The sequence below is a fragment of the Myxine glutinosa genome, chromosome 1 (genome assembly GCF_964187855.1).
Source record: "Myxine glutinosa chromosome 1, kmMyxGlut1.1, whole genome shotgun sequence".
Lineage (NCBI taxonomy): Eukaryota > Metazoa > Chordata > Myxini > Myxiniformes > Myxinidae > Myxine > Myxine glutinosa.
Genome location: NC_136261.1, coordinates 311,529,356 through 311,781,863, shown reverse-complemented (window position 1 = coordinate 311,781,863; position 252,508 = coordinate 311,529,356). Strand labels below are relative to the sequence as shown.

Genomic DNA, 252,508 nt, shown 5'->3' with positions numbered 1-252,508 from the left:
ATATCTAAATTTCGGATTCGGATTTGAATCTTCATCAAAATCGAATGAATTCTTTTGCTCACACACTCAACCTCTCCACTAAGTTTCGGCCGAATCCGTCCTCAACTTTTTGAGATATCATGCTATATATCGTTTTTGGCCACATCTCTTAATGGTGAAAAAAGCACTTTAAAAATAGATAAATTTTGGATTCGGATTTGAATCTTCATCAAAATCGAATGAATTCTTTTTCTCACACACTCAACCTCTCTACCAAGTTTCGGCCGAATCCGTCCATAACGTTTTGAGACATCATGCTATATATCGTTTTTGGCCACATCTCTTAATGGTGAAAAAAGCACTTTAAAAATATCTAAATTCGGATTCGGATTTGAATCTTCATCAAAATCGAATGAATTCTTTTTTCTCACACACTAAACCTCTCCACTAAGTTTCGGCCGAACCCGTCCTCAACTTTTTGAGATATCATGCTATATATCGTTTTTGGCCACATCTCTTAATGGTGAAAAAAGCACTTTAAAAATATCTAAATTTCGGATTCGGATTTGAATCTTCATCAAAATCGAATGAATTCTTTTTCTCACACACTCAACCTCTCCACTAAGTTTCGGCCGAATCCGTCCTCAACTTTTTGAGATATCATGCTATATATCGTTTTTGGCCACATCTCTTAATGGTGAAAAAAGCACTTTAAAATAGATAAATTTTGGATTCGGATTTGAATCTTCATCAAAATCGAATGAATTCTTTTTCTCACACACTCAACCTCTCCACCAAGTTTCGGCCGAATCCGTCCATAACGTTTTGAGACATCATGCTATATATCGTTTTTGGCCACATCTCTTAATGGTGAAAAAAAGCACTTTAAAAATATCTAAATTTCGGATTCGGATTTGAATCTTCACCAAAATCGAATGAATTCTTTTTCTCACACACTCAACCTCTCCACCAAGTTTCGGCCGAATCCGTCCTCAACATTTTGAGACATCATGCTATATATCGTTTTTGGCCACATCTCTTAATGGTGAAAAAAGCACTTTAAAAATATCTAAATTTCGGATTCGGATTTGAATCTTCACCAAAATCGAATGAATTCTTTTTCTCACACACCCAACCTCTCCACCAAGTTTCGGCCGAACCCGTCCTCAACTTTTTGAGATATCATGCTATATATCGTTTTTGGCCACATCTCTTAATGGTGAAAAAAGCACTTTAAAAATATCTAAATTTCGGATTCGGATTTGAATCTTCACCAAAATCGAATGAATTCTTTTTTCTCACACACCCAACCTCTCCACCAAGTTTCGGCCGAACCCGTCCTCAACTTTTTGAGATATCATGCTATATATCGTTTTTGGCCACATCTCTTAATGGTGAAAAAAGCACTTTAAAAATATCTAAATTTCGGATTCGGATTTGAATCTTCACCAAAATCGAATGAATTCTTTTTTCTCACACACCCAACCTCTCCACCAAGTTTCGGCCGAACCCGTCCTCAACTTTTTGAGATATCATGCTATATATCGTTTTTGGCCACATCTCTTAATGGTGAAAAAAGCACTTTAAAAATATCTAAATTTCGGATTCGGATTTGAATCTTCACCAAAATCGAATGAATTCTTTTTTCTCACACACCCAACCTCTCCACCAAGTTTCGGCCGAACCCGTCCTCAACTTTTTGAGATATCATGCTATATATCGTTTTTGGCCACATCTCTTAATGGTGAAAAAAGCACTTTAAAAATATCTAAATTTCGGATTCGGATTTGAATCTTCACCAAAATCGAATGAATTCTTTTTTCTCACACACCCAACCTCTCCACCAAGTTTCGGCCGAACCCGTCCTCAACTTTTTGAGATATCATGCTATATATCGTTTTTGGCCACATCTCTTAATGGTGAAAAAAGCACTTTAAAAATATCTAAATTCGGATTCCGATTTGAATCTTCATCAAAATCGAATGAATTCTTTTTCTCACACACTAAACCTCTCCACTAAGTTTCGGCCGAACCCATCCTCAACTTTTTGAGATATCATGCTATATATCGTTTTTGGCCACATCTCTTAATGGTGAAAAAAGCACTTTAAAAATATCTAAATTCGGATTCCGATTTGAATCTTCATCAAAATCGAATGAATTCTTTTTCTCACACACTCAACCTCTCCACTAAGTTTCGGCCGAATCCGTCCTCAACGTTTTGAGACATCATGCTATATATCGTTTTTGGCCACATCTCTTAATGGTGAAAAAAGCACTTTAAAAATATCTAAATTTCGGATTCGGATTTGAATCTTCACCAAAATCGAATGAATTCTTTTTTCTCACACACCCAACCTCTCCACCAAGTTTCGGCCGAACCCGTCCTCAACTTTTTGAGATATCATGCTATATATCGTTTTTGGCCACATCTCTTAATGGTGAAAAAAGCACTTTAAAAATATCTAAATTTCGGATTCGGATTTGAATCTTCACCAAAATCGAATGAATTCTTTTTTCTCACACACTCAACCTCTCCACCAAGTTTCGGCCGAACCCGTCCTCAACTTTTTGAGATATCATGCTATATATCGTTTTTGGCCACATCTCTTAATGGTGAAAAAAGCACTTTAAAAATATCTAAATTTCGGATTCGGATTTGAATCTTCACCAAAATCGAATGAATTCTTTTTTCTCACACACCCAACCTCTCCACCAAGTTTCGGCCGAACCCGTCCACAACTTTTTGAGATATCATGCTATATATCGTTTTTGGCCACATCTCTTAATGGTGAAAAAAGCACTTTAAAAATATCTAAATTTCGGATTCGGATTTGAATCTTCATCAAAATCGAATGAATTCTTTTGCTCACACACTCAACCTCTCCACTAAGTTTCGGCCGAATCCGTCCTCAACTTTTTGAGATATCATGCTATATATCGTTTTTGGCCACATCTCTTAATGGTGAAAAAAGCACTTTAAAAATAGATAAATTTTGGATTCGGATTTGAATCTTCATCAAAATCGAATGAATTCTTTTTCTCACACACTCAACCTCTCTACCAAGTTTCGGCCGAATCCGTCCATAACGTTTTGAGACATCATGCTATATATCGTTTTTGGCCACATCTCTTAATGGTGAAAAAAGCACTTTAAAAATATCTAAATTCGGATTCCGATTTGAATCTTCATCAAAATCGAATGAATTCTTTTTCTCACACACTAAACCTCTCCACTAAGTTTCGGCCGAACCCGTCCTCAACTTTTTGAGATATCATGCTATATATCGTTTTTGGCCACATCTCTTAATGGTGAAAAAAGCACTTTAAAAATATCTAAATTCGGATTCCGATTTGAATCTTCATCAAAATCGAATGAATTCTTTTTCTCACACACTCAACCTCTCCACTAAGTTTCGGCCGAATCCGTCCTCAACGTTTTGAGACATCATGCTATATATCGTTTTTGGCCACATCTCTTAATGGTGAAAAAAGCACTTTAAAAATATCTAAATTTCGGATTCGGATTTGAATCTTCACCAAAATCGGATGAATTCTTTTTTCTCACACACCCAACCTCTCCACCAAGTTTCGGCCGAACCCGTCCTCAACTTTTTGAGATATCATGCTATATATCGTTTTTGGCCACATCTCTTAATGGTGAAAAAAGCACTTTAAAAATATCTAAATTTCGGATTCGGATTTGAATCTTCACCAAAATCGAATGAATTCTTTTTTCTCACACACTCAACCTCTCCACCAAGTTTCGGCCGAACCCGTCCTCAACTTTTTGAGATATCATGCTATATATCGTTTTTGGCCACATCTCTTAATGGTGAAAAAAGCACTTTAAAAATATCTAAATTTCGGATTCGGATTTGAATCTTCACCAAAATCGAATGAATTCTTTTTTCTCACACACCCAACCTCTCCACCAAGTTTCGGCCGAACCCGTCCACAACTTTTTGAGATATCATGCTATATATCGTTTTTGGCCACATCTCTTAATGGTGAAAAAAGCACTTTAAAAATATCTAAATTTCGGATTCGGATTTGAATCTTCATCAAAATCGAATGAATTCTTTTGCTCACACACTCAACCTCTCCACTAAGTTTCGGCCGAATCCGTCCTCAACTTTTTGAGATATCATGCTATATATCGTTTTTGGCCACATCTCTTAATGGTGAAAAAAGCACTTTAAAAATAGATAAATTTTGGATTCGGATTTGAATCTTCATCAAAATCGAATGAATTCTTTTTCTCACACACTCAACCTCTCTACCAAGTTTCGGCCGAATCCGTCCATAACGTTTTGAGACATCATGCTATATATCGTTTTTGGCCACATCTCTTAATGGTGAAAAAAGCACTTTAAAAATATCTAAATTCGGATTCCGATTTGAATCTTCATCAAAATCGAATGAATTCTTTTTCTCACACACTCAACCTCTCCACTAAGTTTCGGCCGAATCCGTCCTCAACGTTTTGAGACATCATGCTATATATCGTTTTTGGCCACATCTCTTAATGGTGAAAAAAGCACTTTAAAAATATCTAAATTTCGGATTCGGATTTGAATCTTCACCAAAATCGAATGAATTCTTTTTTCTCACACACCCAACCTCTCCACCAAGTTTCGGCCGAACCCGTCCTCAACTTTTTGAGATATCATGCTATATATCGTTTTTGGCCACATCTCTTAATGGTGAAAAAAGCACTTTAAAAATATCTAAATTTCGGATTCGGATTTGAATCTTCACCAAAATCGAATGAATTCTTTTTTCTCACACACCCAACCTCTCCACCAAGTTTCGGCCGAACCCGTCCTCAACTTTTTGAGATATCATGCTATATATCGTTTTTGGCCACATCTCTTAATGGTGAAAAAAGCACTTTAAAAATATCTAAATTTCGGATTCGGATTTGAATCTTCATCAAAATCGAATGAATTCTTTTGCTCACACACTCAACCTCTCCACTAAGTTTCGGCCGAATCCGTCCTCAACTTTTTGAGATATCATGCTATATATCGTTTTTGGCCACATCTCTTAATGGTGAAAAAAGCACTTTAAAATAGATAAATTTTGGATTCGGATTTGAATCTTCATCAAAATCGAATGAATTCTTTTTCTCACACACTCAACCTCTCCACCAAGTTTCGGCCGAATCCGTCCATAACGTTTTGAGACATCATGCTATATATCGTTTTTGGCCACATCTCTTAATGGTGAAAAAAAGCACTTTAAAAATATCTAAATTTCGGATTCGGATTTGAATCTTCACCAAAATCGAATGAATTCTTTTTCTCACACACTCAACCTCTCCACCAAGTTTCGGCCGAATCCGTCCTCAACATTTTGAGACATCATGCTATATATCGTTTTTGGCCACATCTCTTAATGGTGAAAAAAGCACTTTAAAAATATCTAAATTTCGGATTCGGATTTGAATCTTCACCAAAATCGAATGAATTCTTTTTCTCACACACCCAACCTCTCCACCAAGTTTCGGCCGAACCCGTCCTCAACTTTTTGAGATATCATGCTATATATCGTTTTTGGCCACATCTCTTAATGGTGAAAAAAGCACTTTAAAAATATCTAAATTTCGGATTCGGATTTGAATCTTCACCAAAATCGAATGAATTCTTTTTCTCACACACTCAACCTCTCCACTAAGTTTCGGCCGAACCCGTCCTCAACTTTTTGAGATATCATGCTATATATCGTTTTTGGCCACATCTCTTAATGGTGAAAAAAGCACTTTAAAAATATCTAAATTTCGGATTCGGATTTGAATCTTCACCAAAATCGAATGAATTCTTTTTTCTCACACACCCAACCTCTCCACCAAGTTTCGGCCGAACCCGTCCTCAACTTTTTGAGATATCATGCTATATATCGTTTTTGGCCACATCTCTTAATGGTGAAAAAAGCACTTTAAAAATAGATAAATTTCGGATTCGGATTTGAATCTTCATCGAAATCGAATGAATTCTTTTTCTCACACACTCAACCTCTCCACTAAGTTTCGGCCGAATCCGTCCATAACTTTTTGAGATATCATGCTATATATCGTTTTTGGCCACATCTCTTAATGGTGAAAAAAGCACTTTAAAAATAGATAAATTTCGGATTCGGATTTGAATCTTCACCAAAATCGAATGAATTCTTTTTTCTCACACACTCAACCTCTCCACCAAGTTTCGGCCGAACCCGTCCTCAACTTTTTGAGATATCATGCTATATATCGTTTTTGGCCACATCTCTTAATGGTGAAAAAAGCACTTTAAAAATATCTAAATTTCGGATTCGGATTTGAATCTTCACCAAAATCGAATGAATTCTTTTTTTCTCACACACTCAACCTCTCCACCAAGTTTCGGCCGAACCCGTCCTCAACTTTTTGAGATATCATGCTATATATCGTTTTTGGCCACATCTCTTAATGGTGAAAAAAGCACTTTAAAAATATCTAAATTTCGGATTCGGATTTGAATCTTCACAAAAATCGAATGAATTCTTTTTTCTCACACACTCAACCTCTCCACTAAGTTTCGGCCGAATCCGTCCATAACGTTTTGAGACATCATGCTATATATCGTTTTTGGCCACATCTCCCAATGATAAAAAAAATCACTTAAAAATAAGAAGTTATTGGATCCGGATTTGGATCTTCACAAAAATCGAATCATTTCGTCCTTGCCACACACCCAAACAGTCCACCTAATTTCGGTAGAAGCCGTCCTCAACTTTTGGAGATATCGTGCTATATATCATTTTTGGCCCTATCCCTCAATGTTGTAAAAAAAAAAAAAAAAACTTGGAAAAGAAAATATTATTGGATCCGGATTTGGATCTTCACAAAAATCGAATCATGTCGTCCTTGCCACACCCCCAAGCAGTCCACAAAGTTTCGGTAGAATGTGTCCTCAACTTTTGGAGATATCGTGCTATATATCATTTTTGGCCCGATCTCTTAATGGTGAAGAATTACTTCAATAATAATAAACATTCTCCGACCCAGATTCAAATCTTCTCCAAAATTTAATCAATTCTTCCTTATCACACAACCATCATGTCCACCGAGTTTCAATTTAATCCGTCCACAACTTTGAGATATCTTGCTCACAGACGTACAGACAGACAGACAGCGGCAAGAACATAACCTCCGTCTACCTTTGATGACGGAGGTAATGAGGAATGATTCCTTCCATTGATTTTTACCATGGAGAACGAACAATGAAACGTTTCCTTGTTTTTCAATTCCTAATCAATTTATTGGGCACTCAAATCCGTACTGTGAGGACCGTGGTTAAAATCCGTGCCGTCGATGAAGATAAACTGAGCGGACAGCTTGGTAATCCTTTCATGCAATATGTGCATGTTGAGTGTCATTGTCATGTTCATTCAGCCATGTTGTCTTGGATTCAAGTCGTGTGCTATGGGATGCAACATGAGAGGGATGGCCCAAACGGCCTTCTCGCCCTTGCGGACACTTACTTGAAGGTTGAAATGGGAAATGAAGTTGCTTTTGAAGTATTTTCTTTTCTTTATCAACTTCTGAACAAGTCAGATAATGTGGATGCTGTTTGTTGCTGTCCCTTTTAGCCATCACAAACATTATTACGCAGACGTCACAAACGTCACATTTCATTAGAAATCTAACCTTTATACGGGTACAGGATGCAGATGTTCAGACGTTGTCATTGTTGTAATTTGGATAATTACTCTAAATCATGCATTTTTTTTTTTTTGTATACAAGATCGAGCTCGTGTAAGAGCTAACCTTAATCACAAAAAAAAAAAATGGCCGCATAAAAACAAATAATAAAGGGAGCGGGAGACAAGATGGGGAGAGAGGGAAGCACAGAGAACAGGGACATTGGGAGATCTGTGGGAGGGAGAGGGCTTGTGGGGAGGCGGCATGGGTATAAAAGACATGGGCACTACTAGGACTAGGAGTGATCTGCACTCTTCCTTCATTCCTTTCAATTAACAGGAGATATCACAACAAATGCCACTATTGCCTTGGTTAAAGGAGCCAAAACACTGGGGCAACATGGTTGCTGTGTGCACCTGTTGTTGTGTACATGGCAGCTTGGATGGGTCTATTTGGGTTCTTTAAAGGTAGGAATCCCTGGTTACTTTACCTGCTGACTGATCGCCTTATGGTGTTGAGATTGACCAGTGATACATCCTCAATAGCGGGATACCTTATAGGTACACACACTCGCTTCTGAGCTGTCTCGCTGGGTTTGAATCCCGATCCAGATAAAAACTGTCATCCCCGATGTTTCGCATCAATTGTTGAATCTCACTATAATTCACCAAATGTCTGTCCGTCTGTTCCCAGGTACCCCCGAAACGGCTGAACCGATCGCAACGAAATTTTGGGTGGGTAATCCTGGGACCCCGTGGAGTAAAATAGGCTATATTGTTTTTCCATTTTTTTTTTCCAATTTTCAAATTTTTCCCAAACACGATGGAATAATATTTACCGATATGAACAGTGATGTGGCTTTTATTGAAATTCTACAAATACTGTTTAGATTTTGATGATTTGCGTGTGATATGATTCAACGGATGTTTATATAAATCGTTTAAAATAAAAAAAAGCCTTCAATTTCTGATATTTTGCCTTTTCATTTGGGCCTCCCAATTGAAGCCCCGCCCATAGGGTACCGTTGCTAGTGTTAACAATCCCACGGTGTCTTTCAAGAAGAGTAGGCTACTTATTGCTGGCACACTGATCAAATTACAATATTTTCCATCTGACTATTGGAAAGGCAACGGCAATCAACCCAGCATAATCCTTGCCAATAAACTGCTTAGGCAGCACCAACACTCTGTAAAGAGAAGGGGAAGGTGAGGTTATTGGAACATTGCAGTTTTCAAAGAAACCAAGGATGATGGCCAGATGGTGATGCCATGTAGTGGTAGATAATGACATCACCCTTCCACCATATTGTTTTCAATTAAAAAAACTAGGAGTTATTCTGAAGAGAAAGTTATGTATGATTTTTGCAATTCTGAGTAAATATTTCTCTTTGAGGAAAAGTTACTTTATCTTGATGATGTAGTTAGGTAAAGGTCAGTACCTTTTATGTATTATATATGCAGGAACTAAGCCACAGTACGAGATGAAGTGGATATCGTAACTAAAGCTCTGTGTTGTGTACTGTACATAATATTGTCAACATGGCCATTGGAGGTTAGTTAGTTGGAACATAAATCATGGGGTTAGTTGGAACATAAATCATGGGGTTAGTTGGAACATAAATCATGGGGTTTGTTGGAACATAAATCATGGGGTTTGTTGGAACATAAATCATGGGGTTTGTTGGAACATAAATCATGGGGTTTGTTGGAACATAAATCATGGGGTTTGTTGGAACATAAATCATGGGGTTTGTTGGAACATAAATCATGGGGTTTGTTGGAACATAAATCATGGGGTTTGTTGGAACATAAATCATGGGGTTTGTTGGAACATAAATCATGGGGTTTGTTGGAACATAAATCATGGGGTTTGTTGGAACATAAATCATGGGGTTAGTTGGAACATAAATCATGGGGTTTGTTGGAACATAAATCATGGGGTTTGTTGGAACATAAATCATGGGGTTAGTTGGAACATAAATCATGGGGTTAGTTAGAACATAAATCATGGGGTTTGTTGGAACATAAATCATGGGGTTAGTTGGAACATAAATCATGGGGTTAGTTGGAACATAAATCATGGGGTTAGTTGGAACATAAATCATGGGGTTAGTTGGAACATAAATCATGGGGTTTGTTGGAACATAAATCATGGGGTTTGTTGGAACATAAATCATGGGGTTAGTTAGAACATAAATCATGGGGTTAGTTGGAACATAAATCATGGGGTTTGTTGGAACATAAATCATGGGGTTAGTTGGAACATAAATCATGGGGTTTGTTGGAACATAAATCATGGGGTTTGTTGGAACATAAATCATGGGGTTTGTTGGAACATAAATCATGGGGTTAGTTGGAACATAACTCATGGGGTTAGTTGGAACATAAATCATGGGGTTTGTTGGAACATAAATCATGGGGTTTGTTGGAACATAAATCATGGGGTTAGTTGGAACATAAATCATGGGGTTAGTTGGAACATAAATCATGGGGTTAGTTGGAACATAAATCATGGGGTTAGTTGGAACATGTTCCATCTAACCTCACATCCTATATTTTGCCCTATCCAAGTTTCTCAGACGCTGCAGCCACACCAAGGTAAGGTCTGCGCATTCTACATTTTCATTCCCCGACCCTGACAAAGTTGAGGAGTGTTGTCATGAACACAAGACATTGTAATAAAACTGCCAGCCCCATAAAAAGTGGTGATACAAAGCGTCGCTCACAAAGAACTTCTCTTCCCTGTAGATTTGGCTGCCTACAACCGAGAGTAGTTGTGTTAAAACCAATTCTAATTAACATATTTATCTTAAAATAATGACTGTATTATTCTATGGTTTTAAGGCTTAACCTAAACTTCAGTGTAAATAATGATTGGTGTTCATGTGACTGAAGTTTAGGTTAAGCCTCTAAAACCAAAGAATAATGAATGATCCAACTAACCCCACCCTCCCCTACATGCTGCGTATAGTCCATTGATGATCGTTTATGATATCCTCACACATCATAATCAGTGGTGACCAGATAATCTATAATATAAAAGGAGCCCGGTCTCGGCGTGCCTGTGTCTATCCGTGGGTCCGCCCGTCTGTCCACCCATCCCATGTGTCCGTCATCTCCTTCAACAATTATTGTCATATCGAGGATTTATATGCCGTATCCATCAATTTTGATCGCCATCTTTTTATCAATCAGATGCTAGGCAATCTGCAAACAGTATGATATAGTTGAGTAAGCAGCTCAATGTAAGTAAGCTTCATCCGCAGCTCAATGGAATACTGCTCTCCCCTCTGGGCTTGTGCTCCTGCCTCACACCTAGCTCGTCTTCAGGCTGTTGAAACCAAAGCTTTCAGAATCATTGGAATCTCCTGCGATGAAGCTAACTCCGAGGTCCTTCCACTCACTCACCGCAGGCAGGTTGGTGGTCTTTCCGTCTTCTACCGACTCCTCTCCGGCCTTGCTCCCCCAGCTCTCTCTGGGCTCTGTCCCCCAAATATTCCTACAGGTCGGACAAGATCTGCCTGCAACCCTCTTATGGTTAAACTGCCAAAATCAAGACTCTCTGCTCACCTTCACTCCTTCATTCCTCTTTTCTCCCGCCTCTGGAACAAACTCCCTCACTCTCTTCAATCCCACTCCTCCCTCCAGGTCTTTAAAACAGCTGTTCACCACCATCTCTTGATCCAAAACCTTGATCTTTTCTACCCCCGCTAATTCACCCCAGATACACTTTTTTGAAATACCAACTTCATTCCTGGAAGTCCTTGGTGTCCTTGTGTTTTATACTTCTCACACCCCCTCCCCCCCCCTCACCCCTTTCCCACGCCTCCTCCCCCCCCTCACCCCTTTCCCACGCCTCCTCCCCCCAAGCCCTCTCCCTCCCACACATCTTCCGATGTCCCTGCTCTCAAATGTTGTGTTTGTGTGCTTCCCCTTCTCTCCCCATCTTGTCTACAGCTCCCTCTTTTTATATATTTTGTTTGTCTGTTTGATTTGTTTGTGTGATAAATGTTAGCTCTTTCACGAGCCTCGATTCAGTATACAAAAAAAAGAAGAAAAAAAAGATGAGGATAGAGGGCCGGTTTTCAATTTACATCTTCTTCTTCACTTAGAGTCTCATTCAAACCTTCTTCTCATATCAATTGGATTCATACTTCTTTTTTTTTCAACATTTCCATTTTATTCCTACTAGTACACCCGCTCACTACGGGAAGGGGAGGGAGTCATGTTATTATCATTATTATTGCCAATTATTACTATTATTTATGTTAGTTACATCAAGTAATTTAAAAGATCAGACCGTGCTTCACCATTCTAAATTCCTGATAATAAAATTTACCTCCGTAAGGGTGCCGGGGGACAGGGTGAGGGGTGGGGGTGGGGGGGGGGGAAGGGTGAGGGCAATATCGCAAGTCACAAAACCCCTTGGGGAGTGGGGATATTGTTCATAATATTATGTCATAAACATTCACGTAAACGTAAATAAGTGTCGTAAACACTTATTAAGTGTCGTAAACATTAATATTATGCTATTATCTCAAGTTTTGTTATTACTTTTGTAATGAGAAACAGCTTTGGAAAAATGTCACGAAGAACTCATTTGGAAAAACTCCATGTTAGCAGCAGGAAGTGTTATTAACCCTTTTGGGGTATATAGACTACAGTAGATCTACGATCAGGTACATTTGTCCACGTGATAAGCATAGACTGATGTCTGGATTCCTCCAAATTTCTTTTAGTTTCGTGTTAAATAGCATTAGCGACTGTATAAATGCGGTAATCATACGTGTTTGTGGTTTATAATATTTTTACCTCTGGTTGAGGTGGTCCCACCAAAATGGCATGAAAAGCTGTTTATACACTTTAACACGGTGTTTGCACAAGGAGGCAGGTGGGATATTATTAGTATTAATATTGCTTTGTAATAACATTAATATTATTATCATTAGTTTTGTTATTAGAAGCAGCCTTGAAAAAACGTCATGATAAAGCTAACCACCAGCGGGGCTTCGGGTAGTGCAAGGGGGTCAATGCCCGCACCGTAATTTTTTTCAGTGGTTTACAATCTATATTATAAAAGGAGCCGTGTCTGTCTGTTTGTCTGTTTTTCTGTTTGTTTGTCATGTTATAACTTGAGAACGGATTAAAGAATTATATGAATGATCGTTTTAAGGCCATTTTCCCCGCTAGAGCGGGGGTTAGCCTTGCGGGCCTCATGACAATCATGGTTCCCTGTTTGAGGCAATGTTTTTTTTATGGCCGGATGCCCTTCCTGACAACAACCCTTAGTCACCTCTTACGATGCGCAGGGATACGGTGTACCTATTCTAAATCGGGGTACACACCGTGATCATTCATCCCAGCAAGCTGGTACTCAATTTGCTGACCTCGGAAGGATGACAGGCTGAGTCAACCCCCCTGGTTTTAATTCAGCGATCAACCGGGATTCTAACCCAGGATCCTAGGATCCCAAGCCAGCACCCTAACCGCTAAGCCAACACCAGGATTAAAGATGTTTAGAGATGCTTAGAGATTTTTAAAGAGATTTTAGAGATGTTTAGAGATTGCTTAGAGATGAGAACGGATTAAAGGATTTCAATAAATCCAACTAGGGTGGATTCAGCTAACTCCCGGGAATGTTTGTGATCCAAAAAAAAAACTTGTTTAAAAAAAACAGAAAACATTTAAGGATACATGGAAATGCGTATCAAAACTGCAAATGCTAACATTTGACATTGGTTATCCCTGCACGGAGAGCAGGATCTCCCAGGAATCCTTTTTTTTCCTCCCCCAAAGATTAGCCATCGCAGCAAAGATTGGTATTTCCATCATTGAAGCGACGGGTCTTATATTCTTGTTAAGATAAAAACATCCTGTATTTAAACGTGAGTAACAATAATGAACGTAAACTGCATTTGTGATTTCACATACACAGTAACCACACGAACAAATGGTAATTTTGGAAGTCAGACCTAGCTACCCATTATAAATATTAACCCCTTTCCCCCCCCACCCCCCCCTAAATAGAGAAGTCAAACTATGTCTATGAAGCTAACTTAACATTGATATACACCTCAACACGCAACCCCTTTGGCAGGGAAATCCCCTTTGTAGAGAAAACCCCCTTGGGGAGGGAGGCAAATGAATTAGCAACAACCTTCATTGGGTGACCCTTAGACCCCTGTCAAGTTTGGTTGAGATTGGGTAAGTAACGACCGAATGTGTCACGGTCAAAAATCACCAGACAGACAGACAGACAGACTGACAGACACCAAATTGCATATTTTAGTTTGAGAACAGTAATATATCGCCCTATCAAACAGTATTTCTGATTATACACCACCTTTTCAGGTCGCTGTACTTGCAATACAGGTGAGAAAAGGAACTGCATTTATTCATACAGTTTTTAAAGGGTGAAAGTTAATTTTATTTATTTTCTCTGAAAACCTGTCGGTCAAAACACGATACCATCTATTTATTACATATGCAAAAATGGTAGAATTCCCCTCTTTCCTTCTGCACTGTATTCTCAATACATGAGGTGTGGTAACTGTGACAACTATGACAACTCATATATCAGTGCCACCTTTTCAACACATTTTCTCTGCTAACCCCTTTCCTTTCTCTTCCCCTCCTGTCCCTCTCCTGGTTAAAGCAAAACAATTCTGGGCATCAAGAATGTTAAACTGGGCATCAATGTGTGTGCCGTCCCTCAGATGGATGTTAAACTTGGCGCCCTGTCTGCTGGCATTAGTTGGTGGACGTTATCGAGCCCGGGATATATATGTGAATAGTAGGTGAGCTATCGCCGGCACACGAGCCAAATTACAAATCCTGTTACAAATTCCTAAATTAAAGGGGGCATCGCATCAGTGGCACACCCGCACCCACAGCCAACGATGCTACCAGCAGCCATGTGCTGTGTACGAAAGAGAAAAAGAAGAAAAAGAAGAAACAAATGGAGCTCAATTTGATTAGGTTTGTGCATTTTGTGTTTGAACAACTTCATTTTCTTTCAATACCTAGGCTATACTCTTACTTAAATGGCCCCAATTATTCCCACCTTGCACGGTTAGCCAAGAAAAGTATTTTTCGCCTTGGTGTTACGGTCTGACTTGTCTTTTCTCTCTGATGCTGTTTTTTTCTCTTCCCCCTCCCCCAAGTTAGACCAAGTGGTTCAGCACACGGGTATAAAGCCCATGATTGGCTGTGGGGCCAGACCAGAGAGAGAGAGAGAACCAGGAAGTTGGTGCAGAGGAGGAGAGAGTGGCCATTTTGAGGAGGGGTCATTGCTGAGTGCCTTTTGCTTGTTGTAGAGTTTTAAGCTGCAGTACCTCTCACTGAAGGTGGTGCTGGATCAAGCTCTTGCTGCGGTATCTCTACCTGAAGGTGGTGTTTGATCGAACTTGCTGTCATATCTCTACCTTGCCGACTATATTAGGACCTGCATTTGGGCCTACTGTGGGGCCTGCCTTGGGGCCTACTGGGGTGGAGGGAGGCTGCATTGAATGCTATATTTGTTCGAACCCTTGCTGTGGTACCTCCAGTTCGGATCCCAGATCTGGCCTTGAGCTTGAGACTGGAGGATACGCTGCTGCCCACCTACTCATCGTCTGGGTCTCTTCTCTTCTAACATCTTACGGACCATCGGACTGCAAGTCCTCCACTGGGACTAGCCGGATTCCAAGTGGTTCCATCAGGTCACCCCAGCCCTTTACATGAGCAGCACTCTCCAGCTTCCTGGTTGCCTACTCCTTCACCCGAGTGCTGGCCTAATCTGGTTTTCCCTTTTCTCCTTCCTTGTTTGTTTCCTCTTTCTTTATGTATATGAATATATTTCCTATTGTTATAACCCATAAATAAATCCAGTTTGCTCACATGCTTGGCTTGGTGTGCTGCAGGCCATAACACTTAGTCTGTCATGAACTCGGGCCTGATGTTCGACTACTTCATGTTCTTTCCGGAGGAATACAATTCAAGATGTCCACAATAAGTTTGGAGTGACCATTAGTCACAAGAAACGGTTCCTTTCAGTAGGTGGTGCCTCAGGCTCTATGAAGAAGAAGACCACTCATTTTGCATCTTCAGAATCGGTCGCCGAATCAGTTTCTTTGGGTGTTGGGCACAATTCTGGATGGGTCGCAACTCCAACTAGATGGGGTCCACTCCACTCAGGACCCTGAGATCTCAAGTCAGCCACCTCGACCGTTACGCCAACACCAGGCCTCAGGACCTATGAAGACCCATCATAACATATTTTCTTAATTTCATGAAGAACACCGAACACAGCCCTACTTGCGAAAAAAAACTAGCAATGGATTGGCCCCTTTCATACTACAAGACTGTTCTTGCCTTAAAAACACCACATCTCAAGTTTCCTTCCCATCAGTTCTTCTATTTGCATTCTATAATGTCTTCATCCTATTCGTATCTCAATTTTCTTAGTGGAAGAATTTCTATTTTGACTATTGTGTATGTTGTGGAATTCTCCCATGAGCCTCGTATCAACCGTTTGGACTCGCTGATGACAAAAAGGGCACCGCGACCCACTTCATCTCAGACTCTGGGTTAATAAAATAGATCTGAAGGTATCCCAGATCATTCCGATCCTCGGTGAATGAAAATATCAAAATGATTCCGCAAGGAAAGGTTGCGTTTGTGGCTGATGTCAGTTCGGACAAAAATGTAAGTCGAGGTAACCTGGCATCATCATGGCATTTTGTGTGTTCAGAAAGAGACTAGTGCAACAAATGTGTTCTTAATCCAGCAAATTTGCAAGGAGAAATAGGCCACTGATGTCATGTATGGTTATATATGTTGTAATGATGTTACGGGTTAAATCCAGGGAGTGGGTGGTTGACCGAAAACTGTTTTCGTATGATACAGAAATGTCAGCTGCATTCATCAACTGCAAATTGTAAGTAGTTCTACTCTGAGCTAGAAACAGCCATGTTGGTCTGGGTGATGATGTTGTATGCTTTTTACCTCCGTCACCAAAGGTGGATGGAGGTTATGTTTTCACCCCTGTCTGTTTGTTTGTTTGTGAACAAAATATTTCAAAAAGTTGTCGACGGATTCGGACGAAATTTGGCAGAGAGGTAGTGCATGTGACAAGAACGAAATGATTCGATTTTGGTGAAGATCCAGATTCGGATCCGGCTACTAGAATTTTCAAGTGATTCTTCACCATTGGGAGATCGGTCCAAAAACGATACGTAGCGGGATATCTCAAAAAGTTGTGGACGGATTCGGACGAAATTTGGCAGAGAGGTAGTGCATGTGACAAGAACGAAATGATTCGATTTTAGTGAAGATCCAGATTCGGATCCGGCTACTAGAATTTTCAAGTGATTCTTCACCATTGGGAGATCGGTCCAAAAACGATACGTAGCGGGATATCTCAAAAAGTTGTGGACGGATTCGGACGAAATTTGGCAGAGAGGTAGTGCATGTGACAAGAACGAAATGATTCGATTTTGGTGAAGATCCAGATTCGGATCCGGCTACTAGAATTTTTAAGTGATTCTTCACCATTGGGAGATCGGTCCAAAAACGATACGTAGCGGGATATCTCAAAAAGTTGTGGACGGATTTGGACGAAACTTGGTGGACCGGTTGTGTGTCTGACAAGGAACAATCGATTCGACTTTGGTGAAGATCTGAATATGGATTCGGATATGAGAATTATTTAATTTTTTAAGTGATTCTTCACCATTGAGTGATATGGCCAACCAGGCGGAAGTATGCTCTCTACCGAGTACAGTTTAGCTGCTTTTGTGATCAAATGGTCAGATTCGGATCATTGTGCCAGTGATTTGCTTGTGAGATTTTGAATGGGTTCATCACCCAATGATTTGCCAGCCGACTGAGGCTGTCCGTGTCTGTATGGTGTTTTTGAGAAGTTGCAAAAATTAAATAGGTCTCCACAGAGTAGATTCGTTCATTCGTTAATGTGTATGCAGAACCTGCTGGTTGCATCATTTCTGAGAACATGGCTGTGCCACTTATCCAGTGATCACTGTAGGTTAGGGCAGGAATTTGTAATTTGTTCAGGATACCTGCGATAACTCAAAAACTCTTTGCGAAGGACACTGTGAGATCTTTCACATCCACCAACTAATGCTAGCAGACGGGAAACCCAGTTTGGGAAACCCAGATGGAAAACCCAGAGTGTGTGCTTGGGACAGCACACACTCTGGGTAAGGATTCAAACTTAGGCCAGACAGCTCAGAGGGGAGCGCACGCACCACTCGGCTCCTGCCAGCCTGCATACTCATTGTGAAAGATACTGTGGAATGTTAATGTCTACCAGCAGCCAAAGCTAGCAGGTGGATCCCCAGCTGAAAGTCCCATCCAATGGACGGTGTGGTGTGCGCATTGTGTAAACGATAGCATGGTTTATAGTCGGGCTGGGATTCAACCCCTGCAGACTAGACAGCTCAAAGGAAAATGCCCACCGCTGAGCCATCCTCCCAATCCGAAGCAGCAATGCCGTCCAAGTAGAACCGAATGCTATAAGTAAGTCATTTTAATAAGTAGTTTGACAAAGTGAGTACATTCTACAATGAATGCATTTTTGACTGAGATTCAATTCATTTGGTCTGCTGGTTGCATAATGACTGAAGTGTGGCTCGGCCGCTAATGCCGAGTAAGTACATTCATTGGACACACATGGCAAGAGATATTATACGCTGTGCGGAGAGCTGGTCGGAGGCATGCATGTTCTGAGTGTTCAATGAGGATTATTTTTATTTATTTTTTGTATAAAGAATCGAGGATCGTGTAAGAGCTAACACATTGAAAATGAAAACATGCACAGACACATAAAACATGCAATGAAGGGAGCGGGAGAAAAGAGGGGGAGAGAGGGAAGCACACAAGCACAACAACAGTAGAGAACAGGGACGTCGTTAGATCTGTGGAAGAAAGAGGGCTGGGGGAGGAGGAAGGGGTACATGGTACAACGCAAAGGAGCACTTCGAGGAATTTCAGGAAAGAAGTTGGAGTTTTAAAGAGGCGGATTTGGGGTGAATTAACGGGGGTAGAAAAGATCAAGGTTTTCTACAGGGGAAGATAAGAGATGGTGGTGAACAGCTGTTTTAAAGACCTGGAGGGAGGAGAGGGATTGAAGAGAGTGAGGGAGTTTGTTCCAGAGGTGGGAGAAAAGAGGGGGAGAGAGGGAAGCACACAAGCACAACAACAGTAGAGAACAGGGACGTCGCTAGATCTGTGCAAGAGAGAGGGCTGGGGGAGGAGGAAGGGGTACATGGTACAACGCAAAGGAGCACTTCGAGGAATTTCAGGAAAGAAGTTGGGGATTTAAAGAAGCGGATTTGGGGTGTTTTAACGGGGGTCGAAAAGATCAAGGTTTTCTACAGGGGAAGATAAGAGATGGTGGTGAACAGCTGTTTTAAAGACCTGGAGGGAGGAGAGGGATTGAAGAGAGTGAGGGAGTTTGTTCCAGAGGTGGGAGAAAAGAGGGGGAGAGAGGGAAGCACACAAGCACAACAACAGTAGAGAACAGGGACGTCGCTAGATCTGTGCAAGAGAGAGGGCTGGGGGAGGAGGAAGGGGTACATGGTACAACGCAAATGAACACTTCTAGGAATTTCAGGAAAGAAGTTGGAGTTTTAAAGAGGCGGATTTGGGGTGAATTAACGGGGGTAGAAAAGATAAAGGTTTTGTATGGGGGAAGATAAGAGATGGTGGTGAACAGCTGTTTTAAAGACCTGGAGGGAGAAGAGGGATTCAAGAGAGTGAAGGAGTTTGTTCCACAGGCGGGAGAAAAGAGGAATGAAGGAGTTAAGGTGAGCAGAAAGTCTTGATTTTGGCAGTTTCACCAGAAGAGGGTTGCCGGCAGATCTTGTGTTTCCTGCAGGAATATTTGGGGGACAGAACACAGACAGAGCAGAGGGAGCTAGGCCCGAGAGCAGTCGGTCGAGGACAGAAAGACCACCCACCTGCCTTCGGTGAGAAAGAGCAAAAGGCCCTCAGAATTGGCTTCATCGCGGGAGATGCCAATGATTCTGAATGCTTTGGTTTCAACCGCGTGAAGGTGAGCTAGGTGTGAGGCAGGAGCACCAGCCCAGAGGGAGAGCAGTATTCCATTGAGCTGCGGATGAAAGCCTTGTATGTGGTGAGGAGCACAGCAGTGCCCAGAAAGGACTTCACACGACGGAGGATGCCCAGTCGGCGACTGGCTTTGGAGGCCAGCTTGGAAATGTGCTTTTCCCAGGAAAGATCATGGCAGATCTTGAGACCCAAAAGCTTGAGTGACAGAACTTCTTCAAGAGGACTGTTCAGAAAGTAGATGGGAGAGTTTTCCAGAAGGTCTTTTTGGAGAGACAAAGTGAGAGTGTGAGATTTGTCATGATTTAAAGACATGTTCCACTTGTTTGACCAGTTTGTGATATTGTCCCGGTCTGCAGAGAGTGAAGAGGCTGCTGCCTGCCGATTTGAAGGATGATATATGGAGCGACAGAGAGTGGAGTCATCAGCAAAGAGATAGAGAGGATTTTCCCGAGAGTCGGAAAGATCATTAATGAAGACCAGAAAAAGCACAGGGCCCAGAACACTGCCTTGAGGAACTCCAGTCTGAACAGGAAGGGGAGAAGAGAGAATTCCATTCAGGGCCACACATTGACCGGGACCAGAAAGTAAGTCTGCAAGCCATGCGTGGAGGTTTCCATGGATACCATACGAGGAGAGTTTGGTGAGCAGAGCGGGGTGCCAGACCCGAATGGAAGGCACAAGATATGTCAAGGGAGAAAGCTCTGATTTCCTGTTTGGCATTGAGGACCTCGATCCATTGTTGAGACAGCAGAAGCAGCATGTCCAAAGTAGAGTGACCTGGTCTGAATCCAATCTGATGATCAGAGATCAAGCCATTGGAGAAGAGGAAGGATTGAAATTCCAACTTCTTTCCTGGAAGTCCTGGCAGTGTCCATATGTTTTATACCTCTCCCACCCCCCCCCCCCTTCCCATGCCTCCCTCCCACAGATCTCTCGATGTCTCCATGTCTCTCGGTCCCTGCTCTCAAATGTTGTGTTTGTGTCCTTCCCCCTCTCTCCCCATCTTGTCTACCGCTCCCGATGTTATTTGTTTTATGTGTCGGTTTGTCGGTTTGTCTTTCTGTGTGATTAATGTTCGCTCTTTCAAAAGCCTCGATCTTGTATACAACGAGAAAAAAAAAAAAAATTGATGTCAGAAGTGATGATGGATTCCATGACGTTGCTGATTATTGGGAGCAGGCTGATTGGTCTGTTGTTGTAAGGATCTGTTTTTGCACCTTTTTGCGCAAAGCGGTAATGTTGGCAGATTTCCAAGCAGATGGCAGATGACCTTGAGCAAAAGAGAGGGTGAAGAGAATTGAGAGAGGGTGTGAAAGAGCGGCAGAGCAGGATTTTAGGACCCGTGGGCTGATGCCGTCTGGTCCAGTTGCACAATCGGAGTCGAGGTCTGACAAAAAATTATCCACCTTGTCAGGAGAGGACACAGAGTCCAGGCAAAGCTGGGTTTGACTGGGTAAGGTAGATACAAAAAGAGATGGGTTCGGGACACAAGATTTCGAGGCAAACACAGAGTTGAGGCATTCGGCTTTGTCACGTGCGGTGTCAGCTGTGTAGCCGTTTGAGGTAAGGGAAGGGATGGAGGGGGAACAAACACCAGAAACGGATTTGACCAGATGCCACCAGGATATGGAGGAAGGAGAGAGGTTTGAGAGTTCATTCTTGAGTGTGGAGAGATAGTGCTTGCTGGCACTCCTGAGGGTGGACACACACTTGTTCCGAGCTTGGTGGAAGGAACGGAGATTGCCTTCAGTTGGATTTGCCTTCCAAGAGGCAAAGGCAAGTTGTTTCAGGGCAACTGCCTCACCTCAAGATTCACTGTACCATGGGCGGGAGGAAGGGTAAGACAACTGAAGACTAGATGGGATACATCTGTGCATGAGAGAGAGCAGTTTACTTTGGAAGAATTCCCAGGAAGTGTTGATGTCAGAGGCAGTAGAGATGGGAGACCAGTCCAGATGATTGATGGCTGCTTGAAGACCATGCCAGTCGGCCTGAGTGAAATGCCAGACTCGTCGGCGCTAAGGAGGCTCTCTGAGAATGGCCAGAGAGATGTCCACTTTAACAAGCCCATGATCAGATGAGCCGATTGGAGCAGAAGAAGAACAGCAGACATTTTCAGGGAAGTTTGTCATAACCAAGTCCAGAAGAGAAGATGCTCCATTGACTGAGATCCGGGTGGGTAAATTGACAGATTGTGTCAGTTCCAGTGAGTCGCAGAAGTCCTTTGCTGAGGTGCCATGGCTGGTGAGAGAGGTACCCACACCCAGCCAGCTGACATGATGAGAGTTGAAGTCACCACATATGAGGAAGAGAGAGTTGGGATGAGTGGATAGAAGTTGGTCCATGTTGTTATTGGTAGAATTCTGAATATTTAAATATGATAATTAGGAAAGATCTGTTGCTAAAGCTGCAAAGTTAGGTTGTGTAATGTACCAGAAATCCTGGGTCCATTCCCGTGGGTTAAGAAGGTTTTGCATCAATTAATCACGTCACTCGCATCTTTAGCACAAGCAGAGCACATCCGTTTTAACCTCAACACATTGATCTCGTCAACGATTTACCACATGATTTTCCAAGCCTGGATTCGCTGGATGTGACCAAATTGGAGAAGGAATTCATTTTGTAGTCTGATGGAAAGAAAAGCATGTGTCCTTCTGTGTTTTTGAAAGCCTGTAGACTTCACTGCACATCATAGTATGATCCCGGTGCAATGAAAATAATGAGGGTTCCAGCTAGCGGGTCATATACCATGTCTCCATGTGTAATACGCTATTGATTATTTTAAACTCAAAGCACCCCATCCACTACATAGTGGTGTTCATGATCCATGAGATGCGCAATTGTGTGCAATAGCTTTGACTCGTCAGCAAAATGGAACAAGCACATTTCCAAGGTTATTGCAGTAAATTAAGAGGACACTACCTTGAGGACATTGGAATATCAGAAGAATATCACGATTTCCAAAGAGAGGGGTAAAGTGCAATTTTGAGTGAAAAGGAAGTGTGTGAGGCAGGAGAGTAAAGGAGCGTGGATAACACATGAGGAGACCTTGGCCGTAAGGGCAGAGTGCCATGCTGTGTTAAAGGCCCTGTCCGAGGAGGTGGTCTATTCACGAGGGCATTTCATCCACTGTTACATCACCAGGAGCTAAGGTAGCAGTGAATGGATGCCCAGAATGTGTCAGGGTCCAGTCTTACTTGTAGAATTTAAACTGAGTGGTTGTAACCAGAAAGTTTGTGAAAATATTGTTGCGGTGGGAGGAGGAAAGGGAGGAAAGAGAGATCCTCACATCCAGTAGAATAAATCTAGTTATTTCATAGTATATTGTTTGGTTAAGTGTCTGAAGTCCATGTGAGAAAATATGCATTTCGAGTGTATAGATATTACATATAAATTTGATACATATTTTTTTCAGATTCTACACTGGTCTGCATTTATTTCCTACACACAAAGCACATACACTCCACAATCACCTGCTCCCTGCCTACCACGCAGCAATCACCTGCTCCCCGCCTACCACGCAACAATCACCTGCTCTCTGCCTACTGCTCAGCAATCGCTTGTTCCCTACCTACTGCACAGAAATCACCTGCTCTCTGCTTACTGCTCAGCAATCACCTGCTCCCTGCCTACCACGCAGCAATCACCTGCCTCCCGCCTACCACACAGCAATCACCTGCTCCCTGCCTACCACACAGCAATCACCTGCTCCCCGCCTACCACGCAACAATCACCTGCTCTCTGCCTACTGCACAGAAATCACCTGCTCTCTGCTTACTGCTCAGCAATCGCTTGCTTCCTACCTACTGCACAGAAATCACCTGCTCTCTGCTTACTGCTCAGCAATCGCTTGCTTCCTACCTACTGCACAGAAATCACCTGCTCTCTGCTTACTGCACAGAAATCACTTGCTCCCTGCCTACCACGCAGCAATCACCTGCTTCCCACCTACCACGTGGCAATCACCTGCTCCCCACCTACCACGCAGCAATCACCTGCTCTCTGCCTACTGCTCAGCAATCGCTTGCTCCCTACCTACCACACAGAAATCACCTGCTTCCCGCCTACCACGCGGCAATCACCTGCTTCCCGCCTACCACGCGGCAATCACCTGCTCTCTGCCTACTGCTCAGCAATCGCTTGCTCCCTACCTACCACACAGAAATCACCTGCTCTCTGCTTACTGCTCAGCAATCGCTTGCTCCCTACCTACTGCACAGAAATCACCTTCTCTCTCTTCAGATTGGATGCAAGTTTGGCACAAAAGAACATCGTGTTAAGTGACAGAATAAAATTGTTATGGCACGAGTGTCACTTAGGGGATAATGTGATTGTATACATGCTTGTAAATATATGACTGTGAATTGACCTGCAAATACGTGCCTGTTCAGTAAAAAAAACCCTGTTTAGAAAGAAACTGTGTGTTGACCTATCGTGTCCATTTCGATGGCGATGTAAGGCAGCTGTCAGCATTTGGACAGATTTAAATTGGGCTTATAAATTGCAGGAAACAGTTATGCAACATTGGTTCTACTGAGCCAACTAATTAAAATCTGTTGGGTGATTGTCGGCACGATACTCACTCGTACTCAGGCTTATTTGTATGGTAACACGACTCTGGGCATGGTCACGTGGGAAGTTCTGTGCCAAATGGCTATTGCGGTCTTAAAAGACGCATCATCCTCTTGGAGTTATCTGGAGGTGACGTCCGTCACACTATACTATTTAATAATACTGGGTAAAAAAAATTGTTCTAATTTCAGTTTCTTCTCCAAAAGCATCAACGATTTGAAGTCATTTGTATTTTTGATGTTAATGCTATCTGTAGCTTATGTTGATCAGCTGTCTATGACTTTGAGAAAACAGCTGATCAACAGCAGTTTTTGCGAGAGAATGGCAAGGCAGGAAGTTGGAGTAAGCAGTGTACAATGGCTTACTCTTTTCAAAGCATACTTTCGGGTCCTAAGCATCCACAAGCAATGGCTAGGAAATGGAGCAGCTGGCTTATTGTTCTTTCCATAGGTTGGCCTACATTATTATCAGTGAATGCTTTACCTGGCAACCACTATTGGATAAAAGACTGCAGTTTAATCCTCTCACAATGGGGAATCAAAAACAAAGGGGCAATACCCCTGGGGCTCACCTGGTGGAATAAACAGTATACTGCACCGACCTTGGGTATTTTAAACCAATTTCAATGGTTGCTTGAAGACAGGGCAGCATGCAGAATCATACTAACATAATCATACTTAAACACTTAAATCATACTAACATAATCAAACAAACAAAGAAAAAGATACCTATTTTGGGGGGCAACCCTCTCTCCCCCCAACCCCATATACCTCCTAAGACCCCAATTTTTCTAATGCCTTGAACAAACATAGGTACATTACGGGTGATTAAGGTTGTGGTGAAGTTTCATCGAAATTGCGTGTGTCGTTTCTGAGAAGAAAGCAAATACCTATTTTGGGGGCAACCACTCCGTCGACCCCCAAAGGGGGCAGATTTTTTTTTAATGCTGTGAACAAACTTTGGTACATCATGGGTGGTGAAGGTTGTGGTCAAGTTTCATCGAAATAGTGTTTGTAGTTTCAGAAGAAAAAGCTAATTCCTATTTGGGGGGGGGGTCAAACCTGGATCCACTTTGACCCCGGCAAACCCCCTTAAACCCCGGTCTTTTTAATGCTGTGAACAAACATTAGTCACAACACAACAAATAAAATTCGTGCCAAATTTGGTCGCAATTCCGTCAGCGGTTTCAGAGAAGTTTCAAGTGTTTACGGACGGACTGACGGACTGACGCGCCATCGCCGACGCCCCTCTGAACTTCGTTCCAGGTGAACTGTAAAAGACTCGACAGCTCACTGAGGCGCAAATTATTTCACTCCATGGATTCAGTCATGGGTGTCTTGTGAAGTTGTGTGACAATGGGTACCTTTCTGATGGACGGATGGATGGGAAGCGTCCGTCCATTGGTGATGGTCAATTACTGATGAATGATACAGTGAAAGCACATACAAACAAAACCATTCACTCCATTAGTACACAAAGTCCAAGCGCAAGCATGGACTTCTTTATCTTTCGTATGCAGCACAAGGCTGCGGGGTAGCATAATTATCTTGCTCATTTTGAATGTAAATTAAAAAAGAATGTAAAAAAAAAAAAACAAACAAAAAAAACAACAACTAATGGACATACAACATAAATACAAAATAATGTAAATATGTAAAAACTGAATGTCAATAAAAAACAACTAATAGACATACAATGTAAATACAAATGAATGTAAATATGTAAAAACTGAATGTAAATTAAAAAAACAACTAATAGACATATAATGCAAATACAAATGAATGTAAATATGTAAAAACTGAATGTAAGTAAAAAAAAACAACAATAGACATACAATGTAAATCCAAAATAATGTAAATATGTAAAAAAATGAATGTGATTTTTTAAAAACATCTAATAGACATACGATGTGAATACAAAATAATGTAGAATATGTAAAAAAGGAATATAAATAAAAAAAACAACTAATATACATGCAATGTAAATACAAAATAATGTAGAATATGTAAAAAAGGAATATAAATAAAAAAACAACTACTATACATGCAATGTAAATACAAAAGAATGTAAATATGTAAAAAATGAAAGAAAATAAAAAACAACAAATAGCCATACAATGTAAATACCAAAGAATGTAAATATGTAAAAATGAATGTAAATAAAAAACAACTAATATACATGCAATGTAAATATGTAAAAAATGAAAGAAAATAAAAAACAACTAATAGACATACAATTTAAATACAAAATATTGTAAATATGTAAAAAATGAATGTGAATTTTTTAAACAACTAATAGACATACAATGTAAATACAAAATAATGTAGAATATGTAAAAAAGGAATATAAATAAAAAACAACTAATATACATACATTGTAAATACAAAATAATGTATAATTTGTAACAAAAGGAATGTAAATATAAAAGACATACAATGTAAATACAAAATAATGTAAATATGTAAAAATGAATGTAAATAAAAAAACAACTAATAGACATACAACGCAAATACAAAATAATGTAAATATGTAAAAAATGAAAGAAAATAAAAAACAACTAATAGACATACAATTTAAATACAAAATATTGTAAATATGTAAAAAATGAATGTGAATTTTTTAAACAACTAATAGACATACAATGTAAATACAAAATAATGTAGAATATGTAAAAAAGGAATATAAATAAAAAACAACTAATATACATACATTGTAAATACAAAATAATGTATAATTTGTAACAAAAGGAATGTAAATATAAAAGACATACAATGTAAATACAAAATAATGTAAATATGTAAAAATGAATGTAAATAAAAAAACAACTAATAGACATACAACGCAAATACAAAATAATGTAAATATGTAAAAAATAAATGTAAATAAAAAACAACTAATAGACATACAATGTAAATACAAAAGAATGTAAAATATGTTAAAAATGAATGTGATTTAAAAAAAAAACAACTAATATACATACATTGTAAATACAAAAAAATGTAGAATATGTAAAAAATGAATGTAAATAAAAAAACAACTAATATACATGCAATGTAAATACAAAAGAATGTAAATATGTAAAAATGAATGTAAATAAAAAACAACAAATAGCCATACAATGTAAATACAAAAGAATGTAAATATGTAAAAATGAATGTAAATAAAAAACAACTAATAGACATACAATGTAAATACAAAATATTGTAAATATGTAAAAAATGAATGTGAATTTTTTTTAACAACTAATAGGCATACAATGTAAATACAAAATAATGTAGAATATGTAAAAAAGGAATATAAATAAAAAAACAACTAATATACATGCAATGTAAATACAAAATAATGTAAATATGTAAAAAATGAAAGAAAATAAAAAACAACAAATAGCTATTGTAAATACAAAATAATGTAGAATATGTAAAAAAGGAATGTAAATAAAAAACATCTAATAGACATACAATGTAAATACAAAATAATGTAGAATATGGAAAAAATGAATGTAAATAAAAAACAACTAATAGACATACAATGTAAATACAAAAGAATGTAAATATGTAAAAATGAATGTAAATAAAAAAACAACTAATAGACATACAATGTAAATACAAAAGAATGTAAATATGTTAAAAATGAATGTGATTTAAAAAAAAAAACTAATATACATACATTGTAAATACAAAAAAATGTAGAATATGTAAAAAAAGGAATATAAATAAAAAACAACTCATAGACATACAATGTAAATACAAAATAATGTAAATATGTAAAAATGAATGTGATTTTTTAAAAACACCTAATAGACATACAATGTAAATACAAAATAATGTAAATATGTAAAAATGAATGTGATTTTTTTTAAACACCTAATAGACATACAATGTAAATACAAAATAATGTAAATATGTAAAAATGAATGTGATTTTTTAAAAACACCTAATAGACATACAATGTAAATACAAAATAATGTAGAATATGGAAAAAAGGATTGTAAATTAAAAAAACAACTATTAGACATACAAGCTAAATACAAAATAATGTAAATATGTAAAAAATGAATTTAAATAAAAAACAATTAATAGACATACAATTTCAATACAAAATAATGTAGAATATGTAAACAAGGAATGTAAATAAAAAAATAACTAATAGATATACAGGCATGTAGTTTACACCATCTTGCACTCTTACAGCCCAGCGAAAATAATTATTGTTTGCACTATTTTTTTTCAGGTGTCTCTACAATGTGTCGAGTAACCGCGAAAAACGTATGACTGTGGACATGTTGCGGCGAACGTGGACCGAAGTCTAATATCAGAAGTTCTGAGAGCTACTAATGGTGCAAATGTGGAGTCTACTGACATGTCCTGAAAACCCTTTGAGATGGGCTACAAGATGGTGCAAGCTGCATGCTCCATGTCTATTAATTTTTTTTTTTTTTTAAATCTGCATTCAAAATAGGAAAGATAATTTAGGAACACCCTGTACAGTGATCTAATGTTGTTTATAGTTCACATCATATTTCCAGATTGATGTTTCCGGTCGGATTACGTTATTGATATCACCTCTGAGTTCCGATCTCATGCAACGCGATTGGATAAGTTGTGGGAATAAAAAAAAGAGGAACAATTGAGAGTTGAGAAACAGAGGGTTAAGTTTATGCCTTCAGACAAAACAGAATTAATTTGGGAATGGTGAGTCTTGCGACTAGGTCAAAGGTAGCCTAATGCTAATACTTCAGGGAGTGGTCGTTCCGGCCCACACAAGCCCCACATTCAACTGGTTTCGGCCAACAGTACCCGGTAAAGGTCCCAGCTTAGGGTTACAGGCAAAGGTCAAAGGCCTTTAGGGTGTAAGATCTCAAATCTCAAAAAAAGAAGAAAAAAGTGAGGGCAGATTAGTCCCTGGGGAGGAGGATGGTGGCCTCTAAAACACCTGGAGTGGAAGAAAGGATTATGAATACTCTTCTTCCCTAATCTATCTTAAATGATGGATGTGAGATTACATATATTTAACAGTGTGAATGAAGTCTTCACATCTGGAGATCTCTAGTCTATTTGGGAGTTTCATGCACGAAAGGTGAATCCAGACCATAATCAAGGAAGCATACCCAACAGGAAGGATTTTGCTTCAATAACGAAAGGAAAACTAGAATGGCACTCCGTAAAGCACACGTACCTCTGCCAGGCTGACCAGTTTACGTTTTGTATCCAACTGATAGGCCAGATCTGGATCCGGACCATTTGTCCTTGTCACAAACCAAAATCGAATTGGCTTGTTCTTGTCACACATCCAAACCTGTACACCAAATTTCACCCAAATCCGTCCACAACTTTTTGAGAAATCCTCGTCACAATCAGACAGGCAGACAAACAAACAGACAGATTGGACAGAAAGATAGGGGCGAAAACCACTTCGGTCCACCTTCGGTAGTGGAGGTAATTAAGATTGTGAAATGGAAGGTCAGATTTTTTCTCAGAAATGGAAAACTTGGGGAATTTGAATAATGAGATGGAGGTATATTATCATAAAGTATATTATCATAAAAAAAGATTCAGAAACACAAACTCAGGTAATCAGAAGCCAAAGCACAAACCCTGCTGCGCTCATTGCAGGCAGGTCAGCGGCCCTCCTATATTTTTACAAGCCTCTCCTTCATTCCAGCTCCTTCCCTTTCATCCATCAGTACCTCCCAAAACCCTCCAGGATAAATGTGCTCTTCCAATAACCCATTCACTATGTTGTTGTTTCGTATGCAGCCTGTGGCTGCTGGTTGCATCATTTTTCTGGAAGCGTGTTTGTGCCGCTGATGCAGTGCCCCAATTACCAGTGAACTGGTACTCAATTTGCCGACCTCGGAAGGATGACAGGCTGAGTCAACCCCTCTGGCGTTAATTCAGCGATGACCGGGATTCAAGGTCAGGATCGTAGGATCCCAAGCCGGCACCCTAACCGCTAAGCCAACACCAGGTTACCCATTCTCTATGAAAAACATTCTCTTGGTCAGGTCAGTCTTTTGGGACTGCCACTGGTAACATGTAACCCAGTGCTACCTGCTGCATGGTCGGGTTGTCGACGACTAAACTGACACTCCTCATTGGCTTTGCTAGTGGGGATGGTGACTGTGACAGTGTGACACCCTGCCAGGGCCAAAAACAACACCTGGCAAAGGGTGGATGAGCTCCCATCGGGAGCCAATGGCCATCCAGTAAGGAGATGGTGTCACTTAAAAAACACCCAACCGGTTTGGACCGGTTCAAGTCATACCAACGACTTTTAAAAATGGCACGTGCTGCTTCTTTGCTTGGACAGGATAAAGCATGGACAATCCCCATCGGTTGGCATCCATTAGGAGGAGTAAATTCCTCTTGAGGAAATGCCCCACTTAGTCAGGTTCACTATGTTTTTTCGTTCAAAATTTTGGTAGATTAGCAAAACTATACATTTTTGGAATATTCAGAGCATGAGGAATCCAAAAATTAATGTTTACATTTGCGTAGACACCTTTGCGAAAATGACACTCAGGACAGTGATGAAGATCTGTAAAAGCATATTCCTGAACGGTATAGACCTCGTAGATCCTGTGTATAGGGCTTATAGTTCAATCTGATACTACCTATAACTTCCTATAACAACCTATAACTTCAAAGGACTTGCAATATCATGTATTATGTAATACAGTTATATCACAAATATAAAGACAATGGTTTTCAATTACCTTTGTTTGTTGCTTTTCTATAATCCTGAGCACTATTTTGAGGCCTTTATTGGATTCCTTGACCCAGAAAACATAGGATTAGCATATTTAATTAAGTCTCTAGGTTGACTAGAAGCCGAGATAGCGCAAAATATGTATTTTATGGCGGCCATTTTCAAAATCCAAAATGACGGCCATGCAGGTGTCTGTGCAAATGCCAACATTGATTTTCGGATTCTCCATGCTCTGAAGATTCCAAAACTGTACAGGTTTGCTAATCCCAAAATTTTGAAAGAAATTATATTTGTTAACATAGTGAACCTGACTAACTGAGTATGGTGAGAAAAGCGGCGCCATTATTATGATGTCACCGGTACCCAAGGTATCCCGAGAAGTGACAGTAGTGATGGCATTTCCCCCAAGCTCAGTGGCTTTGTTAAATGTTTGTCTCGTGTGTGTGTGTGTGTGTGTGTGTGTGTGTGTGTGTGTGTGTGTGTGTGTGTGTGTGTGTGTGTGTGTGTGTGTGTGTGAGCTCCATTATAAGCCCTAGCCCAAGTATCAAAAAAAAAACTCCCAATATATAGGTTGATGGGGTAGAAAAGATTGCTGGTATAGGAAGGGGGATAACATGAGATGGTCGTACAAAACCTGCTTGAAGCACTGGAGAGGAGATTGGGGTTGAACAGACTTAGGAAGGAGGTTTCACAAAAAGGGAGCAAAATACATTACTCTTCCATTGCAAATGTACAATTTAAACATCTTGTACTATTAACATGGCACCCAGAAAACTGGGACTCTTGATCACTCCTACTCTTAATTTCCATTGCTCATTCTCAACTTGTGCATCTGTAGCGAAGAGAACACCACGGGCGGGCGGTTTCTGTTTGACCGGCAAATTAGCACGCAGGTTTCCGTGTAATCCCAATAACAGGTTCACAAACATGCCCAAATGCTCTAAGCACATGACTCTTACGTCACTAATTTTGCAGCTGTCAGTTTCAAATGGGGGATGGAAGATGAGAGCGGGTTCTCATTGTCATCCAGCTGAAATGGACCACCACCGATGAGGAGGAGCAGTTTGAAGTGGATACGTAAACTTAAAAGATTTAACATCAACAATGCTGAACGTGTATGAAGAACAAGATCTGTCTTAAGTCGCTTCCCTAAAAATGTGACATATATAATAAGCTCGATCGGTGTCTTCCGCTCAGCAAAGAAGGGGAGTTGGTGGGAGGTCAGGGGGATTGTTCAAACAGAAAGCTATTGTTGTCAAACGTATTTCTTTAATGGCCACAATTATTCCCATGTTCTTGAGGGAGGGGGAGGGGGTCATCTTGTTTCAAGATGAGAAAACAGGAGGGTGGAGGGGAGGGGAAGATTTATGGGTGTGTCGAGATTCAAACCCAGGAGAGACAGTTTTGAGGCAGGTGTGCATACTTCTCGGCCATCCAGCCCCTGTGGTGAAACCTTCGATATGGTGAAACTCAAAATTATTTTAAAAACTATGAAGAAAAAAATGTTTCTGTCATTGTCAGTGAATGATGAGAAAACAATTTTTGCTGATCACTTTTTGTGAATGGTGGAATCAGGATTGGTAGTGCTCTACCACCTTAGTCAAGTGTACCAAGAAAATGAATTGCGGCAAAGTATTGCACACATGCTGTTTCCAAGAACAACTGTTGTATCAACATGATTTGAATTCATTGTAGTGAAATGCACCCCATAGTTAGGCCACAAGCAACACGTAGGCCACCATAGGACTTCAGTTATTTCATTAGTATGTGTTTTAGATAAGGCCGTGTTTCCAATAGTTGAATCTGCATTGTGTCAATCAAATAAGAAGTAGGCCCCATTCCGTTCATTTTGTCAGCCTCCCTCTCCAAGCGACGCCATTACGCGCCCTCCAGTCTGCCCCATGGCCCTTCCAATTTGTTACGCGCCTTTGTTAGCAGCGTTCGCAGCCTCGCTGGGCTTCCGTCCAAACGCCGCCATAAGCCACGCGGTGAGGCCCGAGAAAGGGGGCGGAACGCCAAGAAGAAGGTGTGGCCACGTCATCCAGCCATCAAAGGCAGAGCCGGTAAGCCCTCAGCAGCCAACCAGGGCTGAAGTAACTTGGCCGACAGGCGTGGCTTTTGGGCTCGCGGAGCGTTTTGCTGGTGGAGATATATAAGCGAGCGCAAAGCCCTTTGACGGGACTTGTCGGAGGCGCGCTTGTTGGAGAGAACTAATTTGGAGAGCGCTATTGAAACAGGACTTATGCGGAGAAGGCTTGGTGCGCATTACAGGAGACTCATGCGCCGGCGTTTGTTAAAGAGGACGTGTTGGAAGGGTGGCTTGGAGAAGGACTGAGAAGAAGAAGGGTGCGCTTGTTAAAGAGGACATTGGGGGGAGAGAGGGCATTTGGCACATATATTACATACGCAGGACACCAGCCTTCCCCCGTTACCTAACTGTCTGGTCGCGTTCAACTACACGCGGAGCTGCCTGCCGGGTTTCACCCACAGGACCGGAGCCTGGACCCCATCGCTGGACCCTCTACCTGTTCCATCAACCATCTACAATCCCCATGTGAGTGTGTATGTTTGTCTGGGGTATTAAGAATAAGACTGTTTTAAGACTGCCCTGTGTGCTGCTTCTTCCTCTTCCTATCCTGTACATTCTTTCGTTTCCTCTTCTTCTTTCTTTGTACATTGTTAATAAATCAATCTTTGTTCTTCCTATTTTCTGGTTTCCTCTTGTCCGATTGCATTCGTCTTTTCTCTAATTGGGTAAACGTGGCACGATTAGGAACCGCTCAGAATCGGGTGTAGTCATTTGTTAATAGCTCGGATCGCATATTGCTATCCGCTCGGCATTTTCCATCATATTATCCGTGGTTCGAGCGGGAGTTATTCCCTCGTTTCCGGCCGGCGTTAGTAATTAGGTAGTAGTGAACCCCTAGGCCTAACAAACCCTACCTAATGCCACGCCGGGAAGGACGTTATAACCCCTAGGACTCGGGTCGGCCAGATAGAAAGACAAGGGGATTAACCCCCCCCCCCCCCGCCCTTGATAAGGGGAGAGCCGACGTCCGAGATCCGTAACAATATATATATATATATATATATATATATATATATATATATATATATATATATATATATATATATATATTGTTACGGACACGGCTTAGATGTTATGATGGGCCGAGCGGAATGGCCGCCGTGTTCGCACAGTTTACCCGATTCCACCCGACGTTGACCAAATCGCGCTATGCTAAATCAATGAAGGAAAGGACACAACGGCTGGGATAAATGAAACGACACAAGGGGTACAGTTCTCAAGACCTCCGGAGGAGGATATAATTGGTGGTGGAGAAAAGGGGTAGATTACAAGGTAAGAGGTAAAGCACAGAAGAGATAGGCACTTAGACACAATCTTATCTATCCCAGACAGACCACAGACAAACGGAACAAGACTGACTTACACAGGGATTGATGGCAGGGAAGGGCAGGCAGTCGATAGCACAAGGTGCACCTTGGCTCAGGGGCAGAATCAAGCACGGTCCAGTCCAGAGATGCGGGGAGGTATTGCAGCGCTCGGAGGTGGCGTCCTTCTCTTTCCAAGCTGAGGGCGCATCTGACGTCACCTCCCTCTTCCTGCGCATGCTCAACGGGGAGTGACACGCCCTCGGCTGCTTGGCTCCGCCCCAGATGGGACCGGTCCGCCGCTCCCATTGGGTGCGGGGGTTACCGGGCTCCGCCCTTGACGAGGAGCTGACAGCAAGCCCCTACGTGGTAACCCCGTCGAGCACATGTTCGATGGCGGCTAACCAAGCCGGAGTGAGGACGCGCACTCCCCGCGCCGCCGCCGTTGTTGTTGCTGTTGTTGTTGTTGTTGCTGAACCGTGAGGAAGAGCTGCGGGGAGGTATTGGGAGGTCCTAAACTTCCTAACGGTGCCATACAATCACATTCTGGTGCAACGAAGAGTCAGAATTAACGGAAACGAGTCCTTAACTGACATAGACTAAGAATAACTAGCAAGATGTCCTATAGTTGTCTACGTGAGATGCGGTGGACCTGGATGCGACATTTAATGGGGGAAATAGGGGAAGGTCGGGTCTACAGAGTGTTGTTTACAGAAAATGGGACTAGGGAATGGGGGATTGGGGATAGTTGGGAAGTATGGAGGAAATAGGGGAATATTTACAAGCGGATATGGATGGAGGCCAATCTCATATCCGCAACATTGCACCCTTCTCTACCTCGGGGCGTCCCGACCCGATAAATTTTTACCTACGTTAGTGTGGCACTCAGATGTAGTTCCCTCTACTATTAACTCAACCCTGAGTGCGACAGTTTTACAGATGTTCACAAATGAGTAAATATGTCCCCCTGCGACGTTGCACCCTTCTCCTCACAGAAACACACCCACAGGATAACCGAATCGCGGAAAGCATTCTCAAACTAAACATACAGCCGGTAGGGAGCATTATTTACACAAGACTGATATTTACACTATGATCCAGGACCTGTTCTTTGAGGAACACATGCAGATGTTATGCATAGAGAGAGCACGCATGCCAGCATCGATACACCAACCCACGAGTGCCCTGTGGCCCTACGGCCTTTAATAATGTGCAGAGCACCCCATCCAAGCACCAAAAGCACCACCCCATACACACAGTCAGCACCATCCGGTGCACCAATAAAGTGTTCAATAAAAATGCACAATCAAGTGTCCATGGTCACCGGTGGTGTCGCAGCCGGCCGATGTTCTGCCGCTGGTCTTGCCTTCATGGAGCACTTGGCCTTCTGGCTTCTTTAAAAATAAAGAAAGGCGCCAACCGCGTCCATTTCTAAATTGTGGCCGTCAGGGGGGCCAACTATAAGTGGTTCACCTGTATGGCATAGGTGCCACGTTGACCCAGAGGTCCATCCACGGGTGGTGCTTGCCCGCAAAAGAACTGCGGTCCATTGTGGGCGGCCACCAAAATTGCGGTCCATATGGTGTATCGATCCAGGCAGCAAGCAGCGAAAGTACAGGCCCACAACTGCGGAGCCAGCACCTCCCTCTCCTCTCTCTCTGCCCCAAAGCCAGATCCTCGGAGGCGGGAGACAAAAGAAAACAAGTGAGTAAGGTGGTAAGGGCGCAAAAGTGCACGCAATATAAGGTAATGCACACTGGGGGCACATGGGAACCAGGTGAGACAGGTACGTTCCTACCGTACGCCCCCCCCCCCCACCAGGTAACCTACATTGCCCCTCCCTTACCCCTTACTGTATCCACAAAACACAACACTACCCATAAACATCTACTTTACACATCAACAAACGTCCCTACTGTCTTCCCCGTTCCTCCCATAAACCAAATTCGTCTTCTCTCCCTCCTAACCAATCAAATTTGCCATTTCCAACTCTCATCAAAATTTGCCATCACCAATTCATCATCAAAATTTGCCATCACCAATTCATCATCAGTCCCTCCTAGGGAGGGAGAGATGGAATCACCCCAATGTCTCATCCACGTCATGATGCGTCTCACAAATCCAACAGCAATTCTCATTTCCTGCAACACAGAACAAAGGAACACAGGTGTGGAGTCATCATCATCACCTCAGGTAAGTGGCTGCGTATGGTGCGACAGGTTCATCAATCCTAACTATTTCCTAACTGACTTTAACAACTTTACATTACCCGGGGTCTTTCCCTGCCAATCCATTGGCCAACTTACACTATGGGTTCTAAAAACCAATTCCCATTGACCAAACTGTGGTGCTTCTCAATTTGGGGTCTCACTCCCCCGATTCATCTCCCGGTGCCCTCGCACAATTTCTGGGCTGCGACGTGTAGCTCTCCCAGCAGGTCTACCCACCTGCACACCTCCACCACTGTAGTTGCCACCCGAGCTTACCTGCTCCTCACCCTAACCTAACTAACTGGGGAAGGCCCTCTCGCACTCTCACCCCCTCAGTGCCCTCTCTGGCACGGGCTGCCCGATCCACACCCGGGATCCTCAGGCACCCACTGACACTAACGGCTCCCAGCGCCCACCTGCGGCCTCACCTGGCCGACATCCTCACAGTGGTGGAGTGCCCAAACCAACTACACACACTAACAGGCTACACGCCCAGCCATTTCCACAACACTAATGCACCCATCCACAATACCATTCTGCAACCGCACCACAAATGCCAATATCCAACCACAATTTACCTATACCCTCTACCTAACACTTACACTACCCGCCCCGGGTACTCGTGAAAGGGGTCCACTCTTCCCCCATCCACACCTTCGCACCATGCACACCACTCCGTACCACTTACTCCAACTCTCTCCACACCACTCATTCCAATACTCCATGTACTCCACACTCCATGTATTTCACACAACCATTCTCCATACCTGTTGTTGCACACCTGTGCACTCATACTTGGTGCCGCCTGCACCCTTCTCTCCCCCAAGCGCATTTGCGCTGATCCACAACACTCACTACTCATACACTGCTCCACACACCTGTCCAGTTCTCACACAGCATCATCTCATCTAACTACTCCCCTCCGAAACTTGCGCTTCCCAGTCGTCCCTTTAAACTATTGCGCTCCCTCGTCATTATCATCCACACTAATCTACCTGCGTCCCCACTACAGGTATCAGTCACTAACTAATCTTAACGTTACCTAATGTCAATCTCTTCTAGATCCCTACACACAATATCCTAACCCACCCGGGCTAGTTTTCACTGCCATCAACCCCATAAGCTATAGCGCATTTGCCCCACCATGGGAAGGGTGGTAGGGATGCCACCCTTACCCACCGGGCCCATCGCTCATCAATCCCCCAGTCCTCTGGCACTAATAAGCCCCCCTTATTCAGAGGTACTGGGTCCCGCCTCGGCATCTAAAGCCGAGGCAATCCACGGGGGCGCCTGCCCGCCGGTGTAAGGCCTTCTAGTTTCCCGGGGTCTGGCGGGGGGGGGGGGGGGGGGTGTCTGGGGTCGGCTAACCCGCTCCCCCCTGGGCGGAGTTAAGGACCTCAACCGCCGGGGATCATCCCGGCGCGTGGCTCGACAGTGCCGCGCCAGGTGACCCAGGCGGTTGCAAGTATAGCACCTCACCTGATAAGGTGCTTGTCTCCGGAATTCCAAATTTCCCCCCCTGAAGGTCCGAATTGGATTACCCGCTCGTGGTCCACCGCGGGCCACCTCCGGGGCCGCCTGCCATGGTCCAGGTCCCGCCAGGCGCTGGTCCACCAGCCTCCGGACCATGCCCGCCAGGTCAGGACTCACGTCGGGGGCGGGCCCCCTAAGGGGTCCGCCCTCCATCGGGGGTCCCACCTGGCGGACCGCCATTGCGTGACGCTCGCTCCCCCGGGCCAGGGGCCTCGCTGCTTCCCAACGGGCCGCAGCGTCAGCCGCCTGGCTCAGAGTCTGCGGGCGCCACATGGCGAGCTGTTGCCGGAGCTCAATATCCGGGAGGGCCTGGATAAAATGGTCCAGCGCCAGGCTTTCCCGGGAATCCGCTGCCATGCTAGCATGTGCGATCCCCACTGCGCGGCGAATGTCGTGGGCAAGTTCCCCGATGGCTTCCTGGGGCTTGCGTTTTCGCAGCGCGAGCTGAGCTTTAACAAGCTCGCTCTGCTGTTCAATGCCGAATCGATTAATTAGGGCGTCGCGGAGGGCTGGCAGGGTGAGAGCACCCGGTGGTAATGCCGTCAGCACCTCCGCCGCCGCGCAATGCGGCCACCAGGTGTACTCCCCCTTCGTCCTCACCCCAACCGTTGCCCTTACACACAGTCAAACTGCGCCAGGTACGCGCGTAGATCACTCTTGCCGTCATACGGCGCGAGTGGGACCTTGTGGGACCACCTCGTATGCGAGTCGTTGCCCGCCTGCCGGACCCCGTGCGTCGCCCCTTGCGGGGTCAGCGCGGGGCCGAACCGGCCGGGCCCCCACAGTACATTACCCCCAAGGGGCTCTCGTGCCTCCCCTGTCCCTCTAAAAACTACCCCTGTTGGTGTCGATGCATGGGTCACACTTCCGCAACCCGCTACCCATTCCATACCACCACAACCTTGCTCACCCACACCTCGCACCTCTCCCATCACCGGACCCTCTCGCTCGCACCCTCGTTCCATACCCTCCGGACCAGCCATACACCTCACTCTTGGCCTCTCACGAACATCCGGGTCTATCTCGACCCCCAAGCTTATTAAATCACCTGGCGCATCATACGCACGACCATATTGGTCACCACTTACACCGGGTCCTCTTTCTCTTCGCTTCTCCTCCATCACCTGCGAATCCCTCATCCGGTTAATGAGCACATCATCACGATCCGAACACAGACTTTGGACCAATTCTTTTACTTCCTCCTTTATCTCTTTCTTATCCTCTCTCCGTCGCTTCTTAATTTCGCTCACCCCTTCTTCCACTTCTTCTAATTTCTGCTTCACCTCCTTCATCTCCTCGTGCGCCCCCTTAAGTTCTTCCTCTAACTCCACCTTATTTTTTTCTATGTGCTCCCGCACCTCCCGCTCTTTAACCTCCATCACCTCTACCACCTTGTTCATTTTCCTCGTCAGGTCCTCATGTACCGTCTGACACTCTTTTTTAATTACCCCTATGTCCTTTTTCATCTCCTTCTGTGTCGATTTTAAACCCTCTATTACTGCTGTGTTCTTCTTTACCTGGTCCCACAACTCCTTTTGTCCCACTGTCAGTTGTTCTACTCCCAGCGTCAACTCCTCTATACCACCTTGCAATTTTACAGTCCCCTTTCTCACCTCCTTCTCCATGCGCTCCTTACAGTGCCTCACCTCCTCGCGCACTCCTCCGACCTCCTCACTCACACCTCTTCTGATCTCTTCTCCCATCACTTGCATCTCCTGCCCAGATGCCACCCTCATCTGCTTCATTTCCTCCCTGTGAGCATCCAATTTAGTTTCTACCCCCATTCTGACCCCCTCTATCTGCTGCCCCATTTTTTTAACTTCCCTTTCCGCTTGGTCCCTCATGTCCCTCAATTTGCCTTCCATACTGTTTTCTAACCCCTCTAACCCCTTTTGCATCCCTTCCATTTGATTCTCTTGAGCGGCCATTCTGTTTTCTACCCCCGTTAACCCATTCTTTACCTCTTTTATCCCATTGTCTAACCCCTCACCGAAACCCCTCGCTTCGTCCCTCATTACCCCCATTTGGCCCTCCAATCGCTCACCCTGAGCATCCATCCGGTTCCCCATTACCCCCATTTGGCCCTCCAATCGCTCACCCTGAGCATCCATCCGGTTCCCCATTACCCCCAATTGCTCACTCTGCAGTTTGAGGGACGCCTGCATTTGCGCCATAAATTGCTCCATGAGGGCCTGCATTTGGGCCATCCCTCCCACTTGTGCAGCGGGTGCGGCCGCCGTAGCCATGTGCGAGGCGCCATTTTGCGCGCCCGCAACCTCGTGCGCGAGGACGCCATTTTGCGAACCTGCCGCCCTCACTGCTTCGCTCTCCTCATGTCCCTCAATTTGGTCCTGGATCGACCCTGCCTCACTCTCCTCTACCGGAACCCAGCCGTCTTGATCTGCCATAGCGCGACTTTCAAAATTCGGGGTTTTTTTTGTAAAACAAAATCAAATTTCGCCGTTAATAATTTCGAGCGCGTGAAGCGCGCTTCGAGTCCAATCCCACTTCCCGACACCAATTGTTACGGACACGGCTTAGATGTTATGATGGGCCGAGCGGAATGGCCGCCGTGTTCGCACAGTTTACCCGATTCCACCCGACGTTGACCAAATCGCGCTATGCTAAATCAATGAAGGAAAGGACACAACGGCTGGGATAAATGAAACGACACAAGGGGTACAGTTCTCAAGACCTCCGGAGGAGGATATAATTGGTGGTGGAGAAAAGGGGTAGATTACAAGGTAAGAGGTAAAGCACAGAAGAGATAGGCACTTAGACACAATCTTATCTATCCCAGACAGACCACAGACAAACGGAACAAGACTGACTTACACAGGGATTGATGGCAGGGAAGGGCAGGCAGTCGATAGCACAAGGTGCACCTTGGCTCAGGGGCAGAATCAAGCACGGTCCAGTCCAGAGATGCGGGGAGGTATTGCAGTGCTCGGAGGTGGCGTCCTTCTCTTTCCAAGCTGAGGGCGCATCTGACGTCACCTCCCTCTTCCTGCGCATGCTCAACGGGGAGTGACACGCCCTCGGCTGCTTGGCTCCGCCCCAGATGGGACCGGTCCGCCGCTCCCATTGGGTGCGGGGGTTACCGGGCTCCGCCCTTGACGAGGAGCTGACAGCGAGCCCCTACGTGGTAACCCCGTCGAGCACATGTTCGATGGCGGCTAACCAAGCCGGAGTGAGGACGCGCACTCCCCGCGCCGCCGCCGTTGTTGTTGTTGTTGCTGAACCGTGAGGAAGAGCTGCGGGGAGGTATTGGGAGGTCCTAAACTTCCTAACGGTGCCATACAATCACATTCTGGTGCAACGAAGAGTCAGAATTAATGGAAACGAGTCCTTAACTGACATAGACTAAGAATAACTAGCAAGATGTCCTATAGTTGTCTACGTGAGATGCGGTGGACCTGGATGCGACATTTAATGGGGGAAATAGGGGAAGGTCGGGTCTACAGAGTGTTGTTTACAGAAAATGGGACTAGGGAATGGGGGATTGGGGATAGTTGGGAAGTATGGAGGAAATAGGGGAATATTTACAAGCGGATATGGATGGAGGCCAATCTCATATCCGCAACAATATATATATATACATATATATATATATATATATATATATATATATATATATATATATGTATATATATATATATATATATATATATATATATATATATATATATATATATATAATATATATATTATATATATATTATATATATATATTTTACATATACGTATATATTATATATATATATATATATATATATATTTACATAAATATATATTTTACATATATATATATATATTTTTAGCCGCATCGCAGACGCTGCTAATAGAGTGCCCTCTGCTGTTGTTGTTGTTGTTCTTCTTGTTCTTGTTCTTGCAGAGAAGACAAAACCTCAAAGCTCCACCCATTCTGGGAACCATAGCTCCACCCATTGTGGGAGAGGCTTCATATAAACAAATATCCACCATTTTATTAACTCGCATAGCTTTGAGGCCTGTTTTGTAGGCCCGTGGTGTCTTCCTCTCTCACACAGTTTTATTTCAAATCAAATTCGATATATCATTTCATTTCTCACAGTCGCTAACATAGTTTTAGACTCGGTTGAAAAAAAACAGGAAGAAAATCCGATGAAAGTTGCCCTTTATAGAACGAAATGAATTCTCAAAGGCCTGTAACTTCAAGTCCATTGAGATATATTTTTTTTAAATCGCGGCATGGTCAGTCATACACCGCCCGAAATAACAGATGGGAAAATGCCGAGATATATATATTTTGTTTAAATCGCGGCATGGTCAGTCATACACCACCCGAAATAACAGACGGGAAAATGCCGAGATATATTAAAAATTCGTCCATTTGATGACAATCGTCACGATGAAATATTTAATTTATACGTCGTCACAATAATGTGGAGAGAGGAGCATAGCTTCGTTCACGTGTCGCCACATACGGGAAATTGCCGAGATATATTTTTTTTAAATTGCGGCATGGTCAGTCATACACTGCCTGAAATAACAGACGGGAAAATGCCGAGATATATTAAAAATTCGTCCATTTGATGACAATCGTCACGATGAAATATTTAATTTATACGTCGTCACAATAATGTGGAGAGAGGAGCATAGCTTCGTTCACATGTCGCCACACACGGGAAATTGCCGAGATATATATATTTTAAATCGCGGCATGGTCAGTCATACACCGCCTGAAATAACAGACGGGAAAATGCCGAGATATATTAAAAATTCGTCGCCACACACCGGAAATTGCCGAGATATATTTTCACTTTGCACAATAATAACATCAAGTAATCGAATCAATAGGAATGTCCTGTGCCTATAACATCGACGTTATAGGCACAGCTGCATCTAGGCATTGTGTAACATCGACGCGGCTTTTGTTTTAATTAAAACTTTTTGTACTTGTTTATATATATATTTACATAAATATATATTTTATATATATATATATATATATATTTACATATATATATATATTTTTTATATATATATATATATATATTTATTTATATATATATATATATATATATATATATATATATATATATATATATACATATATATATATATATATATATCTGTTTCCAACCCTCCGGTTCAGTTTAATGAACATTTTTCATTTGAAATTACCCACGAGATTGTCAGCCAGAGATCCCTCTGAACATACAACCAGGACCAACGACGTTAGCCAAGACAGATGGGCGGGAGGTCTTGCACCTTACTATTTTATGAGAGGATTAATTAAATTATTTTGATTCACCAAAGGTGGATGGATGTTATGTTTTCACCCCTGTCTGTCTGTTTGTCTGTTTATGCATCTGTAGTTCTGTCTGTCTGTCTCTTTGAAAAAGATATCTCAAAAAGTTGTGGTTGGATTAGGACGAAATTTGGCAGAGTGATAGTGTACGGACGAAATGTTTAGATTTTGGTGAAGATCCGGATCCGGCTAGTATAATTTTAAGTGATTCTTCACTATTGGGAGATCGGGCCAAAAACGATATATAGCAGGATATCTGAAAAAGTTGTGGACGGATTTAGACGAAACTTCGTGGACATGTTGTGTGTGTGACAAGGAAGAATCGATTTGATTTTGGTGAAGATCTGAACATGGATTCGGATACGAGAATTGTTAAATTTTCAAGTGATTCTTCACCATTGGGAGATTGGGCGAAAAACGATACATGATGTCTGAAAAAGTTGTGGACGGATTTGGACGAAACTTGGTGGACAGGTTGGGTGTGTGGCAAGGACGAAATGATTCAGTTTTGGTGAAGATCCAGATCCGTATTAGGCTCGTCATAACCTTTAAACATAAACTGTTCACCTGGATACAAACATAAACTGTTCACCTGGCAGAGGTATGCTCTCCACTGAGTGCCGTTCTAGTTCTCAATGAATTTACCCATATGTCATTTTTTCCATCAATGGTCTGTTATCAGTTGTCCCCACTGTCATGTGGCCTAGCCATAACAGTAGTTTCTTTGAGAATGTTCTTTTAAGTGTTATCAATGAGTCAGCTGCAGGTTCCAGTTGGTGTTAAGTTGTTTCTGGAGTGTTTATTTTCTCTGTTGTTCCCATTTAGTCGTCATGCTCCCTGTGTGCCCTGCCCGACCCAGCTGCACATGTCTTCAAAATGAACTCTCGCTGACCCCTTGCATCTGCCTTCATCTTCGCTCATTGTCCGTAGTTTGACCTTGCCCTTCGTTTGATGGAACGATGATGCCTCAGGTGTACTTAGTCGCAAGACCGACTGTTTGTTTCACCTTTTCTGCGTTTTATTACTCAAACCTTAAAAATTAATTTCTGTTTTTGACAGCAGAAAACAGGGGTATTTCTTTGGAGAAAACATTTTAATATTGAATCCTTTTTCTTTTAATAGTTGCATTTCAGCAATGTTGTATCAATAAAAAATAAAGTTGATCACATTCAACAAAATGTGTGGAATTCAGACCTCAGTCTTATGTTTCTCACCCAACTTCCACTGACCCCTTGCCTCCATTTTCATTATTGATACAAGGATGTTGGACAGTGGTGGGGGTTAGTGCGGAAGGTGGGTGTATGAAGAGTAGGGAAGAGCACACACAGTAGGGCAGGCACAGGGACATCACAAGAGTATTTAATTTGTATATTTATTCTTTATAGAAATGAAGGAGGCTGTCGGGAAAGGAATGAACAAACACCGGCAGAACAATTCACTTTTTGATGAGACCTTCTTTTTATAATCCTTGATCATTCCTACTTTCCCAACACTCATTGTCAATATTTACAAACAACCTGCTAATCCTTGGGTACATTGAAATTCTGGAAGAAATAATCTTTTGAAAACTTTTTGTTATTCATCAAAAAATATAAAGAATGCATATTGAAACATACAGTATGTGTGCATTGGGGAGGTTGTGCCCCACAAACACAATTGTGTTCTTTCGAAGAATAATTGTATAAGTCACTGGCACGAAAAACACTTGGATCAGGCCATGATCTTCCAGAAACTTCTAAAATTTATTTTGCTCTGTTATTGCAACCAACAATGCCTCAGGCACAAATATGTGCTTTTATTCTACAATTGCATCAATAGCCAAATATTTTCCAATTCCATGTCAGAGCAAGTCATGATGTATGATCACGTAGCCAATCCGATCACGGGCGGACTCCATGTTGCACAATAGTAAAAGTATTATTTAGCTTTGGGCAATATAACTCGTCAAATAAATGTCACGTAAACAAGGTGCTGTGCCCAAACGAATCAACTCGTCACATGATATCATCCAGGAGGCATGGGACCTCGATGACTAAGCAGTTTAATATGGTTCTACTGGGCAGGAAAAGTTCCCTCGACTGTTCCCTTACATTTAAATTAGTTGCAGTATCAGGAAAGGAAAATGTTCACACAAAGTATGATTTTAATTTTAAAAAGGATGGACATGTTAGACATGTTTTACAGGAGAAAATTTCTCTCCACCTCCCCTCCTCTCTCCCTCCCTTTTTCCCCTTCTTCTCTCCTCCTCCCCTCTCATTTCTCTCCCACCCCTCTGCTCTCCTCCCCTCCCTACCCCTTTCTCCCCTTCGCTCCCTCTCCTCTCTCTCCCCCACTCACCTCTCTCCACCCCTCCCCTCTCTCTCCCCCACTCACCTCTCTCTTTCTCCCCTGTGTGAAATTTTCAAAAGCAGCATGGGAAACGGCCGCTGGAAACGGGAGACAGCTTAACGCATGGATAGACACCGCACTTCACATTATATAACAGATTTTGGGATTTGGGAAATCTTTGTTTGTGCAGCGAATTTGGGAAACATTCCAATGCAGTCCAACAAGGCCCAACCAATAGAACAAGTTGTGAGCTATAGATTCCACAGACACCAGTTTGGCGTGTACTGCAGAGGCACCTACTCATGAAACCTTACAAGTTGGAGTTACGGCAAGCCCTGAAGGCCAGTAAAAAAGTCAGTCATTACGATTTTGCTGTGAAATGCAAGACAGACTGAAGATTGAAGGGTTTGCAGAAAGGTTAATTTTCTCCAATGAAGCAACTTTCCACTTAGGTGGGAAGGTCAGCCACAATGATACTGTATCTTTGTGTGCGGCTCTCAAATCCACATATTGTCATCGAACATGAACGCACTTCACCTAAAGTTCATGCGTTTTGCACCATTTCTAAGTGTGGAAAGAACTAGATTATCGACTGGATGTGTACCTCATCACACGTGGGAGTCATAGAGAGCTTGTAAGGTGTGAAAATAAGGTTTAAAAGTCTCCCTTCAGTCTATACGAAGTCTCCCTTCAGTCACCATATGTTCAATAGTACTTGTAAAATATTGTTTTCAAAGTCTATACTTTTTTTTTTCAATAACTCCGTATTTAGTGCACAATAAAATAGGAGGCATTACTTTCGTACCGACACTTGCACAAATATAAACAATATATAAGGTAAGAATCAATTCTGGTAGTCAAACCACCCAAATCCTATTTGGCTCTTGACTTTTGGGCCACCCTGTATTCTACTATATAAGAGAGCCGTTGGTCTGTCTGTCTGTGTGTCGCCATTTTTCTCAGAGATCGATGAACGGATCTTTGTCAAACTTCAGAAGTTCATCAGTGAGAGCCTGGGAGTGTTTTAGGCAAAAAAAACAACAAAAAAAACATTTTTTTGGAAAAGAAAAGTTGGGTTTTTTGGATTAAAAAAATCGCTCTATAGTGCCTAAACCTTTTAAATTCATGACAGTTATAATTATACACAAGTACACATTCACATAAATAAATACAAAACAATTCGCAAATATTTGAACACAAATTAATCAAACAATTCCAGAAGTGTACGAAGTTGGTGGGAAGACTTCTTCTTCTTAGTTTATAGATTGTTATTTACAGTATTTACAGTATTTATCATCACTGATTTGACATTTGTGATGGATTCTGATTTGGATGTAATTGCTTTTCCATTATATTTGCCCTCATTTCAAATATGTTAATGTTTCTTTTTCGCTTGAGCAACGCCGGGTACTCCAGCTATAATAACTTTTATACTTTACTCGGGGTACAAATACAAACACAACTTTGTCTGGGGGGGTAACATTCGCTATGTGGCCGCGGCTTCATGCGGGGGTGTGGGGGCTGGGAGAGGGGCATAATTCTCTATGTAAATGTGAACCGTGTAGCGCCACCTGGTGATGGTGGCAGAGGGTATTACAATTTCCTTTTCATACATGGGAATACCTTTTACTTGGGAATTCCTTTACCTTTTTTTTTACCTTTGTCTACTGAGGTTATGAAGCACTCGTTGCAGGGGAAAATTTTTCCTCCTTCCCTCTCCCCTAAAATGGAGGGGCCTATCAAAGCCACCCCCCCCCCCAAAAAGATGTATATGTAGTATATCTCCCCCCCCCCCCCCTCCCTTTCTGCTAAAAGTAAATCCAGGGCCACTCTATTTCGCATTATCATTGTTCGCATCTCCACCGCAGCATCTAACAATGCATGATCTGCCTCTATTGACTCATTTGCTACTTTCCCTGATACAAATGCTAATTTATCTAGTTGATAACTGTTCATCACAGTACCTGCCAATGGGAAGAAGAAACTCACTGCCTTTTCCCATCCTGCTCCTGCTTTCATTACATCATTTCAATTCATTGCATCATTTCCTGCTGCTGCTTTCATTTCACATGCATCCTGCTTTCATTGCTGTTTGCAATGTTGTCTTGCTCCTCCAACTCAAATCTGAAGCACATATTTCTCATATACACTTGCATTACTTCACCATCATATTTGAATATCTCAATCATCATTTCAAATGTAAAAATATTATTATACATCCGCATCACATCACAATCCTGTTGCTCGGTAACAAGAGAGAAAGCGCATCCTTTGTACATTACTCCCTCTTCCCCACTCCCTTCCTCTGCTGCCTCCTTCCTCCCACTCCCCCTCCCTGCAACGCCGGGTACTCCTGCTAGTATATATATATATATATATATATTGTTGCGGATATGAGGACTGTATATTTTTTTTGATTGTGCGCTTTATTATTATTATTATTGTTTATTCTGCGCCCCCTGCCTCCGGAGCTGTGTAAAGGTGAAAGGGCATCCCATAATTAGTCCACAAGCATACACGTCAGCCAATAATAGAATACCCCTGTTCGATAGTTATATCTTATTCTGTGTTTTAGGGTAAGGCTGTGTCTCCCATTAATTGAAGTACTCCATTGCACCAGTGAAAGAGAATAGATCCCCTTTCATCCCCATCCCCAAAATCTCCATTTCCTTTCACATCCCCTTTCGTCATTGCCAAGCCTCGATTGTCAATTACATCCCCTCCAAAACCACCATTGAACATGTGCTCGGGTCGGGGAAGAGGGGCGTGCCCGCCCGTCATCATCAAGGGCGGAGCCAGAGGGTCGCGTGACCAACCAGGGCCGAGGTGAGCACACCGATGGGCGTGTCCTGAAGGCCGGCGGCTTGATCGCTGGAGGCGCGATAAAGGCGCGCGCGCAAGAAGCGTGGGGGTGGTCAGTGGTTGCGTTGGTTGCGCTGAAGGGTCGGTGGTGAAGAGTCGGTGGTGAAGGGTCAGTGGTTGCGTTGGTGGTGGTTGAAGGGAGTCGGTGGTGAGGAGTGAGTGGACCAAGAGAGAGAAAGAGTGGTTGGACCAAGAAAGAGAAAGAGTGGTTGGACCAAGAGAGAAAAAGAGTGGTTGGACAGGGAGACGTGCAAGAGTGTTGTTGAGTTGAGGGTTTGGACCAGACGAGTCAGACAAGTCCTGGGAAAGCAGCGGAGGCCACAGCAGCAACAACACCCAACAGCCACTTGGGGCCTGGACGGCGGTTTTGAGCAAGGCCGTGAAGGAACGGCGGCTGCTAAACGCGCCGATCGTGCTGCAGGACCCCCTTGGACCTTCCTCTCCCTCCAGCCATCCACCTCCTGCCTTTCCACCCTTCTTGTGTACGTGAGTTTGTTTTGTTTGTTCTGTCCCTGGGTTAATTAAGTCTGTATAAGCTAGTATTTGCACTGTGTCACCTGCGTCTTATGTGTTGTAAATAAACGTGACTGCTTTCTTTTTGCTTGTGTGTACAATAAATCCAATTACTCTTCTGTCCGTCTTCTCGTTTTATTCCTTTTCCTCTTTGCATTTCGTCGTTTTAGAGTTTTCCAGATTGGGCAGCTGCGGTGCGATACGGCCAAAGTTCTGGGTGAATCGGGTGAGTCGGGGAACAACTGTTCGGTCGCGGAGCCTTCGCTCGGCAAAGTAACATCTAAACCGCGATCAGTAACAATATATATATATATATATATATATATATATATACATATATATATATATATATATATATATATATATATAAATGAATGATCGGTTTAAGGCCATTTTCCCTGCTAGAGCAGGGGTTAGCCTTGCGGGCCCCATGACAATCATGGTTCCCTGTTTGAGGCAATGTTTTTATGGCCGGATGCCCTTCCTGGTGCCAACCCTTAGTCACCTCTTACGATGCGCGGGGATACGGTGTACCTATTCTAAGCCAGGGTACACACCGGGATCATTCATCCCAGCAGGCTGGTACTCAATTTGCCGACGTCAGAAGGATGACAGGCTGAGTCAACCCCCCTGGTGTTAATTTAGCGATCGACCGGGATTCGAGCCCAGGATCCTAGGATCCCAAGCCAGCACCCTAACCGCTAAGCCAACACCAGGCTATATATATATAATAAGGGAGATGGAAATGGCTATAACAGTATGAAAAATTTGTAAATGTGCTACTTGTAGGAGGTGTAGTATTGTGGCGACCACCACTGGTATATTTCCTGTTCCATTTCTGTCACTATTTCTGTATTTTTTTTTGTTTATGTTTGGTGGATTTTTCATCGTAATCATGCCAAAAACATTGACTATTGAGATTTGAGATTTTGAGATCGAGACCAAAAAGCATTGAGATTCATGCTTTTATTCTTGTTGTAGCTCTTTATTTCTTGTTTGTGCTGCTCAGGGTTGAGTCTTTAACCACCAACTGTGACCATGCCCAGGCAAACAACATATCCATCACACATTTGGAATTTATGAGCTATCGCCCTAAGGCGTGTGTCAAACCCAATTGTTATGGAGAAATTCCTGAGAAATTCAACTGAGAAAAAGGGGCAAGAAGGACGGTCTTTGTCAGTGCATTAGAACGTGAGGATTCAAACTTCCACATCCGGCCATCGTTATGAGAATTATTGAATCATAAAACAAAATGGATGAATTACAATTTTCAAGATACGTACACCAGATTTTGAATATCTTGTTGTTGAGCTTTAACCCTTTTACTTACCGAGGGAACCTAATCAATCGATGATACCAGATGGTGCTGAGCGTCTTGAAGACCTGGAAGGAAGAATGAGAATGTGGGAGTTGGTTCCACATTTGGGAAAAAGAGGAACGAATGAGTGAAGTTGTGATCCTTCATCACCTGATTCAGCAAAAAAATATTTTAGGGGATTCTAGTTAACGTGGATTGGACACTGTATTTCATACATGAGCAATCAGTACAACAACACACATGGAAGGGTACAACGTTGGATTTATAGTACAATAGCATTCTTCGTACCAATTCTTGTCCTCAGCTGGGAAAATCTGTCTGCAATAACAATTCTTTGCTTCCTTCCAGCAAGCAGCAACTGAAAAGGTGTAAAGTGATTGCGGTACTAAGAAATGGTGTGTTTGGAGCACCGAGGTCACTGAGGATCTGTGAGCATGTCTTGATTGTACAGATTGGACTGCATTCTGAATTGGGCTCAATCAGTGGATGAAAAGGTGACATTTACCTGCTCTGAGTGCATCAAGTTCCTTGTTGATTTTTGTTATCCATTATCTTTCAGCCACAGGACGTGCAGGTAGCACGACTTACTGGAGGCACGATTATGGCACCGATCCAGTGGCCCCTGTACGTTACAGCAGGAACTTGTAAAAACATTTCAGGGTGCCAACAGCTCACCTACTCTTCGCAAAGGACACTGTGGAATATTTAAAGTCCACCCACCAACCACTGGCATTTTGTGTGTTCGTGGTTGGTTGATCTTTCGTCGTCATCATGCCACAAACATTGACCGTTCATCCTTTTATTCCTGTTGCGGCTCTTTTTTTAAACCATATTTGACTCTTTAACCGCTAACTACGACCAAGCCCTGTTAAGCAGCATGTACATGCACGATAGCATGCAAACGGCAGGTATAAATCCCCGAAAGCATGTCAAACTGGATGGTTACAATAAGTTTCTGCGAGAAATTCAACTGGGGGAAACGGGAAAGGGGCAAGAAGGATGGTGCTCATCATCGCATTAGAAAGGGAGGATTGAAGCTACCACTTCAGACTATCGTTATGAGAAGAGTCTTGAAGATTTAGTTCATGGAAGGTTAAATTTTCCAGTGGCAGAGGTAATAAGGAAATTCACTATAGCCAAGGTTGGGGAGTCAAGTTAAGCCTGGTGCTGGCTTAGCGGTTAGGGTGCCGGCTTGGGATCCGAGGATCTTGGGTTCGAATCCCGGTCGCTTGCAGAATCAATGTCAGGGGGGTTGACTCAGCCTGTCATACCTTCCGAGGTCGGCAAATTGAGTACCAGTTCACTGGTAATTCCCTGTGTGTTGCAAAAGGCGACGAACAGGGTTGGTGGCAGGAAGGGCATTCGGCCATAATTTTCGGCCATTTGGATCCGGATCTGAACCAAACTCTAATCGGCTTCTTCTTGTGACTTACCCAACTCATCCACTTAGTTTTGTCACAAGTCGCCCACAACTTTTTGAGACATCCTGCTATATATCGTTTTTTGCCTGATCTCTCAATGGTGAAGAATCACTTAAAAATTTCTCAGATCCAGATCCAGATGTTCACCAAAATTGAATCATTTATTCATTGTCACATACCCAACCTCTCCACCAAATTTTATTTGAATCCACCCACAACCTTTTGAGATATCCGATTCACAAACAGACAGACTGCCAAACGGACAGGGGTGAAAACATCTTAATCTCCATCCATCTTCATCATTCATCTTCATTCAAACATTCAAAAACAGACTCCATCCATCTTCGGTAGCGGAGGTTTCAGCCATTGTGGTTGTAGCTGGACCAATATTCAAACTCGTAAGGGATCGCTCAGAGACGAGCGTGCATACCTCTAGGTCGAGGATATCCTGCCAGTCCTGCTAATCCTTATAAAGTTGTTAAAATGTATCTGAATAATAGGCCGTGGATTTCCAAGGAGCAGGACTTACTCAAGCCAAAAAAAGAAATAGGGGGAATCATTTTCAGATGAAGATAGACCGCAAGTGAAAGTTATTCAGAAGTTGATAGGCAAAGTACAAAGTCCAAAGCAGATTTATAAACAAAAGCTCAAATGAAATTCCAAAGAAAACAATTCATTTGCTGCTTGGCAGAAAATGCAAGACGATGATTGGATACAAGGATAAACCAAAAAGATTAGTAACAGGCTGCAGTGAGGACTTTGTTTATAATCTGAGTGGTTTTATTGGAGACTAGCAGGAGTACCAGGCATTGCCGGGGTGGGGTGGGAGGGAAAGCAGGAGAGGGAGGGAAAGCAGGAGAGGGAGGGGCGAGGAAGGTATCGGGAGGGGAAACATAAACTCCATATACATCTTTTGGCGGGGGAGTGGGGAGGGTAGAGGGGGGGGGGGGGGGTAAGTGGCTTTGACAGGCCCCGTAAGGGAAGGAGGAAAACTTTACCTGTGCAAAGAGTGCTTCATAATATCAGTATTGCCCAGGTTAAAAAAAGGAAATTGTAATACCCTCTGCCACCATCACCAGGTGGCGCTACACGGTACACATTTACATAGAGAATTGACATCCCTCTCCTGGTCCCCCACACCCCCAAATGAGGCCACGGCCACATAGCCAATGTTACCCCTCAGACATATTTGTATTTGTACCCCAAGTAAAGAATAAAAGCTCTCTATGAAGTATAAATGAAATTGCTCTCTCTCTCATGCACAGATTTATCCCATCTCGTCTTCAGTTGACATACCCTTCCTCCCGTCCATGGTACACTGAAGCTTGTGGTAAGGCAGTTGCCCTGAAACAAATTGCCTTCGCCTCCTGGAAGGCAATCTCATTTCCTTTCACAAAGCCCGGAACAAGTGTGTGTCTACCCTCAGGAGTGCCATGAAACACTATCTCTCCACTTTCAAGACTCAACTCTCAAACCTGTCTCCCTCTTCAAAATCCTGGTGTCGTCTGGTCAAATCTGTTTCTGGTTTTCGTTCCTCCTCCATCCCCTCCCTTACCTCAAATGGCTACACAGCTGATTCCGCACGTGAAAAAGCTGAATGCCTCAACTCTGTGTTTGCCTCAAAATCATGTGTCCCAAACCCATCGCTCTCTGTACCCATCTTACTGAGTCGAACCCAGCTGCTCCTGGACTCTGTATCCTTCTCTCCTGACAAAGTGGAGAAGTTTCGGTCAAACCTAGACTCTGATTCTGCAACTGGACCAGACGGCATCAGCCCACGGATCCTAAAATCCTGCTCTGCCGCTCTTTCACACCCTCTCTCCATGTTATCTTCACCCTCTCTTTTGCTCAAGGTCATTTTCCATCAGCTTGGAAATCAGCCTATATTGCCGCTTTATACAAGAAAGGTGCAAAAACAGATCCTTGCAACTAGAGACCAATCAGCCTGCTCCCAATTAGCAAGAAAGTCATGGAATCCATCATTGCTTCAGATATCAAATCCTTCCTCTTCTCCATTGGCTTGATCTCTGATCATCAATTTGGTTTCAGACTAGGTCACTCTACTCTGGACATGCTGCTTCTGCTGACTCAACACTGGATGGAGGTCCTCAATGCCAAACAGAAAATCAGAGCTGTTTAATTTGACATTATAGCATGCCTTCGATATGGTCTGGCACCAAGCTTTGCTCACCAAACTCTCCTCCTATGGTATCCATGGAAATCTCCATGCATGGCTTGCGGACTTCCTCTCTGGTCGTAGTCAACGTGTGGCCCTGAATGTATTTCTCTCATCTCCCATTCCTGTTCAGGCTGGAGTTCCCCAAGGCAGTGTTCTGGGCCCTGTCCTCTGGTCTTCATCAATGATCTCTCCGACTCTCTGGAAAACCCTCTCTATCTCTTTGCTGATAACTCCACTCTCTGCTGCTCCATATCTCATCCCTCAGATCGGCAGTCTGCAGCCTCCTCACTCTCTGCAGACCATGACAAAATCACAGACTGGTCAAACAAGTGAAACATGTCTTTCAATCCTGACAAATCTCACACTCTCACTATGTCTGTCTGAAAAGACCGACTGGACAACCGTCCCATCTACTTTCTCAACAATCCTCTCCAAGTAGTTCTGTCACTCAAGCTTTTGGGTCCCACTATCTGCCATGATCTTTCCTGGGAAAACCACATTTCCAAGCTGGCCTCCAAAGGCAGTCACCAACTGGGCATCCTCCGTCATGCGAAGTCCTTCCTTGGCACACCTGAGCTCCTCACCTCATATAAGGCTTTCATCCGCAGCTCAATGGAGTACTGCTCTCCCCTCTGGGCTGGTGCTCCTCCCACACACCTAGCTCGGCTTCACGCTGTTGAAACCAAAGCTTTCAGAATCATTGGAATCTCCCGCGATGAAGCTGAGTCTGAGGGCCTGTCACTCACTCACCGCAGGCAGTTTGGTGGACTTTGTCTTCTACCGACTCCTCTCCGGCCTAGCTCCCCCAGCTCTGTCTGTGCTCAGTCCTCCAAATATTCCTACACGTCGCACAAGATCTGCCAGCAACCCTCTTCTCATGAAACTGCCAAAATCAAGACTCTCTGCTCACCTTCACTCTTTCATTCCTCTTTTCTCCTGCCTCTGGAACAAACTCCCTCACTCTCTTCAATCCCACTCCTCCCTCCAGGTCTTGAAAACAGCTGTCCACCACCATCTCTTATCCAAAACCCCCATCCAAAACCTTCATCTTTTCTACCCCTGTTAATTTCACCCCAGAGCCACTTTTTTGAAATACCGACTTCTTTCGTTGAAGTCCTAGCAGTGTCAATGTGTTTTATACCTCTCCCACCCCTCCACCCCCCTCCCATCCCTCCTCCGCCCAAGCCCTGTCCCTCCCACAGATCTCCCGATGTCCCTGTTCTCTACTGTTGTACTTGTGTGCTCCCATCTTGTCTCCCGCTCCCTTTATTATATGTTTTTTTTATGTGTGCATTTGTTTTTTTTGTGATTTATGTTAGCTCTTACATGAGCCTCGATCTTGTATACAAAAAAAAAAAAAAAACGTTTATAGCAGGAGCACCCGGCGTTGCTCAAGCGAAAAGGAAACATTAACATATTTGAAATGAGGGCAAATATAATGGAAAAGCAATTACATCCAAATATGAATCCATCACAAATGTAAAATTTTCGCAATTTTACCTTTTCGTTGAATATATTGTTGTGTGATTCCCCTTGGTTAACACCAGGAGAGTCACGGATGGCCAATAGTGAGCTTTTAACTCCGAAGGCGATGCCCAAATGCGGATTTTATATACGTGGGGGAAGTAAGGGGAAGAGGATGCTGAAGCTTACCTGTCGCAATCGCCAGCAGTCCCAACCTGCAGAAAATAAACAAACAAAAACCGGGTTCATAAATGTACAAAAAATAATGAAAGGATTTATTAAAACGGAAGCCGATAACAGGAAACGCTACGGTAAATCCAATTCCTAATCGGGACGTCCCCACACCAGACTTATAACACAGACACAGGATGAAAATAAACTGGAAAATAATGGTGTGTAGTTTATCGCTCTGATCAGCGCGGTGGGCGGAGGGGGGGGGGGGTGGAGGGGTCTCGCCAGGATTCCAAGGCTCCGGAGGTCCGGCCGGCGTTGCGCGTGAAGCGCGTGCGTTGGTGGGAACTAGGCCTCGTTGCACCCATTCACGCTGCAGCGCTCGTACGAGGTCTCGTCACGCTGTAGCGGCAAGCTGCGCATCGTTTCCGCCTGCAAAACTCTGCACGTCTCCTGGTGTCGTCTCTGAACACGGCCGGTCCAAGCACAAACGCGCAAGGGAGAAGAACAAGGGAACCAGAGGAGGGCAAGAACACGGCAAGATCGGAGGGTCAGAGAGGGTCAGAAGGCAAGAGGGCAAGAGGGCAAGAGAGGAAGAGTCCAGGGTGAGAGAGAAATTGTCGGTCCTCGAGTTCTTTTAATGTGAGGTCGTCACGTTATCAGCGCTTCTCCAACAATCAGCACGCCACTTCTTGCGCGCCTCTGACGTCCTCGATGGTCCTTGCCAATCGGTGCTCTGCTTCCTCCTCGGCCTTCCTTTCACCAATCCGCGGGTAGCTTCATGCTCCGCCCTGGCCAATCACGAGTCCCTTCCCACCCCGGCCTTCCCGTTGGTCAACTCCCGCCCAATAGTGAGTTGCTTCTTGCTCCGTCCTGGCCAATCACGGCTCCTCGGGGTGTGTCTTCGGCCTGCCTGTCTTCCGTGGAAATGTATCTGCTGCGTTCAAATGGCCGTGCTCAGAACTGGCTTCCGTTTGGTTTTATTATTTATTATTTCGTGCAATTAATGGCCATTTCCTCACTAGTGTCTATTGCGGTGCCAAAAGAGCCAAAGGATAAATCACATAGGGTAAGACATACAAGGGATAATTTATCCGTTTCCCCTAAGCTTGTTAACATGCCCCGCCTCCTCGTGACGGGCACGAAGATACACCTTACTCCGACATTCGGCTAAACAGAACTTATTACATGGTGATGGTTCTTACCCGACATCCGGAGCATGATACCTACACAAATCTACCTGACTCTACATATCACTACCCCCCAAACATAAAAAATATGTTGTTGAATGTGCCGTTCATCACGTTTCTGAGTCGAGTATGATGATGTTCAGGAAGAAGAAGAAGAAGAAGAAGCCGTACCACCAACTTCGAGCGCTTCCGGAATTGTTTTATTATTTGTGTTCAAATGTCTGGTAATTGTTTTGTATTTATTTATGCGAATGTGTACTTGTATATAACTGTCATTAATCAAAGAGGTTTAGGCACAATAGAGAGATTTTCTTTCATCCAAAAAAACGAACTTTTTTTTTTCAAAACAATTACATTTTTGGCATAAAACACTCCCAGGCACTCACTGATGAACCTCTAAAAGTTTGACGAAGATCCGTTCAGCCATCTCTGAGAAAAATTTCCTGCAAGAGCGAAAAGCCCACGGAAGGTTAAATTGACAGCAAGGTTGTGGGGCAACAATTTGACACAACAGAAAAGGAAAGGAAGAAGAAAGAAAGAAACCAACAAACAAACAGGAATCCTTTTAGCTACAGGCAGGGTAGGAACAAAACATATACAGCTATTATAAAGTAGAACATCATTCTCAAAGGGGTATCTATTACAAATGACACACCAGTAATCCCTCAGAGATTTTACACAGAACATTGTGTACACACCGAAGTTTATCAAAGGAAACAAAGTGATCAGTCAACGTGTAATAGGAAAAATCAAACTTTATTTTGTTTAAAACTATATGAGGCTTCAAACATAAAACGATGCCAAAAACGAACTTGTCATTCTGTATTAGGGATTTCCTGGTTTTGTATACAGCGAACCTCGCTTGAGCAATAAGGAAATTCACTACAGTCAAGGTTGGGGGTTAAGGTCAACAAGGTTATATCTAAACTTTGACCTTAATCATTATTTGATTTAACCTCATGATTGAATTTTAACCTCATTATGTCATTATTACCCTGTTTCTTTGAAGAACGACATGATTGGGGTGGGGGATAGGGGTGCACCATGGGGACAGTCCATTGAGTCATTTTTTTAGTCACTTTTAAGACCCTTTTGACACTTTATACTTTATATATAGATTCCTTAAAACAGGAAAGACCTTTGGACCCCCAACTACTATTGGAATGTACCCTTTAGACTTGTTATTTCCATTTAAGCCCATTATAGACCCTTTAGAACTTTACACCCTTAAGACCGCTTTTTAATCCTTTTATGACCCTTTCATGACCCTGTTTGTCCCTGTAACCCTGTAAGACCCTGTAACCCTGTAACCCTGTAACCCTGTAACCCTGTATGACCCTGTAAGACATGATTTTCCCTGTTTGTCGTTAAAAGGCGGCAAAAAGGGTTGGCGTCAGGAAGGGCATCCGGCCGTAAAACATTGCTTCAAAAAGGGGACCGAAAAACAACAACAACCACGGTTCCCGAAAAAGGCCAACCCCCGCTTGCGGGGAAAAATGGCCTCTAAAGGTGGTTATTTATTATATATATATATATGACCCCTTCATGACCCTTTTAAGACACGTTCAAGACTTTAGACCCCTATAGATAACTTTACCCCCCTTTAGATAACTCTAGACCCCTTTAGATAACTTTAGATCCTTTTAGATAACTTTAGGCCCCTTTAGATAACTTTAGCCCCCTTTAGAAAACTCTAGACCCTTTTCGATAACTTTAGACCCCTTTAGATAACTTTAGCCCCCTTTAGAAAACTCTAGACCCTTTTAGATAACTTTACACCCTTTTAGATAACTTTAGACCCCTTTAGACAACATAAGACACCTTTACACCCCACCTGACAAAAAGTAATGGTACGTTTTTCATCAATTCAGGACCTGCTTATCCTACATAGTTTTCACTACACAAATCCAATCGTGATATTAGGTCTTACAGCACCCATGGGACTCTAATTTTCCATCGAATCAAACTGAAAATCAACATTATCACCCAATGCATCCCAACAACGACCGCCCTCCATCGGGAAACGAGTGTCTGTCCCACTTGGGACTATTCATTGTCATTGCAGTTTAACTTGCTCCAACAATATTTACTAGTTATGTGTCATAAAGTTATTCATTCAGTCATCTACAGCGTGAGTCATAAGTCCCAGGACATCGTTTTTGCTGCTGAGACAACATTTGTCGAACCCATGTATTTACACTGTTTTCTTGTTTTTTCAGACAATACAAAAAATAGGGGCAACACACCTGGGCGCAACACACATTTTAAACCAATTTCAATGGTTGCTAGAAGACAGGGCAGTATGTAAAATCATACTAACGTAATCATAAGACTTTAAACAAACAAAGAAAAGACCTAATTTGGGGGGGAACCACCCTCGCCCTGTACACCCCCTCACACGATTTTTCTAATGCCATGAACAAACATTGTTACATGCTGGGTGATGAAGGTCGTGATGAAGTTTAATCAAAATTGTGAAGGAACTGCGCTCCAACGCGAGTCGAAAGAATTGACGCGACCAAAGACGGAATTCGTCCGAGTTGCTTTATTGAAACAAAACAGCTCAGGTATTCTGACAAGCCCGTTTATCGGGCAGCAATATATATACACATTTATGTCGGGAAGTTTGCCCGGCAAAAGCTATACCGGGCATGCCCGGGTGTCAAGGGCGAGCCTTGGAAAGGCGAGTCTGGACCTGCCCGGGCGTGCCCGGGCGCTCTGGACGAGCACTGGAAAGGCGAGAGCGGGCATGCCCGGACGCTCTGGGCGAGCACTGGAAAGGCGATAGCGGGCATGCCCGGACGCTCTGGGCGAGCACTGGAAAGGCGATAGCGGGCGTGCCCGGGCGCTCTGGACGAGCCCTGGCAAGTCGAGGCTGGGCGTGCCCGGACGCTCTGGGCGAGCCCTGGAAAGGCGATAGCGGGCATGCCCGGACGCTCTGGGCGAGCCCTGGAAAGGCGATAGCGGGCATGCCCGGACGCTCTGGGCGAGCACTGGAAAGGCGATAGCGGGCATGCCCGGACGCTCTGGGCGAGCCCTGGAAAGGCGATAGCGGGCATGCCCGGACGCTCTGGGCGAGCCCTGGAAAGGCGATAGCGGGCATGCCCGGACGCTCTGGGCGAGCCCTGGAAAGGCGATAGCGGGCATGCCCGGACGCTCTGGGCGAGCACTGGAAAGGCGATAGCGGGCATGCCCGGACGCTCTGGGCGAGCACTGGAAAGGCGATAGCGGGCATGCCCGGACGCTCTGGGCGAGCACTGGAAAGGCGATAGCGGGCATGCCCGGACGCTCTGGGCGAGCACTGGAAAGGCGATAGCGGGCATGCCCGGACGCTCTGGGCGAGCACTGGAAAGGCGATAGCGGGCATGCCCGGACGCTCTGGGCGAGCACTGGAAAGGCGATAGCGGGCATGCCCGGACGCTCTGGGCGAGCACTGGAAAGGCGATAGCGGGCATGCCCGGACGCTCTGGGCGAGCACTGGAAAGGCGATAGCGGGCATGCCCGGACGCTCTGGGCGAGCACTGGAAAGGCGATAGCGGGCATGCCCGGACGCTCTGGGCGAGCACTGGAAAGGCGATAGCGGGCATGCCCGGACGCTCTGGGCGAGCACTGGAAAGGCGATAGCGGGCATGCCCGGACGCTCTGGGCGAGCACTGGAAAGGCGATAGCGGGCATGCCCGGACGCTCTGGGCGAGCACTGGAAAGGCGATAGCGGGCATGCCCGGACGCTCTGGGCGAGCACTGGAAAGGCGATAGCGGGCATGCCCGGACGCTCTGGGCGAGCACTGGAAAGGCGATAGCGGGCATGCCCGGACGCTCTGGGCGAGCACTGGAAAGGCGATAGCGGGCATGCCCGGACGCTCTGGGCGAGCACTGGAAAGGCGATAGCGGGCATGCCCGGACGCTCTGGGCGAGCACTGGAAAGGCGATAGCGGGCATGCCCGGACGCTCTGGGCGAGCCCTGGAAAGGCGATAGCGGGCATGCCCGGACGCTCTGGGCGAGCCCTGGAAAGGCGATAGCGGGCATGCCCGGACGCTCTGGGCGAGCACTGGAAAGGCGATAGCGGGCATGCCCGGACGCTCTGGGCGAGCCCTGGAAAGGCGATAGCGGGCATGCCCGGACGCTCTGGGCGAGCACTGGAAAGGCGATAGCGGGCATGCCCGGACGCTCTGGGCGAGCACTGGAAAGGCGATAGCGGGCATGCCCGGACGCTCTGGGCGAGCACTGGAAAGGCGATAGCGGGCATGCCCGGACGCTCTGGGCGAGCACTGGAAAGGCGATAGCGGGCATGCCCGGACGCTCTGGGCGAGCACTGGAAAGGCGATAGCGGGCATGCCCGGACGCTCTGGGCGAGCACTGGAAAGGCGATAGCGGGCATGCCCGGACGCTCTGGGCGAGCACTGGAAAGGCGATAGCGGGCATGCCCGGACGCTCTGGGCGAGCCCTGGAAAGGCGATAGCGGGCATGCCCGGACGCTCTGGGCGAGCCCTGGAAAGGCGAGACCGGGCGTGCCCGGGAGGTTCGGGCGTGCCCGGGAACAGTGAGTCCGGGCATGCCCGGGAGAGGCGCGTCTGGCCGTGTTCTGGCCGGTGCAAGGCGATTGTGTGCATCCAGCGGTAACCGCTACAATTGTGTGGTTTCGGAGAAGAGAGCAAATGCCTATTTTAGGGGGTCAACCACCCTCCCCCCCCCCCCCCACATACTCTCTCAAACCCCGACTTTGTTTAATGCCGTGAACAAACTCTGGCACATCACAGGTGATGAAGGTTGTGGTCAAGTTTCATCGAAATTGTGTGTGTAGTTTCTGAGAAAGGAGCAAATACCTATTGGGGGGGGGGGGGGGGGGGGGGGGGGAAGAAAGCAATCCTCCACCCCCTCCCTGGGGGGGGGGGGGGACCCTCCACCCCTCCCGTCCATAAATCACCTAGGGCCCTTTTAATGCAATCCCTTTAGGGCCTGTAGGCCCATAAACAATATCAACAACGGACACTCTTCACATGAACATAATCCACATTGAACATCCCATTCTTACCAACTACCCAACTCATCCACCAAGTTTTAACATAACCACTTTACAACATTTTGAAATGCTGCGTTTTATAATAGTTTTTGGATGCGACCATTTTTTTGGATATGGACAAAAATAACTTGTGATATACTGTAATTCGACATAAAAATGATAAGATTAAAATCGACAACTGCGTTGAACTGTGCCTAAGACTACCTGGAGGCACTATACTAAAGTTGATCTGTGTGGACATGTGTGGACCCCTTTAGACAACATAAGACACCTTTACACTCTTTTAGAGTCCTTTCACCTAACAAAAAGTAATGGTACGTTTTTCATCAATTCAGGACCTATACACACACACTCGCGTACACAGACACACACACAGACATGCGTGTGCACACACGTGCACAAACACACACATACACATACGCATGTGCACACACACATATACACAAATGCACACACACACACACACACACACACACACACACACACACACACACACACACACACACACACACACACCATCCTTTTGGGAACAGGTGAGGCTAATAAGCTTTGTTGAAGACTTCCTGAGGCCCTTTGAGTGCTCTATTTACTCTTTCTTCCACATGCCATTTTACAAATTTACTTGTTTAATGATAGTGTGGTTCTGTACGCACAGTTAGTTGAATGTCCATAATTTAAACTTTAATTTGGACTCATACATTCCTTAAAAGACACACAAGGAAATGTAGACACAAGAGGAAATAATTTGCCAATCATGCTCAACAGAGGAAGTAAATCAACGTCTTTATTCACTCAATCTATGAATTTGTCTCTTCTGTAGAAACGCTGTTCTCATTATTGACTTGATCTAACTTCACATCTTCATCTCTTTCGCAATCCCATTTTCACCTCAGGCAGGGAAGATAAGCAGGCCGCCAGTAGCATGGCCTCTTGGACAGATACTGGAAGACCTTTAACGTACACAGACAGCTTCAATGACATCCCGATTCGATGGTCAGCCTCCTCAGGGATGAAAAACTCCATTGCCTGGACAACCCCAGGCCGGCACCTTTTCGACAAATTTGACTCCATACAAGAAGTGAGCTTGGAATCAATCCTCGATAAGACAACTCGGAAGGGAGCACACGACAGACTGAGCTATCCTGCTGTCGCTGAGCATAGAAAACCTAGGCTTCTATAGTAGGCCTAAGTCTTGCTCCGAGGAAGGGCAAGTCCATAAACGTTAGCGATTCTGTAGGTTTCTCACGGTGGATATAAGCGAAAGTGTTTCATTATTTTATGCACTGTTTTTGTGCCATTGCAGACCCCTAGTTCTGCGCTACCCTCATTCTATCGATGGTCTCTCCCCTCCATAGTAACTACCCGAGATCTGACGAGGTTGGGCGCATTCAGGCCTATGTGTCGTGAGTAACGTCCTGTTTTGATAAGTTTTTCAACTGCTTTCATTATCTACTGACTTCATCTCGTAGGACATTCCTTCTGTGCAATCTCGTCGGCCCAGGAGCTAAGCAGTCCAAAGGAACAAAAGGTCGACAAATGGCCCTCAAAATGAAAAACAACAGGGCGTATAATAAATAACAACGCCAGATAGTTCAGCTGGTAGAGCCCTGTTGCTTTACTACGTCTGTGAGGTCATTTAGAGCTTGCTTTCAGTTGTTCCATGTCCATTTACTTGTAGACAGCGAAAGGTTATTCACAACAACAGGTATATCTGGGTCGGTGGTACTGTGGTCGTATTGACTGCTACTACAAAGAGCCTCATGAAACAAAGATCAAGGTGGGTTGTAATTTATATATGGCGGACACAATGAGCCGAAGGTCTGGTTGACTTTCTCGGCTATCACATGTTGTTTGCCGGTTGCTTAGAATGGCCTTAAGGCTCCGCGCCAGCACTCGACAATGGCTGAGTGGTTGTATGTCTGTGAATCTCTGGAGCCAGGAGGAACCAAAGATAATGACCGAGAAGCAAACGCCAAGAAGCAAAGATAATGCCCTGGTTCTTGGTTGGCCATTACAGAAGTACCCAGGTTACAAACCTTTCCGCATGAGTACAGCATGAGTACATTTATGTGCAGGAATCATGCCCTATAGTGCACGATTGGTCGGGGCTTCAGCTCTTGAGTGGCCAATTCAGGCCTGCTTTTAGCCCAGATGTACTGGAATCAATGCAGCAAAACATCCACACCCAGAATGTTCTTCCAGGACAAATGCGACAGAAAATTCCCATGGGATTGCAGGCCAATGTTGGAGTTTGTTCTTATTAAATCAGAGGCTGACACATCAAAATTGCGAACACACCGAGTGCGAACAGCTCACACATCACTACAGCATGACGATTCACCAAGACAGCAGCAAGCACGGTGTTTACCATGGCTTTTGAAATCCAACAAAATTATACTGTGATGAACAACAACACTCTGGTCCTCTTACTTTTTTTCTTTTCTTTTTTTTTGTATACAGAGTCGAGGCTCGTGAAAGAGCTAACATTTATCAAACAAACAAATCAAACAAACAAGCAAACAAAGTATATAAAAAGGGGAGCGGTCGACAAGATGGGGAGAGAAGGGGGAGGAAGCACACAAACACAACATTTGAGAGCAGGGACATCGGGAGATGTTTTTGGAGGGAGAGGGCCTGGGGGGAGGCAGGATAGGTATAAAACGCAAGGACACCAAGGACTTCCAGGAAAGAAGTCAAAAGTCACCTCAAAAAAGTGGATTTGGGGTGAAATTAGCGGGGGTAGAAAAGATCAAGGTTTTGGATTGGGGAAGATAAGAGATGGTGGTGAACAGCCGTTTTAAAGACCTGGAGGGAGGAGTGGGATTGAAGAGAGTGAGGGAGTTTGTTCCAGAGGCGGAGAAAAGAGGAATGAAGGAGTGAAGGTGAGCAGAGAGTCTTGATTTTGGCAGTTTAACCATAAGAGGGTTGCAGGCAGATCTTGTGCGACCTGCAGGAATATTTGGGGGACAGAGCCCAGAGAGAGCTGGGGGAGCAAGGCCGGAGAGGAGTCGGTAGAAGACGGAAAGACAACCAACCTGCCTGCGGTGATTAAGTGAAAGGCCCTCGGAGATAGCGTCATCGTGGGAGATTCCAATGATTCTGAACGCTTTGGTTTCAACAGCGTGAAGACGAGCTAGGTGTGAGGCAGGAGCACCAGCCCAGAGGGGAGAGCAGTACTCCATTGAGCTGCGGATGAAAGCCTTGTATGTGGTGAGGAGCTCAGGTGTGCCAAGGAAGGACTTCGCACGATGGAGGATGCCCAATCGGCGACTGCTTTGGAGGCCAGCTTGGAAATGTGGTTTTCCCAGGAAAGATCATGGCAGATAGTAAGACCCAAAAGCTTGAGTGACAGAACTTCTTGGAGAGGATTATTCAGAAAGTAGATTGGAGGGTTGTCCAGTCGGTCTTTTCCGAGAGACATCGTAAGAGTGTGAGATTTGTCAGGATTGAAAGACATGTTCCACTTGTTTGCCCAGTCTGTGATTTTGTCCAGGTCTGCAGAGAGTGAGGAGGCTGCAGACTGCCGATCTGAGGGATGAGGAATGGAGCGGCAGAGAGTGGAGTCATCAGCAAAGAGATAGAGAGGATTTTCAAGAGAGTCAGAGAGATCATTGATGAAGACCAGAAAGAGCACAGGGCCCAGAACACTGCCTTGGGGAACTCCAGCCTGAACAGGAAGAGGAGATGAGAGAAACCCATTAAGGGCCACACGTTGACTACGACTAGAGAGGAAGTCCGCCAGCCATGCGTGGAGATTTCCATGGATACCAAAGGAGGAGAGTTTGGTGAGCAGAGTGGGGTGCCAGACCGTATCGAAGGCACGTGATATGTCGAGGGAGACAGCTCTAATTTCCTGTTTGGCATTGAGTACCTCCATCCATTGTTGAGACAGCAGAAGCAGCATGTCCAGAGTAGAGTGACCTGGTCTGAAACCAAATTGATGATCAGAGATCAAGCCATTGGAGAAGAGGAAAGATTTCATATCCGAAGCAATGATGGATTCCATGACTTTGCTGATAATTGGGAGAAGGCTGATTGGTCTGTAGTTGCTAGGATCTGTTTTTGCACCTTTTTTGTGCAAAGCGATGATGTTGGCTGATTTCCAAGCAGATGGCAGTTGACCTTGAGCAAAAGAGAGGGTGAAGAGAACAGAGAGAGGGAGTGAAAGAGCGGAAGAACAGGATTTTAGGACCCGTGGGCTGATGCTGTCAGGTCCAGTTGCAGAATCAGAGTCGAGGGTTGACAGAAACTTTTCCACCTTGTCAGGAGGAAAGGACACGGAGTCCAGGAGCAGCTGGGTACGACTGGGTATGGTGGGTACAGAGAGGGATGGGTTTGGGACACAGGATTTAGAGGCAAACACAGAGTTGAGGCATTCAGCTTTTTCACGTGCGGAGTCAGCCGTGTGGCCGTTTGAGGTAAGGGAGGGGATGGAGGGGGAACAAACACCAGAAACAGATTTGACCAGATGCCACCAGGATTTGGAAGAGGGAGACAGATAAGAGAGTTCGGTCTTGAGAACGGAGAGATATTGTTTCCTGGCTCTCCTGAGGGTGGACACACACTTGTTTCGGGCTTTGTTCGGGCTTCGGGCTTCAACCTACTTTAACCAAAGACCAAAATAATTTGTACCTGTTTGCGGTTGAGGGAAGGAACAGGTAAAACACAGGGCAGGAATAGGTACCTGCACACTTACAAAATAACAAAGGCATTAGTTTGAAAGATGAAATATATGGATCATTACAAAACACAAATAAGGGCTGTTCAAGATGTTCAGGATGGTGTTCGAGTTCCTGTCCAGAGACTATTTGAGCTGTAGGACAACCCATGGAGAGAAGTCCATGCAATCAACAAGACGACTCTCAACTGAAACAGGAATCAGTCACATATCCAAGCTTTTCCTTAGAAAATTGGTGAAAATGATCACACATGGCGGTATGGATTTTGTAACAGCTTTTCTGAATCACTGGAGAATTAAGACCTCAGTATCGATTATCGGTACATAATTTTCTCTGATGAGTGCAATATTTACATTAATGGGATGACGAATATACAGAATGGCAGATTTCATGGATTGGAAAAGAAATAAGAACATGAAGTATCACTTCACTCTCTGAAAATCCATTTCGTGTGGATTGAGTTTGTCACAAATCTCCAGGCCCAGTTTTTTTGAAGACCATAATACCAAAATGGCAGTGACGGTGACATCAGTTATCTTCACATCCTGAAGACATCGATTTAACAGTTTGAGAAAGAATGAAAATATGTGGTTTCAACAAAATGGAGTCACATCCAACACCTCTCAGGAGTGTCTCACCTGGCTGAGGGGGAAAAAAAATTCCTAATCACATTATCACTCACGGAACTGGATTGTCATAGTCCCAGAGATCCACAGACTTGTCACCCCTGGATTATTTTTTACAAGAAAAAAAAACATTAAAATAAATGTAAAAACATAGAGGGATGAAATTTCCAAACAACAACCAAATGAAAAATCACTCATAGAGTGACACTTGGCAAAACAAAACAAAGGAGAATGCCACTCAGTAGAGCATCCTTTTGACCTCAAAAATAATTGGTGGTTGAATTCAGTGACCTGACATGCAAATCGTCTTCAAATTGTAAGTTAATCGAATGAAAATTGACAATTTTATAAATTTGGTCTATGTTGACCTTTCGGCCTATGCTGATCTCAAAAACAGTTGGTGGTTGAATTCAGTTGGCTGATGTGAAAATCCTATTTTAAATTTCAAGTTAATCGGATGAAAATTGAGGATTTTAGAAATTAAAAAAGTGGTTGACCTTCAACCTATGTAGACCTCAACTGAATTCAACCACCAACTATTTTTGAGATCAACATAGGCCAAAAGGTCAACATCCGAGTTGACAACATCCGAGGTCAACCACTTTTCTCAGATTTCTAAAATCCTCAATTTTCATCCGATTGACTTGAAATCTGAATAGGATTTGCATATCAGCTTACTAAAAGCTACCACCAACTATTTTTGAGGTTAACATAGGCCAAAACATCAACATAGGCCGAATTTCTAAAATTGTCAATTTTCATCCGATTAAATAAAATTTGAAGACGATTTGCATATCAGATCACTGAATCCAACCACCAATTATTTGTGAGGTCAACATCGGCCAAAAGGTCAACTACTTCTTTTCAAATTTCTAAAATCCTCACTTTTCATCCGATTGACTTGAATTTTTTTTGGGCGGAGCGATTTAGGAAGCTGTCAGTTGCTTGCCTATGCACTGCCCAAATAAACGTATGTGTCAGAAGAATGTGTTGCACGCTTAGAACAAGGTTGTCCGTAGGGCGTGTACTCTGCCAGTTTTTTTTATTATCTCCTATGATTTGAAATGCTAACAATAGACAGGATGTAGGAGAAAAGTTACTTCCCTCCTCCCCCTTCAGAGAGAGCCCCATCCCCAACACCATAAAAAAATTTGCCATGCCATTCCCAGGTCTGCGATATCTTCCCCAGCTATCATCAGTGTGGAAGAAGCCAGAAAAAGGTCCTGGATCAATTCCTTTCTCCAATAGGTGGGCTGGTGAATTGTGAATAAAATGTTTATCAAGCCAATGTAGGATGACTGAAGCTACTGCCAGCAGGATAGCAGATGGCATGGCTTTATGTTGTGGACAGTTATGATTCAAGTCCCAACAAGAAAGAGCAATCAGAGATTGCAGACCCTCGCCAGGATGTGTTTTCAGTGGTTTTTAAGGCTTTTGTGTTGAAACAAATATTGCGGCCGAACCACGTGACCAATGACGTCATCGTTATTTTTTTGCTCCACCAATTTATCCCTATATGATTTTCAGGAAATTTCATCTTGATCGGATGACGTTTTGTACTTGTCGAATTACGACCTCATAATGGAGGCACAAATGACATCATCATTAACATATTTTATTCCCCATGGAGGGTTCTTTACAATGAGCCATGTCTCAATTTTTTCTATGCAGCGCTTTCAGAGCTATCGAGGTGCAATTTTTTGGTTTTTTCCAAGATGGCGGCTATATTACGTGATGTATGACGTCATATTTATAATTAAAAAATAGTACAGATGGAGTTGCACCTATGGTGAAAATTTCCTGTCAATCGGCCCAACGCTTGCAGAGAAAATCATATTTATTCTGTGCGGACAAGCAAACAGACAAACAGACAAATGAAAAATCGGTCAGAGACCGAGGACTTGCCAGAATGCACTTTTTTATCGGCCATTTTGGACTAATATGGCGGCCGAACCACGTGACCGATGACGTCATCATTATTTGTTTTCTAAACTAATTTATTCCTTGATGATGCTCAAGAAATTTTATCTTGATCGGATGAAGTTTTGTACTTGTCGAATTATGATGTCATAATGGAGGCACCTATGACATCATCATTAACATATTTTATTCCCCATGGAGAGTTCTTTACAATGAGCCATGTCTCAATTTTTTCTATTCAGCACTTTCGGAGATATAGAGGTGCAAAATTTTTCGGTTTTTCCAAGATGGCCGCCGAACCACATGACCGATGACGTCATCATTATTTCTTTTTTCTCCACCAGTTTATGCTGTCATGTCGCTCAATAAATTGCATCTTGATTGGATGAAGTTTTGTACTTGTCGAATTATGACGTCATAATGGAGGCCTTGGGCCGAGAGTTAAAAATTGGGCACAGTCCATTCCAGGGCAAGACAAATATGTGTGTAAAGTTTGGCGATTCTATGTGTAACGGTGTAGATGTAGTGCTGCGCACAGACAGACAAACAGACAGACAGACAGACAAACAGACAAACCAACCAACCAACATACTTGCCGGAATCTTTTCCGGCAAGTAACAAACAAGCGGACTCAAATGCAATACCCGCTCTTCTGGCGAGGGTAATTACAAGGAACTTCAATGCAGGAGGAGTCCATTATAGGCCCATCCAAGTCTGCACTTTGCCCGCTAACATATTGTTGTTTGTCCGTGTTCTGTCCCTTTTTAATTGTTGAGTGTCTAGCTAAGGGAGCAGCACCTACGATTTTAAAAGTCTTTGGTATGACTTGGGTGTGGTTCGAACTGCTGACCTCCCAGACTCAAAGCGGAGACACTCTAACCATTATACCACTGAATCTGGTGATTGGAATGTTTTTATTTTTACCTGAGCTGGAATTCACATTTAATTTGATATCTATTTTATGGGCTGCAATTGAAAGATATTATTCACTGTCAACAGGTACCTAACAGGGGGGATGTGTAGCAGTCAGGACCCTTGCAGCTAGTGCTGCTTTGGCACAGGCATTCATAGTCACCATTCCAGTTAAGAGGTTCAAGGTACTCACAATACACACAAACAAGTATAGCAAGATATTGTTACGTTTGTGGGGGTAGGTAATGAAATACCTTAGTGAAGTCAGGATTGTGTAAATTAGCATGGTCCGTGTGACGTGAAGAAGAAGAATCTCCATGTAATAAATAGGGAATCTGTATAGAATAAGATCGTGTATGTGTCTCCATACGAGGGGTGGAGCTATGCTAATTAGGTATGGCTTAAGGATAATCCCCAGTATGTAATTGCCCTCCTGTGATTTTTCCTTATGTTTTTGCATTCACTCGGCCAGCCATGCAATCGGCTCATTGCTACAACACTGACAAGCCCGACAGAAACACAGCACATTCCATCGGGCAAGTGAACCCCGCCCCACGACCGCCGATGTCATCTGAACATTCCCAAACGGCGGCTAGACTCCGCCTTGATGACTCATGGCGGAGAAACAACGCCCCGAGCTTCGTGAGTGGTTGGGGAGCCATGGGATGATGTGGTGGGGGTGTGAGGATTGGTCGGGGAGTGACGGCAGTGAGGGACAAATGAGGATGCATCCTCTCCCCCTCCCCATCCCTCTCTCTCTCTCTGGCCCTTGCATCGTGGAGAACTATTGCATTTTATATCGCTCTCCCTGTGCCTTCGACGGAGGCGGCTGCGCTTTGAGCGGTGTGCGCTAGTGAGGCGAGTGTTAGGAGCTCGGGAGATCATGACAATCGGAGGAGGAAGGATTTTGGCCGCCGCTCCACGGGTCGGTGACTGCTACGGGTGCATCTGCGCGCCATCTTGTGCGGTCCCCGCGTGGTGACTCAGGAACCCGTTTGACGACTACCAGGCTTTCGAGGGCCGTTTCAAGACGCCAGGCTGAGTAACGGCCAACGCACCATGCAAACACATTTTCTTTCATTTGTCTTCCTTTGTCGTGTCTCTGTGTCCATGTGGAGGGTTCCTCACTGAGAATATAGTTTTTACCTCACCTTTCATTGTTTTATGGTACTGCATTTATTTTCATTAAACCATTATTTGTTGACTTTCAATTTCTTGTCCTGTTCGTTTTTTGTTTGTGGGTCGAGGGATAACCCCGCGTCGGCCATCCGATCAGGTAAGGCTTCGGGCCTTTCCCGCGCGCACGAAAAGATGATCCTGCCAAGTTTCGAAATACGCCTCAGAGTTCAAGCTCGTTTCAGCTATCCGTCGTCGAGGATCTTAATCCCCGGCGACATGACAATATGTATATAATTTTTTTTTTGTTAGATATACATATCTATTAAAAAATAAAAATTGACGTGCCATCTTGTCGGACTTACGATATCAGTGGCAAACTAAGTGCAGTGATACGCTCACTCTACAATATCACTGACAATGCTATGGTTGATTAATACCTTCTTACATTGTATCAACATCGATTTGAAAAAATGTTATTTACACATCACAGGTAGGGATTATCAAGTTCAACTAATCTGTGCAATTTGACATACTGCAAGTGTTTCTCAGCCACTTCATTCTGCTGGTTTTTTGGGGATAAAATGTCGAGGCTCATGGGGGAGCGAAAACATAGATTGGATCAGGACATAACAGAACAAAAGGAACAGCAGAACAAGAAAGAGGAGTACACCAAATGCGGGGAATCATGAGGAACCATACAATCGGTCTTTGTCATTGACACAATTCCGTTACTTACAGTCCTGAAGTCCAGCAACGATGTGTTTGTATCACACACTGTGGCCTCCAGGCGATTTTGCGGTGTATCCCAAGAATATGGACCTCATTCTGGTATATTAGTTATGGTACCATCTCCAACATCCTGTGGTGAATGCAAATCACAGTTGTGGGTGAAGCTTCCACCATACCTGCGGTCCCCAGGGCTCATCTGACACATACAAAGCACAAAAAATGATGATACTTGCATGCAAAAACAATCCAATCGTTCCAAATTTTTTCCCAAAGTTCAAACTAGGCAATCATGAAAGTCATGTGCACAGACAGATAAGGCATTGGAGAGACTTACTCAATAGGCCCACTGAGGTTTTCCTGGGAATACAACGGGCTGGGCCACAGTAACCACGCTCACTGCTTGTCAAAACAGGTTCAGGGTGTGGTCCGTAATGGCACACTGGCATCCCATTATCTGCTTTCCTGTGTAAGTTTCTAAAAACGTGACCATTTCAATAACATTGGAGGCTTTTTGTATAATCGCAGTATTCTATCTGTACACAGTTCAAAATATCCCTGCAGCATTGTCCTCCATAAACAAAGCTGCCCAGCCTTTTAAAAAGTTTCCCCAAAGGAATTTTCCCCAAAGCCTTTTAAAAAGTTTTCCCAAAGGAATTTTTCCCAAAGCCTTTTAAAAAGTTTACCCAAAGGAATTTTCCTCAAAGCCTTTTTAAAAGTTTCTGAAAAACCTCATGGGAAAAACCTAGTGTTTTATTGAATTGTTTTTAATGCTGAAACTACAATGTATTTTAGGATACTGGTCACAAGATATTCATTATATATATTTGTATGTATATAATCTCAGATATACAACTAGAATGGCACTCGGTAGAGCACATACCTACGCCAGGCTGAACAGTCTACGTTTTGTATCCACTGATAGGCTATATTTGCAGCCGGACGTGAAGCAAAATCGATTCGGCTTGTTCTTATCACCTTCCAAATTCATCCACCAAGGTTTGTCATAATCCGTCCATAACCTTTTTGAAATATCCTGATACATATTGTTGCGGATCCCGGGTTCGTCGACGTACTAAGGGGAGTTTATTACCCCACTCCCCCTCAAACTCCAGGTCCACTGAGGCCGCCGACCACGACTAAGCTCGTGATCAATAGATTGCTAAGCAATTCCGATCGCCAACCTCCCAGCCACGCGCCGAAGAGTTTGCTAGTCAAATAATCCCAAATACCTTCAAGACACGTGACCGAAGAAACCGGGGATCGAACCCTCGCTTCCCACACTTTATTGCTTGCCAAGCGGATTTGCACGGTGTGCAAAGCGGCGTTACCTGACGTGATTTACGGACCTGATTCAAGCCAAATTCGGTCTCGGATGATGTGAGGCCAATGGAGAAAAGACGTATCCGAACAGGTTTGAAAGCAACAACAAAATATACAGCCTTTTATTTACAAGGCAATAGAAAGAGACGAAAATGCAGCCTTATTAATTCCTTACCTATAATAAACCCCACAGGCGCCTTCACACACTCATACACAGGTAATGACACACCGGTTATTCTCGTACCAATGTACGTGCTGGGATTGACTCGAGGGTGGCCGATTGGTGTGCTCAGTGCACAGCTCGATCCTCGATCCGGACATTCAGCCTCTGGATGAGGTAAGGTCCGAAGGACGAACCGCCGCCTCAAAGTCAGCACAAATGACGAACTTCATCACAGGTTGGATGAGCTTCAACACAGGCAGGGCTAGATTCAGCGCAGGTTGGACGACCAGCTTCAAGATGAGTCGCGGGAAGGGCCGCTTGCAGGTCAGCCGGATCAGAGCAAGGGATCGGCGAAGAGCGATGGGCGTTGGCGGTCAGAACGTCGTCGGCGAAGCAAAAAGGGCGTCGGTGAAGCAAGAGCAAGAGAGTGATGCGATGGGTGGGGTTTTTTTTATCAGACCTGAAAAGATTCCAGAATGTTCCACAGCCTCCCATTGGCTGAGGTTGGTCAGGTGCATGCATTCAATCCTTCCTCCCCCTAGGACGGTTTCATTCCTCCTTCCTTCGGGGAGGTTTCACAACCCACCATTGGTCGCTTGCTGGTGACGTGTCCACGACCCCTAATTAGTCACGTGGGCTGGTGCTTTTGGCCACGCCTTCCTGCACATTAAAATGTCTTCCCTCAACCACACGGAGGTTTGAAATCCTGCCTAAATCAATGCATATTTGGTCTCGATTATTACACAATGGAAAGGGGGCTAATCTTTACATTCAAAAAGAAATAACTAACTACTGCAGGCTACATGTTGTCGTGCAATTAACTATAGGGGGGTTGCCTTTATGGCAAAACCGCAACAATATCGTTTTGGCCCTATCTCTCAATGGTGAGAATTTTCAGATCTGAAACTGAAAAAACAGAAACTCAGTTTTTTTAAAAAACTGAAACTGAAAAACTCCGTTTGAAAAAATAAAAAAATAAAAATAAAAACCCTGAAAAACTCAGTTTTCAAAAAACTGAAAAAATTTCTCACATCCGGATCCAGATCCAGATCTTCACCAATGTCTAAACAATTCGTCCTTGTCGCACACCCAATCTGTCCACCAAGTTTCGTCCGAATACATCCATAACCCTTTGAGTTATCCTGCTCACAGACAGACAAACAAACAGACATACGCAGAGACAGACAGGGGTGAAAACATAACCTTCTGCAGAATAGAGAGGTCATAGAACTCCTTGCACCACGCAATCTTGAGAAAAATGGACACGGGGAAGGTCTTTTAAATCCTTGCTTATTATCCTCGCTAGAGGAGAGGGTATTGCATTTGAGTCCATTTGTCTGTTTGTCTGTCTGTTTGTCCGCACAGAATAAATATGATTTTCTCTGCAACCGTTGGTCCGATTGACAGGAAATTTTCACCATAGATGCAACTCCACCTGTATAATTTTTTATGATAATTATGACTTCATAGGTCACGTGGTTCGGCCGAAATCTTGGAAAAATAGAAAAAATTTGCACCTCTATCTCCAAAAGCGCTGAATAGAAAAATTGAGACATGGCTCATTGTAAATAACTCTCCATGTGGAATGAAATCTGTTAATGATGATGTCATAGGTGCCTCCATTATGACGTCATAATTTGACAAGTACAAAACTTCATTCGATCAAGATGAAATTTCTTGAGCATAATCTAGGAATAAATTAGTGGAGAAAAAAATAATGACGTCATCGGTCACATGGTTCGGCCGCCATATTTGTTTTAACACAAAAGCCTTAAAATCACCGAAAATACATCCTGGCGAGGGTTTGCAATCTCTGATTGCTCTTTCTTGTTGTGTTTGTGAGCACGATCTATATTTCTGACCAGCTGCCATTTTGCCGAGAGAGCGAGCAGCAAATTTGATTTGTCAAGTTGACGTAAAATGCCCGAATATTTTGTCCAGGTACACCTAAACGGAAGGTTTTTGAAAGTGCTAAAAAGGCAATTTGTGTTCTAGTGTTGAAACGTATAACTCAATTTAAATAAAATGCTAAAGTTCGGTGAAAAACTAACTTTTTTTTCGGAAGTTTATCGGCGTTGATGTACACGTCACTCCATATATTGCACATCACAGTCCCGATCACAAAGTTCCAAGCCAGTGGAAGAAAATTCTCGCTACTGGTGAGAATAAAGAAGCACCGAAATCCGCTTCTCTTCACCACTTGGTGGTCAAGTCACCTGCCTGATCTGGGGCGAGATGACAGCATTTATGTGACGTTATGACCAATGCCAGGTGTTGAAAGTGTCTTCAGGTGAGCTATGCGTACAGTTAGTGGATGAGTTTCAGTGAGATCACGAGGAGGTTGACACCTGTCTCCTCCTCCATGCAAAGCACGCCAGTTGCAGTCATCGTGATATTGTCATTCATAGTCCAGATACCGATGTCGCAGTGATCGATACTGCTCTCAGTTCATAAATACCAGAAAATTTGCTTTTTTTTCGACTGGCGGCAAGAATTGCACCTGTGTGTTTGATATAGGGGCGCATCAAAGATGGCCTCGGGGAGCCAGAGTGTCTCATCGGGTTTCATACTCTAACCAGGTGTGACTCCACAAGGTAAAAGGAGAACATTTTCCATCATGTACAGAAGGGAGACTTCGTGCAAGGCTTGACACAACAGGGGGCCGATTTCGTCATAGCAACCTGTATTGGAGGTTGTATTGTAGAGGTTTGTGCTATTTGAGGTCAAGACTCGGCAGGTGACGTGAATGATGCACTGACACAGAGTATTTTGCTTCGCTTCGTCACCAGGACAACAGTGTATGTCACCTACAAGAGACGCACTGCACCAACATATTTTGCAGGCCAACTATCAAGCCGCCATACACAGACAGGCCCTCTTCCCCGGCATCAATGCTCCTTCTCCATTCCGTGATGGCTGGCGAGTTACAGGTGATGAATTGTCAATTCTGTATATGACACAAGATCCAACCCCATAAATGATGTAGGTAGTCAACTGTGCATGTAAAATGTAAAAATGCAAAATGGGACCGTGTTCATATCGCTCCTCTACCCTGTCCTGCATGGATATTTGTAGGTGTGAGAATTGTGAGAATAGGTCTAAAACGCCCACTGAGGAGTCATTTGAGGGCGGCAATGTTCAGGATAATAATGATGATGAGAAAGACTAATCTGCTGATTTCATACCACGTATTTCAATGCTGAAGGAGATAATTACAACCACTACTCCCCCTTAATTAGCTATTGCGTGGCCTTAACTCCCCCTTAATTAGTTCACTATTTGAACTGGTGTCATACCGACGTGAGCAGGTGCATTCGTTTTCATTAGCCAGATGACTGACCTATTTATGGCAAACGAGCTGATTGTGATTCCTTAATTATTCATTTTCCGAAGTTAATTAAGCACATTCTCCTGCCTTAATTAGTCATTTTATGAAGTTAATTAAGCTCATTGTCCTGCCTTAATTAGTCATTTTATGAAGTTAATTAAGCTCATTGTCCTGCTTTAATTGGTCATTTTATGAAGTTAATTAAGCACATTGTCCTGCCTTAATTAGTCATTTTATGAAGTTAATTAAGCTCATTGTCCTGCCTTAATTGGTCATTTTATGAAGTTAATTAAGCACATTGTCCTGCCTTAATTAGTCATTTTATGAAGGTAATTAAGCTCATTGTCCTGCCTTAATTAGCCATTTTATGAAGTTAATTAAGCACATTGTCCTGCCTTAATTAGTCATTTTATGAAGTTAATTAAGCTCATTGTCCTGCCTTAATTAGTCATTTTATGAAGTTAATTAAGCACATTGTCCTGCCTTAATTGGTCATTTTATGAAGTTAATTAAGCACATTGTCCTGCCTTAATTAGTCATTTTATGAAGTTAATTAAGCTCATTGTCCTGCCTTAATTGGTCATTTTATGAAGTTAATTAAGCACATTGTCCCGCCTTAATTAGTCATTTATGAAGGTAATTAAGCTCATTGTCCTGCCTTAATTGGTCATTTTATGAAGTTAATTAAGCACATTGTCCTGCCTTAATTAGTCATTTTATGAAGTTAATTAAGCTCATTGTCCTGCCTTAATTAGTCATTTTATGAAGTTAATTAAGCTCATTGTCCTGCCTTAATTAGTCATTTTATGAAGTTAATTAAGCTCATTGTCCTTTTTTTTTGTTTTTTTTTTTTTTGTATACAAGATCGAGGCTCGTGAAGGAGCGAACATTTATCACACAGAAAGACAAACCGACAAACCGACACATAACCGACAAACTGACACATAAAACAAAAAGCATCGGGAGCGGTAGACAAGATGGGGAGAGAGGGGGAAGGACACAAACACAACATTTGAGAGCAGGAACCGAGAGACATGGAGACATCGAGAGATCTGTGGGAGGGAGAGGGCTTTGGGTGGGAGGCATGGGAAAGGGGGTGTGAGAGGCATAAAACATATGGACACTGCCAGGACTACCAGGAAAGAAGTTGGAATTACAAACAAGGTGGATCTGGGGTGAATTAGTGGGGGTAGAAAAGATCAAGGTTTTGGATGGGGGAAGATAAGAGATGGTGGTGAACAGCTGTTTTAAAGACCTGGAGGGAGGAGTGGGATTGAAGGGAGTGTGGGAGTTTGTTCCAGAGGCGGGAGAAAAGAGGCATGAAGGAGTGAAGGTGAGCAGAGAGCCGAGATTTTGGCAGTTTAACCATCAGAGGCTTGCTGGCAGATCTTGTGCGACCTGTAGAAATATTTGGGGGACAGAGCACAGAGAGAGCTGGGGGAGCAAGGCCGGAGAGGAGTCGGTAGAAGACAGAAAGACCACCTACCTGCCTGCGGTGAGTGAGTGAAAGGCCCTCAGAGATAGCTTCATCGCGGGAGATTCCAATGATTCTGAAAGCTTTGGTTTCAACAGCGTGAAGCCGAGCTAGGTGTGAGGCAGGAGCACCAGCCCATAGGGGAGAACAGTATTCCATTGAGCTGCGGATGAAAGCCTTGTATGTGGTGAGGAGCTCAGGTGTGCCTAGGAAGGACTTCGCACGACGGAGGATGCCCAGTCGGCGACTGGCTTTGCAGGCCAGCTTGGAAATGTGGTTTTCCCAAGAAAGATCATGGCAGATAGTGAGACCCAAAAGCTTGAGCGACAGAACTTCTTGGAGAGGATTGTTGAGAAAGTAGATGGGAGGGTTGTCCAGTCGATCTTTTCGGAGAGACATAGTAAGAGTGTGAGATTTGTCAGGATTGAAAGACATGTTCCACTTGTTTGACCAGTCTATGATTTTGTCCAGGTCTTCAGAGAGTGAGGAGGCTGCAGACTGCCGATCTGAGGGAAGAGGAATGGAGCGGCAGAGAGTGGAGTCATCAGCAAAGAGATAGAGAGGATTTTCCAGAGAGTTGGAGAGATCATTGATAAAGACCAGAAAAAGCACAGGGCCCAGCACACTGCCTTGGGGAACTCCAGCCTGAACAGGAAGGGGAGATGAGAGAAATCCATTCAGGGCCACACGTTGACTACGACCAGAGAGGAAGTCCGCAAGCCATGCATGGAGATTTCCATGGATACCATAGGAGTAGAGTTTGGTGAGCAGAGCTGGGTGCCAGACCGTATCGAAGGCACGTGATATGTCGAGGGAGACAGCTCTGATTTCCTGTTTGGCATTGAGGACCTCCATCCATTGTTGAGACAGGAGAAGCAGCATGTCCAGAGTAGAGTGACCTGGTCTGAATCCAAATTGATGATCAGAGATCAAGCCATTGGAGAAGAGGAAAGATTTCATATCCGAAGCAATGTTGTATTCCATGACTTTGCTGATAATTGGGAGCAGGCTGATTGGTCTGTAGTTAAAAGGATCTGTTTTTGCACCTTTTTTGTGTAAAGCGGTAATGTTTGCTGATTTCCAGGATGCTGGCAGATGACCTTGAGCAAAAGATAGGGTGAAAAGCACAGAGAGAGGGTGAGATAGAGCGGCAGAGCAGGATTTTAGGACCCGTGGGCTGATGCCGTCTGGTCCAGTTGCAGAATCAGAGTCGAGGTTAGACAAAAACTCCTCCACCTTGTCAGGAGAGAAGGACACAGAGTCCAGGAGCAGTTGGGTTCGACTGGGAAAGGTGGGAACAGAGAGAGATGGGTTTGGGACTAAAGATTTAGAGGCAAACACAGAGTTGAGGCATTCGGCTTTGTCACGTGCGATGTCAACTGTGTGGCCATTTGAGGTAACGGAGGGGATGGAGGGGGAACAACACCAGAAACGGATTTGACCAGACGCCACCAGGATTTGGAGGAAGGAGACAGGTTTGAGAGTTCGTTCTTGAGTGAGGAGAGATAGTGCTTCCTGGCACTCCTGAGGGTAGACACACACTTGTTCCGAGCTTGGTGGAAGGAACTGAGATTGCCTTCAGTTGGATTAGCCTTCCAAGAGGCAAAGGCAAGTTGTTTCAGGGCAACTGCCTCACCACAAGATTCGGTGTACCATGGATGGGAGGAAGGGTAAGACAACTGAAGACAAGATGGGATAAATCTGTGCATGAGAGAGATCAGTTTGCTTTGGCAGAATTCCCAGGAAGAATTGATGTCAGAGGCAGTGGAGATGGGAGACCAATCCAGACGATTGATGGCTGCTTGAAGCCCGTCCCAGTCGGCCTGAGTGAAATGCCAGACTCTTCGACGCTGAGGAGGCTCTCTGAGAATGGCCAGAGAGATGTCCACTTTGACAAGCACATGATCAGAAGAACCGATTGGAGCAGAAGAAGAGCAGCAGACATTAGCAGGGAAGTTTGTCATAACCAAGTCTAGAAGAGAAGAAACTCCATTGGCTGAGATCCGGGTCGGGAAATTGACAGATTGTGTCAATCCCAGTGAGTCACAGAAGTCCTTTGCTGAGGTGCCATGACTGGTGAGAGAGGAACCCACACCCAACCAGGTGGCATGATGACAGTTGAAGTCACCACATATGAGGAAGAGAGAGTTGGGATGAGTGGATAGAAGTTGGTCCATGTTGTCAGAGAGTGAAATGTAAATTGAGTCATCACTGTTTGGGGGACGGTACAGAACACATATGAACAAAACGTGGGAGCGGAGAGGAAGCCGTAGCCAGAGGTACTCCTGGGGGTGAGGAGGAGAGAGGGCAGTGCAAGGAGAATGAGGAAGAGAGTTTTTGATAAAGATAGCCACCCCACCACCAGGACGAGGTTCAGGTCTATCATACCGGAAGAGGGAGTAACCAGGAAGAGATATTGAGGAATCAGAGACATCTTGAAGGAGGAAAGTCTCTGTTAAGCAGATCAAGTCTGGATTGTCAGAAGCAACCTGTATGGAGAGATCAGTCAGGTTTGAGCGAAGGCCCCGGATGTTTGAGGTCCATCCCGTTAAAGAAGAGAGAGGGGGAGCATCGGGTACAGGACAGGGGAGGGGAGGAGTAGGGTAAGATGAAGGATGAGAGGGGGAGGTAGGGAGAGCAGTTGATAGTGTGTCAGAGATTACAGAAGAGTTCCAAGAAAGGGAAGGATGAGGAGGATGAAAGGTTTGGTGGTGAAGGGATGAGGCAGAGTGAGGGGTTGTTTGAGGGGGGGCATGGGACAGTAGAAGGTTGGGGGGGGGGGGGGTGGAGGCATGAGATAGAAGGGAGACGAGGTGGGGAGGAGGCAACTTTGAGGAGGAGGGAGGAGGGAGAATTTGAGAGGAATGGTATGGGGGGAGATTTGAATGGGAGGAGTTGGGGGGGAGTTTTGAAGGGGAGGAGTGAGGCGGGAGTTTAGGAGGGGAGGGGCAAGGGGGGAGTCTAGTAGTGGAGGGGCAAGGGGGGAGTTTAGGAGTGTAGGGGCAAGGGGGGGGGATTTGGAGGGGAGGGGCAAGGGAGGAGTTTATGAGGGGAAGGGCAAGGGGGGAGTTCAGGAGTGGAGGGGCAAGGGGGGGATTTGGAGGGGAGGGGCAAGGGGGGACTTTAGGAGGGGAAGGGCAGGGGGGGAGTTCAGGAGTGGAGGGGCAAGGGGGGAGTTTAAGAGTGGAGGGGAAAGGGGGGAGTTTAGGAGTGTAGGTGTAAGGGGGGAGTTTAGGAGTGTAGGTGTAAGGGGGGGGGGATTTGGAGGGGAGGGGCAAGAGGGGAGTTTAGAAAGTGGATGACTAATGAAAGACGAACATTGATAACAAATTGTGTTTGTTGTGATTTTCAAGTTAGCAATCCGATTCAGAACGATGGAGGGGGGATGGAATGAATGTGATTTTAGACCATGTAGTGAGGGAGACGTATAAGATATTGAATTTCTTTTTTTGACGTGGAATGAGTTGGAGAGGAAATTGAGAAAAGCCTTTTAAATAGGAAGAAAAACAGCGTGTTGTAATATACCACTGAATAAACCACTGAAGGGGAAAGGTTAAACATATTTAAAATAATATTTAAACAGAACCGTGAACAATCTTATATGCACAAAATACCAACGGGGGGAGGGCCGAGAGGGACCACCACGAGTCACGTGAACAGGGCAAAAGGTGGATGGCAAGGAGATAATGGGGGCGGGGCGAAAAGCACCGCGATACACCTGGACAGAAAGTACAGGATGAGACAACGGCACACGTGGAGAAAGGAAAAATAAATGTTTTTTTTTTTTTTTTTTTGGGGGGGGGGGGGGGGGGTTGGGGTGGGGTTGGGTGGGGATTTAAGGTGGGGTCCTGCCTTAATTAGTCATTTTATGAAGTTAATTAATGTCTGTCCTGCCTTAATTAGTCATTTTATGAAGTTAATTAAGCGCATTGTCCTACCTTAACTAGTCATTTGATGAAGTTAATTAAGCTCATTGTCCTGCCTTAATTAGTCATTTTATGAAGTTAATTAATGTCTGTCCTGCCTTAATTAGTCATTTTATGAAGTTAATTAATGTCTGTCCTGCCTTAATTAGTCATTTTATGAAGTTAATTAAGCTCATTGTCCTACCGTAATTAGTCATTTTATGAAGGTAATTAAGCTCATTGTCCTACCTTAATTAGTCATTTTATGAAGTTAATTAATGTCTGTCCTGCCTTAATTAGTCATTTTATGAAGTTAATTAACTCATTGTCCTCCCTTAATTAGTCATTTTATGAAGTTAATGAAGCTCATTGTCCTACCTTAATTAGTCATTTTATGAAGTTAATTAAGCTCATTGTCCTGCCTTAATTAGTCATTTTATGAAGTTAATTAATGTGTGTCCTGCCTTAATTAGTCATTTTATGAAGACAATTAAGCTGATTGTCCTGCCTTAATTAGTCATTTTATGAAGTTAATTAAGCTGAGTGTCCTGCCTTGTCATTTTATGAAGTTAATTAAGCTGATTGTCCTGCCTTAATTAGTCATTTTATGAAGTTAATTTAGCTCATTGTCCTGCCTTAGTTTGTCATTTTATGAAGACAATTAAGCTGATTGTCCTGCCTTAATTAGTCATTTTATGAAGTTAATTAAGCTCATTGTCCTGCCTTAATTAGTCATTTTATGAAGTTAATTAAGCTCATTGTCCTGCCTTAATTAGTCATTTTATGAAGTTAATTAAGCTCATTGTCCTGCCTTAATTAGTCATTTTATGAAGTTAATTAATGTCTGTCCTGCCTTAATTAGTCATTTTATGAAGTTAATTAAGCTCATTGTCCTGCCTTAATTAGTCATTTAATGAAGTTAATTAAGCTGATTGTCCTGCCTTAATTGGTCATTTTATGAAGTTAATTAAGCTCATTGTCCTGCCTTAATTAGTCATTTTATGAAGTTAATTAAGCTCATTGTCCTGCCTTAATTAGTCATTTTATGAAGTTAATTAATGTCTGTCCTGCCTTAATTAGTCATTTTATGAAGTTAATAAAGCTCATTGCCCTGCCTTAATTAGTCATTTTATGAAGTTAATAAAGCTCATTGCCCTGCCTTAATTAGTCATTTGATGAAGTTAATTAAGCTCATTGCCCTGCCTTAATTAGTCATTTGATGAAGTTAATTAAGCTCATTGCCCTGCCTTAATTAGTCATTTTATGAAGTTAATAACCTCATTGTCCTGCCTTAATTAGTCATTTTATGAAGTTAATTAAGCTCATTGTCCTGCCTTAATTAGTCATTTCATGAAGTTAATAAAGCTCATTGTCCTGCCTTAATTAGTCATTTCATGAAGTTAATTAAGCTCATTGTCGTGCCTTAATTAGTCATTTTATGAAGTTAATTAAGCTCATTGTCGTGCCTTCATTAGTCATTTCATGAAGTGAATTAAGCTCATTGTCCTGCCTTAATTAGTCATTTTATGAAGTGAATTAAGCTCATTGTCCTGCCTTAATTAGTCATTTTATGAAGTTAATAAGCTCATTGTCCTGCCTTAATTAGTCATTTTATGAAGTGAATTAAGCTCATTGTCTTGCCTTAATTATTCATTTTATGAAGTTAATAAGCTCATTGTCCTGCCTTAATTAGTCATTTTATGAAGTGAATTAAGCTCATTGTCCTGCCTTAATTAGTCATTTTATGAAGTTAATAAGGTCATTGTCCTGCCTTAATTAGTCATTTTATGAAGTGAATTAAGCTCATTGTCCTGCCTTAATTAGTCATTTTAGGAAGTGAATTAAGCTCATTGTCCTGCCTTAATGAGTCATTTTATGAAGTGAATTAAGCTCATTGTCTTGCCTTAATTAGTCATTTTATGAAGTTAATTAAGCTCATTGTCCAGCCTTAATTAGTCATTTAATGAAGTTAATTAAGCTCATTGTCCTGCCTTAATTAGTCAATTTATGAAGTGAATTAAGCTCATTGTCTTGCCTTAATTAGTCATTTTATGAAGTTAATTAAGCTCATTGTCCTGCCTTAATTGGTCATTTTATGAAGTTAATTAAGCTCATTGCCTGCCTTAATTAGTCATTTTATGAAGTGAATTAAGCTCATTGTCCTGCCTTAATTAGTCATTTAATGAAGTTAATTAAGCTCATTGTCCTGCCTTAATTAGTCATTTTATGAAGTTAATTAAGCTCATTGTCCTGCCTTAATTAGTCATTTTAGGAAGTGAATTAAGCTCATTGTCCTGCCTTAATTAGTCATTATGAAGTTAATAAGCTCATTGTCTTGACGTAATCAGTCATTTTAGGAAGTGAATTAAGCTCATTGTCCTGCCTTAATTAGTCATTTGATGAAGTTAATTAAGCTCATTGTCCTGCCTTAATCAGTCATTTTATGAAGTTAATTAAGCTCATTGTCCTGCCTTAATTAGTCATTTTATGAAGTTAATAAGCTCATTGTCCTGCCTTAATTAGTCATTTTATGAAGTTAATTAAGCTGATTGTCCTGCCTTAATTAGTCATTTGATGAAGTTAATTAAGCTCGTTGTCCTGCCTTAATTAGTCATTTTATGAAGTGAATTAAGCTCATTGTCCTGCCGTAATTAGTCATTTGATGAAGTTAATTAAGCTCATTGTCATGCCTTAATTAGTCATTTGATGAAGTTAATTAAGCTCATTGTCCTGCCTTAATTAGTCATTTTATGAAGTTAATTAAGCTCATTGTCCTGCCTTAATTAGTCATTTTATGAAGTTAATTACGCTGATTGTCCTGCCTTAATTAGTCATTTGATGGAGTTAATTAAGCTCATTGTCCTGCCGTAATTAGTCATTTTATGAAGTTAATTAAGCTGATTGTCCTGCCTTAATTAGTCATTTGATGAAGTTAATTAAGCTCATTGTCCTGCCTTAATTATTCATTTTATGAAGTTAATTAAGCTCATTGTCCCACTTTAATTAGTCATTTTATGAAGTTAATAAGCTCATTGTCCTGCCTTAATTAGTCATTTTAGGAAGTGAATTAAGCTCATTGTCCTGCCTTAATTCGTCATTTTATGAAGTTAATAAGGTCATTGTCCTGCCTTAATTAATCATTTTATGAAGTTAATTAAGCTCATTGTCCTGCCTTAATTCGTCATTTTATTAAGTTAATTAAGCTCATTGTCCTGCCTTAATTAGTCATTTTATGAAGTTAATTAAGCTGATTGTCCTGCCTTAATGAGTCATTTTATGAAGTTAATTAAGGTGATTGTCCTGCCTTAATGAGTCATTTTATGAAGTTAATTAAGGTGATTGTCCTGCCTTAATGAGTCATTTTATGAAGTTAATTAAGGTGATTGTCCTGCCTTAATGAGTCATTTTATGAAGTTAATTAAGCTGATTGTCCCACCTTCATTAGTCATTTTATTAAGTTAATTAAGGTGATTGTCCTGCCTTAATGAGTCATTTTATGAAGTTAATTAAGCTGATTGTCCCACCTTCATTAGTCATTTTATTAAGTTAAGTCATTAATTTAAGTCATTAATTTAACTATTAAGTCATTAATTAGTCATAAGTTAATTATCAGGACAAGCTGATTGTCCTGCCTCAATTAATCATTTTATGAAGTTAATTAAGCTCATTGTCCTGCCTTAATTCGTCATTTTATTAAGTTAATTAAGCTCATTGTCCTGCCTTAATTAGTCATTTTATGAAGTTAATTAAGCTGATTGTCCTGCCTTAATGAGTCATTTTATGAAGTTAATTAAGGTGATTGTCCTGCCTTAATGAGTCATTTTATGAAGTTAATTAAGGTGATTGTCCTGCCTTAATGAGTCATTTTATGAAGTTAATTAAGGTGATTGTCCTGCCTTAATGAGTCATTTTATGAAGTTAATTAAGCTGATTGTCCCACCTTCATTAGTCATTTTATTAAGTTAAGTCATTAATTTAAGTCATTAATTTAACTATTAAGTCATTAATTAGTCATAAGTTAATTATCAGGACAAGCTGATTGTCCTGCCTCAATTAATCATTTTATGAAGTTAATTAAGCTCATTGTCCTGCCTTAATTCGTCATTTTATTAAGTTAATTAAGCTCATTGTCCTGCCTTAATTAGTCATTTTATGAAGTTAATTAAGCTCATTGTCCTGCCTTAATGAGTCATTTTATGAAGTTAATTAAGGTGATTGTCCTGCCTTAATGAGTCATTTTATGAAGTTAATTAAGGTGATTGTCCTGCCTTAATGAGTCATTTTATGAAGTTAATTAAGGTGATTGTCCTGCCTTAATGAGTCATTTTATGAAGTTAATTAAGCTGATTGTCCCACCTTCATTAGTCATTTTATTAAGTTAAGTCATTAATTTAAGTCATTAATTTAACTATTAAGTCATTAATTAGTCATAAGTTAATTATCAGGACAAGCTGATTGTCCTGCCTCAATTAATCATTTTATGAAGTTAATTAAGCTCATTGTCCTGCCTTAATTCGTCATTTTATTAAGTTAATTAAGCTCATTGTCCTGCCTTAATTAGTCATTTTATGAAGTTAATTAAGCTCATTGTCCTGCCTTAATGAGTCATTTTATGAAGTTAATTAAGGTGATTGTCCTGCCTTGATGAGTCATTTTATAAAGTTAATTAAGGTGATTGTCCTGCCTTAATGAGTCATTTTATGAAGTTAATTAAGGTGATTGTCCTGCCTTAATGAGTCATTTTATGAAGTTAATTAAGCTGATTGTCCCACCTTCATTAGTCATTTTATTAAGTTAATTAAGGTGATTGTCCTGCCTTAATGAGTCATTTTATGAAGTTAATTATGCTGATTGTCCCACCTTCATTAGTCATTTTATTAAGTTAAGTCATTAATTTAAGTCATTAATTTAACTATTAAGTCATTAATTAGTCATAAGTTAATTATCAGGACAAGCTGATTGTCCTGCCTCAATTAATCATTTTATGAAGTTAATTAAGCTCATTGTCCTGCCTTAATTCGTCATTTTATTAAGTTAATTAAGCTCATTGTCCTGCCTTAATTAGTCATTTTATGAAGTTAATTAAGCTCATTGTCCTGCCTTAATTAGTCATTTTATGAAGTTAATTAAGCTCATTGTCCTGCCTTAATTCGTCACTTTAGGAAGACAATTAACACTAGAACCACCGCAGCAGTCAATTTGACCGCAAGCACATGTTTGGTAGCTGACTATGAGTGTAATTTTTTTTGTTCACAGTTTTGATTTTCCTTGACTTTTCTTGATTCTGGGTGTTGACTATTGTGTTCATACAAAATATTGACCTCCTGACCTCAACCACATTTGAAATATACAGACAATTATACCTAAAACAGCCACTGTGGTCAATTTGACCGCTAAGGAAATGTATTGCATAAAGCACAGCTCTACACGACTACTGTGATGAAGAATGGTCACACTACCCAATCTGTTTACCAGGGTAAGAGAAATAAGAATGTTTTGTTGCTCAGTACCCTGCACCCTACTGTCGGTGTGAAAGATAACCCCAAGAAGCTTCCTGAGACTGTTGCTTTCTATAATTCAACAAAGTACGTAGTGGATATTGTTGATCAGATGGCCAGGAAGTACTCTGTCAAGGCAGGATCTCGCAGATGGCCAGTTCATGTGTTTTACAAGATTCTGGACCTGGCCGTCATAAATGAGTGGGTACTGTTCAAGTCAGTGACTGGGAGACACATCAGCCGCCGAGACTTCATGGCGGAACTTGTTGACGAGCTCCGAAAGGAGTACTTATCAGAGTCATCACCCAGGGAACGACAGCAGTTGAGTCGCTTGGAGGAGGGGCCTCCTGCAAAGCGCATGCGGAAACAATGCCGTCACCAATTGCAAGAACAAAACGGTGGACACCTGTGCAATGTGCAACAAGCTCATATGTGGCAAGTGCACTGGACAAGTGGTTAAAAAGTGCATAGCTTGCTGTCAGCTGTAAAAACAAAATGGTGGGCAGTTGTGTGATGTGCAAAGAGTTTGTGTTTCAACTCATCTCATCATTGCAAGCAATAAACATGTTTAACAATTGATTTCTTGCTTTACTTCATATCATGACCAGCCTTTTTCCTCAGTGGTCAAAATGACCGCTGTCAGAGGTATTAGGTAGGTGGGTGAGGCTGGTAGTTCTAGTGTCAAGCTGATTGTCCTGCCTTAATTAGTCATTTTATGAAGATGACTCTTTGAAAAGACTTCGATTTGTGGAACGTGATGTATCGTTCGCAGTACCAACTTACCATTTCCGTACCTGTGTGCACAGTATAAATAAGATGGTAATGCTTTTAATGATGAAGTTGCTAATTAGTGTGGTCACGTAGCCCCATTAGTATGAGTATGATGTTGACATTCCATTCATGTGAGTTCAACAGGTGATTGTATCACTGTGTGCAATTCCAAATCTCTAGGCCTATTGATGTGGAAAATGAAGCCTTGTCAAAGTCTAAATAATTATTACTTATACGAACAACTTGATCACTTGCACTGTTGAAGTACCCAAATGCATCCATTGTAACATCCACACTGGTCAGTGAATGACCATGATATTTCCTTCAGTGGAAGATCGCACCACCTCCTGCTGTCATGACTCATTTCGTACTTCTGTACCAATATTTGAGGCAGATACAACCTCGTAAAAACGAAGAAAAGTCTCGAAAAAAATCACTTTTTCTGAATGATTCATCTTGTTGCAGTTTTGATTTTTTTATTTATAATAAAGCGTTTGTTTGGTCAATACTTCTGATTTGCTAGCTATGTTGCTGTGTCTGATGTATCCTGGAGAGTTGAAGCTTGGAGGTGCATATTCAAGGAGCTATAGGGGCATGAGTACCAGTTCACTGGTAATTCCCTGCTTGTCGTTAAAGGCGGCAAAAAGGGTTGGCGTCAGGAAGGGCATCCGGCCGTAAAACATTGCTTCAAAAAGGGGACCGAAAAACAACAACAACCACGGTTCCCGAAAAAGGCCAACCCCCGCTTGCGGGGAAAAATGGCCTCTAAAGGTGTTTTTTAAATTTTTTTATAGGGGCATGAAAATGGGAAAATGCCAAAAAGTCATTTTTCTGACGCTGACACCCACCTTTGACTGCTCACAGTGTTTTCCTGGGCCGAGATATCATGGAGAACTTTTCCCCAGACTCCACCATGTATTTGTCTACCAGCAACCAAAAGTTCAAGTCGCACCTTTTCCTCGGAACGAAAAGTGTTTTCTAGCCGCTTTTCGCTGGACTGCCCACTGCCTATGAAGGTTGGTGTACTACCCACTTTACGCCATGGAGGGAAGGGTGGATTGAACAAACTGGGGAAGGAGGTTTCCCAAGTTTTAGAGAGGAACAAAGACGTGGAGTGGAAGTGAACATCCAACCTGGTGATTCATCCAAGGATCGGAAGGTAGAAATGGCAGAGCGAGGAAGATTATAAGATAGGTCGTAGAAAACAAAGGGCAGTAATAAGACATGAGGAAGACCTACACAATAGGAGAAAACTAGAACAATGCGACTGTGTCGCCAATATGCCTCCGCAGTCCGCATCGTCCCACAACGGGTAGATGCCATCCCTCTGCATATATATGGGTCGGGGATCACGTTTGTGAAGTTTCGCGTTGATCGAGAAGGTTCGTTTTTCTATCCAAGATGGCTGCCAAACCACGTGACCTATGACATTTTAGGATACGAAATTCGATTAAAACATTTTTGGCTGGTATACCACTTCACTTATGATGTCATCATTATCATGCTTTTGTTCCCCCATTGGCAATGTGCCAAGTTTCAAATGTTACCATTCAGAGGTTTCGGAGAAATAATTTTTTAATTATTTGCTTCGAATCCAAGATGGCTGCCATACCACGTGACCTATGACGTCACAATTATTATAAAAACCTTCTGCATGGGCATCACTCCTACCCTGAAAGTTTCGTCTCAATCAGACATATGGTTGCTGAGAAAAACGAGGTTTAGCCCATAAGGACGGAGGTAGGTAGTACGGACGGACAGACAAACCGAAAACAGGTTGGGCCATAAAAAGGCCCCTCATGGCCTCATCTGGTGCATGCGTCGTCCCTTGGATTGACATCAAACTGGGCATCCTGTCTCCTACCTTTAGTTGGGGGAAGTCAAAAATCCCACAGCGTCCTTCGCAAAGAGTAGGCAAGCTATTACCAGCACTCTCGCTAAGTTACAAATTCCAGCTCCAACCTACAGGGAGCACTGCATCAGCGGCACATCCATGCCTTTAACAAATGAGCTACCTACAACCATGTGCTGCATCCAAAAGAACCATCATCAGCGAGGTGGGGCTGTGCTATTGAAGCAGTGCCCACTATTATATAGGATGGGTAATTACCCTGGAAATTGATCATGGTGCTGGGACACACAATGTGCCTACATCAAAAGGCCCTGTGCGATTTGTAACATCTAGCAGAATGGCAGCAAATGTAGCAGCTGCTTTTAACGTCCTCTCCTTATGGAGGTGCACTTGGTGACGTGAAGTCCCTGATTCCATTTTTTTTTTTTGAGCTCGAGATTCGAACCAGGCTCAAGAGATCAAAAGTAGGTCTGCTGCATCTTATTTACCCTGTGAGCCTATCAAAGTGAGAGTAAAACAGTTTGGTATGCACTGCTTGAAGAACAATTAGGGCAGGTAATTAATTTGAATCAATCACAAAACACCTTGAGTAAGCATCACTGCCTCCCAGGAAAAGTTTGGGTACTGTTGAAAGGAAAACAAGAAGATGGAAGAAGAAAAAGAAAAGTTTGGTAAGGCAAGTGGAACGTCTATCTACACGATACAAACATAAATCACAATGGCATATTAAAATATACCAGTGAGGTACCCGTGCTTAGCACGGGTAGGGGGCCAGGAGCAAACAGGCAATGCAGATACGGCGAATGCTAAAGCATGAAACCAATAAATTCCACATTCATGTAGCACCCTCAGTCGCATGTCAGACGGACAGCAAGTTCGTGAAGGACTTCCATGAAAAACTTCGTGTTTCTTCATGTATAGAAACATCGATCGTGGGTCCATGGCGAATCTGCATGTGGCGATCCGCGAAGTTCACGTTCAGAAATTAGAAACCATCACAGCATGTCGTCATTTACTTGAACTCAATATCTCTTTTTTAATTCCAAACAACATCACTCCAATCACACATTAATCACAAAATAAACTTTTAACAACATTGTTGATGTTTCCTTCATTGTAAAAACTACCAAGTCAACAGTTAAAAGGATTTTGAGCTGATAGGTGTTACGGCTTTGGCAAGATCGAAGGAGACAGCGATCTGTTAGTGTATACACCACCCAAATAGCTATGTGGAATTCTCTCATGTAGAGATTAAACTCACGTCGTTTGAACTTTGGCCGAGGTCATTATTTACTTTCAATGATGTTTATATGGTGTTGTTTTATTATAGGGTGCCGGCTGTTACATTACAAAAATTACAAATTACATTACATTACAAAAATAAAGTCCCTGGTGTTGGGCTAGCGGCTAGGGTGCCGGCTTAGGATCCTAGGATCCTGGGTTCTGAATCCCGGTCAATCGCTGAATTAACGCCAGGGGGGTTGACTCAGCCTGTCATCCTTCCGAGGTCGGCAAATTGAGTACCAGTTCACTGGTAATTCCCTGCTTGTCGTTAAAGGCGGCAAAAAGGGTTGGCGTCAGGAAGGGCATCCGGCCGTAAAACATTGCTTCAAAAAGGGGACCGAAAAACAACAACAACCACAGTTCCCGAAAAAGGCCAACCCCCGCTTGCGGGGAAAAATGGCCTCTAAAGGTGTTTTTTTTTTTTTTTAAATGATGTTTATATACGAATCAAAAAGAAGATAATTGGTTTTGGGACGTCCTTTCCGCATATCTCGTGGGATTGTGAGTTGGAGAGACGATCGTGATGGCGGGGAGGGGGTTGGCATTCTCTCAAGCAGGGATTCAACCCATGTCCTTTTAAAATGTTTGTCCGAGGTCACCGTGTCCGATCGGTGCAGCCGTGCAGCACAGCCGTGCAGCAGTTTGTGCAGCACCCGGGAAAATAACGTTATGCGGGAGTCCAAACCTGAAAATGCTGGAGGCCAAAGCTGAAATTGGAAAAACAATATAGCCTATTTTACTCCAGGAGATCTCAGGATTACCCACCCAAAATATCGTTGCGATCGGTTCAGCTGTTTTTGCGGTACCTTTGAACGGACGTACAGACAGACAGACGGACAGACATTTGGTGAATTATAGTAAGATGATCGAAGTGAACAAACATGCTTAAAACTTCTGGGGGTCCATAGACATAAAGCTGGGGGTCCATAAAGATCCAGTAATTGGCATAAAGTCAAGCATTCGATAGACATACCGGTAGGCAACTCTGATACAGAAGTTATTTGTATGTGTATAGAAGTTATCCTTACCCCTCGTGGGTGAAGCGAAAAGCTCGGTTGAGCAATTGGTTAAATTTGTCCATCTGTCCGTCCATCTACAAACGTCAGTTTAATATTGAGGAACAACTTAATTTCAATTGAATGTTATATTTTGAACACGACTCGGAACATGAAATGGAAAACGAACCTGTAGTTAAGCAGTACTTTGGCTCTGAATTTGTCCCGATTGCACATACACGGTTTGGAAAAGATCTTTTTTTTTTTTGAGAGAGTGAGATCATTTTGTTTTCACTGTGTCTGCCTGCTGGTCAACCAAAATTGAAAACCATTCAAAACCAGAAACTTAGTTTTTTATGACATCATAAAAGATACAAACAACAGGCACAAATAGCTAACGTATCGTGTTAAATAATGTGGTGTAAAAGACGCTGCTTCAATGGTGGTAAACTTCTGATTTTTTTTTCTCCAACCTTAAAATTATTTCAATTCAATTATACACCACTTGAACACCGTTGAACACAAATAACATTTTTAGCGCTTTCAAAACCCTTCCGTTCAGCAGTACTTGGACAAAATATTATGGTATTTTACGTCGTCATAACCAATCAAATTTGCCACTCGCAGACTCCGCTCATGTCCTTTTCTCTCACGACTGCGTAGGGTATGTTGATCTATGTAGTTATGATATATTTTTCTTCTAATAAAGCCTGGTGTTGGTTAACGGTTAAAGTGCCTGGCTTAAGATCTCAGGGTCTTGAGTGTGAGCCCCTTTTGTGCCGTATAAATAACACCAGGTGGGTTCACTCAGCCTGTAATCCTTCCAGGGTCGGCAAAAGGAGTACCTGCTTAGTGGGGCACAGCATCAGCGGCATGGCCTTGCTCCCAGTAATGATGCAACCACAGGCTGTATGCAACATTGTAATTGCTACCAAGAACTGCTCATTCAAAATATTAACCCTGATGAACTGCAGACAGCCCAATATATCCTGTCAAGAAAGGATTTTTTGAACCCAGATGCTCTGGAAAAAACTTCCTTCTTGCATGCCTCCTCCACATTGTGTGGGACTTCCCATTTTCAAACGTAACCCCATGTCAAGTACCGTACCCCACTGCACCTGTGGCACTCTCTGATGATCTGGAATTTCCCCGGAGAATCTCACCCTGTCAGTCTAACATGATCGTCAAACAAACCCACCTATCTACTGTAATTCCATGGTCAGATATTGAAGTATTAGGCCTCACCCTCAGCCATGACCTCCCCTGAGGCAACCCTGCAGCAAATTTGGCTTCCAAAGCCAGCCACAGATGGAACATTCTCCATTGTTCCAAGTTAAATTATTCCTTGAAACCAAATGAGCACTACACTCAGAAGAAAGGACTTTGTTCAAAGCTCAAGAGAGTACTGCTCTCCCCTATGGGCTAGTATACCAGGTTCACATTTGTCTCTCCTGGATTCTTTGGAATTTAAAGCTCTCAATATTATTGGCATCTCCCACTGTGAGGCAGAAACACACAGCCTGTTACTTTCACATGGCAGAAAGGTTCGTGGTGTCTCTTGTTAACGCCTCTGCTCTGCTTTAGCTCCCTCTGTCCTCTGACCCTCCCCAACAACTTCAAGTAACCGGGGCTTGGTTAAACTTCCAAAACGAGGCTGATTGCGCACCTCAATGCTTTTGTTCCTCTTTCCCCATATGTAGACCTACCTTCTAGATGCTGTTACCCACTCTTCACACCATCTCAGGTCATCCCCTATCCTTAACCACAAACTTTATTACCACCATTAACAGTTCATAACACAACCCATTTACTTGCAGTTTCTCCTATCCTGCTCTTATTCATTCTTTTCATAGCTTATGGTGTCCAAGAGTTGCCCCACTGCTCTGTTCATACCACACATCACCTTGCTCTTCAATGAGCCTCGTTCTTGTCTCGATAAAACCCCTTGCTTAACCGGATGCTTCACAAGTAGAGCTTGCTCTCCAAACTCTCTGTCTATGGCATCCAAGAACAACTCCACACATGGCTCACTGACTTCCTCTACTCTGGTAGCCAACGTGTGGCACTCAACGGAATCCTTTTATCTCCTCTACCTGTCACGGCTGTAGTGTCCCTCTTTATGTATGCTGATGACTCCATCCTTTGCCGTGACATCCCTCATCCTTCAGACAGGAAGGCTAAAGCCTCTTCCCTCCCTTTCGACCTTGACAAATTCACAAGATGGTCAAACACTTGGAATATGTCTTTCAATCATGACAAATCTCACACTCTCACCTCCTCTCTCCGAAAGGACCATCTGGCAACCCCCATCTTCTTTCTTAACTATCCTCTTGATGAAGTTCTGGCATTCAAACTCCTAGGTCCCAGTATCAGCCATGATCTTTCTTGGGCAAACCACATTTCAAAGTTGGCCTCCAAAGCCAGTCGTTGCCAAATGGGCATCCTCCATTGTACAATGTCCTTCCTTGGCACACTTGAACTCATATCCACCTACACGGCCTTCATCCACAGCTCGATGGGAGTACTGACTGCTCAACGCTCTGGGTTGGCTCCACTGCAACTTGCTCAGCTTGACACCATTGAAACCAAGGCCTTTAAGATTATTGGAATCACCCATAATGAAACTGAGTCTATCACTTCTCCATCGCAGACAGGTCAGTGGTATTTCTATATTCTTCCCCCTCCTTTCTGGTCTTGCACTCTCTGCCCTCTACATGTTACGTCCCTTCCATGATGCATGTGGTGCACCAACAATCCCCTTCTACTGGTGAAACTCCCAAAATCCAGAAGCATTACTCACTGCCACTCATTTATTCCTCTTTTTTTCCCCCACCTATGGAACCAACTTCCACATTCTTTTAAATCTCATTCTCCCCTTCAAATCTTTAAGAAATCTGTTTACCATCATCTCAGATCGTCCCCAATCCAAAACCATGATAATTTCTACCCCCATTAACCCCTTTCACCAAGCCCACCTCTTTCCAAATTTCCAGTTTTTCCTCCATGAGTTTGTTTCTGTATCCACCATGTCCTCCCAGTGCATCCTCATAGGGGTAAGGGAAAGACATATTCCCCTACCCCTAAATGTCCAATTGTACCTCTATTTTGTCCCCCATTCCCTTCTGTTTCTCCCCTCTCTTTCCACTGTTCCTTTTGTTCTGTGACATCCTGATCCTTCTAGGGTCTAGCTCCTCCACGAGCCACAATTTTGTATAGAAGAAGAAGAATCACCTTTAGAGGCCATTTCCCCCCGCAGAGCAGGGGTTGGCCTTTTTCAGGCACCGTGGTCTCCTTTTTTGAAGCAATGTTTTATGGCTGGATGCCCTTCCTGCCGCCAACCCTGTTCGTCGCCTCTTGCGAGACACAGGGAATTACCAGTAAGCTGGTACTCAATTTGCCGACCTTGGAAGGATGACAGGCTGAGTCAACCCCCCGGTGTTAATTCAGCGATGGACCGGGATTCAAACCCAGGATCCTAGGATCCCAAGCCGGCACCCGAACCGCTAAGCCAACACCAGCCTGGTGTATACAAAAAAGAAAATGAGTTGTATAAATGCAACTATACATCAGCCATTAGTCCAATCCGCTAACATTCCTACGTGCCCATAAAGTATGCTAAAGTGCCTTTCAAAGAGAATGGGCCATTGTATGCTGGTACCGTGGCCACATTTAAAATACATGCCTTGGTCGAGGTCTGCTTCAGCAGAACCGTGGGATGGTGTCCAAGGGTGAAATTATCAGCGAAGGAAACGTTTATGATTGGTCATGGATACTCTGATAACCCAGATGGGTATGGGACCAACACAAATAGGCTACTCCATTAATGTGAAACATCCAGTGATTGGAAGTGAGTGTGTCTCCACAAAATATGCTTAGAAACATCCATTGTTTTGTTAAAAAGTGAAGGAAATGGTAATCGAGTTACCAACACATATCAAAGTGCACTTTTGATACCTGTACCCAAATTCAATTCCATCAAACACATTTAATACAATTCATGAACTTGTAAGCAAGTGAGAATCTTTGGAAGAAAGTCAAATATCTCTGCAAGACCTATTTTGGAACTGTTACAATTAATCTCCTCAACAGAATCAATTTCATTAAATAACCTGAAAGGAGAAAAGCACGATTTGATTTCTGGGACAACTGTGTTTACCAAATTAGCCAAATGACTGCTCATAGCACAGGAAGTGCTGCATTGTCTTTGTGTGTGAAAATTATTTGGTGGCGATTACACCGATCTGGGGGAATCGCTGCTTATCGGGTTGTGTTTGTGAAGGACCGGCTCCTGGTCGGAGAGTTCTTCAATCCGCAAAATGTCTTCTTCAGCAGAGTTCTGCACAACTGTGCTTTCGATACGTTCCACAAAGTTATCCAGAATCCGCAGTTTACTTTCCCTGCAACAAAAGCGAGTCGTTACCTCTGGACTGAAGTTGACAAAACTGGCAATCAAAAATACACAGCTATTGCAATGGAGATCTATTTTCAAACCGTTTTAAAGTGTATTTAATGACTACATGAAATTCCATTTTTTCTTCGATGTAAATTCCACATCGTCATGCAAAACTTTTCTGATGCAGCTCGCGTACCATACTTCAAGTTCATCCGTGAGGTTCTGTTGTCGAAGCCTGAGTTTCTTTTGCCAAAGAGTCTCCCCATGGAGCTGGTTCATTGCCATTATAATGAGGCCAGCAGGAATTCTGCACACGTCATTTGCATTGGTCAAAACAAGCATGTAACCACTACTCAACTCTCTTGCACCCCAACCCACCCTCTTACAGCACACACATGCATCGCTGTGCGTTACATGCATGACATGTTGGCGACGCAACTTATAATAATAGGGCACAGAGAGAAGGCAGGGATATGGGAATCCCCGTTGAAGCAAAAGGTCAGGGTCCAAGCTTCATCCCCTTTTCTGTATCCAAGTGGAAGGCCCACCTGTCCGAGGAATGCACATAACTGCGATAGTGATGGCGACAGCACTTTGTCAAAACTAGTGCAGCGGAGCATACCAAAACACGAAGGGAATGATGTTGTGTTAAACAGCACATTTCGTAGTGCTTACTAGACAAAACAAAAAAGTCCGTTAATCTCCGCAATTCCAGCACAGCGAATTAGTAAATAAAACTCGGAATCCTGCACAAAATGTCACTTTGAATATTCTTAGTATGCACACCGGTAAATGGTGGTATCATATTGTTGTTACCATTGAAGTTATAAGCAAAATAGGTGCTTATGGAGGTATAATGTGCATGCGGAATCTCAATTGTAAGCAAGTGCATGTATGCAAGACAGCCGGCTTTATCAAGCCAATGAACAGTTGTTGTACGAGAACGTTGCACCTGACCCATATGACATGAGCTGGCAGGTTTTCAAAACTTGAATTTGAATCCACACAGCATGAGAATGCAAGATCGATGGCACGAGGAGCAAAAGCGCACTACCGCTCAGGCCTCCAAAACTCTTCTCACAAGGGCAGTAAGAGATAAGGGAAAGTTTATGGTATATGCACCGACAAACCATCTACACATTACATAGACGAGGTGAAAGAAATGGTGCCAAATTCCGAATGGTCCACAACGGACAGTCTCAAAATACTTATTTATTTATTTATTTAATTATTACCTTCACTACAGAAGGTGGAGAGTGGTTATGTTTTGTCCCCTGTTTGTTTGTCTGTTTGTGAACAGGATATCTCAAAACGTTACAGGTTGATTCGGACGAAACTTGGTGGACAGGTTGGGTGTGTAACAAGGATGAGTTGATTCGATTTTGGTGAATATCTGGATCCGGATCTGGATCCAGTAAGCTCACGTTTTCCGCATGTTCTGTTTGTGCTATTTTGAAATAGTGTGCATCTGTCATTTATACCATTTATGAATTTACGTTCACAAGCGATTGGAATTACATGATTCGAGCACATGAGTAATGCTGCGATAAGATTTTCGCACTGAACAACATGAAAACCTGTTTGCGATAACATCCGGATGCCGTCTAGATTACCTTCCCTCTCCTTCCCCCTCTTTCAGTTTCCGGAAACCCTCCATGTTAGCATCATGCGTGTAGTGATATATTTCCCATTTTGCATGTGGATTATGCCGCCCACGGGTTTAAGCGTGAATAATGATGTGGCGAAAGTACGGCGTAACATCGTAGAAATGGCTAAGACTGTCGGCTTTGATGACGTGGAGGAAGGTGATGTAGAGGAGTTGCTGGACTCGTACCGGGAGGAGCTCTCAAAAGAGGACCTTCTATTGCTGGAGAAGATACACCAGGTGGATCTTAAACATTATAATTTGAATAAAACAAACCACTGTAATAGTAAACATCGGAAAATAAAAATGAGGATTGAGGAAGCACTCCCTCTGTCCTTCACCTCTTACATTATTTATGGGGAAATTCGTTTTAATTTACACATTTTTAGTTCAACTGGACTTTAGTCCGGTGAGCTTATGCGATCGAGCAGCGTCTGTAAGTCAGTCAGTCAGTGAGTGAGTGAGCGAGTCATTGAGTGAGTCAGTCAGTAAGTCATTGAATGAGTCAGTCAGTGAGTCATTGAGTGATTTAGTCAGTGAGTCATTGAATGAGTCAGTCAGTGAGTCATTGAGTGAGTCAGTCAGTGAGTCATTGAGTGAATTAGTCAGTGAGTCATTGAGTGAGTCAGTCAGTGAGTCAATGAGTGAGTCAGTCAGTGAGTCATTGAGTGAATCAGTGAGTGAGTCAGTGAGTGAGTCAGTGAGAGTCTGTAAACACTTCAGTCATTATCGCTTGAATCGAAGACACGGTTTTGATGAAACTTGGCCACAAGCTTCATATCTGATGCCTAACGAAGATTTATTGACCGCATCAAAATCTGTGCTCTTTAAGAGGGTCTACGACGGGGGGGGGGGGGGGGGGGGAGAAGGGGGATGGGGGTGGGTTTAACCCTCCAAAATAGGTATTTGCTCTTTTCTCTGAAACTACACACACGATTTCGATGAAACTTGATCACAACCTTCATCCCCCATGATATAACAAAGTTTATTCACTGCGTTAAACATAAGAAATATCAGGGTCTGAGGAGGTGTGTGGGAGGTTTGAGTGACTATTGCTCCTGATCCAGGTGAGCTTCAGGACCCACGGTCCTATTTTTCATTTACACGACTATATTCAAGAATGCAACTTGAATTGCTAAGCTAACACTCTACCATTCATTCCTGCCTGCATTTCCCCGTGTAAGTGTGATCGTTCGTCTGTCTTTCACGTTGTCCTGGGGTATTAATTAAGACTGTTCATAGATAAGCTAATAATATTGCACTGTGTCTTCTGATTCTTCCATTTCCTTGTATATTACTTTGATTGCTTTTCTTCCTTTAGTTGTGTGTAAATAATAATACATCTTGTTATTCCCTACTTTGTCTTCTACTTCTTCATGCTCTTTCGGTCGCTTTAGAGGTTTCCATCATTGCACACCTGTGGCACGATTTGGCCAACGTTGAGGATCGGGTTTAGTACTGTTAATGGCTCGAACTTCGGGTTGCTAAAACCGCTCGGCAACTAGTCCATCTAAAACCGGGGTTCGAGCGGTACTTGTCTCCCTAGTCTGCGGAGGGACGGATAAAGGTATTCGGGATAAACCCTGGACCCATAACCCTGATCCGTTCCATCCCGCGGGAGAGTGTTACAAGTACGAGGACCGGGGAGACGGCCAGCTTAACAGGACAAGGGACTAATCACCCCTTGCTAACGGGAGAGCCGTCCCCCGTATCCGTAACGTCCCCCGTATCCCCTCGTCTAACCCCCGCTCTAGCAGGGAAAATGGCCTTTAAAATGCATGTTGTTGTTGTTGTGTATTCAAGAATGCAACTATGGCGTAAATCAAGAGGTTGCGGTACCAAGATTTTAAAAGGAATTTTCACTATTAAGAGACAGGGCCAAACACACGATATTTCAAAAAGTTGTGGATGATTTACGACAACATTAGGTGGATGAGTTGGGTAAGTGACAATAACAAGCCAATTAGATTTTGGTTCTTGTCCGGATGCAGATCTGGCCTATCAGTCGGATACAAAACGTAAACTGTTCAGCGTGGCGGAAGTTTGCTCTCCCCTATGTGTTGTTCTCGTATATTATGTGTTATCCAGATATATTAAGTGGAAAATCCCTAAACTCAAATCATCGTATTTGAAAGTGTGGTGGTGAGCCAAAGGCAATAAAAACGTCTCAATTTGGAGGCATTTTGCAGCAGCTGTAACTTCAAAACTATTGAACACCGCGCCTTTCCTATGCCATCTCCAGGCATTGCAACTCGTCATTGCTGGGCACCGAAGGGGGCTCGGCAGTGACGCACGCTGAAAGAGAGTACTCAGTTTTCACTCTGGTTGTTTGTTGTACACCGCTCCTTTCCTATGCCATCTCCAGGCATTGCAAATCGTCATTGCTGGGCACCGAAGGGGGCTCGGCAGTGACGCACGCTGAAAGAGAGTACTCAGTTTTCACTCTGGTTGTTTGTTTTCTTGCTTTCTTTCTTTCTTGTTTGTTTGTTTGTCCGGGCGATATCTCAGCCATCCTTTGAGCTAGGAAGCTGAAATTTCAGCACAGTAGTGAGCAAGTCCTTTGTCAAACACGTTATTTTTTGTTTTTTGAATAATCAATTAATTGAGGAGTTATTAAATTATTAGCGATTAATTAAGTCCTTATTTAATTAATCAAATTTCCTTTCTCTTCTGACCCTTAACTCAGGCACCCTTTGAGTTAGGAAGCTGATATTTGGACATGCCAATGACCAGGTGATTTGGCCGCAAAGGCTATTTTTGATTTATTAATCAATCATTAATCAATTAATCGATTAATTATTCAATTATTTGATTATTTGATTAATGAGTAAAAAAAATTTTTTTTTTAAGTTACAGATTCTGATGAAATGGTGGTGGTTTATGTGTTCTCTGACCGAATTGATTAATAATTTAATTTTTTTATCATTATTATTTATTTATTTTCATTATTAATTGTACACCGCTCCTTTCCTATGCCATCTCCAGGCATTGCAAATCGTCATTGCTGGGCACCGAAGGGGGCTCGGCAGTGACGCACGCTGAAAGAGAGTACTCAGTTTTCACTCTGGTTGTTTGTTTTCTTGCTTTCTTGTTTGTTTGTTTGTTTGTTTGTTTGTCCGGGCGATATCTCAGCCATCCTTTGAGATAGGAAGCTGAAATTTCGGGACAACAGTGAGCAAGTCCTTTGTCAAAAACGATATTTTTTGTTTTTTGATTAATCAATTAATTGAGGAGTTATTTAATTATTAGCGATTAATTAAGTACTTATTTAATTAATCAAATTTCCTTTCTCTTCTGACCATTAACTCAGGCACCTTTTGAGTTAGGAAGCTGATATTTGGACATGCCAATGACCAGGTGATTTGGCTGCAAAGGCTATTTTTGATTTATTAATTAATCAATTAATCGATTAATTATTTAATTATTCGATTAATGACAAAATTTTTTTTTTTTTTAAAGTTACAGATTCTGATGAAATGGTGGTGGTTTGTTGATGTGTTCTCTGACCGAATTGATTAATAATTTAATTTTTTTATGATTATTATTTATTTATTTTCATTATTAATCATTTATTTATTTTCTTTCTCATTTGGCCAATATCTCAGGCACCTTTTGAGCTGGGAAGCTAATATTTGGACATGACAGTGACCAAGTGATGTGGCTATCAAGGATATTTTTGATTTATTGATAAATCATTTAATCGATTAATTATTTATTGATTAATCGATTAATTATTTATTGATTAATCAATTGATTATTTCATTTTTTATTAATGAGTTATTTAATTAAATTTCTGAAAGATACATCTTCGGATGAAGCACTAGTGGTTTAGTTATGCTATTAGCCAATTGATTAAGAAAATATTTTGTGATAATCTTTTATGGATTTTAATTATACAATGAATCAATCAATTAGTGTACACCTCTCCCTCCCAATGCAGCCTCAATGAGCTGCACTGCAGTATTGCCGGGCGCCGGAGGCGTCCCGGCAATGCCGCGCTGTAGGATATTTAATTATTTGGCATGGGGGCGGTGTACTTTGAATGTATCTTTACTTGTCATTTATTTATTTTCTTTCTCATTTGGCCAATATCTCAGGCACCTTTTGAGCTCGGAAGCTAATATTTGGACATGAGTGACCAAGTGATGTGGCTATCAAGGATATTTTTGATTTATTGATCAATCAGTTAATCAATTAATCGATTAATTATTTAATTATTCGATTAATTACTAAAAAAAAATAAAAAAATTCCAGTTACAGATTCTGATAAAATGGTGGTGGTTTATGTGTTCTGTGACCGAATTGATTAATAATTTAATTTTTTAATGATTATTATTTATTTATTTTCATTATTAATCATTTATTTATTTTCTTTCTCATTTGGCCAATATCTCAGGCACTTTTTGAGCTGGGAAGCTAATATTTGGACATGACAGTGACCAAGTGATGTGGCTATCAAGGATATTTTTGATTTATTGATTAATCATTTAATCGCTTAATTATTTATTGATTAATTGATTAATTAATTGATTGATTAATCAATTAATTATTTAATTTTTTATTAATGACTTATATAATTATATTTCTAAAAGATACATCTTCGGATGAAGCACTAGTAGTTTAGTTATGCTATTAGCCAATTGATTAAGAAAATATTTTGTGATAATCTTTTATTGATTTTAATTACACAATTAATCAATCAATTAGTGTGCACCTCTCCCTTCCAATGCAGCCTCTATGAGCTGCACTGCGGTATTGCCGGGTGCCAGAGGCGCCCCGGCAATGCCGCGCTGTAGGATATTTAATTATTTGGCATAGGGGCGGTGTACTTTGAATTTATCTTTACTTGTCATTTATTTATTTTCTTTCTCATTTGGCCAATATCTCAGGCACCTTTTGAGCTCGGAAGCTAATATTTGGACATGAGTGACCAAGTGATGTGGCTATCAAGGATATTTTTGATTTATTGATCAATCAGTTAATCAATTAATCAATTAATTATTTAATTATTTGATTAATTACTAAAAAAAATAATAAAAATTCCAGTTACAGATTCTGATGAAATGGTGGTGGTTTATGTGTTCTGTGACCGAATTGATTAATAATTTAATTTTTTAATGATTATTATTTATTTATTTTCATTATTAATCATTTTTTTATTTTCTTTCTCATTTGGCCAATATCTCAGGCACTTTTTGAGCTGGGAAGCTAATATTTGGACATGACAGTGACCAAGTGATGTGGCTATCAAGGATATTTTTGCTTTATTGATTAATCATTTAATCGCTTAATTATTTATTGATTAATTGATTAATTAATTGATTGATTAATCAATTAATTATTTAATTTTTTATTAATGCCTTATATAATTATATTTCTAAAAGATACATCTTCGGATGAAGCACTAGTAGTTTAGTTATGCTATTAGCCAATTGATTAAGAAAATATTTTGTGATAATCTTTTATTGATTTTAATTACACAATTAATCAATCAATTAGTGTGCACCTCTCCCTTCCAATGCAGCCTCTATGAGCTGCACTGCGGTATTGCCGGGCGCCAGAGGCGCCCCGGCAATGCCGCGCTGTAGGATATTTAATTATTTGGCATGGGGGCGGTGTACTTTGAATGTATATGTACTTGTCTGTACTTGTTGTACACCGCTCCTTTCCTATGCCATCTCCAGGCATTGCAAATCGTCATTGCCGGGCACCAAAGGGGGCTCGGCAGTGACGCACGCTGAAAGAGAGTACTCAGTTTTCACTCTGGTTTCTTGCTTTCTTGTTTGTTGTACACCGCTCCTTTCCTATGCCACCTCCAGGCATTGCAAATCGTCATTGCCGGGCACCGAAGGGGGCTTGGCAGTGACGCACGCTGAAAGAGAGTACTCAGTTTTCACTCTGGTTTCTTGTTTGTTTGTTTTCTTGTTTCCTTGGTTGTCCGGACGATATCTCAGCCATCCTTTGAGCTAGGAAGCTGAAATTTCGGCACAATAGTGAGCAAGTCCTTTGTCAAAAACGGTATTTTTTGTTTTTTGATTAATCAATTAATTGAGGAGTTATTTAATTATTAGCGTTTAATTAAGTACTTATTTAATTAATTAAATTTCATTTCTCTTCTGACCATTATTAACTCAGGCACCTTTTGAGTTAGGAAGCTGATATTTGGACATGCCAATGACCAGGTGATTTGGCTGCAAAGGATATTTTTGATTTATTAATTAATCAATTAATCGATTAATTATTTAATTATTCGATTAATGACAAAAAAATTTTTTTTTTTAAAGTTACAGATTCTGATGAAATAGTGGTAGTTTATGTGTTCTCTGACCAAATTGATTACCAATTTAATTTTTTTATGATTATTATTTATTTATTTTCATTATTAATCATTTATTTATTTTCTTTCTCATTTGGCCAATATCTCAGGCACCTTTTGAGCTGGGAAGCTAATATTTGGACATAAGTGACCAAGTGATGTGGCTATCAAGGATATTTTTGATTTATTGATTAATCATTTCATCTATTAATTATTTATTGATTAATCGATTAATTATTTATTGAGTAATCAATTAATTATTTAATTTTTTATAAATGACTTATTTAATTAAATTTCTAAAAGATACATCTTCGGATGAAGCACTAGTGGTTTAGTTATGCGATTAGCCAATTGATTATGAAAATATTTTGTGATAATCTTTTATTGATTTTAATTATACAATTAATCAATCAATTAGTGTACACCTCTCCCTCCCAATGCAGCCTCAATGAGCTGCACTGCGGTATTGCCGGGCGCCGGAGGCGCCCCGGCAATGCCGCGCTGCAGCATATTTAATTATTTGGCATGGGGCGGTGTACTTTGAATGTATGTGTACTTGTTTGTTTTCTTTCTTGTTTGTTTGTCCGGACGATATCTCAGCCATCCTTTGAGCTAGGAAGCTGAAATTTCGGCACAATAGTGAGCAAGTCCTTTGTCAAAAACGGTATTTTTTTTTTTGATTAATCAATAAATTGAGGAGTTATTTAATTATTAGCGATGAATTAAGTACTTATTTAATTAATCAAATTTCCTTTCTCTTCTGACCATTAACTCAGGCACCTTTTGAGTTAGGAAGCTGATATTTGGACATGCCAATGACCAGGTGATTTGGCTGCAAAGGATATTTTTGATTTATTAATTAATCAATTAATCGATTAATTATTTAATTATTCGATTAATGACAAAAAATTTTTTTTTTTTAAAGTTACAGATTCTGATGAAATAGTGGTAGTTTATCTGTTCTCTGACCAAATTGATTAATAATTTAATTTTTTTATGATTATTATTTATTTATTTTCATTATTAATCATTTATTTATTTTCTTTCTCATTTGGCCAATATCTCAGGCACCTTTTGAGCTCGGAAGCTAATATTTGGACATGAGTGACCAAGTGATGTGGCTATCAAGGATATTTTTGATTTATTGATCAATCAGTTAATCAATTAATCGATTAATTATTTAATTATTTGATTAATTACTAAAAAAAATAATAAAAATTCCAGTTACAGATTCTGATGAAATGGTGGTGGTTTATGTGTTCTGTGACCGAATTGATTAATAATTTAATTTTTTAATGATTATTATTTATTTATTTTCATTATTAATCATTTTTTTATTTTCTTTCTCATTTGGCCAATATCTCAGGCACTTTTTGAGCTGGGAAGCTAATATTTGGACATGACAGTGACCAAGTGATGTGGCTATCAAGGATATTTTTGCTTTATTGATTAATCATTTAATCGCTTAATTATTTATTGATTAATTGATTAATTAATTGATTGATTAATCAATTAATTATTTAATTTTTTATTAATGCCTTATATAATTATATTTCTAAAAGATACATCTTCGGATGAAGCACTAGTAGTTTAGTGATGCTATTAGCCAATTGATTAAGAAAATATTTTGTGATAATCTTTTATTGATTTTAATTACACAATTAATCAATCAATTAGTGTGCACCTCTCCCTTCCAATGCAGCCTCTATGAGCTGCACTGCGGTATTGCCGGGCGCCAGAGGCGCCCTGGCAATGCCGCGCTGTAGGATATTTAATTATTTGGCATGGGGGCGGTGTACTTTGAATGTATATGTACTTGTCTGTACTTGTTGTACACCGCTCCTTTCCTATGCCATCTCCAGGCATTGCAAATCGTCATTGCCGGGCACCAAAGGGGGCTCGGCAGTGACGCACGCTGAAAGAGAGTACTCAGTTTTCACTCTGGTTTCTTGCTTTCTTGTTTGTTTGTTGTACACCGCTCCTTTCCTATACCATCTCCAGGCATTGCAAATCGCCATTCCTGGGCACCGAAGGGGGCTCGGCAGTGACGCACGCTGAAAGGGAGTACTCAGTTTTCACTCTGGTTGTTTGTTTTCTTGCTTTCTTGTTTTCTTGGTTGTCCGGGCGATATCTCAGCCATCCTTTGAGCTAGGAAGCTGAAATTTCGGCACAATAGTGAGCAAGTGCTTTGTCAAAAACGGTATTTTTTGATTTTTGATTAATCAATTAATTGAGGACTTATTTAATTATTAGCGATTAATTAAGTACTTATTTAATTAATCAAATTTCCTTTCTCTTCTGACCATTAACTCAGGCACCTTTTGAGTTAGGAAGCTGATATTTGGACATGCCAATGACCAGGTGATTTGGCTGCAAAGGCTATTTTTGATTTATTAATGAATCAATTAATCGATTAATTATTTAATTATTCGATTAATGACAAAAAAAAAGTATTTTTTTTTTAGTTACAGAATCTGATGAAATGGTGGTGGTTTATGTGTTCTCTCACCGAATTGATTAATAATTTAATTTTTTATGATTATTATTTATTTATTTTTATTATTAATCATTTATTTATTTTCTTTCTCATTTGGCCAATATCTCAGGCACCTTTTGAGCTCGGAAGCTAATATTTGGACATGAGTGACCAAGTGATGTGGCTATCAAGGATATTTTTGATTTATTGATTAATCAATTAATCAATTAATCGATTAATTATTTAATTATTCGATTAAGTACTTTAAAAAAAAAATTCAGTTACAGATTCTGATGAAATGGTGGTGGTTTATGTGTTCTGTGACCGAATTGATTAATAATTTAATTTTTTAATGATTATTATTTATTTATTTTCATTATTAATCATTTATTTATTTTCTTTCTCATTTGGCCAATATCTCAGGCACCTTTTGAGCTGGGAAGCTAATATTTGGACCTGACAGTGACCAAGTGATGTGGCTATCAAGGATATTTTTGATTTATTGATTAATCGTTTAATCGATTAATTATTTATTGATTAATTGATTAATTATTGATTAATCAATTAATTATTTAATTTTTTATTAATGACTTATTTAATTAAATTCCTAAAAGATACATCTTCGGATGAAGCACTTGTGGTTTAGTTATGCTTTAAGCCAATTGATTAAGAAAATATTTTGTGATAATCTTTTATTGATTTTAATTAAACAATTAATCAATCAATTAGCGTACACCTCTCCCTCCCAATGCAGCCTCTATGAGGTGCACTGCGGTATTGCCGGGCGCCGGAGGTGCACCGGCAATGCCGCGCTGTAGGATATTTAATTATTTGGCATGGGGGCGGTGTACTTTGAATGTATCTGTACTTGTTGTACACCGCTCCTTTCCTATGCCACCTCCAGGCATTGCAAATCGTCATTGCCGGGCACCGAAGGGGGCTTGGCAGTGACGCACGCTGAAAGAGAGTACTCAGTTTTCACTCTGGTTTCTTGTTTGTTTGTTTTCTTGTTTCCTTGGTTGTCCGGACGATATCTCAGCCATCCTTTGAGCTAGGAAGCTGAAATTTCGGCACAATAGTGAGCAAGTCCTTTGTCAAAAACGGTATTTTTTGTTTTTTGATTAATCAATTAATTGAGGAGTTATTTAATTATTAGCGTTTAATTAAGTACTTATTTAATTAATTAAATTTCATTTCTCTTCTGACCATTATTAACTCAGGCACCTTTTGAGTTAGGAAGCTGATATTTGGACATGCCAATGACCAGGTGATTTGGCTGCAAAGGATATTTTTGATTTATTAATTAATCAATTAATCGATTAATTATTTAATTATTCGATTAATGACAAAATTTTTTTTTTTTTAAAGTTACAGATTCTGATGAAATAGTGGTAGTTTATGTGTTCTCTGACCAAATTGATTACCAATTTAATTTTTTTATGATTATTATTTATTTATTTTCATTATTAATCATTTATTTATTTTCTTTCTCATTTGGCCAATATCTCAGGCACCTTTTGAGCTGGGAAGCTAATATTTGGACATAAGTGACCAAGTGATGTGGCTATCAAGGATATTTTTGATTTATTGATTAATCATTTCATCTATTAATTATTTATTGATTAATCGATTAATTATTTATTGAGTAATCAATTAATTATTTAATTTTTTATAAATGACTTATTTAATTAAATTTCTAAAAGATACATCTTCGGATGAAGCACTAGTGGTTTAGTTATGCGATTAGCCAATTGATTATGAAAATATTTTGTGATAATCTTTTATTGATTTTAATTATACAATTAATCAATCAATTAGTGTACACCTCTCCCTCCCAATGCAGCCTTAATGAGCTGCACTGCGGTATTGCCGGGCGCCGGAGGCGCCCCGGCAATGCCGCGCTGCAGCATATTTAATTATTTGGCATGGGGCGGTGTACTTTGAATGTATGTGTACTTGTTTTCTTTCTTGTTTTCTTTCTTGTTTGTTTGTCCGGACGATATCTCAGCCATCCTTTGAGCTAGGAAGCTGAAATTTCGGCACAATAGTGAGCAAGTCCTTTGTCAAAAACGGTATTTTTTTTTTTGATTAATCAATAAATTGAGGAGTTATTTAATTATTAGCGATGAATTAAGTACTTATTTAATTAATCAAATTTCCTTTCTCTTCTGACCATTAACTCAGGCACCTTTTGAGTTAGGAAGCTGATATTTGGACATGCCAATGACCAGGTGATTTGGCTGCAAAGGATATTTTTGATTTATTAATTAATCAATTAATCGATTAATTATTTAATTATTCGATTAATGACAAAAAAATTTTTTTTTTTTAAGTTACAGATTCTGATGAAATAGTGGTAGTTTATCTGTTCTCTGACCAAATTGATTAATAATTTAATTTTTTTATGATTATTATTTATTTATTTTCATTATTAATCATTTATTTATTTTCTTTCTCATTTGGCCAATATCTCAGGCACCTTTTGAGCTGGGAAGCTAATAATTGGACATGAGTGACCAAGTGATGTGGCTATCAAGGATATTTTTGATTAATTGATTAATCATTTCATCTATTAATTATTTATTGATTAATCGATTAATTATTTTTTGAGTAATCAATTAATTATTTAATTTTTTATAAATGACTTATTTAATTAAATTTCTAAAAGATACATCTTCGGATGAAGCACTAGTGGTTTAGTTATGCGATTAGCCAATTGATTATGAAAATATTTTGTGATAATCTTTTATTGATTTTAATTATACAATTAATCAATCAATTAGTGTACACCTCTCCCTCCCAATGCAGCCTCTATGAGCTGCACTGTGGTATTGCCGGGCGCCAGAGGCGCCCCGGCAATGCCGCGCTGTAGGATATTTAATTATTTGGCATGGGGGCGGTGTACTTTGAATGTATCTTTACTTGTTTGAGATGTCTTTACAAACTGCACCAAGTTTGACCAGGATTCTCAATGCCAGGCAAGCAAAACCCCTCCATACCTCATCTGCGACTAATTAAAAGGGTTTAAAAACATGCAATATCTCTTTCACTTGTTGATACAAGCTTCCCTCTTCACTCTGCTTTCCTTTAATCTCGAGGAGAGTGGACAACTTCAATGACCAGGCTCGTGCTCATCTTCTTTTGAAACCTTTTTGTTCTCAAACTGTTCAATTCCACTATTCCCCCATGGCTTCAAGTTGGCGGTACACAATCACCTCAGGTCTTTTATCATCAATCCCTCCATCCCTACAAACTCTGGGGCTATACTTTGAAAATACAAGTTCAGTGCAACTATTTGGGGGTTTATATGAGAGATACCCCAACAACACATAAAAAAAAAAAATTGGTGGTGGTCAGGTGGGTAGCTTCCTCGAAATTGGCTGATTTCACATGGATGGACTTAGGGAGGTTAGGCAAGAGACCCGGAAAAGGAGGGCGTGTGTGTGAGGGAAAGCAGGCTGGGAGGAGATAAGGAGGAAGGGGTTTACCGAATACATGTGGGAGGAAGAGGGGATAGGAGAAGGGAGGACAGAAGAAAAATACTATTACTCTTTTCAATAATAACATGAATTCCCTTACAAAGAACTTCAAAGCAGGCGAAGGCCATTGGGCTCATCAAAGCCTGCAGTAGTGTTGCAAACACATGGTTGTTTGCCCATGAACGAACCTTTTTAAAATGTTGAGCGTCGAGTAAAGAAGCAGCACGTGCCGTTTCTAAAGTCGTTGGTATGACTCGGCGGGGGTTCGAATCACCTAACTCCAAGGCTCAGAGGGGACACTAACCATTAAACCCCCGAGTTGGGTGTTGGACAAAAAAAAAAAAGATTGGGCAGAAGGGCAAGAAAAAGATTGAGATGAGAGAATCCTCGAGGAATGTACACAAGCAGGAAGGTTAACATTCCACTCAATAATATATAGACGGCCCCTTAACAAGCATACAGGTAACCAAGTCACATCAGTAGACATCTCAAATTGAACTCACCCAAAGATACTTCCCAGGATGGCTCCACTGATCATTCCCTTGGCTCCAAGGAACACACGAAACAAGCTTCCTGAAACTGCTGTATGTTGGAAGAATACAAAAACAAAAAGGAATACACTGAAGGATTGTAGTTTGGCAAATACATTATATTTGATGAAATGTATCGTTTGTGCTTGCCTTTTTATAATCATAGTAATGGTATTTTAAACATGGTTTCCAACAGTAAATGAAGCAAATTCTCTTCATTCACATATTTTCTCAAGAAGTTTAAAAGAAAGTACTTGCTCCAAACTCCTGAGGTCTGATTATCTTTATATATAACTAGCAGAAGTACCTGGCGTTGCCAGGCAGGGGAGGGGGGGGGGGAGTGGGGGATTGGGGGGGGGGAAGGGGATAAGGGGGGAAGGGGAGGGGGGGGAAGGGAGGAAAGTGGAAGGGAGGGGGGCAGGGAGGGAGAGGAGGGGAGAATGGGGTGGAAGGGGGAAGGGGAGGGAAGGGGGGAAGGGGGGAGAGGAGGAAAAGGGGAGGGGGGGGGAGGGGAGGGGAGGGAGGGCGGCAGGGGAGGGGAGGGGGGAAGGGGGGGAGGCAGGAGAGGAAGGGAGTTTATATACGTATATGCTGGTGGGTGAATGTGGCATTCATCACGTTTCTGAGTTAAGTGTGATGTCCATCAGGAAGAAGAACAAGCCGTACTACCAACTTCGTACACTTCCGGAATTTTGATTTATTTGTGCTCAAATGTCTGGTGATTGTTTTGTATTTATTTATGCGAATGTGTACTTGTATATAACTGTCATTAATTTTAAAAGGTTTAGGCACTATTGAGCGATTTTTTTTTAAACTAAAAAAAACCAATGTTTTGTTTTTTCATAATTTTTTTTTTTGGCCTAAAACACTCCCAGGCACTCACTGATGAACCTCTGAAAGTTTGACGAAGATCCGCTCAGCCATCTCTGAGAAAAATGGTGACACACAGACAGACAGACAGACATCTCTTTTATATAGTAGATGGAGCAAATGTCCTGTATGTATGTCCAGCCACTAGCGGCATTTGACGTTGTAAAAACATAAACAGCGTTTATCCATGTTGTTTGTGTTCCTGACAGGGGCATGATAAAATAAATTGCACACATGTTGGTAGTACCAATGGCCAGGTCATGGGCACAAAAAAAAAAATCCCACCCCACCATGCAAGGAGGTTCAAGAACCCTGTCACGGTGCAAGTGGTTTGCTGACCCCTGCTGCATACAAAGGGGATTATTAGCTGTGGCACAAAATAAATTTACCCCACCTGCTCCCCACTCTCACCTCCAGTCTGCTCCTGAAAGGAGCGGGTGTTTCTTGTTTTCTTAACAAGAGGATATACCCATCAAGGACAAGTGATAGGATGTGAGGGTATCAACAACATCAAGAAGGTATCAACAACATCAACAACATTCGGGGGACAGGGCCTTCTCCATCGCTGCTCCCACCCTCTGGAACTCGCTACCTCACACCATCAGAGACTCCTCCTCACTCACCACATTCAAAACATCACTAACGACCCACCTGTTCAACACTGCATTCAACATTCAACCCACAGCATTTAACCCCTGACTATCTCTTCTCCTTCTCCCTCCTTTTGCTTTAAATATTTCCCTATTGATTCTTGTCTTTTTGCAATTGTTGTTTTCATGTATTGTTATGCATTATGTTTTCCACTCTGTCAAAGCGCCTTTGGGCTTCTGGAAAAGCGCTATACAAAATAAATGAATTATTATTATTATTATTATATAAGAAGGTATCAACAACAATCCCTCGATATTTGGGCTTGAAGCACCGACAAGGGAATACCATGACTTCATCTAGTGGAATTGTTGGTCAAATTACCTTTAAAAAGTTGCAAAAACTGAACCCCTTAACTACAGACCTATCAACTTACTTCCAATCATCAACAAGGTCACGGAATTCCATTATCACAGTTGACATAAAATCATTCCTTTTCTCCAAAACCTCCTCTCAGATCATCAATTTGGTTTCAGACCAGGTCACTCCACCTTGGACAAGCCGCTTCTACTCTCTCAACATTGGATGGAGGCCATCAACGTCAGACACGAGATCATGGCTGTTTCTCTGGACATTTATCATGCTTTTCATACAGTCTGGCATCCTGCCTTGCTCTCCAAACTCTTGGCCGATGGCATCCATGGTCAACTCCAGTCTTGTGTTACTGACTTCCTCTACTCTTGCAGCCAACGTATGGCTTTCAACAGAATCCTTTCATCTCCTCTCTCTGTCAAGGATGCAGTGCCCCGTGACAGTGTTCTGGGCCCAGTCCTATTCCTGATCTTCATTATTGATCTCTCAGACTTTCTGAAAAATCCTCCTTATAGTGGGGAAGAAATGTGAAAATGTTCTGTGATATGTGAAAGACATGTTCATTTCTGGCAGAAAGCATGAAAATGGATAGATAGGGGGCACTTCGGTATGCCGATTTCAAAAATGGTCAGAAACAAATGATCCAACAATTTTTTTTTTAATATTCACATTAATAATCTAGATAATAATTCTTTTTTCTACGAAATATTTTGCAAGAACTTGTGCAGGAGAAAGGTTGCATGGGATATGTTTGCTGCTCTGTTAAAACTGATCCCTGAAATGAAGTTACACAATGTATGCATAAATAGAAATGCATAACAATAAGTTTATTAAATATTCTGGTTAGGATTAGTAACACAGGCAAGTCAGATGAAATGGAATTGCATTTTAAAATACCCCAAAATATTTTTAGATATTCCAGAGATATGTGATGTAGACATAGTGATTTTACCGTGAATATCCATTTATGAGCTAAAATATTTTAAGGTGCATGCATGACGTGTGGATTGGGTTTAAATAGAGGCAAATACAGTAACTAAATACTTCTTTATTCCAACAAATTACACATCAAGTACAGTTTTTATATCAAATTATTTAAATGTGCAATATCTGGAATAGATTAGGTCAGATTCTTCCCTGCAGCTCTTCAAAACAGCTGTTCACCACCATCTCAGATCATCCCCGATCCAAATCCATGATATTTTATACCCTTGTTAACCTCCCCTCCCCTCCCCTCTCCACCGCAATCTGTCCTCCTTCCAAATTTCTAGTTTTCCCTCCTGAGTTTCTTTTTGCATCCATATTGTCATGAGGGGTCATGACATGAGGTCATGGGGCCCGCAAGGCCAACCCCCACTCTAGCGGGGAAAAATGGCCTTAAAACGATCATTCATTCATTCATTGTCCACCCCATGCATCCACTCCTGCCCCTCATTCCTCCCCATATTTGTCCAAGTCTGCCTTTATCTTGGCCTTCATCAATGATGTCGGTGTTTCCACCCTCTCTCTCCTGTTCCTTTTGTCCTGTTGTGTCCTGATCCGTTCAGTGTACTAGTACTAGCTCTTCCAGGAGCCTCGACTATGTATACAAAAAATACTTATTTTATTTTAAACTATTTTAAATTGTCTCGATGTTTGTCCTGTAATTTTTGTAAATTGTCCTGTAAATTTTGTAAGTTTGTCCTGTAATTTTTGTAAATTGTCCTGTAAATTTTCTAACTTTTGTCCTGGAAGTTTGTCCTGTAAATTTTGTAAAAACAACTGTAATTTTTTTTTTTTTTTTGTATACAGAGTCGAGGCTCGTGAAAGAGCTAACATTTATCAAACAAACAAATCAAACAAACAAGCAAACAAAGTATATAAAAAGGGGAGCGGTCGACAAGATGGGGATAGAAGGGGAGGAAGCACACAAACACAACATTTGAGAGCAGGGACATCGGGAGATGTGTGGGAGGAAGAGGGCCTGGAGGAAGGCAGGATAGGTATAAAACGAAAGGACACCAAGGACTTCCAGGAAAGAAGTCGGCACCTCAAAAAGGTGGATTTGGGGTGAAATTAGCGGGGGTAGAAAAGATCAAGGTTTTGGATTAGGGAAGATAAGAGATGGTGGTGAACAGCCGTTTTAAAGACCTGGAGGGAGGAGTGGGATTGAAGAGAGTGAGGGAGTTTGTTCCAGAGGCGGGAGAAAAGGGGAATGAAGGAGTGAAGGTGAGCAGAGAGTCTTGATTTTGGCAGTTTAACCATAAGAGGGTTACAGGCAGATCTTGTGCAACCTGTAGGAATATTTGGGGGACAGAGCCCAGAGAGAGCTGGGGGAGCAAGGCCGGAGAGGAGTCGGTAGAAGACGGAAAGACCACCAACCTGCCTGCGGTGAGTAAGTGAAAGGCCCTCGGAGATAGCGTCATCGCGGGAGATTCCAATGGTTCTGAACGCTTTGGTTTCAACAGCGTGAAAACGAGCTAGGTGTGAGGCAGGAGCACCAGCCCAGAGGGGAGAGCAGTACTCCATTGAGCTGCGGATGAAAGCCTTGTATGTGGTGAGGAGCTCAGGTGTGCCAAGGAAGGACTTCGCACGACGGAGAATGGCCAGTCGGCGACTGGCTTTGGAGGCCAGCTTGGACATGTGGTTTTCCCAGGAAAGATCGTGCAGATAGTGAGACCCAAAAGCTTGAGTGACAGAACTTCTTGGAGAGGATTATTCAGAAAGTAGATGGGAGGGTTGTCCAGTCGGTCTTTTCGGAGAGACATCGTAAGAGTGTGAGATTTGTCAGGATTGAAAGACATGTTCCACTTGTTTGCCCAGTCTGTGATTTTGTCCAGGTCTGCAGAGAGCGAGGAGGCTGCAGACTGCCGATCTGAGGGATGAGGAATGGAGCGGCAGAGAGTGGAGTCATCAGCAAAGAGATAGAGAGGATTTTCAAGAGTCAGAGAGATCATTGATGAAGACCAGAAAAAGCACAGGGCCCAGAACACTGCGTTGGGGAACTCCAGCCTGAACAGGAAGAGGAGATGAGAGAAACCCATTCAGGGTCACACGTTGACTACGACTAGAGAGGAAGTCTGCCAGCCATGTGTGGAGATTTCCATGGATACCAAAGGAGGAGAGTTTGGTGAGCAGAGCGGGGTGCCAGACCGTATCGAAGGCACGTGATATGTCGAGGGAGACAGCTCTAATTTCCTGTTTGGCATTGAGGACCTCCATCCATTGTTGAGACAGCAGAAGCAGCATGTCCAGAGTAGAGTGACCTGGTCTGAAACCAAATTGATGATCAGAGATCAAGCCATTGGAGAAGAGGAAAGATTTCATATCCGAAGCAATGATTGATTCCATGACTTTGCTGATAATTGGGAGAAGGCTGATTGGTCTGTAGTTGCTAGGATCTGTTTTTGCACCTTTTTTGTGTAAAGCGGTGATGTTGGCTGATTTCCAAGCAGATGGCAGTTGACCTTGAGCAAAAGAGAGGGTGAAGAGAACAGAGAGAGGGAGTGAAAGAGCGGAAGAACAGGATTTTAGGACCCGTGGGCTGATGCCGTCAGGTCCAGTTGCAGAATCAGAGTCGAGGGTTGACAGAAACTTTTCCACCTTGTCAGGAGGAAAGGACACGGAGTCCAGGAGCAGCTGGGTACGACTTGGTACGGTGGGTACAGAGAGGGATGGGTTTGGGACACAAGATTTAGAGGCAAACACAGAGTTGAGGCATTCAGCTTTTTCACGTGCGGAGTCAGCTGTGTAGCCGTTTGAGGTAAGGGAGGGGATGGAGGGGGAACAAACACCAGAAACAGATTTGACCAGACACCACCAGGATTTGGAAGAGGGAGACAGATAAGAGAGTTCAGTCTTGAGAACGGAGAGATATTGTTTCCTGGCTCTCCTGAGGGTGGACACACACTTGTTTTGGGCTTTGTGAAAGGAAATGAGATTTCCTTCCGTTGCATTTGCTTTCCAGGAGACGAAGGCAAGTTGTTTCTGGGCAACAGCCTCACCACAAGATTCCATGTACCATGGACGGGAGGAAGGGTATGACAACTGAAGATGAGATGGGATAAATCTGTGCATGAGAGAGAGCAATTTAGCTTGAAGACCATGCCAGTTGGCCTGAGTGAAATGCCAGACTCGTCGACGATGAGCAGGCTCCCTGAGAATGGTCAGAGAGATGTCCACTTTAACAAGCACATGATCAGATGAGCCGATTGGAGCAGAAGAAGAGCAGCAGACATTTTCAGGGAAGTTAGTCATAAGCAAGTCCAGAAGAGAAGATGCTCCGTTGACTGAGATCCGGGTCGGGAAATTGACAGATTGTGTCAGTCCCAGTGAGTCGCAGAAGTCCTTTGCTGAGGAGCCATGGCTGGTGAGAGCGGTACCCACACCCAGCCAACTGGCGTGGTGACAATTGAAATCACCACATACGAGGAAGAGAGAGTTGGGATGAGTAGATAGAAGTTGGTCCATATTATCAGACAGCGAGATGTAGATGGAGTCATCACTGTTTGGTGGACGGTACAACACACATATGAACAAGAGGTGGGAGCGAAGGGGAAGCTGTAGCCAGAGGTATTCCTGGGGGTGAGGTGGAGAGAGTGCAGTGCAGGGCGAGTGAGGAAGAGAGTTTTTGATAAAGATAGCAACCCCACCTCCAGGACGAGGCTCAGGTCTATCATACCGGAGGAGGGAGTAACCCGGGAGAGATACTAAGGAATCAGAGACATCATGAAGGAGGAAAGTTTCTGTTAAGCAGATCACGTCTGGTTTGTCAGAAGCAACCTGTATGGAGAGATCAGTTAAGTTTGAACGAAGGCCCCGGATGTTTGAGGTCCATACCGTTAATGAAGAGGAAGGGGGAGCATCGGATACAGAACAGGGGGGAGGAGGGGTAGGGTAAGATGTGGAAGAGGTGGAAGAGGTAGGGAGAGCTGTTGAAGGTGTGTCAGAGATTTCAGAATAGCTCGGAGAAAGGGAAGGATGGGGCGGACAAAAGGTTTGATGGTGATTGGGTGAGGCACAATGAGGTGTTATTTGAGGAGGGGGAAGAGCAAGGCAGAAGGTTGGGGGAGATGGAGGTGAGAGTTGGAAGGGGGAAGAAGCGGGGAGGACGCTTTGAGGAGGGGGAGTGAGAGGGGGAAATTGAGAAGAAATGAGGGTGGGGAGATTTGAAGGGGAGGGGCGAGGGGGAGTTTAGGAGGGAAGGGACAAGGGGAGGGATTTGAAGGGGATGGGATATGTGGGAGACTTGGAGGGGAGGGGTGAGGGGGGAGTCTAGGAGGGGAGGGGTGAGGGGGAGTCTTGGAGGGGAGGGGTGTGGGGGGAGTTTAGGAGGGAAGGGGCAAGGGGGGAGATTTGAAAGGGATGGGTGATGGGGAGGATTTGAAGGGGAGGGGCAAGGGGGAAGATTTGAAAGGGATGGGTGATGGGGAAGATTTGGAGGGGAGGGGTGATGGGGAAGATTTGGAGGGGAGGGGTTATGGGGAAGATTTGGAGGGGAGGGGTGAGATTGGATTATAGAAAGTGTACGATTAATGGGAAACGAACATTTATTGCAAAATGAGTTTATTGTGACCTTCGAGTCAAAAATACGTTTTAGGACACTGGAGGGAGGATGGAGTGCAGGAGAGTTTAGGGAATGTAGAAAAGAGGCACTGTAAGAGATGGAATTTTTTGGGGGGATGAATAGATTTGGTGAGCAAGTCGAAAGCACCCTTTTAAAGAAGAAGAAGAAAACGGTGTTATAATATACGACGGAATACAGAACTTGAGGGGAAAGTGTAAACATTTTAAAGTTTAACAGTGAAAACTATCTGGGGAAATGGGGGAAAACACGTGGTCGAAGAACGAACGAACGAATAAGAATGAATAAACGAATGAGAACAACGAATAAGAACAGAGAAGGAAATGTTTTTTTTGTTTTTTGGGGGTTGAGATTTTAAACAAGGAAGTAGGCTATGTGGTGAAAAGACTGGGAGAACAGAGAACGAAAGTTATTGGAGCACAAACGACGGACCGCTGAGAGAAAAACAAAGCCTCAAGGTTGGATACTGTACGTGTACAAGGCCTCAAAAGACATGACACGAATTGACACGATTTTCTATACAGGTATGAAAGATTTGCACCGAAAATCTTCCTCGGGACACACTATACGTACACACACCATAAAATAAATACAGTTATAACGAAAATACAAATGGGAACAATTACTTAACTTCGATTTCGATGGAGAGCGTGGACAGCTGCGAATAAACGAAACCTCGCCGGCAAGACCGGGAGTTTGTCTACTGTATTTTGCCTTTGATACACAAATACCAATTTGTAACACTTCATTTCTGATTTGAAGCCTGTTTTGATGTATTTCCTTGCTGCATTTATGGTGTGACATTCAACCATAACAGCACAATGAACAACAATCAATTCCACCATTTCCCAGTAGATATTCCACCTATTCCACCTGTCTGAGGTGGTAGACATGCCATTACTTGTGTATCACTGCGGAGGAACGAAATGGACAGAACTGAGGGTCTGGAAGCAAGGATTGACATCTATTTGAATTAACCAATGAGTCCTACATTAATAAGGCAGTGTATATTTATCTAGTACTGGTACTGACATCATATATATTTATACTATTTTATCATAGCAGTAAAACAACTTTAAGATGAATGTTACCATCACCAGATAACTCCACTCTGCCTAATTAATAATTGAGTAAAACTATGAAAACAACATGGTGGTTTGCTGACTTCGTGCAAAATGTCCCTCGGTGGGTATCTCACCTCCAGCTGTGAGGTAGTGAGTGAAAGACTTCTTGTTTAGATATGCGTCAAGAACAACTCCAGTGCCGCTGAAAAACAATGGCACTTAGAATGTGAAAACAATGTTTGAAGCAGTGTGCACTGTGCAGATTGGATCATGGTAAAAGGATTCCACAATCTCAGATTCTCGACCAGGCTCCAATCAGAATGAAAATTAACAATGGGCTAGCCACGTCATGATCAGAATTAGTTGAGACGAGGATTAAAACCAATTCAATGTAAAACAAGTATCAAACCAGATTTCCCAACGTTACTGACCTGAACATGAGCATGAAGATCGAAGCCCTGACTCCCATTGGAACTCCGACACGCAGGAACCCCTTGATCGCAGCATTGTGAGACGCCCTCTAGCGTGCACAGTGAAAAATACAAAATTTAGGGTTAAGATACATCACAAGAGAATAGAATGCAGTCCAATCCTCTTGGGCAACGCACATTTCAAAGTTGGTTTCCAAAGCCAGTCACAGACTAAGCATCATGCATCCTACAAAGTTCTTCCTCGGCACATCTAAATTCCTATCCACATAAAAAGCAGCTTGCTGGAATACTCCCCTCTGGGCTGGCACCCCTTCCTCACAACTTACTCAGCTTGAAACCCAGGAACCCAAGGCCTTTAAGACCATTGGCATCTCCTGCGATAAAGCTAAGTCAATGGGCCTATCACTTCGCAACCACAGACAGGTCGGTGGTCTCTCTGTCTTCTTCTGCCTCCTCTCTGGTCTTTCCATGCCCCCCCCCCCTGCCCCGAGGTTTCTGCAGGGCACACACGGTACACCATCGACCCCCTTCTAGGTGCAACTACCTAAATCCAGGAACACTGCTCACTTCCGCTCATTCGTTCATCTTTTTCTCCACCTGTGCAACAAACTTCTGCATCCTCTTTGATCTCGTTCTTCCTTCCAAGTCTCCAAGACAGCTGTTCACCACCATTTCAGCTCGTCCCCAATCCAAAACCATGATCTTTTCTACCTCCCCCCTTCCTCTGCACACCGCCTTCCAAATGTCAAGTTTTTCCTTCCTGAGAGTTTGCTTCTCCATCCATCCCAAGCATCCTCCCCTAACCTTAATTCATTACCACACCGATTATTATTCTCCCTCTATTTTGTCCTTCCACTCTGCTGTTGAACACCCACACCCCTCCCCAAACTCCCCTCTCCACTGTTCCTTTTGTTCTGTTGCATTGTGATCCATTCATTGCTCTAGCTTGACCGACTCCGAATACAAAAGAATGCCTCGGCTGGTTCATTCTTCACCAAAGAAAAGGTTTGTCTGTATTATATTCTCACAAGTTGTGCCAACTGCAGCCCTGGTGGAACTCTGATACTGAACAAAATATCATAAGACCTTTGTCTACAGGTTGGGATTAAACGCTGAAATACAAACACTGACATTGCCCTTCCAAAATCCTGTTGCACATAATAACGGAACAGCTGGAGAAAATAATGGATGGCATCAACGGAACGCTGATTGAGGTATGCTAACCGCCATGGGAAGCAAGTAAGGAGAAGTGACTCACGCTAACCCCTTCATCAAAGCAAAGGAAGGAGACATTTGCCCCATATAGTCTCAATATTTTGCTCAGATGAGGGGTTAATGCCCAAAATGTCACCTTCTCCTTGCTTCCCATGATTGTTAGTATACCTCGATGAACGTTCTGTTGATTTCATCCCATGGTTATACCTGTCCGCCGACACATATCACCACTAACCTTCATACAAACAACAACAACATGCATTTTAAGGCCATTTTCCCTGCTAGAGCGGGGGTTAGCCTTGCGGTCCCCATGACAATCTTCTCCATCTTGCCCTATTTTCTGCATCTCCCCTTGTTAACCCCCTTGCCCGCATTTCTTCTTCCACCATCTTTGGCCAAGTCTTTCTCGGTATTCCCCGTCTTCTACTTCCTTCTACATTCATTTCCATCACTCTTCTCAACCAGTCACTTTCATCCTTCCTCAACACATGACCAAACCATCTCAACCTGTTTCTCTTTACAACATCAATCACAGGCTCTATTCCCATCATCTTTCGCAATTCATCATTTGTCTTCCTCTCTCTCAACGATACTCCGCACATCCATCGAACCATTCGCATTTCCACCCTTTCCAGCCTTCGTTGCTGCTCTACGTTCATTACCCATGTCTCGCTCCCATAAATCATAACACTTCTCACACATGCAGCATACACCTTTCCCTTCAGCTTCAACGACACTCCCCTCCTCATCAACACGCCACTCAGTTCCCGAAACTTCTTCCATGCACATCTCACTCTAGCAACCGTTGCCGAGTAATAATCTAATAACCTTCATAAGCAAGACTAGTTCCTTATTCCAGCAAGAGACATGATTGCATAAACAAAATGTGTGCAAAATGCCCTGGCATACTATTCCTTCCACTTGGTGTCTGTACACTTCACCATCCGCCCGCTCCAGGAAGCGGTGATAAGCCAGACGACCAGCTGGTAGCCCAGTAAAGAGCACTCCTCCCACACCAGCCATGAACACGAGCCGGATCATGTCATCAACTTCCTCAGAGAGCGATTGCTTTCTGAAATACACAGACACATTATGCAAAGCAAATGCAGGAAATGTCCTGCCATCAATGCAGGTACAAGAAGGATCAGATAGAGTGGTGTTCAGAATCTTCTCACAAACAGTATGTTCTACAAGCTGCTGCTGTTGGTCTTACAACTACCTCCTCCAACGTGATTTTAACATTTATTGTCCCTTGATAACACATTTGTAACGTCAAATAATCACATCAATGCACAAGTCGATATGTCAATGTTCAGGGGTTGTGTCAAAGAGGTTTGTGGTTGATAAGATTGAGATTATACAGCAGACAAGATGGACCAAAAATGGACATTTTCCCCCAATCCCACCACCACCCTTAACCTCCTCTGTTAACATCTTCCTCCCATTCTCCTCGACATCTTCTTCTTTTTCATCCCCTTTTACACCCTCTCCCCATCCACACATCACCATTCCACCACCCTCCTCCTCCTCCACACCACCACCACCACTCCCTTCTCCAACTCCTCCTCCACACCACCACTTCTTCTTCTTCAAATCGAGTGCAGAGACCTCCAAGTAATATTATTGCACTGAGGGTTTGTATGAATGCAAGCAGAACAGAAAGGTTTGTCCTCTTGCTGGACTGTGCACATCTTCGCTGGAACTGATTTTCTGCAGCTTTAATCTTCTCACTGCTCGAGCCAATCACAGCCTGAGAAAGAGACCACCAGAGGCGGATGCAAGAATTATCTCCTTAAAGTGTTGGTCCTTGCTGGGGATTGGGGGCAGGGGGATGATGAAGCGTTGGTTGTTGCCTATTGTTGTCGTGTAGTGTATAGGGACTAGGCAATCTCAAGGGATGCACACCAGGTTGTTATGGATGAGGTAAATCATTGTGACTTTCGAGACAGCACAACGATGTTCGACAGTCTTCCACTGTTGTTGTTCGACCATGGCAGGCATACGCGCCATGCGACTGCCTGAAGTTGTTGGTCACAAAGCTGGCCGATTGTGGTTGCACCGACACAAACTTGTCCATGCTCCGGTGTATGTTGATCCCAATCACAACTGTCATACCCCACAATGGGTCTTACTAATGCTTTGTAATGTAGGAGCTTTATGTGATGTGGGCAGCATCTTCGACTACATCAGAGAAGCCCAAGATGTTGAGGCCTTTTTTGTGATGGAATCTACATGCTTGTTGCTGGAGAGGTCCATTCCGAGATAACTGGATGACATTACCACGTCCAGAGGTTGATTGTAGACCTGGTAGACAAGCTGGTCTGGTTTCGGTCACCTGGAGACTCTTATGAGTTGACGTCTCTTTGGGTGGAGCTGCATGAGCCATCTTCCCCATTCTTGCAGAGTGTTAAGGTCATGTTGGAGTGTTTTAGCATCGTCAATGGAGTTAATATTACGACATACAAGGCAGTCATCAGCTAAAAGACAAACTTTGGAGTCCTTGTATACACAATCAGGGAGGTCGTTAATGAAGCAGATAAGGAGCAGCGGTCCGAGGACAGTACCTTGAGGTACACTAGAGATCACAGATACTTTGTCCGAGTTGCAGCCTTCAAGGCTCACCTGTTGTTTTCTGCCTTGCAAGAATGAGGAAATTCACTGAAGGAGATTTCCTTGGACAGCACAGTGGTCAAGCTTGTGCAGTAGGTGATGACGGGAGACCTTGTCAAATGCTTTAGGGAAACCAAGGTCTGGTTGAAGACCATCATTGAGGTTGTGTGCAAGGTCGTCTGTAGTGATGAGGAGTTGGGATTCACATGAGCGATGTATTTTGAAGCCATGTTGGAGGTTAGTGACAACATTGCCTCTCTCTCAAGATGTTGCATGTCAAAGTTATGGATGATGTGTTCTAATATATTGCAACAGATCGATGAGAGAGAAATGGGGCTGTCATTGCCTCGTTGTTCGGACTCTCCCCTTAGTTCAAGATGGAGGTTATACTATCTAGCGATGCCTGGAAGAGAGTTGTTAGCATTTGGCTCGCATAGACAGGTAATGTATTGAGCAGGCAAGCAGGTATCTCGCCAGGACCCAAAGCTTTATGTGGGTTAAGCTTCATTAAGAGTTTGATAGGGCTTCAAAGTGGCTTCCGGTCCCTCGAGCGACGGGGCTTGCTTTGATCTCTCCACGGCATCAAAGTTTGAGTGTTTTCCCGTTCGTTTCTTTGTCAAATTTCCGCTGCGTATTTTGTTGTGTATGTGTTATTGTGTGTTTCTATTTGGTTTTGGTTTTGTAGTTGTTGCAAATTTGTGTGTAATTAGTCGTTTCTTTGTCCGCGCCTCGTGCGGCCTGGTGGCTCGTGCGGCCTCCTCGTCTCGACTTGTGCCCCGCCCCCTATATTCTCGTTTGTTCTTTCACCTCTGCTCCTGCTTTCTCATATCCACGTTCTCACTTAGAGACTTTTCCCAGATTGCTTTCATGGTTTTGTTTAAATATTTATTTAAATATGTTTAAACCGCAGCGGTGATCCCCCCCCCCCCCCCCCCCCAGGATTTCCATGTTTTAAACGTTTCCCAGTGTGTACCCTGGATAAGAATAGGTACGCCGTATCCCTGCGTGTCGTAGGAGGCGACTAAGAGGGTTGGCGTCAGGAAGGGCATCCGGCCATAAAAAAAAAAAAACATTGCCTCAAAAAGAGAACCATGACAATTACAACTACATGTGGGCAGGGTACAGCCCGAAGTGGAGATCGGTTTCTGAGGTTTGGGACATGGAATGTAGGGACAATGACAGGGAGATCAGGAGAAGTGGTGGAAGTATTGGTCAGAAGAAGAGTGGACATATGTTGTGTGCAAGAGACGAGATGGAAGGGAAGTGGTGTGAGAATGGTGAAGGGTAGGCAGGGACAGAAATACAAGTTTGTGTGGCAAGGGTGCCTGGAGGGCGTGAATGGTGTTGGTGTCCTGTTTTCTGAGGAGTTTGTAGACAGTGTGGTGAGTGTGACTAGAGTGAGTGATAGGTTGATGATGGTGAAAATGATGATTGGAAAGCTCTTGGTGAACGTCATCTCGGGATATGCTCCGCAGGTTGGTCGGAGCGATGAAGAGAAGGACATGTTCTGGTGTGCGATAGAGAAGCTGATGGAAAACGTGAAAGATGAGGAAGTTGTTGTGGTAGGAGGAGACCTAAATGGACATGTGGGAAGGAGTATGGATGGTTTTGACGGAGTTCATGGGGGTTACGGATATGGAGTGAGAAATGGAGAAGGTGAAAGGATTTTGGAGTTTGCTGATGGAACTGATTTGTGGATTTGTAATACTCAGTTCCAGAAAGAGGATAATAAGCTTGTTACATACACGTCAGGTGGGTCGACGACAACCGTTGACTACCTGATGGTGCGTAGGCGAGATAGGGGGCACCTCCGAGACACAAAGGTGATCCCGGGGGAGGAGGCTGTTTCACAGCACCACTTGGTTGTCTGCGACGTAAGGGTGAAAGGTGCGAGGAGAGCTCGGCGGGTGAAGTACCAACCAAGAATGAAGGTGTGGAGGTTGAAAGAGGTGACAGTAAGGGAGGCATTAAAAGAGAGGCTGAGTAGGGTCGAGGATGATGTGGTTGAGCTTGAAAGTGGTTGGATGTCAATGAAAGCTACTCTGTTGGGCGCCGTTGGTGAGGTATGTGGATGGACAAAAGGACCACCGAGGCACTCGGAAACATGGTGGTGGGATGATGAAGTTGGAAAGAGGATTGACGAGAAGAGGAAGAAGTTCAAGGAGTGGCAGAAGGCGAAGGGTACGGGAGCAGAAACAGCAGAGCATGAAAGTTATAAGGCAGCCAGGAAGGCTGCAAAGAAAGAGGTAGCAAAGGCGCAGGAGGCATGTAGGAAAATGTTCGGAGAACGCTTGGATTCGGAAGAGGGTCAGAGAGCGGTATTCAGGATTGCAAAGCAGATAGCGAAAGAGAGGTGTGATGTGATGGGGGTGAGCTGCTTGAAGGATGAAGTGGGACAAATCGTTGTCGACCCAGATGGAATTAAAGGAAGATGGAAAAGATATATGGAAATGCTGTTGAATACAGAGAATGAATGGGATGGCAACATAGAGAGTAACCCAGTTTTAGGACCGGCAGAGAAGATAACTGAGAAGGAAGTTGAGGAAGCGATAAAAGCAATGAAGGGTAGAAAAGCGGGAGGGCCGACGGGAGTTGTGGGAGATATGTTGAAGGCAGCAGGAAGTTGGGGTGTGAAGAGAATGACAGAGATCTGTAATCTGGTGGTGAAAGAAGGCCGCATTCCAGTGGTTTGGGAACTGAGTACCCTCGTCCTTCTATACAAGGGGAAAGGTGACCCTCTGGACTGTGGCTCGTATCGAGCGACAAAGTTATTGGAGCATGGAATGAAGGTATTGGAAAGGGTGTTGGAGAGGAGGATAAGGAAGAAAGTGAAGATCGACGAAATGCAGTTTGGATTTATGCCAGGAAGAGGAACGACAGACGCGCTTTTCATTGTGAGGCAGTTGCAGGAGAAGTACATGGAGAAGAGGAAGAAGTTGTTTCTTGGGTTTGTTGATCTGGAGAAAGCATTCGATCGGGTTCCACGCAAAGTATTGACATGGGCATTGAGGAAGTTAGGAGTGGAGGAATGGTTGATCAGAGTAGTGATGGCAATGTACAAAAGAGCGCGCACAGCTGTAAGGACGAAGGACGGGAACAGTGGTGAGTTTGAGGTGAAGGTGGGAGTGCATCAGGGGTCGGTACTAAGTCCACTACTATTTGTAGCTGTGATGGAGGTGCTGGCTCAGAACGTAAAGGAGGGTTTACCGTGGGAGTTGTTGTATGCAGATGATCTGGTGTTGATTGCGGAAAGTATGGATGGACTGAAGGAAAAGATGAACACGTGGAAGGAATGTATGGAGACAAAAGGTCTGAAGGTGAATATCGGAAAGACGAAGGTGATGGCAAGTGGTAAAGCATGTGGTGAGGTGGAAAGAACTGGGAAGTGGCCCTGTGCTGTGTGTAGGAAGGGTGTCGGAGTGAACTCCATTCAGTGTACAATGTGCGCTGAGTGGGTTCATCAAAAATGTAGTGATCTGAGAGGGTCATTAACCAGTGTGGCAGCTACATTCAAATGTAAGGTGTGCACAGAGGGAGCTGCAGATGGAGGAAATGTTGAGTTGGATCTTGGAGACGGTGTGAAGCTGGAAGGTGTGAAAACATTTTGCTACCTCGGAGACATGCTGAATGGAGAAGGTGGATCAGACTCGGCAACGGTTGCTCAAGTGAGATGTGCATGGAAGAAGTTTCGGGAATTGAGTGGCGTGCTGATGATGAGGGGAGTGTCGTTGAAGCTGAAGGGAAAGGTGTATGCTGCATGTGTGAGAAGTGTTATGATTTATGGGAGCGAGACATGGGTAATTAACGTAGAGCAGCAACGAAGGTTGGAAAGGGTGGAAATGCGAATGGTTCGACGGATGTGCGGAGTATCGTTGAGAGAGAGGAAGACAAATGATGAATTGCGAAAGATGATGGGAATAGAGCCTGTGATTGATGCTGTGAAGAGGAACAGGTTGAGATGGTTTGGTCATGTGTTGAGGAAGGATGAAAGTGACTGGTTGAGAAGAGTGATGGAAATGAATGTAGAAGGAAGTAGAAGACGGGGAAGACCGAGAAAGACTTGGCTAAAGATGGTGGAAGAAGAAATGCGGGCAAGGGGGTTAACAAGGAGAGATGCAGAAAATAGGGCAAAATGGAGAAGATTGTCATGGGGACCGCAAGGCTAACCCCCGCTCTAGCAGGGAAAATGGCCTTTTAAAATGCATGTTGTTGTTGTTGTATTGCAGGTAACCTCTACATTAGTCATGGTAGGGTTGTCCTGGTTACCAGGGCAAGTGGAGATATTGGGTTGCTTGTCTTTGTTAAAGACCGAGGCAAATTGAGTGTTCAAAAAGTCCACCTTTAGGCCAAAAAAAAATATTGCTGGTCTCTGGTCAGACCAAAGTTCCAGAATTGATGCGGCGATGCGTTTTTTTTTTTCCTTATTTTTTTTTTTTAAAGCATGGATTGCACATATAGAGGTGTTTTTGTGTCCTCATGCCTTGCGATCCTCCTCATCTGCTGTGGTGCCCACCAGAGAGAAATTAAAGACAGCCAATGGGACTTGTAGGCCTTTTTTTTGTAAATAATGAACACAAGCTTAAGTTATTTTAAAATGTATTTATTCTGAAAATCATTAAGTTCTTCAAGCATATTATAGACTGCCATTTCGATCTCGAGATCGCCTCACCGTACCGTCAAACATTCCAATGCGTCCATCGCGTCAACACTGCGCATGCGCAAGTGGTCTAACAGGCCGATGGTCTCCCACGATCTCTTCTCCCAGTCCACCAGATTATCACAGACACTTACAACTTCAGGACAAACGAGATAGGATCCAGGCCTAACTAACGAGACCACCCGCAGCTCTCTAGGCTATCTGGTTGTTTCACACGAACCCGACAAATAACGTCTTCGTTTCAATAAATGACAATATCCAGCCGATAGAGACCTTGCATCACGTGAGCGCGAGCGTCGTCCATGGCAACCGGTTCCGGCCGCCATCTTGGGTGGCATAAACAACATGGCGGGAAAGCTGTCTTTTGATCAGACGGACCTGTCAGTTTACGCCCGTAGCTTGCCCGTTGAGGCGTTTTCGCGGTATTGCGAGAAACTGAGGCTGTGTCGTCTGTCTGTGGACCCGTGTTGACCCACAAGTACGCCACACACACTCCACAGTACACACACACTCCACATGTACGCCACACACACTCCACAGGTACGCCACACACACTCCACAAGTATGCCACACATACACCACAAGTACGCCACACGTATGCCACACACACTCCACACGTACACCACAAGTACGCCACACGTACGCCATACGCACTCCACATGTACGTAACCAAATGCCTAATCCTGCTTTTCGCTTCGCGAGCGAAGGTAACAACCTCATGAGCCATATTCTCACCTGAGAGCTGCAGTCAAGGCAGCTATGAATCGGTTTTAGCGTTGTGTCGTCCGGATGAAATCGGGCTGTACATCCGACAGCACAACAACTCTTTACCATCGTGTAGGGGGCAATTTATATGTGAGACGAGTTTCAAATTGTCACCATGACGTATGGTGGCAGAAGCAATGGTTTGCCACCCAAGCGGTCACGTGACTAAGACGATGACGTCACATGCAACTTCCTTATTTGATTCATGACGTCACGGCACACAAAACTACTCATATCTTTGGAACGGCTGGTTGGATTTGGACAAACTAAACGTAGTTTTGTAGGGGAGAACCGTGCGCAAACGTCGATACCAAATTAAAAAAAAAAATTGTTGACGCGCAGGGTCAACATCGATGCGCGCGCTGACCAGAACCCGGAAATATATTTTTCTCGGCCTATCTTGCTACTGGTGTAGGTTAGGCCATCAGGGTATAGTAAGGGAGCAACTCCGCTGTTGTCGCATCTCCTGCTGGATATAAAACTCCAGAAGAGCTTTAGCTTTGCCTTCAGGTCACGACATACAATGTTGTTGATGTAATTGCTGTACTTATCCCGACAGTTTAGCTCCATTCTTTTTTCTTCAACTGAATAGAACGAGACCAGGGTCGAGCCTTTTGTCTGCGATGACAGGAAGCAGCTTTGACTTTGTTGTGGGCTCGCTATTTTTGTTTGTCTATTCTCTTGATGGTTCCCATTACCCAAGGTCAATTAAACCTTGTTGAAGTGTATTTCGTAAGTACACAGGCAACCAAACAAACACCCCTCCGTAACCCACCCCCACTCACTCCTCCTCCTCCACCACTGTTACCTCCTCCTCTTTCACACCATCACTTCCTCCCCACCACTACCCATCCCTCTTCGCCCCTCCCCAACACCATCCCTCTTCCCCCCTCCCCAACACCATCCCTCTTCCCCCCTCCCCAACACCATCCCTCTTCCCCCCTCCAAACCACTACTCCCCCTTCTCCCCTCCAAACCACCACTCCCTCTTCTCCCCTCCAAACCACCACTCCCTCTTCTCCCCTCCAAACCACCACTCCCTCTTCTCCCCTCCAAACCACCACTCCCCCTTCTCCCCTCCAAACCACTACTCCCCCTTCTCCCCTCCAAACCACCACTCCCTCTTCTCCCCTCCAAACCACCACTCCCTCTTCTCCCCTCCAAACCACTACTCCCCCTTCTCCCCTCCAAACCACCACTCCCTCTTCTCCCCTCCAAACCACCACTCCCTCTTCTCCCCTCCAAACCACCACTCCCTCTTCCCCCCTCCAAACCACCACTCCCTCTTCTCCCCTCCAAACCACCACTCCCTCTTCTCCCCTCCAAACCACCACTCCGTCTTCTCCCCTCCAAACCACCACTCCGTCTTCTCCCCTCCATACCACCACTCCCTCTTCTCTCCTCGAAACCACCACTTCCTCTTCTCTCCTCGAAATCACCACTCCCTCTTCTCCCATCGAAACCACCACTCCCTCTTCTCCCCTCCAAACCACCACTCCCTCTTCTCCTCTCGAAACCACCACTCCTTCTCCCTTCCAAACCACCACTCCCTCCTCCCCCTCCAAACCACCACCTTCCTCCCCCCACTAAGCCACCACTCTCTCCTCCCCTCTTGTCCCCAAGCCACCAATCCCTCCTCCCCTCCAAACCACCACCTCCTCCTTCCCCTCCCCATCACACCTTCCCTCCTTCCTCCTCCAACTCTGAACCACCACTTCCTCCTCCAACTCCGAACCACCACTCCCTCCTCCACGACCAGCACTCCCTCCTCCACGACCAGCACTCCCTCCTCCACCACCAGCACTACTCCACCACCAGCACTCCCTCCTCCACCACCACCACTCCATCCTCCACCAACACAACTCCCTCCTCCACCTCCACCACCACTCCCTCCTCCCCCCTCGTCACCAATCCCTCCTCCCCTCCAAACCACCACCTCCTCCTTCCCCTCCCCCCTTCCTCCTCCAACTCTGAACCACCACTTCCTCCTCCAACTCCGAACCACCACTCGCTCCTCCAACTCCGAACTACCACTCGCTCCTCCACCACCACCACCTGCTCCACCAACCACCACTCCCTCCTCCACCACCACCACCACCCCCACTCCCTCCTCCACCACCACCACCCCTGCTCCACCAACCACCACCCCCGCTCCACCGACCACCACTCCCTCCTCCACCACCACCACTCCCTCCTCCACCACCACTCCCTCCTCCACCACCACCACCACTCCCTCCTCCACCACCACCACCACTCCCTCCTCCACCACCACCACCACTCCCTCCTCCACCACCACCACCACTCCCTCCTCCACCACCACTCCCTCCTCCACCACCACTCCCTCCTCCACCACCACCACTCCCTCCTCCACCACCACCACTCCCTCCTCCACCACCCACCACTACTCTCCTCCTCCACCACTCCCTCCTCCACCACCTCCACTCCCTCCTCCACCACCACTACTCCCTCTTCCTCCACCACTCCCTCCTCCACCACCTCCTCCCCTCCAAACCACCACTCCCGCCTCCAAACCACCACTCCCGCCTCCAAACCACCACTCCCTCCTCCACCACCACCTCCACCACCACCACCACCTCCTCCACCACCACCTCCTCCACCATCTTTATTCTCATTCCCCACTCCTCCCCATTATGAGCACCCTCAATATTGTGTTGAGTAAAAGCTTAAACACAGGTAACCAATCCATGTGTGGTATGCACGCGGTGTATCCTCACTGTTGCCGGAACATATCTCGCACCCGGCTCCAGCCAGTCTCGTTCCCCCGAAATCGGCCTTTATGAGCTTCTCGTTCCAAGCCAGACATGGTCACTGACACTGATCACCCGCCGTGTTCAACAGGTGTTTGTGCACGAGAAGAGCGCGGGAACCACCCTAAGCGAGAGTATTTTAACCACATAAAAACAACCTTCTTTCAACGACTACATTAGTACAACGCTTACATTTTTTTGGTTGCAACTGACAACGGTCACAAAGAGAAAATATATCAAGCGCGAAGCCGCGAACTCAAATAAAACCAAATGAAAACCATTCTTACGTCACTTCCTGCAATCTTTGCCATTGACCTTCGTATTCCACATATTTTACCTTTCACTCTACAAAATAAGACATTTATAATTCTGAACCGATTCACGTTTAATGCTATTATATTTAGGGACATCAAAGTAGAAAAACAGCTCTTATACTTATATTTTTAACATAGGTCCATTTACCACACATCTTTCACCTCTTTAATTTCACATCCGGGAGCATTATACTCTTGAGTGTAAAAGTGCTCAAATAAGTGCAAGTGGATCATGTAATAATTGCGCCTGAAGTTAAAATAATCAACTAACTTTGTCATGTTTGGTTTATTGACTGAGAAATAACAATAACAATGTGGATTCATGGGCGGTGTATTGGTTGCGTCTGATATGCATACAGACACATATAAATGTAATTAGCTAGTTTCTCATAACTATTCCTGTTATAATAGTATTTAATTCCGTTTCCATCGAGTTGAAATGTTAATATCTCTTAATTTCATGCATTTTAAAATTGAAGTGTTAAGCCGAAAAAGCATCAAACACACATGGCGGGCTGACAATACATCGGACGGAACACTGGCTCATTTTGTCTTGTCAAAAACGTTACGGATGATTTTACTTCATGCTGTTCTAACAGTATGACCGGGAAAATATCACATGAACAAAAATGTAACGAAATAATGGGAGAAGTGGCGATACGGCACGAAGGACGGGACTTAGTTAAAGCGCTATGGCGGCCTAGAGTGGCCGGAGGTTCATTGCTGCTATTTTGTATGGCCTGGCACTATTTAATCCAAGGTTCTTGCTCCATGGCGTGATTATGACGGAGGGTTACAGCCGCGCCGTCCTGCGGGTCGCAGCGGCACAGATCTGTCAGAGCCTTGGCTGGGACGCGGTACAGGTGTCGGCTGCGGACATTCTGACGGACGTGCTTCAGAGATACATTGAACAACTTGCACACTGTTGTCATCGCTACGGGGAACTCTGTAAGTTCTGTGGCTGGAATAACGACCGTTGTAGTACAGGGTGGGTTTGCGGGTCCCTACTGCAGGTTGGCGAGGGTTGCACTGTTGTTATGTTGTGGGAGGACGAGGATGGGGGAGGTGGAGGAATATGATGATGGTGAGGTGGAAAAGGAGGAGGAGGTGGAGGGGGAGGATGAGGATGTGGTGGAGGAATAGGAGAATGTGGAAGTGGAGGAGGTGGTGGAGGAATAGTGAGCCTGTGGAGGTGGAGGAATAGGAGGATGGGGAGGTGGAGGAGGTGGTGGAGGAATAGTGAGGATGTGGTGGTGGAGAATAGGATGATGATGAGGAGGATGGAGAGGTGGAGGAATAGGAGGATGCGGTGGTGGAATAGTGAGGATGTAGAGGAGTAGGAGGCATAGGAGGATGTTGAGGAGGAGGTGGTGGTGGAATTGTGAGGATGTGGAGGGGCAGGAATAGGAGGATGTGGAGATGGAGGAGGTGGTTGTGGAATAGTCAGGAGGTGGTGACTGGTGGAGGAGGAGTGGAGGCACGGGAGACCTGACTGCAGGTATATGCCATAGGGGAGGGATTAGTGGAGATCAGGGTAGTTGGATTAGGCCTAGGGCTCTGCCCTGTTGGAATGGGTAAGGGTTGGACTGTTGGTATGCTGTAGATGTAGAAGGTAGAGAAGGAGAAGGAGGTCGAGGAGAAGCGGGGGGGGGGGGGGGGGGGGGGATTGGAGAAGAGTACTACCTGTCGCAGGTACATGCCATGGTGAGGTAGTAGGGGAGGAGAGGGTAGTTGGAATCGGGCTATGCCCTGCCGGAGTGTTTAAGGGCTGGTCTGACTGTAGCTATGCACCTAGTGGTGCGTGATCTGATTCTGGGGGAGGTGGAAGGGGTCAGACTACCTGTCCATGCTGTTGGGAGACAGGTAAGTTTTACCCAACACGTTATCACAAGGCAGGCCAATGTCTTGTCCTGACAACAACTCAAGCGAGTATAACAGGAACATGTGATTGAGAAAACTGTCAAAGCATGAGCTGATACGCCAATGTGCAACGTTACCCTCCCAGCGTTAATGGGTGACCACATCTTGGCCATTAATCCTGTTGGTAAAGGACAACAAATGCCCAACCATTTTTGCACACCATTAAATGTTGTGCTTCTGAGACTCGGGTCCGTGCTGCTTCAGTGCTCGTTGGTTGCGGGTGGGGCGGTGGAGTGTACTGACAGCACGTATGTGTTTTACAGTCTTGGCTGAGGCAGAACTTTTACAAATGTAATATACTACAAGAAATGTTATTTGGTGAGAATGGACAGATGTTTTTAGGGTGCAATGTCGAGGCTTGTGGAAGAGCTGGAACATAGAATGGATCAGGACATAACAGGACAAAATAAACAGCAGAAAGAGAGGGGAGTATAGTGAAGTAATATGTCTGCAATAGTGAAATGTCTGCAATAGTGAAGTAATAGGCCCATAGACTCAGCTTTGTCACAGGAGATTCCAATGATCTTGAAGGCCTTCGTTTCCACAGCGACAAAATGAGCAAGATGTGAGGGAGGGGAGCCACCCCAGAGAGGAGAGCAGTACTCCATCAAGCTGCGGATGAAGGCCTTACAGGGGTTTAGGAGTTCAGGTGACTGTGCCAATTAAGGACTTTGCACGACGGAGGAGGCCAACTTAGAATTGTGGTTTGCCCACGAAAGGTCATTGCTTAACCTGAATTTGAATGACTGAACCTCCTCTAGAGGATTGTGAAGAAAGTAGATAGGAGGGTTTCCAAGATGGTCCTTTCTGAGAGGGATAGTAAGAGTGTGAAATTTGTCAGGATTGAAAACCATATTACAAGTGTTTGACCAGTTTGTGATTTTTGTCAATGCTGAAGAGAGGGAAGATGCTGCAGCCTTCCTGTCTGAAGAATGACGGATGTCATGGCACAGGGCAGAGTCATCAGCAAATGGATAAACATGGATTTCCCTGAGAGTCCAAGAGATCGTTGATGAAGATTAGGAATATAACGGGGGGCCCAGAACACTGTCTTGGGACACTCCAGCCATGACAGAGATGAAAGGATTCCGTTGAGAACCACACGTTGGCTACGAGAGCAGAGGAAGTCCGTAAGCCATGTGTGGAGTTAGCTTGGATGCCACACTAGGCAGAGAGATTGGAGAGTAAGGCAGGTTGCCAGACTGTATCAAAGGCAGGTTGCCAGACTGTATCAAAAGCACGAGATATGTCCAGAGGGACGGCCCAGATCTCATGTCTGACATTGAGTATCTCCGTCCATTGTTGGGTGAATTGAAGCAGCAGATCCAAGGTAGAGTGACATGATCTGAATCCAAATTGATGATCTCAAATGAGGTTGTTGGAGAAAAGAATACTGTTCTCCCTCTGGGCCGGTGCTCCTGCTCACACCTAGCTCGGCTTCATGCTGTAGAAACCAAAGCTTTCAGGATCATTGGAATCTCCCACGATGAAGCTGATTCTGAGGGCCTTTCTCTCTCTCACTGCAGACATGTTGGTGGTCTTTCTGTCTTCTACCGACTCCTCCCTGGCCTAGCTCCCGCAGCTCTGTCTGTGCTGTGTCCCCCAAATATTCCTGCAGGACGCACAAGAACTGCCAGCAACCCTCTTCTGGTGAAACTGCCAAAATCAAGACTCTCTACTCACCTTCACTCTTTTATTCCTCTTTTATCCCGCCTCTGGAACAAAATCCCACACTCTCTTCAATCCCACTCCTCCCACCAGATCTTTAAAACAGCTGTTCACCACCATATCTTATCTTCCACCATCCAAAACCTTGATCTTTTCTACCCCCGTTAATACACCCCAAATCCACCTCGTTCAATCTCCGACTTCATTCCCGAAATTACTTGTAGTGTCAATTTGTTATTGTACCATGTACCACTTCCCTCCTCTCCCCCCCCCCCCCCCCTCCCAGCCCTCTCCCTTCGAACAGATCTCCCGATGTCCCTGTTCCCCAAATATGATGATGATATGATAACCAAAAATGATGTCCTGTTGTGCTTGTGTGCTTCACCCTCTCTCCCCATCTTGTCTCCTCCCTTTATTGTTGTATATGTCCATTTATGTTTTTTGTGTTTTATGTGCTAATATGTGTTTGATGTGCTTGCTCTTAAATGAGCCTCGATCTTGTATACCAAAAAAAAAAAGAAGCTGTCAACTGAGGTTAAGGATTCCATGATGTTGCTGATGATTGGAAGTCAGCTAATTGAAGACCCGAGTGGAAGAAGCACTTGAGTCACAAAATAACACGATGGAAAACAAGCATAGCTACACTCGTAGTACACCGCCCCCATGTCAAATATATAAATACCATAATCCTCCAGCACGCGTCACTGCCGGGTGGCCTTCGTCACCCGGCGATGCTGCCGTGCAGCACATGGAGACAAAATTGTGAGGGAGTGGTGTACAATAATTTATTGATTAATTGCATAATTGAAATAAATTAATAACAATTGTAAAATAATTAATTTATTAATAAATTGGATAATAGCATACCTAACTACCACTGTTTCATCTGAATCTGTAACTTTTGAAAATCAATTAATTAATCGAAAAATGTAATAATTAATCAATTAATTGATTAATCAATGAATCGAAAATACCCTTTATAGCCAAATCACTTGGTCACTGTCGTGTCCAAATATCAGCTTCCTAGCTCAAAAGGTGCCCCAGATATTTCTCATATGAGAAAGAAAATTCAGTCATTAATAAATCGATAATAATCAAGTAATTAATCAATTAATGGATTCATTTAAAAAGTCCAGTTTTTGTCAAAGCAAGTGCTCACTATTGTGTTTAAATTTCAGCTTTCTATCTCAAAGGATGGCTGAGATGTCACTTGGACAAACGAGAAAACAGGAAAGAAACAGTGAAAACTGAGTACGCCCTTTCAACGCGCATCATCACCGGGCGCTGAAGGTTTTCGGCACCAAGTGATGACGTCGTGCAGTGCCTGGAGATAGAATAGGGAGGGGCGGTGTACAATTATTGCAGACATGGATTGTTACCATACTGTCGATGGTGTTCCTGGTTCGAACTCACTTTGCCCAAGAATGTGATTATTTAAGTACTTGTTCCACTCAGGTCTTCAATTGGTCTGTCATTCAGGGGATCTGATTTTGCACTTTTTAGGTAACGCAGTAATGGTGGTGGGTTTCCAAGCAGATGGAAGATGACTGAGGGTAAATGACAGAGAGAGGAAGTGTATGAGCAGTAGAGCAGGTTTTTAGGACATGTGTGCTGATGTCGTCTGGTGCAGTTGCAGAATCGGAGTCGAGGGTTGACAGAAACCTCTCCACCCTCTCAGGTGCAAAAGACAGTTAGCAGGTGAGTATGAGGTCAGAGAGTGAGGTGTTTGAAGACACAAGATTTTGAAGCAAACACAGAATTGAGTCATTTGGCCTTCTCCCTAGCGGAGTTGGCTCTAGTGCCATTTACAGTAAGGGAAGGAGAGCGAGCATTCCCCAGACACAGACTGAACAAGGCACCACCAGTTATTAGAGGAGGCAGACAAGTTTGAAAGTTCATTCTTGAGGTTGGACAGATGTTATGTGTCTGGCTCTCCTGAGAGTGGACACACACTTCTTGCAGGTTTTTTGGGTTGCACTGACATTTCCTTCAGTTGGGTTTGCCTTCCAGGAAGAGAAGGCAAGTTGTTTCTGCCTCATCACATGATTCAGTGTACCATGGCCAGGCAGAATGATAACTGAAGACGAGATAGGATGAATCTGTGCATAAGAGAGAGCATGTTTCTGTGGAATACTTCCTCGACTGAGTTAACATCAGGGGCAGTAGATATGGGAGACCAGTCCTGAAGAAAGATGGCTGCTTGCAGTCCCTGCCAATCTGCTTGTGTGAACTGCCAGACTCACCGACATTGGGGCAGCTCTCTGAGAATTGCTAGAGGGAGGTTGACTCTCACAAGCATATGATCAGATGAACCAATTGGAGCAGAGCAAGAGCAGGAGACATTTGCAGGGAAGTTTATTATCACCAACTCTGGAAGGTTGGATTTGCCATTTGGAGAAATCTGGATTTGAAAATCCACGGATTGAGTAGGTGTCATGGAGTCACTCACAGAAATCCTTTGCTGAAGTGCCATGGCTGGTGAGAGATACCAACACCCAGCCAATTTGCATGGTAACAATTTAAATTGCCGCATACGAGTAAGATAGGGTTGTGATGAGTGGTTAAAAGTTGTCCATGTTGTCTGAGAGAAAATTGCAGATGGAGTGGTCACTGTTTGGAGGACGGAACAACATGCAGACAAACAAGAGGTGGGAGCAGAGGGGAAGTCACAGCCAGAGGTACTTTTGGGGGTTTGGGATGTGTAATATCAGTACACGGCAGTGAGAAATGGAGTTATTGAGGTAAGATGGAACTCTGCCACCAGGACGTGGTTCAGGCCTGCTCAATGTGAGGCGAGAATAGCCAGGGAGAGACACTAAGGAGTCAGAGTCCTCTTGTGGGAGGAAGGATTCTGTTAAACAGATGATGTCCAGTTTATCAGCAGTGGCCAAGATTGAGCGATGTCAGGTTGGAGCGGAGGCCTCGGATGTTTGAGGTCCACACAGTTAGGGACAGTGGAGAAGGCACTGTTGGCAAGGAGCTAGGGGAGGGGTGGGAGGGGGGAAGCTGGGTGGTTGTGGGACAGGATGGAGGGGGGACTGGATGGGGGGTGAGTGGGTGGGATGGGGAGGAATCTGCATCTGGAGAGGATGGGGGAGGAAGTGGAGATTGGAAGAGATGGGAGAAGAAGGAAGATGTGAGTGTGTGGGGGAAGCTTTGACAGGGTGGTGTGAGGGGGGATGCAGAAAGAGCGGACATGAAGTGGAGAGATGCTGAAGAGGAGGTGGAGGGACACACAAGGAAGGGGTGGTTTGGGAGGACGTGGGAATGGTTGAGATGGAGGGATTTGACACCGTTAATTGATGTGAAGGGGAATTGATGCTCTTACAACTTTTGAAAACTGGACTTCTCAACATTACCAATCTGGATATAAGGAGGCAGACATCATGGGAGGTTAATGGTTGTTGAAGTGTTTTGGTGTGTAAGAGTGAGACAGGTTTGTGAAATATACACGAAGAAGAAGAAGTTCAGGAAAAAATACTAATGAAGAAGAACACGTGTGCTTTTATTGACAGAGAATTAAAGAAAGTAAATCATTTTAAAATGTTTTTCATAGGAATAGTAAGGGAAACATATGAAAATCTGTTAACTAAATTGTTACCAAAAAATTTCTTCACCAATATGTTTGTAAAGGTGTGTAATAACATGTGTTAAAATGATGAAGGTCAACTCCCGTGGGAAACCCAGAAAAAAAGCTGTTGAATTCGGGTACCGAAAAGTTATTTTCGAGAATTTTTATTTTTTTAAATCGGCCCTTAAGTAACTTATGAGGGGTCAAATAAGGGTTTTTCATGATTCTGAGTTGATTGTTAACATTTATATTTCACCACAGACACTCCTTTGTGGAAAAATAATTTCTAAATATACACAAAGAATTAAGTTAAGCACCCCTACACAACGAATTAAGGTAAGCACCCCCTAATATATATTCTTTGTGTATATGTATACATTGGCATATATTCTAAAGTATGTGAGATCAAATAATGATTGGTATGACATTAGCAATTATCCATTGATGAAATTGAGTGATCAAAGTGAAAAAAAGTGATTGGTTGAGTCAGTGATCCGATCACGTGGGTCCTACACACGTTATTGACGCAAAGATCGCTAGAGGTCTTCTCAGAACAATGACTGTACGTTAGAAAACATAAACGTCATCCACACTGTCCGTGATGGACCTATAGCTCCATACTTAAATTGAGGTGAAAATATGCCTAAAATTCCCAAAAAATTTCACCTTAAATTATTCAGAATAAAATATTGAAAACGGCATGATTGTTATGTTTTTATGTGACCATAATATCACTTCTCCAGAAAATATAGCAATATCATGGGTATATTACACTGTTTTGACGACAACAAACTTGTAATGTGCGAGGTTGTAAAAAAACGGGGGGGGGGTGCTTAACTTAATTCTTTGTGTATATATCTCATTTTCTACTTTGCAGGACATGGAGTCTAGCAATATGGATGAAGACGTTACTCCACCTGTGCTCAATTGCTTCATCTGTGCACGCTCGGATACACCAGCTGAAAGGCTCATACAGGCAACTCCAAAGGGATACTCAACTTTATTGAAACAAGCAGAAACTGTCGAAAATGTTACTGTTGTGGAACGTATGAAGGAGGCTCAAAAGGAAGGAAAACTGAGGTACCACCAGAAGTGTAAAAATGATCTGTACAACAACTTTGTTGCAACCACCAAGAAGTCAGCTCAAGCATCAAAGGCAGAGAAAGAGTCATCAAAGTTGAAGAGAAGACACACTACTTGTGAGTTCAGTTCATCAACTGGCTGCAGTTCTAGAAGATCACAGTCAGTTGACCTCCTGTATAAGGATGTATACATTCTTTGCAACCAACCAGCCCAGCTCTACAAAAATAATCCAGCACAAGCTAGAAAGAAATACAGAGTGCCAGATAATTTGACTGCAGATACACTGAAGGCAAGCTTGCTGAAGACAGCACGGAGTCGCGGGGATGACTGGGGCACTGAAGTCACTGGATGCCTGGAAGGGATCAACGACTTGGTAGCAGAAGAAACACTGTACCATTTGCGATGCAAACTTATGTTTGCGAGAGGTGACAGTTTGTCCAAGACTGATGAGGAAGGAAAAAGGAAGAGAGGACAGAGGAGTATTGATGAGGAGCGAGAGGCAGTTTTTATTGAATTCTGCGAATGGTTAGACTCAGAATTAGAGCATGGGGTAATGAACATGGACCAAGTCCATGAAAAGCTGCAGGAGTTTGATCAGTCACTAGAGAAGAGCCTTTCTTATTCAAAGCATTGGCTAAAGATAAAACTTCTAGAGAAATACGAAGACACCTTGTATTTCACAACACAGGAAAGAAGGGCAGATGTACTCTGTCTCAAAGATGGCACCGACAATATTCTGCGAGAGCATCATGCTAATCTTGACCATGGAGATGAGAAGACTCAGATCATAAAGACGGCACTCAAGTTCATATCCAATGATATTGCCTTGATTGATTTAGGTCCAAAGTCATACCCCACCACACACAGTATGACTGACATCGATAGTCAGATGACACTTGTTCCTGCAAGCCTTCAGATGTTCTTGAGACCGATTGTCAAGACAGACGAAAGAGTTGCCGTTTGGGGGCAGAATTTTATTAAGGCCTGTCGACCTCGGTCTGGAGTATTGCCACACCAAATGGGGCTTGCCATACAACTTGATCATAGATTTGGGTCAAAATGGATGCTCAACAAGTTCCACCGGCTGGGGTACACTGAGTCTTATACGGAGACACAAAACTACAAATACTGCTTCCTTAATAGTAGGAGTGGAGATGATGTTCCAGATACTTCTGGCACTCTTGACACCATTGTGGAGGAAACCGATGAACAGATCAATGATGAGGTTGCGGTTGATGCTGCGCTTGAGGATCAATCAGTGATGACAGCCAAAGTGCCAGCCAGTGAAAGTGAATTGTCAAGTAATGATCAGGTGGTCTTTATGGAGGTTGGGGAAACAAACAATGCAGTCACTCAGTTTGTTGGAGACAATATAGATTTAAACATTGTCTCTATTCACGGAAACATTCCCTTTCACTCAATGGGTTGGATCGAAGTCACCTCTCCGGCACCACCTTTGCCAGATCCACAGACAACAGCAGCTTTCCCCCGGGTGAAGTTGAAGGCACTAGACAAAGCTAAGATCCTGAGAGGAACTGAAGTAAAGATTATTCCATTTACGAACAGGAAACAGATAGGAACGAACGCGATCATGTTTCTCCCCCTCGCTGAGCTTTCCTCCTCCCTGGCTCATGATCAGCCACTCCTCACTCCAGGTGACACACTCTGGGCAGCGGGGTGGGTGATCAAAGCCAACGATCCTGAGTTCCCACACTCCAACTGGAATGGCTGGATGAAGAGAATCCATGCTAATGATGCAAAGCAGAGCACACAGATCGAGTTCCTCCCAGTTATTGAAGGAGACCCTAATGACCTCAACACCATCTTCACCACTCTGAAAGAGTGCATACGGCGCGCTGGGGTCGCTATAGTGACCTTTGATCTTCCGATTTGGCTGAAGGCTGTGAATATAATAAAGCAGGCAAATCTACCCGTCATTCCAAGGTTGGGTGGTTTTCACCTGCTGAAGTCTTATCTTGGATCAATGTTAATATCTTGGATAAATGTTAACAATCAACTCAGAATCATGAAAAACCCTTATTTGACCCCTCATAAGTTACTTAAGGGCCGATTAAAAAAAATAAAAATTCTCGAAAATAATTTTTTGGTACCCGAATTCAACAGCTTTTTTTCTGGGTTTCCCACGGGAGTTGAACTTCAACATTTTAACACATGTTATTACACACCTTTACAAACATATTGGTGAAGAAATTTTTTGGTAACAATTTAGTTAACAGATTTGTGAAATATCTCATAAAATGCCCTTACTAGAAGAAGCGTTTCGTTCAATTAAGAGTCATTTTAGAGATATTTGAGAAAAGGAAGGGTTAAAGAATGAACGGAAGTAAGTACAAGCTGAATCAATTTGTGATTTTTTGGGGAGTTTTCCTTTTTTCTTTTTTTTTTTGAAACGTGGAGGAAGCTGAAAGGCCAATACTTGGGAGAAAGAAAGCGGAAGGAGGGACGCGGTATCAGAGATCAACATGGTCAATTCAATTCCACTTGAACCTGGGATCCCAGCATCATCGAAGAGTTCTCACTTGGGACATTTTAACCTTATTTGTCTGGCAGTCTTTGTATCCGTTTCATTGCACCATGTAGGTTAGATGATTTAAGAAGTAAATATATCATGCTTTATGTATTATGTTGATTCCTTACTCTTGATTTTAATTCTGTATGTATTATTCACGTGTATTTTTTCTTCCTACTCTGTGTATACTTTCTTGAACTTTCCTGCTTTTTCAAGAATATTTATGATTTCTGTTCTGATTTTTCTAGATGGACGAACCAACCCAGATGTAGAAGATGCCGGTCAGGCATTCCAGCTGATGGGCGTGAACCTCGTCGAGCTCGAAGACTTTGTACAGAATTTGGAACCTGTTCCGTTCACGCACATCGTTCCTCAGTTCCCCGTTAGCAAAAACAGCGTTCTTCAGTTCCCTGCTCCAGGCTCAAAGGACTGTGTTGAGAGGAAGGACTTCATTTATTCCTATCTGCCGCCTCTAGTCTCTGCTCAAGAAGGTAAGTTACACCTTTTTTGTTCCCTGGTTAAATATTGCTAACCTAATGAGTAGATTAAATATGTTGAGTTCACTTTAAAAAAATATGGCTCATGGCTTCCTTTCAGAAAGATACTCGGTGTATCCAAACGTACCCACCCTCATACCCCTATGATATAGGAGCCAACGTTTGAATGCGGTATACAGTGCATTCAGAAAGTATTCAGACCCCTTCACTTTTTTCACATTTTGTTATGTTGCAGCCTTATGCTGAAATCGTTTAAATTCATTTTTTCCCTCATCAATCTACACTCAATACCCCATAATGACAAAGAGAAAACAGGATTTTAGAAAGTTTTGCAAACTTATTAAAAAGAAAAAACTGAAATATCACATTGACATAAGTATTCATACCCTTTGTTATTACACTTGAAATTTAGCTCAGGTGCCTCCCATTTCTCTTCATCATCTTTGAGATGTTTCTACACCTTAATTGGAGTCAACCTGTGGTAAATTCAATTGATTGGACATGATTTGGAAAGGCACACACCTGTCTATATAAGGTCTCACAGCTGACAATGCATATCAGAGCAAAAACCAAGCCATGAGGTCGAAGGAACTGCCTGCAGAGCTCAGAGACAGGATTGTGTCGAGGCACAGATCTGGGGAAGCCTACAAAAAAAATCCTGGTGCATTGAAGGGTCCCAAGAGCACAGTGGCCTCCATGATTCTTAAATGGAAGAAGTTTGGAACAACCAGGACTCTTCCTAGAGCTGGGGGTAAGCTGGGGGTGAAATCGACACAAAAACACTCACGCATGAAAGCCCACAGAATCTTGTTTCTCACAGTCTGAGAGTCCTTTAGGTGCTTTTTTGCCAACTCCAAGCGGGCTTTCATGTGTCTTTCACTGAGGATAGGCTTCCGTCTTGCCACTTTGCCATAAGCCCAGACCGGGGGAGTGTTGCAGTGATGGTTGACCTTCTGGAAGTTTCTCCCATCTCCACACAGGATCTCTGGAGCTCAGCCAGAGTGACCATCGGGTTCTTGGTCACCTTTATTACCAAGGCCCTTCTCCCCCGATTGCTCAGTTTGGCCGGGCGGCCAGCTCTAGGAAGAGTCCTGGTTGTTTCAAACTTCTTCCATTTAAGAATTATAGAGGCCACTGTGCTCTTGGGAACCTTCAATGCAGCAGAAATTTTTTTGTAGGCTTCCCCAGATCTATGCCTCGACACAATCCTGTCTCTAAGCTTTGCAGGCAGTTATTTCAACCTCATGGCTTGGTTTTTGCTCTGATATGCATTGTCAGCTGTGAGACCTTATATAGACAGGTGTGTGCCTTTCCAAATCATGTCCAATCAATTGAATTTACCACAGGTTGACTCCAATTAAGGTGTAGAAACATCTCAAAGATGATCAAGAGAAATGGAAGGCACCTGAGCTAAATTTCAAGTGTCATAGCAAAGGGTATGAATACTTATGTCAATGTGATATTTCAGTTTTTTCTTTTTAATGTTCAAACTTTCTAAAATCCTGTTTTCTCTTTGTCATTATGGGGTATTGAGTGTAGATTGACGAGGGAAAAAATAAATTTAAACGATTTCAGCAGAAGGCTGCAACATAACAAAATGTGAAAAAAGTGAAGGGGTCTGAATACTTTCTGAATGCACTGTATGTCTAACATCAAGCAGGACATAGTAATCCACGAGCAAGGCTGCGCAGTAGTGAGTATCAAGCAATGCACTTGGCCTGCATATATGTAGTGCCATACTGTTCACAACTACAGTACTGTGCTTTAGCATTCACAATTCAACGTAAAATATTGTCCTGTCCGCGGATGGTTACCTCCAAGCCTTGGACGGATGAGCCGAACCAGCTTTAACTCCCAAGGCGATCTCCAATTTTGGCAGTTATTGACGCATGCTGGACTGAAGAACCACGAAGCGTTTGTTCTCATGAACACACGGGTTTATTCTGAAACCCACCAAGAACAATACAACAAAATTGTATCAATAATTATTTCCAATAAAATAAGGTGCAGAATGAGAATAAAGAAAATAAATGCTGAGGTAAAAACGCTAAGGTGAGGATCCTCCAAATCGACACAAATACACTCAGAGGGTGAGGTAAGAAAATTAGTCACACTCCGGCACATAGCTAGACCAAAATGGATCCTGTGGAAGGTCGGCAGTTGTCGAAGCCTGAAGCCACACAGGCGGGAAGCCCAGAAAGATGGCGGCAAAACCGAATGCCGAGGACGCCCGGGATCGAGGCGAGCAGGAAGCACTGCCCTCGTTCTCTTCTCCATCCACAGCTTCACACCTCTTTGGTGTGATAATAAAAATCCTCCTTTTTGGCAAAGGGAAGCACGGCCACGTCCTGACTCACACCAGCACCAGCCTCGACATGGGCACCAAACAAAAACGCTCCAAATCCAGTCAGATACGCTGGAACCTTCTCTCCCTGAGCCCCCGCTTCCCGCTCGCACTCCACCCACGCCATCAGACCACGTCACTCGGGGAGGGGGTGGGGGGGAAGGGGTGTGTCCTGCCTCCCTCCCCCCCAATCAAACCATTGTAGCTCCTCCTCTCCTAGGTAGGTGGGCCTTTGCCTTTGGTGTCCATTGGAGCGTCAATAACTTGGCCGGCTGATGTTATAAATGTTACGGATGGCCACAGAGGGTATTATAAACAGTTGAAATTATCCTTAATCCCTACTACTAATTAACACGGCATCACCCCTCGTATGATGCACATTTAAGCATAACCTTAAGCTACATTTTCTCTACTTATTCCTTCGAAATGCTCCTACATGTCACACGGTCCAAAGTATTTCCTATTCAATCCTACCTTTCCTACGGTATTCTCTAACTTACCCCAATAAACGTAACAATATTTAACGTAATAATATGCTAAGTTATTTGAAGCTGATTTTAAAAAGCGGGTCAACGTATATGTCTCCTGACACCTGAAAGCTTGCTTAAAGCAAGACTTGATGCACCATCTCCATCTGTCTGTGCTGCTAATGAGGAAATATTGAAAGCTGGAAAAGGCAAAAGTCTCATACCACCTTATGGAGACAGCAATGCCGATGCTGGAGATTGCAATTGATATAAATATCCAATGTTCCATGTGCTTTACTGTACTTTCTCGTTGTATTTTGTACAATGTACTTTCTTTTCCCGTTGTATTTTGCAATCTGTATTTCATTGGTTCCGTACAGTGCTTTATTGGTTCCGTGTGATTTATACCAGGTTCATAAACCTTAGTTTATAATGGAGTGTGTATTGAGAATCCAGCTTTGGGGCCACGAAAATCCAGCTCCGTGAGTGATAAGGTGATTCGGAAATTTTCCCCTCAGCCAAGTAAGAAACTCATTAGAGGTGTTGGATGTGACTCCATCTTGTTGAAACCACAGATTTTCATTATTTCTCAACCTGTTAAATCAGTAAGTCTTCAGCATGTGAAGATAATCTTCTGGTATCACAGTTACGACTGTTTTGGTTTATGGGCTTCAAAAACACAGGGCATGTAGAATTGTAGATTTGTGACAAACTCGATCCACACCAGACAGTGATTTTCAGAGCGTGAAGTGATGCTAACAACTCAATTGATTTAATGTGAATGATCTCTCGCAGTCTCTGGAGAATCCCCTTTATCTATTTGCTGATGACTCTACCCTCTGCCATGACATCCCTCATCTTTCAGACAGGCAGGCTGCCGCAGCCTCTTCCGTCTCTTCAGATCTTGACAAAAATCACAAGATGGTCAAACACTTGGAATATGTCTTTTTGGCCTTCAAAGCCAGTCGTGGACTGGGCATCCTCCATTGTACAAGATCCTTTCTTGGCACAACTGAGGTCCTATCCAACTACAAGGCCTTCATCCCAGCTTGATGAAGTAATGCTCTCCCCCTCTGGGCTGGCTCCCCTGCCTCACATCCTGCTCAGCGTGACGCTGTACACACCAAGTAATTCAAGTTGGAATCTCCTGCGATGAAGCTGAGTCTATGGGCCTATGACTTTGCCACCGACAAGCCAGTGTTCTCTTGTTCTTCCACCACCTCCTGTCTGGTCTTGCACCCTCTGCTCTTTCTATGCTTTGTCCCTGACAGGTTTCTGCAGGGCACACACGGCCCACCATCAATCAATCCCCTTCTGGTGAAACTCCCTAAATCCAGAATGACTGCTCACTGCCACTCATTCACTCCTCTTCTTTCCAGCCTGTGGAACCAACTTCCACATTTTCTTCAATCTGATTATTCCCTCCAGGTCTTCAAGACAGCTGTTCACCACCATCGTAGATTGTCTCCAATCCAAAATCATGATATTTTATACCCTCGTTTGCCCCCCCTCCCACCCCAAACCCTCCTCCTTCCAAATTTCCAGCTTTGAATTTCCTGTCAAATCCATGCATCTTCTTCTACCCCCATTCCTCCCCACACCTATTGTTTGGCCAAGTCTGTCTCTATCCTGGCCTCCAACTCTGCTGTCGGTGTTTACCCCCCCTCCCCCCCTCTCTCTCTCTACTGTTCCTTTTGTCCTATTATAATTATGTGTTGTGTCCTGATACGTTCAGTGTACTAGTATAAGCTCTTCCACGAGCCTCGACTGTGTACTGAAAAACTACAAAAATTGTTCGTAATGGGGGTGAGGGGAAAAAAAAAAAAAAAAAAAAAAAAATGTATATAATATACACTACTGGTCAAAAGTTTTAGAACACCTCAATTTTTCCAGTTTTTATTGAAATTTAAGCAATTCAAGTCCAGTGAATAACCTGAAATGGTACAAAGGTATATATACCAGATATATATATATATACCATTATAACCCTTAAAAGTGTAGGTCTTTCCTTCAAAGAAATTGCAAAGAAAGCCAAGGTGTCGGTGAGTATAGTTTCCTACACCATCAAAAGGCACTTGGAAACTGGAGGAAACTCTGACAGGAAGAGGTCTGGCAGACCCAAAGCCACAACAGAATCAGAAGACAAGTTTCTGAGAGTCAACAGCTTGCGTGATAGGCGGCTCACAGGACAACAGCTTCAAGCACAGCTTAACACTGGTCGAAGTAAGCAAGTCTCAGTTTCAACTGTGAAGAGAAGACTTCGAGCTGCAGGTTTGACAGGTCGAGTGACAGTAAGAAAGCCATTGCTAAGATGGCGAAATAAGAAAAAGAGGCTTGCCTGGGCCATGAAGCACCGCCAGTGGACTACTGAAGACTGGAAGAAGGTCTTGTGGACAGATGAATCAAAATTTGAAATCTTCGGTTCATCACGCAGGGTTTTTGTACGCCGTCGAGTAGGCGAAAGGATGGTTCCTCAGTGTGTGACACCAACTGTCAAACATGGAGGAGGAAGTGTGATGGTCTGGGGCTCTTTTGCTGGATCCAGAGTCGGCGACTTGCACAGAGTGACTGGCACCCTGAACCAAAAGGGCTACCACAGCATTTTGCAGCGCCATGCAATACCCTCTGGTATACGCCGACGTGGTCAGGGGTTCATGCTACAGCAAGATAATGACCCTAAACACACCTCCAGACTATGTCAAAACTACCTTTGAGGAAAAGAACAAGGCGGTAGGCTTCAACTCATGGAATGGCCAGCACAGTCTCCAGACTTAAACCCCATCGAGCTGGTTTGGGATGAACTGGACAGAAGGGTGAAAGCAAAGCAACCTACAAGTGCAACACATTTGTGGGAACTTCTGAAACAGTGCTGGGCAGAACTTCCCGAACAATATTTGATTTCCATTGTAGAAAGAAAGAAAGAAAGAGCCCTGGTGTTGGGCTAGCGGCTAGGGTGCCAGCTTAGGATCCTAGGATCCTGGGTTCGAATCCCGATCGATCGCTGAATTAACGCCAGGGGGGTTGACTCAGCCTGTCATCCTTCCGAGGTCGGCTAATTGAGTACCAGTTTACTGGTAATTCCCTGCTTGTCGTAAAAGGCGGCAAAAAGGGTTGGCGTCAGGAAGGGCATCCGGCCGTAAAACATTGCTTCAAAAAGGGGACCGAAAAACAACAACAACCACGGTCCCCGAAAAAGGCCAACCCCTGCTTTGCAGGGAAAAATGGCCTCTAAAGGTGGTTATTTTTTTTTATAAAGAATGCCACGAGTGTGTTCGACGGTTAAATCTGCAAAAGGTGGCTACTTTGCCGAGTCAAAAATTTAAATTAAATTTTGTTAAACAAAATGATTCTATGATTTCTTTTTTTTATCTCCAATTGTTTATTTGTTCTGTGCTTAATTTCAGAGTACATTGAGACATTAAACTGCGTAAATTTCAATAAAAACTGGAGAAATTGAGGTGTTCTAAAACTTTTGACTTGTGGTGTAATATGAACGAAATGAGCCATTGGTTTAAATTTGAATGCTAAACAGACCAACCTGCCTGCTAAATTTAAATCAGCAGTGGTTAGCCTTTAATTTATAGACTGAAACACAACACCCCCACTCTTTACAGTTGAACTCGAACTGAACCCTCACCTGACTTGTGACACACACTTAAGCACGTGCCGAGGTCAAGAGTTGATGGGCAAAACATTTACTGTGAGTGTTTTGCAAGTGGTGTGGTTATTGAACAACTTTTAAGTGGCTGCACAGCGGATGTGGTGCTTGTATTCATGGGTGTCCTGATTGTATTTTGTTTCTTTCGTAAAGATGTATTTCGACAAGTTTGTGTGGTCCAGCTGTTCTCAGCAAATGCGAAATTTTGACCTCGCACTGTCGATTTGGCAATGAGATAATAGTTTGGAAAAAGTTTCCCGTCTTTTGTCCCTAACCATTGAATCTTGCCAATGGCTTGTTCAGAGAAGAACGGGAGCGGTTGCAAAAGAGGGCAAGAAAATGAAATAGCAAACGTTGTGCTTTTGTACGAGGATGTCAGGTGGTGCGTTTCCATCATGTATTGTGAATTTGCTCCCAGTAGGTGGCAAGCTTGGCTCATCATTTATATATACTGGAGGGAAAGTATGTTGTATTTATAAATTGTTTCATCTACTCCTCCAAGAGGATTTGGCCTCGGAAGCTGAAACTTTCACGGGTTATTCAGGACACTCTGAAGGTATGTTTTCTGAAATTTCGTTTTGATTCCATCAAGTTTTGAAAACTATATAACCACGATATATTATATATTGTTACGTCAGTACATGATCATCAACTTCTTACAAACTGCATGAACAGCTCTAATAACAGCATTCTACAATTATCTCCATTTGTGATTGGTTGCTCTAAGTTGATAAAAAAAAGAAAAGTAGGAAAGAAAACTGAAGCTGCAAGAAGTCTCTGAAATTATATTGGAGCTTCTTATACTTCTGCAAAAATGAAATATAGGAGCTTCTAATACTTTTAGCTCGGCCTAGCCCGAGACAATAGTCTCGAGGCAGTGATGTAGGGATTGTTATGTGATGGCAATACTGTTAGCTGCTTTCTAAACCAACATCATCCCTATCTTGTTTAGGACCTTTTTTAGACTGTAGTTTGTCATCCTTACATTGCCTTTTTAATTTAGCATAATTTTTTTAATTCACTTGTGTATAATGGAGCTATGTGTGTATGTACAGGTTGGAGACAAAAAATGGAAACACCAATGTAAAGTCACTTAATTGGGCGTTGGGCCACCGTGTGCGTCCAGTATTGCCTGTATGCGCCGTGGCATAGTCCACCAGTGTCTGAAATTCTGCAGGAGGGATGCGGCACCATTCTTCTATGAGAAAGTCAATCAACTCACACCTGTTTAATGGAGGTGGAAAACGCTGTCTCAGGCATCGTTCCAGAATATCCAATAAATGCTTGATTGGTTCAGATTTGGTGACTGAGAAGAAAGGTCATGACATATGGATAACATCAATGTCATGCTTATCCAACCATTGGGCGAGCACACGTGCTCTGTAGATGGGGGCATTGGAGGGGGTCTCCTCTTGCAGCCATTCTAGTCATAATTATAGGCAACCAGGACTATGTAGCATTTTATATATGACACTAAGCATCCTGGGATGTTTTTTACTTGATGAACACATGGGCCACACCTGTGTGGAAGCTGTTGCTTGGTGTCCTTCATTTACCCAGGTTTCCAGCTTTTTGTCAACCACCTGGATGGATGGATGTGATGGAAATAGTGCCCTCTGGTGGTGTGTGCGCTAAAATATGTGGCATCCCAGAAGAAAGTATCCCTTTGTGGAAATATCATCACTTTAAATTACCCACCAAAGTTGGGTCGACATGCTATTAATAATCACTAGATGGGCCACCTACGCCGGTCCACTTTATAACTGCGGGCAGTTATGTCCGGGATTCAATCTGCCCCACTTTGATACAACCCTGCTTTTATCGGACACGTGACCCATGACGTGCCACTCCATGTCCCCGCCCTCTACTCCTTCCTACCCCCATTCCATCACCACCTTCCCCCTACCTCTCACCGTCAAACCCCCACCTTTCCCCTTCCCTTCAAATCTCCCCGCATCACCCCTCCTTCTCAAAGTTGCTGCCTCCCCCCCCCTCCGTCTCTCTCCAAACTCATTCCTCCTCCTCCTCCCCTTCCTCCCCCTCCTCATCCCCACGCCCTCCCACCCTCCAATCTTCTACTTCCCTCACCCCTCATATTACTCACCCCTCATATTACTCCTCACTGTGTCTCATCCCATCACCACCTAGCCTTTTATCCTTCTTCTCCTCATCCTGCACTGTCACCTCGCTCTTCTGCAATCTCTGGTACACTGTCAACTGGGGCTCTCCCTACCTAACCCTCTCATTCCTCATCTTACCTCATCCTCCCCTCCCCTCTATTTTACCCAACGCTCCACTCCCTCTTCCTTAATTGTATGGACCATAAACATCCGGGACCTTCACTCAAACCTGACTGATCTCTCCATACAGGTTGCCTCTGACAAATCAGACTTAGTCTGTTTAACAGAAATGTTCTTCCTTCAAGATGTCTCTGATTCCTTAATATCTCTCCCTGGTTATTCCCTCCTCCGGTATGATAGACTTGAGCCTCGTCCTGGTGGTGGGGTTGCTATCTTTATCAAAAACTCAATTCCTCACTCTCCATGCACTGCTATCACTCCACCACATCTCTAGGATTACCTCTGGCAATGGCTTCCTCTCCGCATCTAACTTTTGTTTATACACGTACTGTACCATCCACCAAACAGTGAATTACTCCATTTACATCTTGCTCTCCGACAACATGGACCAACTTCTGTCCACTCATCCTAACTCTCTCTTCCTCTTATGTGACAATTTAAATTGTCATCATGCCAGCTGGCTGGGCATGGGTTGCACTCGCACCAGCCACGGAACCTCAGCAAAGGACTTCTGCGACTCATTGGGACTGATACAATCTGTCCACATCCCAACCCGGATCTCAGTCAATGGTACATCATCTCTTCTGGATTTGGTTATGATGAACTTCCCTGGAAAGGTCTGCTGTTCTTCTTTTGCTCCAATCGGTTCATCTGACCATGTGCTAGATAAAGTGGACATATCTTGTGCCTTCAATATGGTCTGGCACCCTGCCCTGCTCACCAACCTCTCCTCTTATGGTATGCATGGCCTTCTCTACTCATGGTACATCATCTCTTCTGGATTTGGTTATGATGAACTTCCCTGGAAATGTCTGCTGTTCTTCTTTTGCTCCAATCGGTTCATCTGACCATGTGCTTGATAAAGTGGACATATCTTGTGCCTTCAATACGGTCTGGCACCCTGCCCTGCTCACCAACCTCTCGTCTTATGGTATCCATGGCATTCTCCACTCATGGCTCACAGATTTCCTCTCCTGTTGTAATCAACGTGTGGCTCTAAATGGATTTCTCTCATCTCCTCTTCCTATCCAGTCTGGAGTTCCTCAAGGCAGTGTTCTGGGCCTTGTGCCTTTTCTGGTCTTCATTAATGATCTCTCCGACTCTCTGGGAAATCCTCTCTATCTCTTTGCTGATGACTCCACTCTTTGCCACTCCATATCCCAACCCTCAGATCGGCAGTCTGCACCTCCTCACTCTCTGCAGACCTGGTAGACGGGTCAATATACTGCCTGACCCCAAAAAAATTGCAAATTTTTGTTTTATGCTTATTTCTAGTAGTTTATGAAGTGGAAGACAACATATTAAAAGTTGGACAATTTTGACGCATGGGAAAGTCCCTCAGTGACGTCAGAAAACAAGATGGCTGCCGGCAGATAAAACGTAAAAAAATTGACTGATAATCATCAGACCACTAACAATTTAAAGTTAATTTTGCACCAATATTTGTATTATGATCGTTGCTGGTAGTTTATGCAGTGCTAATCCTGAGACCATTCGCAATTTAAAGTAAATATTTGCACAAATATATGTTCTTTGATTGTTTCTGCCAGTCTATGACATGGAAAGCAACATATAAAAAATTGGACAATTTTGACACATGTGGAAGTACCATATGCCTTCTAGTCTTAGATTCCAGTTTCATCGTCCTCCTCCTCCTCCTCTATGTCTGGTTCAACACTCATATTGTCACAGTTGCTGTCCTGGCAATGTCCACATGCACTGGTGCACTCTAATCCATGCTTCCTACATGAACACCTTAGTGTTTTGCACCCCCCTGAACAGTTGCAGTGAATCATCTGAAGTAGTATGTCTGGAGCAGGGCTTTTGTCTGTCATCACTGGAACAAGTTTTCCTCCTTCTACCTTCCATCCCCACTCCGTTGGCTCCATTCCACAACAAAGGCCCATCCATTCCATTACCTGGTAATAGGTCCGCAGAGAATGAAACTTGCAGGCAGCGGATGTGGGTGGCAGTCTTTCAGGAGTGACAAATGCCTTAGCCCTTGCAACCTTTTTGCAGAGAATGTTGTATCTGATCGATGCCAATGAGTCGTTCTGATTTGCTTTAAACAATGCCACCATTGCTCTGCAGCCTGCAGTTTCAATAACATCCTGACTCTGCTGTGGTTTACAGAACACCTTTGAGCTGTCTATCAGTTCCTTTTCTTTCTTGATGATTCTTTGAAACCCTGACTTCTTTCCAATCCCAAAGACACGAGACGTTGCGTCACAGCCAGTTAATGCATGAAGGAACAATATATCTCTGCAGGCTGCATTTCCAAGTATCTGCTGAAGGACTTTGATATTGTAGACATTTGATTTTGCCTTGTCAGAACGGAAATAGAGTTCAATGCAGTTTGTCTCCACCATATAGAAGAGCAGGAGGAGAAGGAGATCTGTATCTTCTCCAATGAGGGTTGTAGATCTGGAAGCCGCATTTGCGACGGCCGCTTTTGCAATCTCAACATCAGCATCTCCCTCTGCTTGGATCACCTCACAGCCTTCCTTGTGCAACACCTCTATAATCAACAGTATCATTGCCTGCTTGTTTGACTCATTCGACAGAAAGTCCTCCTTTTTCCCAACAAATTTTGTTGACTCCGTAATGTTAACCTTGGTGGCATTCTTGTTTCTATTCCGACGTTGATGAGAACAGTCCTTTGTGCTTGGCCCAGCCTCATAACCATCAAACACAACAGTAGCTTTGCCATAGTGTCGTACTGTAAATGAGGCATATTCATCTGCAATGGAACTGTAGGTGAATCCCTCTGTCCACTTTAAGCGGTGAATAAGTGATCCCCCGTCAAGAACATAGTGATCTGTTCCTGGAACTGTCTGGTTGACAGCATTGTCAGATTTGGTTGTAGCATAATTCCTTATTGCCTCCGCCAACTGTGGTTTATCTGGCTGGCGCAGGATGTTTTTTGCCTCAAAAAGAGACATTGGGTATGGGCAGAGTTCATATTTCATCACTTCACCTATCTGGAGATCTCCCGTCTGTGACACCACTAAGAACCTCTGGAATAGTAACGCTGGATCTATTGTGCGGTCCTCAGCAACTTTGACTGCCCTGCTGAATGCAAGTGTCTTGGCTTTAGAACTCCTTTTGTGTGAATAGGAGTAAGCTGGGTGATCATCCATCTTCTTGACAATGTCACTACCTACTTTGAATAGGTCATGAACATTGACATCCTCATTTGCAGTAACCCCTGTGATGATATTGCGCAATGACTTGTCATCAGAAAATGGTGTGAAGCTGTCCAGTTTTTCGGCAACTTTGCCACGATCAGCTTCATCTCAACTCACCCTGGATGTTGTCAACTCCTTATGTTGTTCACTTGTTGAGTAGCTACTCGAGGTCAGTTCTTGCATAGCAAGGTTGTAGGAGGACGATATGGTTGAAGACAGAGTCCAAACTGCTCTCTGGTGCTCTGACATCCCACTTCCTCGAGTCAGCCCCCCTTGGCTTTTCAGTGAGCGCATTAATGTCTGTTCTATCACAAGATCAGAGCCTAGGCCAGCCCAGTATTGGTCACTGCGCCGGATTACATGATAACCAGATTGGAACTTCTGATGAACCTCAGGGTTGTCATCCTCTAACGCAAGCATCTTCTCGAGATAGAGTCGAGCTGACTTCAGGTAATTGGGATGGCCAGCAGCTGCAAATATCGGCAAGCAAGCTGATATGGCTTGGAGATGCATCTCCCAGGACCCCGTCCGATCAGCTGCCACAAGTGCCCTTGCAATTCCCAACATACGCTGGTAGTTGATCCAAAGTGCACTGGTTTTCGAGTCCTTTGCAAGTTTATTCCTTTCCTGATTCAATCTATTGTCAATGAAATGAATGCACTCTGATTGCAACACAGACTCTATAGTGTCACTTTCGACAGTCTCCAGGGAAATGTACAGTCGCTCCAGTTCTGCCACTTGTTCTTGAAACCCAGGGTCAACTTCCACAATCTTGCCAACAACCTGACGTGTAAGACACTGATCCACAAGCAAATGGCCACGAAAAGCCCTAAACCAAAAAGCCTAAACGAAAAACCCTAACCCTAACCATACAACGTTGTCCAATTGAGTCCTAATTAGGTGTAATTAACTCATTCATGTGGAGTTGTTACTCAGTCAAGCTGCACAACTACCAGTGAGGAATTAGGTCATTAGCCTACATGCTGGGAGGTCATATTGTTAAAGACATGTGTCAGGTAGCAGATGTAAACATTGTTAAAGACACGAAACAAGTGTTATAAAATGTTGCCTTTGCAGCTGGTCTCAGTGGAACAAATTAATTTATATAAACAAAAAGAAACAAAAATAAAAAACCAAAGACGTTTTCGACGTAGTGAATCGTGCATGGTTTTGTGACATTTTTATCATGTCAAAAATTTTTACTTTCCCATGGTCCATTTCTGTCCAACTTTTGATATGTTCCTAAGTAAGTCTTAAAATATAAGGAAATGCAATAAAACTAAAATTTGCAATTTTTTTGGGGTACGGCTGTTCTGGTTGTATATTGACCCGTCTATGGATAAAATCACAAACTGGTCAAACACGTGGAACATGTCTTTCAATCCTGACAAATCTCACACTCTTATTATGTCTGTCCGAAAAGACCATCTGGAAAACCCTCCCATCTACTTTCTCAATAATCTTCTCAAAGAAGTTCTGTCACTCAAACTTTTGGGTCTCACTATCTGCCATGATCTTTCCTGGGAGAGCCACATTTCCAAGCTGGCCTCCCTCCAAAGCCAGTCGCTAACTGGGCATCCTCTGTCATGTGAAATCCTTCCTTGGCACAACTGAGCTCTGAATCACTTACAAAGCTTTTGGAGCCTCTGGGTCTTTTGGGTCCTTGGGGTCATTTGGGTCGGGGTCATTTGGGTCCTCAGTATATTTTGGGTCCTCAGGGTTGGCTTAGCGGTTAGGGTGCCGGCTTAGGATCCTAGGACCCTGGGTTCGAATCCCGGTCGATCGCTGAATTAACGCCAGGGGGGTTGACTTAGCCTGTCATCCTTCCGAGGTCGGTAAATTGAGTACCAGCTTGCTGGGATGAATGATCACGGTGAGTACCCCGATTTAGAATAGGTACACCGTATCCCTGCGCATCGTAAGAGGCGACCAAGGGTTACCGTCAGGAAGGGCATCCGGCCATAAAAACATTGCCTCAAACAGGGAACCATGATTGTCATGGGGCCCACAAGGCTAACCCCCGCTCTAGCGGGGAAAATGGCCTTAAAACGATCATTCATTAATTTCATTCAGGGTATTTTGGATCTTAAGTGTCTTCAGGGTCTTGGAGGTCTTCAGGGTCTTGGAGGTCTTCAGGGTCTTGGAGGTCTTCAGGGGTCTTGGTGATCTTAAGGGTATTGGGGGTCTTAAAGTGTCTTCAAAGGTCAAAAAGGTCTTAGCAGTCTAAAGTGTCAAAAGGTAAATTCCAATAGTATGTAACTTTAATAGACTACGTAATTAATCGACAGGATGCCACTGCATTGAAACAGTACGTATTTAATAGACATACGGCTGGAAAAGATAAAATAGCAAGGTTTCTTCTCCAAATAATTTCAAACAAATTCTGGCTTCCTGACTTTTGGACCGATCACGTTGAAATTGTAAACATTTATTCCTCTTGACGACTAGTGCACCATGATTTAGTGTGCAAATATAAAAATATAAATGTGCCACAATTTTGGTGCCAAATTTAAATGCCATAAATCTACCCACTTGCAGTGAGTGTGGAGCGTGGTTTCGTCTCTCACTTGTGGCTTATTCTGCTGAGTCTACAGGACACGGTTTGCCCTTTAAGGACACTGGGTCCACTTTAGTGTGTGTGTGTGTGTGTGTGTGTGTGTGTGTGTGTGTGTGTGTGTGTGTGTGTGTGTGTGTGTTTGTGTTTGAAAATGGGCACTTAAGGATTGATTAGTTCATCAGTTATATCTTTATTTGCAGGTTTAGAGTAGATGTATTGTAAACCCCAAATTATGTCTGTGAAGACAGTGTTTAGCAGGACCTTGTCCCCCATCATCCCTTTTTGTTTTCACCGTTAAATATGCTTTATTTCTCACTGGCAGAGGCTACCCGGCGCTGGCAGAGTCCGGCTGGTTGAGCTGTTCCTGGCGGTGGTTTCGGGACGTGTTGGTCATTGAAAAGCTATGGAGTTATTGTCCTCATGGTAGTTACCTTTCCTATGCGGGCCAGCAGCAGCACTGCCTGACCCCACATCCCAATATACACTTTATAGTGGCGTCTGGTGGCTTCAAAACGGACATTATCCCAATGTGTGGTAGGTTAAAACCTTGCACATACACAGCCTAGAAAAAGTCTACACTCCCATTTCAAATTTTTCACCTTTTGTTGCCTTGTCGCCTGGAATTAAAATGCATTAAATCAGACTTTCCCACCTTTATTTACACATCGTAACCCACAACTTCCAAGTGAAAAACAAATTTTATAAATTTCAGAAAATTAATTAAAAATACAAAACTAGAATACCTTGGTTAGGCCCCCTTTGGGTTTGGCCCCCTCCCTGCACTTTTCTTCTGCTGGGTAGTGCATTTCACAGCAAAGACTCAACCATGAGCACCAAGGAGCTTTAAAAATACCTCCAGGTTAAAGTTGTGGAAAGGCACAGATCAGGGGATGGGTATAAAAATATGTCAAAGACCTTGAATATCCCTTGGAGCACAGTCAAGACAATCATTAAGAAGTGGAAGGTGAATGGTACCACCAAGACCCTGTTTAAATCAGGCCGTCCCTCCAAACTGGATGACCAAGCAAGAAGGAAACTGATCAGAGAAGCCACCAAGAGGCCAATGGCAACTTTAAAAGATCTACAGGCCTTTATTTCAAATACTGGTCACTGTGTGCATGTGACAACAATATCCCAAGCAATCCACAAGTCTGGCCTGCACGGTAGGGCAGCAACAAGGGAGCCATTACTCAAAAAAAAGCCCACCTTCAGGCCCGTTTGAGGTATGCAAAAAAAAGCAACTGGAGATTCTGAAGCCATGTGGCAAAAAGTCTGAAGAAACCAAGAAGGAACTTTTTGGCCAAAATGCAAAACGTTATGTTTGGCACAAACCCCATACAGCACATCATCCAAAGAACACCATCCCTACTGTGAAGCATGGTGGTGGCAGCATCATGTTATGGGGATGTTTTTCATCAGCAGAGACCGGGGCACTTGTCAGGATAGAAAGGAAAATGGATGGAGCAAAATACAGAAAAATCCAAGAGGAAAACCTGCTGCCCTATGCAAGACAGCTAAATTGGGATGGAAGTTCACCTTTCAGCATGACAACGACTCGAATCACACAGCCAAAGCTACACTGGAGTGGACCCTCTCCGACCTAGACCCTCTCCGACCACTACATTTTTGATGAACCCACTCAGCGCACATTGTACATTGAATGGAATTCACTCCGCCACCCTTCCTGCACACAGCACACGGCCACTTCCCAGTTATTTCCACCTCACCACTTGCTTTACCACTTGCCATCACCTTAGTTCTTCCGATATTCACCTTCAGACCTTTTGTCTCCATACATTCTTTCCAATTGTTCATCTTCTCCTTCAGTCCATCCATACTTTCCGCAATCAACACCAGATCATCTGCACACAACAACTCCCACGGTGAACCCTCCTTTATATTCCGAGCCAGCACCTCCATCACAGCTACAAATAGTTGTGGACTTAGTACTGCCCCCACCTTCACCTCAAACTCGCCACTGTTCCTGTCCTTCGTCCTTGCAGCTGTGCACGCTCTCGTACATTCCCATCACCACTCTGATCAACCATTCCTCCACTCCTAACTTCCTCAATGCCCATGTCACTTCTTCGCTTGGAACCCTATCGAATGCTTTCTCCAGATCAACAAACCCAAGAAACAACTTCTTCCTTTTCTCCAAGGACTTCTGCAACTGCCTTACAATAAAAATTGCGTCTGTCGTTCCTCTTCCTGGCATAAATCCAAACTGCATTTCGTTGATCTTCACTTTCTTCCTCATCCTCCTCTCCAACACCTTTTCCAATACCTTCATTCCATGCTCCAATAACTTTATCGCTCGATACGAGCCACAGTCCAGAGGGTCACCTTTCCCCTTGTGTAGAGGGACGAGGGTACTCAGTTCCCAATGCACTGGAATGCGGCCTTCTTTCACCACCAGATTACAAATCTCTGTCATTCTCTTCACACCCCAACTTCCCGCTGCCTTCATCATATCTCCCACAACTCCCGTCGGCCCTCCTGCTTTTCTACTCTTCATTGCTTTTATCGCTTCCTCAACTTCCTTCTCGGTTATCTTCTCTGCCGGTCCTAAAACTGGGTTACTCTCTATGTTGCCGTCCAATTCATTCTTTGCATTCAACAGCATTTCCATATATCTCTTCTACAGTCATGTGTAAAAGTAAGTACACTACATGTAAAGTTTTGACTTTTTCAACATATTTCAACATACAGCTATTTGATCTTCATTTCAACAATATTGACAGATAAAGGTGATATAATATAACAAATATCATGAAACATTTACATTTTGTAGTCCATTGTATAATTGAAATTTACATAAATGCAAATTTCGCATGTGGAAAAAGTAAGTGCACCCCTACATTTATCACTACTTCAAATACCTAAAATTAGAATCAGGTGCACCAGCTCAGGTGCAAATGATTAGAACTTCGTTAGAGAGGATCTTTGAGGAACCTGTCTTATTTAAACCTCAGACATTTCGTTTGGTTTGCTCTTTGTTGTTGAAGTGTGCGGCGTCACCATGCCTCGATCAAAAGAGCTCTCTGAGGCCTTCAGAAAGAAGGTTATAGATGCCTACGAGTCTGGGAAGGGATTTAAAAAGATCTCCAATCAATTTGAAATCAATTATTTGACTTTCTGGAGGATCATCTACAAGTGGAGAAGATTCCAAACAACTGCCAACTTGTTCAGGCCAGGCCGCCCCAGCAAGTTCAGCCCGAGAGCAGACCACAAGATGCTGAAAGGAGTCTCTAAGAACCCCAGAATGTCATCAAGGGACCTACAGGTAGCTCTTGCCACTGTTGATGTCAAAGTGCACGAGTCTGCCATTAGAAAGAGGCTGCACAAATTTGATCTACATGGGAGGTGTGCCAGGAGGAAACCTTTCCTGTCCAGAAAGAACATAAGGGCAAGACTAAAGTTTGCCAATGAACACCGAGGCAAAGACCAGCACTTCTGGAACAATGTGCTCTGGACAGATGAGTGAAAGGTAGAGTTATTTGGCCATAGTATCAGAAGACATTTTTGGTGAAAACCAAAGACAGCATTTGACCACAAGAACCTAATACCAACTGTAAAGAATGGTGGTGGAAATATTATGATTTGGGGCAGCTTTGCTGCATCAGGGCCTGGGCAGCTCACCATCATAGAATCCACTATGAATTCTTCATTGTACCAGAGGGTGCTTGAGGGTAATGTGAGGCTATCTGTCGGAAAGTTGAAGCTCAACGGAAGGTGGACCTTGCAACATGACAATGACCCTAAACATACCAGTAAATCCACCAAGGAATGGCTGAAAAGAAAGAAATGGAGGGTTCTGGAATGGCCAAGTCAAAGCCCGGATCTAAATCCCATCGAGATGTTGTGGGGGGATTTGAAACGAGCTGTGCATGCAAGAAACCCCTCAAACATCGCACAGCTGAAATAATTCTGCATGGAGGAGTGGGCAAAAATTTCTCCCAGTCGATGTTAGAGACTGGTAGACAGTTATAAGAAACGCCTACTTGAGCTTGTTTTTGCCAAAGTGGGAAATACCACCTATTATAGCCAAGGGTGTACTTACTTTTTCCACATGCAAAATTTGCATTTATGTTTATTTAAATTATACAATGGACTACGAAATGTAAATGTTTCATGATATTTGTTATATTATGTCACCTTTATCTGTCAATATTGTTGAAATGAAGATCAAATAGCTGTATGTTGAAATATGTTGAAAAAGTCAAAACTTTACATGGGGTGTACTTACTTTTTCACGTGACTGTATCTTCCTTTAATTCCATCTGGGTCCACAACGATTTGTCCCACTTCATCCTTCAAGCAACTCACCCCCATCAAATCGCACCTCTCTTTCGCTATCTGCTTTGCAATCCTGAATACCGCTCTCTGACCCTCTTCCGAATCCAAGCGTTCTCCGAACATTTTCCTACATCCTACATGCTTTTTTTTTTTTTAAATAGCCGGATGCCCTTCCTGACGCCAACCCTTGGTCACGCTCTTACGATGCGCAGGGATCCGGTGTACCTATTCTAAACCAGGGTGATCCCGGTGTGTACCCCGGTTTAGAATAGGTACACCGTATCCCTGCGCATCGTAAGAGCGTGACCAAGGGTTGGCGTCAGGAAGGGCATCCGGCTATAAAAAAAAACAAAAAAAAAACATTGCCTCAAACAGGGAACCATGATTGCCATGGGGCCCGCAAGGCTAACCCCCGCTCTAGCGGGGAAAATGGCCTAAAATACGATCATTCATTCATTCATTCATTTCATTCTTCCTGCGCCTTTGCTACCTCTTTCTTTGCAGCCTTCTTGGCTGCCTTCTAACTTTCATGTTCTGCCTTTTCTGCCCCCGTACCCTTCGCCTTCGGCCGCTTCTTGAACTTCTCGTCAATCCTCTTTCCAACTTCATCATCCCACCACCATGTTTCCGACTGCCTTGGTGGTCCTTTCGTCCATCCACATACCTCACCAACGGCTCCCAGCAGACTTTCTTTCATTGACATTTCATTGACTTTTTTATTTACTGAGCAAAGCAAATGCTTGTGATAATTGCAGTTTCTGCCCCAAAAACATGAGAGTGAAAAAAAGACAAACAAGTAGATGGCACAAAAATGTGAACTTGTTGAATTCAATATTAATCGGTAGCTTAATGGTTAGAGCTTGCACCCTAAGTCTTGGAGGTCGCCGATTCGAAACCTGGCTGAGTCGTACCAATGACTTTAAAAATGGTACGTGCTGTTTCCTTGTGTGACACACAGCATATGAAAGACAGAGCACGGATAAACAACTATTGGCAATAATAGTGCGGGCTCATAAGTGAGCTTGTATTACTGTATTATATAAGACTAGCAGAGGTACCCGGCTTTGCACGGGAGTGGGAGGAGGAGGGGAGGGGGAAGAGGAGGGGAGGGGAACGGGGGGGAGGGGGGAGGGGGAAGCGGGGGAGGAGGAGGGGAGGGGGAAGAGGAGGGGAGGGGAATGGGGGGGAGGGGGGAGGGGAAGGGGGGGAGGGAAGGGTGCGGGGGTGCCCAGGGGAAGAAGGGCCCCTCCCCTCCCCCTCCCCCCCCTTTCCCCTCCCCCCCCTCCCCCTTCCCCCTCCCCCTTCCCCCTCCCCCTTCCCCCTCCCCCCTCCCATCCCCTTCCCCCTCGTTCCCCTCCCCTTCTCTTCCCCCTCCCCTCCACCTCCCCCTTCACACCAGGGGGGTTGACTCAGCCTGTCATCCCACCGAGGTCGGAAGTCGGAACTCATTGTCGTCAAATAAATGTAGCCTGTATGTTTCACTCTTTGTCACATGCCGTTGGTCCCATGTCAATCGGATGAAGTTGAAAAATTAACGTTACGAAGGTTCTCTGGGACGTACTGATTCCGAATAATGAAGTTGAAAAATTAACGTTCCGAAATACGCTAATTACGCTAACAGAAGCGCTGGAGGGAGCACTGCGCTCCCTCCCTTAGATTCCCTCCCTCTTCTGCTAGCGCTAATTACGCGTAACACACTAATTTTAAAACCCGAAGTTTTTTTAATTTTAAGGTGTGCTGTAGTCAGAAGCGCTAGAAGCGCTGCGCTCCCTCCCTTCGAATCCCTCTCTCTTCTGCTAGCGCTAATTACGCGTAACACACTAATTTTAAAACCCGAAGTTTTTTTAATTTTAAGGTGTGCTGTAGTCAGAAGCGCTAGAAGCGCTGCGCTCCCTCCCTTCGAATCCCTCTCTCTTCTGCTAGTGCTAATAATACGCTAATTTTAAAACCCGAAATTTTTTAAATGTTTATGTCTCCGTGACATTCCTGGGACCATCCCGAGTCGAACAGTACTTTCCGCTCGCAAATCCGTCCACGGGTTCTCGAGATCTTAGAGATCATAGATAGAGGCCAACTCTACTTTATATATATAGATTATATGCATTGCGAACCATGGTGTCTATCCGTGCATTTGTCTGTCTCCCGTTTACAGCGGCCACTTGACATGCTGCATTTGAAAAGCTCCGCACACAGGCAAAGCTCAACGTTCACTTTTGAAGTGGCATGAATAATGTTGATGCCAAATTTTGTTTCGCAAGCAGGATATTCTACATTCTTTTTAGACAAACCCAACCTCCTCTGCCCGATGTTGCACCACCATTTCATGCTTGGCGGTATAAGTAGATCAGAGCTTTGTCTCAGAGTGAAGCCAAGAGTGCAACACAATTAACCTTTTTTAAAGTCCATCAAATAATTAAAATTGATAGATTAATTAAAACTTTTCCCGTCAATGAAGACGGGTACTTTTGCTAGATATTACCTCTGCCACCAAAGGTGGATGGAGGTTATGTTTTCACCCCTGTCTGTCCGTTTGTGAACAAAATATCTCAAAAAGTTGTGGACGGATTCGGACGAAATTTGGCAGGGATGTGGCGTATGTGACAAGGACGTAATTCGATTTTGGTGAAGATCCGGATTCGGATCCGGCTCCTAAAATTTTTAACGTGATTAAAATGTTGTGATTAAAATTTTTTAAGTCCACCAAATTTTAAAAGTCATTCTTCACCATTGCGAGATAGGGCCAAAAACGATACATAGCAGGATATCTCAAAAAGTTATGGATGGATTTGGACAAAACTTGTTGGACAGGTTGTGTGTGTGACAAGGAAGAATTCATTCATTTTTGGTGAAGATCCGGATCCGGATCCAGCTAGTAGAATTTTGAAAGTGATACTTCACCATTGATTGATATGGCCAACCAGGCGGAGGTATGCTGTTTAGTGAGTGACATTCTAGTTAATGTGTGTGATAAAAAGCATGATTCAAAACTAGAACGGCACTCAGTAGAGTTAGGTAGGCTGAACAGTTTATGTTTTGTAACCCACTGATAGGCCAAATCTGGATTCGAACCTGAACCAAAATCTAATCGGCTTGTTCTTGTTGCCTAATCAACTCGTCCACCAAGTTTAGTCATAATTCGTCCACAACTTTTTGAAATATCATGTTATATATCGCTTTTGGCCCGATCTCTCAATGGTGAAGAATCACTTAGAAAATTAAAAACTCTCGTATCCGAATCCATATTCAGATCTTCACCAAAATCTAATAGAGTCGGTCTTGTCACACACCCAACTGGTCCACCGAGGTTTGTCCAAATCCGTCCATAACTTTTTGAGATATCGTGCTATATACCGGTTTTAGCCCTGTCTCCCAATGGTGAAGAATCGCTTTAAAATTCTCTGATCCGGATCCGGATTAGGATCTTCACCAAAATCGAATCTATTCTTCCTTGTCAGACACCCAAAAACCGGTCCACCAAGTTTCATCCGAACAATCCATAACTTTTTGAGATATCCTGCTATATATCGTTTTTGGCCCTAACTCCCAATGGTGAAGAATCCGTTTTAAAATTCTAGTAGCCGAATCCAGATCTTCACCAAAATCGAAACATGTCATCCTTGTCACACGCTCTACGTTTCCGCCAAATTTCGTTTCCGAATCCGTCCACAACCTTTTGAGATATCTTGTTCACAAAAAACAAAAAACAAACAGACAAACAGACAGGGGTGAAAACATAACCTCCAGCCACCTTCGGTGGCGGAGGTAATGGTAGAAAATGGTCTCACTTTCTAGGTAATCTTCAGTCTATAGACCACTTCAGTCTATAGACCACATGTCTCCTAAGTAAAGTTCATGGGTTCTGATGTTACCCTTAAGTCAATGACAGGTGTATAGCAACAGTAAGCCAACAGTGGTGTTCTTCTTGATAACCAATCATAAATAGGTGATCAAGGTTCAAACTGTTCACTAAACAAATTTATGCAAGAAATCAGACAAAACGTTGCCTTCATGGGGTACCCCAGGATAAGTGAATTTAAGTGTCCAAATATGCTCAGATGGCCTCTCAGAGCATCTCGACCCCTAGAGCTTCCAGGGACCTAAGTGCTCCCAGACAGTTGTCCTGGCAGACTACGCCTCGCTTCCCTCGTCGAATCACAGCTGTCTAATTTAATGAACCTAACCATCTACTTTAAAACTTAATGAAAACCCTATTTCACCTGCTTTGAGCTCATGATCTTGTAGGATATCTAGACATTGAATACATGGTGTATTATATCTTAGCCAATTACACTTTTGTTGCGAGAGTTACGGCAATCTCGGAAACAATTTTTTTTATATATCCAGAGCGATCGTATTTACCATTGTCACTACTGTTCAGCAATTGTGAAACGTATTCAATCAAAACAGTCCTTTAATTCTGCAGGTGTAAGTTTATCTGTCGTTGTGACACTGTGGCTTGAAATAAATATTTGCCGTACTTTATTATTGCATCAGCTCCTTCAATGATCCTTGAAAAGAGGGTTATGTTTAAAGCCGTCTAAATATTACATACATCTTTCCATTTATCATACCTTCTCCCCACTCTTCCATTCCCTTTTCTCAATTTACCGCCCTTCCCCCTCCCCACCCGCAACCTCCTTTCTTTGCACATGTAATATATAGATGGCCTCTTGGGTATGCAGTTTGCAATCGCCCAAGCTAATGTTAATTCACATGTGTAAGGAGACTTTGAAAGGAAGTGGAGTTAATTTCTGACTGTCCATCACAGTTTGCTTTCCTAATGCGGCTCAAAGATCCTTCCTACCGCAGTTTCCCATGTTAAACAGTCGGTCCTTTTCAACTCGGAACCCCCCAGGACCCACGTGGGCCGAGGCACGACTTAATGGGCAGCTTAGGAGACTGGGCCGTCCCAGTGCTGCCACTGAGGAGCGGTCATGGTGGGGTGGGGGAGTGAAAGAGGATTTTCTGAGCATGTGGGAGTGTAGAACAGCTTCAATTATACATGCCGTAATGTATTAATAGACTTAAGAGAGCAGTAAAGTAGACAGAAATGCAGTTGAAGAAACAAAACTTTGCTCTTCAGAGCTCCAGTTGAGCGTAGGGAGAATTTTTTAACATGAGTTCCCTTGGCTTATTGACCTGTTCAGGCAGGGATGGTGAATTGCTGAAGGAATGTGCAAAGAAGTTACTTTTCATTATTGCTATTATTTACTTCGTATATTTTTCAGGTTGGTGGGCAAGGGATGATGCATCCCTCACCTTTTCTCCAATCCTGACTTGAGAGACACCATGTCTGGCTAGCTCTGCAATCCAGTGGGAATGCTTATATGGCTGCATGGCTTCCTGCAACGAGCAATCTTTATGGCTCCTATCTGAGTCGTGGGAATGATGTGCAGATAGCGGTGGGTGGGTTAATGGCTTGAAAGGCTACGTTTCTCGACCAGTGCTTGAATCCTGAGCTTTGCAGCCTCCAGGAACTTTATATAACTTAACTGTGTGCAACCCTTTTTGCATTACAGTTGTTGGCACCTTCAGATACATCTTCATTGCTCAGAAATTGGCTTCATTGATTGAGTCAAACTTGCAACTTTGATCACAGGAAACGTTAAACACCTTTTCTTTATTCTCGAGCAATCACCACTGTTATGTAGGTTGCATCTCAAGGTCACTAGGAAATTGAGGCTTTCCCCTGTGATTTCACCTAAAGGGAGTTTGTAATGGACATCTGTGGCCTGTTGGGATCGCTTGCCAAAAAGTCTGATCGTCGTTTTTCTTGTACCATATTGCCAAATCTATTTGTAGTTTGGAAGATCCATATTCAAAACTGAAGGGACCACCAACGAGCATCCCTGCTGTGTAGGCCAAGGTTCAAATAGTAACGTTTGGACCACCAAGCGGGCCGTTTTGAGCGAGCTGTCGAAACGTCAGAACCCGAAATTTACCTATTGAGCAGCCATACCAGGTGTTGCCACCTTCAGTTTTAAATTTTCATATATACGTCGATTACACCATGGATTCTGAAGCCAATTCAGAGTGATCGGGCTGTTTCCAAATAAAAAATGAGACAGAAATGGGCAAAATTCAATCTCGTACAAATCACACTCTTTATATACTTAAAATATTTTGACACTTCGTGCTCAACTACTCATGCATTTGAAGTGCAAAGTCTTGTTGAACATTGCGGCCAATTATTGTAAGGCTCAGTGGTAAGCCTGCAGAGGCCCCTGCTTACTCGGCATTACGTTTTGCTGTCGCAGCGTAATCCTTCTAGTTTGTCGTGCTTAACGTTGCTAGTTGGTCAGTCTGGCAGTATTTTTGTTTGGCAGAGATTTTGGCCTCGTGACAAGGGTCCGTTCATTTGTTTCTCGTTATTTTGCTGGTCTTTTCTTGCCGTAGTTTCTTGCCGCATTGAGACTGGTGTGTCTTGATACTGCACTGATCTTTTTCCGTGGTCTTTATTGCGGGTGTTGGTTTATTTGTGCAAACCTTGGAGAATATTAAAATCTGGCTTGTACCACCTCGCGTTCAGTGTTGCATATTGAGGACCCCTTTATATTTATGTTTCTGTTGCTGCTTCTGTGCTGAAAAACCTACATGAAGCAATATGAATTTGTGGTTGGATGTGTTGTTTCAGCTTTTCTGTTTCCTGGCCACTGACCTAAGCGGAGGTGAAGTGTAGGAAAGCATTCAGTGAGGCATGATTAAATGGCGAGATGAGTAACAAGTGCCGATGGTCACCAACGATCATTTGTAAGGAGTTTGTTGATCTTATAATAATTTTTAATTCTTTTTTTTATCCTGTTGTGGAAGGCAAGATGTGAACACTTTGATAAAAAACATTTCTACATCTCCTTTATGTCTGACTTCACCCACACTGCTTTTGTCATTCTCTCTGGCGAACATTGTCTGCAGCCAAACCAAACGGCTGTTCCTCATTACTAGCCATCAGGAGCTCCAAACATGGCTACACGAAGGAGTCATCCAGAGGTTTATGCACATGCTGGCTAATCCAACTGAATGCATCAGGAAGGGGAATAACTTTGTAGAAAAAGAACAAAGGACTTTTAGAAAATTTGTTCAGAAGACATAATTTGGCCTTGCCATGAGATTCCCTGGGAAGAGAAGGAAGGGCGTTTCAACTTTTTGAAACAGAATGTACATTTTCGTCATTTAGGCAGGTAACAGTGCAAGTTTAGTTCACCTTTGAAAATCCGCTTGATGTTCACCCTGAGATTAATGGCACTGTTTGTTGTGCACAGCTCTTTGTCATCGACTTATTTTTCTCTGCTCGGGATTTGCGAGGCGGGGGGGTGAAATGGTTGGAAAATCCCGTCGGCCTTTTGTCTGCCTCCTTATCTTACACAATATATCAAGCAGCATGCGTGTGCTCGGGTGGTGCCTCATCTCCATGTCGACTTAAGTAATTGTGGATTTCAAGGTCATTCGGGATTTGATACGAAAGTTGCACCCGTCTGGTGAACTCATTTCCCTCCAATAATCCAGGTGTTTGCGGCTGGAAACCGGACTCTATTGAACACTTGCGTTGGTCACATTGTTTTCCCCACCGTCAGATTTGTTAATGTCTGCTGGCCTATTGCATCAGGCAGTTTTTGCCACTTGGATTTGCAGTTTGGTGCCAGAAAGCGCCACAGATAAAGTCCAAGAGTTTGTTGCCCTTTCAGTTGGAATCACCTTCTAAGAACAAAGTCAAATGTTTTCAGAATCTCAGCTTACCATGTACTTAAAAAAGAAAGATTATGAAACGACCTGTATTGGTTTTTCGCAGAGACGATTGAATGCATTTGGTTTTGCGTCTTCTGTTTTCTAGTTTGGATTATTTCCTTATTTCTTCAAGATGTAGCTGCATTTGTTAATGTAGTAATGAGATTTATTGACATGTGATTTACATCTATTATTGTTTTATTGCTTTGTTACGTAGGGAATTTGCAATGGCAGCGCTGTGTAATTCGTAATTCACATCTAAAGAGAGCCGGCACAGTGATCTCGCATGCAGCTGTTCTGATTTACAGCATGTTAGCCATCCTTCCATGACTAAGAAGGCTGAGGATGTGAAAAATATATTGAGAGTATTGTAGAAACTTAATGATGTCGTTTTCTTTCCTTTTGACACCTGAAAGTCTCACTTTTTCTGTGACGCTAAAATTTGATAGGTTGATCTTGGTGACCAACGTGCATGCATTTGTGTGTGTGCGTGTGCATTTTTTGTGATTTATTTTGCTGTGGTTATGTCGTCGAAATGTCTTTACAAGTTTGATTTCATATTCCCGCAGAAGAAGATGAACCGGTACCAAGAGATGGAGGAACCTCAGCTGAGGCTATGCAGATATCTCTGGATGAAGATGATGATGAAGAAGAGGAAGAGGATGAAGAAGAGGAGGAAGAGGAAGAAGGAGAGTTGGTGGATGGCCTGGAGCCAGGGGAGATTGTTTCTGATGACACTATTATGCGTAAACGGACTCTTGCTATGGCTGCAGCGGCGGCAGACAGCAGCAGCCCAGGGTCTCCAGGATCACCTCCATTTGTCACCCAGGCTTCACAAATTAAGCAGCCTAGACTTGGAATAGATGTACGTGAACCCCTTCGGCCCCTAAATATACAACAAGAACAACAACAACAGCAGCAGCAGCGGGCACCACCTGTCTTATCACCTGTATGTTCAGCAGACAACTCTGACTCACCTCCTTCATCGCCTGAGCCTCCACAGCTTTCCCTTGTACCCAAGTCAACCAAACTAACAACTGAACCTAAGAATTTCACATCTACATCAGTGCATTCATCACAAACCAAAGTAAAGCCATCAATCCAACTGCCTTTAATACAAGGGGCCTCGGCTGGCACAGCCAAAGTTGTAAAGTCTCCCAAAAGCTCAACTGGGCCTGCTTCTGGAACTAGTCCAGGAAGAATTTCAAAGTTGGCTGGGCAAAAGTCTCCTGCACGTGAATGCAAGTCTCGGGCCCAGTCAAAGAGTTCAAAAGGATCCACAAAGCAGAAGTCCAAGCTAATCGTGCTGGGCACGAACAAGACAGAAGACTGCACTAAAGCTTTGTCAGTGTCCCTGGCACAAGAGAAAACGTCAAAGGAAGTGCTTAAGCCGTTATCTACTGGCATTTCACCACCTGAAAAAATTGTGGATGCCACAGGAAACAAAACTCAGGAAGATCGAACAATCATTGATTCGATTGATTCTGTCATCGCACAAGCATGTTCTAAGCAAGAGGCTGACCCATTTGCTTTCTCCGAATCAGATGATGAAGTCCTCACAAGTCCACGTCTTCGTCCTGTCCAGGATGGCACCAAGAGTCCACTTGATGTAGCCTTTATATCCAAACCAGCACTTGATCCAGAATTGGACTCAACAGTCGGCCATGGAGAACCGATGCACCCAGGGTCATCGTGGACATTGGATGATTCTATCAATGAGGTTGTGCGTAAGGCTAGCCTGGATGTGCCAATCTCTCAGCCACCGAGCCCAATTATGGATGTCTCATCACAATCATCCCACTCTCCTTCTTCCTCCCCAAAACAAGACTTTGCGAGTCAGCTACTGTCTGAGCAAAAGGTCTCTGTGGCCGAACCAGTGTTCGCACCAGGTAGAGTCAAAGCAGCTGCTTCTGAGGTTCGCAGGAAACTGAAAAAAGAACTTCGATTGAAACTAAAGAAAAAGGAGAGGATGAAGGAGAGGCTTAAAGGACGAGAGAAAGGTCGTGATAAGGTAAAGAAAAAAGACTATTTGAAGGAACATAAAGGAAAGGGAAAGGTCGGCAAGGACAAAGGAGCATTCAAACTAAAAGACCGAATAAAGGCAGATGGAAAGGGACGAGATATTATGGGGAAAAAAGGGAAGGAGAAACACAGGGACAGGAAAAAAGACCGTGGCAGTGACAAGGCAAAGGATAAGCGGAAAGAAAAGTTCCAGCTTGGAAAGGCGGGGGGCTCATTCTCATTGTTTGGGGCAGTGGCCCAGGGAAAGATGGGTAGGGCCTCAGATGTTCCAGGAAAAGACAGACACAAGGAGAAAGATAAGAAGAAGGACAAGAAGAAGAAGAAAAAAGAGAAAGGCAAAGAAAAGGATGAGAAGCACAGGCATGACAAGGTAATCGATTTTTCCTTCCCTTGTGGCTGACCCATTTGATAATGTCCGGGAGGTATTTGTTGGTTTGCTTGGACATAGTATGTACCCTAACTCTTGATTTTTTTTCTTTATCCTGACACAGATCATCAAGCAAGAACAGCCCAGTGGTAGCCCTTCACCTGCCATCCCCAAACTTACTCTTAAGGTTGGAGGACAACTTCCACTGTAAGGAGCTTTGTTGTTCTTCTTCCCATTATCCATTATTGTTTTTCTTCTTCCCATTATAATTTTCTTCAAATATTAGAATAGGTCTCCTTTGTAATAAGTAGAAAACTAAACCAGAATTTCTTTATTTTTTTTGTTTTTAGTTCTAAAAAGTTTTTAGTTTTTGTTTTTTTAGTTCTTGCTAAAAAAAAACTTTGTTTTGTGGTGGCATTGCTTGTTGTTGTGTGCACCTTTTCTACAGCGTGATCCACCAGGCTAGTGGAGACAAGAAGCTGTCCCCTGCCCCATCCCGGTCCAAAACGCCACCCCCTCTGGGCACAGCCTCTTCAACTTCATCATTGTCTCCAACACGTTCACCTCCATCATCACCCCTACCTCACTCAGTCCTGCCAGGCAGTTTGCGTGGTCTCTCAGAAGGTGGCTCATCACCAGAATTTCGCTCACGGCCGATTTCAGCATCCACGATGGCACGGACCGTGACCACCGAGACAATCAGTACTTTTGTGGTGAGCTCAATGGGACAAGATGCTCACCTTTATGGCATACCTAACTGTGGCTTGCATTTTTTTGGAACCGCTGTATTCAGAAGTGACTGAGGTCACTGGCAGTTTGTTATGAGCGCAGCCAGTTGACTGAAAACAATATTGCAGCTGCGGGTGGGGATTTACAAGCTCTCATGGTCAAAGGTTTACCCCTTAATCTTTGTTTCATGAGAGGTGGGACCATGTAATTCCAGATGGGAAGTGCATGTACGTTTTCGCCTTCCACATGGGACCTATCCTAAATTATGCTCCTGCTGATGAGTATGTCTGCAATGAAAAAGAACATCATGTCAACTCTGAAAGTCTCTAAAGGGTCCTAATGTTCCAGACCACCCTAGTTCAATAGGTCATCTTTCATAGAAGAAAAAAAAATGCTCAAAAAATAATAAGGTTCATGCTTTGGCTTCGCCATGATTTACTCCCCAGGGCAGCATTCTTTGGACTTCCAAAAAGTTTGAATGTTGATTTAACTGTTGTTGAAAGTGAGTGTCCTGGGATAGAGGTTGGCATGTTTGATTATTTATTTATTTATTTTGCTTTAACGTTACCTTATTGCTTAGATCAAATTGTCTGTTAAAGGCCATAACATGTTGTTATGTTTTTGCTTCATACATTGCCGTGTGCAGGATGAACAAGGCAACATGGTATGGATTTGTCCTGGCTGTAAAAAGCCTGATGATGGAAGTCCAATGATTGGCTGTGACCTTTGCGACGACTGGTATCATTGGTGAGTTTACGAGTTCAGAGCGTGGGGCAGGTTGTGAGGGTAGGGCAAAGGTCATTGGTCAAAGGGGGAGTAGAGTTGAGGAGAGATAGAGAGGGTGAGTGACTGAATGTTGTGGGGAGGACCTGGATGGCATGATTACACAGATGTGCGAATGGCAAATACGAATTTTCGTTTCAGATAAGGCGGATAAAACGACCAAAAATTTTGAAACGATTCCCTTTGATTCACGAACAGCCTCTATTTTTTCAGCTGCTTTTGCAGTCACGTTGCTTCACAGGGTCAGCCCATTTCCTGACCACTTGAAGTCCACAAAAGGCGAACTTGATGCTGGCGCCTAACGAGGAGGCTGGTTTGCTGATGGAGCCGAATGGATTATGAGGGTTTTTGCCATGAAAATGCTGGCACCGTAACCATTCCCTTGCTTTTCCTTAATTCTCTGCACTCTTGTTGCACTTCGTCGAGGCAGCTTTTCCCAGAGGCAGAGAAGAGAAAAATTACTTTGGTGTCTAAATTTTGGAAACGAAAATACTGTCTTCTAAAATATGTATATTTCAGTTGAAAAGGTGAAGGGAGCAAACTCAAGCAATGGAATTGCGACGAGGACTCAAAATAGCGGTTGGCATTGGATCGCACGTTGTCCTTGTTGACCTGTAACAAATGTCTTTTGTGTTGAGGCCGAATCGATGTTTTGTTCTGATAACTTCATGTTACTATTTAAAACAAAAACACATATGTGCTGCTGTATCCATTTCAATTGCGCAGATCAATGAAATTGCAATTTTTGGAAAAACTAAGGAAGCATATTATTTTAGGTTGAGAAATTTTCATACATCAAGCCTTTGCAAGGTGATGAAGAGAAAAATTAAATTAATAGGGAAATAACATGTGACTGACAATGAGATAAACAAACTAAAGAATGAAATGAATGAATGAACGTTTTAAGGCCATTTCCCCCCGCTAAAGCAGGGGTTAGCCTTGCGGGCCCCATGACAATCATGGTTCCCTGTTTGAGCCAATGTTTTTTTTTATGGCTGGATGCCCTTCCACCGAGACACGGACTTTTTCTCTTCTCTGCCTCTGGGAAAAGCTACCTCGGCCAACCCTTAGTCGCCTCTTACGATATGCAGGGATACGGTGTACCTATTCTAAATCGGGGTACACACTGGGATCATTCATCCCAGCAAGCTGGTACTCATGGTACTCGCGGAATGATGACAGGCTGAGTCAACCCCCCTGGCGTTAATTCAGCGATTGCCCGGGATTCAAGCTGAGGATTCTAGGATCCCAAGCCTGTACCCTAACCGCTAAGCCAAAACCAGGCTCAGATAAATAAACTAAAGCAACTTTGAAAAGTAGTACAAATAAAAATACATCTAATAAAATTAATATATAATGATAGGAATAATTATATATTAACAAAGTAGTAAATAAAATGTAAAAATTATGAAATAATTTGTAAAGGAGAATTGGAGAGAAAACATAGGGAGAGAGAAAAAGTTTAGGAGGTGAGATAGATAAAATGAGATAGGAAAAATAAAAAGGGAAAAATACGAGTGAAAGGATTGAAAAATTACTGGAGACAAAATGTCTAAATTATTGAAAAGTGATCATTGTTCCGGGGAGGAGTCAATCTGCCGATCCTATAGATAAGGTTGTGTGCTCTTTGCGTTTACTACTGTCTGGTTTCTTGAAATGGAGAGAAATACCAGAGACCGCTTTGCGACTGAACGGATGTCCAGGAACGTTGAAATGTCGATCAAATGGGTTGGAGAGGTCTGTGCTATTGGTTCATACATTGAGCAAGTGTTCACGGAAGGCCTGCCCAGATTAATTGATGTAGATCTTCTTGGAGAGACTGCACATGATTAAGTAGGTCACATTTATGGAGGTGCAATCAAAGTGGTCCTTCCCTTTAATCCTACTTTTGGGTCTTCATCCTACTTGAGCAACTTGGTTGTCTTGATGAAAGAGCAAGTGTTAGTGACTCTGTGAACACTTGAACGTTCTTGGTGAGAGTTCAGAGGGTAATGGTCCTTTATCCAACCCTGCTCTGACCCACTCAGCTTTGACTCACCCCAGCTTATATGAACCTTCTCCCCGATATCTTTTCTCTTTAGCTCGGATGAAGGGTTAACCCCTGAAACGTCCGCTTCTCCTTGCTTCCATGACATTTATCCGTTCTGTTGATTTCATCCATTGTCCAACACCTCTGTCAATGCAGATCAACAACTAGCCTTCAGCAGCAATACTAGTTAGCCCGTACCCTGCACAGCAGGAGACGTGTGTGTGTGTGTGTGTGTGTGTGTGTGTGTGTGTGTGTGTGTGTGTGTGTGTGTGTGTGTGTGTGTGTGTGTGTGTGTGTGTGTGTGTGTGTGGGGGTGTGTGTGCGTGCGTGCGTGCATGCGTCCGTCCGTACATCCGGGTCGTACCTTTTTCACTGTTACGTGCTCCTCCCCAAACCCTGGTCACGGTGTACCTCCGAGCCCCGAGAGGAGTCACGGCAGAAAGATGTGTTATTCTGTGTGTCAAAGATCAATGGTGAAACCACACCAAAGGTACTCAATTTGCCGACCTCGGAAGGATGACAGGCTGAGTCAACCCCCCTGGCGTTAATTCAGCGATCGACCGGGATTCGAACCCAGGATCCTCGGATCCTAAGCCGGCACCCTAGCCGCTAGCCCAACACCAGGGCTTGTTCCCAAGAATCATTGGAATCTCCTGCGATGAAGCTAACTCTGAGGACCTTTCACTCACTCACCACAGGCAGGTAGGTGGTCTTTCTGTCTTCTACCGACTCCTCTCCGGCCTGCGGAGAAAAAAAAAAACCACCTTTAGAGGCAGGTAGGTGGTCTTTCTGTCTTCTACCGACTCCTCTCCGGCCTGCGGAGAAAAAGAAAAAAAACACCTTTAGAGGCCATTTTTCCCCGCAAAGCGGGGGTTGGCCTTTTTCAGGGACCGTGGTTGTTTTTTTGTTTTTTTTCGTCCTCTTTTTGAAGCAATGTTTTACGGCCGGATGCCCTTCCTGCCGCCAACCCTTTTTGTCGCCTTTTACGACAAACAGGGAATTACCAGTGAACTGGTACTCAATTAGCCGACCTCGGAAGGATGACAGGCTGAGTCAACCCCCCTGGCATTAATTCAGCGATCGACCGGGATTCAAACCCAGGATCCTAGGATCCTAAGCTGGCACCCTAGCCGCTAGCCCAACACCAGGTTTCATCCAATTGACCTGAAATTAAATTTACCATTTGGGTTTTGTCATCAAATTTTTAACAAAGCTTTACTATAATAATATGGAAAAGTTAAATTAATAATTTTGTCAAAAGGTCAAAGGTCAGCATCACAAAATCGTCAATTTTCGTCCAATTGACCTGAAATTTTAAGAATTTGCATATTGGGTGACAGAATTTGTTCACCAACAAAAAGCTAGAAGCTGATTATTTTTTTTAGATCTAAAATTCAAAGTCAAGGCTGCATAAAATCATCAATTTTCATTTCGAATGAATCAAAATCAAATGAAAGAATCAAATGGTGAGCAGTGATTCTGGATTTTGGGAGTTTGACGAGAAGGGGGTTCGTGGAGGACCGCATGCACCCTGCAGATACATGGGGGAGACAACGCTGGTGCAAGACCAGAAAGGAAGCTAAAGAAGACAGAGAGACCACTGAGCTGTTGGCGACGGCAAATTTTCCATCACCGGCAGGTATTATTGTATTCATTTAGTCAGTAAGGTAAATAGCTCGGAAGATGACAAACAGTGTACGATATTTAAACGACCCAAGGACTGGCTGATGGAATTTGATGTGAACAAGCATAAAGCCATCAAAGCAATTATTTTCTTAATGGGAAAATGTGACAGCAGGTGGCGTATAGATACAAGATTTAGCTTTATTTGTAAAAGAAACATTCAAGCAAAGTGCAGCGTCAGGCAGCAATGATTAAAGAAAGTCACGTTTTAGAATGCATCAAAATTTTAGAATGCAGAATTCCATTTTGGGGTTGCACTATGTGTTGGACGGATCTACAGCTGCTCCTTCCAATTCAATCAAATTTACGTTTTCTGAACCTGATCCATACTATTTTTCTGTTATATTGTTATGTCTGGGGGAAAAGCAATATCTAGAGCCAGGTAGATCTGTATAGGTAGGTATTCGTCTGTCGCGATAGGGAATCTACCTGTAATAAGTTCTTCATGTTTAGGCGTTTGTCGGGATAAGATGTATGATTGTGAATCTACCAGGAGATTCGGGTGATAGTTAGTTATATTAGGGAATAATGAGTATAGCCCTTGTATGTCTCACCTGGTAATCAAACCTTTGTCCATTATGGCACTGCAAACCACATAAACATTAGTTATGACCTTTAGTACAACACTAAATGACGCCCTTCCCGCTGACATGACTTAGGAAGAAATCGGGCTGGAACACCGCCACAATTGGCCGCCACCATTTACACCTCCGAGAGGCCTACCCGCCTCGCATAGCACGTGCTATAACACAAGGACCACGGGGTCGGGGACGGGAGTGGCAGTGGCGCAGTGGGCGTGACCTGGACGAGCCGGCGAGTCGTGGGAGGCTCTGATTGGCTGAGCAGTGCACCAATGTGACGTCATCGGCCGGAGATATTACCGAGGGTCGGACGCCATTTGAGAGAGATGAGACGAGAGTTGAGATGAGAGCAGAGTCCCGACCTGAGTAGAGAGTTCACTTCAGTTGAGCCGGAGGAGTTGAGTTGAGTGGAGTCCGGAGTGAGAGTTGATACGAGTGCAGTTCGTACGAGCAGTTGCCGAGCGCCATTGAGTCAGCAGTTCGTGTGCACAGGCAGTTCGGAACGGAGCAGTTGGAAGTTGGGTGACGAGCGCCATAACCAAGTTCAGGCAGTTCAGATCGGAGATCCTGAAGACGAGTTCAGAGCACGAGGGGAGCTTGCTGTCCTGCTTTGAGGCCTCGTGTGTGAACGGAGTGGGCATTGGCTCGGGCCTTTGCGTTGCTGTGGTGCTCGGAGGCGGTCGAAGAAGGCCTGGTGGCGGCCGAGCAGGGCCGTGTTACAAGAAGAAGATGACAGAGACAGATAAGCCCGATATCCGCGTACATTTTGCACCAAAAGACGTGTTTCTTTCGTAATTCATAATCCCCCGTTTTGTATTTGAGGTCTGGAGTGCGGGATCCCGATTTAGAATAGTTCATTACCGGCGAGTATTTTCCTGTCCTTGCTTTTCATTTAATAAATCGTTGTATTATTTTCTGTATATACCTGAACGCAATTTCCTGTTTGATTTTAATAGATAAGGCTGCAGGGCTCTCGCTTTGTCCCGCCATTCCGCGCGTTTAAGTGTTTGATTTGGAATCCGCTATTGAGTTTTCGCCTTGGAAGTTAAAGCCTTCGTCACCGGCCTCCGCAACTCTGGTGTTAATCGGAGTTGCGCGACAATATGTTTGTGCCTGTGTGCTGTTTGTATTTTCATAGGAGATTTACCATGATTTACCATGTATTTTGCTTTTCCTTTGTTCCAATTGGTTCATCTGATCATATGCTTGTGAGAGTCAACATCTCTGGCAATTCTCCAAGAGCTGCCTCAGCACGTGTGAGTCTGGCAGTTCACTCAAGCAAATTGGCAGGGACAGCAAGGCCAGCCATCCCTCTTCACCACTGGTCTCCTCTATTTACTGTCCCTGCTGTTAGTTCAGCCTGGAAATTCTTCCACAGAAAACTTCTCTCTTTTGTGCACAGATTCATCCCATCTTGTCTTCAGTTATCCCCACCCTTCTTCCCACCCATGGTACACTGGATCCTATGGTGAAGCAGATGTTGCTGTGAAACAACTTCCCTTCTGTACAACCCAACAACCCAACCGAAGGCAATCTCATTTCATTGCAACAAATTTGTCCACTCTCAAGAGAGCCAGAAAACAGCATCTATCCAACCTAATGATTGAACTTTCAAATTTGCATCCATTCTCTAATACTTCTATTAGAGTCTAATCTAATCTAATCTAATCTAATCTAAAGTCTAATCTAATCTCTAAATCTTCCCCATTCTTCCATGCTACCCAGATTCGTCAGCGCAGCGCTGTCACGGCCAGAGTGCCGATCGGTCCCAATGGACCGGGCCCTTGTCTCACGTCTGTCTGCGTCTGACTGCGTCTGTGACTTTGTGAAGGCAGGGTACACCATTCCTGCATGTGGGGGATCTCTGGTTCACTCCTGCGAGATCAATCGGCTGTCTCCGTGCCGCAGACTTGTTTGAGAGAACTGTCCGGGGCTATAGAACAACAACCACACCGACACATTCAAAGCCAACATAAGCGCTGCGCATCATACATCGCGCTGCGTAACTTACAACATCGGAGCCTTGCTCCTTGTGGTGGTGCCTTGTTAAGTCTTGCCTTGTTAAGTCGGTCTCTGGAGTTTGCTCCCCTTCCATCCCCACCCTCATTTCAAATGGCACCAAAGTCGAGTCTGCTCATGAGATGGCCAAATGCCTCAATTTTGTGTTTGCTTCCAAATCCTGTATCCCCAACCCCTCTCTTTCTGTACCCATCCTTTCCTGTCATACCAAAATGCTCTAGGATTCTGTCTCTTACACCTTTCAACTTTCAACGTGGAGAAGGTTCTTTCAACCCTCGACTCTGTTTCTGCAACGGGACTGGATGGCATCAGCTGCCATGTCCGAAAAACATTCCTTCCTGCTGTTGTCCATCCTCTCGTCTGCCCTTTTCAACCTATAATTTGCCAAGTCATCTTCCATCTGCTAGGAAATCCACCAACATCACTTCATCACATAAAAAGGTGCAAAAACGGATCCCCTTAACTACTGACCTACAGTCACGTGAAAAAGTAAGTACACCCCATGTAAAGTTTTGACTTTTTCAACATATTTCAACATACAGCTATTTGATCTTCATTTCAACAATATTGATAGATAAAGGTGATATAATACAACAAATATCATGAAATATTTACATTTTGTAGTCCATTGTATAATTTAAATAAACATAAATGCAAATTTCGCATGTGGAAAAAGTAAGTACACCCCTACATTTATCACTACTTCAAATACCTAAAATTTGAATCAGGTGCGCCAGCTCAGGTGCAAATGATTAGAACATTGTTAGAGAGGATCTTGGAGGAACCTGTCTTATTTAAACCTCAGACAATTCGTTTGGTTTGCTCTTTGTTGTTGAAGTGTGCGGCATCACTATGCCTTGATCAAAAGAGCTCTCTGAGGCCTTCAGAAAGAAGGTTATAGATGCCTACGAGTCTGGGAAGGGATTTAAAAAGATCTCCAAACAATTTGAAATCGATCATTCGACTGTCCGGAAGATCATCCACAAGTGGAGAAGATTCCAAACTGCCAACTTGTTCAGGCCAGGCCGCCCCAGCAAGTTCAGCCCGAGAGCAGACCGCAAGATGCTGAAAGAAGTCTCTAAGAACCCCAGAATGTCATCACAGGACCTACAGGTAGCTCTTGCCACTGTTGATGTCAAAGTGCACGAGTCTACCATTAGAAAGAGGCTGCACAAATTTGATCTGCATGGGAGGTGTGCCAGGAGGAATCCTTTGCTGTCCAGAAAGAACATCAGGGCAAGACTAAAGTTTGCCAATGAACACCGAGGCAAAGACCAGCACTTCTGGAACAATGTGCTCTGGACAGATGAGTCAAAGGTAGAGCTATTTGGCAACAGTACCAGAAGACATGTTTGGCGAAAACCAAAGACAGCATTTGACCACAAGAACCTGATACCAACTATAAAGCATGGTGGTGGAAATATTATGGTTTGTGGCAGCTTTGCTGCATCAGAGCCTGGGCAGCTCACCATCATATAATCCACTATGAATTCTTCATTGTACCAGAGGGTGCTTGAGGATAATGTGAGGCCATCTGTCGGAAAGTTGAAGCTTAACCGAATGTGGACCTTGCAACATGACAATGACCCTAAACATACCAGTAAATCCACCAAGGAATAGCTGAAAAGAAAGAAATGGAGGGTTCTGGAATGGCCAAGTCAAAGCCCGGATCTAAATCCCATCGAGATGTTGTGGGGGGATTTGAAACGAGCTGTGCATGCAAGAAACCCCTCAAACATCGCACAGCTGAAAGAATTCTGCATGGAGGAGTAGGCAAAAATTTCTCCCAGTCGATGTCAGAGACTGGTAGACAGTTATACGAAACGCCTACTTGAGGTTGTTTCTGCCAAAGGGGGCAATACCACCTATTAGAGCCAAGGGTGTACTTACTTTTTCCACATGCGAAATTTGCATTTATGTTTATTTAAATTATACAATGGATTACAAAATGTAAATGTTTAATGATATTAGTTATATTATATCACCTTTATCTATCAATGTTGTTGAAATGAACATCAAATAGCTGTATGTTGAAATATGTTGAAAAATTCAAAACTTTACATGGGGTGTACTTACTTTTTCACATGACTGTATAAGCTTACTTCCAATCAGTTGAGATGAAATCCTTACTTTTTTCCAACAACCTAATCTCAGATCATCAATTTGGTTTCAGACCAGGTCACTCCACCTTGGATATGCTGCTTCTACTCACCCAACAATGGATGGAGGCCCTCAATGTAAGACATGAGTTCAGGGCCGTCTCTCTGGACATATCTCGTGCTTTGGATAGAATCTGGCATCCCGCCTTAATTTCCAAACTCTGCTTATGGCATCCAAGGCCAACTCACACACGGCTTACTGACTTCCTTTACTCTCATAGCCAATGTGTGGCACTCAACAGAATCCTTCCATCTCGTCTCCATATCAAGTCTGGAATTCCCCAAGTTCTGTGCCCAGTTCTATTCCTGATCTTCATAGATCTCTCTGACTCTGGAAAATCCCCCTTTATTTATTTGTTGATGACTCCACCTGATTGTGTATAAGATATCGCTTCATTTGACAAGGGTGGGTATTAGATATATTTTTACCCTCGCCAGAGTTGTTTGCCTCGCGGTACCGTTTGTCTGCCTGTCTGTTTGTCTGCACAGAATAAGTATGATTTTCTCTGCAACCGTTGATCCGATTGACAGGAGATTTTCACCATATGTGCAACTCCTCCTGTAGAAATTTTTAATGGCAATTATGACGTCATATGGTGCGTGGTAAGGGCGCCATCTTGGAAAAACCAAAAACAATTGCACCTCTATATCTCTGAAAGCGCTGCATAGAAAAAATTGAGACATGGCTCATTGTAAAGAACTCTCCATGGGGAATAACATATATTAATGATGATGTCATGATTCGACTCATACAAAACTTCATCCAATCAAGATGAAATTTGTTGAGCATCATCTATGGATAAATGAGTCAGGGAAAAAAAAAGATGACGTCATCAGTCACGTCATCAGGCCGCCATATTTGTTTTAACACAAAAGCCTTAAAATCACTAAAAACACATCCTGACGAGGGTCTGCAATCTCTGATTGCTCTTTTTCGTTCCTTGATTAATAGATCTTAATTATAAAGCAAATATTGTCTCAATCAAATAACAGAATAGCTGTTTGCGAAGAGAGGAATACATAGAGGTATTGTAGAAGCTTTTCATGATATATCATTTAAGGGAATCAACAGAGTAAATACAAGTACAGTATATTCTTTCATCTGTCGGAAGGGGATATAAGTAGGTTAGATATAAGATATAAGTAGGGATATAAGCAGAGAGAGAGAGAGAGACAGAGACAGACAGACAGAGATATATATACAGACTTGGCATTTAATATGGAATATTTTTTTTTTCTTGATTTGGGTTTACTTTCTTAACTCAGTATATCAATCTGGTGAGTTTCTTTTACACTTTGATGATTTATTTGTTAAAAGAACCATGTCACTGATTGTCTGTCGCAGCAAGAAGTCAACAACAGGATTATATCACAGGTGGCGTGGCAAAATGTACGGACAGGTGCATTTGACGATTGGCTTCACAGTCGGGTATACAATGGTTGTTGCGTTCTGTATTAGTGGAAAACAACTGCTGCACGTCTCCAAAAGTTATTGCCGCTTCCTCTGGAGATGGTCCGTCAACTTGACAATGCTGTTTGTCATGGAGTGGTGGCTTTACGAAATTACGGCATGAAAGAGCGTGCTATTGCTCGGCAGTATGGCATCACTCAAGGTCAGGTGTCAATGATCCTGAAACAAAATGCTCAGAGGGGTGTCCCTACTCCAATACCGAGGCCAGGACGTCCCCGCAGAACCACAAGAAGGGATGATCGCCAGCTGCACCGGTTAGTCCGCAATGGCCGTACCAAGTCAGCTAATCGGCTTCGGGCTGAGTGGCAGCAACTAACAAATGTGCCTGTATCCAGAAGGCTAGTCAACCAACGACTGGTTCAAGCAGGCTATCGTGCCAGGCGTCCCCTGATAAAGCCACGCCTGACCAGACAACACCGCCAGCGCCGATTGCAGTGGGCCAGAGAGCACCGTCAATGGCAGCCAGGACACTGGAATCACGTGATCTTCAGTGACGAGTCTAGATTTCTGGTCTATCGTCAAGATGGCCACGTCCGAGTGCGCAGACAAGTGCATGAAGCCTACAACAAAGATTGTATAGTGCCAAGAGTCCAAGCTGGAGGTGGTGGGGTGACCGTTTGGGCTGCTTTTCATGCAGGGGGCAAAATTGACCTGGTTGTTCTGAATGGAAACCTGAACCAGTTGAAGTACAGGGCCATTCTGGAAGAAACATAGCTTCCATTTGCTCGTGCAGCCTTTCGAGGAAACTTTGTCTTCCAAGATGACAATGCACTGCCTCATCGTGCTCGCATGATCCAACACTTTCTTGCTGACCGTGGTATAGAGTATATGGAGTGGCCTGGCATTTCCCCGGATATGAATCCGATAGAGAACTTGTGGGCAGAATTAACGCATCAAATCGACCACTTGGACCAGCAGCTGACCTCTGTGCGTGAATTGCAGCAGGCTATTGTCACTGCATGGCAAGCAATTCCTGTCCAAACCTTGGCAAATCTCGTGAACAGCATGCCTCAACGTGTACGTGCTCTCCTGAATGCTCGTGGGGGTTACACGAAGTACTGAACTGTAATTTTACTGTCCGTAATCCCAGTCGTTATTTAACTTTTGTTTTTGTTAAAAAAATTTTTGGCTAATGTTCAAAATAAAGAGATACTTCTGGAAAACGTACAGAAGTTTAACAGAGTACTGTCCATGAATTGAGTTCGATATCAGTTTACATCACTTTCAAGGATCAATTTATTTGTTTCGAAATGTCAAATGTGGTTTTTGTTTCTTTTAAAGGTCACATTAACAAAATATATAATAATTTCAACATAATTCCAATGAACTTTTGGTTCTAAGACATGTTGAAAAGTAAGTTCACCCCCACAAAAAAAATATTCCATATTAAATGCCAAGTCTGTATATATAATATATATATATATATATATATATATATATATATATATATATATATATATATATATATATATGTATGTATGTATATATATATATATATATGTATGTATGTATATATATATATATATATATGTATGTATATATTATATATATATATGTATGTATGTATATATATATATATATATATATATATATATATATATATATATATATATATATATATATATATATATATATATATATATCTATCTATAATGCCAGCAATCTCTGTGTGTCTGTCTGTGTGTTTGTCTGTGACCGCTGTTTCTCGACAACCACGGGTCCGATATACTTGAAACTTGCCAGGTATATTGCTGGGGACCCGAGGATGTGCCTTTTCAAGGTTTCATATTAATCGGACAATTACTTACCGAGATATGTCCAAAAAACGCTTCAACCAATCAGAGAGCAGCGAGCTATCACGTGTGCCGAACGTGGCGATCAGACTCTGCCTCGGACGGCACATTTGACAGCGTATTCATTTATTTCACGTTGGAAAACTATGTTGCCGTTAAACTATGTTTTAAAACGAATTCAAACTGCGATTAAATTAAAACGATTCATCCTAACTGCGATTTGCGAACTTCCGGACAGTGACGACTGTCCGGCAGCACGCTTTCCGGCATCCAATCACAGAACGCTTTGTTGCGTAGGCGTGGCCGATGTGAGACGAGCGGAGCTGAGCGCGTTACGAGCTGACCGCCATTACGGTACGTAATTCGATTTCTTATGCGCATTATTTCTCCCAATTCATTCATCTCCCAATTTCTCCCAATTCAATTCGTATCACTAATAAAAACGAATTTGCGATTCATTCGCTTTCCTGCGCGTTTGTGCACGCGATGGCGATTGCTTTACCAAACTCCGGAAGCCGTTCGCTTTGGACCAAACCATTGCATGAGGGGGGGGTTCTGTGGTCGTTGCGAATGGACCAAACCATTCATGTAAATAGAGGGGGGGGATTGTCACTGTACTCGCAAGCCGTTCGCCGTTCGCTTTGGCGTTGCGAATGAACCAAACCATTTCATGTAAATAGAGGGGGGGGGGATATAATTTTAGATAGATATATAGTACGGGCATATATATAGTACGGGCATGCCCTAGTATCTATAATGCCAGTAATCTCTGTGTGTCTGTCTGTGACCGCTGTTTCTCGACAACCACGGGTCCGATATACTTGAAACTTGCCAGGTATATTGCTGGGGACCTGAGGATGTGCCTTTTCAAGGTTTCATATTAATCGGAGAAGTAGTTACCGAGCTATGTCCAAAAAACGATTCAACCAATCAGAGAGCAGCGAGCTATCACGTGTGCCGAACGTGGCGAACAGACTCTGCCTCGGACGGCACATTTGAGAGCGTATTCATTTATTTCCCGTTGGCAAACTATGTTGCCGCTATGTTGGCGTTAAACTATGTTTTAAAACTAATTAAAACTAATTTGCGATTCTTTCGCTTTCCTGCGCGTTTGTGCACGCTATGGCGATTTCTTTACCAAACTCCGCAAGCCGTTCGCTTTGGACCAAACCATTTCATGTAAATAGAGGGGGGGGATTGTCACCGTACTCGCAAGCCGTTCGCTTTGGACCAAACCATTTCATGTAAATAGAGGGGGGGGATTGTCACCGTACTCGCAAGCCGTTCGCTTTGGCTTTGCGAACGGACCAAACTATTTCATGTAAATAGAGGGGGGGGGTATAATTTTAGATATATATATAGTACGGGCATGCCCTAGTATATATAATCCTGTCTTGTCTCTTGAGGGATATATATATATATATATATATATATATATATATATATATATATATATATATATATATATATATATATATATATATTTAATTATTTTGTTTCTCAGAATTGCGTAAGGATATAAGTAGTAGGATATAAGTAGAGAGAGAGAGAGACAGACAGACAGACAGAGAGAGAGAGAGAGAGAGAGAGAGAGAGAGAGAGAGAGAGAGAGAGAGAGAGAGGGATATATATATATAGCCACCCCTTTTTCCGCTTCCGGTCCCTCGAGCGAGGAGGTTTGCTTCGATCTCTCCACGACATCAAAGTTTGAGTATTTTCCCATTCGTGTCTTTGTCAAATTTCCACTGGTTATTTTATTGTGTATGTGTTATTGTGTGTTTCTATTTAGTTTTGGTTTTGTAATTATTGCAAATTTGTGTGTAATTAGTCGTTTTTTTGTTCGCACCTCATGCGCGGCCTGGTCTCTCCAGGCTCCCTCCCCCCCGTCAGTATTTTGTGAATATAAGTTCTTTCCTTCATCGTATTTGCTTGTTTCTTTGATTTTCTTTTCTCCCCCCTACCTCTCACGAACATCTTACCCTTTGTCCAACGTTTTAAAAACAAAACAAACAAATAAACAAAACAACAACAAAAAAACTTTATTAATTCTTTCTCTCCTCCCGGACGCGTGCTTATTCGCTCTCCTCCTCGTCTCGACTTTTGCCCCACCCCCGATATCTCGTTTTTCTTCCACCTCTGCTCCTTCTTTCTCAAATCCACGTCCTCACTTAGAGACTTTTCCCAGATTATTTTTCATGGTTTTGTTTAAATATTATTTAAATATGTTTAAACCGCAGCCGTGATGCTGACGCCGCCACCTCCCCCCCCCCCCCCCCCGCCCCGCCCCAGAATTTCCATGTTTTAAACGTTTCCCAGTGTGTACCCTGGATTAGAATAGGTACACCGTATCCCTGCGTGTCGTAAGAGATGACTAAGAGGCTTGGCGTCAGGAAGGGCATCCGGCCATTAAAAAAAACATTGCCTCAAAAAGAGAACCATGACAATTACAACTACATATGGGCAGGGTACAGCCCGAAGTGGAGATCGGTTTCTGAGGTTTGGGATGTAGGGACAATGACAGGGAGATCAGGAGAAGTGGTGGAAGTATTGGTCAGAAGAAGAGTGGACATATGTTGTGTGCAAGAGACTAGATGGAAGGGAAGTGGTGTGAGAATGGTGAAGGGTAGGCAGGGACAGAAATACAAGTTTATGTGGCAAGGGTGCCTGGAGGGCGTGAATGGTGTTGGTGTCCTGTTTTCTGAGGAGTTTGTAGACAGTGTGGTGAGTGTGACTAGAGTGAGTGATAGGTTGATGATGGTGAAAATGATGATTGGAAAGCTCTTGGTGAACGTCATCTCGGGATATGCTCCACAGGTTGGTCGGAGCGATGAAGAGAAGGACAAGTTCTGGTGTGCGATAGAGAAGCTGATGGAAAACGTGAAAGATGAGGAAGTTGTTGTGGTAGGAGGAGACCTAAATGGACATGTGGGAAGGAGTATGGATGGTTTTGAGGGAGTTCATGGGGGTTACGGATATGGTGTGAGAAATGGAGAAGGTGAAAGGATTTTGGAGTTTGCTGATGGAGCTGATTTGTTGATTTGTAATACTCAGTTCCAAAAAGAGGATAATAAGCTTGTTACATACACGTCAGGTGGGTCGACGACAACCGTTGACTACCTGATGGTGCGTAGGCGAGATAGGGGGCACCTCCGGGACACAAAGGTGATCCCGGGGAAGGAGGCTGTTTCACAGCACCACTTGGTTATCTGCGACATAAGGGTGAAAGGTGCGAGGAGAGCTCGGCGGGTGAAGTACCAACCGAGAATGAAGGTGTGGAGGTTGAAAGAGGTGACAGCAAGGGAGGCATTAAAAGAGAAGCTGAGTAGGGTAGAGGATGATGTGGTTGAGCTTGAAAGTGGTTGGATGTCAATGAAAGCTAGTCTGTTGGAAGCCGTTGGTGAGGTATGTGGATGGACAAAAGGACCACCGTGGCACTCAGAAACATGGTGGTGGAATGATGAAGTTGGAAAGAGGATTGACGAGAAGAGGAAGAACTTCAAGGAGTGGCAGAAGGCGAAGGGGACGGGAGCAGAAACAGCAGAGCATGAAAGTTATAAGGCAGCCAAGAAGGCTGCAAAGAAAGAGGTAGCAAAGGCGCAGGAGGCATGTAGGAAAATGTTCGGAGAACGCTTGGATTCGGAAGAGGGTCAGAGAGCAGTATTCAGGATTGCAAAGCAGATAGCGAAAGAGAGGTGTGATGTGACGGGGTGAGTTGCTTGAAGGATGAAGTGGGACAAATCGTTGTCGACCCAGATGGAATTAAAGGAAGACGGAAAAGATATATGGAAATGCTGTTGAATACAGAGAATGAATGGGATGGCAACATAGAGAGTAACCCAGTTTTAGGACCGGCAGAAAAGATAACTAAGAAGGAAGTTGAGGAAGCGATAAAAGCAATGAAGAGTAGAAAAGCGGGAGGGCCGACGGGAGTTGTGGGAGATATGGTGAAGGCAGGAGGAAGTTGGGGTGTGAAGAGAATGACAGAGATCTGTAATCTGGTGGTGAAAGAAGGCCGCATTCCAGTGGATTGGGAACTGAGTACCCTCGTCCCTCTATACAAGGGGAAAGGTGACCCTCTGGAGTGTGGCTCGTACCGAGCGATAAAGTTATTGGAGCATGGAATGAAGGTATTGGAAAGGGTGTTGGAGAGGAGGATAAGGAAGAAAGTGAAGATCGACGAAATGCAGTTTGGATTTATGCCAGGACTAGGAACGACAGACGCGCTTTTCAATGTGAGGCAGTTGCAGGAGAAGTACATGGAGAAGAGGAAGAAGTTGTTTCTTGGGTTTGTTGATCTGGCGAAAGCATTCGATAGGGTTCCACGCAAAGTATTGACATGGGCATTGAGGAAGTTATGAGTGGAGGAATGGTTGATCAGAGTAGTGATGGCAATGTACAAAAGAGCGTGCACAGCTGTAAGGACGAAGGACGGGAACAGTGGTGAGTTTGAGGTGAAGGTGGGAGTGCATCAGGGGTCGGTACTAAGTCCACTACTTTTTGTAGCTGTGATGGAGGTGCTGGCTCAGAACGTAAAGGAGGGTTTACCGTGGGAGTTGTTGTATGCAGATGATCTGGTGTTGATTGCGGAAAGTATGGATGGACTGAAGGAAAATATGAACAAGTGGAAGGAATGTATGGAGACAAAAGGTCTGAAGGTGAATATCGGAAAGACGAAGGTGATGGCAAGTGGTAAAGCATGTGGTGAGGTGGAAAGAACTGGGAAGTGGCCCTGTGCTGTGTGTAGGAAGGGTGTCGGAGTGAACTCCATTCAATGTACAATGTGCGCTGAGTGGGTTCATCAAAAATGTAGTGGTCTGAGAGGGTCATTAACCAGTGTGGCAGCTACATTCAAATGTAAGGTGTGCACAGAGGGAGCTGCAGATGGAGGAAATGTTGAGTTGGATCTTGGAGAAGGCGTGAAGCTGGAAGGTGTGAAAACATTTTGCTACCTCGGAGACATGCTGAATGGAGAAGGTGGATCAGACTCGGCAACGGTTGCTAGAGTGAGATGTGCATGGAAGAAGTTTCGGGAACTTAGTGGCGTGCTGATGAGGAGGGGAGTGTCGTTGAAGCTGAAGCGAAAGGTGTATGCTGCATGTGTGAGAAGTGTTATGATTTATGGGAGCGAGACATGGGTAATGAACGTAGAGCAGCAACGAAGGTTGGAAAGGGTGGAAATGCGAATGATTTGATGGATGTGCGGAGTATCGTTGAGAGAGAGAGGAAGACAATTGATGAATTGCGAAAAATGATGGGAATAGAGCCTGTGATTGATGCTGTGAAGAGGAACAGGTTGAGATGGTTTGGTCATGTGTTGAGGAAGGATGAAAGTGACTGGTTGAGAAGAGTGATGGAAATGAATGTAGAAGGAAGTAGAGGACGGGGAAGACCGAGAAAGACTTGGCTAAAGATGGTGGAAGAAGAAATGCGGGCATTGGGGTTAACAAGGAGAGATGCAGAAAATAGGGCAAAATGGAGAGGATTGTCATGGGGACCGCAAGGCTAACCCCCGCTCTAGCAGGGAAAATGGCCGTTAAAATGCATGTTGTGTTGTTGTTGTTGTCTAAGAATTGCGTAAATACTTCGAGGCAGTGAGATTTGGTCTCCTTGTACAAAATATAACTGAATTGGAAAACGTTTCGGCATAGAGCAGTAGAATAATTACAAGAGTGTCAGGTCTTAGTTGAGAGGAAATAATTTGATTGGAAAAAACAAGGTGGTTTATACTTTCAAGAAGATAAGATTGCAGCAGCATATAATAAAAGTATTTAAGAACTAAAAAGGATTAGCATTCTAATCGTTTCCTCTCGCTCCCCAACCGTTGTGCTGGTGGATGGAGGATTTGGCTTGGAAAAGTTGAAAGGTAGAAAAAGAGCAAAAACAGATGAGGCAGGGATTCTTTTTATTGACAGAGTGGTTGATTGTACAGTGTGTAGATGATCCAGAGCCAGAGCACAACTCTACTTCTTCTTCTTCTTCTTCTTCTTCTGCTTCTTCTTCTTCTGCCTGTTCTTCTTCTTCATCATCATCATCATCATCCACCATGTGTGTCGGTTCTGCTGAAGCAGTTTATTTGGCTAGGGTTCCAATCCTGGACAGGTCGGCTGATAGGATACTCGGATGAAGGACAGGTCAGGATACTCGGCTGATGGTATAGGAATTTGTAATTTGTTCAGTGTGCCGGAAATAACTCTCCTACTCTTCAAGATAATCACTTTGATGGAGAAGGAATGGAAGAATTTAGTTTGACTGGTGTGCATGCGCAAGATTGGAGGTCACGTTTCTTTCGAGGCTGTCCATGCGCTCACGCTTTCGAAGTTAAGTAATTTTTTCACAGTTGTGTTTTTGTCGTGGCTGTATCTGTCTTTCGGTGTGTGTACTTGTGGTGTGTCTTTGGTAAGATTCTCGGTGTTGATTTTTCGTACCTGCATACAAAATCGGCGGTTAATTCGTGTCGCGTATTCTGAGGCCTAGTAGGTTTCCGTGTGCAACCTTGGGGCCTTGTTTTTCTCTCAGCGGTTCGTCGATTGCGCTGCAATTACTTTCGTTCCCTGTTTTTTGTTCCAGTCTTTCACCCCATACGTCCTTGTTTAAAATCTCAACTCAGAAAAAAAAAAAACCAAAAAAAAACATTTCCTTCTCTGCTCTAATTCGTTTATTCGTTGTTCTATTTGTTCGTTCGTTCTTCGACCACGTTGTTCGTGATCACGTTGTTAAAAATGTTTAGACTTTCCCCTGAAGAACTGTATTCTGTCGTATATAATAACACCTTTTTCTTCTTCCTCTATAAAAGGATGCTTTCGACTTACTCACCAAATCTATTCATTCCAAAAAAAAATTCCATCTCTTACAGTTACAGTGCCTCTTTCATACATTCCCTAAACTCTCCAGCACTCCACCCCTCCTTCAGCATCCTCAAACGAATTTTTGACTCGAAGGTCTCAAGAAACTCTTTTTGCAATAAATGTTCGTTTCCCATTAATCGTACACTTTTCAAAACCAATGTCACCCCTCCCCTCCAAATCTTCCCCATCACCCCTTCCCTCCAAAACTTCCCCATCACCCCTCCCCTCCAAAACTTCCCCATCACCCCTCCCATCCAAATCTACCCCCTTGCCCCTCCCCTCCAAATCTTCCCCATCACCCATCTCTTTCAAATATTCCCCCTTGCCCCTCCCCATCAAATCTTCCCCATCACCCATCCCTTTCAAATCTTCCCCCTTGCCCCTCCCCTCCAAATCTTCCCCATCACCCCTTCCCTCCAAATCTACCCCCTTGCCCCTCCTCCCCAAAACTTCCCCATCACCCCTCCCATCCAAATCTACCCCCTTGCCCCTCCCCTCCAAATCTTCCCCATCACACATCTCTTTCAAATATTCCCCCTTGCCCCTCCCCTCCAAATCCTCCCCATCACCCATCCCTTTCAAATCTTCCCCCTTGCCCCTCCCCTCCAAATCTTCCCCATCACCCCTTCCCTCCAAATCTACCCCCTTGCCCCTCCCCTCCAAATCTTCCCCATCACCCATCTCTTTCAAATATTCCCCCTTGCCCCTCCCCTCCAAATCTTCCCCATCACCCATCCCTTTCAAATCTTCCCCCTTGCCCCTCCCCTCCAAATCTTCCCCATCACCCCTCCCCTCCAAAACTTCCCCATTTACCCCTCCCCTCCAAATCTACCCCCTTGCCCCTCCCCTCCAAATCTTCCCCATATCCCATCTCTTTCAAATCTTCCCCCTTGCCCCTCCCCTCCAAATCTTCCCCATCACCCATGCCTTTCAAATCTCCCCCCTTTCCCCTTCCCTCCTAAACTCCCCCCACACCCCTCCCCTCCGAGACTCTCCCTCGCTCCTCCCCTCCGAGACTCCCCTCTCACCCCTCCTCCTCAAAGCATCCTCCCCGCATCTTCCCCGTTCCAACTTTCACCTTCATCTCCCCCAACCTTCTGCCTCGCTCTTCCCCCTCCTCAAATAACACCTCACTGTTCCTCACCCAATCACCATCAAACCTTTTGTCAGCCCCATTCTTCCCTTTCTCCAAGCTATTCTGAAATCTCTGACACACCTTCAACAGCTCTCCCTACCTCTTCCTCCTCTTCCACATCTTACCCTAACCCTCCCCCCCCCCCCCACCCCTGTTCTGAACTGATGCTCCCCCTTCCTCTTCATTAATGGTATGGACCTCAAACATCCGGGGCCTTCGCTCAAACTTGACTGATCTCTCCATACAGGTTGCTTCTGACAAACCAGACGCGCTCTGCTTAACAGAAACTTTCCTCCTTCATGATGTCTCTGATTCCTTGGTATCTCTCCCAGGTTACTCCCTCCTCCGGTATGATAGACCCGAGCCTCGTCCTGGAGGTGGGGTTGCTATCTTTATAAAAAAAACTCTCTTCCTCACTCACCCTGCACTGCCCTCTCTCCACCTCACCCCCAGGAATACCTTTGGCTGTGGCTTCCCCTTCGCTCCCACCTTTTGTTCATATGTGTGTTGTACCGTCCACCAAACAGTGATGACTCCATCTACATCTCGCTGTCTGATAATATGGACCAACTTCTATCTACCCATCCCAACTCTCTCTTCCTCATATGTGGTAATTTCAGTTGTCACCATGCCAGTTGGCTGGGTGTGGGTACCTCTCTCACCAGCCATGGCTCTTCAGCAAAGGACTTCTGCGACTCACTGGGACTGACACAATCTGTCAATTTCCTGACCCAGATCTCAGTCAACGGAGCATCTTCTCTTCTGGACATGGTTATGACTAACTTCCCTGAAAATGTCTTCTGCTCCAATCGGCTCATCTGATCATGTGCTTGTTAAAGTGGACATCTCTCTGACCATTCTCAGAGAGCCTCCTCAGCGTCGACGAGTCTGGCATTTCACTCAGGCCAACTGGCACGGTCTTCAAGAAGCCATCAATCATCTGGACTCGTCTCCCATCCCTACCGCCTCTGACATCAACTCATCCTGGGAATTCTTCCAAAGTAAATTGCTCTCGCTCATGCACAGATTTATCCCATCTCGTCTTCAGTTGTCATACCCTTCCTCCCGTCCATGGTACACGGAATCTTGTGGTGAGGCTGTTGCCCAGAAACAACTTGCTTTTGTTGCCTGGAAAGCAAATCCAACGGAAGGAAATCTCATTTCCTTTCACAAAGCCGGAAACAAGTGTGTGTCCAGTGTCCACCCTCAGGAGAGTCAGCAAACAATATCTCTCCGTTCTCAAGACCGAACTCTCTTATCTGTCTCCCTCTTCCAAATCCTGGTGGCGTCTGGTCAAATCTGTTTCTGGTGTTTGTTCCCTCTCCATCCCCTCCCTCACCTCAAACGGCTACACGGCTGACTCCGCACGTGAAAAAGCTGAATGCCTCAACTCTGTGTTTGCCTCTAAATCTTGTGTCCCAAACCCATCCCTCTCTGTACCCAGTCGTACCCAGCTGCTCCTGGACTCTGTGTCCTTTCCTCCTGACAAGGCGGAAAAGTTTCTGTCAACCCTCGACTCTGATTCTGCAACTGGACCTGACGGCATCAGCCCACGGGTCCTAAAATCCTGTTCTTTCGCTCTTTCACTCCCCCTCTCTGTTCTCTTCACCCTCTCTTTTGCTCAAGGTCATCTTCCATCTGCTTGGAAATCAGCCAACATCACCGCTTTGCACAAAAAAGGTGCAAAAACAGATCCTAGCAACTACAGACCAATCAGCCTTCTCCCAATTATCAGCAAAGTCATGGAATCCATCATTGCTTCAGATATGAAATCTTTCCTCTTCTCCAATGGCTTGATCTCTGATCATCAATTTGGTTTCAGACCTGGTCACTGTACTCTGTACATGCTGCGTCTACCTTCTCAACAATGGATGGAGGTCCTCAATGCCAAACAGGAAATTAGAGCTGTCTCCCTTGACATATCACGTGCCTTCGATATGGTCTGGCACCCCGCTCTGCTCACCAAACACTCCTCTGGTATCCATGGAAATCTCCACGCATGGCTGGCTGACTTCCTCTCTAGTCGTAGTCAACGTGTGGCCCTGAATGGGTTTCTCTCATCTCCTCTTCCTGTTCAGGCTGGAGTTCCCCAAGGCAGTGTTCTGGGCCCTGTGCTTTTTCTTGTCTTCATCAATGATCTCTCTGACTCTCTTGAAAATCCTCTCTGTCTCTTTGCTGATGACTCTACTCTCTGTCGCTCCATTCCTAATCCCTCAGATCGGCAGTCTTCAGCCTCCTCACTCTCTGCAGACCTGGACAAAATCACAGACTGGGCAAACAAGTGGAACATGTCCTTCAATCCTGACAAATCTCACACTCTTACGATGTCTCTCCGAAAAGACCGACTGGACAACCCTCCCATCCACTTTCTGAATAATTATCTCCAAGAAGTTCTGTCACTCAAGCTTTTGGGTCTCACTATCTGCCATGATCTTTCCTGGGAAAACCACATTTCAAATCTGGCCTCCAAATCCAGTCGCCGACTGGGCATCCTCCGTCGTGCGAAGTCCTTCCTTGGCACACCTGAGCTCCTCACCACATACAAGGCGTTCATCCGCAGCTCAATGGAATACTGCTCTCCCCTCTGGGCTGGTGCTCCTGTCTCACACCTAGCTCGTCTTCACGCTGTTGAAACCAAAGCGTTCAGAATCATTGGAATCTCCCGCGATGAAGCTAACTCCAAGGGCCTTTCACTCACTCACCGCAGGCAGGTTGGTGGTCTTTCCGTCTTCTACCGACTCCTCTCTGGCCTTGCCCCCCCCCCAGCTCTCTCTGGGCTCTGTCCCCAAAATATTCCTACAGGTCGCACAAGATCTGCCTGCAACCCTCTTGTGGTTAAACTGCCAAAATCAAGACTCTCTGCTCACCTTCACTCCTTCATTCCTCTTTTCTCCCGCCTCTGGAACAAACTCCCTCACGCTCTTCAATCCCACTCCACCTCCAGGTCTTTAAAACAGATGTTCACCACCATCTCTTATCTTCTTCCCCCATCCAAAACCTTGATCTTTTCTACCCCCGCTAATTTCACCCCAAATCCACTTTTTTGAAATACCAACTTCTGTGCTGGAAGTCCTTGGTGTCCTTGTGTTTTATACTTCTCCCACACCCCCCCCCCCCTTCCCACGCCTCCTCCCCCCAAGCCCTCTCCCTCCCACATGTCTCCCTGCTCTCAAATGTTGTGTTTGTGTGCTTCCCCTTCTCTCCCCATCTTGTCTTCCGCTCCCTCTTTTTATATATCTTGTTTGTCTGGTTGATTTGTTTGTGAAATAAATGTTAGCTCTTTTACAAGCCTCGATTCAGTATACAAAAAAAAAAAAAAAAAGTTGGCTGGTAGATAAGTGCTGCATCGGGCTGAATCACCTCCTCACACACCACTCTATCTTTCTTGTATCTTTTTACCCTGCACTCACGAAGCAAAAAGCAAGGTTAAGTGATCAGGTGCCTCCGTACATGTGGCGTGCGTGTTTGCATTTTAAAAATTCTTTTTCTTGGCAACCGTTGGTCCGATTGACATGAAATTTTCACCGTATGAGCACCTCCCCCTGCAGAATTTTTTAGCCAGAATTCTCATCATTCCTGATGCCTCCATTATGACGGCATCACGAGAGAGGGAAGCGCAACTGTCGAGAATTGGGGCATCGGGTGATGTTGTAGATCACATGGTCACATCATAGATCACATGGTACGGACGCCATCTTGGAAAAACGTTGTACCTCTATAATGTCTGAAACTGCTCAATGGAAAAAATTGAATCATGACATCGTCAAGAACTCCCCATGGGGAATAAGATAGGTTTGTTAATGATGATGTCATCGATGCCTTCATTATGACTACATAATATGACAAGTACAACTGTTGATCCTATCAGTATGAAATATTTTTTTCGCTGCAACTGTTAGTCTGATGGACACTAAATTTTCACCATCGTAGCACATCACCCGATATAATTTTCTAATGATATTTCTGATGTCATAGGTCACGTGGTAGAGGCGCCATCTTGGAAAACCGTAAAACATTGCACCTCTCTATCTCCGAAACCGCTGCATGGAAAAAATTGAAACATGGTGTGTTGTCAAGTACTCCCCATTGTCAATAAGACCTGCTAATGATGATGTCATTAGTACCTTCATTATGATGTCATAATTAGAAAAGTACAACTCTTGATCCGATCAGTATAAGTTTTTTGTCTCTGCAACTGTTGGTTTGATTGACATGCATTTTCACCATATGAGCACCTCCTCCTGTAGAATTTTTTAATGATAATTATGACTACATCGGTCATGGGGTGCATGTGCCATCTTATAAAACAATGGGGAATAAGTGGTGCGCATGGGGAAATAAGTGTTGTTAATGATGACATTATTGGTGCCTTAATTATGAGCGTGATCTACGTGATCTTGAGAAAATTTATTGAGCGTGATCTATGCAACAATTGTATTAGAGAATGTGAATTTGTAATACCATCAGTCACGTTGTCTGGCAGCCATATTGGATCAAACAAAAAAACCCCTTAAAAACAGAGTTTGCTCACACCAAGTTTACTGCGTTGGGTAAGTATTCTATGAATACTATCTAGTTTTGTATTTCATTTGTGCCTCCAAGTCTTTAGGGAGGGGGAAGGGAGAATTGAAATTGCTATTTCCTCTAAAACAATTTTCACATGTGAACATTCCGCAATATTCCCCTATTCCCCCTTTTCCTACTCAAGATTGTGATTGACAATAACCTCATTTGCTGCCATATTTCACTCTGCTGCAGAAAGTGTCCTGACAGAACCTCTTGGGTCGGCAGATTAATACTTAGATAATATTGGCTTCCCATATTAATAAATACCAAGCATTTAAAAAAAAACTTTGATGATCAACTTCCTTTGTAATGAACATTGTATGATCTGGGGCAGCTGCAGTATTTGAACAAAAATAGTTCACCACAGCCATGAGGAAGTTCATATATCCATATGACTTGGGCCTGAGTGCAACTTTTGTTGTGAGCTTTTGTTTTACTTCATTTCGTTTTCAAACTGGCATTCAGAAGGTTATCTAAAGGCATCTTTTGGTCGAATGAAATTGTATGATCTCCAATGACGAGATGCTCCTTATTTGATTTATTTGATTTAGGGAGTTGGGTGGAAATCTTTTGCCTTGGTGGTGTGGCAGTACAGCAGCTTTTGGTGTGATTGAAAAGTCATTTTTCCTAATAATATATGTGGATCATTGAGTTGGGACCATCCATTACCTCGAAACAGTCATGGCAGCAGATTTATCGTTTGCATGCCAACTACATGCATTCTTTGTTTTGTCCCACAATCTCAACAGGGTCAGGTTATTAAGGCTGTAAACGATTGTGAGTGGAAGTGCCAGGGGCACCTGCAGCGCAGATGAAAGCAATCCTAACCAAATGATGAGGAAATTCATCTCGTTTTCCATTCTGAAAAACCGACTTGAGTTCTGTATGAAGTGGTTTTGAGAATGCTGGACAGGTCAATTCCAAAATATATGTGCAATGATTATTAAACAAGTTAACGATTATTGTAAAACCCCATCTGTTTGTTAAAGGGTGTTCCATCATACGTCCCACTGACCCATTGTGTGGCAAACCAATATCTCTGTAAACATAGGATCTCCATCAAAAGTCTGCGGTTGATGAACAGTTTAATGCTTAAGAGCACAAGAGCATGAGGAATCTGCTTTTGGGGAAACTGTTGTGTCTGATAAATGTGGATCATGAACGGAAGTATTAATGTACTGTATGGCCACTTCTACTCCTCGTATGCAATAACATAATGGTCTGAGAGCATGGTTTTGCTCTTTATTAATTGTACACACGAGAAACCCCAACCTACATGAGCGGCAAGGGCTCGAAACCTTTTAACAGAAACTCTTGTGGGTCGACAGAATAATATGCAGATAATATAGGCACATTGTATTTATTTTATTTATTTATTTTTATTTATGCTGAAGGTACCAGGCATGGACCATGTAGCCCTCATCGAGGTCAGGCCTTAAAATAAAAGAGAAGAAAAATGTATGATGTTTGTTTTCAAGAAAGAGAGGTTGAAGCTAGCCATCTATAGTTTAAGCGAGACAGAAAGTAAGACCAGCATTCCGGACACAGAGAGTGCAAGATGGTTCCGGGCACCACTTTAATGCTACAAGGTCAGAACAGTAGTACTACCCTGGGTGGTTGCTGTCTAGACCCTACTACTTAAAATACCAACCATTTAAATAAAATCTTCCATCTCTTATCTTCCCCCATCCAAAACCTTGATCTTTTCTACCCCCGTTAATCCACCCCAAATCCACTTCCTTCAAATTGCGTTTTCTTTCCTGAAAGTCCTTGTAGTGTCCAACTTGTTTAACCCGTGTACCCCGCCACAGCCCTCCCCCTTACACAGATCTCCTGATGTCCCTGTTCTCTACTGTTGTTGTGCTTCCCTCTCTCTCGATTCACTTTAAGTAGTTAAGTAATTTGTATAGCTCATCATTATGTGTCCTTTACAAACTTCCACTTGCTCTGCAGCAAATTCTCTAAATCTAAACAGCAAACCTGCCTACCTCTATGCAAACTGCATATTTTGTATGCAAAACTTTGTTAATGTGCGATCGTTCATCAGTCCGTGAAAATTGTATCCTCAGGAGTTGGAGTGAAGTTAGAATTTTGTTTTGTATATCCTCTTTTCATGGCCAATGTAGCTTTGGCATGAACCCAACTTGTTTTGCTTCTCTTGCATCCTTGCTACGCATGCTCAGCTCTGAACCGATGGGAGAGTGTTTTATAAAATGACTTAAAAGCAAGAAGATTGTGACTCGTCTTCCAATTCAACAGTCATATATATATGTATGTATATATATGTATATATATATAATATATATATATATATATATATATATATATATATATATATATGTATATATGTATATATGTATGTATATATGTCTATATGTATGTATATATATATGTATATGTATATATTGTATATATATATATATATATATGTATATATGTATATATATATATATAATATATATATATATATATATATATATATATATATATATATATATATATATATATATATTATATGTATATATATATATATGTATATATATATATATATATGTATATATATATATATATGTATATATATATATATATATATGTATATATATATATATGTATATATATATATATGTATATATATATATATATATGTATATATATATATATATAATATATATATGTATATATATATGTATATATGTATATATATATATATATATATATATGTATATATATATGTATATATGTATATATATATATATATATATATATATATATATGTATATGTATATATATATGTATATGTATATATATATGTATATGTATATATATATATGTACATGTATGTATATGTATATATGTATATGTATTGTATATGTATATATGTATGTATGTATGTATGTATGTATATATATATATAATATATATATATATATATATATATATATTGTTACGGTCCGCGGTTAAGGATGTTATGTTTGCCGAGCGGAGGCCCCGCGACCTAACAGTTTCCCCGATTCACCCGACGTTGGCCGTATCGCGCCACAGCTATTCAATATGGAAAACACTAAAACGACGGATGTGAAGAAAAGGAAGAAGAAGAAGACAAAAGGTTGAAAATACGACTAAATTTATTTACTATGTACAGGCTCAAAATAACCAAGGAGAAGGAAAGATAAGAAAATAATATACAGAAGCTTTTTAGAGACACAGTGAAAATCGCTAGCTTATCTAAACAGACTTAATTAATACCCAGGACAGAACAAACGAAGACGACTCACACGGGGAATGATGATAGGAATGGCAGGTGGATGTTTTGATGGAGAGGGAGGTCCAACGGGTCCTGCAGCACGATCGGCGCATTGGGCAGCCGCCGTTCCTTCGCGGCCCTGCTCGAAACTGCCGTCCATGCCCCATGCGGCTGTTGAGTGTTGTTGCTGCTGTGGACGCTGCTGCTGGCGAGCAAGGCGACGAATAGCAGGCTTTGTGCTTCCCTGGATGATCTCCTTTGAACAAGAATCGCTGCTGGATGATCTCCCTTCTCTCTCTTTGACCTCACAACCCAGCTCTCTCTTGGACCCTTTTACTCAGCTCTCCTCTGACGACCCAGCTCTTTTCTTTGCACCTCACCACGCAGTTCAGCCCTGGTCACTCTTGCGCGCGCGCTTTTATAGCGCCTCCGGCGATTAAGCCGCCAGCCTTCAGGACACGCCCATCGGTGTGCTCACCTCGGCCCTGGTTGGTCGCGTGACCCTCTGGCTCCGCCCTTGATGACGACGGGCGGGCACGCCTTTCTTCCCCAACCCAAGCACATGTTCAATGGCGGCAATTGTAGTTGGCATTGCGAATGGCAATTGACGAAAGGGGAAATGGAGGTTTTTGGGAATGGGAATGAAGGATGAAGGGAATCTATCTTTTTCACTTGGTGCAATGGAGTGTCATTCTAATGGAAGACAAGGCCTTACCCTAAAACACATAATAAGGATATAAACTACTGAACAAGGGTATTATAGTGTCCTTCAATGGATGCTTTATGGAATTAACTACCGGGACGCCTTTTTAACCTTTACACAACACTGGAGGCAGGAGGGGCCAGACTCAAGCAATAATAATAATAAAGCACACAATAAAAAAAATGCAATCCTCATATCCGCAACACTGCACCCTCCTCCTCTTAGGCACGTCCCGGGCCTACAACTTTAATTTAGTGTTACACGTAGGTGTAGTTCCCTCTACTTTTAACCTGACCCTGAGTGCGACAGTTTTAAAACATAGATAAATATGTCCCGCTGCTCCATTGCACCCTACCTAACAGACTCACGCCCACAGTTAACCGAATTGCGGAATGGTCTTCAAACTACACACTGACGGTGGGGAGCATTATTTACAGTGACGCTATTTTATTTACAAAACGCAACCCAGGACCTGTGATTGTTCTTTCTGGGGGGGAGACAGTCTGCTCTGCATCGACGCACCATGAAAGCACCCAAAACGCACCAACACACCCTCAAGCACCAATCGGTGCAGTCACCACACTTCACTGAATAAAAATAAAAACAACAACCCCTAACCCTGCAGGTGGTCTCTTGCTCTTCGGCTCCCTCTGCTGGCTATTTGCTTTCTTCCAGATGTTGTCATTTTCTTTTGCTGGCGGCCTATTTGTATCAAAATAAAATGCACCCAACGTGTCCATTTTTATTTATTTATGGCCCACAGGGGCCGACTATGTATGGTTCACCTGTGGGGCATCGGTGCCCTGTGGCCAAGGTCCGCCAGCAAGATTTCGGGCCTTCATGGCCGGTTCCAGCAGAGGGGCCATGCCCCAACCCATGGGGTCCATCAGTGGTGCTCGGCCACAGACATGTGGTCCATAATGTGGTGCATCGATGCAGACAGCTGGTTCTGGGAGTTCCGGGCGCACAATGGCGGACTCACGCACGCTCCCCTCGGCGCCCAGTGGCGCTCAGGTCCTCATGTGGGAGACAAAAGGGGATAAAGACAGATGAGCGAGGGGTAAGGTCACAAGGGTACACATCAATAAGGCAATGCAAGGTGAAGTGCGTACGGAGAGCGAAGTGAGAAAAGCTCGTCCCTACCGTACGTCATCCCCCCTGTCACCTACACTACCCTTGCCCTTACCCCATATTTACAAAATCTACACATTTACAAATTCGTCGCTACTGTCACGTCTTCCCCATATTTCCCCAATACCAAATTCGTCTCTACAATCCCTCTATCCAAAATTTGCCATCACCCAATTCGTCATCAATCCTCATAAGGAGGAAGAGATGGAACATCAAGCACAATGTCACACCCACCTCATGATGCGTCTCACAATCCAAAACATTTGCACATAAAAAATAACAAAACAACCTGGCATGGTGTGGAGGTACGTCATCTCATGTGAGTGGATGCAGATGGTGCGAGGAGACTTCAATCCTAACTATCCTCTAAATGACATTAACACACTTTACACTACCTGGGGTCTTTCCCTGCCAATCCATTGGCCAACTTACACTATGGGTTCTAAAAACCAATTCCCATTGACCAAACTGTGGTGCTTCTCAATTTGGGGTCTCACTCCCCCGATGCAACTCCCTGTGCCCTTGTACAATTTCAGGACTGGGGTGTGTAGCTCTCCCAGCAGGTCTACCCACCTGCACACCTCCACCACTGTAGTTGCCACCCGAGCTTACCTGCTCCTTACCCTAACCTATCTACCTGGGGAAGGCCCCTCCTGGCTCTGTCACCCCACTCGATGCCCTCTGGCACTGGGCTACCTGGGTCCGTCCTCCGGATCCTCAGGCCCCATCCACAACTACCGGCTCCCAGAGCCCACCTGCGGCCTCACCTGGCCGACATCCTCACAGTGGTGGAGTGCCCAAACCAACTACACACACTAACAGGCTACACGCCCAGCCATTTCCACAACACTAATGCACCCATCCAAATACCATTCTTTCCCCCGCACCACAGATGCCAATATCCAACCACAATTTACCTATACCCTCTACCTAACACTTACACTACCCGCCCCGGGTATTCGTGATGGGGGTCCATCCTTCCCCCATTCACACCTTCGCACCATCCACTCCACTCCATAGTTTCCACCATACTCACTCCACGACCATCCATTCCAATATTCCATATATTCCACACTCCATGTATTCCACATTCCCATTTATTCCATACACCTGTTCCTCATACCTGTTGTTGCACACCTGTGCACTCACACCTGGTGCCACCTGCACCCTCCTCCTCTTCCTGGACCAGTTGGTCAGCACAATACCCATCACTATTACTCACTCAAACACTGCTCCATACACCTGTTCAGTTGCACACCTGTGCAATCACACCTGTTCCTCACACTCATTTACTCATACCCTGCTCAATACACTTGAATACACCTCCAACACTCACACGGCATCATCTCATCTAACTACTCCCCTCTGAAACTTGCGCTTCCCCGTCGCCCCTTTAAACTATTGCGCTCCCACGTCATTATCATCCACACTTATCTACCTACGTCCCCACTACAGGTATCCTTGTCACTACCTAACCTTAACGTTACCTAATGTCAATCTCTAGGGCCCTACACACGATATATCCTAACCCTCCCGGGCTAGTTTTCACTGCCATAAACCCCATAACTCTAGTGCTCCTTTGCCCCCGCTGTGAGGGATGACCGAGTTGCCATCCCTCCACATCGGGTATCTTTCACTACCAATTTTGCTCACCAAATTTCAGCCAATCAAAAATTTGCCAATCACTACCCATCATCTGCCAATCATTACCGCCAATCATCAATTTTTGCTTTTTTTCAATTTCGGGGCCAAAACACTATCCTCGTCATCACAGTCTACTTACTAGTGCCTCTCGGTGCGCCAATTCACTTTTACAGCCCGGCTTCGTAAAGCCGAGCAATGAATGCGGGTTGTTTGGTGCCAGCGGCTGGATATGTCCGACACTCGGTGAAGGGAAGGAGGCTTACCCGGGCCGAGATCCCACGCACCACCTCGGCACGGAGCCATCCAATGGCTCGATCTCGACCTGCCGGAACGTCTCAACAAAAAGGGGTCGCCATGACGACCCTTCCTATCGGGCTGCCCGCTCCGCCTAGTGGAGCACGGACGCGGCCGTTCAAAGCGAGGCCCAGCGTGGATCGCGTACGGCGGTTCTTTCGAAACCGCCGTGGTTCGGATCCCCACTGGTCCTCGCGGCACGCGAAGCTGCCCGACGTGCACCGAGGGCCCGATTCGGCTAAATGTCGTTCTAACCGCTAACCCGGTTACCGTCGATGCCTCACCTGCATGCTTACACCCCGCAGCCCGTTCCTTGCTCATACATCCAGCTGTTCCCATGCTCCTCGTCATTGCACCTTCTCTTCCACACCCAGGTACACTCCTTCCGCTCACAGACTTGGTCACACACCTGACCACCGAACACCTTTGCACACACTCGTCGTTCGCACACCTCACCAACACACCTCTTCGCGCCCGCCCCCCTCGGTCACCTCCTCTGTGACAACCACAGGTGTGCCCTCACTCGCACACCCAACCACGTGCCTCACTACTAACTCAAGTGTGCATTCCCACACACGCTCTACCATTCCAGGTGTGCATCCTTCCATTCCAGGTGTACATCCTCGCTCACCTGTCACAACCAACTCACGCTCCGTGTTACTCGCACTACTCTCACCTCCACTCTTGACAACGCACTCACCCTTACTCTCGACAGCGCACTCTTTCCTCATGCACCCATCCATTACACACCTTTCTCGCGCACTCTCCCCCGTTACATCCTCTGTAACACTCACCACAGGCGTGCATTGTCTCTTACTTTTGACAGCGCACTCTTTCCCCATGCACCCGTCCGTTACACACCTTTCTCGTGCACACTCTTGCGCACACTCTCCCGTTACATCCTCTGTAACACTCCCCACTCCGCGCTTCCATGTGCCCCCTCGCACACGCGCAACAACCAACTCACTCTCGACGGCACACTCACTCCTCGGCACACACTTTTTCCTTACACACCCCAGAGTCGGACATTCTCGCACACCTCCTCCTTCGCACACCGTACCTGTCGCACACTTCACCAACGGCCTCTCACGAACACCCGGATCCAAATCAACCCCCAAGCCGACTGAAGCTCCCCTCACATCATATGCATTTCCGAATATATCGCCACTCACCTTGGCACCTCGTCTCCGCACCTCCTCTGCCACCTGCAAACTCTTTATTTGGATAGTGAGCACATCATCACGATTCGAGCACAGACCTTGTACCAATTCCATTACCTCCTTTATTTCCTTTTTAGTTTCCCTTCGTCTCTTCTTAATTTCACTCACCCCTTCTTCCACCTCCTCTAATTTTCCTTTACCTCCTTCATCTCCCGGTGCGCCTCCTCTATTTCTTCCTCTAACGCCACTTTAACCGTTTCTATGTGCGTCCTCACCTCTCGGTCCTTCGTCTCCATTACTTCTGTCACCTCTTCCAACTTCTTCGTCAACCCCTCATGTACCATCTGACATTCCTTCTGTGTCGCTATTAATTCATTTTTTATGTCATTTTGTGTCGCTTTTAACCCCCCGATTATTGCAGTGTTCTTTTCCACTTGGTCCACGAGTTCCTTTTGTCCCACTGTCAGCTGTTCTACTCCCCTCGTCAGACCCTCTATGCCCCCTTGTAACCTAGCCGTATTATTCCTCACCTCTTTCTCTATACGCTTTTCACCTCGCTTTACCTCCTCGCGTACCCCCGAGACCTCACTTACACCTCATCGTATCTCCTCCTTCATCTCCTCCCTCTCTTTTGTAGATGCCACCCTCATCTGTCCCAATTCATCCCTCTGAGCATCCAATTTGGTTTCTACCCCGATTTTCACCTCCTCTATCTGCTCTCCCATTTGTTTAATTTATCGGGCGGATTGCTCCCCTATCTCCCGCAAGTTGTCTTCCATCCTATTTTCTAACCCCATTAACCCCTTTTTCACCTCTTTTATCCCGTTGTCTAACCCCTCAAATTTCTTGTCTAATCCCTCACCGGTACCCCTCGCTTCGTCCCTCATTACCCCCAATTGCTCACCCTGAGCATCCATCCGGTTCCCCATTTGTCCCATTTGGCCCTCCAATCGCTCACCCTGAGCCCTCGTCTCGTCCCTCTGCAGGTTGAGGGACGCCTGCATTTGCGCCATAAATTGCTCCATGAAGGCCTGCATTTGGGCCATCCCTCCCACTTGTGCAGCGGGTGCGGCCGCCGTAGCCATGTGCGAGGTGCCATTTTGCGCGCCTGAAGCCTCGTGCACGAGGACGCCATTTTGCGCGCCTGATACCCCCTCAACCACATTGCCAATGTTCCCCTCCATTTGATCCTGGGTTACTCCTAACCCCTCTCCTAGTTCACCCACCGACATCCCGTCGCCTTGACCAGCCATGGCGCGATTTCAAAATTCGGGTTTTGTAAAACAAAACAAATTTCGGCCGCTCCAAATTTTGACCAAATCTTTTCTAGATGTTTTAAAAATTTGGTTCGGGCCCCAAATCTCACTCCCAGACACCAATTGTTACGGTCCGCGGTTAAGGATGTTATGTTTGCCGAGCGGAGGCCCTGCGACCTAACAGTTTCCCCGATTCACCCGATTCACCCGACGTTGGCCGTATCGCGCCACAGCTATTCAATATGGAAAAGACTAAAACGACGGATGTGAAGAAAAGGAAGAAGAAGAAGACAAAAGGTTGAAAATACTACTAAATTTATTTACTATGTACAGGCTCAAAATAACCAAGGAGAAGGAAAGATAAGAAAATAATATACAGAAGCTTTTTAGAGACACAGTGAAAATCGCTAGCTTATCTAAACAGACTTAATTAATACCCAGGACAGAACAAACGAAGACGACTCACACGGGGAATGATGATAGGAATGGCAGGTGGATGTTTTGAGGGAGAGGGAGGTCCAACGGGTCCTGCAGCACGATCGGCGCGTTGGGCAGCCGCCGTTCCTTCGCGGCCCTGCTCCAAACTGCCGTCCATGCCCCAAGCGGCTGTTGAGTGTTGTTGCTGCTGTGGACGCTGCTGCTGGCGAGCAAGGCGACGAATAGCAGGCTTTGTGCTTCCCTGGATGATCTCCTTTGAACAAGAATCGCTGCTGGATGATCTCCCTTCTCTCTCTTTGACCTCACAACCCAGCTCTCTCTTGGACCCTTTTACTCAGCTCTCCTCTGACGACCCAGCTCTTTTCTTTGCACCTTACCACGCAGCTCAGCCCTGGTCACTCTTGCGCGCGCGCTTTTATAGCGCCTCCGGCGATTAAGCCGCCGGCCTTCAGGACACGCCCATCGGTGTGCTCACCTCGGCCCTGGTTGGTCGCGCGACCCTCTGGCTCCGCCCTTGATGACGACGGGCGGGCACGCCTTTCTTCCCCAACCCAAGCACATGTTCAATGGCGGCAATTGTAGTTGGCAATGCGAATGGCAATTGACGAAAGGGGAAATGGAGGATTTTTGGGAATGGGAATGAAGGATGAAGGGAATCTATCTTTTTCACTTGGTGCAATGGAGTGTCATTCTAATGGAAGACAAGGCCTTACCCTAAAACACATAATAAGGATATAAACTACTGAACAAGGGTATTATAAGTGTCCTTCAATGGATGCTTTATGGAATTAACTACCGGGACGCCTTTTTAACCTTTACACAACACTGGAGGCAGGAGGGGCCAGACTCAAGCAATAATAATAATAAAGCACACAATAAAAAAAATACAATCCTCAAAGCCGCAACAATATATATATATACATATATATATATATATATATATATATATATATATATATATATATATATATATATATATATATATATATATATATATATATATATATATATATATATATATATATAATATATATATATGTCCCAATGTCATGTGTGCTCCATTACAAGCTTTAGGCCATGTATAAAAAAACAAAACGATATCTCCTCGAAACAAGTTCAACAAGAAGAGATATCAATACTCGTCAAAGCATTCTGGATGGCAGCTAAAGTGGCAATCAGCATAGTCACATGTGCTGCGGAACAGGAGCGTATAATTTCCTTGTAAGTAACATCAAGATAGGTGAAATTTGCAGGAGACTGTCACAATTTGGTGTATCCGTGTCTTTCTCATGTAGTTTGTCGAAATGATGCAGTTAGTTAAAAAACGGCTTTGAATTGGTGAACAATCTTGAGTATAAGTAATCCAAGTTGATGTGTACAGTGCAGGTATGACGAGCCAAAAGGACAAATTTTCATGGGGTTGCTAACAGAATGGAATGAACCTTGCAAACATGAATGGTCATTAGAATAGCGTAGCGTTTTATACAGTTGAGATAACCACAACGACATTAGGATTTTAAAGAAATGTGTTAATTTCTTAAATACTATTGAATCAACATTTTATCCAACTAATAATAATAATCACTTAAAATTACTGAACCTTGATTTCATAATTTTTCGGTTTTGGTGCCAATGAAATATGGATTCTGATATTGATATTGCATTAGTAATGGCTTGCAGTCCACAGGTGAAACAGTTTGTGTCAATAGTTCTTCAGGTGCAAGAAGCGTTTTCTGGGTACCTTTGACAAGTTGGGTACCTTGACTGGGTAACAGAAACAAGGTACCTTCTGGGTACCTTGACTGCTAACAAGTTTCGACCTGGCCTTTTTTTTCTTTCTTTTTTTTTTGTATACAGCATCGAGGCTCGTGTAAGAGCTAACACATTAAACATGAAAACATGCACAGACACATAAAACATACAATGAAGAGAGCAGGAGACAAGAGGGGGAGAGAGAGAAGGAAGCATTCCAAGCACAACAACAGTAGAGAACAGGGACTTCGGTAGATCTGTGGAAGGGAGAGGGCTGGGGGAGGGGGGAGGGGTACACCGTATAAAGCAAATGAACAGGCAATTTAAGGCCATTTTCCCTGCCAGTGATGGAACCCTGGTGTTGGGCTAGCGGCTAGGGTGTCAGCTTAGGATCCTAGGATCCTGGGTTCGAAACCCGGTCGATCGCTGAATTAACGCCAGGGGGGAGGGGTACACCGTATAAAGCAAATGAACAACAAAAGGCAATTTAAGGCCATTTTCCCTGCCAGTGAAGGAACCCTGGTGTTGGGCTAGCGGCTAGGGTGTCAGCTTAGGATCCTAGGATCCTGGGTTCGAAACCCGGTCGATCGCTGAATTAACGCCAGGGGGGTTGACTCAGCCTGTCATCCTTCCGAGGTCGGCTAATTGAGTACCAGTTCACTGGTAATTCCCTGCTTGTCGTTAAAGGCGGCAAAAAGGGTTGGCGTCAGGAAGGGCATCCGGCCGTAAAACATTGCTTCAAAAAGGGGACCGAAAAACAACAACTACCACGGTTCCCGAAAAAGGCCAACCCCCGCTTGCGGGGAAAAATGGCCTCTAAAGGTGTTTTTTTTTTGTTTTTTTTCCCCTGCCAGAGCGGGGGTTAGCCTTGCGGTCCCCATGACAATCTTCTCCATTTTGCCCTATTTTCTTCATCTCCCCTTGTTAACCCCCTTGCTCACATTTCTTCTTCCACCACCTTTAGCCAAGTCTTTTTCGGTCTTCTCCGTCCTCTACTTCCTTCTACATTTATTTCCATCACTCTTCTCAACCAGTCACTTTCATCCTTCCTCAACAAATGACCAAACCATCTCAACCTGTTTCTCTTCACAACATCCATCACATGCTCTATTCCCATAATCCTTCGCAATTCTTCATTTGTCATCCTCTGTCTCAACGATACTCCGCACATCCACCGAACCATTCGCATTTCCACCCTGTCCAGCCTTTGTTGCTGCTCTACGTTAATTACCCATGTCTCGCTCCCATAAATCATAACACTTCTCACACATGCAGCATACACCTTTCCCTTCAACTTCAATGACACTCCCCTCCTCGTCAGCACGCCACTCAGTTCCCGAAACTTCTTCCATGTACATCTCCGAAGAAAGATCCGAAGAAATTCGAATTTTCCGAAGAAAGATCATGGCAGATAGTGAGACCCAAAAGCTTCAGTGACAGAACTTCTTTGAGAGGATTGTTGAGAAAGTAGATGGGAGGGCTGTCCAGTCGGTCTTTTCAGAGAGACAAAGTGAGTGTGAGATTTGTCAGGATTGAAATACATGTTCCACTTTTTTGATCAGTTTGTGATTTTATCCAGGTCTGCATAGAGTGAAGAGGCTGCTGCCTGCCAATCTGAGGGTTGGGATATGGAGCGGCAGAGAGTGGAGTCATCAGCAAAGAGATAGAGAGGATTTCCCAGAATGTCGGAGAGATCATTGATGAAGACCAGAAATAGCACAGGGCCCAGAACACTGCCTTGAGGAACTCCAGCCTGGACAGGAAGGGGGGGGATGAGAGAATTCCATTCAGGGCCACACGTTGACGGCGACCAGAGAGGAAGTCCGCAAGCCATGCGAGGAAGTTACCATAGATACCATAGGAGGAGAGTTTGGTGAGCAGGGTGGGGTGCCAGACCGTATCGAAGCCACGAGATACAGGATGTCAAGGGAGACAGCTCTGATTTCCTGTTTGGCATTGAGGGCCTCCATCCATTGTTGATACAGCAGAAGCAGCATGTCCAGAGTAGAATGACCTGGTCTGAATCCAAATTTATGATCAGAGTTCAAGCCATTCGGGAAGAGGAAGGATTTGATGTCAGACTCGATGATGGATTCCATGACCTTGCTGATGATTTGGAGCAGGCTGATTGGTCTGTAGTTGCAAGGATCTGTTTTTGCACCTTCTTTGTGTAAAGCGGTGATGTTGGCTGAAAGAAAGAAGGTTTTACATTGTACAGCCTTACTTGATACTGCTTTAAATTTCACACTCGCCACCTCCTTCGCACACGTTTAACAAGACAACTTGCCTCCAACATTTTCCCTCATACAGGCATAAATCTAAGCTGCACGATTCACTCTCAGCACAATCTTAATACAATGTAGTTATGGAGCCCCTCCCCCCCCCCCCCCCCAACCCCCTGCCAGCCTCTATGTAATACAGACCCCTCCCCAGAACCTTAGACTTCTGCCAATGTTCTCTATCGGGAACCCAAGATTTCGGCCTTAACCCTTACTGACACACACCTAATTATCTTCTACTAAATTAGAGAGGCCTGTGGGAGGCGAGCCATAGCTACCTCACCTAGACTTCTTAACGTTGTATTCCTCTATTTCTATGAAATTAATTTGTTTTCTATTCCCGTTCTATTCCCATTTGTGTCCTGAAATGTACATAAATTCGATTTACACTTTCTTTTTTCATTTTTTTTCCGCCACCCTCTGTTTAAGATGGTGGCCATTTTATTCTCTCAATTATTCATTTATTCCATCATATCTGCTTTATTTTCGTCCAATTCTGCTCTCTGGTTTCTCATGAATAGACAACAGCCAGGTCGGCCAAGGAAAGCATCTGCAGTTGATGACAGAAAAATCATCAGAGCTGTGAAGAAGCCCCAACTCTCAACTGTCAGTGACATCACCAACAACCTCCAGAGTACAGGGGTGAAAGTATCACAATCTACCATTCATAGAAGACTTTGACAGCAGAATTACAAAGGCTACACTGCAAGAAGCAAACCTCTCATCAGCACCAAAAATAAAAAGGCTGGATTAGAATTTGCCAAGAAGTACATCGGTGAGCCAGTAGAGTTCTGGAACAAAATTTCATGGACAGATGAGACTGAGGTAAACATTTACCAAAGAGATGGAAATGTGAAAGTGTGGAGAAAAGAAGGAACTGCATATGGTCCAAAGCACACGACGTCATCTGTGGAGCATAGTGGAGGCAGTGTCATGGCTTTGGCTTGCATGGCTGCCTCTGGAAATTTCTCACTCATCTTTATTGATGATGTAACTAATGATGGCATCAGCAGAATGAATTCAGAAGTGTACAAAAACATATTGTCTGCCTATGTGTAAGAAAAGGCCTCATTGGGAAGCACTTCACCATGCAGCAAGACAATGACCCAAAACACCGCCAACGCAACCAAGGAGTTAATCAGGGAAAAAAGTGTAAGTTTTAGACTGGCCAAGTCAATGTCCTGATTTAAATTCAATGGAGCATGCATTTCACTTGCTGAAGAGGAGACTAAAGTCAGAAACCCCCAAAGACAAACAACAACTGAAAATGGCTGCAGTAAAAGCTTGGCAAAGCATCGCAAAGGAAGATGCCAAGAGTTTGGTGATGTCAATGTGTCACAGGCTCGATGCAGTTATTGCATGAAGGTGATATGCAACCAAATACGAACAATTTTACTCCTTTATTTCACTTTAAGTAAAATCTGCTCCAATACTTATGCTTACCTAAAATGTGAGTAATGAACATCGAAAGTGCTATTGTTCTGCAATGGTACAACATATACTGTACAAGGAGAATGTAGAAAATTGGGATTTCTGGAATGTATATTCTGTGAGCAAATTAATGCTCTTCCCCATTTCTTGGTAGGCCCTGCGTGGGAATATCGGTGGCACCTCCTCAAGATGTGCATTGGTACTGCCTACGCTGCAGCCTTGGGAATATTCCTGGTGGCCAAGGCTCAAGCAGAAGACGGGACAAGAAGAGTAACCGTAAGAAAGGCCGATGTACTAGCCGCATAGCCAGTACAAAAAAGGGCCAGTCCAAGAGCGTGCTTGAGCCAACAAGTGCTGCCATTAGCCCTTCAGATGTGAGTATCAGTCTCGGACAACATAAGCTGATAGTGGGGGGGCCAATGTTTTCCCGTTGAATTCAAATGTTAATTTGTGGACACTGGTTGGGTTGTCTTTAGGGATGATAGAAGTTGTAGAAAAAATATGTCTCGATTTTTTTCAAGTTCTTTATAGCGGCCATTTTGGATTATCAAAATGGCGTTTGTTGAAAACCGAAATTGTCATTATCTTGGCTTCTAAATGACCTAGAGTGTTAATTTTGGTGTCCAAATGTACATATTTGCGGATACTTAATCCAATAAACACACATTTATACACCTACATATGATCAAAAGGGTTCTTATGGCAGCCATCTTGGATTTTCACGCACTTATGCCAACACATATATATTTTTTTTTCCATCATTTTCACTTCTAAATCACATAAAGGCTGGACTTTAGTGTTCAAATGTACACTTATAATGTCTTTGTGCAATATTTTTAGTTGGCAGTGTTCATTGTTACATTGAAGGATCTCCATCCTCCTCATCATCAGTGTTATCGATTCCCATGGGGCGCTCCTGACCCGTGTTACCACACACCTCTTCATCTGCCCCACACATACACATCTCAGAACAGTTGAGATGCTGAGACCTGCATGAGCAGTGAGACATGCATTGGGTCTTCTTGCAGTTACATTTGATTAGATGTGTGATGGCAGCTGGGGCTGGAGGGTCCTTGGTTGTGATGGGCACCAGCTGATCTCCTTCTGCTCTCCATCCATGTTCTGTTGGTTGTGGAAGCTGGGGGTCCGGTACATCAGCCTGATGCCACACCATGGCCTGGAAATGTGCACGAGCAATGGCTTCATGTAAAGCTCCCCATGTTGGTGGCAGCTTCTGTGCCTCTAGCTGTTTCTTGGTAAACAGTCTCCACCTCAGCTTGCCCACATCCACAACTGTAGTACGAGGCTCATACAGCTGGCATACAAATGCCTCAATGTCACTTTCTGTGTCAGCTCTCAGCTCCTCAGAGGCCCCAAGGTCATGAAACGCAGATACCACCTCAACAGAGCACCTATTGAGGGCTTGCCAACATGTGAGCTTTCCCTTGCCGGCAAACCGACCAGTCTGGTCTGCTCCCGTGAATGCATGGAATCCTGGTAGGGCTGCAGCCTTCCTGACACCAAGTTCATGTACTATTGGTTCCAGTGAGATTTGCCTCTTCTTGTTCCCCACACCCGTGATGAAGTATGTGTCTTTGCATAGTTCATGGTACCGGTGGAGTGCTAGGATGAATACATCAGTATCAGGTGACTGAATGTACAGCTGTGTTGCACCTCTTCGGACGGCATCTAGACTGTGAAGAAAGATCCTCGTATCAGCCTCCTCCTGGGAGCTACGGAGATGCTGTACATCCATGCAGTTGGAGAAGACATCCTGCCTTGAAGTGACGATGAAGACCTTGGTAGTCCCCTCAAAGTGACACAGAGCTTTCTTTGCCAGATAGACAGTTAGCTCATCTTTGGTGTTGGTGTGCGACAGGAACTGTTTTGCTGTCAGTTTCCCAATCGGGGTGCTGTCTTGAACGTGGTAAGCAGTGGGCGGCTTGCCACCTTGGCGCCTCTCCCGTGTGGCCTCTTTCAGTGAATTTGGCAGATCATATCAGTCAAACACGAGGTGGACTTCATCATACCCGTTGGTCTTGCAGTCCAGTGTTGCATTGAAATGGCCAGCCCACTGGGCACATGTTTTGACCCATTGTGGCTTACCCATTGCTTGCACTAATGCCATGCCGTCTATGACAGTCACCTTCTTGGGAGGGGGTGGAGTATGTTCAGGATTGTCGTCGTCTGGCTGCTGACCAGTGCCAGTTGACTTCTTGGGTAGATCTTCTAGGATGCCCATGAGCTTGCTTTTGTCTGTGCATGGTAGTAGTGTCCCAGCCATTGCAAAGAGGGTTCGTGGAAGCGTGGTGAATTCATATTGACCTATGGCATCCTTCAAGTTGATCTCTGGTCGTGAGCGGGCCACGATCAGCATGCGCGCAAACAGTGACCTGTCGTCTTTCAGCTCTACAACCTTGTCTGCCAGTTTGTGCTTCACAGCTTTCCTGGCACTCTTCCACATCTTCAGTTTGACCTTTCCCATTCTGGCCCAAAGGTTGATTTCATTTGTGTTGATGCGCTCTGCAACAAACGTGTTATACGCTTTCTGACCAATCTCATCTTGGTTGCAGACATCCTTCTGTACTTCAGCTGGCATCACCACCTTGGTGATGATAGTCGTCAGGTCTTCACCCTCATGCGTCATGGGATTCATGGACTCTCTGATCACATTCTTCAGTCGACGAATGCTGTCTTCCTGCCGAGCCCAGACTGTGGTTGATAGGTCGTGGTGCTCCTTGCGTGTAGCTGATTGTGAGCCAGCCATCTGACGGGCTTCTTCAGCAAGCCTACTCAGCTCTGGTGCTGTCAGAAAGAACCTTTCGCGGGCACTGGCATTCTGGGTAATGCCCACAATACCCCCTGTCACCTTCATGATCCTGTTGATGTGCTCCAGTGCATGGTCCACACCTACAGCACAGAAGGGGATTTCATTCTTATGGACACTGAAGTTCCCATCCATGAACTCTTGGTAGATCCCTGGATCTGTCATCTTCAGGGCCTTCATCTCTGCAAGGTACCGGGGAGTCAGCCTGGCATATTTCTGTTTGTCATGTGCAAAGAAGTATATGCACATCTCATCCAGTGAAGACAGGTGAAGCTCAAATTGTCCATCACGGGTGGCACGGATGAATGTGTATATCAGCATTATCATCCGCATGTAGCGTCGCACAAACTTGAACAGTGGACTCTTGGCTTCTTTCCTCTCATCAAACTTTGCCATGGCCTCCAGGACTTCGTTTGACTCGAGGACAGCTAGCATGTTGTTCTGCGCGCTTGTCATCTCCTCTCGGTTGTGTAGATGACAGCTCTGGGCAACCTGTTGTGCTGACTGGGTACATGGGCCCCTCAGATGGGGATGCTCTTGGAAGAATTCGTCCACATAGAGGTCGAAGAGGGCTTGGACAGTGGTGATGTGGGCCTCCAAAGCCCTCTTCATGTGCTTGGCTTCCAGTATTTGTCTGGTCGTTGTTGGGCCATAGATATCAGCCTCAGACCAAGCCTCGTCAAGACCACTGTCCTCTATGGCATTCCCAGCAGCCCTCAGTGCAGCCATCACAGTGTGCATCTCCCCTAGTCGCAGTACCCACTTGCCTTTGCAGTCATCTCTGGTCATCTCCAGCTGTTTGGCTCGCTCATACAGGGCCATGTCTAAGGTGATCACTGTCTTCCTATCGGGACCCATGACCATGCAGTTGATTTGCTGTGTCTGTTTCAAGACTGTTATCAGTGTTTGCCATTCATGGGCTGGTGCTGCTACCAATGGCAGGGCGTTGACCTCTGTCAGAGGCTTCGAAGAGGAGAGCAGTGAGTTGTAGGCTGTCCAAGTTGGGATATCGTGATGCTTGATCCTACTGCCAGGTGGTTGTTTTGGATCGTGGACGAGTGACCCAACAGGGTCAGCATGCTGGGGTTCTGCAGCTTGCAGCTGGTCATCTGGTGGGATGATGTCGTCTTGTACGTCCTCAGCTTCAGCTGTTCGCATGATTGTGCGTGAAAGTAGCCACACTGTGTCCGTCGCAGAGTACGGCTTGGTGACATCTGGGTTTGACCGTGTCTTGAAGCTATACGTGGTACCTGTGGCAGATTGTTTGTTTGGTGCTTGGCAAGGAACAAAGTCTGGAGCAGTCAGAACCTTGAGTGAGCGGTGTCTGGCCTTTCGGTCATGTAGTGTCAGTGTTCTATGTTCATCTGTGGAGGGTGCATGTTCCCGTCGTTGGTAGAGTGCCCAGGCTGTAGCATGGAGTGTCCGCTTCCCATCAGGTGTGTCTTCATTGAAGTCACTGTTGTCCACTGCAAAGAAGACAAACGTCCCTATGCGCATGGTTCTTGGAAAGTATACACCCTGTTCTGTCGTAGACTCTATGACTGAGTTGGCCAGCTGTGTCTCCAACCGCAAGATCCGACTATAATCAACAGACAGACCGAACCCATGCAGGAAATCCAGAAGCTTCTTGTTTCTGGTGGACTGATGGACTACAATGGCAACGGCAAGCTGCTGTGGCCATTCTAAGCGATGGCGGAATGGTGCATCTGGCTCTTTGGGCTTGTACGTGACTTGGCGTTTTGACTTGTAGCCGTACATGATGTTCTGACTGATGGTTATAACATCTCGATGAATAGTGGCTGAGCGCATAGTCTCTGGCTCAATGCTCGTGGCTGGTCCTTCCAGTAGCCAGCGGAGGAAAGCATAGAGTACTTTGGGTACATGCTTTTCAGCATCATCAGTGTTCATTTCTCCTTCAAATTGCCATGGGTGCTTGTTCTGACAAGCAATGGCACTGCGGAGAACAGAGGCACTCTCAAACAGTTGTTCGATGTTTTTTTCATTTGTCTTCGCCATTGCATCTTCGACAGCTGCATCACGCACGGCAGTGGAGAATACACAGTCTGACTCGTTTCGACGTTTTGGTTTCATGAAGTGAACGTCATCAATGTGAGAGTTGATTTTCTCCTTCATGCCTTGGGTAGTAGGTGATGGGACATTGTGCACACCATTATTGTCAAGAATCCTGGAGTAAACCGACTTCAGGTCAGACATGTTGAGAATTTCACCAGCTTGGAGTAGAGAGCGAACAAGGCTGACAAACTCAATGTCTGCGGCTATTTTGATAACATTAGTTTCTTGCAGTATGTGTTCTTTGTCATCACTTGATGTCCCACTCTTGGGAGCACGTTGGACATTCTGCACCCAGCATGGGAGATGATACTTGACGTCGATCGCATGAGCATCATGTGCACTGATGGCAGCACTCAGCTGAACTTTCCACTTGTGGTTGCTGCCTTCTTCAACAGCTTTCTTCAGCTGTTTACCTGCGTTGAACGTGCATACAACATGTACACTTTCCTTAGTGACCTCTTGACAGAAGAAACAAAGGTCTCTGTTGAATGGAGTTGATGATGAACGTGTGAAGCGAAGAGTCTCGTCTTGCGTAGAACCTGAGGTACTTGCAGCGGCAGGTGCAGAAGAAGGACGTCCACACCTCTTATGAAGATGCTGGGTGTCGCCATGTTCGCAGGCTTTCTGGTGGCGAACTCTAGCACGCTCCAGGTGAGCAGTGTTGCATGTAGATCCATAACATGCCCGGTGCCACTTTGCTTTATTGTTCCTCAAGTCAGTGGCAGTGAAACAGCTTAATCGTTCGCTGATCTGTTTGAAGTCGGCATCACCATATCGTGCCCTCTCCTGGATGAACTGGAGAAACTTTGCATATGAGCCCAGTGCTGGCTCAGTCACTAGTGCACCTTGGGGATCCTGGCACTGAATGCAAAGTGTGAAATCAGTTTCTTTCTTGGTTTTCTTGCTTTTTGGCTCCATCATAGCTCAGGGTCACGAATCTGGAACATACAAATAACAAATAACAATTAAGATAGATGTGCATTAAGTTAGATTTTGGACACTGGTTCGGCTGTGCCATAAAAACCTATTTTTATCCCTTGTAGGTTATTAAAGAAGGTTTCATTCAATTCTCTATCCCCAAAAATGTACAACTGGACACCAGAATCGAAACTCTAGGTCATTTAGAAGCCAAGATAATGGAATTTTACGTTTTCGACATCCGCCATTTTGAAAATCCAAAATGGCCGCCATAAAGAACTTGAAACAATTGGAGACATATTTTTTCTAGAACTTATATCATCCCTAAAGACAGCCCAACCAGTGTCCAAAAATTAACAAGCAATTTCACCGGGCATTTCAATCTGCTACATTGGCCCCCCCACTATGACAGAAACCTTAGTACTTTTATTTTTGGAGTGGAAGTGTGTGACAGGTGTTTTAACTGGATTCAGAAGGCAGTGCCTTTTGGCCAAAATGACTGTGCTGTCTCTCAATTCCATTTCATAGACTTGTTGGTTGTAGGGTTTGAACACTTTTGTCATGATTTTTGTTCTGCCTTATTCATAATAAGGATTTACAGGCTCTCATTCAAGATGACTATTCTGCAAGACAAATTTGCACAATAAAGCAATGGTGTTATGACATACCACTCAGAAAGGGACAATCTATTTATTACCCAAACAAAAATATCAGGATATTTGAACACTTCTCTCCCCAATTGTACTCGATAGAAACCCTTTTCCTCGATCTTTATTCCTATCATCTTCTAAGCTCTCCTCCCCCCTTTCCATCCTCCCATATTCTCTTTGCTTCCTTTTTCCAATTTTCATGTTATGATCTACCCCACTCCCCTTCGACACCACCTCCTCAGACGCCATCCAGAGATTTAAAAAATGGTACGTGCTGCTTCCTTGCTTCGTGATCAGCGTTTGAAAAGGATACAGCACGGACAAATAACTAAGTTGACAATTGTAGCACAGTCTTTGAATGGCCTCATGGCTTCTTCCTGTGTTGAAGTTCCTTGTTATGAACAGCACTGTCCTGGATACATGATGGGATTTTTTGACCGTGCCATTAATGAAGCTCTGATACTTGTATGGAAAAAGGCAACGTTATGAAGGTGGATGGTGCAGAAGCGCAAAATCACGTTTTTATATCCTACAGTAAAAGATTAGAGAAGGGAACTTTTTCTTTTTTTCCTGAAGTGCTGAATCCAAACAAGTGAAGCATCTGCATTCTGCTCATACCCAACAACACGTCAGGATGTGGCGCTGCATTGAGAAGCACCAGTAGTTGCTAGGTTGATGTTTCCTTGTTCTAGACTATATTTGCCAGCTTCCACAATAGCAATCATCACATATCTCCTCGTTTGGCTAAGACATTCCATATACATTCCACATTCCTACTGTGTTCAAAAAGTATCCGACCTTTATTTTTCGTGCGTAAAAAAGAAGAAGCTAGGGAGGCGTTGATTGGTGCACGTATGTAGGCGATCCTAATGCACACGCGTGAATTTTTTCCCACCTGCAGAAGCTGTCATTCGACGGCAGACCGCCGATGAGTGAGGACATGTAAGTGAGCGCCGTCGGATTTTCGTTTTTGACAAAATGACGGAAAAACTTGAACAACGCTACTGCATCAAATTTTGTGTAAAGCTTGGCGATTCCCAAGTGGAAACGATCCGCAAGATTCAACACCGTTCATTCCATTATGAAGGAGGATTTGGGCTTCAGGAGACTCTCAGCGAAGTTCGTACCAAAGCTGCTAACGATTGAGCAGAAGCAACTCCGTTTGGAGAGCGCACAGGACATGCTGGAGACTGTGAACAGCGATCCCAGCTTCCTCAACACAGTGATCACTGGCGATGAGTCCTGGGTTTATGGGTACGACCCAGAAACCAAGTTGCAGTTTTGATGCAAGTTTGATGAAACACAAAATTTGATGCAGTAGCGTTGTTCAAGTTTTTCCGTCATTTTGTCAAAAACGAAAATCCGACGGCGCTCACTTACATGTCCTCACTCATCGGCGGTCTGCCGTCGAATGACAGCTTCTGCAGGTGGGAAAAAATTCACGCGTGCGCATTAGGATTGCCTACATACGTGCACCAATCAACGCCTCCCTAGCTTCTTTTTTTTTACGCACGAAAAATAAAGGTCGGATACTTTTTGAACACACTACGTATATGCTTCTCTTTTTGGTTCACGAGTTATCAAACAGAGTGACCACTATATTCGTCATGGGTGTGTGTCTGCATGTGTGTCTGTCTGTCTGTCTGTCCGCAGCATAAATACCCGATGATATCATCCGATCTTGATGAAACTTGGGTGGGAGATTGATATCATGATCTAGTTGTGTCCTGCCTAGAGTGGGCGTATTGCGCCCATTGTGGGCAGAGCGACGCCCGAAAAAGATGTCTTTTTAGGGGGTAATCGAGTTCAAGCTACATCTTCTCTGAGGGAGTTGGTGGAATCTGACAGGGGTTTCGGTATTTGGTTCGGCCAATGTCATGTGTTTAGCCCCACGGAGCTTGATTTTTCATTTTCGCCCCAAGGTCAAGGTCACGGAATTTAGAAAAGTCGATTTTTGATGGTTTTATTACATTGTTCGCTTCCTGATAGGGTGAAATGTCGTACATGATCTTATATTATCACATACATCATGAAATACAAGTTTTCCAACAAATTTCAGAATCTTCAACCTTTGACCGTTGAAGGTCACAAAGGTAAAATTTTCAAAGTTGTCGGAATCTAACCGAATTTTCGGTATTGTGTAGCTAACTAACCTCATAACTGATTATACATTACTAGCAGAAGTACCCGGCATTGCCGGGTGGGGGAGGGGAGCGGGAAGAGGAGGGGAGGGGAACGAGGGGGGGGGGGGGAGGGGAGGAGAGGGGGGGAGGGGAGGGGAGAAGAGGGGGTGGAAGTAGCCGGCATTCCGTGTATAAACGTGAGGGAGAAGAGGGGGGAGGGGGATGGATGGGAGAGGAGAGGGGTGGGAGGGTGGAGTGGGAGGGGGGAGGGGGAGGTGGGAGAAGGGGAGGGGGGAAGGGGAGGGGTGAGAAGGGGAGGGCCAGTCAACAATGATGTTGCAGTTCTCATGGTCGGAGAGCAGCACAACAATCGCGACATCGTGCTGAATCTTCGCAACAGCACGAAGCGGATTTTGGAGACTCACCGATCCTGTGACGCCCTCCAGTACTGGCGTTGCCGGGTGGGGGAAGGGAGACCCGTACATTCCCAACCCGTACATTCGCCCTCTCGACTCAAGCTCACTCGGACAAAAGCCTCGCACAAATTACACCGTGAAGGCCCAATGGCCATGTCTGTGCCACAAATCAAGTACGTGAGCGAGTCGGGCGCACTGAATTGAAAATATATAGAACGCTCATACTCCGTGAAAAGTGAAGCCAACTGGCGGCCGGGATGGAACATCACGTGATCGCTCTGAGCGAATCAGCGCGCTGCTCTGCCACCGGTCAGAATCCGTGTATAATATTCCTCGCTGAAAAAAAATCTATGTGAAACATGCTACGATCTATGCTAAATCATGCAAAATCATGCTAAATGCTAATCATGCTAAAATCTATGCTACTTGCTGTGAGTTTATGGCGGCAAGGAACATCACGTGATCGCGTCACGAACATCATTCGTGATCACGTCATCACGTGATCGTGATCGTCATCAATGTGAGCGAATCAGCGCGCTGCTCTGCCACCGATTCAGATTCCGTGTATAATATTCCCCGCTGAAAAAAAATATGGATCTAAAGATGAAAGGAAAAAAAACCTATGTGGTGTGAATGGCAAAGTTCCTCGCTGAAATGTGAAAAAACGCAATCGCTTTTCGCTCTGAAATACATGCGAACGCGTAACTGAGTTAATGGCGGCAACGAACATCACGTGATCGCTCTGAGCAAATCAGCGCGCTGCTCTGCCACCAGTCAGATTCCGTGCATAATATTCCTCGCTGAAATGCACTGAGGTAAAAATATGGTAAAAAAATATTATGAAATAAATTTTTAGGCCGGCCATGTTCTTCCCAGGCTCAATGGCCATGTCTGTGCCAAATATCAAGTACGTGAGCCTCTCCGTTTAGGAGTCTATCGGTAACATTACACACACACACACACACACACACTCAAACTGTGTTATATATACAGTGAAACCTTGACTTACGAGTTTAATTCGTTCTGTGACCGAGCTCGTAACTCAATTTGCTCGTTTCTCAAATTAAATTTCCCCATTAAAATGCATTGAAATGCTATTAATCCGTTCCAGCCCGCCAAAAACCACACCAATTTTTTTTTAAATATACAGTATATATAAAAAATATCTCGCGCTTTATATTTCACCTGTATGCAGCATACAAGTTGGCAGGATGGCCTGGACTGGAGGTACGCACACTTGACTCTAAACTGTCCAGCCTGGGTTTGAATCCCGACCCAGCTATAACCTGTCATGGGTGAATCACAGGCAGGGTGATTCATCAATGTGTGTACCGCTAAACTGGGCGCCCCGTTTGCGTCCCATTAGTTGTTGGATGTTAAGGATCTCACCGTGTCTTCCACAAAGAGAAGGCGAGCTATCGCCGGCACTCTGAACAAGTTGTGGCCTGGCATGCTCTTCTCCTCTGCCGTTATATACGTCCTCCTCGGCATCTTTTTCCAGAAGAGCCCTGTCTCGTCACTGTTGAAGATTTGCTGGGGGATGTATCGTTCGGCTTCTATCAGTTCGGCAAAAGTTATAATAAAATCTTCAGCTGCCTTCACATCCGCCTCACCAAGTCGACAACACGCACACCTCGCTCATGTTTTTCGACGATTGCGTGTTTTATATCCAAGCACATCATCCTCTTCTTCTTCGCAGTACTGCCCTTGGCACTCAATTTCTTAGGACCCATGGTTAAAACTAAGAAATTTTCCAAAATAACCAAAATGCGAAAACAAAGCAGCAGCGATATACGGCAGAGATTCTTGCACGGCAAGATAACCACGTGACCGGAACCCACCTGGTGGCGGGTGGCGTCAGCTCCAAAATAACCAAAATGCGAAAACAAAACAGCAGCGATAAACGGCAGAGATGCTTGCACGGCAAGATAACCACGTGACCGGAACCCACTTGGTGGCGGGTGGCGTCAGCTCCAAAATAACCAAAATGCGAAAACAAAACAGCAGCGATATACGGCAGAGATGCTTGCACGGCAAGATAACCACGTGACCGGAACCCACTTGGTGGCGGGTGGCGTCAGCTCCAAAATAACCAAAATGCGAAAACAAAACGGCAGCGATATACGGCAGAGATGCTTGCACGGCAAGATAACCACGTGACCGGAACCCACTTGGTGGCGGGTGGCGTAAGCTCGTAACTCAGATCTCGGCTCGCATCTCAAAGCAATAAACCGCCCGAGCGACGGCTCGTATCTCGGAAAACTCGTAAGTTGGTGCACTCGTAAGTCAAGGTTTCACTGTATATAGATTTTCTATCTCATTTCAAGGGCAGTAACCTTCGTTTTGACATTTCCAGGCCAGCACCACACACAATTACATACAGCTGGCTCTTAAAGGCCTGCGCACGCAGCGCATTGGGGCCCTTTGTAAATAGGCATGTACACCGCATGTCGGGGGCCGCCACCTGCCACGTGGGCCCCCGACCCCCCAGTCCGGGCCTGTTTCGGTTATAGTCCGTCCTTTGTCATTGATCGCTCGTGAACCATCTCGTCTCCTGACATCTCATTTATTTTGGGAAATAAGTGAAAATTCCGTGCAGTTTTTTTTACGTTTTGTTGGAAATGACCTTCGTTTTTTGTTTTTTTTGTTTTTTTGTAGACAGAATCGAGGCTCATGAAAGAGCTAACATTTATCACACAAACAAATCAAACAGCCGAACAAAGTATATAAAAATGGGAGCGGTAGACAAGATGGGGAGAGAAGGGGAAGCACACAAACGCAACATTTGAGAGCAGGGACATCGGGAGATGTGTGGGAGGGAGAGGGCTTGGGGGGAGGAGGCATGGGAAGGGGGTGGGGGGGTGGGAGAAGTATAAAACACAAGGACACCAAGGACTTCCAGGAAAGAAGTTGGCATTTAAAAAAAGTGGATCTGGGGTGAATTAACGGGGGTAGAAAAGATCAAGGTTTTGGGTGGGGGAAGATAAGAGATGGTGATGCACAGCTGTTTTAAAGACCTGGAGGGAGGAGTGGGATTGAAGAGAGTGAGGGAGTTTGTTCCAGAGGCGGGAGAAAAGAGGAATGAAGGAGTGAAGGTGAGCAGAGAGTCTTGATTTTGGCAGTTTAACCATAAGAGGGTTGCAGGCAGATCTTGTGTGACCTGTAGGAATATTTGGGGGACAGAGCCCAGAGAGAGCTGGGGGAGCAAGGCCGGAGAGGAGTCGGTAGAAGACGGAAAGACCACCAACCTGCCTGCGGTGAGTAAGTGAAAGGCCCTCGGAGTTAGCTTCATCGCGGGAGATTCCAATGATTCTGAACGCTTTGGTTTCAACAGCGTGAAGACGACCTCGGTGTGAGGCAGGAGCACCAGCCCTGAGGGGAGAGCAGTATTCCATTGAGCTGCGGATGAAAGTCTTGTATGTGGTGAGGAGCTCAGGTGTGCCAAGGAAGGACTTCGCACGACGGAGGATGCCCAGTCGGCGACTGGCTTTGGAGGCCAGATTTGAAATGTGGTTTTCCCAGGAAAGATCATGGCAGATAGTGAGACCCAAAAGCTTGAGTGACAGAACTTATTGGAGAGGATTATTCAGAAAGTGGATGGGAGGGTTGTCCAGTCGGTCTTTTCGGAGAGACATTGTAAGAGTGTGAGATTTGTCAGGATTGAAAGACGTGTTCCACTTGTTTGACCAGTCTGTGATTTTGTCCAGGTCTGCAGAGAGTGAGGAGGCTGCAGACTGCCGATCTGAGGGATGAGGAATGGAGCGGCAGAGAGTGGAGTCATCAGCAAAGAGATAGAGAGGATTTCAAGAGAGATTTTCAAGTTCCATGGGCTTTTGGGATGTTTCAAACGAAGGCGAACATAATACCCATACATGGTCTGTTCAGAAATATCCTTGTCCTAAATGCACTGCATGGAGTAGATGTTCAAGATGCTCCACGAGCCTGAGATTGATGAATAAATGATAATATTTGTATAATATCAGTGACCCATCGTCCTTGCCACAGCGATGAACTTCTGATAAAAGCCTCACCTTTAGTAGAAGTTTGTATCCCCACAGGAAGGCCTTCTTAAGAAAATATTTAAGTAAGAGTGAGTAAAGAGAAAATTCAGATTCATTAATTGTCCATGTTTCAAACTTGTACAAGTACCCATTTTCTTGTGCTCTATTAAGTCACAAGTTTCATTCCGACCGATTTCAAAAGTTGCACTCATGTGTGAGGGTTCCTTTCTTTTGATTCACTTGAGTTTAAATAAAATGCAGCATATCTTCATGTCCAAGTATCTAAGAATTGTAGATACTTGAGCAAACAGAACTTTGTACCGCCTTATTATAGATGCAATTTGCGTTTTTCTTTGTGCATTCATCTTCAGTGAAATAGGGTGAGTTGTGATGCCAATTTATCACTTTTCACTCCAAGCAGGATTATGAAGATGGCAAGATCTGGATCTGTCCAAGCTGTGACGGAGTTATTGAAAGCACCACTGAGGTTCCAACCATTGGTTGTGAGGTCTGCGATGCGTGGTATCACTGGTGAGTCTAATACTGCATCATTGTCTTGTTAACCCATCTCCTGCTGTAATCGTGTGTGTGTGTGTGTGTGTGTGTGTGTGTGTGTGTGTGTGTGTGTGTGTGTGTGTGTGTGTGTGTGTGTGTGTGTGTGTGCGCGCGCGCGCGTGTCCGTGTCCGTCCCCCCGTCCAGGCCATAACTTTCTTACCGTTTGGGCTATTGTTATCAAAGTTTCACCAAAGCTTTATTATGATAATGTGGAGAAGGCAAATGAATAATTTTGTCAAAAGGTTAAAACGCCCCAAATCCACCTCTTTCAATCCCCCCAACGTCTTTCCAGAAATTCCTAGTAGTGTTCATTTGCTTTATACCATGTACCCCTCCCGCCTCCCTCAGACCTCCCCCTTGCACAGATCTACCGACGTCCCTGTTCTCTACTGTTGTTGAGCTTGTGTGTCTCTCTCGCTCTCTCTCTCTGTCTGTGTCTATCTCTCTCTCTCTCTCTCTCTCTCTCTCTCTCTCTGTCTCTGTCTCTGTCTCTCTCTCTCTCTCTCTCTCTCTGTCTCTGTCTCTGTCTCTGTCTCTGTCTCTGTCTCTCTCTCTCTCTCTCTCTCTCTCTCTCTCTCTCTCTCTCTCTCTCTCTCTGTCTCTGTCTCTGTCTCTGTCTCTGTCTCTGTTTTCATTTTCAATGTGTTAGCTCTTACACGATCCTTGCTGCTGTATACAACAAATAAAAATACAAAAAAAGGTCAAAGGTCAACATTACTAAAATCATAAATTTTCATCCAATTGACCTGAAATTGAAATTTACCATTTGAGTTTTGCTTTCAAATTTTCAACAATGCTTTATTATGAGAATATGGAGAAGGCAAATTAATAATTTGGTCAAAGGTCAGCGTCACATAAATTATCAATTTTCATGCGATTGACCTGAAATTTTAAGAATTTGTATATTGCGTCACTGAATTGGTTTACCAATCAAAAGCTAGAAGCTGATTGTTGTTGTTTTTAGATCAAAAGGTCAAAGGTGAAGGTTGCGTAAAATTGCCAATTTTCACCCAATTGACCTAAAAATGGAAGAATTTGCAGGTCACTGAATTGTTTCACCAATCAAAAGCTAGAAGCTGCTTATTTTTTATATGTAAAGTTCAAAGGTCAAGGCTGCATAAAAGCATCAATTTTTTTATTTTTTTTTAAACTGTTTTCGTTATTTTAAGCATACAGAAGAAGAAGAAGATGTGAATGCAAACAGACGCAGACGGGCATTGTATTTTCAGATGCTTTCTAGTTTTAATTGTGTTGATGTTTGAGTTCTGATAATTTTGAGCCTCCTTGATCTAGCTTTATTTTCATTGGAACTGCATCTGATTAAGACTGTCACCTTGTCATGAGATTCCAGCAGAGGACACTTTACTGTGCAATACACCCTTTGGAGGGGGCATTGCAAGCTCATCAGTCCATTCCGCATGCATTTGCTTGTGGACTTTGAAAATCTGATGGTATACAGTATTTTGAAAGGAATAAGTATTTGGGCCGGTGCCTTCACATAATCCCAAATGTCATATTTTGGCCAAGCCCAGGGTGACTACCATCCATTATATGGAACTTTCCAGAATAAATGTTTTGGCAGCTCCAGGAACGATGACCTCCCAATGATTGATCATATTAGGTGAGACCTACTTCAAACATGAGTATAGACCTTTGCTTCTTATATAAATTGCCTGTAGGACATAATGTTCCACCCAGCCATGTCTTGCCACAGCGACACTCCTCCACCCTTTTTCCTTTGACTTCTCCCCCTCACCAAATTTGTACACATCCACTCCACATCACCATCTTTCAACCCATGTGGCCTGGTAAGACCGGTCATTCCCTGACGCTTTCCCAAGCTCTTGGATAACTGAGCACAGGATGTTACATTTTTCTCCCGCGATCCTATCAATCACCTGTACCCCTCCGATTTACTTTTGTTTCCATTCCATCCCTCTACGCAACACGTTGGGACCATCTTTGTTGCTCTGTCACTCATTTAAATCCCAACTCGACACTTTGTCTTGCTTTCGTTGTGAGCTTTCATTTGTGTGTTTTTATTTTTTTCAATCAACGCCATTCGACCTTGAGTCTGGAATTGGGTTTGGGGGTTTCCTGTTTGCATCATGTTGATTGGTGGTCTCGGTGCTCGCACAATCTTGGAGGTGCCATCGCCATCTGCCAGATGGGGGTAGTCAACCATGCCGGTCATGCCAATAAGACAATCTAGGATGTTTTTTGGGATAACATTTTAACTTATTTCCCATCTTTGGCAATCAAGTGATGTGCAAGCTTGCTTTATTCCTTTTTTCAGGAATTTCTCCTTTTTTCATTAGCTATTACCATAATAATATGCACAAGCTTTATAAAAGCCTGAAGCAAAGTTAGTTTTGCGACATGAATCCTGGTGAAACCAACAGAGAACCCGTTTTTGGTCATTGTTTTGTTTTGTTTTGCAAAAAGGGGAGCATTTTCTTTCAAATGTAGTTTCATCACAATCATCAAAGCCATGTCTTTGCCTGTGGGAATGTTGATGGAGCCATTAGATTGTGCTCCCTCCTCCCTCCCTGCTTCTCTTCCCCCTCCCCAATTCCCCTTCTTCCCCCACCCCTTCCTCTCCTTCTCTTTTCCCCTCTTAGCTGTTTCCACACTTGGTTTGATGGTCTCATGCACTTTTTTGCCCTGTACTCATGCCTTCTGCAGGTCTTGTGTTGGTATCATAACACCGCCGCCTGAGGAGGAGCCATGGTACTGCCCACATTGTGCCATGAAGAACAAGGAGAAGAAACACAAGGGAAAGAAAGGTCGCAGCGCTCACTGAGTGGCAAATCCCCTTTTTTTACCAATTACTCGACTGAAAATGAATGAAACTCTCTGAGTTGCTTGAAATACTTTTTTGAGTTCGTGGCTACCAGGACAGCACCTTGTGGAATATCTGGCGATTCCAGGTTATCCATCCACAAACATATGAATTATTGCAGTACCAGGCCTGCATGCCATTTGCCCAATGGCCATGTCCTCAACATTTGATGGCAGGAGCTGCAACTGGACATTATGTTGGTATCCTCTCTGAGCTGACTTCTCCAAGTGTCCTTGAATCCACTTCTGCACAACGCCAGTGAAACCCAAAAAGTTGGAAGGTGTTTTTACTGCAGCGACACGAATAGTTGTAAATAAATAATTTGCTGTTTCGTGTCATTTTCGTATGACATTGGTACCTTAGCGGTCTGATGTATTGTAGGAGGCGCCTGTATGGACTCATTCACGTGGTGTATTATCTCCTCGTCGTTAAGTGTGCTGCACGTATTGCTGGTTTAAAATCGATTCTTTTGTGAAAACTCTTCCAGCTCTGTGTTGTAAAGGTCGACATTTTTGTCACTCCTTTCCGAGCTGGCCACGAGAGCTTGGGTCCTGGCCTTGGAATGCGGAGGTCATTTCACGTTTCTTGTTCAGTCAGTGAACGTGAAGCTTCCAATGGAGTACAGTACATGCATCCATTTTTGGGACATTCGGCTGACTTATTTTGCAGAAATGTCAAGTAGGCAGCGTGCGTAGACGTCCGGGAGTTGTTATACGAGTATCTAGCCTTCATCAGGTCCTAGTTTTGACGCTAGCTGAGCATTACTTCAGCCGTTCTGGTGACAAGATAGCACTGCCCGTTTTGGTTCTTGATATTTTTTACTGCAGACTGGTTGTCAGATATATGATGTCTGATGTACATAGTTTTCTGTTAACATACTTCGACAGATATTTTGATGCAATTCCTTTGTAACTTTTGCCTTTTTTGTATTGGTGGTTGTCCTTTTTGTGATGTCACCATTGCTTGTATGTGCTATAGACAGGCAGGCGTTTCTGGGATGGTCCCTTTCATTGAAACACACCTTCAAAATAACCCCTCCTCAAAAAAATCTAACTGACATCTTTGGAGATTTTTCATTGAAGGAAAATATCACGATATCTGCTGTACCGAATTATGTGCTTGTACGTGTTTTTTTTTTGTTTTTTTTAAGCAGCTTGCGCTTCAGTGGAACATCCTTGTTTTTTGAACATACGTTTGTGATTCTAACTTTCATCTATGAAGGGGTGATTTTTAACGATGATCTACATATCATCCTGTTCATTAAATATGTGCAAATGTGGATACACGAGCACTCAGAGATTCTTGTAAGGTGTAAATCCGTTTGGATCATCTAATGTTATTTGTTCGTTGTATCTCTCTTTATCTCACTTTCTCTCTGCCTGATTGGATGACTGGGCGACCTTTGGACATGACTAAAGCCGTGGACCTGCTGTTCGAAGGTGTTCTAAGATTAAAGGGTCAAAACCACTGTGGGGGACAATTCAGAGCAGATGATCCGGATGGCCTTTGGAACAGGAAGTCAGATCTCTCCCGTTGCCTCTCCCTCCCTTGGCCAATTTGGTTGCCTTATCGGCTCTGTGACGTTTCCGAGGCACGTAGAAACTCCAGGTGGCCATCATCTTACTTCTGGAACGTAATCGCGAGCAAAAGTTTGAAATGAAGTCCAGCGCAGTGGAGACGGGGATGAGGAAGTGTCCGACGCGTTTAATGCGTTTGTTCACGGATCGAACTGCTTTCCTCGGAATGGTGGATGAGGCGGCCAGCTTTGCCATCTCCAAAGGACTGCATGCTTCGTAATGCAACTTGATGCCTGCGAAGCTCCCAGGTTGGCTCATCTTTGGATCCTGTAATCGGGGGAATCGAACCTGCGTGAGAGTCAGTCCAACGTTCACACATGAACGCATCACACACCCATCGCTCATACTGCAGGCTCTGCCACGACTTTGCAACGACCCCGTGTTAATTGCCTCGGAATGAACACATAATGGAAACATCCCCGGACGTCTATACATTTTATCAGCCCTTGCCATGGTTACCATCGGTAGGAAAAATCGCGGGTGAATTTCCAGCTGCAGCGTCCAGCGTACTGGAGACGGGGGATGAGAAAGTGTCCGGCCTGCTTAATGTGTTTGTTCGTGGCTCTCGCTGGAACGAAATCGGAAATCAAATGCACTATCCCCACCGATTGCAGTTCTCTATCTTCAATTCCGTTATCTAATGGCCGCATACATTCTATAAACACACAACGTCCCTCTGCGTTGCCCATGTAATTGCCATTTTACGGTTTGTGTATAAATGTACATCCAACGAGGAGTGCATTTGTCGAATTGGCAAGTTATTATCTACAGCGTTTACGATCCTCGGAATGGCAGAATCAAAAAGTCTCTCATCTGCTTTTCTGACGTCGTTGAAGTGCAACCCGCCCCATTGTTCACTGCAATTTTATGCTTTGTAGACCGCGCTTTATAGGCCGCGCTTTACAGGCCACGCTTTATAGGCCATGCTGTATAGGCCGCGCTGTATAGGCCGCGCTTTATAGGCCACGCTTTATAGGCCGCGCTTTAGAGGCCGCGCTTTATAGGCCACGCTGTATACGCTGCGCTGTATAGGCCGTGCTGTGTAGGCCGTGCTGTGTAGGCCGTGCTGTGTAGGCCGTGCTGTGTAGGCCGTGCTGTGTGGGCCACGCTGTATGGGCCGTGCTTTATAGGCCGTGCTTTATAGGCCACGCTGTATACGCTGCGCTGTATAGGCCGTGCTGTGTAGGCCATGCTGTGTAGGCCAAGCTGTGTAGGCCGCGCTGTGTAGGCTGCGCTTTGTAGACCGCTCTGTACAGGCCGCGCTTTGTAGGCCGCGCTTTGTAGACCGCTCTGTGTAGGCCACGCTGTACAGGCCACGCTTTGTAGGCCGCGCTGTGTAGGCCGCACTTTGTAGGCCGCGCTGTATGGGCCGCGCTTTACAGGCCGTGCTGTTTTGGCTGCGCTGTATAGCCCGCGCTGTATAGGCCGCAGCCACATGCCATTTGTGACAGTTGTATTATGACGTCACAGTGCTTGGGAGGGGGAAGGGGGGCAGGGGGGAGGGCAGAGGGAAGAGGGGGGGATGGGGAGGGTGAGGGATGGGAGGGTGAGGGATGGGAGGGGGGAGGGGGGGACCCCGGCAGAAGTACCCGGCATTGCTGGGCGGGGGAGGGGAGGGGGGGACCCCGGCAGAAGTACCCGGCATTGCTGGGCGGGGGAGGGGAGGGGAGGGGAGGGGAACGGGGGGGGAGGGCGGGGGGAGGGGAGGGGAGGGGAACGGGGGGGGGGAGGGGAGAAGGGGGGGAGGGGAGAAGGGTGGGGGAGGGGAGGGGGAAAAGGGAGGGGAAGGGGGTAGGGTGGAGGGGGGGGGAAAGGGAGGGGGAGGGGGAAGGGGGAAAAGGGAGGGGGAGGGGGAAAATGGAGGGGGAGGGGGGAGGGGAAGGGGGGACGGAGGGGGGAAGGGGGAGGGAAGGGGATGGCCAGTCAACAATGACGTTGCAGTTCTCATGGTCGGAGAGCAGCACAACAATCGGACATAGTCCTGCATATTCGCAACAGCACGAAGCGGATTTTGGAGACTCACCGATCCTGTGACGTCCTCCAGTACCGGCGTTGCCGGGTGGGGGAAGGGAGACCCGTACATTCCCAACCCGTACATTCGCCCTCTCGACTCAAGCTCACTCGGACAAAAGCCTCGCACAAATTACACCGTGAAGGCCCAATGGTCATGTCTATGCCACAAATCACGGGCGCACTGAATTGAAAATATATAGAACGCTCAAACTCAGTGAAAAGTGAAGCCGCCGTGTCGCCATCTTGGTCAGCACGACTCGACCAACTCGCTTCGCGGATCTCGTTTTGTGCGGCAATAAACTGTCCAATCGGTTACGGAAGGGTTGTGGAAAGACATTTCACAGCTGTTTCAAAGACATTTAATTCATATCACACAAAATCGATGCAAAACACGATCGAATAAAAGGTGAAAAAACGTGTGACGTGTGACGGGATGGAACATCACGTGATCGCTCTGAGCGAATCAGCGAGCTGCTCTGGAACCGGCTGAGATTAGCGGATACTTTGCTGAAATGCGCTGAGGTAAATATGAATAAAAAATATGGATCGTGAAATATTTTGAGTTCGGCCATGTTCGTCCCAGGCTCAATGGCCATGTCTATGTCAAATATCAAGCACGTAAGCCTCTCCGTTTAGGAGTCTACCGGTAACATTACACACACACACACACACACACACACAAACTGTGTTTTATATATATATAGATATCCAACAATATTCAATATATCCAACAACATTCAATATGTCAAACAATATTCAATATATCCAACAATATTCAATATATCCAACAATATTCAATATATCCAACAATATTCAATATATCCAACAATATTCAATATATCCAACAATATTCAATATATCCAACAATATTCAATACTGTATATCCAACAATATTCAATATATCCAACAATATTCAATATATCCAACAATATTCAATATATCCAAACAATATTCAATATATCCAACAATATTCAATATATCCAACAATATTCAATATATCCAACAATATTCAATATATCCAAACAATATTCAATATATCCAACAATATTCAATATATCCAACAATATTCAATATATCCAACAATATTCAATATATCCAACAATATTCAATATATCCAACAATATTCAATATATCCAAACAATATTCAATATATCCAACAATATTCAATATATCCAAACAATATTCAATATATCCAACAATATTCAATATATCCAAACAATATTCAATATATCCAACAATATTCAATATATCCAACAATATTCAATATACCCAAACAATATTCAATATATCCAACAATATTCAACATATCCAACAATATTCAATATATCCAACAATATTCAATATATCCAACAATATTCAATATATCCAACAATATTCAATATATCCAACAATATTCAATATATCCAACAATATTCAATATATCCAAACAATATTCAATATATCCAACAATATTCAATATATCCAACAATATTCAATATATCCAACAATATTCAATATATCCAACAATATTCAATATATCCAAACAATATTCAATATATCCAACAATATTCAATATATCCAACAATATTCAATATATCCAAACAATATTCAATATATCCAACAATATTCAATATATCCAACAATATTCAATATATCCAACAATATTCAATATATCCAACAATATTCAATATATCCAAACAATATTCAATATATCCAACAATATTCAATATATCCAACAATATTCAATATATCCAACAATATTCAATATATCCAAACAATATTCAATATATCCAACAATATTCAATATATCCAACAATATTCAATATATCCAACAATATTCAATATATCCAACAATATTCAATATATCCAACAATATTCAATATATCCAAACAATATTCAATATATCCAACAATATTCAATATATCCAAACAATATTCAATATATCCAACAATATTCAATATATCCAAACAATATTCAATATATCCAACAATATTCAATATATCCAACAATATTCAATATACCCAAACAATATTCAATATATCCAACAATATTCAACATATCCAACAATATTCAATATATCCAACAATATTCAATATATCCAACAATATTCAATATATCCAACAATATTCAATATATCCAACAATATTCAATATATCCAACAATATTCAATATATCCAAACAATATTCAATATATCCAACAATATTCAATATATCCAACAATATTCAATATATCCAACAATATTCAATATATCCAACAATATTCAATATATCCAAACAATATTCAATATATCCAAACAATATTCAATATATCCAACAATATTCAATATATCCAACAATATTCAATATATCCAACAATATTCAATATATCCAACAATATTCAATATATCCAACAATATTCAATATATCCAACAATATTCAATATATCCAAACAATATTCAATATATCCAACAATATTCAATATATCCAACAATATTCAATATATCCAACAATATTCAATATATCCAACAATATTCAATATATCCAACAATATTCAATATATCCAACAATATTCAATATATCCAACAATATTCAATATATCCAACAATATTCAATATATCCAACAATATTCAATATATCCAACAATATTCAATATATCCAACAATATTCAATATACCCAAACAATATTCAATATATCCAAACAATATTCAATATATCCAACAATATTCAATATATCCAACAATATTCAATATATCCAACAATATTCAATATATCCAACAATATTCAATATATCCAAACAATATTCAATATATCCAACAATATTCAATATATCCAACAATATTCAATATATCCAACAATATTCAATATATCCAACAATCTATATATATATATAAAACAGTGTGTGTGTGTGTGTGTGTGTGTGTGTGTGTGTGTGTGTGTGTGTGTGTGTGTGTGTGTGTGTGTGTGTGTGTGTGTGTGTGTGTGTGTGTGTGTGTGTGTGTAATGTTACCGATAGACTCCGAAACGGAGAGGCTCACGTGCTTGATATTTGGCATCGACATGGCCATTGAGCCTGGGACGAACATGGCCGAGACAATATTTGACGAGATCCATATTTTTTATTCATATTTACCTCAGCGCATTTCAGCGAAGTACCCGCTAATCTCAGCCAGTGCGAGCAGCTCACTGATTCGCTCAGAGCGATCACGTGATGTTCCATCCCGTCACACGTTTGCACGTAATTCAGGGCGAAAAGCCATTGCGCTTTTTCACCTTTATGCGATCGTGTTTTGTGTCGATTTTGTGCGATATGAATTAAATTTTAATTCATATTTCGTGTTTACGAATTCGAATACGAAGGATTTCCCCTTTCCCCTTTCGATTTTGAATACGAATCGAATTCGAGCTTGAGTCGAGAGGGCGAATGTACGGGTTGGGAATGTGCGGGTCTCCCTTCCCCCGCCAGGCAACGCCGGTACTGGAGGGCGTGGGTGACAGGATCGGTGAGTCTCCAAAAGCCGCTTCGTGCTCTTTCGAAGATGCAGGACGATGTCGCGATTGTTGTGCTGCTCTCTGACCATGAGAACTGCAACGTCATTGTTGACTGGCCCTCCCCTTCCCTCCCCCTTCCCCTCCCCCGTCCGTCCTCCCCCTCCCTTCCCCCTCCCTTCCCCCTCCATCCTCCCCCTCCCTCCCCCCTCCACCCTACCCCTTCCCCTTCTCCCCTCCCCCTCCTCCCCCTCGCCCTCCCACCCCCTCCCCCTCCCACCCCCCCTCCCCCTCCCACCCCCTCCCTCTCCCCCCTCCCCTCCCCCCTCCCTCACCCTCCCATCCCTCACCCTCCCCCTCCCACCCCCTCACCCTCCCCCTCCCACCCCCCTCACCCTCCCATCCTCACCCTCCCCCCTCCCCCCTCCCCCGCCCCCTTTTCTCCTCCCACCCCCCTCCCCCTCTTCTGCACCTCTCCCCTCCCCCTCTTCTCCCCTCCCCCTCCTCTTCTCCCCTCCCCCCCCCTCTTCTCCCCTCCCCCCCCTCTTCTCCCCTCCCCCCCTCTTCTCCCCTCCCCCTGTTCCCCTCCCCTTCCCTCCCCCCTCCCCTCCCCCCTCCCCTCCCCCCTCCCCCGCCCGGCAATGCCGGGTACTTCTGCTAGTATTCAATATATCCAACAATATTCAATATATCCAACAATATTCAATATATCCAAACAATATTCAATATATCCAACAATATTCAATATATCCAACAATATTCAATATATCCAACAATATTCAATATATCCAACAATATTCAATATATCCAACAATATTCAATATATCCAACAATATTCAATATATCCAAACAATATTCAATATATCCAACAATATTCAATATATCCAACAATATTCAATATATCCAACAATATTCAATATATCCAACAATATTCAATATATCCAACAATATTCAATATATCCAACAATATTTAATATATCCAACAATATTCAATATATCCAACAATATTCAATATATCCAACAATATTCAATATATCCAACAATATTCAATACTGTATATCCAACAATATTCAATATATCCAACAATATTCAATATATCCAAACAATATTCAATATATCCAACAATATTTAATATATCCAAACAATATTCAATATATCCAACAATATTCAATATATCCAACAATATTCAATATATCCAACAATATTCAATATATCCAACAATATTCAATACTGTATATCCAACAATATTCAATATATCCAACAATATTCAATATATCCAAACAATATTCAATATATCCAACAATATTCAATATATCCAACAATATTCAATATATCCAACAATATTCAATATATCCAACAATATTCAATATATCCAACAATATTCAATATATCCAACAATATTCAATATATCCAACAATATTCAATATATCCAAACAATATTCAATATATCCAACAATATTCAATATATCCAACAATATTCAATATATCCAACAATATTCAATATATCCAACAATATTCAATATATCCAACAATATTCAATATATCCAACAATATTCAATATATCCAACAATATTCAATATATCCAACAATATTCAATATATCCAACATAAAAACCACCGTTTAGAGGCCATTTTTCCACGCAAAGCGGGGGTTGGCCTTTTCGGGGACCGTGGTTGTTGTTGTTTTTTGGTCTCCTTTTTGAAGCAATGTTTTGCGGCCGGATGCCCTTCCTGCCGCCAACCCTGTTTGCCGCCTTTTATGACGCACAGGGAATTACCAGTGAACTGGTACTCAATTAGCCGACCTCGGAAGGATGACAGGCTGAGTCAACCCCCCTGGCGTTAATTCAGCGATCGACCAGGATTCGAACCCAGGATCCTTGGTATCCTAAGCCGGCACCCTAGCCGCTAGCCCAACAACAATATTCAATATATCCAACAATATTCAATATATCCAACAATATTCAATATATCCAACAATATGTCATTCAACCAATTCAAAAACCAACCAACGTCAGGTCAGAATACATCACTGTTGATGGAGGTTTTGAGGTGGAACAGTTTCCCTAATTGCCAGGTATTTTGAGCATTGGAAATCGCAGTTTCCTGCAGTCGCTCAGGGAGGTGTATCGCTCTCTTATCCGACTGTCTTTTGTGCCGGAGTTGTCACGTCGATTGCCTGAATATTGATGTTCTCTGATGTCGTAGCATTGATTTTCACAACGCACCGGGGGCACCGTTCGTGCTCCTGTGTCATCTTGAGCATCTTGAAAATATTGTTCGGACATTCTGGCTTCGAGCCTGCCTAACGTTTGATGATGTACAATGAAACCGAGTCATGCATGTATTGCTGTGTCCCCATTCTCATCACAGTTCGTTGGAACCTACCGTTGTCCAAAACGTGACCATTCACTACACCGTACAGGTACTGAAGGTGTGTATGCAGCTCATGTCACATTATATACACGAACCCGCACATGCATTTTGGTCACGTACAGGATGGGTCGGTGAATTAACATCTGTATGGTGCAGTATAGTTATACACCAGTATTCCATTGCTATGCAGGTACATTGCATTCACAAAGTATTCAGACCCCTTCACTTTTTTCACATTTTGTTATGTTGCAGCCTTATGCTGAAATCGTTTAAATTCATTTTTTCCCTCATCAATCTCCACTCAATACCCCATAATGACAAAGAGAAAACAGGATTTTAGAAAGTTTTGCAAATTTATTAAAAAGAAAAAACTGAAATATCACATTTACATAAGTATTCAGACCCTTTGCTATGACACTTGAAATTTAGATCAGGTGCCTCCCATTTCTCTTGATCATCTTTGAGATGTTTCTACACCTTGATTGGAGTCCACCTGTGGTAAATTCACTTGATTGGATATGATTTGGAAAGGCACACACCTGTCTATATAAGGTCTCACAGCTGACAATGCATATCAGAGCAAAAACCAAGCCATGAGGTCGAGGAACTGCCTGCATAGCTCAGAGACAGGATTTTGTCAAGGCACAGATCTGGGGAAGCCTACAAAAAATCTCTGGTGCATAGAAGGTTCTCAAGAGCACAGTGGCCTCCATAATTCTTAAATGGAAGAAGTTTGGAACAACCAGGACTCTTCCTAGAGCTGGCCGCCTGGCCAAACTGAGCAATCGGGGGAGAAGGGCCTTGGTAAGAGAGATGACCAAGAACCCGATGGTCACTCTGGCTGAGCTCCAGAGATCCTGAGCACCTAAAGGAGTTTATGTGCTTTTTTGCAAACTCCAAGCGGGATTTCACGTGTCTTTCACTGAGGAGAGGCTTCCGTCTGGCCACTCTGCCATAAAGCCCAGATCGGTGGAGTGTTGCAGTGATGGTTGTCCTTCTGGAAGTTTCTCCCATCTCCACACAGGATCTTATATATATATATATATATATATATATATATATATATATATATATATATATATATATATATATATATATATATATATATATATATATATGGGTTCTCTTGAGAGCTTGACAGGCAGAGCGTATGTACATGGCAGTGACGTCATTACTTGCGCTCATTGAAAGCTGGAGAACTGCACATATATTTGGATTGGTTTGCTCCCGGCTGCATCCAGGGGATTCCATATAATGAGTGGATACCAGAGGTAATGTGCCATGTGGCAGATGGCACTTATCGCTCCCATTAAGGTACAGCATAGCTGGATGGGATACCTTAATGGCGGTTCACCACTGATGGTATGAAATCGCATAGTGACTGATATATATATATATATATATATATATATATATATATATATATATATATATATATATATATATATATATGTAGTCGTGGCCAAAAATATTTGCACCCTTGCACGTTTTTCAAATAACTCACAATTATCTTGAAAAAATATTCAAAATTAACGAAAATATTTGGTCTCCACAATTCTTTATTTCACTGTTGATATTACAGAACCTTTGTTTTTGATTCAGAACTTAATATATCCTTTTAAATCAGAAAATAAAAATAAATGGCATTGACAAAATTATTGACACCCGAGACTTAATATTTGGTAGCACAGTCTATGGACAAAATAACTGCAGTCAAACGCTTCCTATAGCCATGAATGAGCTTCCTACACCTCTCTACTGGCAGTTTGGCCCACTCTTCTTGTTCTCCAGTTCTCCCAGATTTTATGGATGCCTTCTCCCAACTGCTGTTTTCAGATCTCCCCACAGGTGTTCAATGGGTGTGTTCTCCACAAATGTGGTTCTCCCCACATGTCGTACCTTGTTAGATCTGGACTCATTGCTGGCCACTTCAGAACAGTCCAGTGTTTTTTCTTGAACCATTCCTGGGTGTTGTTTGAAGTTTGTTTGGGTTTGGGACAACTTTTCATTGTCCTGCTGCAAGACACATGACCTTCATGACGATGATGTGCTTTACCACAAAGATCGAATTTGGTCACCTGTCCAAAGTACATTCTCCCAGAAGGATTTTGGCTTGTTCAGGTGTATTTTGGCAAACTCCAGTCGGGCTTTCTCAGCAGTGGGGTCCTCCTGGCTCTCCTACCATATAAACAACTTTTATTGAGTTGGCGACGGATGGTACGAGTTGAAACTGTCGTACCTTCTGTCTGAATGTCAGCTTGAATCTGTTGATTGGCAGGTGATCGAGGTGCTTTCTCCACCATTCAAACAATCCTCCACCGTAATCTTCGATCAAGTTTCTCTTGCGTCCACGTCCAGGGAGGTTAGCTACAGTGCCATTGGCCTTGTACTTCCTGATAGCATTGCATGGGCCTCTGAAGATGGACTTGTAGCCTTGAGATTGTCCATGCTTGGCTACGATCTTGTGTCTGACCTCCTCTGACAATACTCTGGTTTTCTTTCTTTTCTCCATGCTCATTGGAGCATGCTCATAGATATATATCAGCACAAAACAGCAGAATGACTCCTTTTCTCCATTCAAACTGGATGAATGAGTGTTTTTTATATATATATATAATATATATTGCAGGCACCTGCAACTCACCACAGGTGAGTTCAATTCCAAAGTAAAGGAGAATCACCTGCTTGAAATCTCATTATTTCTAACAACTTCTCAAAGGTGCCAACAATATTGTCCAGGCCATTTTAGGATTTCTTTGTGAAATCAGGTAAGATTTAGTAATTTGTTCAGCTTTTTTTGTTTTGTTCCACTGCAAACCAAAGAAATACATACAATACATGACCAAAAGTACGTGGACACCCGAATATTGAACATCTCATTCCAAAGGCATGGGCATAAATATGGAGTTGGTCCCCCCTTTGCTGCTATAACAGCCTCCACTCTTCTGGGAAGGCTTTCCACAAGATGTTTGAACATTGCTGTGGGGATTTGCTTCCATTCAGCCACAAGAGCATTGGTGAGGTCGGGCACTGATGTTGGGTGATTAGGCTTGGCTCGCAATCGGCATTCCAATTAATCCCAAAGGTGTTCGATGGGGTTGAGGTCAGGGCTCTGTGCAGGCCAGTCAAATTCTTCCACACCGATCTCGACAAACCATTTCTGTATGGACCTCGCTTTGTGCAAGGGGGAACTGTCATGCTGAAATAGGAAAGGGCCTTCCCCAAACTGTTGCCACAAAGTTGAAAGCACACAATCGTCTGGAATGTCAGTGTATGCTGGAGCGTCAATATTTCCCTTCACTGGAACTAAGGGGTCTAGTCCGAACCTTGAAAGACAGCCCCAGACCATTATTCCTCCTCCACCAAACTTTACAGTTGGCACTATGCATTCAAACAGGTAACGTTATCCTAGCTTCGATCAAACCCAGATTCGTCCATTGGACTGCCAGTTGGTGAAGCATGATTCATCACTCCAGAGAACGCGTTTCCACTGCTCCAGAGTCCAATGGCGGCGAGCTTTACACCACTCCAGCAGACGCTTGGTATTGCGCATGATGATCTTAGGCTTGTGTGCGGTTGCTCAGCCATGGAAACCCATTTCATGAAGCTCCCGACGAACAGTTGTTGTGCTGACATTGCTTGCAGTGGCAGTTTGGAACTTGGTAGTGAGTGTTGCAACCAATGACAGACTATTTATATGCGCTACGTGCTTCAGCACTTGGCAGTCCCGTTCTATGAGCTTGTATGGCCTACCACTTTGCGAGCTGTTGTTGCTCCTAGACCTTTCCACGTCACAATAACAGCACTTCACAATAACAGCACTTACAGTTGACCGGGGCAGCTCCAGCAGGACAGAAATTTGACGAACTGACTTGTTGGAAAGGCGGCATCCTATGACGGTGCCACGTTGAAAGTCACTGAGCTCTTCAGTGTGGCCCATTCTACTGCCAATGTTTGTCTATAGAGATTGCAACTCGTGAACCAATGATGGGATTTTGAACAAACTTGGGATAAGTATATATGATGCAAATATGAACTGATTAGATTTTGGAGTCAAGAGGTCAAAGGTCAGATGTCATGTCAGATAAAAATGTGATAACTTGAGAACAGCCAAATGGATTTAAATCAAAGTTGGTACAAGTATCATAATGATGTGATAATGTGGGCAGAGGCATATTGGTCGATGTCGTGATGTCGAAGAGTGTTGTTTTAGTTCCTGTCTGGGTTCCCGTCATCACTGCCTGCCTTTCTGCACTCATCTTGGCTTCCTCAGAACCTGTCAGTGGATCAAGGCAAGTGGCAGTGTGCTAGGCCAGACATACTGATGTAGACAAGCTGTCACTACATCTCAGTGTGCTGGGGGAAATGGGGGAGGGGGGAGCGGGGGGAGGAGGGGTGAAGGGGGTGTACCTTCTGGCCGTATGTGTTTGGCACCGTCCCAGAGCATCAACCAAATAGGGTATGGGGGACACCTGCACTCTCCAGTAGCTGCAGGATTGCAGCTCTTGCAACCACTCAGAGGGATACGCTTGTTCCCCAGAGCCCATCACACCACGGGAGGGGGGTTGGGGGGTGGGGAGGGGAGGATCCGTCTCATGTATTTCCAACTGTATTTCTACCTCTATCCCTATCGGATGAATGAGGCGGGCCATATTTTAAAAGAGGTAAATGACTGTAAATATTCGATATTCCCAGGGTGGTGAGCGCCACATAAGGGTTAACAGGGAATGTTTATTTGTTGTTTCATAATTGTGTTGTACATAGGAATTTAGTAAATAAAACTGCTTGGTCTCTAAGTGTGGTGTATTCTGTTTGCCAAAGCAGCAGCGTATGGTGGTGCGGCATTTTACAGGATAGTTCACAGGTCAAAAAAAATATTCTGTACTGTGAAGCTGTTGTTTATATCAGATTAGAAGTTGATATATCAAAATAACTAGATCTCTCACCCTTGGAGGGAATAACCAATCGGCTCTCACCAAAGCAGGTGGCTAGGAATTTCAAATAAATTAACTCTCATGCTCTTCTAGCCAAATAAACTGCATAAAGCAACCAAGAAAAGCTACATAAGGTACATCCTTCACTGTTTCAAACCCTCCCCTGGTTCCTCTACAGCTGCAGACATTTACAAGTAGCACATATATGAGAATATGCTGGAAGAGCATGGGAGGGGTCAATTTATTTATAATCCTAGCCACTTGGGGTAAATGAATATGAGAGCTGATTGGTCATTACCTCGTATTTGGGTCTTGCTTTCATATACGGCATATGTAGTTGTAGCCGCACAGTTCGTGCCAGTTGCCTGCACAAATTTGGTGCGTCGATTCAATGCAACTATAACTCCCAGTTGGTTCAAAGGCCCCAGGCCGGATTACGAATCTCTTCACCCTGATACAAACCAGTGGAACCGTCAAATCAGCCAGGAGCTACACTAATTGGTACTCCACGCCTCATCTCCAATTAACAGCCAAAAATCTCCAATTACCCAAAATTATCGAAAAAAGCCAAAAACAAAAATCTCCATCTCCAATTACCAGCCAAGTGTGGCTGGAGAGTGTGGCACATTAGGGATATATGTCATTAATTTCCACAGCCAATTATCCTCAACAGACTTTCAATATTACCAAATGAATGACCACGATGATCCAAATTCACCTGGAGACCAAGTATATTTTATTATAATGATGACACACAGAGGAAGCAACACACGAAGCAAGAAATAACGATTATAATGCATAAACCCCTTACCCATTAATGAACATACATGTCCACTAAACCAACAAAAGATCGTGGGTGGGGGGGGGGGGGGGGGGATTCCTTAATTATATATCATGAAGGCCTTCAATCATTCCATCAACGAGATAAATGTCACAGGTGGACAAGACAAGAAATACCCTGACTGTGCCTGACGGGACACAGCAGGAAACGATGCAGGGTGGCAGCCCAGGTACGTCCCTTCAGTAGGTGTCTGGGTTCGGAGGAGGAGGAGAGAGGCATGGCTGGGTGGGGGCGTGGCCTCCACGTGGTAGCTCTGTAGTCTTGATGCACATGGTGGTTCTCGGGGATCTCCTATGCTTCCGCTCGGTGCATCCACCTTTATAGGCATGGGCTGTCCACATCAGCCATGATGCCATGTGCACCTCCCTTCTCACTCACCATTGGTCGATGGATCCTCCTAAACTGCCGGCTTATGACTTACCCAGTTACTAATATTAACATTTAAGACAGATTACAAAGGAAAGAACAGACATCAAACGAGAATGTTAGTCGGTAGAGTGCATAGAGTACCTCCGCCAGGCTGAAGAGTTTATGTTTTGAATACCACTGATAGGCCGGATCTGGAAGCAGACCGAAACCAAACTATAATTGGCTTGTTCTTGTGAATTACCCAACTCACCCAACAGGTTTTGTCATAATCCATCCATACCTTTTTGAAATATTGTACTATATATCGTTTTTGACCCTATCACTCAACAGTGAAGAATCACTTAAAAAATTATATGAGCCGGATCCGGATTTCAAATCTTCACCAAAATCGAATCAATTTTTTCTTGTGACACACACAACCTCTCCACCAAGTTTCATCCGAATCCGTGCACAACTTTTTGAGATATCCTGCTATATATCGTTTTTGGCCCGATCTCCCAATGGTGAAGAATCACTTTAAAAATTCTACTAGTCGGATCCGAATCCAGATATTCACCAAAATCTAATCGTTTCGTCCTTGTCGCACACCCAATATGTCCACCAAATTTCATTTGAATCTGTCCACAACTTTTTGAGATATCCTGTTCACAGACAAACATACAGACAGATAAGGGTGAAAACATAACCTCCATCCACCTTCGGTGCCAGAGGTAATGAAGGCTTGCAGGGTTGGTCGTTTTAGACATACATTTGGGAGAGTGGACATCGCCTCTCTAGACATATAAGTGACACATATCGTTCTCTATTAACAACATTTATTTACCACATAATTACCACGTAATTAATGACCACATAATTACTAATAACACAATTAATTACCTTATGCTTACTCTATTATATTTACTATGGAGATAGCTGAACTATACGAGGCAATACCATCCCTTAGGACTCGCTTCCACAACAATACGTGTGTATACACACACACACACACACACACACACACACACACACACACACACACACACACACACACACACACACACACACACACACACACACACACACACACACACATGTATATATATATATATATATATATATATATATATTAGCAGAAGTACCCGGCATTGCCGGGCGGGGGAGGGGAGGGGGAGGGAGAAGGGGTGGGGAGGGGAACGGGGGGGAGGGGAGGATGGAGGGGGGAGGGGAGGACGGAGAGGGGAGGTAACATTACATTACACACACACAAACTGTGTTTTATGTTCAATGGTCTGGCGGCGGGAATGGAACATCACGTGATCGCTCTGAGCGAATCAGCGCGCTGCTCTGCCACCGCCTCAGATTCCGTGTATAATATTCCTCGCTGAAAAAAAATATGGATCTAAAGATGAAAGAAAAAAAAAACCTATGTGGTGTGAATGGCAATGTTCCTCGCTGAAATGTGAAAAAACGCAATCGCTTTTCGCTCTGAATTACGTGCGAACGCGTAACTGTGAATTTATGGCGGCAAGGAACGTCACGTGATCGCTCTGAGCGAATGAGCGCGCTGCTCTGCCACCGCCTCAGATTCCGTGCATAATATTCCTTGCTGAAATGCGCTGAGGTAAAAATATGGTAAAAAAATATTATGAAATAATTTTTTTAAGGTCGGCCATGTTCTTCCCAGGCTCAATGGCCATGTCTATGCCAAATATCAAGCACGTGAGCCTCTCCGTTTAGGAGTCTATCGGTAACATTACACACACACACACACACACACACACACACACACACACACACAAAAACTGTGTTTTATATATATAGATGGTCTGGCGGCGGGGATGGAACATCACGTGATCGCTCTGAGCGAATCAGCGCGCTGCTCTGCCACCGGCTAAGATTCCGTGTATAATATTCCTCGCTGAAAAAAAATCTATGTGAAACATGCTGCTATCTGTAGTGAAAATGTATCAAAGTTGAACCCAGGTGTGATGCTCACTTAAACCACTGAGAGGCGACTATAAGACCTCGGACGTCCGCGACTCCGGACCACTCCTGCGACATTTACTCTATGACATGTAGACTCGGATGGTACGTACATGCAGACATTCTAGGCTTGCTTGCATTGACTAATATTATCGATCCTTCCTATATGATGCCACGATCCTGATATATATTGCATGATTGTATTCTACAGGATGATGCCAGAGATCTGATTGTTATTAAACTTACCTATGGGACAAAGTTGTGGACTTGATTGATTTTCACAACACTATCTATGCTAATTCATGCTAAATCATGCTAAATGCTAATCATGCTAAAATATATGCTACTTGCTGTGTTTATGGCGGCAAGGAACATCACGTGATCGCTCTGAGCGAATCAGCGCGCTGCTCTGCCATCGCCTCAGATTCCGTGTATCATATACCTCGCTGAAAAAAAATATGGATCTAAAGATGAAAGAAAAAAAATCCTATGTGGTGTGAATGGCAATGTTCCTCGCTGAAATGTGAAAAAACGCAATCGCTTTTCGCTCTGAATTACGTGCGAACGCGTAACTGTGAGTTTATGGCGGCAAGGAACATCACGTGATCGCTCTGAGCGAATCAGCACGCTGCTCTGCCACCGCCTCAGATTCCATGTATAATATTCCTCGCTGAAAAAAATCTATGTGAAACATGCTACTATCTATGCAAAATCATGCTAAATCATGCTAAATGCAAATCATGCTAAAATCTATGCTACTTGCTGTGAGTTTATGGCGGCAAGGAACATCACGTGATCGCTCTGAGCGAATCAGCGCGCTGCTCTGCCACCGATTCAGATACCGTGTATAATATTCCTCGCTGGAAAAAAATATGGATCTAAAGATGAAAGAAAAAAAAACCTATGTGGTGTGAATGGCAATGTTCCTCGCTGAAATGTGAAAAAACGCAATCGCTTTTCGCTCTGAATTACGTGCGAACGCGTAACTGTGAGTTTATGGCGGCAAGGAACATCATGTGATCGCTCTGAGCGAATCAGCGCGCTGCTCTGCCACCGCCTCAGATTCCGTGCCAAATATTCCTCGCTGAAATGCGCTGAGGTAAAAATATGGTAAAAAAATATTATGAAATATTTTTTTTTAGGTTGGCCATGTTCTTCCCATGCTCAATGGCCATGTCTATGCCAAATATCAAGCACGTGAGCCTCTCCATTTAGGAGTCTATCGGTAACATTACACACACACACACACACAAACTGTGTTTTATATATATAGATATACAGTCACGTGAAAAAGTAAGTACACCCCATGTAAAGTTTTGACTTTTTCAACATATTTCAACATACAGCTATTTGATCTTCATTTCAACAATATTGATAGATAAAGGTGATATAATATAACAAATATCATGAAACATTTACATTTTGTAGTCCATTGTATAATTTAAATAAACATAAATGCAAATTTCGCATGTGGAAAAAGTAAGTACACCCCGACATTTATCACTACTTCAAATACCTAAAATTAGAATCAGGTGCACCAGCTCAGGTGCAAATGATTAGAACATCATTAGAGAGGATCTTGGAGGAACCTGTCTTATTTAATCCTCAGACATTTAGTTTGGTTTGCTCTTTGTTGTTGAAGTGTGTGGCATCACCATGCCTAGATCAAAAGAGCTCTCTTAGGCCTTCAGAAAGAAGGTTATAGATGCCTACGAGTCTGGAAAGGTATTTAAAAATATCTCCAAACAATTTGAAATCAATCATTCAACTGTCTGGAAGATCATCTACAAGTGGAGAAGATTCCAAACAACTGCCAACTTGTTCAGGCTAGGCCGTCCCACTAAGTTCAGCCCGAGAGCAGACCGCAAGATGCTGAAAGAAGTCTCTAAGAAGCCCAGAATGTCATCACGGGACCTACAGGTAGCTCTTGCCACTGTTGATATCAAAGTGCACGAGTCTACCATTAGAAACAGGCTGCACAAATTTGATCCACATGGGAGGTGTGCCAGGAGGAAACCTTTGCTGTCCAGAAAGAACATCAGGGAAAGACTATAGTTTGCCAATGATCACCGAGGCAAAGACCAGCACTTCTGGAACAATGTGCTCTGGACAGATGAGTCAAAGGTAGAGCTATTTGGCCACAGTACCAGAAGACATGTTTGGTGAAAACCAAAGACAGCATTTGACCACAAGAACCTGATACCAACTGTAAAGCATGGTGGGGGAAATATTATGGTTTGGGGCAGCTTTGCTGCATCAGGGCCTGGGCAGCTCACCATCATATAATCCACTATGAATTCTTCATTGTACCAGAGGGTGCTTGAGGATAATGTGAGACCATCTGTCGGAAAGTTGAAGCTCAACCGAAGGTGGACCTTGCAACATGACAATGACCCTAAACATACCAGTAAATCCACCAAGGAATGGCTGAAAAGAAAGAAATGGAGGGTTCTGGAATGGCCAAGTCAAAGCCCGGATATAAATCCCATCGAGATGTTGTGGGGGGATTTGAAACGAGCTGTGCATGCAAGAAACCCCTCAAACATCGCACAGCTGAAAGAATTCTGCATGGAGGAGTGGGCAAAAATTTCTCCCAGTCGATGTCAGAGACTGGTAGACAGTTATAAGAAATGCCTACTTGAGGTTGTTTCTGCCAAAGGGGGCAATACCACCGATTCGAGCCAAGGGTGTACTTACTTTTTCCACATGCGAAATTTGCATTTATGTTTATTTAAATTATACAATGGACTACAAAATGTAAATAAATGTTTCATGATATTTGTTATATTATATCACCTTTATCTATCAATATTGTTGAAATGAAGATCAAATAGCTGTATGTTGAAAAAGTCAAAACTTTACATGGGGTGTACTTACTTTTTCACGTGACTGTATATATGCAGTGCCTATAGAAAGTATGCACGCACCCCCTTTCAAATTTTTCGCCTTTTTTGCCTTAGACTTAGAGCCTGTGAGTAAATCGCATTAAACCAGAATTTTTCCACCTTTATTTATACATCATAACCCACAACTTCCAAGTGAAAAACAAATTCTACAAATTTTAGAAAATTAATTTGGCTGGATAAGTGTCCATCTCCCTTATAACAGCAATTGTAAATTAGCTCAGGTGTAACCATTCACCTTCAAAATCACACACCAAGTTAAATGGCCTCCACCTTTGTTTAAATGTGATTCTGGTTATTTCAAAATAAAATCATCTATTCCTGGAGGGTTCTCTGCTGGGAAGTGCATTTCGCAGCAGACTCAACCATGAGCTCCAAGGAAGTTTCAAAATACCTTCGGGATAAAGTTGTGGAAAGGCACAGATCAGAGAATGGGTATAAATATATTTCAAAGGACTTGAATATCCCTTGGAGCACAGTAAGGCAATCATTAACAAGTGGAAGGCATATGGTACCACCAAGACCCTGCCTAGATCAGGTCGGCCCTCCAAACTGGATGACCAAGCAAGGAGGACAGTGATCATAGAGGCCATGAAGAGGCCAATGACAACTTTGAAAGAGCTACAGGCCTTTATGGCAAAGACTGTGCATGTGACAACAATATTCCAAGCACTCCACAAGTCTGGCTTGTACGGTATGGTGGCAAGCAGGAAGCCATTACTCAAAAAAGCCCACCTTGAGTCTCATTTGTGGTATGCAAAAGAAACACTCCAGAGATTCTGAAGCCATGTGGGAAAATTTGTGGTCTGACGAAACCAAGATGGAACTTTTTGGCATGAATGCAAAACGTTACCTTTGGCACAAACCCAACACAGCACATCACCCAAAGAACACCATCCCTACTGTGAAGCATAGTGGTGGCAGCATCATGTTATGGGGATGTTTCTCATCAGCAGGGACTGGGCCACTTGTCAGGATGGAAGGGAAAATGGATGGAGCAAAATACAGAAAAATCCTAGAGAAAAACCTGCTGCCCTCTGCAAGAAAGCTGAAATTGGGACAGAAGTTCACCTTTCAGCATGACAACGACCCAAAGCACACAGCCAAAGCTATACTGGAGTGGTTAAGGAACAAAAAGATAAATGTCCTTGAGTGGTCCAGTCAGAGCCACGACCTGAATCCAATCGAAAATCTGTGGCATGACTTGAAGCCATCAACATCAACTGTCCATCAACACTCCCCATGCAACTTGACTGAGCTTGAACAGTTTTGTACAGAAGAATGGGCAAATATTGCCAAGGTGTGCAAAGTTGGTAGAGACCTACTATATCCCGACAGACACACAGCTGTAATTGCTGGCGAAGGTGTTTCCACCAAGTATTAACTCAGAGGGGTGGACACTTAACCAACCAAGATATTATAGTTTTGTATTTTTAATTAATGTTCTGAAATTTGTAGAATTTGTTTTTCACTTGGAAGTTTTGGAAAAACGATGTGTAAATAAAGATGGAAAAGCCGGTTTTAATGCATTTTAATTCCAGGCTATAAGGCAACAAAAGATGAAAAATTTGAAAGGGGGTGTAGACTTTCTTTATGCAATATATATATATATACATATACTGTATATATATATATATATATATATATATATATATATATATATATACATATATATATATATATATATATATATATATATACATATATATATATATATATATATATATATATACTCAGATCATGCTGCTTCAAACGAAAGCATTTCAGACCTAATATTGTTTATAAGCGTCCACCCGGCATTAGCATTCATTAGATGCCATAAATTATCTGAAGCCGGCGAGGCGCTG

At 43.6% G+C, this 252,508-nt stretch overlaps 2 protein-coding genes and 1 long non-coding RNA gene across 8 annotated transcripts; 1 reads left to right on the top strand and 2 right to left on the bottom strand.

The window, feature by feature from the left end:
* Window positions 1-50,372: 50,372 nt before the first annotated feature.
* LOC137419476 (uncharacterized) lies at window positions 50,373-72,260 on the bottom strand. Its single transcript, XR_010982892.2, has 4 exons — window positions 72,208-72,260; window positions 71,881-72,069; window positions 55,696-55,721; window positions 50,373-50,507 (listed from the first exon to the last, which is right to left on the bottom strand). It is a non-coding gene; the product is annotated as an uncharacterized LOC137419476 (long non-coding RNA).
* Window positions 72,261-92,800: 20,540 nt separating this feature from the next.
* On the bottom strand, window positions 92,801-132,722 carry LOC137439964 (complex I assembly factor TIMMDC1, mitochondrial). 4 transcript variants are annotated; one of them, XM_068136281.2, is made up of 8 exons: window positions 132,493-132,552; window positions 132,173-132,329; window positions 122,315-122,477; window positions 120,191-120,279; window positions 119,894-119,961; window positions 111,276-111,354; window positions 97,053-97,163; window positions 92,801-96,860 (listed from the first exon to the last, which is right to left on the bottom strand). In XM_068136281.2, the coding sequence occupies exons 2-8, from the start codon at window positions 132,259-132,261 to the stop codon at window positions 96,695-96,697; spliced, it is 765 nt and encodes a 254-aa protein (XP_067992382.2). In that variant the 5' UTR covers window positions 132,262-132,329; window positions 132,493-132,552; the 3' UTR covers window positions 92,801-96,694. The 4 variants fall into 4 exon arrangements, with proteins under 4 accessions (XP_067992382.2, XP_078624861.1, XP_078624855.1 ...); XM_078768735.1 differs by lacking the exon at window positions 132,493-132,552 and adding an exon at window positions 132,668-132,722 and having other exon boundaries at window positions 96,429-96,860; XM_078768729.1 differs by lacking the exon at window positions 132,493-132,552 and adding an exon at window positions 132,682-132,722 and having other exon boundaries at window positions 96,429-96,860.
* Window positions 132,723-133,002: 280 nt separating this feature from the next.
* TAF3 (TATA-box binding protein associated factor 3) lies at window positions 133,003-231,519 on the top strand. 3 transcript variants are annotated; one of them, XM_068136312.2, is made up of 9 exons: window positions 133,003-133,467; window positions 143,540-143,782; window positions 170,890-172,712; window positions 172,834-172,916; window positions 173,158-173,422; window positions 174,085-174,185; window positions 213,989-214,208; window positions 227,264-227,373; window positions 230,084-231,519. In XM_068136312.2, exons 1-9 carry the CDS (start codon window positions 133,302-133,304, stop codon window positions 230,199-230,201), a joined length of 3,129 nt encoding a protein of 1,042 aa, XP_067992413.2. In that variant the 5' UTR covers window positions 133,003-133,301; the 3' UTR covers window positions 230,202-231,519. The 3 variants fall into 3 exon arrangements, with proteins under 3 accessions (XP_067992413.2, XP_067992405.2, XP_067992422.2); XM_068136304.2 differs by having other exon boundaries at window positions 133,023-133,467; window positions 227,261-227,373; XM_068136321.2 differs by lacking the exons at window positions 133,003-133,467; window positions 143,540-143,782 and adding an exon at window positions 169,276-169,348 and having other exon boundaries at window positions 227,261-227,373.
* Window positions 231,520-252,508: the final 20,989 nt, after the last annotated feature.

Bases quoted from the DNA above. Each gene is read 5' to 3' on its own strand.
- LOC137439964 (XM_078768735.1), bottom strand. From the start codon at position 132,261: ATGTCTGGCTTGGAACGAGAAGCTCATAAAGGCCGATTTCGGGGGAAC. The intron at 120,280-122,314 runs GTATGCCAGGGC...TGTGCACGCTAG, and splicing joins GACACCAAGTGGAAGGAATA to AGGGCGTCTCACAATGCTGC. The intron at 96,861-97,052 runs GTACGCGAGCTG...CTTTTGTTGCAG, and splicing joins ACGGATGAACTTGAAGTATG to GGAAAGTAAACTGCGGATTC.
- TAF3 (XM_068136304.2), top strand. From the start codon at position 133,302: ATGACGGAGGGTTACAGCCGCGCCGTCCTGCGGGTCGCAGCGGCACAG. The intron at 172,713-172,833 runs GTAATCGATTTT...ATCCTGACACAG, and splicing joins AGAAGCACAGGCATGACAAG to ATCATCAAGCAAGAACAGCC. The intron at 174,186-213,988 runs GTGAGTTTACGA...ATTTCTTGGTAG, and splicing joins TGCGACGACTGGTATCATTG to GCCCTGCGTGGGAATATCGG.